This window comes from Callithrix jacchus, chromosome 4, assembly GCF_049354715.1.
Source record: "Callithrix jacchus isolate 240 chromosome 4, calJac240_pri, whole genome shotgun sequence".
NCBI lineage: Eukaryota > Metazoa > Chordata > Mammalia > Primates > Cebidae > Callithrix > Callithrix jacchus.
Genome location: NC_133505.1, coordinates 84,198,953 through 84,487,310, shown reverse-complemented (window position 1 = coordinate 84,487,310; position 288,358 = coordinate 84,198,953). Strand labels below are relative to the sequence as shown.

The window sequence follows — 288,358 nt, the reverse complement described above, 5'->3', positions numbered from 1 at the left end:
TGGTGCATTTAGTCCATTTACATTTAGGGTTAAGATTGTTATGTGTGAATTTGATACTGCCATTTTGATGCTAAGTGGCTGTTTTGCCTGTTAGTTGTTGTAGATTCTTCATTATGTTGAAGCTCTTTAGCATTCAGTGTGATTTTGGAATGGCTGTTACTGGTTGATTTTTTCTATGTGTAGTGCCTCTTTTAGGAGCTCTTGTAAAGCAGGCCTGGTGGTGACAAAATCTCTGAGTACCTACTTGTTCGCCAAGGATTTTATTTTTCCTTCATTTCTGAAGCTCAGTTTGGCTGGATATGAAATTCTGGGTTGAAAGTTCTTTTCTTTAAGAATGTTGAATATTGGCCCCCACTCTCTTCTGGCTTGTAGTGTTTCTGTCGAGAGATCTGCTGTGAGTCTGATGGGCTTCCCTTTGTGGGTGACCCGACCTTTCTCTCTGGCTGCCCTTAGTATTCTCTCCTTTATTTCAACCCTGTTGAATCTGACGATTATGTGCCTTGTGGTTGCTCTTCTTGCGGAATATCTTTGTGGTGTTCTCTGTATTTCCTGCAATTGAGTGTTGGCCTGTCTTGCTAGGTGGGGGAAATTTTCCTGGATGATGTCCTGAAGAGTATTTTCCAGCTTGGATTCATTCTCTTCGTCCCCTTCTGGTACACCTATCAAACGTAGGTTAGGTCTTTTCACATAGTCCCACATTTCTTGGAGACTTTGTTCATTCCTTTTTGCGCTTTTTTTCTGATCTTGGGTTCTCGTTTTATTTCATTGAGTTGGTCTTTGACTTCAGATATTCTTTCTTCTGCTTGGTCAATTCGGCTATTGAAACTTGTGTTTGCTTCGCGAAGTTCTTGTATTGTGTTTTTCAGCTCCTTTAATTCATTCATATTCCTCTCTAAGTTATCCATTCTTGTTATCATTTCCTCGAATCTTTTTTCAAATCTTTTTTCAAGGTTCTTAGTTTCTTTGCATTGATTTAATACATGATCTTTTAGCTCACAAAAGTTTCTCATTATCCATCTTCTGAAGTCTAATTCCGTCATTTCGTCACAGTCATTCTCCGTCCAGCTTTGTTCCCTTGCTGGTGAGGAGTTTTGGTCCTTTCTAGGAGGCGAGGTGTTCTGGTTTCGGGTGTTTTCCTCCTTTTTGTGCTGGTTTCTTCCCATCTTTGTGGATTTGTCCGCTGGTCGTCTGCGTAGTTGCTGATTTTTCGATTGGGTCTCTGAGTGGACACCCAGAATGTTGATGATGAAGTATTTCTGTTGCTTGGTTTTCCTTCTACCAGTCTAGCCCCTTCGCTGTACGACTGCTGAGGTCCGCTCCAGACCCTGCTTGTCTGGGGTGCACCTCTAGCAGCTGTGGCACAGCGTGGGATGCTACCAGTTTCTTTTTCTGCTATCTTTGTCCCAGGATGATGCCTATTTATAGCTTTTTGATGTGGGCATTTAGTGCTATAAATTTCTCTCTTATCACTGCTTTAGCTGTGTCTCAGATATTTTGGTATTTTGTATCTTTTTTCTCATTAGTTTCAAAGAACTTCTGATTTCTGTCTTAATTTCATTATTTAACCAAAAGTCATAGGAGCAGGTAGTCTAATTTCCATGTAATTTTATGGTCTCCAGCAATTTTCTTAGTCTGACCTCTAATTTTATTCTGCTGTGGTCCAAGATAGTTGTTGTTACGATTTCAGATCTTTTGCATTTGTTAAGAAGTGTTTTATGTCTGATTACATGGCCAATTTTAGAATATGTGTCATGTGGTGATGAGAAAACGTATATTCTGTTGTTTTTGGGTGGAGAGTTCTGTAGATGTCTATCAGGTCCATTTGATTCAATGCTGAATTGAGGTCCCAAATATCTTTGTTAATTTCTTGCCTTGATGATATGTCTAATACTGTTGAGTGTTGAAATCTCCCACTATTATTGTTTGGGATGCTAAATCTCTTTGTAGGTCTCTAAGACCTTGCTTTATGAATCTAGGTGTTCCTGTGTTGCGAGCATCTATATTTAGGATAATTTATTCTTGAATTGAACCCTTTACCATTATGTAATGCTCTTCTTTGCCTTTTTTATCTTTGTTGGTTTAAAGTCTGCTTTGTCTGAAATGAGGATTGCAACTCTTGCTTTTTTCTGTTTTCCATTTACCTGGTAGATTTTTCTTCATTCTTTTATTTTCAGCCTAGGGGTGTCATTGCATGTGAGATAGGTCTCTTGGAGACAGCATATCAATCAGTCTTGGTTCTTATTCAGCTTGCCACTCTGTGCTTTTTAACTGGGGGCATTTAGCCCATTAAGATTTAAGATTAGTATTTATCTATGGATTTGATCCTGTCATCATGATATGAGCTAGTTATTATTCAGACTTCTTTTGTGGTTGCTTTATAATTTCACTGGTCTGTGTACTTTAGCATGTTTTTGTACTGGTTGGTAATGGTCTTTCCTTTTCATGTTTAGTGCTTCCTTCAGAAGCTCTTGTAAGGCAGTTCTGGTAATAACGAATTGCCTCAGCATTTGCTTGTCTGAAAAGTTTTATTTCTACTTCACTTTTGAAGCTTAGATTGTCTGGATATGAAATTCTTGGTTGGAATTTCTTTTTTTTGGAAGGGAGGAAGGGAGGAAGGCAGGAAGGGAGGAAAGGAGAAAGGGAGGGAGGAAGGAAGGGAGGGAGGGAGGGAGGAAGGGAGGGAGAGAAGGGAAGGAAGGAAATCAAGCAATGAGAGAGACATTGCCGACCTGGATCTAGAGGTCTACAGGTTGATTTCTTTTTTTCTTTTTTTGAGAGAAGGAAAGAAAAAAAAAGGAGTGAAGGAGAGGAAGAAAGAGGAAGAAAAAGAGGGAGAGAGAACGGAAATGTTGCTTTATTCTAAAAAAATGGGTATTAATGATGGCCAATCAATGTTTCATTTAAACCTATGAGTAGGTATGATGTGGTATTGACAAGAATGTATATTTTGTGTATTTAAAGTGAAGAGCTCTATAAATATTTATTAAGTTTACTTGTTCCGGATCTGAGTTTGAGTCCTTGATATCCTTATTAATTTTCTGTCTTATTGAGTCTAAGTCTCTGTGTATCTGGGTGTTAGGATTGTTAGCTCTTGTTGTGGCATTGATCCTTTTTACCACTATATCTTTGTTGCTTTAAAATCTATTTTATCTAATCTTTTTTCTCTAATCTTGTCTTCTCATTTTATTTCATTGGGTTGGACTTCGACCTCTGATATCCTTTCTTCTGCTTGAACAATTTGAGTGTTTAAACCTGTATATACTTCTCAGAGTTCCTGCATTGTATTCTTCAGTTCCATTAATTCACTTATATTCCACTCTAAGTTGTCTATTCTCATTAGGATTTCTTCAAACCTTTTTTCAAAGTTCTTAGTTTCTCTACATTGGGCTACAACATGTTCTTTTAACTCACAGATGTTACTTATTATCCATCTTCTGAAGCCTGATTCTGTTAATGGGATGTGCTCATTCTCCATCAAGCCTTGATCCCTTGTTGATGAGGAACTGTGATCCTCTTTAGAGGGAGAGGTATTCTGATTTTGAGTATTCTCAGCCTTTTTATGCTGGTTTCTTCCCATCATTGTAAACTTATCCACCTGTCGTCTTTGTAATTACCAACTTTCAAATTAGGTCTCTGAGTGGACGTCCAAATTGTTAATTCCTAGGGCCGAAATATGAGCAACCCACTGCGCTGGCCAATACAGCAGCGTTAAGACTGATGGTGCTTTTCTGCCCGGGGAATCTCCAGTCTGGCTCTAGATTGGCACTCCCACTCAAACAGACAAAACAGTGTGGGGAGGCTTGCATCATCAACTTTTTGCTCCAGAATGACTGCAAACCCTCTGAAGGAAGCGGTTTGCTCCTACAGGACCCAGAAGACATCCCAAATACTCTGAGGGCCCAAACTGTGGAAGTGGGAAAGGGAGATCATCCACTCTTGAACACATACCCCCAGGGAACCTTAAGGTCTAGATTACAGAAGACTCTGACTTTACCTGGAGCTGAGTCAGTTTAGAGAGTTTAGCAAAATACACGGGTAGAGGAAGCAGTGGGAAAAGCCCTGTGGGCTTGCTGGGTCCCCTAGCCAGCCATTTCTGCCTTGTCTCACAAGGGCCCTTAAGGAGGGCTGCCAGAGGCACTAGGAAAATGCCACTGGGAGAAGGAAACCTCCAACCGAATTATGTAACAATGTGAACCAATTGAGAAGACTCCTGGCTGGAACTCAGAGGAGGACATGAATGCAGTGTGCAGACTCCACAGGTAGGAGAATAATGAAAGCCCTATTTGCTTTCACATCTGGGAGGCAGGTAGCCTGGGGCAAGTTCTCAGCCCTGCTTACCTACTTCCTGGAAATAGACTGTGCTATTGTGGGGGTTGGTGAGAGAATGGTGGGAGTGAGACCAGCCCTTTGGGTTTCATGGGAACTGGGTGAGGCCTGTGACTTCCAGCTTTCCCCCACTTCCTGGACAACCTGCATGACACAGTAGAGGCAGCCACAATCTTCCTAGGAACATAATTCTTTTGACCTAAGAACCTCACATTTATCTCCCACAGCAGCCACAGCAAGACTTGCCCAAATAGAGTCTGAACTCAGCCCTGGTAACTGAAGACAAAGAACATATACTCTCGAGAGTTCTAAGGCCGTGCCAACTACCTGTTTCTCCCCATACTACCACAGCTGATGCTATCTTGAAAGTGCCACCTCCTGGGAGGAGGCCAACCAGAACAAAAATAGTACAGTGATCAACCAAATCTAAGGACCCTCACAGAGTCTATTTCACCCCCCTGCCACCTTCACTGAAGCAGGTTCTGAGACCATTGCTGAGAGACCCACAGACAGTTCACATCACAGGACTCTGTGCAGACAACCCCCAGTACCAGCCTGGAGCCTTGTAGACTTGCTGGGTGGCTAGATCCAGAAGAGATAACAATCACTAAAGCTTGGCTCTCAAGAAGCCATGCCCTAAGGAAAAGGGAGAGAATGCTACATCAAGGGAAACAACCCATTGGACAGAAGACTCTGAATAATAGCATTGAGCCCTAGACCTAGCCTACCCAAGTGAGAAGAAGCCAGAAAACAAACTCTGGCAATATGACAAAATAAGCTTATTTGACACCACTGAAAAAGCACACTAGCTCACCAGCAGTGGATCCAAACCAAGAAGAAATCTCTGATTTACCTGAAAAAGAATTCAGAAGGTTAATTATTAAGCTAATCATGGAGGCACCAAAGAAAGGTGAAGCCTGATGTAAGGAAATCCAAAAAATGATACAAGAAGTGAAGGGAGAAATATTTAATGAAATAGCATAAAGAAAAAAACAATCAAAACTTCAGGAAACAATGGAAAAACTTACAGACATGTGAAATGCTCTGGAAAGTCTCAGCAATAGCATCAAACAAGCAGAAGAAAGAACTTCAGAGGTAGAAGACAAAGTTTTTGAATTAACACAATCTGAGAAGAAAATATGAACCAAGCCTCCAAGAAGTCTGGGATTAAGCTAAGCAACCAAACTTAAGAATAATCAACATTCCTGGGTAAAAGGACAAATCCAAAAGTTTGGAAAATATATTTGGGGTAATAATTGAGGAGAACTTCTCCAGCCTTGCTAGAGAACTAGACATCTAAATATAAGATGCTTGAAGAACTCTTACGAAATTCATTGCAAAAAGATCATCACCTAGGCACATTGTCATCAGGTTATCTAAAGTTAAGACAAAATAAATAATCTTAAAAACATTGACACAAAAACACCAGGTAACTTATAAAGGAAACCCTATCAGATTAACAGCAGATTTCTCAGCAGAAACTCTACAAGCTAGAAGAAATACAGGCCCTATCTTCAGCGTCCTCAAACGAAACAATTATCAGCCAATAATTTTGTATCCAGCAAAGCTAAGCTTCATAAATGAGGGAAAGATACACTTATTTTCAGACAAATAAATGCTCAGAGAATTCACCACTACCAAGCCAGCACTTCAAGAACTGCTAAAAGAAGGTCTAAATCTTGAAACAAATCCTGGAAATACATATAAACAGAACCTTTTTAAAGTTTAAATCTAACAGGACCTATAAAACAAAAATATAATTTTAAAAAAAGGTATACCGGCAACAAATAGCACAACGAATGGAATGAGATGTGAGGACATCTCAATACTAATCTTGAATGTTAATGGTCTAAATACAAAATTGCAGAATGGATGAGAATTCACTAACTAACTATCTGCTGCCTTCAAGAGACACAACTAACACATAAGGACTCACATAAACTTACAGTAAAGGGATGGAAAATGTCATTCCATGCACATGGACACCAAAAGCAAGCAGGAGTAGCGATTCTTATATCAGACAAAACAAAATTTTTTTTTTATTATACTATAAGTTCTGGGATACATGTGCAGAATGTGCAGGTTTGTTACCTAGGTATATATACATGCCATGTTGGTTTGCTGCACCCATCAACTCATCATCTACATTAGGTATTTCTCCTAATTCTATCCCTCCCCTTGCTTCCCACCCCCAACAGGCCCCAGTGTGTAATGTTTCTCTCCCTGTATCTATGTGATCTCATTGCTCAACTCCCACTCATGAGTGAGAACATGCAGTGTTTGGTTTTCTGCTCCAGCGTTAGCAGACAAAACAAATTTTAAAGCAACAGCAGTTAAAAAAAGACAAAGAGAGTCATTACATAATGGTAAAAGGTCTTGTCCAACAGGAAAATATTACAATCCTAACTATATATGCACCTGACACTGAAGGTCCCAAATTTATAATACAATTACTAAGAGACAGCAACCCAATAATAGTGGGGGACTTCAAAACTCTGCTGACAGCATAAGACAGGTCATCAAGACAGGAAGTCAACAAAGAACTGATTTAAATTATACCCTGGAATAAATGGACTTAACAGATATTTACAGAACATTCTATCCAACAAACACATAATATACATTCTGTTCAACAGTGCATGGAACTTTCTCCAAGATGGCCACAAAACAAGTCTCAATAAATTTTTTAGTCCTTAGCCTTTTATTAAACTATTATTTATGGATCTAACACACTTGTAAATGATACCAGCAACATATTATTTGTCCTACGTGCTCAGAATTTTTTTTGTCATGGTTAGATGATTTCCAGTAATCATACTTTAATTCTAATTATGAGACATAGATAAGTAACAAAATTATAATACTTAAAACAGTTGAATTAACAAAGGTACTTACTTCATACAAGATTAAATTAGGCCATATCAAAAGTTACTATGCATAATCTCTTCCTGACTTTGCATCTAGTTATTTCTAAGCTAATATAGCTAACCTCTAATTTTAAAAGAATTGTAGACATGACTTTATTATCTTCCTTATGGAGAATTTCTTGATAACAATTGGATATCTTCACTATTGATTTAAATCTCATTTTAGCCTTGGTTAGAAGTTCCAAAGCAGCTCTCTACAAGGATTTGAGGTTTAGCATCCATTTTAGTAGGTGTTGATTTACTTTCTGTTTTAACCAGTTTCCATGTAAAGCATTTAAGGCTCATTCTATTCACAAACCCTAATAATTTTCCAGGTTTAATGCTACTCTGCGTATATCACATGACTGGTGGAAAAGATATCATTCATTTAACAAATATTGATTAAAGATCTCTGTGTGCCAACTATTATGGCAGGTATGGAAGAGTCAGAATTAACTAAGAAGATAAAACAGACATAGAAACATGTCAATGAAGAACTAACTAGAAGGGAAGGATACAGAAGGGTGGTGTTGGCACAAATCTCTGCTTTAGATAAATCAGGAAGTTTTCTAAAGAGACATTTAAGCTGAGATTAGAAGTAAAAGTAAGAATTTGGCTGTTGGAGTAGGGTTGGAGAGTAAGTAAGAAGAAATTAGGAGGGTTGAGCATTCCAAGAAAACAGCAAAAGACGAGGGACGCGAAGCAATTTACGGCACATTGCTTGGCTTGGATGTAGCTAGCAGAGTAGTTAGGCAACAAGTATTTATTGAGTAACTACTAAGTGCCAAGCATCTTGCTTGGTTTTAGGAATTACAGATGTAAAGAAGACAGACCCTCAGAAAGATTACAGGCAAGCTCAGAAGACAGATAGTAAATAAATGATTTGAAGTGTATCATGTGCTTCAAAGAAGTGCTACTAAGTGTAGAAGAACAATAAGTTTGAAGTACCAACAAACATTGCTCCTCTCTCTCAAGTTTGCCTGCTTTTGTCTGCCTTCATAAAAACTTGCTTTTCCTGTCTCCATTCACAAACCCAACCCAAGTAGATTGTCTCATTGCCTAAGAATACACTTTGACATCATATATAAAAGAAATAATCTCGAGGCTTTTCCTGGTTTTGTCATCATTGGTATGATGATTCAAAGCATGGAAGTGAATAACTGACCTATAGAGAACAAAGGGTGTAAGTGGAAGAAAGGAGCAAGGTCCAGCGCAGAGCTCTGAGGAGTGCACAAAGAAACTTGAGAAAGAGCTGAACAAGAAGTCAGAGTAAAACAGAATGAGAAAGAGGGTAGGCAAGTGAGGTGGAAACACAGGCAAGGCCCAGATCATGAAGGACAGTGTAAATAGTGAAAGAGTTTTGTTTAAAATGGCCCCTCACCCTCAACAGTTCCTTAGTAATCCTTCCTCTGCTGCCTGAACTAGTTTACTCCTTTTGTCACTTCTCTAGGGACATTTCAGAAGGTCCCTTATTTCCTCTGTTCAACACCCATTGCCTTGAGACAACCCTCCTCTTCCCCATACACATATGGCTGATGTGACATAGCCAACTTTACTATGAGAAATGTAGAGTAACTGAAAGGGATTTTTTTTCTCCCACTCTTTGTTTTATCTCTGTTAAACATTTTTGTTAGTTTTATTGTAGTATAATTTACATAAATAAAATTAATCAAGCTTAAGTGCATATGTCACTGACAATTGGGTATAGAGTGTAACTATCACTACATTCATGGCATAGAACTCCCCATCACCATGTAAAGTTACTGTATATTACCTTTGCAGTTAATTTATTCTCTCCACCCTCTGGAAAACACTAATCAGCTTTCTGACACTATATTGTGGCTTTTTCTAGAATTTTATATAATGGAATAATAGAATATGTAGTCTTCTGCATGTGGCTTCTTTCACAAGCCATAATAATTTATAGAATCATCAGTGTGTGTATAAATAGTTTGTTTCTCTTTATTGTTGAGTAGTAATTCATAATACGGATATGCCACAAATTGTTTATTCATTCAAAAGTTGTTGGCATAAGGGGGCTTCAAAAAGTTCACAGAAAATGGAATTAAAAGATAAAAATAAAAAATGTAAACATTATAAACATTACCTCAACCAAGTTAAAGACACTTTTGTAAGTGACGATACCAGCTATTTAGTTCATCCTAAAGAACTGAGGGGCCTGGACATTTAACCATGTCAATGCAATCTTCTTTATGTTATTAACTGCAGAAAGATGAATGCTCTCTAAAGATACTTTAAGATTTGGAAACAAAAAGAAATCAGAAGGAGCCACATCAGGACTGTAAGGTGGATATCTAATAATTTCCCATCAAAACTCTTGCAAAATTGCCTTTGTTTGATAAAAGCAGGAACATAGTCATGATGGAAAAAGACCCTCAGGTAAAGTGTTCTGGGGTGTTTTTTTGCTACAATGTTGCCTAAATTCCCAAAGCACCCTCATAATAAGTAGATGTTGGCCTTCCAGAAACCCACCAAGCAAAATGCTTTAAGCATCCCAAACACTGTCACCATGAACTTTGTCCTTGACTGAGCCACTTTTGCTTCAACAGGATTACTTCCACCACTTGGTAGTCATTGCTTTGATTGTGCTTTGTCTTCTGGGTAGTACTGGTAAAGTCATGTTTCATCTCCTGTTACAATGTTTTGAAAAAATGCTTCAGAATCTTGATCCCTTTTTTTTTTTTGAGACGGAGTTTCGCTCTTCTTACCCAGGCTGGAGTGCAATGGCACGATCTCGGCTCACCGCAACCTCCGCCTCCTGGGTTCAGGCAATTCTCCTGCCTCAGCCTCCCGAGTAGCTGGGACTACAGGCACACACCAGCATGCCTAGCTAATTTTTTGTATTTTTAGTAGAGACGGGGTTTCACTATGTTGACCGGGATGGTCTCGATCTCTTGACCTCGTGATCCACCCGCCTCAGCCTCCCAAAGTGCTGGGATTACAGGCGTGAGCCACCGCGCCCCGCCCGATCCCTTATTTAAAATTTTCATTGGAAGTTCCTCTCTTGTCTATAGTTAATTTGTGTGCAACCAGTTTGGCACCTGTTGAGTGAAAAGTTTACTAGACTCGAATTTTTTATTCAGAATTGTATACTCTGAATGAATTGATATGTCTACGATATTGACTATTGTGTGATTAATCATTGGTCCTCTTCAATTAGGGCATGAACAAGAAGAATTTTTTTCTCAAAAATACATGTGGATGATCTGCTTCTGCAGACTTCATCTTCAACATCATCTCATCTCTCCTTACAGCAAGTTATCCATTTGTAAACTGCTGATTTATTTGGGGAATTATCTCCATAAATTTTGCATAAAGCACCAATGATTTCACCATTCTTTATCATAAATTGAATCTTTGGTCTTGTTTCAATCTTAGCAGCATTTATATTGCTTTGATAGGAGCTCTATTAAAACTGATATACTTCATAGTGATACAAACTACATTTTGTTAAGCTACATAATAGCAAGTTAGTATGAGTTTATTTTGGTGCAAAAATTTTTTGAAATCCATGCACTTTTTTTTATGATACACATTTTCCATGAACAATGAAGACCCCTCATATTTCAATTGTTTTTATCTTGAGACTATTTTGAATGAAGAGTCTATAAGCTTTGCTGTACAAGTCTTCATGTAAATATGTGTTCATTTCTTTTGGGCAAATCCTAGGAGTAAAACTGTTGAGTCATATGGAAAGTGTATGTTTAGTATTTTAAGAACCTGCAAATTGTTTTCCAAAGTGGCCATGCCATTTCATATTCTGTCCAGAAATGTATGAGAGTTCCAGTTGCTCAGTAGTCTCACCAGTGCTTGCCATTCTTTAATTTGACCCATTATAGCAGATGTGTAGTGGTGTGTTTCATTGTGATTTAAGTCCTTTATGACACAATGTGTTTTGCAAATATTTTCTGTCAGTTAGTGCTTGATTTTTTATTTACTTATCAATGTCTTTTGAAAAGCAAAGTTTTAAATTATGATAAAGTTAAATTTATCTTTTTTTATAGTTTGTTCTCTTCATATCCTAGTTAAGAAATGTTTGATAAATCCAAGGTCATTAAAAATTTCTCCTGTTTTCATGTAGAAGTTTTATAGTTTTAGCTCTTACATGTACAACTATAATCAATTTTGAATTCATCTTTTATATAATTTGCGCAAATGATCAAAATTAATTCCTATATAAATATTTTATTATTTTAGTACCATTTGTTTAATCATTATCATTTCCCCCATTGAGTTTTCTTGACCACTCTGTTGAAAATTAATTGATCACATATTTTTAAGTCCATTTCTTTAATCTTTGCTGTGTTTCATTAATTGCTACACCAATGCCACTCTTATTTTGAAATCAAGAATTATAAGCCTTTCGACATTGTTGTTATTTTTCAAAATTGTTTTGGCTATTTCACATGCTTTGCATTTCCATATAAATTTTAGAATAAGTTTATCAATTTCTACAAAAAGAAATTTGCTAGATTTTAATTGTAATTAAATCTATAGATCAATTTTAGGAGAACATACAGCTCAATATAGCTAATGTGTAAGCATGTTATATCTCTTCAGTTATATCAGTTTTATTTATCTTCTTTCAGCAACGTCTTATAGTTTTCCATATACAGGTTGTGAAGATATTTCGTTGAATTTATCCTTAAGTATTTTGTATATTGTGGCTACTTAATTGGTGTTTTAAATTTTCAATTCTTTATTGCTAAAATATAGAAATTAAATATGTTTTTATGTTGACCTTTTATCCTGCAACCTTGTTAAATTCATTTATTGGTTCTTATAACTTATTGAGTTTATTATATACATGATCATGTAGTCTATAAATAACATTTTTCTTTTCCATCTATATGACTTATATTTATTGTTTTGTTGCATTTATTAAAATTTCTGATATGATAATAGGAGTGGTAAGGGTGAATATTGTTTTCTTCTCAATCTTAGGGGAAAAGCATGCAATCTTTCACCATGTAGTATTATGTTTGTTGTAGTTTTTTTTTTAGTTAACTCTTATCAAAGTCAGAACATTTTCTGTAGTCTCTGGTTTGGTGGGAATTTTTCTAATGGCTAGATGTTTAATTTTACCAAATGACTTTTTCTTCATCTATTGGAAATGTCATATAATTTTTTCTTTATTGTTTCTTAATGTGGTGAATTACATTAATTAATTTTTTAAAATGTTGAACCAACTTTGCATTCCTAAGACAAACTTCTCTTGGTCTTGATGCATTGTCTTTTTAAAATATATTGCATGCAATTTGCTGATATTGTGATGGAGATTTTTGCACCTATATCCTTGAGAGATTATTAGTCGGTAGGATTTTTTTCTTTTGTAATGTCTTTGTAATATTTTGTTACCAGGGCAATGCTAGCCTTATAAAATGAATTGGGGAGTGTTCCCTTCTCTGTGATTTTCTGGACAAGTTTGTATAGAGTCTGTATCATTTCATCTTTAAATGTTTGATGTAATTTGCCAGTGAAGTCATTAGTGGAGTCTTCTTGTTTTTTTTTTTTCCTGAGATGAAGTCTCACTCTGTCACTTATTCTGGAGTGCAGTGGTGCGATGTCAGCTCACCGCAACCTCCGCTTCCCAGGTTCAAGCAGTTCTCCTGCCTCAGCCTCCCAAGTAGCTGGGATTACAGGCATACACCACCATGCCTGGCTAATTTTTTGTATTTTTAGTAGAAATGGGTTTTCACCATGTTGACCAGGCTGGTCTCGGACTCTTGACCTCAGATGACCCACCTGCCTCAGCCTCCCAATGTGCTGGGATTACGGGCTTCAGCCACTGTGCCCAACCACTGGAGTTTTCTTTCTGTGTAGTTTTTTTAACTATAAATTCATGTTCTTTAGTAAACACCGTGTATTCCAGTTATTTAAGTAAGCTTGTTCTTTATATACCTTGATATTTTGTCTCTTTCAGAAATTTATCCATTTCATCTATGTTCCTAAGTGGTAGATATAAAGCTATTTGTATGTCTTTATTATACTATGAAAATAGGTATCACCTTACTGATGCCTACTTTAATATTCCTGATATTATTAGTTTGTATTTTCTCTCTTCTTCTTGGTCAGCCTATCTAAAAGTTATCTAATTTTATTCATTTTCTCAAATAATCAACTTTTGATTTCATTGATTTTTTAAAATTTTTGTTTTCCATTTCATTAATTATTTTATTACTCTCTATTAAGCTCTATTATTTTCTTACTACTGCTTGCTTTAGGTTTAATTTGCTCTTCTCTTACTAGTTTCTTAAAATGAAAGCTTATTGATTTAAGCACTTTGTTCATTTCTAATATGAACACTTACTACTATAAATTTCCCTCTAAATCATACTCTCTGTCACAGAAATGTTTATATATGTGTGTTCATTTTCATTCAATTTAAAATATTTACTAATTTCCTCCATGATTTCTTATTTGACCCATATTTTATTTATATGTGTGTTGTTTAAGTTCCTGGTATTTGAGGGTTTTTCCAGATATCTTAGTATTTAGCTCAATTCTGTTGAGGTTAGAGAATATATTTTTTATTACTTCAATTATTTTAAATTTCCTGAGGTTGGTTTTATGGCCTAAAATATGGTCTGTCTTGGGGGACTATTCCATGTGTGCTTAAGAAGAATGTATGTTCTGCTGTTTTGGGGTGCAGTGCTATATAAATAGCAATTAGGTCAAGTGTTGTTCAGGTCTTCTGTGTTCTTACTGAATCACTCTGATTTTTCTGTCAATTACCAGCAAAAGAGTTTTGAAGTATCTAAATATAATTTTGGTTTTGTATGTTTCTCCTTTCAGTTCTACCACTTTATGTTTTATGCATTTGAAGATCTGTTATTAGACGCACATTATATTATGTCTTTGCAATAAACTGGCTCTTTAACATTATGTAATGTTTCTTTTTCTTATTCTGAAGTCTCTGTCTGACATCCATGTCTCTAATTCAATTAGGATTTTCATATTTTATGTTTTTCCATCATTTTACTTTTATTATTTACTTTCAGCCTACCTATGTCTTTATTTTTAAAATGGATTTCGTGTAAACAGCATTTAGTCTGTTCGTGCTTTTTTATCTAATAAATTTCTGTAACTCAGCTCTTGTGGTTAGAACAGCATTGTCCAGTAAGGTAGCCTATAACCACATGTAACTCTGAAGAGCTTGATATATGTACGGCTGGTCTGAATTGAGATGCATTATAAGTATGAAATACACACAGAATTTTAATATTTTGTATAAAACAATGTAAAATCTCTCACTGATTGTTATTGATATGTTAATATAGTATAATATATTAATATAATTAGGTATATAATTAATATAATAGTTAATATAATTTTCAGTTGTATACATGATTTGTATAGATCCTATTAAGCAAAATATATTATACAATTAATTTAATGTTTTTATCTTTAATGTGGTGGCTAGAAAATTTAAAATTATATTTCTGTTGAACAGCACAAGCTTAGTCATTTTCGTTTAATTGTTTATATGATTTATTTAAAATCTGTCATCTTGCTGGTTGTTTTCCATTTGTTCTATTTGTTCTTTTTCCCCCTTTTTTCTCTTTCTTGGCCTTCTTTTTAAATAATTTATGAATTTATTTTTCTTCACTACTGGCTTATTATATATATACTTAAAACTTTTAAAATCCTAAGGTTTACAGCATACACTTTAAATTTATCACAGGCAACCTTTGAATAATACTACACTACTTTTAATATTGTATTAGTATCTTTTATAGCAAAATATTCTTTTTTTGCTTCATTTATGTTATTTTTTCATACATTACACCTTTGCATGTGCCACAATCCATAATACATTGCTTCTATTTTTGTATTAAATAGTCAGCTGTTTCTTAGAATAAGAGTAATGCCTTTTACATTTACTTTCATTTAAGGTTTCTGGAGTTCCTCATTTCTTTGCACAGATCAAGGTTTCTCCATATACGGTTTTCTTTCTGCATGAAGAACCTCCTTTTACATTTTTTTTTTCAGTAACACAAGTCTGCTGATAATCTTTTCATTCAGCTTTTGTTTTTTTTGGGAAAAAAAAACAACTTTATTTTACCTTTACTTTTGAAAGATTTTTTTTCGTGGATAAAAATTCACGTTCACAGTTTTATCTTTCAGTATTTTAAAGATGTCACTCCATTGTCTCCTGGCTTGTATACTTTCTGATGTAAGGTTGGCTTTAATTATTATCTCTATTCCTTTATAAGTGATGTGTGTTTTTTCTCTTGAAGCATTCAAAAGTGTTTCTTTATTTTTGGTTTCATCCATTTTTAATATGATGTGTGCAGAGATTTTTTTGGTATGCTTCTGGGCCTTTTTGCATACTCTGAGCTTTTTGAATCAGTACTTGTCTTATTTTGACTACTATAGCTTAAAGAATTTATTTGGTCTCATTTCATCTTTTTCCTTTCTTCAATTCCAATTGCATGTACATTAGACCATTTTTATATTAGACAAGTTCTCTTGGATGCTCTGTTACGGTTCTTTCCACTCTTTCTTATCCCTTTGTGTTTTAGTTTAAATGAGTTTTATTCAGCTGTTTTCAAGTTCACTGATTATTTCCTGTATTAAATCAACTGAGGAGTGCATTGAAGACCTTTAGTTGTGTTGCTTTGCTTTTTATTTCTAGTATTTTATAAGACTCTTTTTATGGTTTCTATCTTCTGCTAAAATTCTCCATGTGATCATGTATGTTACTCATCTTTTCAAATAAAACCTTTGACATTTTAATATAGTTATTTTAAAATCCCTGTCTGATTTCCAACCTCTAGGTTATCTCTGAGTCTGATTCTAAAAATTGTTTTGTCTTTTCACAATGTACTGCTTTTTCTTATCTTTATTTTTATTTATTTTTTTACAAGTGTTATGTCTGATAATTTTTATTGAATACTGGGCATTGCATATAGAACAGTCAAAATTGAAATAAATGCTATGAATGCATAAAAATTAGCATTTTTTTTCTTCTGCTAGACTGTGAGTGTTGGGGTTGAGTCAATCTAGCCAGAAATTTAAGTGGATTTTGGTTTTCTTATTATGATTACACTTCTCCACCAGTTTCAATTTCCTCTAGTCTTACCTTGCGGTTAGAGTTGAAAATGCTTTGCTGAACGGTTTTTCTTTTTTTCCCAATGTTCTTGATCTACCCTCAGCTTTAGCCTTCTTGTGCAACTATGCCACATTGAAGATCTTTCTCCACAATCTTGACTCTTTTCTACTGGTTAGCCTGCTATTGCCTGTTCATTGCTTGCTATCTGGTGAGGGGACAAGAAGTTTTTCTGTTGTCCTTGTCCAGCTTAGCCTTAGTCATATCCTGTGTGCCTGTGTCTTTGGGGTAGGGCTTTCTATGATTTTGTCCCTCCTCCCTTGTCAGCCAAACTCTGCCTTGCATACTTAGTCTTGTTCAGGGGTTTTCTGAATCTTTCCCATCAATAAAGACCTCTAATGGTATTGATAGAAATTTGTTGTCTAGAATTTTTTCCTACCCCTCTTTAATGAGTAAGGGTATTTTTTTTTTTCCCATCCACCAGCCACAGTGGTACCTTATCTGTGTGCTGAGTACCAGCGTTAGCTGCTTCTATCTCTGTGGCTTCAGGCCATTATTTCGTGAGGGTTCAGAAACACTTCTTGTCATCTCCGCAGTAGTGCCCAATCTGCTTCAGTGAGCTGACACCACTGAATGAAGTTTTTTCTGGTCTCTTGTCCTGCCCCCAATCTTTCTTTTAAGCACCTGAGGGAAACCAATGGAAAAGCGTTTGCAAGTTAGGACAAACTCCCTTTGTGTCTGTAACTCCCAGGGATCTGTTCTCTCATGCTAGCCTACACTCTGCCTTTCTATAAATCTCTTAAAATTTTAGCTGGTACATGTCATCTTTTTCCCCATGCTTGTTTTCTTCATGCCATAGATGAACCATTTTGTACATTATTTTGCTCCTTGGAGGGGCTGGTCTGTTTTTGAGTTTCAGGCCTCTTGATTGTCCTGTAATCTTAGCTCTCTTAACGAGTTCAAGAAAATGTATGAGTTTGTAATTTATTTTTACAAACTTTCATTGTTATGGTAGAAACATCATTTTTTCTCCTGTTTGCTATACCTTAAGAGAACTTTTTCTTCATTATTGAAATATATTTTTCTGGATATGGAAATCTAGGATAAAATTTTTTGTTTTCTTTGTTCTTTAATGAGGTTTCTCTATTATCTATTGACTGGCCTGCATGATTTTTGATAAAAAGTCTGCTGCTGTTTTTTAATCTTTGTTCCTTTGAGCATATTATGTGTCTTTTATCTCTGAGTACTTTTAAGATATTCATTTTATCACTAATTTTTAGTGATTTGATTATGATGTATCTTGATATGTTTTGCTTTATGTTTATGTTGCTTGAGGCTCATCGAAGTTCTTGGATCTATGGGTGTATGATGTTCATCAAATTTGGAGAAATTGTGGCTATTACTTTTTAAAATATTTTTCCATTTTCCCCTTCCATTTTGATAGTCCAAGTACACATATTATACTATCTAATGTAATTAATTACTCATTAATCCTATGTTTATATTTTTCAGTGTGTTCTCTCATTTGTTTAATTTTGGTTAGTTTCTATTGCTGTGTCAAATGCACTAATCTTTTTTTCTGCAGTGTGTGTTACGCTATTAGTCTCATTCAGTTACTTTTCATTTTATATCATGTATTTTCATCTATAGAGGTTTAGTTTGTTTATTTAAAATATCTTTCATTTTTCCAATTATTATTTTCATGCTTTCGTCTACCTTGTTAAACATATAAATATATTTGTAATACCTATCTTAGCATCCTTTTCAGCTAATTCTATCTCTCTTGTTCTGAATCTGTATCTGTTGGTTTATTTTTCTCCTGCTTATAGGTGGCATTTTCCTGCTTCTTTGCATGATTGGAAATGTTTGATTGGATGCTGACATTATTAATTTCACATTGTGATGCTGGATTTTGTTGTACTCGTTTAAATAGTGGATCTTGTTGCTTAGAATCAATATTTAGTCCTTTCGAGGTTTGCTTTTAAGCTTTATGAGACAGATATAGCATAATCTTTAGTTTAGGCTAAATTGTCCCCATTACTGAGGCACTATCTTTCTGAGGACCCTAATACATGCCCATGTATTAGGAGGATGTGTCTGGGTAAAGTTAAAAATTACTTAAACCTATTTCTTTTTGAGGGTTCTTTCTCAGCCTCAGGCAATTCCTTCCTTGCATTCACAGATCAGTATGCAACCTTCACACTTGTGGAGAACCCTAGGAAGATCTGGGGTGCTCTATTCTGGATACCTTCTTCTCTCTGAAGTCCAAGCTCTGTAACTTGAACCTAGCAAGATGCCAGACTTTGTTTTGGCAGTCTTTCACCTTTCTATGACCTAGAAACCCTTTCTCCAGGCTGTAAGATGAGACAATCAAAAGGCTTACTTCGAAATTGGGTGTAGTGGTGCATGCGTGTACTTCTAGCTACTCAGGAGGCTGAGGCACTAGGACCCCTCAGCTCAGCTGAGCAACTAATGCAAAACCTCATCTATAAAAAATAAAAAGGCTCTCCTATTAGTCCCCTTTCTCTCAGAGATCAGTGTCCTATACTGCTTATTGTTTGAATGTCTAAATATTGTTTTGACCAATTTTAATATGTTTAAAGTGGTAAGTTAAATAACACTCACTTTACTCTATCATTTCTAAAAGTAGATGTGGCCCACTTAAAGGTTTTAAAGTAGAGAGAAAACTGTAAAAAATGTGGTTAAATCACTCTGATGGGTAAATAAGGTATTAATTGGATGTGAGTGAGACTAGAAATGAAAATCAGGTTAAGATAATAATATTCCCAGTAACAGTATCAGCATGAATTTTTGACAGTAGACACTAGCATAGATAAGAAGTGACAGATACAATAAATATTTAGGACAATAGAAACTAGTGACTGAATCTGGGAAAATCAAATGAGATAATGAGCACAAAATATTTTTCAAACATCTATTTAAACATGAAATAACTACTGTGTACCCAGTCTGATGGGATAACAGAGTACTAATATAAGTAAGACATGGTACTTTGGCTAAGAGAATTAGCAGACTTATAATTATAAAATAATGCAGGGGCTACCATAATGTAAGTATAAACAAGATGCTATATTATACAAATAGTTACACTCTAACAATTGAGGGGAGTCAAGGAAGCCCTAAAGAGTCATATATGAGATAGTTCTGGAAGGATAATGGGAGCTTTTCAGACAGATTACAAGAGAAAGACTATCTAGGAAAAAAATAATAATATAAGCATTGTGATTTCTAAGAATAAAAATAGTATTACTATAAATGAAGTCTTGAACATGTTGTACGCTCAATGTGTGTAAACATATAAGTATAAAATTATAAAAGCAAGATATTATTGCATCTTCAAGAATTATTTCTATAGACATATAAATACATCATGGGAAATGTGGAAATAAGTTTTGGTGATGCCATGGTACTCAAAGTATACTCTATTTCATCAGTTACACAGCACAGAAGAAATCAATATTTATGCCTACTTCGAATCCAGAATACAACAAATGCAATTACTTTAAAATGCCTGCATTCATATACCAAGATAATGCTCAAACAGTCCATGCACTTTAAAAGAAATAGAAATAAATATTTGAAATAGCTCTAAGAAATAAAGAAAATGTTATATAGCATTCATTATTTTAAAATTGTTTTTATGTAGGTGAATTCCATGGGCAATCATTGCTACACAGCAAAATAACGTTCTTTTTATTTGCCCCCACATCCCTTAGTAACAAATAGAAATTATTCTCAATATTTTGATTTTAAGCATTCTGATACCAACTTTGACTTAATCTACCTGCTTTCTATATGGAATTCCCATTCTCATGCGTGCCTGTTGTTCTCCAGGCAAGAACCCCTTTTAACCCTCTTCAGAAAATGTCTCCAGGCTGTTGCTTTCTGGTAGAAGTTAGTCACCTGGCAGTGCAGTGTGGTTGCGGTGTCTGTGGCTGTAGCTGCGTCTCAAACCGACGCTCAGCCGTCTTTTATTGTTTAACATTAACCTTCACTAGCAGAAGTGCCAGAAACAATTTCTGATCCTTTACAGGGGGAATCAGGGGCATGACTGATTTTGCACTGTAAATCAGGTTGTGCCTCAGCTTTCCCCACACTGCAGCCTCAGCTTTCCTGTCTGTAAGTCAGTTGTCATTTGTCTTTCTTCTTTGCAGCTTTCTATATTTTTTGTGGTATTGTTTGGTTCTTGTTCTCTTTGTACTTGCGAGTTTATACCTTATTTTGTAAAATCCCTTTACTATCACTGTAGTGGGCCTTTAGCAGGGAGCTGAAAAATGCATATGTTCAATATTTCCTCTTTAACTGGAAGTCTTTCACCTGATTCTTTTTTAATATCTATGTCTGTGTATTTTATAATGTACATAATGTATTCATGTAAAGATACATTTATATTATTTATAGACAAATATCTACCTATCACATTACTTAGTTTAAATTATTTTTTCTTCTTCTTACAAATTGTAGAGTATAATTATAAGGTTCAAAGACCTCTGCTGTGCCTGATCTCTGAATGATGTTGTCTTCCAAGGATCAGAGTTTGGCTTTTCCTCTTTTCGTGTTCATACTTCCCACAGGTGATCTTATCTACAGCCAATGTTGATGACTCAAAATTTATACTTTTAGCCATGACTTAGCTCCAGATAATGCGGATTTCACTTGATATCATCACTTGGATGTCTAATGGACACCTCACATGAACATTCAAAATAGAACTCTTGATCCCACAACTCCACACCTCACACAAACTACACTCATCCAGGCCACCTCAGTTATTCAGTCAAAAATTTATACTGAATTTGATTGTGCTATGATTCCAAAGCTTGAGAATGCAACACCAAAACAAAACTGAAAAGATTGCTGTCACGCAGTTTATGTTCTGTAAGCAAAAAGGAAGAGACAACAAAGAAATGTAAAAATAAATATATATCTTGTATTTATATCTATTTACATTTATCTACATTTTTCTAGGTTAACTGCTATAGAGAAAAATAAAGCTAGGTAAGCAGAATGAATAGTAATGGTGTGTGTGTGTGTGTGTGTGTGTGTGTGTGTGTGTGTGTTTTGTTATCTCTTTTTTCCAGCTTCCAAAATTTTGTCATTAGTGTCTTCTTTGTTCTTTTTGTCTTTGTGAGTTTATAGGCTTAAAATACAACCATTAACTGCAATTTAGTGAAGGTAGAAGAGGGTCCTAAGGGAAATGCACATGTTCACTTTTCCGTGTTTGCCTGTGAGTTAAACAATGTTAAGGGAATGTCCTTAAGATAAGATGATATTCAAGCAGAACCCTGAAAAAAGTGAGGAACTAAGCCATACAAAAATCTGAAATAAGAGCATTCCAGATGGAGGGAGCTGCAGGTGATAAAGTCCCTAAATTAGGAGTATGCTTTCTGTGTTAACAACAACAAGTCTAGTGTTACTGAAGTGGAGTTGAGAGGTAGGATGGGAAGGGAAGCCTGTAAGAAAAGGAGGTGAGAGAGGTGGCATGGGACCAGATCATTTATTGGAAGGCACGGCAAGGATTTTAATTTTTATTGAGAGTGAAATAGGAAGCCTTTGGAAAATTTAAAGCAGATATCATTAAAATTATGTTTAGGAAAATCACCTGGGCTGTTATAAAGTATCCTGTAGAGAGACAAAAGCAGAACCAGGGACACCAATTAGGAGAGTATAGGCAAAAGATGACTTGAACTAGCATTTGTGGCAATAGATGAGATAGATTTTACTGATGGACCAGACAGTAGAAGAGCCAAGATTATTCCAAGGTTTTAATTTGAGAAAAATGGAATTATGGTGTTACTGAGATCATGAATACTGCAGGTGGAACAGATTTGTGCGGGTGGATGGGGGAGGAACGGGAGCTCAGTTGGACATCTTAAATTCGAAATAATTATTAACTAGATTGTGATGTTGAGTGGTTGTGGGAAATAAAATCTAGGATGTGAAGAAGTCAGGCGGCTAATCTAATTGGAGCTCATCAGTATTTGCACAGAATTTAAATACTGTTGTTAAAAGAAAGAGTGGCCAGTGAAATAGGACAACCAAGAAAAGGTGGTCCCTGGAGGATAAATAAGAGAAGCATTTCGATGAGAAGGGCATAATGAACTCTTGTTAAATGCTGCTGAGAAGATGAATCAGATGAAGTCTAAGAAATGAGAATTACGTTGACAATATGGAAGTTATTGATAATCTTGAAAAAGGAAATTTCAGTAAAATGAAAGGAGTGAACACCTAACTAGAATGCTACAGATGGTGACTGATGACTCAGGAAGACAGAAGTTATCTGCTGTAGCAAGGTACACAAGTACGTGAGAAAGAGGAAATGTGGAGCTCAGATGGAGATGGTGATCTTAGGTAGTAAACCAGACAATTTATTCATTGCAGCTGGAGGGAAGGCAGGAGGCTGTTGGTAGTAGATTGGCAAATGTGACCAGAGATGTGGCACCTCACTTTTGGTTGAAATAGTAAGCAAGATTATCAGCTGAGAAAATGGATAGTGGAAAGATGTTGAAGGTCAAAGGAAAGAGAAGATGCAAAATAGTTCTTTAAGAGAGTAGGAAGGTGCATTAACTAGGAAATTATTATATAAAACTATAGTGGGAAATTATATTTTAACATATGGCATGATTAAAAGCCACTTGAAGATTTAGATCATAAAGAGAGATCAGTCAACTTGGTCCGGTGATTTTTCTCTATCCATGTTTCTTTGCTCAGGTACAGGTGAAAAGTCAATAGAGATGTAGATTTGACCAGGTTTGGAGTTTGGCCAGGCAAGTCTGATGGAGAGGTATAAGCAATCCATCTTCCACACAGCAGCCAGAGTCATGATGCACCCGCCTCAGCCTCCCAACAAACTATCTTTAAGTATTCGGAAGCTGTCAATTTTTGGAAATAAAAATTTTCCAAAACCTAAAGTATATTTGAAAACTTAAATTTTTTATTGTTAGTTGTTTCTTTTGAAATAGCAAACTCACTTTTTTCATTTTTTGAAAAAAAGTATTTGCAAAATTCCTAAGTCTGAATAATCATAGTTGTCAGCTGGTTGTTCTTTCAAGTCATAATGATGTTTCACGAAGGAAGTGGCTAATTCAGCTTTCAGATAATGAGAAAAGTGTTTTTTCTCAAAATGGCCATTGTACTTCAGCATGTATACTTTCCATTTTACCACAAAATATAAAAAGATTTAAATTCAAGGGTTGAGATTTAATAAAATTTTATTTTTTACTGCTCCAGTAAGGATGTTCTTAATAACTAAAAGTGACATTATTATTAATTTTTGTTTCTGTTTTTACTGTGAATATATGTCATCAAGGACACAGTGTCCATTGATATAGTTTGGTGTTTTGCCTTGACTCATGCTAAGACACTAGCAATTTTACCCACTATTGCTTTTGCACCGTCAATGCAGATATGAACACAGTAGGAAAAGAACATCTCAAAATTGTTATAGATATACTTTTTATCTCACAGATCCTCTGAAAGGGTCTCAGGATTTTAGGCATTCACAGATCGTATTAGAACACATCATAGCCTGGCACATAGTAGGAAGTCATTAAAATGTTTGTCATATAAATGAGGGGTTATATTATTTTACTACTTAAGTCTATTATTAATTAAGACAACTACTTGTTCTAAAAGTAATTAAATCTTATAATTTTTCATTTTGTTAGAAATATTTTGTAAAAAAAATAGGGAATCATTTAATCAAAAGTACATATCAGTATCTACCTTTACACAGAGTTGTGTAGACGGTGCACATATTAAGCATACTTCCTGTCTTGAGAAGGTTATCAGCATTGCAGACATAAAGGGCATAAACAGAGATAATATTGAACAAGTACGTTAAATTAGTTAATACTGTCAACTTGTAGAAAGAAAACCACATATTAGATATCCTTAATGTCTAAGTCCTCTAAGGAGAAAATTTAAAACCCTACTAAATAAAATTAAATAAAACCTGAATAAATGGAGAACTACGTTTAGATGAAGTGACTTAACAATGTAAATATGTCAACTATCCTGAGATTACTCTATAAATTCATCTGCAATCCTGATCCAAATGTCAGTTGTAATAGACAAATAGATGGATGGGATAGACATAAGAAAAAGACAAAGGAATGATAACTGTACTACGGAAGAAACTCCTAGAATTAGCATGACTAAAAACCTAGGAAGATGGAAAATATATGGATAATTAGTACATTATCTCAGTAAGTAGAAAATAAATTTAACAGTGAGATACTCCTTTACATCCATCATATGGGAAAAAATTGCCCATTTTGATAATATTAATTGTTCATGGATAAATGAGAATTTCTTCATATTTGGCTACTGCCATTTTGAAGAACAATCTGGCAAAGTCATTGTGCATATAGCATATGATTATCTGATCTCACTCCTAAAGAGAAAGGGAGAGATAAAAATCTTATAGAAAAAAAAGGTAAGATAATATGTTTTTTCACAACACTGTTTATGAAGGCAGGGAATTGGAAGCAATATTGTCCATTATTAGAGGAATATACAAAAATAATGCTGTAGAGGCACACTACTGAATACCACGTGATGGTTAGAAACAACAACAATGTTAAAAATGTAATGCTTTTTGAAAAACAGAAGAAAATGAATGGGTTCTATTTTTGGGTTCTTTTTTTTTTTTGAGATGGCGTTTTGCTCTTGTTACCCAGGATGGAATGCAATGGTGTGATCCCGGCTCACCGCAACCTCTGCCTCCTGGGTTCGGGCAATTCTCCTGCCTCAGCCTCCTGAGTAGCTGGTATTAGAGGCACGCACCACCATGCCCAGCTAATTTTTTGTATTTTTAGTAGAGACGGGGTTTCACCATGTTGACCAGGATGGTCTCGAACTCTTGACCTCGTGATCCACCCGCCTTGGCCTCCCAATATGGGTTCTATTTAAAAATATAATACACAAAAAATGACACTACATCTTTCTAAAGATACATATAAATATGAGAATATATACCAAACACATTAGAGCAGTTACCTGTTTGGGAGTAGAATGTGATAACAGGAAGAAATCAGTTTAAAATTGCTCTTTTTTTTTTCCACTTTGCTCAGATCAATGATGATAATATGCCATGAACCAGAGTCTGCATCTATCTCACTCTTCTATTTTTTTAATAAAGGAAAGAAAACTACAGATATTGTAAAATAGTAAGCTATTCAGGTTGTCTGCACATTTACACAAGGATAATTAGAAAAATTTGTTACCTACCTCTTTTTTTATTAATCTGGGAATTAGCCAGACAACTGTAGAGTTTTTAAAGGCTGAAAGAAGATCTCAATAATTTAGTTTCTCTAGTTCCCTGATTGCAAGTATATCTGCTCTGCAGCCATACCAAATTGATGTGTTTATTTTCCTCCAGAATAGCAGCAAAGGAGATGGCACATCTTCCTTCTAATAGCTTGTTTTAATATTTATCTAACAACCCTATCAGTAAAGTCCTTCTCATGTCTGTATTATATGTCCACTATTACTTTCAAGTCAGTTCTCAGAGAAGATGAATACAAGTTGGTCTACATTTTTCTTGTAATACTGCTTCATGTATTAGAAGGCAATTATTGTTTCCAGATTAATTAATTTGAAGTCCTCCTATCTTTTCTCATGGGTCTTATTTATTCAACACTTTAAACATATTATTAATCTATTCCATACTCCTCAGCTTCACAGCATCCTTATCAAGTTAAAGAGACAAAAACTGGGTGTAACACGGATTCTATGGTGTGCCTAATCAAGAGAGAGAAATTATTTTCAACTATTGCTTTCATGAGTCCTCAAAGATAACAATGGCTGGGCAATCTCATCAATTATTTTCTTTATAAATTTTAATTATAAAAATCCCCTTAATATGTATAACAAACCCCAATAATATGTATGTTTTATTATTACAAAGCATTGTCATATTTTTTTCTTCCAACAGCTCAATAACAAAAGAAAAGATGCCATAATTCTCTGCACAGATGAGTAATGTAAAGTGCAAAGAGGTTACCACAACTTGCCTATCATCACTGAGCTAGTAAGTCCTGGAGGTAGAACCTCCCATTCTAAGTATGTAGGATGCATGTAATGTGCTTGAATGGGACACAACGTAGAGCAAGAGAGAAAGCATAAATCTGTTACCAGAGGACTTGGATTTAGACTCCAGCTCTGTCACTGGCAGTCTTGTGGCCAGAGACAATAATAGAGTTGATATGGACATTGTGGTGTAATCCACTCTCTTAACTTTTTTGTCATATTTTCCTTGTTCCGATAAGTTGAATACATCTGACTTCAAAAGGTTATTTCAAGATGATTTTTCTTCTCTTTTCTGTCCCCACATCACCAGTTTATTTTTCATGAAAATATGTTCTTTTTTGTTATGTGTAGTTGCTTGGTTTTTCTTCCTGTTTTACCTGAAGTAACATTTCTTAGCTCCGTCTGTTTCTTAGATTTTTATGGACAAAATGAGGAAAATCAGGAAGCATTTGCTCTGACACCCTTTTCCTTCCATGGGCTGTATAATCAGTCTAGTCTCAAGATATTTATAAAGAACAGACAAAAAACTAAAAAGCATTAAATATTTATACTCCCTTATATTTGTGGTTTTGAAGCTGTGGAAGATGGAACAAGTGACCCCAGAATCAAAGAAGACATTTTTTTTTAAATCAACATAATTTTGTCATATTTAGTGACTTTTTAAACCTTCAAAAGTTACCGTTGGAGGGCAAAATTTCAGACTGTGTCAGTGATCCACCATTGCAACACTTTTGTTTATTGAATATAATCATAGTATTTGTACCCCCCGTTTTCCTACCTGGAGTCCCAGAAAGTCCTCGCAGAAGATAAGCAATATATAAATTTTATTTTTTGCTATGGAACATCTAGAAGTGTCTAACACTCCTCTTCCAGACGATTCTCTGTTTTCATCCACATAATTAACATTCGTCCAGGGCCTCTCTCAGAAAACCATGTTTCCGGTTTTCTGAGATTTACCTATATCCCTGGTCTACTTATGATTTGGTTGTTCAAGACTTTCTTGGATTACATGAACCAATTTAATTTTCCTTTTGCCTGAAAGTGGTGACGTTGATAAATCTCTCACTACCTAACTAACACCTGCTCCAAATGAGGTTTACATGGTTAAGGTGATGTCTTTTGGATGGGCTGCTGAGCTGAGTGGGTCAAGTGGGAAAGCATAAAGCAGGAACAAGTTGCCTGGCAAACGTAACATTAAGCTGATGTCAAAGAAAAAATCATCCATTGGAAGATGTAGGAACTTTACATAATGAGTATTACAGAGTTCAGGCATCAGCAACATAGCATTGAAAGAACAATCAAGTGAACTGCCTCACAGCTATCTCTGCTTTCATAGATATTATCAGATATCATACAGATATTATAACTGTATTATAGGTATTTTAGATTAGAGATACCATAAATGTATTAACTATACAATTGCCCTTGATTTGACTGTAATTATTTAGTGTAGCTTCAAGTCTTCAACCCTTTAACCCTTTCAGTGTGCTTTCATACCTAACTTTCAAAAGTGCCATAGGATCCTAAAAGATTTGAGGACTCAAACTAACATACACACAAAAAAAAGTTGTTGAGACACACACATAGAATTTTCTCAATTCTATGTCTTTTCTCTCCACATTTAATGGGTCTGTAGTTGGAATATATTTCACACTGATATTTTCTTTAAAACTCACCAGCCATCAGGGAAAATAAGACGGTAAGTTGTCACTGTCTGCGCATGTGCAAACCTATGTATTGAAGGAATCTGTTCAACTCAGTTATTTGCGGTTTGAATTTTAAGTTAAAATGGAACCTTACTTTTGTGAAGCAAAAGCCATTTACTAAAATGCTGAACATCTACCTGTTAAAAGCTTCTAGTTAACTTTTAAGAAATGTGATTTATTTTAATTTAAATAAAAAGCTGTGATTTTATCCAAATAAGATGTGCAGAAAAAACATTGGTATCCCTCAATATACCTAGAAACTCTCCTGTCAAGTCTAAGAATGCTAAAGAGGTCAAGGTTTAAGCATATATTATGAAATGCCGTGGGTTATCATGGTATTATTCATAATAATTGATAATAGCCTAACAGAATTCTGAAAAATTAGACATAGGACACACAGAATATTTACTCTCATACCCTGATTTGCTGCTGAAATTAAAAAGACATGTAATTGTACGGATAAAAAAATAATTATTGGCAGTTAAGATAAATTATCCTTATTTAATATATTTGTTTTTCCTTCTTGAAACCTACTGTAAAATGGATAAAGTATGTCAGAATGCTAGCGTCTGAAAATTGAGGGTTTTATGTATTTTTTCTATCCTAGCAGGCCACTAGTTGTGATTAGAGCATCTATTTTTCAAATACATGTATCTACAAAGAATAATGTTGGATTAGATACACCTGGGTCCAATTGAATTCCTCAACAAATAATTGTATTCTCTTCATTCTCAAAAACTTCCAGGACATAATTAGTTCCTGCATTGTTAATTGAAGGTTCTGTGAATTTCTGAATTCTGAATCATATTTTAAAAATTTGTTTTAGGAAAAGTTTTTAAAGTTCTTATAAGAAGTTTCCACCAGGTAGTCTACTGAAAGGAATTGGTGATAATTAAGTGAATTTAACAGCCGCTTTAGGGACGCTTTTAAAAGTTTCATAGAGATTAGAAATTTGTTCTGATTGAAACCAGAAGAAATCTTCAACTTTCAAATGTTTCAATGACCCAGTTCTATAAAAAATTGTAAAGCTTGGCTGGGCACGGTGGCTCACACCTATAATCCCAGCACTTTGAGAGGCTGAGGCCAGGAATTTGAGGCCAGCCCAGCCAATATGGGAAAACCCCATCTCTACCAAAAATACAAAAATTAGCTGGGTGGGCTAATTTATATTCCCAGCTACTTGGGAGGCTGAGGTGGGAGGATCACTTGAACCCGGGAAGTAGAGTTTGCAGCGAGCTGAGATGGTGCCACTGCTCTCCAGCCTGGGTGACAGAGCAATACTCTCTCTGAAAAAAAAAAAAAAAAGGTAAGCCTTAAGCTTTGAGGCTACTGATAACTGTAATGGCAAGATCATTAGTAAGGCTAATAGTAAATTTAGCCAGTCTACATAATATTAATTACATATCCTTGAGTTTCTTTCAGTATCAATTGACCTGAGAAGAGACGATCTCTAGTTCAGAGTTGCAACAGTATTGGAACTTTTTATTTTAGAACCTCTCATTTAATAGACCTCCATAGCCTATATAGAATATGTGTATATGTCAAAAACACATAGCTTTCTTGCATCCTTCATATTTTTGTTTTGTGAATAATTGTGCCTAGATATGTTAATGTCAGTATGACCTTTTGGAAAGCAAAGTTTTATTATATAAAGATATTTAATTTTTAAAGAGTAATTAAATACCTTTGCTTATCAGGATTCTGGTAAAAAGCAGTGTGGAGTATGTAGCTTGATACTGACAGATCAGATTCAGTTCCTTTGATCTGCTTAAGTTTCCACAGGGATGGATCTTAAAATAGCATATCATTCTGACATACTGCAACTTCTTGTTTTTGCCCCGTGTGCCACCAACTGCCCACCATTAGTCAAGAGAAGCCACATGCAAGCATTACCAGACTGTATCATCTTTGTCATTATCATGGTCCATAAATTAAGAGAACACATTAAAAGAATTTCCTATGAACATATGCTAGTTTTAAGATTACAATAACTGGTATTAAATTTAGCTCCTTTCAGAATTCTGACATTTTATATTGTATAGATAAATAATTTCCTTTCTGGGTGAAAAATACTTCACTCAATACAGTAAGTATATTGAACAAACTTACGTAAATAATTATTTAAGGTAACAAGTTTATAAAGTATATATGGGACACCTCTTTTAACACAAAAGAAGACTTGGTTTAAAAAACTCCATCTGGAAGCTCTATTTATTGGATGAGGCAATTGACAAGTCAGATATTAATTTATCCCCCAATATTAACAGTGTAATAAAATGCTTCAATGATAAAAGAAAGTACTTCTTTATTGAAATACTTTTATTTAGGTATATTAGTGACTCTTTATTGGGAAACTCCTTCTTTTGATATAGATTGCTTAGTTATTGGATTAAAAAAATCAAAATGGGGCCGGGCGCAGTGCCTCAGGCCTATGATCCCAGCACTTTGGGAGGCTGAGACGGGTGGATAACGAGGTCAAGAGGGCGAGACCATCCTGGTCAACATGGTGAAACCCCGTCTCTACTAAAAGTACAAAAATTAGCTGGGCATGGTGGCATGCGCCTGTAGTCCCAGCTACTCAGGAAGCTGAGGCAGGACAATTGCTTGAACTCAGGAGCAGAGATTGCAGTAAGCCGAGATTGCGCCATTGCACTCCAGCCTGGGTAGCAAGAGTGAAACTCCATCTCAAAAAAAAAAAAAAAAAAAAAGCGTGTGTGTGGGGGGAACTGCCAAAGGGAGAAGTATGTGTAATTTCACTATGAGACATGGCATGAAAAATAAAGTACATGAATGGATAACGGAACTTTTTTTAGGGATGACCTTATGGTTACTATTCTTTTTACCAAAGAAACCTTGCCTGGTATCAAAAATGAAACCAAAGAAAAATGCTGCTTACCAGAAGTAAACCCATGCAGATACGGTCAAGCTATCTTCAACAAAGGCAGCAAGGATACACAGTGGGAGAAAAAAATAGCCTTTTCAAAAAATGGTGGTGGATGCAGTTTTGTTACAGGTGTAGTGAACTAAAAAAATTTTTTTAATGATGTTGGAAAAACTCAATAGCTACATGCAAGAAAAGTGAAGTGGGATTCTTATATCATATACAAAAATGATTTAAAGATTTAAATATAAGACCTAAAACCATGAAAGTCTTAGAAGAAGACATAGGGAAAAGCTGTATGACAGTGACCTTGGTAATTTTTTGGATATGCCATCAATAGCACAAGCAACCAAAGCAAAAATAAACAAGAAGACTACATCAAACTAGAAAGTCTCTGCACAAAAAAGGAAACAACAAAATGAAAAGGCAGCCTACAGAATCAGAAAAGATATTTGCAAACTATATCCATTAAGGAGTTAATATTCAAAATCTAAAAGGAACTCAGCAAATAACCCAATTAGTGGGCAAAGGGCCTGAAAAGAAAATTTTCCAAAGAAGACACAAAAATGGCCAACAGATCTGTGAAACGATGCTCAACATCACTAATTGTGATGGTTAATATTGATTGTCGAATTGATTGGATTGCAGGATGTAAAATATTGTTCCTGGTGTGTCTGTGAGGGTGTTGCCAAAGGAGGTTAACATTTGAGTCAGTGAACTGAGAAAGGCAGCCCCACCCTCAATCTTGGTGGGCACCAACTAATCAGCTGCCAGAGCGGCTAGGATAAAAGCAGGCAGAGGAATGTGGAAGGACCAGACTGGCTTAATCTTCTGGCATACATCTTTCTGCCATGCTGGATGCTTCCTGCCCTTGAACATGGGACTCCCAGTTCTTCAGCTTTTGGACTCTGGAACCTTCAACCACGAACTGAAGGCTGCACTGTTGGCTTCCCTACTTTTGAGGTTTTGGGATTCAGACCGGCTTCCTTGCTCCTCAGCTTTCAGACAGCCTATTGTGGAACTTCACCTTATGATTGTGTGAGTCAATACTCCTTAATAAACTCCGCTTTGTATCTACATCTATCCTATTAGTTCTGTCACTCTAGAGAACCCTGACTAATACACTAATCATCAGGGGTATATAAATCAAAACCATAACAAGATATCATTTTACTCCTGATAGGAAGGCTATTATCAAAAAGTCAAAAGATAAAAAGTGTTGGTGAGAATGTGGAGAAAACCCATTCTCTTTATATTGTTGGTGGGAATGTAAATCGGTAGAGACATTATAGAAAAGAGTATGAAGTTTCCTCAAAAAAATTAAAATAGAACTACTATATGCGCCAGCAGTCCCACTCCTAGGTATACATCCAAAAGAAATGAAATTAGTTTGTCAAAGAGATATCTGCACTTCCATGTATACTTTAGCATTATTCACTGTAGACAAGATGTGAAAATGGCCTATGCGCCTGTCAACCGATGAATAGAAAAGAAAATGTAGTGTGTATGTGGTGTGTATATACATATATATATACACATACATACACAATGGACTATTATTCTGCCATGAAAAAGAAGGAAATCCTGCCAATTGTAATAAATAGATGAACCTAGTTGACATCACTCTAAGTGAAATATGCCAGACACAGAAATACAAACACCACATGATTTGAATTATAAGCTGAATCTAAAAAACGTGAAATTGGCCGGACGGTGGCTCACGCCTGTAATCCCAGCACTTTGGGAGGCCGAGACGGGTGGATCACGAGGTCAAGAGATCGAGACCATCCTGGTCAACATGGTGAAACCCCGTCTCTACTAAAAATACAAAAAAATTAGCTGGGCATGGTGGCACATGCCTGTAATCCCAGCTGCTCAGGAAGCTGAGGCAGGAGAATTGCCTGAACCCAAGAGGCGGAGGTTGCGGTGAGCCGAGATCGCGCCATTGCACTCCAGCCTGGGTAACAAGAGCGAAACTCCGTCTCAAAAAACAAAACAAAAAAAGACATGAAATCATGGAAACAGAGAGTAGATGGGTGGTTACCAGAGGCCAAAGGTGAGGAACATGGGAAGATTTTTTCAAAGGGTAAAAACTTGCAGATATAAGAAGAATAAGTCCTAGAGACCTAATGTACAGCATGATGACTATAGTTAATAAATTATTCATTGGAAATTTGCTAAGAGAATAGATCTTAAGTATTCTCACCACAGGGAAAAATGTAACTATGTGAGGTGATGGATATGTTAGTTATCCTGATTGTGGTAATAATTTCACAATGTATACATACAGTAAAACATTACATTGCATACCTTGAATATATAGAAATTTTATTTGTCAATTATACCTCAATAAAGCTGAAAAAAAAGATCGTGCTTAATAAGAACAAGTCAAAAATAATGAAGTGGACTTTATCATGAAAAGGAGCTGTTTTAGAGCTTCTGGTTTATTAGAAATAACACAGAAATAATAACGTTTTCCTGACATGAATAATGATAGAGTGAATTATTATAAAATTATAAAAATGATTAGTCTGTATTTTGAAATCTGGTGCTGTTTGGCTGGAAAGAAAGAAACATAGGAAAAAAACCAATTTACTTTAAGAAAGAGTAATGTGATTTTTAAAAAAATCATTCAAGTCTTGATAAGTAGTACAATTTATCTTACCAAATTGGCTTCATGATTTAGCATAGACATATGGTAAACTAGCACCTAGTTGCTTTTCCTTGAAAGGTGAACCATGTAAATGAGACATTTAGTCTCTTTTTTTATGTCAGTGTCCTAGAAATGTTTTATAACCTTAAACAAAAGTTTTGTCTAAATATGTTCTTATTTTTATTTTTTCACATAAGAAATACAAACCAAATACAAGATAGTTAGATTTTTTTAAGCTACTGAAAGACCAGATTATCCTGTTATTAAACAATTAGCTATAATTTGGGACACAGCAAGAGACCATTGGGCCAAAAATGTCTACTCTGAGCCCTGAATGATCTAGATTTCTAATTCATCCTCAGAGGATACTTTTATGGGGAGTATTGTTCTATAGCACTTTGCTAGTTGGTCTCATTTTTCTTTTCTCTACTCTGCAAAGGGACTACATGGAAGACAGCATTTTAGGGCTTTAAAACCCCTCTTTGAGTGTCAAATAAAAGTTATGGAGTCCATGTACAGAAAAAAAGAATATATACACAAACTTTTGCAAACAATTTCAAGATGTTCACACTGTCCAAAGCACCTGTGTACCTGGTCCCAGGTTAAGAAACTATTTCTCAATGTCAAATGTGCTGTGAACTTGCTGTGAGCACATATTTTTCCCTGTTACTGAAGTCTATATAACTTCCATAATATGATATTCTCACTACCAATGGGTATAATACCTGCTGGAGGATAGAACAGCAGAGGAGAAGAGCTTTGTCAGCCTGTAGTAAACCCCAGAAAGGTATGTACTAGCACACAAAAGGAATGAGCCCACTCTACATATTAGATATTCTGTCATTACACCCCCACAGAAGTCAACCCTACAATTTGTCTAATGTTCAAATTTTAGTACTTGATTTTACAATACTTTTATTGAACAAATATATGCTTTACATAATTAATTGTAGAAGAATTTATTCCTTATATTTTTCCTCTATTAAATGGTTAAAAACATGTCTTCATGACATTGCAACTTACCCTGGCAGCAAAAAAAAAAAAAAAAAAGAAAGAAAGAAAAAGAAAACGAAAGAGAATGGGCTTGTTTCCAAGCTTTGCTGCAAAGAATAGTGCAGCGGTGAAGAATTAGACACAGCAGTTAAATCTTTTGCTTAGATTTTTTTTAAAACAATTAGTGAATGCATTCATCATACAAAGTCTTACTGTCAAATTGGTCCAAATAGCTTACACTGAAGACCTTTAATGAAGCCGATGGGTGAAAAGTATATGAGTCAAGCATCAGGCTAAATTTAACAGTGGAAATCTTCTTTCTTACCCCTCCTGAGAGAAAATCAAATTTAAAAAAGTTTCAAAGTTTTAAAGTATTACTAAAAAAATAAGGAGAAGGTAAGAGAGACAAGTTGGTCAAACTTGAGTGAGATAAATGTTTTTAAAGTTTAAGAACACTGTTTGGATATGGCATCAAAAGCACAGGTAACCAAAGCAAAAATAAACAAGTAAGACTGCATCAAACTAGAAAGTCTCTGCATGACAAAGGAAACAATTAAAATGAAAAGGCAGCCTACAGAATCAAAAAAATATTTGCAAACTATATTGACTAAGGAGTTAATATACAAAATCTACAAGGGACTCATATAACACAAAAACATTCTTGCTTCCAGCCAAGATGAAATAAGGATTGAATCTACTCTCCTTCCTGAAACAAAAACTGAATAAAATGTAGGAAGCATTGGTTTTCAAAAAACTGGATGTAAGACAATGAATGACAGTGATTCTAAGACAATGGAAACAAATGACATGAGTACCTGATCGTCTCAGCTTATTGCCTAGAAATAGTTTCCAGACTGTAGTGTTGAATTAGAGGAATCCAGGTGGATACCTGCTGTCTTGCTGACTTCAAGATGCATAGCAAGCAGTCCAGGGAGGCCGACGTTGCTGGAGTTCACCAGGCATGAAACTAATATAGAAGGAGGTTTCCTACATACACTTAGTTTACTCAAGAAGAAAGAGATCATTTTAATAATCATATATAAATTAAAGACATTAAATTTTTAGCTAAAAATATTCCCACAGAAAAAATGCCAAGTTCTTATGGCTTTATAGGTAAATTCTAACCAGACATGTAAGGAAGATAATAATCTTACAAAAATTGCCAAAAATGAAAAAGGAAAAAATATTTCCCAACTCCTTCTATGAGGCCAGCTTTACTCAGATATGAAAATCAAAACCAATTCATGACTTTACAGGAAGCAACTACAGATTAACATTTTTCATAAAAAAGATTTTTTTAAATAAATATTTTAAATAAAATGTAGCAAAATGTTAACAATCTGAATTAAAAACTGGATTCCAACTGGGGTTTTCTCAGAAATGCAAGGTTGGTTTAACATTCAAAAATCTACCAGTGTAATTCACCATATTATTCACCAGTTTTTTCATAAATTCAAGGTTGGTTTAACATTCAAAACCTACCAATGTAATTCACCATATTACTAGACCAAAAAGGAAAACATGTGATCAATTTAGCAGGTGCATAAAAAGTATTAAATAAAATCCACAGCCATTCCTCATTAAAAACAAAACAAAACTCTCAGCAAATTAGAAAGAGAAGGGAATGCCCTCAATCTAATAAACAGCATCTATGAAAACTCACATTTAATATCAGATCTAATGGTGAAAATTTGTTTTTTCTCTAATGTCAGCAAAAAAACTAGTATGTCTGCTCTCACCATTTAACTCTACATTTTAGTGGAGATTAGGGTTAAAAAAATAAAAGGCATGTAGATAAAAAAAATAATAAAAGGCATGTAGATAAGAAAAAAAAGAAGTAAAACTGTTTTTATTAACAACCTGATTCTCCTATATGGAACATTTTGTGAAATTACATAAAAGCTATTGGAATTAGTATAGTATTTTTTTTGCAAGTTTGATGTTTATATATGCGACCTCAGTATACAAAATTCAGTTGTTTTTCTGTATACTAGCAATGAACAATTGGAAATAAACAGAAACGTGTTTTTTCTTTTACAAACAATCAAAGCAGTCCAGTGGTCTGAGAATTGATATAATTATGGATATTATTCACCACAGGTCTTTCTGCAGTTAAGAAAAGCCCACGCTAACTAACAAAACGGATTCAGATTTCCCATAGCTCATTAAAGTTGCCCCATGTGCTGCAGAACCAATATTTCTTTTTTTTAAATTGTATTTCATTAATATGAAAAGCAGTGAACATGTAGAAAGCAAAACTTACAATATCATTTACAATTGCTTTTTTTTCAAATATATATTTTATTACATTTTAGGTTTGGGGGTACATGCAAGATTGTTGCATAGGTACATACAGGGCAGTGTGGTTTGCTGCCTTCCTCCCCATCACCTATATCTGGAATTTCTCCCCATGCTATCCTTCCCCAACCCCACACTCCCCACTGTCCCTCCCCTATTTCCCCCTGACAGACCCCAGTGTGTGGTATCTACATTTTTTATTGTAAAACTCACACTGTTGCCTCTACTGTCCAACTCTTCATCCAGCTCTCTTTGCAATACATCTGAACAGGCTTTCTCCTCACCACTCCAGTGAAGCTCCTTTTACCAGTGTTAGCATTGTTACCATTATTAGCATTGTTACCAGTGTTCATCCTGCTAAGTGGGGTCTCAGCTCCCAGTCTTCATCTACCTTAATATCTCAGTAGTGTTTGAAATCACTTTTTATATTGAGATACCATCTGACACCAGTCAGAATGGCGATCATTAAAAAATCTGGAGATGACAGATGCTGGAGAGGATGTGGAGAAATAGGAACACTTTTACACTGTTGGTAGGAGTGTAAATTAGTTCAACCATTGTGGAAGACAGTGTGGCAATTCCTCAAGGACCAAGAAATAGAAATTCCATTTGACCCAGCAATCCCACTACTGGGTATATATCAAAGAATTGTAAATTGTTCTATTATAAATTCACATGCACATGTATGTTCATTGCAGCACTGTTTACAATAGCAAAGACCTGGAACCAACCCAAATGCCCACCGATGATAGACTAGACAGGGAAAATGTGGCACATATACACCATGAAATACTATGCAGCTATAAAAAATGATGAGTTTGTGTCCTTTTTAGGGATGTGTATGAATCTGGAAACCATCATTCTCAGCAAACTGACATAAGAACAGAAAATCAAACACCACCTGTTCTCACTCATAGGCAGGTGTTGAACAATGAGAACACATGGACACAGGGAGGGGAGCATCACACACTGGGGTCGGTTGGGGGGGATTAGGGGAGGGGTGTGGGGAGGTGGGGAGGTTGGGGAGGGATAACACAGGAAGAAATGCCAGATATAGGTGACAGGGTGATGGAGGCAGCAAACCACCCTGCAATGTATGTACCTGTGCAACAATCCTGCATGATCTGCACATGTACTGTAGAACCTAAAGTGCAACTAAAAAAAAAAAAAAAGGAAATTTCATATGTCCAGGGCACATCAGAGAAGGTTTGCTGCTTTGCAATATCCATGAAGGTTGAGAACTAATATTATCTGGAGGTTCCTTCTCTTATATATTTGGTGTTTGTGTTGAGATGACATGAAGACTAGGTGCAGCTTTGACTGAGCTCATGTATTCATTTGGAATACCTACATGTGGCCACTCTATTTGGACTGTCACAGCAGGACAGGTGTATTCTGAGAGGGGAGCATCCATAGAGTGAGCTTTTCAAGAGAGCCACATGGAACTTGCATGGAATTTTATGACTTAGCCTCAAAAGTTATATATCATCACTTCTGCTATTTTCTGCTGTTTGGAGCAGTCACTGACTACCCAGATTCAAAGTGAGAGGACACAGATTTCACCTCCTGTAACTGGTACATTGCTTATGATGAGGGAGTGGCAAAGTCACATTGCAGAAGAACATGTGGAATGGAAGATATTTTGCAGCTCTCCTTAGAAAATACAATCTGTCACTGAGAATAACAAACTCTTTAAGCCAAGTATAATACACAGCATGTAAGTAAATACATAATAAGTACATAATTAAATAGTAAATAAATAAAGGCTAAATTAATGAAAATGATGTCTGGCTTCTGCTAATCTACAAGCAGAAAATGAGGCATTTATGTTATAAGGCTTATTTTCCCAAATGTGAGACTTCTAACTGTCCCATAGCTTCCTCTTGGGAGATACTTCGCTCATCCTAACTTATCATTAACTGCAGACATAAAATGTTATTCTAATTGTTAAAAAGATAATAATAATCACCATTTCTGCTGAGAGCAGAGTAAGAAGTGATTTTTTAAAATTGCATTTTAGGTTTTGGGGTACATGTGCAGAACATGCTAGATAGTTGCATAGGTACACATGTGGCAGTGTGTTTTGCTGCCTTCCTCCCCTTCACCCACATCTGGCATTTCTCCCCATGCTATCCCTCCCCAGCTCCCCCCTGCACTGTCCCTCCCCTATTCCCCCTATAGACCCCAGTGTGTAGTGCTCCCTTCCCTGTGTCCATGTGTTCTCATTGTTCATCACCCACCTATGAGTGAGAATATGCGGTATTTTATTTTCTGTTCTTGTGTCAGTTTGCTGAGAATTATGTTCTTTAGATTCATCCATGTCCCTACAAAGGACAGGAACTCATCATTTTTGATTGCTGCATAATATTCCATGGTGCATATATGCCACATTTTCCCAGTCCAGTCTATCATCGATGGACATTTGTGTTGGTTCCAGGTCTTTACTATTGTAAACAGTGCTGCAATGAACATTCGTGTGCATGTGTACTTATGGTAGACCAATTTATAGTCCTTTGGATATATACCCAGTAATGGGATTGCTGAGTCAAATGGAATTTCTATTTCTAGGTCCTTGAGGAATCACCACACTGTCTTCCACAATGGTTGAACTAATTTACACTCCCACCAGCAGTGTAAAAGTGTTCCTATTTCTCCACATGCTCTCCAGCATCTGTTGTCTCCAGATTTTTTAATGATCGCCATTCTAACTGGTGTGAGATGGTATCTCAATGTGGTTTTGATTTGCATCTCTCTAATGACCAGTGATGATGAGCATTTTTTCATATGTTTGTTGGCCTCATGTATGTCTTCTTTTGTAAAGTGTCTGTTCATATCCTTTGCCCAGTTTTGAATGGGCTTGTTTGTTTTTTTTCCTGTAAATCTGTTTGAGTTCTTTGTAAATTCTGGATATCAGCCCTTTCTCAGATGGGTAAACTGCAAAAATTTTTTTCCATTCTGTTGGTTGCTGATTCACTCTAATGACTGTTTCTTCTGCCGTGCAGAAGCTGTGGAGTTTCATTAGGTCCCATTTGTCTATTTTTTTTGTTGCCAATGCTTTTGGTGTTTTGTTCATGAAGTCCTTGCCTACTCTTATGTCTGGAATGGTTTTGCCTAGATTTTCTTCTAGGGTTTTTATGGTGCCAGGTCTTATGTTTAAGTCTTTAATCCATCTGGAGTTAATTTTGGTGTAAGGTGTCAGGAAGGGGTCCAGTTTCTACTTTCTGTACATGGCGAGCCAGTTTTCCCAACACCATTTATTAAACAGGGAATCCTTTCCCCATTGCTTGTTTTTGTCAGGTTTATCAAAGATTGTATGGTTGTAGATATGTTGTGTTGCCTCCGAGGCCTCTGTTCTGTTCCATTGGTCTGTATCTCTGTTTTGGTACCAGTGCCATGCTATTTTGATTACTGTAGCCTTGTAGTATAGTTTGAAGTCCGGTAGTGTGATGCCTCCTGCTGTGTTCTTTTTGCTTAGAATTGACTTGGCTATGTGGGCTCTCTTTTGGTTCCATATGAAGTTCAAGGTGGTTTTTTCCAGTTCTGTGAAGAAAGTCAATGATAGCTTGATGGGGATAGCATTGAGTCTGTAAATTACTTTGGGCAGTATGACCTTTTTCACGATATTGATTCTTCCTAACCATGAACATGGAGTGTTTCTCCATCTGTTTGCATCCTCTCTTATTTCGTTGAGCAGTGGTTTGTAGTTCTCCTTGAAGAGGTCCTTTACGTTCCTTGTTAGCTGTATTCCTAGGTATTTTATTCTCTTTGTAGCAATTGTGAATGGCAGTTCATTCTTGATTTGGCTCTCTTTCAGTCTGTTATTGGTGTATAGGAATGCTTGTGATTTTTGCACATTGATTTTGTATCCCGAGACTTTGCTGAAGTTGCTTAGCAGTTTCAGGAGATTTTGGGCTGAGATGATGGGGTCTTCTAGATATACTATCATGTCAGAAGTGATTATTTTACATAAGTCCTGTGTATTATTTATAAAGTTAATTTTATTCTTTTAAAAATATAGTTGCATCAAGTTTTTTTATTCCCACTTACCTAAAATGAATTCAGTTTATTTTTCTGGCATATCTGCATTCAATAATGGCTTGTTATTCTTCTCAGTTTATGTGAAGATCTTTTTAATCTTCCTATGTTTAAAAATGTTTAAATATTATATATTTAACTATGAGTCAAGTAGTTTGCTGATACCACAGACATGATTCTTGCCTTCATTCCTTGTGGAGGACAGATATCAAGTAGATAGTTACAATGGGATGAGGGCTATAAGGAACTGCAAGATGGATGCAGTGGGGTCAGGTAATGGGAGATGCAGTCTCGTCTTTGGGTTAAAATTTGGGATGAGGATAGAACAGCATATTTTGAGGGAGTAATCAGCTTGTATAGGAAAGATCATGACACCTTTAGGAACAGAGAATTATACTGAGCACCTTTTAAAATTTTTATTAGATGGTCTTTTTCTTACTGATTTATAAGAGTTAAAAATATATTCTGGATATGAATCCTGTATTGGATATGTATTTTTTCAAACACATTTTTCCAGTCTGTGGCTTGCTTTATTTTTTTTTAAATCTTCTTAATGATGTCTTTTGATGACCATGAGTTTTTAAGTTTGATATTGTTTAATTTAACTTTTTTTTGATTAATGATCTCTGTGCCCTGTTTTTTCATATATGCCATGTTCATGAAGATACCTCTTACATTCTTTTAAAGAAGCTTTATGGGTTTAGTTTTCAGTTAGGTCTAATAACTTTTTTATGTTTATTTAGAGGCAGGATCTCACTATGTTGCTCAGGCTGAACTTGAACTCCTGGCCTTAAGTGATTCTCCTACCTTAGCCTCCTGAGTAGCTGGGGCTACAGCATGCACCTCCATACCTATCTTTAACAACTCATTTAAAATTAATTTTTTGCTATAGAGGAGCAGTTGCCCTAGCACCATTTATTGTGGAAACTTCCCATTGCATTGATTAGTTGGCACCGTGATTGAAAATCAAGTAACCAAATATGTGTAGGTTTACTTTCTGAATTATCTGTTCTACACTGTCTCCCTGAGGCTAGCTTTATGTTCAGTCTTCAAATCTGGTAGTGTAAGTCTTCGACTTTCATGTTATTCTTCAACATCTTCTTGACTCTTCTAGGTCTTTGTACTTTCACACAAATTTAGAATTGGCTCATCAGATTCTCACTAGAGAAATGCAAATTTGATCCACAATAAAACTCACTATCCATCCACCAGAATCGCTAACATTAAAGACAGAAAATATTAAATGTTGACAAGAATGAAGAACAATTGGAATTCTTATAAAATGCTGGCAGCAGGGTAAAATGTACAATCACTTGAAAATATTTGGGTTATCTACTAAAACTGAAAAATTCCTAGTCTCTAATTCATAAGTTCCATTGTTATGCCTAGACCCAAGAGGAAAGGGGAAAGAGTGCATATGCTTCACAAAGATACTTATACAGAATACCATTTGTATAATTATGACTAATCATAATAGCCATCTTATTCATAGTAGCCACAAACTGGAAACAAACCAAATGTCTCTCTACAGACAAATACATAAATGAATTATGGTTTGTTCACATAATGAAATGCTGCATAGCACTAAAAAACTATGGATACATGCAATAACGTAGATGAAGCTAAGAACGGTATGTTTGGGAAAATAAATCAGGCATAAAAGGATACCATACTGTGTGATTGGTTTACATAAAAATGAAGAACAGGCAAAACTAATCTACGATGATGAAATTCAGAATAGTGCTTACCTTGGGAAGAGTACTGATGAAACTCTATAGGACACGTAAATTTGTTGTATTTTGATCTGGGTGGTGATTGGTTACATGGAAGTATACATTGATAAAGATTCAGCTAATCATACCCTTTATATGTGTGTATTTGCTTTATGTCTATTATACCTTAATTTAAAATTAAAATAGAGAAAATTCTAGAATAACTAGAACAGATAAATCAAAGTGGAAGAGTGATTTGAAAAGAAGCTTGAAAACTACATCAGATCATAAAGCCCCAAGAGTACCTGATATGGTCTGGCTCTGTGTCCACACCCAAATCTCATCTTGGGGATTATAATTGTAATCTGAATTATAATCCCCATGTGTTTAGGAGGGACCTCCTGGGAAGTGATTAGATCATGAGGGTGGGTTTCCCATTCTGTTCTTGTGATAGTGAGTTCACGTGAGATCTGATGGTTTTATGAGGGGCTTTTTCCCTCTTCTCCAGGCACTTCATTCTCCTGCCACCATGCGAAGACAAATGTGTTTGCTTCTTCTTCCACCATGACCATAAGTTTCTTGAGGCCTCCCCAGCCATGCTGAACTATGAGTCAATTAACCCCATTTAAAAAAAAATACTTTACCCAGTCTTGGGTATGTCCTTATAGCAGTGTGAGAATGAACTGATACACCCACCTTCTGTTGTGACAATTATAATGAAAAATGAAGCTGATTGTTGAAAGAATCATTAGCCACTTAATAATAACAATAATTATTTAAAACTGACACTTAATAAGAATTTATATAACAACACAGAAAGGTGGATGTTATCACTTCCATTTTACAGATGTTGAAAGTAAAACTTAAAGAGTTAAATGATTTGGTTACAGGCAAGTAGCTGAGAAGTAGCAGTGTTAAGAGTTCAAATTCTTTCTGCATCCAAAATCCATGTCAATTTTATCATACCATATTTTCATGAAACACTAGCATGAGTAAATTTCAGTTTGGAAATTCTGGAAATATTACTGATTCTCTGTATATATCTTGCCCAGTGTTGGGGACTTTGAATTGTTAAGTGAAAGAGCTATACATTTAGTATCACTGAAGATATCAGTAGTTTATAGGATTAGACAGTATTAATATACAAATATTTTTCTCTCAAATATTTTAAATCTCTTCAAATGCATTTTGAAAGAGCATTTAGAATCAGTGTTGCGAATGTCTAACCGACTGGGATTTGCTTCTGTGATGAGAGAAAGAGAGAGACGTTAGAAGATGCCAAGCTAGCACAACAAAGTCAGTATTCTCTTCATGAGAGTAATGTCAAGACATATCTGTGGAAAGGTATACTAGGCCCCATAATGTCACTTACAAAAAGCTAAAGAGATATTCTGAAACATTTATTAATTTCTTAACAGATTTAGTTCCTGTTTTGCAGGGACTAATCTAAATGACTCAAAAATATCTTGTCTAGCAACTCATCTTGGATCCTGCCATTTGACATCATTGGCTTGGTTCTTTCCTCTTGAAAAAAATATATTGTCAACTGAAAATCAATAAATGTTTTAGATTAAGATAAATGTTATAGATTAAGTCCTTTTACTTTAAATCTTTTGAACAAATGATATTACTTTTTTTGCTCTTGGAAATAACAAATACTCTAGGAATACAGCTGTACTTTAACAGTTCTAAATCTCTTCTCTTGGTCTTTAAGAAGTGTTTACAGGATACATTAATTGTATAGTATTACTTCTTGCCAAAATTCTTCAAATTTAATATAATCATAAAGAAACAATTAGACAAATTCAAACTGAGAAATGTCTGCAAAAGACTTTTCCTGGACTCTCAAAAACTAAGGATGCCACAAAAGATGAAAAATTCTGGACAACTGTTCCAGATGAAGTGAAAATAGAGCATTATATTAAATAAATGCAATTTGAGATAATTGATTGGACCCTGGGTCAAAAAAAAGAATGGGAGGAAGGAAGGAAGGAAGGAAGGAAGGAAGGAAGGAAGGAAGGAAGGAAGGAAGGAAGGAAGGAAGGGAGAAAGGGAAGGAATTGAAGGGAGGATGGAAGGAGAGAGGGAGGGAAGAAAGGAGGAAGGAAAGAAGAAAGGAAAGAAGGAGAAATGAAGGAGAGAGGGAGGAGGGAGGAAGGAAAGAAGGAATGAAGAAAGCAAGGATAGAAGAAAGAAAGAAAAGAAGGAAGGAGAGAGGGATGGAGGAAGGGAAGAAGGAAAGGAGGAGAAAGAAAGAGGGAGGGAGGAAGGAAGCAGGGAGGGAGGAAGGGAAGGAGAGAAAGGGGAAAGAAAGGAAAGGAGGGAAACAGGGAAGAGAGAGGGAAAAAAGGAAAAGAAGGAGGAAGGAAAAAAGGAAGAAAGGAGGAGGGAGGGAAAAGGGCAGAAAGAAGGAGGGAGAGAAGAGGAAGGAAGGAAAGATGGAAGGAAAGAAGGAAGGAAGGGAGGCAAGAGGGCAATAAAAGACATTATTGGGACAATGGAGAAACTTGGATGTGGATTACATGTTAGGTAATATTTTAGGTAATAGTATTAATGTTACATTTCCTAAGTGTGATAATGTATGGCAATCCTGTAGAAGATACTCTCCCTCCCAGGAGATACATTATGAACTATTCAGAGGTTAACAAAAACAGCAACAAGGTACTTGCTGGTTCTAGAATTCTAGATTTTAAAGAATAACTTTGTGTTCATCCTATCCATTTTCATCCTGACTTTATTACATCCCTTCTCAGTTTTCAATAATGTTAATATATTTAGTCTATTTTCCAGTAGTCAACTTTCCATATCTTTACATCATTTTAATGATCTTTCTCTAGATTATTTCTACCCTTATATAGTCCTTGAGGTGTGGTGACTAGAACGTCAAAATATATCTAATGCTGATGTACAGTACCATGTCATAATACTTTGTTTCCAGTACTCTTCATTTTGGCACTTTGTATTAGGTTTTGGCATAGAAACTTTTTAGGACAATGCTTTGCGGAAACTAATCTAAATGACTCAAAAGTACCTTATCTAGCTCATCTTGGATCCTGCCATTTGGCATCATTGGCTTGGTTTTTTTCTCCTGAGAAAAACATATTGTCAACTGAAAATCAATAAATGTTTGCTTGCCTGGCTGCCTGCTTGCCTTTTGATGGAGTCTCGCTCTGTAGCCCAGGGTGGAGTGCAATGGCGGCATCTCAGGTCACTGCAAACTCCGCCTCCCTGGTTCTATCTCCACCCGCCTGATTCAAGTGATTCCCCTGCCTCAGCCTCCCGAGTAGCTGGGAGTACAGGCACATCCACCACGCCTGGTTAATTATTATTATTATTTTTTTTTTAGTACAGATGGGGTTTCACCGTGTTAGCCAGGATGGTCTCCATCTCCTAACTTCATGATCCGCCCGCCTTGGTCTCCCAAAGTGTTGGGATTACAGGCGTGAACCACCGCGCCTGAACTAATAAACGTTAATGTGTATTTGTATGCCCCATCATGTTCTAAGACATGAAAATTGACTGGGTCCAGTGTAGACTCGGTACATTAGCTATCCGTTTATTCTTCAAAAACTGGCTAAATTCTTCCTTTGTTACTCTTATTTTCTCTTACTAAATTTTGCTCACCTGTAGGTCAAATTAAACATTGATAATGTGCGTATATGTGCCTTATATCTTATGTAGATACATACTAATACATCTAAGCATATTTTTGGTAGAAGAGGAAGAACAAATAAAAGTGTTGATCCAAATAAGAGTTCAAGTTGGAATGTAGTCATATAACTGGGGCTTTAAATCAAGACCAATGTCTTCTGAATCCTGGTTCTGCCCTTACTGGCTTCTGACTATGGTTGAGCCATGAAATCTCCATGGGCACCTGTGCGCCTTCCAGGTTTGTTGTAAATAGAATACTTAGAGTAGCCCTTTAGTCAATATCAGGCATACCTTTCTTTGTCCACATAAGAAAGTATAAAAATAGTAATATCAAACATTTATTAAGCCCTTATTATGTACCTAGTTCTGTGCATGGAAAAGAGTTTATGCATATTAATAGCACAGGAGTTGGGAGATTGACTGGCTAAAAGTGAAGGCTCTGGAGCCAACCTTCCTTGGTTTTATTCCTGACTTTATTATTCACTAATTCATGACTTAGGACAAGCTATTTTATCACTCTTTATGTCAGTTCTTTCATCTTTAAAGTGTGTGTGTGTGTGTCGGGGGGGACATTGCTTTCCTTATAGGTAAAGATTAAATGAGGTAATATTTACTAAGTAGTTAGAACAATGTCTAGCATATCTTGTAGTACTATGTATCATACTAAATACTCAATGTGTGTTAGCTTTTATTATAGACATTTTCACAGCAGTCCTATGAGTTAAGTAAAATTACTATTCTTATATTATTTGTGGAAAAATGATGTTAAGCAAAGTGAAATAATTTCCACAAGGCCACTCAGTAAGAGACAGAATTAAGACTTGATTCTTCTCTGTCAATATTGTTAACTACTAAAATTTCTCCCTATTTCTCTCCAAGTCAATGTCTTATGGGGATTGTCTAAATAGTCTCTGATATAGGAACTTTCATAAAGCTTTTTGAAAGTTTAAATATAAACTTTCTCTCCAAATCTCCTTAGTCATGCTTATTTATCCCCTGAAGCAACTCTAGTGAAACCTACAAACATTATTTCTCATGCAGAAATCATGTTGACTCCTCCATGCTAAAGTATTCTCTTTTGGATATTCAGCTATCCTCTTTTACCAATAATCTCAGAAAGATTTCAGGCCTGACTGGAATTTGAAAAGAGAGTGTGAGTTTTGACAAATCATTTAACCTCTTTGAAAGGGAATTTGGACTAGATAATTCCAGCTCTAAAATTCTGTGATCCTATGTATGGAATTGCCACAATTATGGGAGTGATGGCCCAGACCCTCTTTTCCACTTGCTGGTGGAGCCCCGCTGACGCACCATTCTATTTATTTGATACCCTATTTACATGCATATTTGTTTTTCCTCTGATTCTTGACAGCACAAGATGTTAGAGATAAAAGATATGCAATAAATACGTACTAAAAAAGACATATTAAAGCTAAGTGGTGTATTAGTCTGTTATCACACAGCTAATAAAGACATACATAAGACTGGGTAATTTATAAAGATAATAGGTTTAATTGACTCCCAGTTCCACATGGCCAGGGAGGCCTCACAGTCATGGTGGAAGCCGAAGGGGAAGCAAGACACCTCTTACATGGCAGCAGTCAAGAGAGCTTCTGTAGGGGAACTTCCATTTATAAAACCATCAGATCTTGTGAGAGTTATTCACTATCATGAGAACAATGCAGGCAAGACCTGCCCTTATGATTCAATTATTTCCCACATTTTCCCTCCTATGGCACGTGGCAATTATGGGAGCTAGCATTCAAATGAGGTTTGGATGGGGAAACAGCCAAACCATATCAACTGGCAAGAGGAAATCTGAAGGGATAAAAGGGGAATTGCTGTTCATTAGGGTAAGCCTTCTTTTTTGGACTATTATTTTGTATTCTGTGACCTTATTTTAGTGATCATCCCTTTATTTTATATTCAAATAATACTGTCATGAAGACTGAGAAGAGAGAGCTGATATTGAAATGTCACTTGAAAGTCTGGTGTTTCTTTTAAATACAACATATACTTTGTTTCTTTCCCTTCAAAGGAAAAACTACCAATGGTTCCATAGGATTTTGTTACTCTTGTGATTTATGGCAAACTGGAATAATTATTAGGAACCACCCCAAAATACCTACAGAAATGACCATAGTTTATTTATTTAACAAACACATAAAAAACCCACCGAACTTATTAAATGCCTGTTGTATATTCTGAAATGCTCCACATAATTGGCATACAGAAATCTAAAATTCAGAAACTATTCTAAAAATAACTCTTAGTTTAGTTAGTAAGAGCACTATAAAACAATAAACTATCTGAATGTGATACCACTGTAGAGATATACAGAAGATTCTCTGGAAGCACAAAGGATCCACACCTACTTGTTTGTTTGCTGGAAGGAAAGACACAGGGTACAGTTTAGAGGCAAAGAATGGGCTGTTTCTTAAAAACCACATGGAATTGGCTTGGTTTGGAGATAAAGATTATAGCGAGACCAGTATGTGCAAAAAAAAAAAAAAAATAAAGGAGGCATATCTGGAAAACTAATTGTTTCCATACAGAAAGAATTTAGAGTGATTATGGTCTGGTGGATATAATTGAGTGTGAAGAGTTCGAGGTGGGCAGATCATGAAGGATCTCACATAACATACTAAGAACTGCCCAGGACTCATGAAGCATCATGGATGAGGTTTAAGTAGTTGAATGATATTTGTTAGCAGTTTACATTTCCAATCATCAGAGAACTTCTTATTAAGGATCCTAATGACATAGCCCAGCTAATCAATTCTCAGGGCTTAATATAGTGTCTGGAATATAGTAGCTCAACAAATGTTTAATATATAAGACAGTAAATAAATGAATCAATCAATCAGTACAATAGCTTAGTCAAAAATTTGCTTCTGGACTGCACACCAAATTATTTACAAGAATAATGATGAGATTTACTTCAAATTATTCAAGCAAGAAAGGTTGGGGAGGATAGAAAAAAAGAATGTCGAAATGTGGATAATTGTGAACACTGGGAATTCAAAACCTGGGAGTTATCTTGATATTCTTTTTAATTTTTCGAATGTTTGACCTTTTTTCCATAATAAAAAGGTTTGAAACATTGCTCTGAAGTTAGTGACTTGATTTCTAGACTCCAGATATTACTGTGTTGAAGCATAAATACGTTATTTAAAAAAAAAAACCTAAATTTTTAATGAATGACAATATTTGTAACCTAAAAAAACTAAAAGAAAAAAATTTGCACACTAAAATATTTTTTGGAGTCAATGCAACTTGTGACTCTAGTTTGTAAGTTTCAGTCTATTTGTGGCTAGAGGACTTGACTCAAACCTCTATATGGTTAATAATATTGTATAAATAAAAGTAATCTGTTAGAAATTGTTCATTTTAAAATATGAGAGTCATACCCTCACTGAAAAAGTGTTTTGAAAACAAAATGCATGAGTCTACATCACACTGAAGCAATTATTTCACAAAGTTTTAGGATGTTGTTTTGCAGTTGCTAAAAATAACTTGACAGACTTTATTTCTGCTAGAATTGTAAAATATATTTTTTTGTACTAAAACAATTAGGTTAAGATACAAGATATAGAAACAGAGTCTATATGAAATAAGTATTCATTGTTTCTATTTCAAAAATGTGAATTCTTTGTAGTTAAATCTGAATGGTATAGGTAGCCATTGGTTCATATCTCTTGTAGTCCATTCAATAAATTGAGTTACTGCTGTTAAACAAAGTCAGATTTTAATATCTGATAATTTCTGGAGGCCGGCCAGATTATGAAACCTTTGCTTTCCAGATGTTGCAGTCACTGCTGCCTCAGATTATCAGTCTCTGGTAAGCTGGGCATCTCCATGTGTTGGAACAAAGTACATAATGAGGGTCAAATGGCAAGTATTTAAATGATGGTTCTTCAGCTGACACACAGAGAGAAAGGAAGAATGCTGCAATGAGGATACTATAGTAGTAGGAATGACATATAAGAGCAAGGGACAGATGTTAGAGGTTGACTTTTGGTTTCTATGTCAACTCAAATAATTTTGCTCAGGGAAAAAGAAACACAGCTTCACAGCAATATAGAACACCGGAACTTGTGACAGAAGTTCTTATTTTTTTTCCATCTTTTCTAACATTAAAAAAAATTTCTATTAAAATATTGTAAGTAGTAAAAAGGGAAAAGATGATAATAAGAGGAAAAAAGTGATTAAAAGAGGAAATTACCTTTCTAATTATTATTCTAATAGAGAAGAATGCCTGATAATAGACTTTAGGGGAAAATATCTTCACTATTGTGCCATGGAAATTTGCCATTGTCTGTTCAACACAAACTTTGTTTTGTTTTTAGATATAGGATTTGGATCTAAAAATGAAAATGAAACAAGATACCTAAATATCTCAAATAAGTGAAGTTAAGCAATATTAACCATAGAGAGATTTACATTTATGTAAGTCCTGAAAACTTTATAGAGTGTGAAAGATTAAAAAAAACTTAAAAAAAATTTAATAATTCCTCTAACTCAGTAAAATCTAATATCTGAAGAGGCCACATTTACCTGACTTTTGCAAAAATGTTGAAATAAGAAAAATATGTTAACACAAAAATGCGAATACATACCGCACAAACAGCAAATATTTGCTACTTAGCACCTCATTGCTTATGGAAAAACAGAGGAAAGAAAGCAGGAAGGAGGGAAGGAGGGAAGCAAGGTAGGAAGAAAGGAAGACAGGCAGGCAGGCAGGCAGGCTACTTTTTTCTCCTTTTGACACCAATTATTTAAATTGTTTTAGTCTTTTGTATAATAACCATGACAGCTGAAAATAAGAGATGTTGAAGATTTTAATGTGTGACAGTCCCAACTATAAGGGGAAAGAATAGATTCATTTTTATGTTTTTAGAGTTCTTAGAATATATCCAAACTGAAAATATAACATGGGAATTGTTTCTCCAAATAATTACATATCTTATCTTCCATATTTGGTTTACCACTGGAAACTAACATTTCACTGATAGAAAAGAAGGAAATTTTTATAAAGACACTTGGAAAAAAGCTGAAAATGCAGGAATATCAGGGAAATATGGAATTCTTACACAAGTACTTGCCAAAAATCCCAAAACACTGAATGATGAAAACAAGTATAAAGTGTAACATGTACAAACTGTGGTAAGACAAAAAGACAATATATTTCTTCCTTCTCACATGATGCCACTTACTCAACGTTTTTAAGAAAGATTTTCCCTAATGATGTCTAGTGGCATTACTTCTGATACCTCATTAAGGGGAAACAGCACATATATTATTACCACAATATTCTATTTAAAGGCTATTGTAGTTTGTCTATAAATCATTGTCAGTTGGTAAATTTTGAGGAGCATTTAGAAATCCACTATAGCCATTTCATCTGCACCTATATTTTTAGGCACTCAGGTGTAAGCATGAAAATTGTTAGTGCAACAAGAATTGTAGGTGTAGCCTCAAAATCAAATTATAAGCTTTTCTTAAATTTTAGCATACACATCATGGTTGAAAGATCCACTTGGTATTGATATTTTAAATTTTATAAGTATGATAGAACTAATTTTTTTTGTAATAGCTAGTCACTGTTTCAACAAACATATATGAGAATACTAGTGAAAGGGAATAAAGCAACAGAGGCATAAGTCAGGGACCTTTGCCAAGTGTACACACACACACCTATATATGAAGTAAAACAAAAATAATATACAAATTAGACTGTATAATTAGATTTCATAGGAATTCAGAAAATAAGAGTATTTTTGGTTACAAAGTAACTTAAATCTAAGTTGGCTATATTCTCAATTTTGAATTAGAACTTATGTATTAGTCTCAAGTCAGACTTGTGGCTGCCCTGACTGTTCAGTCCTTATTCTTTCATACACCTGTTCTTCTTCGTCATCAGTAGTGTCTACTTTGGTGTCCTTGATATTCATTATTTTTATTATACAGAGATTTCTATTTGTCAGATAAAACTTCCCCTTCCTTTTCCTTTTCTTTGGTGTTTTTGAAGTTTATGGATTTAGGCATATATAAAGGCAAGTGACTATGTAACTGTTTTTCCCAAATGCCATCTTAACATCACATAGATAATAGTGTACACCAGAGCCTCTGCACCCAGTCTCCTTTCCTTTCCCCACTTTACCTTCTCCTTTCACTGTTCTCTGTTCAACCCAGCCCACTCCCAGTCCATCAGACATCTTCCTATGATAGAACATGCCTACAGACTTCTCCTTTATGTTTCCTGCCATCTGGAACAGCTTTTTCTGCTTCATCCACTGTGTTGCTCCAAATCTTAGGGGAATATGTTCTAAAATTGTTTTTCTCCTTTAATCTTTGTAATTGTACTGTTAAACTCATGAAACGATAATTAAAAAAAAGATATAAACCCCATGAAGATGTGTATTTCTTGTGCAAATTAAGACTTATAAAAATATAAACTAGAATTATCTAACTTGGAGAAAAAAAGACTGAGTGAATTACTAACATTTAAACACATAAGGGATAATATGATTGTTGAGGACCAGATAAAATTTGTTACACATTAAAGGGAAACATGCTCTAATGTAAGTAAAAAATTCCTCAGAGAGGTATAACAGACAATTGTTAACTTTAAATAACAAAAAATTGTTAAATAATGGGGAATGGCTCACTTAGATTGGTTATCCCTATTCTTTTTGTAGTCGTCAAATAGTATATCTGCTCATGTGCTTCAAACCTGATAAATATTCATGCTTTATGAAGGAAGAAGGATGTGTGTGTGTGTGTGTGTGTGTGTGTGTGTAAGAGAGAGAGAAAGTCAGATAAGCATGAACAGAAACATACAGTATTGGGGAGCAAGCCACAGGGAGGAGTGTAACTTGTTAAATAAGATCCTTGACAGTTTTCTGTTCTTGGGGCAGATGAGTATTTTTTTTAAAAGGTATTTTTGAGAGAAGAGTGTTTTCGACTTTTACATTTCTGCATTTCATAGAATGAAGATTTTACTATAGAAGAAACATAACATCAAAACAAAAACAAGATTTAACATGAAATTTTCAAAGTTGTATTTGTAGAAATTTTTCGAGTTATGTGTTATTCACCATACAAGTGGAGACTAATCAAATTTCATAAATGTATAATTTTTGTACTTATAAATACCATCTCATCTTGTTCCAGAAATAATTGAAATGACAGCATTTGATTATTTTATTGAAACAATAGCTTACAAGATCAATACAAAATTCTGTTAAATGTTTATTTTGTTTCATGTGATGCCAAGTGAAAAGTGATGAATTTCACATAAACTTTTGTTTTAAGAAAAGTTTCTATTTGTCCTAGAGAGACTATATCATATAAAAACATTAGCTCTTGGCTTTCCAGACTTTTACTATTATTTGTTAACCTTGTTATTTAAACTGCATGGAGATCTTTTTAAAGGGACATTTTATTTTTGGAGCTCATAAACATGTTAAAATAAACAAACAGGAAAGGATATAGATAGAATCTGAACTATCCTTATATGCAAAAGAGCTGAAAAAAACTGCAAGAGTCATTGCTTTGGGAACTAAAATCTAGAACTTCTAAATAAGACTTTTCTTTCTATTTGACATGTACAGACTTTGTGGGTACACAAGGACAATAAACAACTTAATGAATCTTATAATTAACTGTCAATGCTAGAATTAAGAAATTTTTGTTTAAGGAAATTAAAAAGGCTATTTGGAGTATTTGCTACATTTAAAGGACTTACTAAACTTCAATTTAATATCTACTGTTAAATATAAATAGTTTATTTGGTTGAAGAGAAGTTTTAATTTTTGGCAGGTAATGTATATATTCTTAGACAATAGTTCAAAGGGATGGTTACAACAATCTTCAAATTGGACATTTGAAAAAGAAACTGTGACACTGTCAAAAGTTAATCAAAATGATAGGAACATCATGTTTAGAAAACTTAGAGGGGGATTTTCCAAAAATTTTTTAAGGAGCTAAGTACTAGTAGCATACTTAGGTGAAAGCTTTTCTGGCTTCTAAATGAAAAGAATATATGAGATAATCATGCTAGTTTTCTATGTTTATATAACACACACAAGATATATATGGCATACTTTACCCAGAGTAATATGATATTCCATGTCATAATTTGGTTTATTTTCAATCACAAGGACGAAACATCTATTAGTAAGAATCATACATTTCAAGCTTTCAAAACCAGAAAATCCTACTATAATTTTTAGTTTCTAAAATCTATTTATTTCAAGAACTTCATGATCATGTAAAATATTACAATTATTTGAAGAATACTTTTTAAAAAGTTAAGTTAAAATAGCATCGGTCTTAGAAATAAATACAATTGCAAAAAGGCATACAAAATGTCCTATCTTTTCAGTCTATCTTTTCAAGCCTAACCACCTAGAAGCAGGCTACTTTACCTATAATAGAATAGAATTAAGTGTCTTTCAAGATGCGTATTTTCAGTATTTGAGAATAGCCATATTAAAAAAAAATAACAGTTATTCTGATGACCAGGTTGCAATAAGGTAAGTCATGGTAACCTTCCATTTTTATTTTAAGATTGAGTTACAAAAGGCAATTTTACATCCTATTATTCCAAAGGGTTTGAGGCTTTATTTCTTCTTCCTTACATGTATGATGATTTCTGGATGTTTTAGTATAGGGCATCACACCGGTGCAGCACACTTGGGCTTACAGTGCAGCCCAAGGCATTTGCAGCAAGTATTTCCCACTAGGAATGTAAGTAGCTAGGAGGTTACAAGGCTCTAGGAAACAATCTAGAAAACCACAATACAGCTTGTTGGTCCTTTCCCCACAAATAACCTTTTTAAACCAGACACATAAAATGCAGTTTATTATCTAAAAAATTTAAGAAGAATCTTTTGTTAAATGTTAACAAAAGAACGACTATCCAAATTCCGTTTAAAATGCAATCCTTAAAAAAAAATTGAACTCTCAAGTCTTTTTGGAAAGTGCTTAAATCATCTGGAGATAAATATCATTTGGTCTCCTTGTTTTCTAACAAATGGCTTTTTCCATTGTTTCCATTAATTTCACCCGTATTCGTTTTTTTAAAAAACAAGGCCCTTATCCTCATCAGCAAAGCACAGATGTATGATTTAGCATATAAAACCGGTAATTACATACTAATTTACAAAAGATTATTTTTTTCTCTTTTTGTCAGTTTTCAAGAAGTCTTCCCATGATTAACTGTAAACAGGAATGGTTTACACCTCAAATTAGAAGCCATTAATTAGCATGACGAAGTCAACTGCAAGACACACAGATTATTTAAATTATTTAATCACTATTCACTTTGGCTAAACTATAGTATACTCTTTCAATATCCTTCGGTAGGTTATCGATCTGTTACTAAATTACCTCCAGACAGAGAGATAAATATTAGCGTCCTTTCCTTTCCCTCAGGTTTACATTCTCCCTTCTCGTAAACACCTAAAAAAGCTTTAAGGTTCTCTAATTCCAAATCCCTAATTAGCCATCAGTAGCCTTTTGGAAATAAGGAAAAAGAGTATCTGAAGTACAAATCAAGAGTTCGCTTTGCTCGTTTAACAATAAAAAACATAAAAAAAAAAAAAAAAACGTACGCCAAAAGCAATGGCAGTAATAAAAGAAATATGCAGAGGTGGCTTCAGCAAATAACGGGTTTGCAAAACGCAAGTGCTTAACAAAAAGCAGCCCAAACCTCTATTGCAATATACAGCACTCCAATAAATTACACAACACTTGCATAGGCTGCAGAAATAACGCAGTACAAGACTTACACAGATGCCAATCCGCAGCATTTATACACATGCACATGGCAAGAGACAGAAACCAAACACTATCATTCAACTCGGGCAGGGTAGCGCGATCCCGAGTTTGCCCAGCGTGAGAGTGCTCTCTGCGTGTGTGTCTGTGTATGCGGGTGAGTGAAACCCATCCTCGGGGCATTTCCCCTCTTTGGGCAGTTCTGCTTCATTTGTTTCCTATTTCTGCTACACAGAAACTAACTTCCATCTCAGCTCCAGCCAGCGCCGCTGAATAGAGCCTGTGCTGCGGCACCGTGTGCGTCAGATCCCTCCGCGGACCCGTCCCCGGCCCCCTCCCTGCCACTATCGGCCTCCACAGAGAAAGCGCCTTCCAGCCAACCGGCGGCTCGGGCTCCGACATCTTCTCCTACTGGAAATAAATAAATAAATCGCACGCCCTGCGGGGAGGAGCGCGTGGGGGTCGCGCCGTGCCGGGTGTAGAGCGCTGGGGGCGAGGGGGTCGGAGGCACTCCTTTTTTAGAGCCGGGGGGCGGGGGCGCGGGACGTAGCCCGGGCCGAGCCCGGGGCCGCGAAGGCGGCGGACTCCTTTCTGTGGCGGAGGGATCCTCGGCGGAGGCGACCACGGCCGTAGCCGCTGCCTGAGAGTTGTTGTTTCCTCCTCCTCCTCCTCCGCCTCCGCCGCCGTTGCTTGAATGGTGGAGCCTAGGCTCGGCTCGTGAACACACACTGACAGCTATAGGGCAGGCGGCGGCACCGTCCCCGCTTCCCCTCGGTGGCGGGGTGTCCCGTCGGCGGCCCTGAAGTGACCCATAAAAATGTCTTGTGAGAGGAAAGGCCTCTCGGAGCTGCGATCCGGTAAGTCGGGGGACTGCCGGGGCCGCTGGCACCGGGCGATTCCGCCCGCGGTCCCCCGCCCCCCGCCGCCCGGCCGCTCAGCTAGTGTGTCTCCCTGTCCCTCTCTCCCGCGCAGAGCTCTACTTCCTCATCGCCCGGTTCCTGGAAGATGGACCCTGTCAGCAGGCGGCTCAGGTACGGCGGCGCGCGGCGCGGGCCGGGCCGGCGCTTGCCGCTTGCGGGCGTGGGGGAGGGAGGCGGCGGTGGCGGGGCCGCGGCCCGGGGCGCGGGGCTCAGTTCTCCTCGCTTTGTTGTTGCAGGTGCTGATCCGCGAGGTGGCCGAGAAGGAGGTAAGGGCGGCGGCGGCCCGGCGCGTCCCGCCGCCGCGCGGCCGCCCCTGGGCCGCTGCGCCGCCGCCGCCGTCGCCGCCACCAGGGCGCGGGGCGCGGGGCTCGGGGTCCCCGCCGGGGCGCGGGGCGGGCGGGGAGGGGAGCGGGCGGGCAGGGGCCGGGGGCCTGGCTCACGGGGCGTCCTCTCCCCGCAGCTGCTGCCCCGGCGCACCGACTGGACCGGGAAGGAGCATCCCAGGACCTACCAGAATCTGGTGAGACATTCACGTCGCAGAGCAAAGAAACTTTTCCCTGAGTCGAATAAAAATTGAATTTCCCGCAATTTTTTACAGAGACAAAAACTTGGCCCTAGAACGTGAAAGCTCCAAAGGCCACAGGGAGGGTTGGGAGGCCGGCGCGGGGGCTGCGGGGCCAGTGGCCGGGGGTACTCGTACCCCGGGGCCGCAGGGGCTGCGGACAATTTATTTGTGATATTTTGTTAATGTGCTAGAAATAAAGATACGTCATGAGTGTTGTGCAGTGCAAGGCCGGAGGAGGAGGGGCCGGCGCGCGCGTCCGTGCCGTCGCGGGGGCGCGCGAGAGTCGGCGGCGGCGGGAGCGGCGCGAAGAGGGAGAGCGCGCTCGCTCGTTCGCTCGCTGGCTCTGCACGCGCGGCCGGCTCTGCTTTCTCCTGCCCTACACAATAGCTGGTGACTAACTGCTCCGAAGTGGCATTAGCATTTCGCAAGCAGGCTATCCAGCCGCTGCGGAACCGTGGCAAGAAATTTTTCCTCCTCTATCGTTATTTTGTTTTCCTTAAATTCAGTCCTAGGTTTTTTTTGTTGGAAGGGTTATGATGTGTGATTATAGTTGGTCAGTGGTTCGTCTTGCATTTACTAAAACACATCTTTGCAGAAGTGTAAAGCCTGTAATTCCCTAGAACCAGAAGTTCAGTAGGCGTTTTCTAATTCTTACGGTATGCCTCTCGTTTAATTAAAAACTATTATTGGAGTATACTGAAGAATTTTGATTTTTGTCCAGATATTTACTATGGGATGGAACTTGGCCAGTAAAAGTTGTTCTGTTTGTATTGTTTAAAAAGACGTTTTTCTTAATTTTGTGGGTTGTCACAGTGAGTATCTTAGGAATTTTTAAAAATTGCTTTTCAGAAGTAGACCTATCACATTAGTATTGTGATTGGAAGTTACTTTAAAGGAGCTATATTTTCTGTAACGTTTTCTCCTAAACTGATGTAGGTTCCTTGTGTGAATATGTGTGTTGGGCAGTTAAAGCAGTCACACCGGGAACACCAAGCTTTGAAAATTTATGCAGTGCATTGATTTTGAGAGGCTTTTTTAAAACTGTTTTGAGATAGTTACAATTACTGATATTACTTCATGAGAACAACCCTAATGACTAGGAAGTTTCAGCCTGCTAAGAATGAATGTCTTTTGTGAGGTGAAGGCAGGACAATTAAAATGGTTTTTGTTTCTTTTTGTATGTTGTAGTATGTTTCCTAACTTGCGTATGAATCTCTTGTGATTTAATATAAGTTGTTACAGCTGTTGAAATAAGCAAGGGTACTGAGGCCGAATACATTGAATGTGGATTTAACGGTGTATTCATTTTCACCATCAAAATGTATTAGTTTTCAAGTAGTGATTTGGCTTACTTAACATTCATTTCTTGGCTGAAGTGAATGGAGCTGGAAGTAAACTTCAAGATTTACTAATGATAATGTTTGAAATGAATTTTTAGGTTTATAAATATTTGATAGAAGTCTTCAATGAGTTTACATGTCTTTGGCTATTTGAAAAAATTATCACAAAGATTATAATACCCCATTTTTAAGATGGGGCAGGTTTTACAAAACTCATCCTTGTATCTGCTTTTACATCTGTGCATCTGTTTTAAAACTCACAAAACTAAGTCACTGAGGATTGCTGCGTTTTCTTGAAATCTTTTGGTAATGTTATTTTTTAAAAATGAAGCAGCTTAAAGGTATCTGGCCAAATTATGGTAATGTCTAATCCTTGCAGGAATATCATTTTGTTTTCTTCAGTATAAATGAGTTACCAATTTTGATTTTGAGTTAATTTAATTTTTAGGGAGAGGAGGGGAGGAAATGTTAGTAAAGTGAATTTCTATTCCTAGTCTGCACCTCAGATTTAAGATAGAATAAGCATTGTCTTTATCTGTGCGTTATTCTTAAAATCCACCTATTTTGAATGGAGGCGTTTTTTCTTGCTTGGAGTTTTCTACTTTCTAGAACAGCGATGTTGGCATACTCGTGAGACAGTTTAAAATTCTTATTAGAACTTGGAGTTTTTTGACTCATTGTTTCTTTTCATTTAACATATTGCTTATTCTGTGTCTTCTGCTGGATGCAAGATACCATTTGAGGTGGTTTCTTATCCATCAAACTGTGTATCTAGGTGTGTGAGTTAACTTTATTTCATCTTTTAGTTGAGATTTAGTCAGGTCTAAAAACATTTGTAACACTGGGTTTCTGAGTGGATTATTTTTGTTCAGTAGTAGATCTTGCTGTTTTATATCTGAGTCAGCATGTGCAAAGTCTCTTGTACAGTATTTTCTATTATCTAATTCTTATAACTTCAAGTTTTACATTGTATTTCAAGTTGAATTTATTTAAAATTGGTTTAAAAATTACTTGGGGAGTAACACTGTCGTTCCATTTACATTAACTGATAAATTGAGCCATATTTTAAATGGGAGAACTCATATATCACATCACACTGAAATATCTAGAAAACTTCAAATTGCAGCTATTTGAAATGGGGTGTAATATTTTTACATGTAAATTTAAAAATAGACACTGATCATCTGTAGTCAGTCTAGTTATAATCGCCGTGGTTGAATTTTGGTCAAGAGGAAAGTCAAAGTTTAAGAGCAGTTTTAAAAGTTTTTCAGGTTAAAATTGATGCATTCAAGTGTGATTGAAAAAGAACATGTGCGTATCTTATGGTTGTTTCTGTCTTTTGTATAAAACATGACTGATTATCACATCTACCTTATAACATTTTTATCAAAATGAATGGAATTGTATAGGAAGCTAAAAAATTTTTTGTGCTATGGTATATGTTTGATTAGATTTTACATTTTTTTAAAATATGAGATTTATTTTAAAGAAAAGGGATACTTTCAAGTATCAAAATTCTTAAACTGTAGAATAAGAAAAAAACTTTTTTTTGACAAAAGGAAAGCTTTGTTATTGTTAGTTTGAATAGTGTATGTAGTTGGTTTATTAAGTCTGCTTTCTAGTTGTCACTTAACGATGGTTGCTTATTTATGAGATCTTGAAGCAGAAATTTCAATCATTTTTTCGGATTTGGGACTCTGTTGATTAAATTTTTTCTTGTAAGACTTCTCCCCCCCACCTAGTTCATGTTTTGCTAAAATGATATAATTTTTGTCTTTAAAAATAGTGATACTTGCCTTTCTTAAAATTATTCCACCTTATTAGACATCTTTTTTTGTTGTTTTTAAGTGAAACCATTGGGAGTCAAGAGATGTGGATTATAGTTTTAAGCCCTGTTGACAGTTAACCTGTTGGTAACAGGTTAACTTGGGCAAGTCATGGAATTTCTCTTTGTCCCAGTTATTTTATTTGAAAAATAAGTATATTGAAATTTTTTCAATCTGAAAATCTGTGATTTTGAACTACAAATAGCAGTACATTTTATTTCAGAACTAAACTTTATTTCATTCTTAGAGCTTAATTTTCCAAAACAGAAGAGTAGAAATCACATAGGTTACACAATTATATAAATGCTTTTCATAGTGCTGTTCACTGGTGGTGATATCATTTCTTGTTGAAAAGGTGATTTGAGACACTAACTACCTTGTAAAATGCCCCCAAATTACTATGTTTTTCATCATAGTTTAAGTACTAGTTTTCATAAATTCTTGGTGGTCTCAAATTAAGAGATGAATAGGAACCATGGATAGGATTTATTTAAGTATGTATCTTAGATACACATTTATTTAGTGTGTGCTGATTCATGTGAAAATTAAGATATAAAACCTAGAGACAACTTTCAGGAAAAAAAAAAGAGATAACCTTATTGAATCTTTAAGAATTAGGGATTCCCATTCTACATTGAAGGTAACAGTACTTTCAAGACTTTATTATTATTATTTTGGTGGGTTGGAGGAGCATGTAATGAAGTAAATGACCTTAGTAGAGTTATTATTGCCTTTTTAAATATAGAGTATCAATGAAATATAAACTTTGTGTGGTAGTCTCTAAAACAGCTTTAATCTCTCATGGTCATTATAATGATGAATAAAATATGTTAGGTGTGAAGGGTTATATGATGAATAAAGTGTTAGGTGTGATTATGTTGCTGAGAGGCTGAAGGAGCATTCTTCATTATTTCTTACATATAGAATTATTCTGTTGGTACTTATACCATTTTTTAAAATTTGAGACGTTTAAAAACTTTTTAAAATGTAATACTTTCTAGATTCTTAATATTCTTAATGGTAAAGTGGCATGAACATAAAGTAGGAGCTGAGTTTCCCCTTCCCAATCACATAAAAATCTATGATGGTTTTTATGTGATTGTTGTGAGGCAGAGTATTATTGAGGGAGTCTGTTTTCCATTCTGTAAAATGGGCTAATAATAGCTTCTACTTTGTGTGGTCTGTGAGTAATAACAGGCATGAATCAATTACTATGTAAAGGTTTGGGTTTCCTATTATCAGAACTTTAGTAGTGGTAATAAAGGTTGTTCCAGTTAGAGCTTTATAATATATTAAAGTTTTCTTTAAGGCAAATATTTATGGCCGCAGGTGGTGGCTCACGCCTGTAATCCCAGCACTTTGGGGGGCCGAGGTGGGCGAATGATGAGGTCAAGAGATCGAAACCATCTTGGCCAGCATGGTGAAACCCTGTCTCTACTAAAATACAAAAATTAACTGGGTGTGGTGGTGCACGCCTGCAGTCCTAGCTACTCGGGAGGCTGAGACAGGAGAATTGCTTGAACCCAGGAGGCAGAGGTTACTGTGAGGGAGATCGTGCCACTGCACTCCGGCCTCATGCCTGCCAAAAGAGTGAGACTCTGTCTCAAAAAAAAAGAACATTTACATTTTTATTTCAGACATAAGTATGTATGTATCACTTTCTGAACATAGAATCTGCAGTATAAAAAGGCCACATTAAGATTTGAGAAGAGTCTGAGTGCAGTGGATCACGCCTGTAATCTCAGTACTTTGGGAGGTGAAGGTGGGTGGATCGCTTGAGCCCATGAGTTGCAGACCAGCCTGGACAACATGGAAAATCCCATCTCTACAAAAACTACAAAAAAAAATTAGTGAGGTGTAGTAGTGCATTCCTGTAGTCCCAGTTACCTGGAAGGCTGAGGTGAGAGGATTGTCTGAGCTAAGGGAAGTCGAAGCTGCTGTGAGCTGTGATCATGCCATTGCCCTCCAGCCTGAGGAAAACAGTGAGACCCTGTCTCAAAAAAAAAAAAGGAATATAAAACAAAAATCTTAAGAAGATACTATTCTTAAAGTTACTTTTTTTAAAGACTTAAGGATGAAATAGGCTTAAGTAATAAAGGCAAAACTTTTAGTTAATACCAAAAATAAATCATAGTTAAGGTATTATGGATAGATTGCTGGAAAAATTTTGCTACTGATTCCATCTATAACTTGTTTTTATGAACACTGAACATTAAGTAATAATTTGGGTGGTTGACATATCCTGAATTGTTAGAGAAGATGTGAAGCTTTATTCTTTGGGTAATGATCAAATGATTTAGGAATATATGAAGGGAGCTTGGATATTGCATCTGCCTCCTTTTCTACAGTTGTTTGTGAGATTTAAAACCACCACTGTAGTTTGTATTCTTTTTGGAAATTCTCAGAGAAGACATGTCTTAACTTCTGTTTAGTCAATTTGTTTATATCTGTTTGGAATATATGAACAGAGCTTGGTTATTGCATCTGCTTCCTTCTATACAGTTAAATTTCTGAGATTTAAAACCACCACATCAGTTTATATTCTTTTTGGAAATTGTCAGAGATGTCTTGACTTCTGTTTTGTCAGTCTGTTTATAATAGTTTTAAACAGAGTTTAATAAAGATTTTTTTGAATTAATCCTTGTTAGCTTTAGGTTAAATAAATCCTAATCAATTTTAGTTTTTTAGTCCATTCAGGATTTCTTTGTAAGTTAGACCCCAAGTTTTTGGTTTTATTTATTTATGATTTTTTTCATAGTCTGGAAACTTGTGGATGAATAATAAGAAAATAGTAATATTTAGTCTAATGCAGCTTCTGCTTAAGTTAAAACCAATTGACAATCATTCTTCCCTTTCTCAAAATTTGTGGGTATTTACCATGTCACTACATAATTGTAACAAAATTGTATCTTGTGCAACTTACTCTGGACAAGTAATACTAAACAGGTTAGTTTCATTCTTACTAGTAGTTTCCTTGTGTAAATTTCAGAATTCATAGAAAAATATCTGTAATACTAAGCTAAGTTGCCTTTAGTTGGCAGAGAATACTAAGCATATTTATTTAAAATAAATTCCTATTTTAATACATTTTTACTTAGAAAAAAATTTTAACAGCTAATATTAGGATATTTAAGTTGCTTTTGCGGTTATATCTAAAAGTGATAAAGGCTGTTACAGGAATCTAAAGTTTTAAAAAGACATTTTAAATATGAACATATTCAGTTTCTATTGTTTTGTGAGAAGCTATATTGATGAATTATGAGTAAATTGGGTTAATTACTTTACAATAAATAATATTGAACCTATGGAATATAGAGGAGTGTAGGTATTTTATAACAAATCGCTGAAAATATGAGAAAGCAGGGTACTTTTCACTGTTTGTGAAAAATCACAAATAGTTGTCATATTAAACAGTGATAAAAGTAAGCTGAGAATCTTTGGTCACTACAGAGAAGGCAACCATCAGTTGTAAAGCAGGTCCTCCTTTAGTTAATTTACCTTACTCAAAACAGCCATATTTGAGCTTAAGCATCACAGTTAAGGAAAAGGATGGTTGGATGAGAAGTTTTTGATAGAAAATTTAGGTGGCAACATAGTCAAATGTAATTTCTGCTTAAGTTAAAACTAAATTGTAAGGAGAATGAGATGTGTGGTATAGGTAAGCCCTAGGTTATCCATGGCAGTGTAGATGGCTATGGCAGCTTTTTTACAGAAGATACATGGGAAGAACACATGTATAGTAGGCCTTCCTTATCTCAGGTGTTACATTTGTGAATTCAACTGAAGATCAAAATAGTTTAGAAAAAAAGAAAAATAATTTAAAAAAATATAGTGTAACATTTATATAACATTTACATTGTATTAGGTATTATAAGTAATCTAGATATAATTTAAAGTGTGCAGGAGGAGTGTATAGGTTATATGAAAATACTGTCCCATTTTATATAAGGAATTAGAGCATCCTGGATTTTGATTTTGGTATGGGAGTGTCCTGGAACCATTCCCCATGGATGTTGAGGGATGATTGTGTTCTGGACTCCAGCTGCCCCGTGGTCATGTGTCATGGTCTATTTAGTCTCTGTCATGAATAGGAAAAGGCATGTAACTTGTCTTGTCAAAGGTTGTAGAATAAGGCAGGAAATACGTGTCTTACTTTGTTAGATTCCCGTTAAGTTTTTGAGTGTAGAGACACTAAATTCTAGGCAACTTAGTGAAACATCCATTGTCTGAAACAACTTTGCTGTCATTGTATAAGAATTACCTTATTTTGAGTACTGTGCTTGAAACTGAAACATTAAAAATGAAACTGGTTGTTCAAGGTTACTTACATTGGCCTTAGTATAAGCAGTTAAAGGATTTTCCATCTTTAAATTAATACACAGTAACTTTTCAACAGATTCCTAGGTTTCAGTTTTAAATTTTACTAATAATGTTTTAAAGAGAATTTTAAAATTAGACAGATTTTCTTAGCACATATGACTTAAAAACATCAAAACTTGAAAATGTGTTATTTTAAGCAGTTAAATGACATTTCGTTGTGTTCTAAATTATTTTTATGGAGCATCTCTACTAGTTTATGGAAAATTCAGTTCTGAATAGGTTTTTTTTTTAATTTTAGCAAGATATAATTGGTTAATGATGAATAAAATTTGAAAGAGTAGTATTGCATTTTCTTTTTTTGTTTGTTTTATTTTTCTTTCTTTCTTTCTTTTTTTTTTTTTTTTGGAGACAGAGTCTGGCTCTGTCACTTAGGCTGGAGTGCAGGGGCTTGCTCTTGGCTTACTGCATCTCCTCCTCCCAGGGTTAGGCAATTCTGCCTCAGCCTCCCGAGTAGCTGAGACTACAGGCGTGTGCCACCAGACCGAGACTACAGGCGTGTGCAACCAGACCCGGTTAATTTTTTGTATTTTTAGTACAGACAGGGTTTCACCATGTTGGCCCAGGCTGGTCATGAACTCCTGACCTTGTGCTCTGCCTGTCTCGGCTTCCCAAAGTGCTGGGATTACAAGCATGAGCCACCACGTCTGGCCTGTTTTATTTTTCTTTTAGTATTACATTTTCTTTAAATGACAGATTTGTATTGGTAATTGTATTGCTAATGTAAGCTGAATTGTTATCTAAATGAATTCTTAACAGTTGGCAAAAATCTGAATGTGACACATTTTTTGAAGCTTGTTTGTGAATACAATAAGAGCAAGACTAATTTTGATACTTAATAAGGTTCTATATTAATTTTATTATAATTAGAAATAATAGGCAATAGTTCCTTCTGAGGATAGTTACCCACCTTAGAGAACTTGACTTGAACTGACTTATATGGATTCTATTAATTTTTTAATCATCAAATCTATGTGTCAGTGGTGAGAAAACTAAAGTTCTAAGAAGGAAACTGTAACATAATAAAAATAACAGTAAGCTAAGAATCAGGAGACCTGGGTTTGATTACTGTTTCTCCTATTTCCAAATGTATGCCCTTAGGCAGACTGCTGCCTTTGATTGTCAGTTTTCTCTATTTGTGAAATTGGGAGAATACTTAAGCTTATATGCTTATAAAGATAAATAAATTTTGAGAGCACTCAGCACAGAGTACTGTTTTTCTATGGAGAAGCTGTTACCAAAAAAAAAATCAGAAAATGCATTCTTGCTTTAATGATTATGGATAATTTTTTTTTTTTCCTCTGGAGACAGTCCCACACTTGCCTGGGCTGGAGTGCAGTGGTAGGATCTTGGCTCACAGCAACATCTGCCTCTTGAGTTCAAGTGATTCCCCAGCCTCAGCCTCTCAAGTAGCTGGGATTACAGATGCCCCGTACCACACCCAGCTAATTTTTTGTAGAGATGGGATTTCACCATATTGGCCAGGGTGGTCTCGAACTCCTGACCTTATGATTCACCTGCCTGGGCCTCCCAAAGTGCTGGGATTACAGCCGTTGAGTCACTGTGCCCAGCCTATAATTTAACCCACACTGTTAGTAACAGATTTATAAGCTTGGATGTTTTTAGAACTTTAGGCGCTGGGATTTTAATAGCTGGAATGTTAATAATAGACTTACAAAATAATTATCATATAGTGTTTCTATACATTTGTATTAACATTGTATATTATATATGTTATAAAAATAAAATATGCAATATATAATTAGACAATATATTATATTTCTATAATTTTGTTTACATGCTAGAATAATGTAAAAATAAGTATATTCCATTAAACTGGCCTTTTAGAACTCAAAAACATAATAGCAGAAGTGTAACTAGCCTTTTAGAGCCGACGAAATTGTGAGAGCATATATAGGAGAAGATCTGAAAAAGTGACTTTTTTAGAGCCAATTAGGCGTTCAGAACATAGGGATGAAGTGAAAGCCTAGTTAGACAGATGATACTGGCGCCAAACAGCAGATCTTATTTTCATAATAATTATATGCTAGAGGAAAGAAGGGCATTTCTAGGTCTTCACAGCTAAATCAAATAATTGGAATGAATATATTGATCTAACATCACTTTAAAAAGGTTGTCAAAAGTACTCAAATTTTTTTCCTATTTAGCTTCACAAAGATTTTGTTCAACATGAAAGGTCAATATGTAGATGTAGTATGTAACGCAGAATGTAATTAAAGGAACAGCCAAGTTTTAGGTGCAGTACTAACAACTTCATATTGTTTAAGTAATTTAATAATTTTTGACTATCCAAGGTGGTGACTGGTGTGATACTAGTCATACAGTTGACAACACAGGCTTAGAAAGTCAATGTTTTTCCCACCCTTAGCCTTAGCAACTTTAAACACAGGCTGTGTGACTTGAGATGTTTTTGTTTTTTTGGTTTTGTTTGTTTGTTTGGAGTCAGAGTCTTAACTGTCGCCCAGGCTGGCGTGCAGTAGTGAGATCTTGGCTCATTGCAACCCCTGTCTGCTGGGTTCAAGTAAATCTGCCTCAGCCTTCCGAGTAGCTGGGACTACAGGCGTGCGCCACCACGTCTGGCTCATTGTTGTATTTTCAGTAGAGACAGGATTTCACCATGTTAACAGTGCTGGTCTTAAATTCCTGACCTCAAGTGATCCACCCGCCCCAGCCTCCCAAAGTGCTGGGATTACAGGCGTGAGCCACCATGCCTGGTGAGACTTTGTGTTTTAAACTACTTACCACTTCTTTAAAAACAGAGTAGAGTTCTTAGTGACGGTATGTCTGATAGAGTACAGTGGCTTCCAGATCATTTATATATATTTTTTCCCACTGATAACACTTACTAACAGTACCTTCCACTGAGATAATGGAAACATTTTCTTGGTTGGAAAGGATGGCTGTTTATATGAAGTAGCATACTAACAGAAAATGTTGGTTTAGCCAAAAATGCAGGATAATAAACCTCTCAAAGAGCTCAGTTTCTTTTCTTGTTCCTTTCATACTATAATTTACATTCTCAAAAGATGATCCTTTTGTTCAAATTGCAATGGATAACTTTAGATACATTTTATATATGTGATCTGAAAAGGGGATGATACAGATGTATGACTTGGGCCCAGATGGACAAGGAATGAGCAGGGTTGCTGCTGTTTCACAGAATTCTGTTGTTCTTGCTGATGGAAATGTTGCTAGAACCATGAATCATTCTTTTGATCAGAAGTTGGTAAACTAATGGCTGCTGTGGGTAAATAGTGCAGGAGATCTGTTTTTGGAAGGCCTCCAAGCTAAGCCTGGTTATTGCATTTTTAAAGAATTGTTTTAAAAAAATATGACATGCAATGGAGACAGTATGTTACTCTTAAAGCCTCAAATATTTACCGTATGATGGTTACAAATGTTTGTTGAGTTCTCTAAATAATGTAACGTGACATTTTCCAAAAAGGATGTCTTTGTCTAATTCAAATTTTAACCATTAAAATGGATTAAAATGGACGGACAATTAACCAAAGATTGTTGTTGCCATAGCAAGCGATTCTCAATTGAGAATGGAGGTGGAAGGGACATAAGTTTGAAAAAGCTCTGACTAGCCCCCTGGTTTAGCCAGTAGAGGTGTGAATCTCAGTGGGATGGCATCAGGATTTGCATCCATAAGGCCCATTCTTGTATCTTAGTGGAGAAGATAAAATATTTTGTTCATCAAAAAGGGATGAGAGCAAGGCGTGGTGGTTCATACTTGTAATCTTAGCTACTTGAGAGGCTGAGGCAGGAGGATCACTTGAGTGAGGCCAGGAGTTCCAGACCAGCTTGGGCAATGTAGAAGCTGTCTCTAAAAAAATACAATTAAAAATTAGGATTGATGAAATGCACCAGTAGTCTCTGGAGGCTGGCTGAGGTGGGAGAATCTTTTGAGCCAGGAAGTTAAAGCTGCGGTAAGCTGTGACTGCCACTGCCCCCTAGCCTTGATGACCGAGTGAGATCCCCCGTCTTAAAAACAAAAACAAACTGGGAGTGGGTGAGTTGTTAAAAGTTGAGCACTACTGATAATTTGGCATTCTTGGGGGACTTTTTAAATTAGTAATAATATACATGGTATTAACTCTTCAATCTGTTTTTACTTTCTAATTTTAAATTAAGTGATTAGCAGTATAATCTTATAGATATTGTAGTTTTATTTTCTACTTTTACCCTTAGAATTTTTTAAAGTGTTCCCTTTTACCTGTGGGAATTTATGCTTTTGTGCTAGTTTCCCTAGTAGTGAAAGTGAACTGAAATGTTTCTCTTTTTTTGGCTCAGTTTGATGTCCATATTGAAAACTATTCAAAATGTGTATATTATACTTGCTTATATCTTGCACATTGATCTATATATGTATACATTTGAGGCAATAGGTCATTTGTGTGATACTATGAATTGTAGGGTCTAGGGTTAGATTGCTTTGGTTTGACTCTCATCTGCTTACTGTGTGTGAACTTGGGAAAGTTGCAATATCTCTTTAAAGAAATTCTGTAATTTTTTATAGAATGGGAATAATGATAGTATATGCTTCTGGGAGTTGTTAAAATAATTGAGTAGTTTCGTGTAAAACTTGTCACACCATAAGGCCTGGCATTCACTGTGCAGCCAATATGTATGTGTTAGCTATATTAGTATTATTTATCACACCGAGCTTTATAATCTGGTCATACTTTTTATGTATTGAATGTTAAGAGTCTGAAAGCAGCTAGGGTCACAGAAAGTAACACATATATCAGAAATTGAGGATCTTGAGGGATTAATTTTTCTCTGAAATAATATTGTATGACAGATTACCGAGAAACCAAATATATACAATATAGATAAGAGATTTTATTATGATATTATTTAAAATGTTTCTTTTAATTATCAGCTAATTAAATGAAAAAGCTTGTTTATATTAAAGATACTAACTTGAAAATTGAAAATCACATGTATATCCATAAATGATGGAATGTTTATGAAGAATATGAATATGATTAATATAAAGAATAATGTTTAGAAAAAGGCAGTAGTAAAGATTGTTTTATTTTAAAGAATATTCTGTGTGTGTGTGTGTGTGTGTGTGTGTGTGTATGTGTATGTGTGTGTTGGTTCGTGAGAGAGGTATAGTTGAGAGCAAAAAGATTCATGGCCCCTGTTCTTTTGTAGTCAGTGGTGAAATAGGAAAACATTAAATTATACTTTTAAATGTATAATCACAAGCTGATACATGAGTTAATAAAGGAAAATTCACAGAAAGTGTGCAACCAACAAAACAGACTTAGATTGTATAGAGTATAGAAAAACAAGGAAGTTACATTAGAGGGACAATCTGAGACACAGAAGAGTTGTCTGGGTAAGGGAGTACGGCGAAATGCAGAGTATATAATATATGGTAAAGTCTGCCAGGAGAGAGATTATGTGTAAATAACCTGAAAGAAGGCCATGTGTTTGAAATGTGAAAAGTGAGAGTTGTGGAAAGGGACTGGGAATGTGCGAGGTGAAGCTAGAAAAATAAGAAGCGACCATACATGCATTTCTGGGTTTGTAGTCTATGGGGATTTGGATCTTTATCCAAAGAGTGAGGAAAGCCTCTGAAGTGTTTTAAGTAGGGGTGTCTTGATCAGATACGTGTTTTGGAAAGAGCATTGTAATTGCAGTAAACAGAACAGATTTGAAGGGGCATGAGTGCATTTGAGAAAGGTAGGTATTTATTGCAAAGATGATTTGAACCTGGACTGTTATTATGGAGATACAGGTAGATGGATTTAAAATTAGGAAGGAAAATTAAAGTGAAGTTGGTGACTGCTTGGATATTGGGAATATGATAGGAAGGAGGAAGGAATGGGCTCTAAAAAAAATGCAACTCCTTGGTTTCTGGCTTTTAAGGTTGAATAAATGAGGTTGACATCCACCAAGGTGTAAGGAACACTTTAGTGGGGAATATTTCCATGAGGATCCATCGATTCAGTTTTGCGTATGTTGAGTTTCAGATGCTTTGGGGGTCTAGAGAGATGTTTTAAGAGTTTGATATGCAAGTCTATGCTATAAATAAAAATTTGGCAGTCATTGGTATAATGTTATCCAAGGAGAGAGTATATGGTGAGATGAAAAAGAGGATCTGGAACTGGACTCTGGGACCCAGGATCTTAAGGAACTTTACCATTTAATGGCTATGTGGAGGAGGATAAGCCTGAAAGAAAAATGAGAAGGAATGCTTAGAAAGGAAGAAACTAAGCCAAGGAGTGTCACAAAAGTTAAGTCACGACAGTTTGCAAATGGAGACGTTTTCAACAGGTGAAATATTATGGGACATTAAATAAGGTGTAGATTTAAAAATGCTTATTGGAGTTATTGATAATTAAGGTGAACTTTTGGTATGAGCTATTTTTTGTAAAGTCATGAGTGTGGGAGCTAGTATGTAGCAGATTGAGGAGAGTGTGGGATATGGAATGAGATGGAGTATGGATCATTTTTTAAAAAAACATGTTTCTGGAGATGAAGAGAATGGGAAAGAAAGGAGTAGCCAGGACATTTGGGTGGGGAGGTGTTGGATACTAGCAGTTAGGGAGGATTTTTGTTTTTTCCTAAAGTGAATGCAAAATGACAATATTTAAATGTAAGTCTAGATGAGAAGGAATTGGTTGAGAGGAAGTTAGTATACATACTAGAATGTGGAGTTCTGATTTATAGTGTAATATTTCTGTACAGTCAGAGAAGTTAGGATTCAAAGCATAGGTAGAGGGATTGGATCTTAAATATTAAGAGTGACAGTTGTGTTACTAAGATCTTGACACAGTTGGTACAGGTCTCGTAGGTTTATAGCTTTGATAGGGAAGAAACAAAGTTTCAGCTTTAAAAATGGTTCTTCTATAAAGTAGGTTAGATCATCTGCTGAGAAAATGAGGGGTGGGGAAGAGGACTCTTGGGAAAGAGAGGTTAATAGCATTGTTTGTTAGTCTGTTTCCACTGTTCTTTCCAGAGACCCTTTCATGGTGGCACTTCAGGGACTGCTAAGAGGAAGCAAGTAGAGAGTCAAGCATTGAGATATGTGTTCCCTGATGCCACTTAAGTAAGAATACTTTGAGTACCTTTAATCTGTTTTGTCTAAAATTTTGTTTGAAGACATGTTCTATGGCTTTCTTTAAAAAGTGCTTTAAAACTATTAGAATCGACTGGATGCTGTGGCTCATGCATGTAATCCCAGCACTTGGGATACCTGGAGGGGGCCAAATTACTTAAGGTCAGAAGTTCGAGACCAGGCTGGCCAACATGGTAAAACTTCGTCTCTCCTACAAATACAAAAATTAGCTGGGTGTGGTGGCAGGCACCTGTAATTCTAGGGACTTGGGGGCTGAGGCAGGAGAATCACTTGAACCTGGGAGGCAGAGGTTGCAGAGAGCTGAGATCCTGCCATTGCACACCATCCTGGGCAACGGAGCCAGACTCCATCTCAAAACAAAGAAAGAAACAACAACAAAAAAAACCCCAAAAATTATTAGAATAAAGAATGATACCATGTAAAGAAGTTTTACTGCATCTATTTTTATATGCTGGGATAGCTGCTAACAAAATGTTTTGAGTTTTTTGGGAGTGGGGAAGTCAGTACTGTCTCCATATTCTTAAAACTTCATTTCTCCAATTAGAACTTTATTAAGCACTTAACTGTAAATACTGCATTAGGTATTTGGTAGACAGAGGTAAACATGGCCTAATCTCTTCTCATGCAGGACACAGACAAGTATACTGACAATTTTATTGTAGTGCATGAGTCTTATGAACCCCCAGAACAGGGCAATAATGGTAGGGCTTTTATATTTTTTGGGAGGAAGATCATAGCTATCATTAGATTCCCCAAAGTCTAGGTATCAAAACACATTAAGAACAATTAATATGGTAAGTACTACACAGTGCTTGAGGGATTAAGGGACATTTGAGGATTATATAATGTGTTGTGAGAAAACAAAGAGTTTCCAGAAAGGAGCACAGGTGGTGTAAATAGGTCATGGAAGGCAGTGAGTGCGACATAGACTGAGACATACCTGAAGGAGAATGAGATGTAGTGGTGAGCAGTAAGACAAGATTGCCAGCAGAGGGATCAACTTGTATGAAGTCTCCAAAGCCAGAGAAAGCACAAGGAGTTTAAGAACTGAAAGTATCACTTCTGACTTTAAAATGAAAGTTGAAAAACAAATAAACAAACAAAATAAACTCAGCTCTTTGCCACTATTGAATTTTCAACTTCTTCTTCCAAACTGGTTAACATTGCTAGAGGACATGATCCAACTCAGCTGATACGGCCCTTTTCAAATCTGTGCTGTTAAATCCAGCTGATACTGGGGGAGAAAAAAGAAAGTTGATTTTGAAAAATTCAGCATTACAAATCACCAGAGAAAGCACTTGAGTCCAAGTGGATTCATAATATTTTATTGAGAAAGAGAATTCCAGTGAGGATTTTCAGTTTCACTACCTGAAAATATATTTTGCCAGAGGATACTAAAACAGGATCATCACACATCTGAAGTTAATAGTCAATGAACTTCCATCTTTTTTAAAGTAAAATTTTTGAAAGGAATTTTGATCAATTAAGTCACATTAAAATAATCATTTGCATGCTTAGAACTGGAAGCGACCTTACAAGTATTCTAGACTTTTTCTTCAGAGTTTTATTTTTAATAAATTATTTTGGAGAAGGTTAAAGAAAATTATAAATACAATTTTAAAAACTCATTATGCAAATGCTTTTTAATTGAGCTAATCATACTAGTGTTTCCTAAAGTATATTCTGAGCAAATATGGTATATATTATTAGGGAAAAAAGGGTTTCTGTAGCAAAATGAGTTTGAGAAATTATCTCAGGATTTTTCAGAGACTACAATGTCAGTGTGCTTTTTGACTATAAAACAGGGAGGTAGTATGTATGATTTATATTATGCTTTCTCTATTAGAACCCTTTTTTCCAGAAATACTCATTTTACTGACCTATCACCTACTGTATGCCAAACTCTGCTGTTTTAAATGATCTTACTAAAGTGTGACAGTATAGCGCCCTGTTACCTTTGTGAAAGAAGGAATGTATTTTGATAAAGAGCAAGGTAGGTTTCTTCTACTGGCTTCAGCTTAGAGGAATGAGTATTAGCTATTTTTAAAAATGTATCATCTATGGTCTTCTGCAGTTAAGAGTATGGCAGATATTGCAAGATGAAATGAAATGATTTAAATCCTTACCTCCCCCCAAATCAGTCTTATCAAAAGGAGTTCATGTTAAAGTTGCGGTTACTGGGTAAACAGGATAAATTTTCAAATTTCTTGGTCTCAGGACCCCTTTAGGCTTATATAATGTATTGAAGTTCCTTTATTTTTGTGGGTTATTATCTGTCAGCATTTGCCATATTAGAAACTTAGCATTTAATATATTAGAGACCTATTAAATAATACTAATAAACTAATTTCATGTTAATATAAGTAACATTTTAATAATAATTTCCAAACCAAAAAAAGATTATGAGGAGAAACAACTTTACATTTCTGTGAATCTTTAATATCTGGCCTAATAGAAGAGACATTTTCCTATCCGCTTCTGCATTCAGTCTGTTCAGACATCATATGTTATATGTCCTGTGGAAACCTCCACCATGCATTCATGAGGAAAAGTAGAAAACAACTAATACAGTATTATTCGTAAGTTTTATATGATGGACCTCCAGGGGTTTCTAAAACATATTTTGAGATAGCTGAACTAGAGTAGTTAAGTACTACTCTGGAAATTTTTTTGTAACTTGATAGCTAATTGTAAAGTAATACAGTAGTATATTTTCCAATTTAATTTTATTTAGATTGTGAATATTGTTAATTTACTGAAAACTTATAATGTGAGCATTATAGATTGTGCACATTGCACTTTATATAGGCTAATTAGCTCATTGGTATTTTATTTTTACAGAAGTTCCTTACTGAAGTATATAATATTAGGTTGAGTTAGTGGGATCAGTAGATAATTCAGATTAGTTATATAGGTAGGAGACAAAAATAGTTACTTTTTAAAATAGTTTCAAATGCTAGATAAGCAGCATTTTGAAGTTGTGCTCACACTTTTTGGAGTCAGTAGCTTTATTTTATGGTTGAAACATACTTAAAGTATTTAACGTAGCAGTTGGAATTCTGCCTTTATAAGGTTTTGGTAAGTTATGAAATTCATCATAGATGTTAAGTGTTCTTAAATTTTTTAATAAGAACATAAACTTTCAGTTGTCTTTAATTCTGAATTATTCTGGAGATTGACTTTACCATCAAAGATGCAAAACAAAGTATTTTATAGTTAGATGAATTTTTTTATTGTTGCTGAAAGATTTTGAGAATTAAAATGATAAACTAAAACATACTATATTTGTCTTTTACATAATAGGTGAAGTATTACAGACACTTAGCACCTGATCACTTGCTGCAAATATGTCATCGACTAGGACCTCTTCTTGAACAAGAAATTCCTCAAAGTGTTCCTGGAGTACAAACTTTATTAGGAGCTGGAAGACAGTCCTTACTACGCACAAATAAAAGTATGAAAATTTTCTCTTAGGATTTAGACATTCTTTATCTCACTTTTTGTTTTTTGGGTTCTTTGTATGCTTAAAAATACATGTGTTTAATAGGCTGCAAGCATGTTGTGTGGAAAGGATCTGCTCTGGCTGCATTGCACTGTGGAAGACCACCTGAGTCACCAATTAACTATGGTAGCCCACCCAGCATTGGTGAGTTATTTGAGTTTACTACTAGTTAATAGCCTCTTGGTAAAGAGCTTTTGAAAATAAAAAGGTTTTTTAGTAACTGTGGTATTAGAGAACTTCATATTATATACATCTGCATTTAAAAAGGAAAAAAACAGATTTTTTTTCTTAGTAGTTTTAATAGTGAAAAAGTCATGTATAATTATGGATTGTGCACATTGCACCTTATGTAGGCTAATTCGCTCATTGGTATTGTATTTTTACAAAAGTTCCTTACTAAAGTATACATTATTAGGTCAAGTTAGTGGGATCAATATGTAATTGAGGTTAGTTACAAAGGTAGGAGACAAAAATAGTTATCTTTTAAAAAGCACATTCTTTTTTTTGCCTTTAAAGTTTTAAAAAAGGAGTACAGATGCAAATAGGTTTTGAGATGCCTTCTAGATCCATCCCTTTTGACGTCACTTATTACCAGGTTCTTGCCTTACCTGGGTTAATACAGACAGCATCATCTAAACTAATCTTCTTGCCTATGGTGTCTTCTATCTCTCTCCCTTTCAGTATAGTGTATAACACTGTAATAGTAACCTTATTCGATTCTACCTTTGTTGTGTCACTCTTCTGCTCAAGATAGTATAAAGAGGTTAAGATATTTTAATAGCGTTGTACTTTGTCTACCACTAAGTGTACCCCTAATTTTCAAAGATCTTTATAGTTTATTCTTCTTTCTTCTACCTGCTCAAATCTTACTTAATTCTCTCTTTTCTGGTTACTTATTATACAGATAGTAAGTTTTGTATGACTTCTATTTGGTAACTTGACCAAGTTTTTGTATGACTTTTGTTTTTATAGATACATATCTTTTTCTATCATTTTACTTTCACCTTTTAATTTTTTTTTCATTTTTTTGTCTTTTAAAAATAATAAAAGTGGGTTTTAAAAATAGAATATGACAATCTTTGTGTTTTATCTGGAACATTTAGTCATTTACATATAACCATTGGTGTACTTGGGTTTAAATTTGCTATCTAACTTGCTACTTTGAAGACAATCCCTTTTTCTCTAATTGCTTTTAAGATTTTATTTTGTCTTTTTGGTTTTCTGCTGTTTGAGTATGATATGTTTTGATGTTAATTTTTTTTCAAACTTGTCTCGTTTAGATTCTGAAATGTCTTTTACTGACATTGAAAAATTCTCAGTCATTGTCTTTTAAAATAACCTCTGTTTTATGTTCTCTTCTGCCGTGGGAAAGTGTATTAAACACTATCTGCTTTGTTATCCTTTCTTCTATGTTTTACATGTTTTTGACTCTCTGTGATGTATTCTGGATCATATCCTCCTACTTGCTTTTCAGAGATAAACTGTGTGATGTCTGCGTGGTGGGTAATCATGTATGATTTTTTAAAAACATATGATTGTCCTGTTTAAATAATTTCAATATACAGTCTTACTGTAATGAACAGCCATTAAAACAACAAAAGAATTTGAGAGACTAGGGTATATTTGTACTTAGAAAATTATACTAAGGTGATATGATAGGTTTTCTAAAAGAAGGGAAAGATAAAATATTACAGGATTTTTCCCATTTAGGAAAAGTTTATCTTGTCTTTGAAAAACTGTATGTTTTCATATAATACAGAGAACATATTACACTTGTTCTTTGAGTACCTTGTCAGGCAGACCTGCGGTAGGCAATAAAAGTGTAAGAATGATTGATGGTAAATAACTTAACATTTGCTCTGTGAGTAATTTCTATATGCCAGACAATGTTCTAAGCATTTTCCATTTATATTCCTTTTAAAACCTTAAATATTGCATAGGTAGAACCTATTATGCTTACTTTACAGAGGAGATTGAGGCGTGGAAAGGTTTTGGTAACTTGACCAAGTTCACACATACAGTGAGAAGTGAAGCCGGGATTCAGCCCAGACTGTTTGAATCCATTATGCTGTGCTTTATTCCCAGCAAACTAAATTTATTAATAATAACACTTGCCTACTAAAGAAAGTTGGTGTTAAGTCATTTTTTGGAAAAGAATACCAAATATTTATAAAATCAAATATTTTAAGCCATGTCATTGATGGTCAGATTAAATACTGCTGAGAGGGAGAGGGGAACATAAATATGCTAGTCTTCCCTTATTCATGGGAGATACATTCTGAGATCTATAGTGGATGCTGGAAACGACAGATGGTACAGAACCCTATATATACATATGGCAAAAATACCTTGGGTTTTGCATCCAAGCATAGATATTTAATTGATTGATTTAGATAACAGAATTAATTGCTAAGCTGGTCATTGATGTGCCTTTCTGAAAGACTGTTTTACTTTTGGGGTTCACTATAAATTTTTTTTTATCTCTCTTCAATTCTCATTTTCAGGAAAATCTTTGTTCTTTATATTAAGAAACACCTGTAATGGATTGCCCATTTTGCCTAGTTTTAAAAACTGTATTTACATACAGTTTTTGAAAGCACCGTGGAGAAGCTGGACTGATCAAAATGACTCTACTTGCATAGTCATAGTTTAATTTCATGTTTTACTAGAGTTCACCATGGTATACAGTGTGTTTTGTTACTGCTCTAAAGTTATGAATAGGATGGCGATGGGAAGAATTAATTCATCAGTCTTGTTGACAGAATAGTTGCCCGCATAGTGGTACAATGTATTGTTTCAAGCTGTTAAAGTATAGTTCAGAAGATTTTTTAAAAAATATGTGAATGTTTCTAGTACTCACTTATTTCTTCTTTTGTTGAATGTTTGCCATTTTCTGTTTGGCTACCTTTAAAAGTTTTATTTGCTCTTTTCTTGATCATTGTGGTACTACCAGGTATCAATGGAGGTAAGAAAGAACTCTTGACATTTTTATCTTAGCTTTTCTTAAGATGCATATATTGATTTAAATGTTTAATATAGATCCCAAATACTGAAGTTTTAACACATTTGGGGTAGTAGTTGTTTTTCTTTAAATAAAATTTTAATTTTGGAGTAAGAAATTATTTACTTAGAAGTTACACAGATGGTTTAGAGTTCCTATATACCTCTCATGCAGTTTTCCCAAATGTTACAATTTTGCATTACTTGGTCTATTTCTCAGAACTACTAAACCAACATTGGTGCATTACTGTTAAGTAAATAGTAGACCTTAATCATATGTTACTAAGATTTCCCACTAATTACATTTTCTTATTCCAGGATCCAGTCCAAGAGGGCATACTGGACATAGCATTTGTTAATTTTTTATTGAACTTCTTACTGCAGTTCAGAGGATAATTTTAGGTTAAGCTGTGGCAAAATTGGATTTTCTTAGATATTTCAAACCATATGTAAACTATTGGACCTCTTGAATAGCTCACATTTATCTCAAACTTAAAAATACCTAAAATGTAACTTTTGACCCTCTCTGAACCTTGTTATTCCAAGCCAGAAGCCTGCAAGTCATTTTATTTTAGATTTACTGTTTATTTCTTAGGTCTGTTTAATAGATAATAACTGTTTATTCTACTTAATTGAATCTATTCTCCATTATCATTGCCACTGCCATGTTTCAGGCCTTGGTACTTCTTGCCTGGAGTCCTACATCATTCATTCACTCACCAAGTAGATACTGTATGTCTCTACCTTATATCTGGTACTGGGCTAGGGTCTAGAGTTGCTGGGTAAGCAAGAAGAAGGCCTCTGCTTTACCAGAACTTAAGTGCTACTTGAGCCCCTGCCCCTAGTCTATTCCTGTATCCTAGGAGTCATGTCTAACCAGAGTTTCTTAACTTTAGCACTGCTGACATTTTGGGCCAGATAATTCTTGGCTGTAGGCAGGTTTCCTATGCATTGTTGGATGTTTATTAGCATCCCTGGCTTCTACTTGGTAATTGCTAGTAGCCCCCCACTACCCCTTGTCACAACTTAAAAAGTCTCCAGACACTGCCATATACCTCCAGGGCAAAATTACCACTGCTCTAAACTTTATGAAATGCACATGTTGTCATGTCATGCCTCCTCTTTTCCCCCATTGAGAGTGAATCAACAGCAGTCTCAATTATTTTAATGTGGCACACAAGACTGACCTTTTGCCACCTTTCCTGCTATGTCCTCACCTGCATTTTGTGCTCTAGCTTAGTCCAACTCTTTGGCAGTTCTTAGAATCAGCCATGTTGGTTTTCATCCTTTTGTCTCCTCACATGTTTTATTTCTCCCTGGAATGCCTTTCTGTTATCTGTAAATTCTACAAATATCTATCTGTTTATCCTTTAAAACTTATATGTCACTGGGCAGAATTAAGTGGTTCTACTTATATCTGCTATTGCTTTTATCACATGGTTACGGCTATTTATTTACCTTTATTTCCTCTCCTATACTGTTAGGTCCTGGAGGACAGACATTAGGTTTTATTGCTCTTTAGAGGCCCAATTCTTCAGCACTAGTAAATATTAAATGAAAAGTAGGTAGTTGATACAATTGATATACTGGGATGGGACAAGTAAAGTGCAAAAGTGAGTAAGGGGTTAAAAAAATGGAATAGTTGGTAGGAAGAAGAAGAGAAACTTGATCCAAGAATACGTTTGTGGTAAGAAAAGATAAAATCACTAAACCAAAAACTGATTTTTAAGAAATTAAGGTTTATGAGTAGACTGGGTTATCCGTTCATTACGCTTGGGATATAAAATACATGCCTATACAATTTGAGAATCCACTTGAGCTTGTCTCAATGTTTTCTTATCCTGTTTTATTTTATTATGTGCTTATAGATCCCAACTACTTTGAACCTCTTAGTCTTTGATGTAAGCTGTGAAAAATGAACTAGAGCTCAGTCTCAGCAGGAGACCCAAAGTGGTCTGCTGCCTTCCAGTGCTCTAGAACCTCTTTTAATACTGTTTTCAAAAGCAAAGATAAAACATCTCATTGATGTGTTATTACTAGCTTGTAACTCTTTTACTGTGGAAGAGAGGTGTGAATGTATACTTGGCATAGTAACATTTATTTCCAAGGGAATTAACAAATCTTTGGTATTGTCCTTTATCTTACCTTCATACCCACATTATGCCTGTTTTCAGATCTAATTTATTCTATATTTGCTTATACTTCAGTAATAAAAGCGCGTGGGTAAGGGGAATAGGAAAGAAGAGACCTAAATACATTAAAGGAGTTTTTAAGGTTAAATTTGGAAGTTGGTTGAATGATGTTTATCTGGTGAAAAAGATTGTAATACATTAAATTAAAGCAATTTTTGCTGATTGCTTTGTTTGCATTTTTCTTATGTTTGACATGTTAGCAAAGTAAACATTTTATCTCTAGGTCTTTCATTTGTCGTCTTTTTCTGTTTGTTTTGCCTCGGTATTTCCATAACTTTATTTTGCTTGTCTGTGGAGGGTTGTTCTTAAGCTCTGCTGTCTTGGGTGAGGATCAGGAGTTTTGAAGATCCCTATTCTTAAAAATGTTTGAGTGAGTTTGAGGAAACAACTTTGCCTTGAAAAATAGCTTTACTACCCAGACATCCAATTAATAAAGAAGACTTTGTATTTTTTAAGAAAAGTCTTAAACCTTGTCTACATTTATAATTTTGTATTCTCTGAGAAAATTAGTTTGAGTAAAGACACCCAACAGTCACTTACAGCTAGACGCAAATCTTTGTAGAGAAGTCTCTTCTTTCTCACTTTGTGTATTTTGCCATATTCCCAATATTGTGTTTGAATTATTCTGTAGCTGGTAATTTCTTAAATTTATTCAATCAACTTTTTTTTCTTGGACTGTTAGGGTTGTATTTTTCCTTATATATTTCTTACATAATTATTAGAATGATTGTATTATGTTATAATCCTATGAGATTACATAATTTTAATACATACATTAACAGTTTACATATAAATCAGTAAATTATAGGATATAATATGTGGCTTTATTCCTGTTCACTTACCTTTATCTAATATGCTGTATTGTCTCCATTTTCCTACTCAATCCATACGTTATTCCTAGTTAGATATCTGCTCACCACTTATTTAAATATATTTATTTTAACTTATTTATCAGTAACCATTTTACTTTTAGAGCTCATTTTCTTCTGTTTTCTAGTCATAATTTTAGTCTGTTAAAGGTTTTATGCTTCATGTTTTTGTTTAATGATGGTTGACTCAGTTATGTTTTTTTATTGTTTATGTTGACTTAGTTATGTCTTGGCCTTTGTTTTTTGGTCTTTTCTCTGAATGATCTTCATATTTCTCTTTGACAGAGTTTTGTTGTTTTATTAACTATTTTCTCCCTCCCCCTCCCCCCCGCCTTTCTCTTTGCTCCTTTTTTTGCTTCTTAAAAACAAGTTAGCTGTGAGAAACTTTCAAGGTGTATTAGCTTTTTTTTTATATAGATAAGGAAAATAATGTTCATTTTGCCAAAGTGTCGAATGTATAAAATAGATTATTTTAATTTTTTTCTTTCGCTTAAATTTCTTTTCAAATTAATGGTTGACAAAAGAAAAGGGGGGCGAAACTTTGAAGAAATGAAACTCCCTTAGGTGAGTTTAAATTGTTACTTTTGTAGCTAGCTGTGTTTTAATTTCTTTGGTAACTAATAGATAAACATTTGTTTTTTAGGTTACAGATGTGATGAGGGATATCCCCTCCACTTTCTGTAATATGTCCGGCAAGCAATTCCAGTAGTAATTAGGAATCACTAACCATTTTCCCTTTTAGTTTGCATCACATATTTTTCCAGAGTGATTATTGGGTTTGATGGTGAATATTTATATCCGTGTAGGTGAAGCAAATTACGATATTATTTTCTCATAAGCTCATGACTTTTTATTTTGAATTTTTTCAGGGATCCTTTGAAGAAGTTACATATTTGAATGTTTTCCTAGATATCTTTTGACCCTGAGAAGTCTATGGTCAGATCAAGCTGAGTAGATATTTTTATAAACAAAGGAATAATTAGTTTAGTTCTCTAAGGAGGGCGCAGGGGATAAATTGGTCTCCAACAAAAGTCTTTTAAAAAGTAAAAGAAAACCGTGTTCATCAGATTAACATTTATGACACATGAAGATTTGTTTGTTTAGGGACAGTCCATTTCGATGTTAATATAAAATACCTTTGAGTTTGCAAAACATTTTGTCTTGTTTTCCATAGTAGCTCTTTAAGATAGCCCTACATTTTCAATTTAATTTAATTTTTTTTTTGAGACAGAGTCTTGCTTTGTTGCCCAGGCTGAAGTTGCACAATCTCAGCTGACTGCAGCTTCCCCTTCCCAGGTTCAAGCCATTCTCCTGCCTCAGCCTCTCAAGTAGCTGGGACTACAGGCATGTGCCACCATGCCTGGCTAATTTTTGTACTTTTAGTAGAGATGGAGTTTCATCATGTGGGCCAAGCTGGTCTCGAACTCCTGACCTCATGATTGGCCCGCCTCTGCCTCCCAAAGTGGTGGGATTACAGCTATGAGCCCCCACCCTTGGCCAACCCTACTTCATTAATGAGGAAACTGATGCTTATAACTGATGACATTATATCTCTTTGTGTGTGTATGTGTGCATGTACTCAGTTGTTATGCATTTAACTTTATGTCACATTTATATAGCACCTTTTTGCCTTCTCTGTGAAATTCTTCATCTGTTACTGTGCCAGCTTTGTCCATTTATTGATTTGGGAATAGCAGTTGTTTGAATTTTGCCTCAGTATTTTAACTCTAGGAACAATGAAACTTGTTCTTTCAAGCGTTTATGTATTGCCAGATAGATACTTATGACATCAGGTATTTAATTTCTTGAGAAAGTGTTGTAGTTTTCGTGGGGAGCTGATAAAATTTTTTCTAAACTGAAATTTTGTTTTCAGAGTCATTTGATTTCTTTTGCAAAATTAGCTTTTGCTTTTAGTTATATCCTTTCCAATCCATTGTCATTGTGGTCAAGAGAAAACTGCAATAAATTATCCCAAAGTAAATCTTACTATGTATGTTACTCCACTCTTTTCTCCCCCAAAACTTCAACCCATTATTACTGGAATTTAGTCCACAATACCTAAGATAGCTTAGAAAGGACTCTATATAGTCTGCCACCCTACCTTCTCAGTTTCTTCTCTTGACACTTGCCCTTCTGTGCTCTGTGTGCGAGTGAATCCTGACTTCTTTATGCTGCTTGAATGCTATGCTTTTTCCAGCCTCAGGCTATTGCACATGCTGTTTCCTCAACCTGGAATATGCTTCCCTCCCATTTGCATTCTGTGGCTGTTCATTTTTCAGATCTTAGTTTAAGTGTCAGTTTTTCAGAGAAGTTTTCCCAGACTCCCAGATACCCATCTTCCACAATGTGTTTATAACCCTTTGCTGTATGTTTAAAGATTTCCCTATAACCTTCTATTTGATAACACTTAACTTGTTGTAAGTCCTTGTTTCATGTCTTTCTTCCCTGCTAGACTGCAATCTCCATGAGGGTAAGTACTATATCTTTTCTTTTCCCCTCTTATATCCTCTAGCCCATATTTAGTTCATACAGGTGCTCTATAAATGTTTGTTGACTTAAAATTGAGTGATTAAAATGTTTGACATTAAAAAAACCCACCTAACTTTAATTTTTTTATTTAAAAGATAGTTATTAAAATAACTATATAAATATTTAAAAATACTTAAAACTGAAAATACGTCATTGTGTGTTTTCTACTTAAAGTAGCATCAGACTAGTTTCCAGGAAATAAAATAGGAGGAAGACTGAATACTAGTCCCAATAATTATATCTGTCCTTTTTTTTTTAATGTACTTGGTTCATGAAATTTTTTGCTTAACTTTTGGAATCTTTTTATTTTCTGTATTTTATTTTAGTTTAGATTTGGGTTCTCCTTTTTAGACATTATTCTTCTTTATGGTATCTGCTAAATTTAAAACATGTAATATGTTTCAAACAGAAGGTGTAGCTAAACACCAAAATTGAGTATGTAAAGATCTGGAAAGTAGCTGCTGTGCATACTAATTATTTTAGTTGTAGTAAAACAGAGACAGAAGCTCTCATGTGTGCTGTGTTGCTCTGGTGACGAGTTCCCCTTACTCTTTTAGTCCCAATTACCTGCCCTCCTATTTTTGTAGACAAAAAGCTGATTACAGGATTATCTTATTGTGTTGCAACCCAGTTCTTCATACTTTAACTGAAGTTGGGACTATGGTTCATTATAGTTACTATTATGGAGATTTATTTGTCCTGTTTCTATGTTGGTTGGTTGCTGCTTGATGGTACAATATGATGTAGAGACCAGATGGTACTGTAGAAATAAACCAACCTGTGTTGAATTATTTTCCAGATTATCTCTGGCCCTTGAATTATGAGTATTTCATTGTCATTTCTTCCTTATACCTGTATTATTAACAGGTCTTTACATTGTGGTTCTATAGTGAATTAAACATTCCGCCTCCTCCGATTCCCTCCTCAATAGAATTGAACCTAAACTATCTTTGACATATTTCTCTTTTAGTTTTAAAATTCAGTGAGAAAGATTACACAAACTAAACTTATAAACAAAATTAATGGCCTGGTTTGTAGTATTATCTTACAGCTTTCAAATGAAAACTAATGAGAATTCTTTCTTTGTAGCATATCATTTTTCAGTTTATTTTCATATACTCAATTGTCATTCTCTGTAGCATAATAAACATTCATATACTGTAATATATTAGGCATTAGTGTTTCTTTTTTTCTGATTAAATAAATTTGAATTCCTTGCATCTTTATCTCTGAGTTTGTTTTTGTTAGTCTTTGAATTTAAATCTAATCTGTTTAGACATTTTAGATTTTTCATACTGCTTTTTTGAATTCCTTGAGGTAGATTGAGTTATGCTTTATTTAATTAAAAAAATTAAAATGAACATATGCTCAATGGAGAAAGTTTAGAAAACAGAACAGCTCAAAAATTAATCAGTCTCACTCCTTATCTGCTATACATACTTTGGCGGGTTTTCTTTCAGTCTTTCTTTTCTAATATTAATCTACATAGGCAGCATTTAATATTTAAGGGTATGGTCTTTGGCAGCAGACTGTGTGAGTTTAAACCTGAGCTTCACTTCTAGTAAAATAACATTTTATCCTTTGGCTTCTTTATTGGTGAGGAATATCTGCTTATTGGGGATAATGGAAGTACCCACTTCAGAGTACTGGTGAGGATTAAATGAGAATATATGTAAAGTATTTTGAATAGTGCCTGGCATGTAGTAAAACACTCAGTAAATATTAGCTGTTACTCTCTAAACTTGCTACACATCATAAAAGTGTTCTGTGGCCTTTTTTTCCTCCTCATTGTGTATTGTATTGTGACACTTATACCCACATTATTAATTGCAGCAGATGAGACTTTTTCTATCATCAGATTGTTGAAGTCCTAGTAAAACCTCCAAACTGTGGTTACTTTCCTCTTCCTTTATAGCCATTTTCTCTAAGAATTTGATGCCTGGCTTTAGCATAACTTCTGTTAGAAAATTATAATTAAAGTTTTTTTGTGACCCTCACTCATATTTCCTTTTCATTAAAGCACTTTTGTGAATCTCTAAAATGAATAACATTTCAAGTAATTTTATGCCTTATTAAATACTTTATGCCACACAATACATTTATCCGATAGAAATTCTGAAATCACCAACACCATATATGGACAACTATTTGGACTTGTAATGAACTAATGAACTTGGAAGGTCATCTTTATAGATACTGCGCTCTGATGTATAGTAATGAATATAGGATTATTTTCTTGAAATATCTATTGTTTAAAATTGGAGATGGCATGTATGAGGGGTAAATCAGTTTGGAATTTGTTTTCATGTACTCTTAAGTTTTTAATCAACATTTTTATAGTTCACTCAAGTTTAGTGTCAGAGAGTTCCAAACTCTTGTTTTACAGTGTTAGTTATTAGTCTTATATGTAGAAAGCCAAAGCCTTTATTATGGATTGTGGAGATTAAAATTTATCCTAGGTACTGATTATTTAGAATTTACTACCTTTTATTTTTAATTTAGGAATCATTTCTGAGATTATTAATTAGAAATTATAATTACTTTTGCATTTTATTTACAGAAAACCTGGGAGTTTTCCTTCCAAGGGTTATCTTTAATTAGAATCCCAGAATAAAACTAGTCAAGACTGGCCACAGTGGCTCACCACTGTATTCCCAGCACTTTAGGAAGTGAAGGCAGGCAGATAACTTGAGGCTGGGCGTTTCAATATCAGCCTGACCAATGTGGCAAAACCCCATCTCTACTAAAATTACAAAAAAAAAAATTAGGCTTGGTGGTGCACACCTGTAATCCCAGCTACTCAGGAGGCTGAGGCATGAGAATCACCTGAACCCAGGAGGTGGACGTTGCCTGATACTGTGCCACTGTACTCCAGCCTGGGTGACAGAGTGAGACTCTGTCTCAAAAAAAATAAAAATAAAAAAAGAAGTAGAACTAGTCAAAAGACGGTGAAAAATGAATTAAGTAAAATTAATGAAAACAAACTTCTTGTAAAATACTGATGTTATTTTTTGTCTCAGTACCCTCTGTTCTGCATCAGAAAACGCCCCAATTTTACTGAGATACCTTCTGAGTTACATATTCTTGTGCTTCATCACTTAGTTCTTCTCTTGTCACACAAATTGGTTCTTCAGATTTTAGAATCTATAGCTACATGCTTTTCTTTGCATTTCCTTAGGCTGCCAGCTGGGCTCTGCTTTCATGAGTTGGCAGAAGTTGTAAGCGCTGTTTTTATGGTCCTCTAGTTCTGATTCTTAAGAGTGAACAGCTTTCCTACTTTGGAGTAGGTATCATATAGCATGTTATATTGCTATTAACAGTTAGAAAACAATAATAACAAAAAACAGTAACTTCTGCATTTTGATAATTCATAGCCATTTTCATTTTTTTCCAAGTCATCTTTTTAAACCATGGTTAATTTTGATCTTGGATAATTTATTGCAGATTTATAATGTGTGGTTGTTCATTTTATGAAGATATTTGCAAAAAGAGAAAAAAGCCTAAACATTTTGTAGGGAGTTTATGGTATTTCTGCTATAGTACATATTTGCAGGGATTTTTTTTTTAATCGTGTATTTTTCTAGTGCCCTCAAAAATGTAGTTTCCAAGCTTATTGCAGATATTCTTTTATGGCAGCTACCTTTTTGTTTTTCTTTATGATCTTGGTTCAAATGATGTAGTGAGAGAAAAATGAGGTAACTTTATTGTGTTTATCTTTTTTGAAGATCATCTGCATTGAAAACATGAGCCAAACAACGGGAAGAAAGCACCATGTTCTAAATAGAAACATGTCAGTTTGGAAGTAAAGCTAAATTTACATTTCCAACAAAAAATTTTTAACTTTCTCTTTATTTTCAGAAGTGACAAGTAATCGAGATATAACATTTTTAAGTGGACTCATGAGAGGAATATCCAAATAAATATTAAAACATCATTGTAAGAGTAAAATTTTGGTATGGGCATATAAATAGACTGTGAGTCATGCCACTGGCTCAGCACAGAAGAAAAAATGTGTGTGTGAGTGTGTGTATACCATATGTATGATAATGTAATCAGAATTTAATGGAAAAGAATTATTTAGTAAATGGAAAGGGTGGAACAAATGATCTCCCTGGAACTTGAGGGAGAAAAAATAATCTTTAGAGGCTTTATACTGAGTATCATAATTGTAGATGGATTAAAGAGTTAAATGACAAATCTGAACTACAAAAAATAAAAGAAAATGTAAGTAAATGTACTGTACTGTTGGCTCAGTAGGAGGACTTCATATTAAAGCAGTAGAAAATATTAATAGAATTGACTATGTAAAATTTGTGAAATTGTGAGATGTCAAACAACAGCATAATATGAAAGCCAGGTATATTGTGGTAAATGGAAATGTTTATTTAATAATGTAACTGGAGAAGTTGAAGTTTAGAAATTGTAACTTGCTTAAAGTCTCCATAGTGTTAAATTTGGACACAGGTCTGTCAGACTTAAAACCTCTTATTTCATTAAGGAATGCAACATAGCTGTTAAAATGCTGTTTATGAGGTAAACCTTTGCAGAAGTTTAAAAGTGATTGCTATAGTCAATAAAATTATGGGTTTTTTCTTCTTTCATTTATGTTCTTTTCTAAATTGAGTACGTCTTAGTACTACGATTGGATAAGTAAATCAATTCTTGAAAAATAACTAGGTGTGAGCTAAGAAGTGACTCATGGGGGAATTTGATGTATTATCCTAGCACCTAAAGAAGTAATAGATGAGAAACCAAGGGCTGAATATGCACATAGTTAAATCTAATGTTTAAGAAGTTGTGGGCCTTTTGTTTATCTCTAGTAAATAGTTTGGTAGACTTGAACACATGTGCTTTATTTCAAAGACTATTGTGAATGATTTGCTGCAAATGACACTTTTCAGTATTTTGCTCCTTTTTTACTTCAGACTTTATTCAAATGGATACCCATGATTTCTGGACTTTTAATTTCATTTATGGTCTCTATTCAGATAACTAAGTGAGTACATTCTCCCTTATCCCCCAATTAAATTCATTTAGCAGGACAGTTAAATAGAAGCACTATTTAGAGGTATTTTGAATCTTTTAATCTGTGAGATAAAGAAATCTTCCATTTTTAAAAATTCTTAAACCTAGTTTGTTATTATTGTTGTTTGAGACAGAGTCTGGCTCTGTTGCCCAGGCTAGAGTGCAGTGGCACGATCTCAGCTCACTGCAACCTCCGCCTCCCAGGTTCAAGCTATTCTCCTATGTCAGCCTCCCAGGTTCAAGCTGTTCTCCTATGTCAGCCTCCCAAAGTAGCTGGGATTACAGGAGCCCACCACCATGCTCGCTCATTTTTCTATTTTTAGTAGAGATGGGGTTTCACAGTGTTGTACAGGCTGGTCTTGAACTCCTGACGTTATTTGCCTGGCTCTGTCTCCCAAAGTGCTGGGATTACATATGTGAGCCACTGCACCCCATCAAACCTAATTATTTTTATTATGTAATGTATTTGTTAATTCACCCACCTGTGTCAGTCATCTACTAATTGCCAGCCTTGATTGTCAGCTCTTAGGCTAATCAAAGAACAAAATAAAATCCTGCCCATGCAAAATTTGTTATGTTGTAGTGGGAAAAGGTAGGAAATAGCAATGAATGTAATAAATGATTAAGTATGTCTGGTAATAAGTGATAGATGAAGAACAAATATAAAGCTGAATAAAAGGGGATCACTAGCTATGGGTGATGGCAGGGGCTGGGTTGCAATTTTCAGTGGGCTGATTAGGTTAGGCTTCATTCAGAAGGTGACAGACATCTAAGAAAAGGCTTCAAAGGGTTAAGGGAATTAGCCATATGTGGAGAAAGACTTCATGAGAGGGAACAGCCAGTGCAAAGACCCTAAATTTGGATCATGCCTGGTGTGTTGGAAGAATAGGAGATTGGAGTGGTTGGAGCTGGTCAAGGTGAGAAGTAGCAGGTAGGGTCAGAGATAATGGGAGACAAGTTTATGCAGGGACATCTTAGGCTGATGTATCAGAAGTTGGTGTTTGTTCTGAATGAAATGAAGAGCATTGCAGTTTTGAATGGAGGAGTGATGATGTAGTGCAACCAGTTGGGATGCTTTTGAAATCTTCCTAGAAGAGGTTGCATTTGGACTGATGCTAGAGGATAAAAAATAATTTGCCTAGTGAAAAAATAAGAGATTTGCTTTGGTAAGCTTTAAGAATATTTTCTGTTTCTATACTTATGAAAATAAATGCACTTTTAAACAAAAATCATATGCTTCTTGATTTAAGGTTAAATTATAATGCCATATAAAGAATTTGTTCCTTTGTGTGCTGTTACTTGTTTAACCATGCTCATTTAAAAAATTGATGTTCTAGTTAATAAAATTTAAGGAATTCCTGTAATCCAAAAGACATTTCCTTTTTACTCAAAAATTCAATGTTAATTTCTTGAGAAAGTGAATAATTGCCATTTGCCATTCTGCCATGAAACTGTAAATTAAATTGAGCCATCTCGTATATATTAAGATTCATTTATATACTTTTTTAATTTAAAAGGCTCTATACTCAGGTTTGAGAAATATAAGAGAATTTTTGTCCTTAAGGTACTTAAGATCTGGTAGGAGAGAGAGACATTTTGCAAATGATATTATAAAAGAGAATGTGAGTTCATTGAATGTGAGTCCTAGTTCATCCTTCTCTCTTATCTTTATACAAATTATCTACCTATTTGATATGGTCAAGCCTTCCTCAAATTCAACTTCTTCATTTGTACAACTACTGAACTATACTTATATTTTCATCTTTAAATTCTATAGTTAGAAAGTTTGAACCACCACCTTATTACCTGGAAGTCTGCATATGTTCTTTCTGTATGTCATATCTTTTACCGCTGTTACACAAGTTTGTAAATTGTTTGAGAGCCAGGACTCTTTAGAAGTACCTTCTCCAGTAGAATATAGTCATAGTATAGATAGCCAATAGTTAATTGGTAGCTAAACATTACAAAGGGTAGCTTGGAATATAGTTTTAATTATAAATATGTTTCACCTAATATGATTCTGGAAAATTTTGCTTGAAAATATGACTGTAAAGTATCTTTGAAAAGGTTATTCTTTTTTTTTTTTTTCAACTGACTTTCGAAATGAAATAAATTTAATCCCATTTTAGGTCTAAGGTTCAGTAAAACCTGCGTTTAAGAAGCAGTAACATTTTCTCAGAAGTAGTTTTTGCTTGTAAAATACTTTATCATCTCTGATTTGTAGACGGTCTTTATAACAAATTTATCTTAAAAATTCTGACCTATATATTAATGCTTAATCATCATTGAGAAATGAGTCTTGATATATCATTTCCAACAATCATATTTTCACAGCTGAACAATGTTAAATCGTTTCCTAAAATTTGACATTTTGGAAATTTTGATTAGAGGGAATTAAAATACATCTTGGTAATAGGGTCACTGTTTATGTGACATGTCGTCACTTATTTTCTTAAAACAGACAGGTGAGTCTGAGATGTGAGTGATCCTTGGATAAGATGATTTTAGTTTTCATTTGGCAGGACAGTTCATGTCTGTGGTTTTTGTGTCATTCTTGCATTAAATACGGTTAGAGCTAAAGCACTGTAGGATATCTTTTACCAGGCCATTCCCGGGCATGAAGAAAATGTTTCAGGGGCTAAGCTGTAATGGAAACTGATTGAGTCTCTGTTAAATTGTTATACAACCAACTTAAGCCTAAAAATGCTGATTTCACGACTGTCAAACCTTGTCTTAAACATTCCCAAGTGTTGGGATAGGTTGTTGCATAGAACTTACATGCTAACAGCAAGAAAAATACTGTATTAGAATATAAAATATTGCTGTAATAAAAGAACATATAAGAGTAGTGTAATTCTTTGACATATTATTGTTTAGGAACATACAAAGGCTACATATCTCCTCACCAGGCCCAAAGAATTTTTTGGGGGGTTGGGGGTTTACAGAGTGGCCGTCAAATTCAGTGTGAGCCAAACATTTATTGGATGTGAATAATAAAGCAATACTGAGATTCTTTATAATACACCCAAGATATTTGTGTTTTTTCAACTTCAGGGCATAAATACTGGGCTCTGTGCCTGGGTTAAGTAGTATTTTGTACGTATATTTAATTTTCTTCAGAGCCAAATTCAAGTGAGAAACTCTAGTGCTAATTACCTATTGTAGATGGCAGTCACTGTTAGGGGGAAAAAAAAGCCTGTATTAGAAGATCATCTATAGGTTGATAAAGTACCTGCAGATCAGTCAACATATATTTATTGAGCACCTTCTCTGTCCATAAGTTATTAGTATAGAAAATAAGTACAGTAGTAATTTAGATGAAAGAGAACATTTTGGGCTGGAGTCAATGTATCAAGCTTTTGGACAGAAGATAAACTTCAGTCAAATCTTGAATCATGGTTAGAATGAGTAAGTTGAAAGGGAGAGCTAATGGATTCCAGAGAAGGAATCATTATACAGGTGTTTTGAAAAATTCCCAGCTTAATTATTATTTTTTAGTAATGCAAATGACGTATTCCTTTGTCTTCTCTTATTAAAAGATATTTTTAACTATTATTCTACATGTCAGATTTAGAGTATTCAAGTATTACTCATTGATGAAGAGCACACCAGGTTTCAGGTTTAAGTGCCTTTTTAAGAAAAACTATTTCATAGACAGTTTTTAAGGAAATGTCATTTAAAATGCGTTAGGATTTTAAAGAGCACTAGCTAAAGAGTACAGAAATCTATGAATTTTAATCCTAGCTTCATGTCTTCCTTTGTGATTTTGGACAGGTCATTTAACTACATTTGCCTACTTACAAAGTGAGAATGATAGTGCCTGACTTATTTCAGGTGAAACAACGTTTTTATTCAGTATTTTTGCCTAGAAGCCGTATGTATCAGAAAGCATCTTTATTTTTGCCAACATGATAAATTGGAATATGTGAATTCTCAAAATGCAATCATTTAAGAAAATTAATTTCTGAATTACATTTATTTTCCCTCTTTTTCTTGGTAGCGGATACTTTGTTTTCAAGGAAGCTGAATGGGAAATACAGACTTGAGCGACTGGTTCCAACTGCCGTGTATCAGCACATGAAAATGCATAAACGAATTCTTGGACACCTGTCATCTGTATACTGTGTAACTTTTGATCGAACTGGCAGACGGATATTTACTGTAAGTAATTTTTAAACATTTATATTCATATGTGGAATTGAGTAATATTGCTGATAGGTTAACTTGAAATAAAACCTTGGTTTTTTCTTTTAATAGGAAACTGGAAATTCAGGTGGTTTCACTTACTATAACAAAAGAGTTCAGTTAAATTTGGATTTTATCCAAATTCAGGAAGTTTCTAAACAACATGTTGCGGCACAGTCAAAATTATAATATGGTTGAACATCATGAATAAGTATAGTTCTCAACATATATTAAATACACAGTTTGACATTTTGCAAAATGTCATACAACAATTTTAACTTTAAACCAAGGACACTTCCCAAGTATGTTGAGAGATTATTAAATGTGCCTTTTTTAATAATTGTATGAGATTATTAAATATTTTATATTATCTGTAGAAAACCACTTATCTATGAGAAATTTCCCTTGAAATAATGATTTGAAAAAAGACAAAAATTCTGAGCATATTTATACTCTTACTAGTTATTCTTAACAACTTGTTCTTCAGAATATCTGATGTTGTGTTTAAAGAGCCTCTTTGGGTTTATTTGTTATTGTTTCTTGTAATCTGTTGAATAGAGAAAAGAAAAGCTTTTGAACTTTAAGTGAGAAAATTCCTTTTGGAAATATTTTATTTTCAGGTACCCTAACAGCTACATTTATTAAGTGTAATACAACACCATTATAATGATATTTATTATTAAACACTACCCTGCGGGCTGAAGGTGTGCATTCATTTGCAAGGTTTTTAGTTTGTTTTGAAATAAGAAAATGGGAAGTGGAAGTTAAATGGAAATTTTCCTATCTGTCTTTGAAGAGAGCAGCTGTGAATTTTACGTAGTTATGACAATTATAGATTCCTCTTTTTAGTAATTTTGCTTGTAAACTGAGACCTATTTATACTTACTACTTCTCCTCTACCCATACACCCAGTCATCTATAAAACAGCTAAATAGCAGGATGTGGGAATGTATTTTTATACTTTTCTCTTCCCTTGGCTCTAATCCACCTCAGGCATTTGCAGATACTACTAATATCAGTATTTTTCCCCTTTACCTTCTCTTGTATCAAGTATTATTTTTAGAGTGGAAAATAGGCATCTCTGTATTTGCTGAAGTGCTTGATATACTTACAGTAGTAATTTGCTCTTAAATAGTAATTGAAAATTATTGTAGCCATTCAAGTTTAATATGGTTATATTCAAAATTACCTCTCAAAACCTAGAGTAAATTTGGTTTTTCTAATGTTGGAAAGAATAATGGAAAAGGAGCATTACATTGTGTTTCTTTTACATTTTGGTAGGTATAAAGTTATGCCATTGTAAAGAACCTTGTAGGAATTAGTTCTTTAAAAATGATAGGGATCAGAATCATTTGTTTATCATATTTTATGAAGCATTTTACAAGTTTTGATATTAATTATACATATAATCTCTTGGAATTTTTTTAGGGAGAATGCAGTGAAATAGTGTGCTTTTTGCTATCTCATGAGTCTGGTACAATGGTAGGTACAGACTTGGAAGAGCTTTTTGAACCACGGTTCAGCATGCTACTGCCTGTGTGTCAAATCCAGTTTGTTGCTTGTTCTTATAAATGCGATTTTATTGAAACACAGACATATTCAGTTGTTTATATGTTGTCTATGGTTGCCTGTGCACTACAACAACACAGTTGAATAGTTTTGACTGAGACCATATAGCCTGCAAAACCTAAAATATTTATCCAGACCTGTTCAGAAAAGAATTGCTATCGTTTTTTTTTAGATGCTTGATTCTTTCTTTTAAGGGAATTTGATTTAGAGAACAGGAATAATATGTGAAGAGGAAGCAGTTTTTTGATTATTTTCTTTAGTTGAAAGCACATTAGTTGAGGGAAGAAAAGTAGCACTGTACTACTTTATATGATCTTACCAAAAGTCTGAAGATGCTTATGTTTTAAGAATATGATAGAAGTTGTTAATTGTGGCAAATTCAGTCTCATTTGTAATTTTTTACTGCTGATTTGCAGTTACAGATTTCAGAATGTTGCCTTATAATAAGAAATGCTAATATATGAGAGCACCGTTTTTTAAAAAATTACTTGTATTTTTATTTTTTTCACTTCAGGTGGTGGTAGGGTACACATATGTTCACTATTCATATTACTGTTTAATAAAGTGGGTGCTGAGTGTGTTTTTGCATTTCACTAGGCACACACTAGACACTAATCCTTTGGAAATCAGTCTTGAAAATAGAATCAGCCTTTAAGATAGTAGATCATGATTAACCAGTGAAAGACTCTTGTGAGAGAACACACTGTTATTATTTTTGGAGATAACAGTTTGTTAATGGACCAAGCAGTATTTCCTTTTTATGTAGTGGGTATTTTAAGACCTTGCAGATTTATTTCTAAGATATGTGTGTGTGTGTGTGTGTGTGTGTGTGTGTGTGTGTGTATATATATGAGAAAGCTTTTTCCCAGGGATTAATTCTCTTGGGTCCTTTCCGAGCAGGCATAGCAGGAGGCATAGAGTACTGTGGTTAAAAGCATCAGCTTTGACATCAGAGGGCTTTTAGTTACAGCTTTACCATTTCAACTAGTGAAACTCTGGCAGATTACCTCACCTCTATAATCTCTAGTTTTCTCATCTGAGGGGGAGAGAGAGAGAGAGAGAGAGAGAGAGAGAGAGAGAGAGAGAGAGAGAGAGGAGTAGATAATAACAGCACCAACCGCATAGGATTTTTGTGGGATTACATGAAATAATGCATATAATTAGTACTAAATAAAATATAGAGGAAGCAGTCATTAAGTTTTCCCTGCTGCTACTTACAGATTTAAGTAAATTTTATCTTTTTTTTTAATAGAAATAAAATCTTATTTGTAAATGGTATACAAGAATTGAAAAGGAAATCATTATAATCGATAATTGAAATTCTGTATTAGGAAAATGAATCATTATTTTGTACTATAGTATTTTAACAATGGGTGCTTTCCCAATTATTCTAATGAGAAAAACCCAAGAAGGAAGATAGCATAATTGCCAAGTCAGATTTTGCTCCCTAATTCTCTCTTAACCTTTTAATGTTTTTTTTGTTTTTGTTTTTGTTTTTGAGATGGAGTTTCGCTATTGTTACCCAGACTGGAGTGCAATGGCACGATCTCGGCTCACCACAACCTCCGCCTCCTGGGTTCAAGCAACTCTCCTGCCTCAGCCTCCTGAGTAGCTAGGACTACAGGCGCGCACCACCATGGGCAGCTAATTTTTGTATTTTTAATAGAGACGGGGTTTCACCTTGTTGACCAGGATGGTCTCGATCTCTTGACCTCATGATCCACTCACCTCGGCCTCCCAAAGTGCTGGGATTATAGGCATGAGCTACCACGCCCGGCCTTTAATGTTTTTTATTTGGTTTTAAAATCATTGCCTTAAACAACATTTACCAAAGAAAAGCAGAGTTAATGAATTTTTACAACTAAGGCACTCAAAAGTACATTGAACACCATATAAAAAGCAGAGTTTTCCTCTCTTTTCAGAAACAAAATGTCTCTCTGATTTTGATTAATATGGTATAATAAAGAAAATGAGTTTATGCATTCCTATAATGAACTTCAGTTTTATGAGCCAACTACTGTTCTAAGCAGTTGGGATAGAGAATTGAAAGTAGTACTTGTTGGAGAGTTCACAGATGATAAACAGACAATATTGATGTAATGTGGTAAAACCTTGACAGAAGGTGTACAAGATACTGAGATATCATAGGATAGAGGTACGTAATTCAACTTTGTGGTAGGAGATGGTAAAGGAAATTTACTAGAGAAGTAACACCTTGGTAATTTAGGAGTTGAATTGGATATTGCAGACTTAGGGAAAGGCATTTACAGACTTTGAGAGACTGTAACATGCAATTGCATATTTTTGGATATGGCATAGAATACATATGGCTCATCGTAAAGAACTAGAAATATTGGTGTGGTACAAAATCAAGATACTTTTGTGACTTGGTAAATAGTTTCTTTTCTGAAGGCAGTGTATAGCTACTGGTTGATTTGGTTAGCAGAGTGAGTAGAATTTCTCTTTTCATTGAACCCTTTGCCATTATTGTAGAAGATGGATTGAAACTAACTGTATACAGAGAAATTGGCCAAAAGTTTCTGACAGTGATCTATAAAAGAAATCAGGGATTAAACAGTCTAGGTGGTATGGAATTAACAGATTAAAAATAGGATTTGTAGGACTTGAGAGACTAATTTGTATGTGGGGAGTGAGTGAGATGCAAGAGTATGGGATGACTTTTTTTTTTTTAGGATGGCATGTTTTTAGCTTCTGTGATTTAGAAAGCCCTGTCATTTACTGTGGTAGAAATTTAAGGGGAGAAGTTTGTGAAGGTAAAACATGTTGATTTTGAGATATCTATGTGGAAGCCAAATAGAAATGCCCGGTAGGCAGTGGGAACTCAGATATTTAGGTTAGAAGATTTAGTTTAGGAGTCATTCAGCATGGAACATGGAATACATTATCTCATATGTATCTAACAGAAGAAGGCTGAAACTTCAGCTTTTAAAGCAGCTGGAAGAAGAGTCAATAATTGAGACTGAGAAACTGCCTGAGAGGCTAGAGAGAAAAAGAAAAAAAAAGTGTGGTGTCTTAGAAGCCAAGAGATGAGAATTTCATGAAAGGCAGACACCTAAAGTAAGATTAGAACTGAAAAACATCCTTTGGGTTTGTCAAGGTCATTGATGACTGCTACGGTCTGAATGTTTCTGTCCCCTCAAAATTCATATGTTGAAACCTAATCCCCAATGTGGTAGTATTAAGAGGAGAGGGCTTTAGGAAATTAGGTCTGAAGAATGGAACTCTTGTGGATGGGATTAGTGCCCTTATAAAAGAGGCTCAAGGGAACTGTGTGAAGACACAGCTAGAAGGCACTATCTGTGAAACACAAAGAGAGCTTTTAACAGACACCACATCTGCTGGCACTTTGACCTTGGCCTTCTGAGTCTACAGAACTGTGAGTAATAAATTTCTGTTGTTTACAAATTAATCAGTCTAAGATATTTTGTTACAGTGGCTCCAACAAAGACCAAAAAATGTTCTATTTTAGCATTAGTAATAGGAATGAGATTGCAGTGCACTGAAGAGGGCATAGGAATTGAAAAACTGAATACACTTAATATAAACTAAACTTTCAAAAACATGACAGTTAAAAGATCTGTCTTCTGAGTACTCCACTTAAAGTTGTGCTTCTATTACATTGTATTTTCCTATTACATTGCAGTGACAGATGTCTGTTTTCCTGTTAAGTTGTGAGCTTTGTCTTTGTTACTGTTACTTTTTACATCTGTAGTGCCTTGCAGAGTATCTGATGCATACCATGAATGATGAATGAATCAAACAATTTGAGATATAAAAATGACTAATGTCCATTCTTGCAGAAAACTTATCTGTTAGGGGAGATACATATAAATATCTGTAAGATAAATTCCTCTTTCTTTTTTAATTTTTATTTTTTATTGTACTTTAGGTTCTGGGGTACATGTGCAGATCATGCAGGATTGTTACATAGGTACACACATGGCAAGGTGGTTTGCTGCCTCCATCCACCCCATCACCTACATCTGGCATTTCTCCCCATGTTATCCTCCCTGACTTCCCCAACCTGTCACTGTCCATCCCTTGGCCACCCCCCCAACAGACCCCAGTGTCTGATGCTCCCCTCCCTGTGTCCATGTGTTCTCATTGTTCATCACCCATCTGTGAGTGAGAACATGCGGTGTTTGATTTTCTGTTCATGTGTCAGTTTGCTGAGAATTGTGGTTTCCAGATTCATCCATGTTCCTACAAAGGACACAAACTCATAATTTTTTACGGCTGCATGGTGTTCCATGGTGTATATGTGCCACATTTACCTTGTCCAGTCTATCGTCCATGGGCATTTGGGTTGGTTCCAGGTCATTGCTGTTGTAAACAGTGCTGCAATGAACATATGTTTGCATGTGTCTTTATAATAGAACGATTTATAATTCTTTGGCTATATACCCAGTAGTGGGATTGCTGGGTCAAATGGTATTGCTATTTCTAGGTTCTTGAGGAAGCACCACACTGTCTTCCACAAAGGTTGAACTAATTTACACTCCCACCAACAGTGTAAAAAGTGTTCCTGTTTCTCCACATCCTTTCCAGCATCTGTGGTCTCCAGATATTTTAATGATCGCCATTCTATCTGGCGTGCGGTGGTATCTCAATGTGGTTTTGATTAGCATTTCTCTAATAATCAGTGATGATGAGCATTTTTTCATATGTTTGTTTGGCCTCATATGTGTCTTCTTTTGAAAAGTGTTCATCTCCTTCGCCCACTTTTGGATGGGTTTGCTTGTTTTTTTTCTTGTAAATCTGTTTTAGTTCTTTGTAGATTCTGGATATTAGCCCTTTTTGTCAGATGGATAGATTGCAAAATTTTTTTCCCATTCTGTTGGTTGCTGGTTCATTCTAATGATTGTTTCTTTGGCTATACAGAGGCTCTGGAGTTTAATTAGGTCCCATTTGTTTATTTTGGCTTTTGTTGCCATTGCTTTTGGTGTTTTGGTCATGAAGTCTTTGCCTAAGCCTGTGTCCTGAATGGTTTTGTCTAGATTTTCTTCTAGGGTTGTTATTGTGTTAGGTCTTACGTTTCAGTCTTTAATGCATCTGGAGTTAATTTTAATATAAGGTGTCAGGAAGGGGTCCAGTTTCTGCTTTCTGCCCAATACTAGCCTGTTTTCCCAATACCATTTATTAAACAGGGACTCCTTTGCCCATTGCTTGTTTTTGTCAGGTTTGTCAAAGATCAGATGGTTGTAGATGTGTGGTGTTGCCTTCAGGGCCTCTGTTCTGTTTTCTTGGTCTATCTCTGTTTTGGTACCAGTACCATGCTGTTTTGATTACTGTGTAGCCTTGTAGTGTAGTTTGAAATCAAGAAGTGTGATGCCTCTGGCTTTGTTCTTTTTGCTTAGGATTGTCTTGGCTATGCGGATTCTTTTTTGGTTCCATATGAGAGGTGTTTTTTTCCAGTTCTGTGAAGAGGGTCATAGGTAGCTTGGTGGGGATAGTGTTGAAACTATAAATTACATTGGACAGTATGGCCATTTTCACATTATTGTTTCTTCCTAACCATGAGCATGGAATGTTTCTCCATCAGTTTGTGTCCTCTTATTTCGTTGAGCAGTGGTTTGTAGTTCTCCTTGAAGAGGTCCTTTATATCCTTTGTTAGTTGTATTCCTAGCAATTGTGAATGGGAGTATGCTCATGATTTGGCTCTCTGTTAGTCTGTTATTGGTGTATAGAAATGCTTGTGATTTCTGCACATTGATTTTGTATCCTGAGGCTCTGCTGAATTTGCTTATCAGTTTAAGGAGATACTGGGTTGAGATGATAGGGTCTTCTAGATACTAAATCATGTCATCTGCAAATAGAGACAATTTGAATTCCTCCTTTCCTAATTGAATACCCTTTATTTCTTTTTCTTGCCTGATTGCTCTGGCTAGAGCTTCTAATACTATATTGAATAGGAGTGTTGAGAGAGGGCATCCTTGTCTAGTGCCAGATTTCAGAGGGAATGCTTCCAATTTTTCCCCATTCAGTATGAAATTGGCTGTAGATTTGTCATAAGTAGCTTTTGAGATGTGTTCCTTCGAGACGTGGTTTATTGAGAGTTTTTAGCATAAAGGATTGTTGAATTTTGTTGAAGGCCTTATCTGCGTCTATCAAGATAATAATGTGGTTTTTGTCTTTGGTTCTATTTATGTGGTGGATTACGTTTATAAACTCGCGTATGTTGAACCAGCCTTGCATCCCCGGAATAAAGCCGACTTGATCGTGATGAATAAGCTTTTTGATGTGCTGTTGTAATCGGTTTGCCAGTATTTTATTGAAGATTTTTGCATCTATGTTCGTCATGGATATTGACCTGAAGTTTTCTTTTTTTGTTGAGTCTCTTCGGGTTTTGATACCAGGATGATGTTGGTCTCATAAAATGATTTGGGAAGGATTCTCTCTTTTTTTATATTGTTTGGAATAGTTTCAGAAGGAATGGTACCAGCTCCTTTTTGTACGTCTGGTGGAATCAGCTGTGAACCCATTTGGATCTGGACTTTTTTTGGTTGTTAGGCTATTAATTGCTTCCTCAACTTCAGCCCTAGTTATTGGTCTATTAATGTTTTCAATTTCTTCTTGGTTTAGGCTTGGGAGAGTGCAAGTGTCCAGGAATTTATCCCTTTCTTCCAGATTTACTGGTTTATGTTCATAGAGTTGTTTGTAGTCATCTCTGATTGTAGTTTGTATTTCTGTGGAATCAGTGGTGATATCCCCTTTATCATTTTTTATTGCATCTATTTGATTCTTCTCCCTTTTTTATTAATCTGGCTAGTGGTCCGTCCATTTTGTTGATCTTTTCAAAAAACCATCTCCTGGATTTACTGATTTTTTTTTTTTTTTTGTCTCTGTCTCCTTCAGTTCTGCTCTGATCTTAGTTTCTTGTCTTCTAGCTTTTGAATGTTTTCGATTTTGTTCCTCTGGCTCTTTCAATTTTGACGATAGAGTGTCGATTTTAGATCTTTCCTCGCTTCTCTGGTGGGTATTTATTGCTATAAATTTCCCTTTAGACACTGCTTTAAATGTGTCCCAGAGATTCTGGTACGTTGTGTCTTCCTTCTCATTGGTTTCCAAGAACATCTTTATTTCTGCCTTCATTTCCAGTTGACATTCTGGAGCCAGTTGTTCAGTTTCCATGAAGCTGTGGGGTTCTGAGTTAGTTTCTTAATTATGAGTTCTAATTTGATTGCCTTGTGGTCTGAGAGACTGTTAAGATTTTCCGTTCTTTTGCATTTGCTAATGAGTGATTTACTTCCAATTATTTAGTCAGTTTTACAGTAGGTGCAATGTGGTGCTGAGAAGAATATATATTCTATGATTTTGTGGTGGAGATTTCTGTAGCTGTCTATTTGGTCTACTTGGTCCAGATCTGAGTTCAAGTCCTGGATATCCTTGTTAATTTTCTGGCTCGTCGATTTGTCTAATAGTGACACTGGAGTGTTAAGGTCTCCCACTATTATTGTGTGGGTGTCTAAGTCTCTTTGTAGATCATTAAGAACTTGCTTTATGTACCTGGGTGCTCCTGTATTGTATATGTATTTAAGATCGTTAGCTCTTCTTGATGCATTGATCCTTTTACCATTTTGCAATGCCCTTCTTTGTCTCTTTTGATCTTTGTTGGTTTAAAGTCCATTTTATCAGAGACTAGGATTGCAACTTCTGCTTTTTTTTTGCTTTCCATTTGCTTGATAAATCTTCCTCCATCCCTTTATTTTTAGCCTATGTGTGTCCTTGCACGTGAGATGTGTTTTCTGAATACAGCACACTGATGGGTCTTGACTTTTTATCCAATTTGCCAGTCTTTGTCTTTTGATAGGGGCATTTACCCCATTTACATTTAAGTTTAATATTGTTTTGTGTGAATTTGATCCTGTCATTTGGTGCTAGTTGGAGATAAGTTCTCTTCTATAGTGTTTCTGTTACACTGATCTCTTGTACTTCAGACTTGCGAAGCTGATTTATGGCTTAAAGTCATTGTACTAGAACTTTGCCTGGGATTCCCTTCTTCAAAGTATTCATGTGGCTGATTTTTTTTTTTTAATTAACAGTTAGAAACCAGTAGAAGATCTTAGTTTGTAGGTCTTGCAGTATGTCCCGACAAGATATACTAATCAATTAAAGAGCAAACAATGCAAATTTACAGGGGAAAACCTAGGAAATTATAATGTGACCATGTTAGCTTCACTAGCTCTGCGATGAGTTGACATTGTATGCTTTCTGAAGTGGTGCACTGAGAAAAACACAGCTTCTTGTCTGTGGGATTACTGCAAAAGATAATATGACCTGGATCTGGTCATGAAGAAACATTTACAGACCTAGATTCTGGGTCATCCTGCAGATTGTAAGGTCTGTATTCTTTATAACCTGCTGAGGACATGAAAGAGAAAACCTGAGAAAGTATTCCAAATTGAAGGAACCTGATGACACATGTCAATTAGATATAATGTATATGGGTTTGTGGGCGAAAAAGGAAAACAGAATGTTGTTGACAAAATAGTTGACAAAATTTGAATGTGGCCTGTAGATTTGGATGTTATTGGTAGTGTTATCAGGATTGATTTCCCAACTTACATAGGGAAATATCCTTGTTTTAGAAAAATACATACTGGGATATTTGGAGGTAAGTCAGCAGCCTTGCTTTTAAATGGTTCAGAGAAAAGGTTAATGGTAATAGAGTTATGTGTGTATGTTATATGGAATGAGAGGGAAGAAAGGTAGTGATGGAGATATGGGAGATATTTGTACTATTCTTGAAACTTTTGTAAGTTTGAAATTCAAAATTATTTTAAGTGTATAGGAAGTTGTATAGAAGCAATTGTGAGTATTCAGTGTGTTTGGGCGTAATGGAAAGGAAAGGCAGTGTATGGTAATTTAGAAGGACGGTAAATAAGTGTGGATTGAGAGAAAGGAACTACTAAGATAGCAAATTGAAGATACGAGAGGAGATTATTGATATGTAATGATTTTTAAAGAGGTGGAATGTGTCAGTGTGGACTTTTTAGAAAGGTAGTTATTAGGTCCACAATTAACAGATTCTGCTTTTCAATATGAAATATTTTATCTAGTGAGAGTCTTGATTATGAAATGGGACTGGATTCTAGAAATTAGTGATAAAGCTTGGTAGTAGAAGAGTATTGAATTAGGGACAGTTAGAAAACATGATTGCTTAGCCTACCAAGTAAATAGAAGATTCATGAATTCATAATCTTGTGGAATTAGTATGCTTATATTCCTTACCAGAATGTTTCTTGGGATCCTGGTAGCAGTATCAGAGCAAGTGTTGGTTAGATTGATATCAGGTTGGTCATTAGTGGTATAGATAAGCAAGGATCAAGAATGAAATCAGGCATGTGTTGAAATGTTTGACCTTGAAGTTTAGGATGACTTGTAAAGGAAATGTAGCATCTGATAGATTGGTAAGAAATGAAATCAATGACCTTGAAGAACATTGAACTAAATTTAAATTGCAAGCAATTCTTAGTTTTGCTAGAAAAGCAGGTTACTTTTTAGCTTGAATAGGAAAATGAAATTGTAGTTAATATGACAATATAGACAACATTTTTGGCATTCATTTCTACTGCTTGTTCTAATGGCAATAAAATATGAGAGCTCTGACTCATAAAGCTGTAAAGTAGCCTCAAGACAAACGAATTCTCTTTGTTGACTCTGCTGGATAACTCAGTAGGTTTTCAAGGAACGCCAAATTCTCTAAGATATTTTCGTTAAAAAAAATCGCATAATATATTTTATTTTTATGTCACAGTAGTAATCTTTGTATAATTGATGCCTCTCTTTTAGGTATACAGGTAAGTATTTTTAACTTTCAGGTTTCTCAGGTTATCTGAACAGAAGTAAACTGTTTCTAAATGTATACAGTTTTCTGCTTGTGATACTGACCAGAGGAGGCTTGCTGCTCAGTGTGCTAGAAGCCACTAATATGACAGTGAGATTTGAAGAAAAGAAAAGCTTTATATTGAAAGTCAACTTCCAAAAAGACAGGGGTCAAGCTCCAATCTGTCTCCTCATGCTGGTTTCAAGGCAGTGTTTTTATTAGCGGTTCAGTAGGGGTGAATTCTGAGATTAGTAGGTGTTTGGTGGAAGGAATGGGGAGGTCTGGAATGTCATTGGGCATGCACAGTTATCTCATTGCTTCTCATGGGTCACATGTGTGTAAACTGTAGGGTAGTTAGTACGAATGTGGTAGATAGGCTGTGATGTTAGCAAGTTTATTCTGTGCTGACTCCAGTTGGCCATCTTGGTTCCAACTGATTCCAGCCAGTTCTTCTATCTCTTCAGTAGAGGGAATTTCAGTGTTTGGACAAATTGTTTCTTAGTTGCTGTCCTGCACACTCAAGAAACCAGTGTTAGTCATTGGTTTCTTTAACGCTTTGGAGCATGATTTCACTTAGAAAAAATTCAACCATTCCTTGTCATTTATGCGCTTCCTGTAAATTTATTACTGAACAGAATTGTCTTCTTTAATTGTCTGCCTCATAATTTTGCAACAGCTGGGCCTAGATTGACTATTTGGCCTTGTATAGAAAGGCCTGTATTTCACTTACAGAGTCAGAGTATCTCTAAATATTTTAATACCAAAGTGCATAACAAGTAGAAAACCATGTCACAAGATCTGTGGAACTTTTCTTCACAAGAACCTTAAAGTTAAATGTGTTACTAGACATTGCCTAGGCTTTATTTGTGAAAAATGCTAATACAGGCGTACCCTGTTTCATTGTGCCTCACTTTATTGCATTTTGTAAATACTGTAATTTTTACAAACTGTAGGTTTGTGACTACCCTGAGTAAAGCAGGTTTGTCAGCACCATTTTTCTAAGAACATATGCTCACATCTTGTCTCTTTCATATTTTGGTACTTCTCACAATATTTCAAGCTTTGTCATTATTATTATATTTGTTCTGGTGATCTGTGATCTTGATGTTCCCATTGTAATTCTTTGGGGTGCCATGAACTGCACCTATATAAGATGGCGAACTTAATGAATGTTGCACGTGTCTGATTGCTCCACCAACTGGCCGTTCTCCTTTTTCCTCTCTTTGGGTCTGCCAATTGAAATTAATCCAGTTAATAAACATTAAGTGGCCATTTTAGTGTTCAAGCCAGAGGAATAGTCTTAGGTCTCTCACTTTAATTCAAAAGTTAGAAAAGATTAAGATGAGTGAGGAATGCATGTTGGAATAGCCAGGTTGTGAATGTAAAGGAAAAGTTCTTGAAAGAAATTAAACATGCTATTCCAATGAGCACACAAATGGTTAGAAAGTTAAAGATCTCATTGTAGATATAGAGAAAGTATAAGTGATGTGTATAGGAAATAAAAACTAGCCACAATATTCTTTTAAGCCAAAGGCTAATCCAGACCAAGGCCCCAACTTTAGTTCTGTGAAGGCCGAGAGAGGAAAAAGCTACAGAAGAAAAGCTGGAACTAGCAGAAGTTGGCTCATCAGGCTTAAGGAAAGAAGCCATTTCCATAACATAAAAGTACAAGGTGAAGGAGCAAGTGCTGATGAAGTAGTTACTGCAAATTTTTTAAAACATCTGTCTATAAGATCATTGAAGAAAGTTGCTACACTAAACAATAGATTCTCAATAAAAGGCGAAACAGCTGTGTGTTGGGAAAGTATGTCATCTAGGACCTCTGTAATTTAAGCAAGGTTGGTGCCTGGCTTCAAAGCTTCAAAAAGCAGGCTCTTTTGTTCAGGGCTAATGCAACTAGTGACTTGAAGTTGAAACCAGTGTCCATTTACCATTTTTAAAATTGTAGGGCCTTAAGAATAATGCTAAATCTACTTTGCTTGTGCTTTATAAAGGAAATAACAAAGCCTGTGTAACAGTGTATCTTTTTTTTTTTTTGAGATGGAGTTTCGCTCTTGTTACCCAGGCTGGAGTGCAATGGCGCGATCTTGGCTCACCGCAATCGCCGCCTCCTGGGTTCAGGCAATTCTCCTGCCTCAGCCTCCTGAGCAGCTGGGATTACAGGCACGCACCACCGTGTCCAGCTAATTTTTTGTAATTTTAGTAGAGACAGGGTTTCACCATGTTGACCAAGATGGTCTTGATCTGTTGACCTCGTGATCCACCCGCCTCGGCCTCCCAAAGTGCTGGGATTACAGGCTTGAGCCACCGCGCCCGGCCAACAGTGTATCTTTTTATGGCATGGTTTACTGAATAATTTAAGCCCACTGTTGATATCTACTGCTCAGGAAAAAAAAAAAAAGATTCCTTTCAATATATTACTGTTCTATGCAGCCTGTGGATCAAGGAGTAAATCTGATTTTCAAGTTTTATTATTTAAGAAATATATTTCATATGGCTATAGCTGTTATGGATAGTACCTCATGTGATGGATCTGGGCAAAGTACATTGAAAACCTCCTGGAAAGGATTCACCATTCTAGATGCCGTTAAGAACATTTGTGATTCTTGGGAGGAGGTCAGAATATCAACATTAACAGGAGTTTGGAAGAAGTTGATTTCAACCCTCGTAGTTGACTTGAGGGGTTTAAGATGTCAGTGGATGAAGTAACTGCAATAGCAAGAGAATTAAAATTAGTAGTGGAACCTGAAGGTGTGACTGAATTGCTGCAATCTCATGGTTAAACTTAAATGGAGGAGTTGCTTCTTATGGATGAAAGTAGTTTCTTAAGATGGAATTTACTTCTGGTCATGATGCTGTGAACATTATTGAAATGAAAACAAAGGTTATGGAATATTACACGAATTCAGTTGGTAAAGTAGTGGCTTGATTTGAGAGGACTGACTTCATTTGAAATAAGTTCTGCTGTGGATAAAATACTATCAGATAGCATTGCATGCAGCAGAGAAATATCTCAGGAAAAGAAGATACCAGTGGACACAGCAGACTTAATTGTTGTCTTGTTTTAAGAAGTTGTCATAGCCATTCCAACCTTCAGCAACTCCAACATGATCAGTCAACAGCTGTCAACATCAACGCAAAGCCCTCCACCAGCAAAAATATTACTATTTGCTGAAGTGTCAGATAATCAGCATTTTTAGCAATAAAGTATTTTTAGATTAATGTATGCCCATTTTTTTAGACATAATACTGTTGCACAATTAATACACTGCAGCATAATGTAAACGTAAGTCTTACATGCACTTGGAAACCAAAAAATTTGTGTTATTTGCTTTGTTGGGATACTTGCTTAATTGCAGTGGTCTTGAACTGAGTATGCAGTATCTAGGAGGTATGACTATATTTGTTTTTATTTGAATCTTACCTCTGAAACTTCTTATTTTGAAGAAATGTTGAAGTTTTTAAAGGGATTTACAAAATCAGAACTTTCTTTGGATATACAGAAAAAAATACTAATTGCTTATATTAATCCAGCTTCATGCTGAAAGGAAAAGTAATTGGTACTGTTACCTCCGTACTCTGAAAGTATTAGAAGAAATAACAGTGATTATGGAGTAAAAGTCTAATGCAGGTTTTTTTTGTTTTGTTTTGTCCTGAAGTGCAGAAGCGTGTTGACTGTTTTTAAGGCACCTTTCTTTATCATAATATTTGTGTTTTTTTTTTCGGGTGTGGCAGTAGACCAAGCTATTTTATAGAGTTCTTGAAGCCAAATTCTTAGGATTGGGAAAATGTAAATTTTATTTAATTCCCACACTTTTTCAACACACTTTCTCATAAATAATATCTGTACTGTTGTGTTTCCAGTTATAGAGATGTACTCTTTTAGGTTCCTTGGCTTCATCCTTTGATGACAAGATTATCTTGACTTAAAAAAAAACTTGTAAATTTGATGTCTCATTTTGTTTTGGGATTTAAATACGCTAAAGGCTATACAGATTTTCTGGAGATTTTTCCAGCTTATGCTAAGTTTGAGATAAGCAAATGATAATATTAGTGAGCACTCTTTCACGGTGAATATGATAATTTTACATTATTGAAAAACGATGCTGGGCATGGTGGCTCACGCCTGTAATTCCAGCAGTTTGGAATGCTGAGACAGATGGATCATTTGAGGTCGGGAGTTTGAGACCAGCCTGGCCAACATGGCAAAACCCTGTCTCTACTAAAAATGTAAAAATTAGCGGGTGCCTGTAATTGTAGACATTCAGGAGGCTGAGGTGGGAAAATCTCTTGAACCTGGAAAATGGAGGTTGCAGTAAGCCAATACGGTGCTACAGTACTCCAGCCTGGGTGACAGAGCAATACTTCTTCATCTGAGAGAGAGAGAGAGAGAGAGAGAGGGCGGGCGGGGGAGAGGGAGAGGGGAAAAAAGGTAGAGCTTTGCTGCACTCTTATCCTTATCTTTGTTTGTGATTAAGTAAGCTTAATAAGTTGATTTTTAAATGAATTATAAAAAAGCATTTTCAATTTTGTACCCAACTCATGGATTTTTAAAAAACCTGTTCATAGTTTTCCAGGTAAAAATCTACACCAAGTGTTCTCTCTTAGCAATCTTGTCTGCTATCCTTGTTTTGACTACTATGGTATAACCCATAATACCCAGATCTCTTATCTCTATTGTAAACCTCTTGTAGCTTCAGATCTATTACTCACAAAGACACTAGCAGGATCTGACTAAAATACTGTAGTGACCGTGTCTTGTCTGCTTACAGATTGTCTAGTGACTACTTGAGCAGGTTAAATACAAACTCTTAACAGGCATTTAAAACTGTTAATTACCCTTCTTAGGTAAAACCTTTCCAGCTTAATCTTTAGTTGTTTTCACTTATACTTTGTACTTTCAAGTTTTCTTACTTTGCCAATTCCCAGCCAGAGTAGCAGTACCCAGCATCATTGAAATATTACTGAAAAGAAAGGACAACTTTGTTTTCCCCTGGGTATTGGAGCTTTGCTGAAAAAAAACTCTGCCAGTTAAGGTATTTCTAACATCATGTTGTTTAAATTTAGCAGAGCTTTAATTGTTGCTTGCAGAATTTTTCCACCTTTCTTACTGCTTTTCTTCCACTGCATTTCCAAACTTTCTTTAGTTTTTTAGTTCATTCTGTTGTTATCCTCTCCCTCTCTCTTTTAATCCTCTGATTTAAAAAAATTTTTTTTTGCTGAGGTTACATGATCACCACCCTACTTTTTCCTTCATACGCCTTAGAAGAGGTTAATCTTACGTTATTGTCCCTTTTCACCATTTACATAACATTGTTTTTAATATCCATAACTTGGTTTTAATATTTTTCTTTGGCTGAAAGACTCTATTATCTTACTCTTTGGCTTATTGATCTTGGTAATGTTTGTGGAACTGGAAGTAGGCTTATGGAAAAGAGAGTATATCTGTTCGAATTCTGTTAGACATTTTGGTCTTTTTTAAAAGAATAATTTTTATCAATTTTTAATTCATTCTTCCACATTTATTTAAAACATATTTATAGCCTGTAATTCCAGCACTTTGGGAGGCCAAGGTGGGTGGATTACTTGAGACTAGGAGTTCGAGACCAGCCTGGCCAACCAGGGAGAAACCGCTCATCTCTAGTAAAGACACAGAAATTAACTGGATATAGTGGTGCACATCAGTAATCCCAGCTATTAAGGAGGCTGAGGTATGGGAACCACTGGAACCTGTTAAGCGGAGGTTATAGTGAGCCATGATCATGCCACTGTACTCCAGCCTGGGTGATAGAGCAAGACTGTCTCAAATAAATAAATGTATAAATAATAAAATAAAATACTTACAGTGCTTTAAACATTTTTTCCCATACATTTAATTTTTCCTCTGCAGTTCTTTTTAGTCAATTATTTTTGAGTACTTGTATATTGTATAGTCATCTTAAAAGAATTTTATGGAATTTATGCTCAGATTATCTTTTGTTTCAAATTTCCATAAAGGTAAATTAATTATCAGAAGTGATACATGAGTTAGAAGTTGGGTAAGAATGCTTTGAATTCTGTTGGAACGTCTTCCAGGAGTCTTGAGGGGGTGGAATTGAGGATAGGGGACAGTAAACCTCTGTGGGTCATGGAAGAGGATAATGGAGAGAGATTTTTGTGAAAGGGTGGTCACGTATTTCTCTCTCTGGCAATTTTGATGGAAGAAAAGAAAGGTTAATTGAGATAATACACTCAAAGGGAAGAATATGCATTTTGTGTGTGTGTTTTCAGCACTTGTCTAAATAGAGAAAATTGAGCAATACTAAATTGGTAAGATTACTAAATGATAAACCCAGTAGGAATATAGTGGGACTTCTTGTTATATTTCAATTGGTGAAAAGTCAGTGGAGGTTAATTTTAGGTAACAGATTGCCATTACTCATTTCATTAAAACTGACAATTTGGTCAAAAGACTGGTGTTTTTCTTAACATGAAAAATATGTGAAGCGCCTTTATAGTACAATGTAAAACACACTGATTCATTAAGAATGATAGGAATTGTGTCGGTGTTGTGAAACATATTGTGATTTTACTTTTGTTACATAGTCTACCTACTGTAGTGGACTTAAAATTGTTTTTGTACTGAGTGCTGGTCAGAACCAAATATTGCTTCAATTTTGGGAAGATAATCAAATGTAGTGAATACATTGATTCAGTTTGTGAAATTTAGAGAAATTAATTTTAATAAATGCTCTAAAGCATTTTTTTACTCAACAAATCCCTAATGTTTCCCATGTGCCAGGTGGTGGTATAGACCAGCTTTCTAGGAGTCATAGTCTGCTACAGCACTTCCTTCACTTCCCACAGATATTCAGTCGTGTGCTCCTTATCCCTTTTATTCCCCAAACAGCTGTTACAATCATGTCTTTAATTATTCCTTTTTGCTATAATAATTTGTGTTACCACTCATTCTCTCCTGACCATACTATTTTAACAACTTTCAACTGGTCTCCTACTTTCTAGCCTAATTCACCCTGATGCCAGGATAATCTCTGGAAAACAAAAATATCCTGATACTCACCTGCTTAATAATCTTGAGTGACCCTCATTACATACCACTTTGCTTAGTAAACCGTAAAAGGCCTTTCACAATTATTTCTTATTTTTTCATCTTTATGCTTTTACCTCACACTCAAAATTACCTTGCAGGCTGCTTGCAGTTCTGTGAACTACCCACATTGTTTCACATTTTCATGCCTTTGAACATACTTTACAGTTGCAATATGGAATGCCCTTTTTAAAATAATATTATTATTAAAGTAAGAATTTGAATACTCTCACCAGCAAAAATAGTGTGAGTAGCTAAATCCCTAACCATGTGTCAGACAGTGTTTTATCTCTTCACCCTCATTTAGTTTTGTAACAATACTATGAGGTTGGCATAGATGAGAAATCTGAGATACCGGAAGTTTTATAGCATATCCAAAGTCATATATTTGACCTTGGAGGGTGTCCTCTAAGCCGCTACATTATATTGCCTCTTCTTGCATGAGACTCTGTTCAAGCATCACTGCTTCTGGGTTCCTTTCAGCACCCTACTCTCCATCTCAGGAAAAGTAGACTGTTTCCTTGTTTGAATCTCTGCTGATTAACAATGGCTAAACACTTAGGGCATGTTAGGGTATATTATTACATTGACATTCTTTGTCTTGCTTCACAAGGACAGGAATACTGTGTCTTTATACCTCATTCTTATGTCTTTAGTGGTTGTCACATACTTAATCACAAGGCAAAGGGATAAATGAATGAATGAATCACTTAATTTTAAACGTATAGGGAACTTTAAGGCCATCCAATTTAACTTCCTTGTTTTATTGATGAAAAGTCTAAAGTGAGGTTAAGGGTATGTGATAAGAATACGAGATATTAGTATGGATAGTTGACCAAAGTTAAGTTTTACTGGTATTTATAGTAGTTAGCAACCCATTTACTTTACTCTGAAGCTCAATCAAAGGAATTGGCTTTATAGTTAATTGAGGGGGTGATTTAGGTAGCCTTGGCAGAGTCTGATTTAAGTTACAGCACTTAACATATTCCATTAATACAGTGCTTTTGGAATCATATATATTTTATATTTATTGTCAGTATGATGCAAAAAGTTGTCTGAATTATATGCCGCTGTAGGTCCTCTGAATTCTTTCTCATGTCAGATATAAAGGTGTTTCTTTAAGAATTAGATTGGAAGGTCCTCAAGCATTTTAACATGAACGCTTAGTAAAACTATATCCTGAAAAATATTCAGTAATTTTGCAAGCGTGTCTGTTTTCTGTTTTAACCTTCTGTTAAAGACAAGAAAATGTGGCAAAAATCTGGGAAGTAGATATATGGGATTAATGACACTGTTCTTTCTACTTTCTTAAATATTTAAAATTTTTATAATAAAATGAAGCCTGAAAGTTCTGATCTTTAGTTTGGCTTTTTAAAAATGGAAGTGTTCATTTGTAAATACAGGTATTCGTAGGAAACTCCGAATGTATTTTTTTCTGGACTTACACTACTATAGTAAACAAGTAATTTATGTATTTTTATTGACTTTCATACATATAGGATTAATTTTTTTCTGACAACTGGTTTTACACGATGCCATGTTTTTAGCTGAAGATCAGTGATAGGAAACTCATAGCTTCCTGAGAGAAAAAACCCCAAACAAGCTTATGTTTAGTTTTGTATTACAAAACAAAATAGATAGAATTAGTCACCATTGTAGCTTAAATTTTTTTTTTAATCTCTGAAGTTCAAATTCTTTTTTTTTTTTTTTTTGAGACAGAGTCTTACTCTGTCACCAGGCTGGAGTGCAGTGGTGCGATCTCAGCTAACTGCAACCTCCACCACCCAGGTTCAAGTGATTCTTCTGCCTCAGCCTCCCAAGTAGCTGGGACTACAGGTGTGCACCACCATGCCTAGCTAATTTTTGTATTTTTAGTAGAGATGGGGTTTCACCATGTTTCCAGGGTGGTCTCGATCTCTTGACCTCGTGATTTACCCTCCTCAGCCTCCCAAAGTGCTGGGATTTACAGGCATGAGCCCCCACGGCTGGCCCAAATTCTTTTACAGAAATCCACATTGAGAGTACTTTGTTAGTAGATAGGGAAACCAAGGTAAATGTTAATTATCATCAGTATCCCATTTCTCTTACTTGCTGGTGAGTACACAAGTTGCTCTTTTTAATGATTTAACTCAATAAAGAGCTTTGTGTAGAGGAAAATTCCTAACACAAATATTTAACATTTTTTGGTATTTAAAAATATACTTGTTCAGAAGTGGACATAACAGATATGATTTCTTTATCAGTGTTAAGGTTTTGAATTAAAATTTATAGAGTTAATTCTATTAATACTTATTCTTGCTTTAAGGGTTCTGATGATTGTCTTGTGAAAATCTGGGCAACAGATGATGGGAGGTTATTAGCTACCTTAAGAGGACATGCTGCTGAAATATCAGACATGGCTGTAAACTATGAGAATACCATGATAGCAGCTGGAAGTTGTGATAAAATGATTCGAGTCTGGTGTCTTCGAACCTGTGCACCTTTGGCTGTTCTTCAGGGCCACAGTGCGTCTATTACATCACTACAGGTAAACATCTCAATCCCTATACATTTTTATTGTTGTTATAATGTAAAGTAAATTTAATGAAGTCACTTTTGGTTATTTAAAGTAAATTTTAAGAAGTTACTTTTATAATCACTTTTATAATCCAGCATTATAAGGCCAGCTAAAATGAAGAAAGGAGTATTTCTGCTTTCTTTATAAATATATGGACTTTAAATAACATAGTAGTCATAATCTTGGTAAATTCTGACCATTTTCTAACTGTTATTGTTAGTTGCTATTTGTATGGTAAAGGTAGATTTTATTTGGACTGTGTCACTCTTGTAAAGATTTTTTTTTTTCTGTGATTGTCTTTTCAGTTCTCACCATTGTGCAGTGGCTCAAAGAGATACCTATCTTCTACTGGGGCAGATGGCACTATTTGTTTTTGGCTCTGGGATGCTGGAACCCTTAAAATAAAGTCAGTTTCTATTTTATTTCATAGAATAAATGTGTTTAATTTAATGAGTGAAATTGTAAAAGTATAAAGTAGTCGACGATAGGAATACATTTACTTTTTCTCCTTGAGTAAATAATAGAAATCCTTTTTTAGCTCTTACCTAACCTCTTTTATTTTTATACCTCTCCCTTTTTTTATGTTTCAAAGAAAGTTTTCTCGGGTTCACATTTCTTTTTCCCTTTATACTAATCCTAGCTCTTTACTTGAGAATTTACGTTTTATTACCATTCCTTTCTGTGTGTTACATAGTTTTAACAGCTGCTTTTGATGCTGAGAACATAATCTTAAGAATTTTTAATGCTGTTCTTTAGAATAATTTGAATTATTTATGCTACTGAATCTATAAACTTTAGATTTTGTTTTAGATCTAGAAAAACTTAGGGAGACAGAATCATTGAAGTTTCACTAAACTGCATCAAGGTAGATAGAGGTATTCCTGTACCTCTTCATAATAGAGTTTTACATTTGTGCCGTCATCTGTATTAATACTTTGGTTTATCAAAACAAGTTGGCTAGATAGTGTTATCTTTTGATTACGGGCACTGAAAAGGTTAAATGACTTTCCCATAGTTAAAACACTGTTTAGAAATTAGCGAGGCCAGGACTAGAGCACTTCTCTGCCCTTTGATGCTTTCTATACCATGTCTTTTAAGTGGATATAGAAGGGAAAGTAAATACTGTGTTTGCTCCATCTGTAGCTTTTGAGCAAGAAAGTAGTGTAGTCAGTTGATTCCACAGTGTTGAAATGGCCGCTTCTGCCACTTGAGTAGAAAGTAATTCAGAGTAGAAGGTATTTATCAATAATTATCTCTGACGTCTATGTATAAATTCCCAACCTAAGTTGTGTTATTCAAAAAATAATATATTTATGCCTTTGTTTTTTTAAAAACAGTAGTGTTTAGATAATTATCTGTACTGTCTCCAAGAAATGTGGGACTACGTGAAAAGACCTAACCTACGTTTGATAGGTATACCAGAAGGGGACGAAGAGAATGAATCCAAGCTGGAAAATACTCTTCAGGACATCATCCAGGCAAATTTCCCCCACCTAGCAAGACAGGCCAACACTCAAATGCAGGAAATACAGAGAACACCACAAAGATATTCCGCAAGAAGAGCAACCCCAAGGCACATAATCGTCAGATTCAACAAGGTTGAAATAAAGGAGAAAATACTAAGGGCAGCCAGAGAGAAAGGTCGGGTCACCCACAAAGGGAAGCCCATCAGACTCACAGCAGATCTCTCGGCAGAAACACTACAAGCCAGAAGAGAGTGGGGGCCAATATTCAACATCCTTAAAGAAAAGAACTTTCAACCCAGAATTTCATATCCAGCCAAACTGAGCTTCATAAGTGAAGGAAAAATAAAGTCCTTTGTGAACAAGCAAGTACTCAGAGATTCTGTCTCCACCAGGCCTGCTTTACAAGAGCTCCTGAAGGAGGCACTACACATAGAAAAGAACAACCAGTACCAGCCATTCCAAAATCACACTAAATGCTAAAGAGCATCAACATAATGAAGAATCTACAAGAACTAACAGGCAAAACAGCCACTTAGCATCAAAATGGTGGTATCAAATTCACACATAACAATATTAACCCTAAAAGTAAATGGACTAAATGCACGAATCAAAAGACACAGACTGGCAAATTGGATAAAAATCCAAAACCCATCAGTGTGCTGTATCCAGGAAACCCATCTCACATGCAAAAGTACAAAAAGGCTCAAAATAAAGGGATGGAGGAAGATTTACCAAGCAAATGGAGAGCAAAAAAAAGCAGGAGTTGCAATTCTCATCTCTGATAAAATAGACTTTAAAGCAACAAAGATCAAAAGAGACAAAGAAGGCCATTACATAATGGTAAAAGGATCGATACAACAAGAAGAGCTAACGATCCTAAACATATATGGACCCAATGCAGGAGCACCCAGATACATAAGGCAAGTTCTTAATGACTTACAAAGAGACTTAGACTCCCACACAATACTAGTGGGAGACTTTAACACTCCACTGTCAATATTAGACAGATCAACCAGACAGAAAATCAACAAGGATATCCAGGGCTTGAACTCAGACCTGGAGCAAGCAAACCTGATAGACATTTACAGAACTCTCTACCCCAAATCCACAGAATATACATTCTTCTCAGCACCACATCACACCTACTCTAAAATTGACCACATAATTGGAAGTAAAGCACTGCTCAGCAAATGCAAAACAACTGAAATCATAACAAACAGCTTCTCAGACCATAGTGCAATCAAGTTAGAACTCAGAATTCAGAAACCAACCCAGAACCGCACAGCTTCATGGAAACTGAACAACTGGCTCTTGAATGTTGACTGGGTAAACAATGAAATGAAGACAGAAATAAAGAAGTTCTTCGAAACCAATGAGAACGAAGACACAACATGCCAGAATCTCTGTGACACATTTAAAGCAGTCTCTAGAGTAAAGTATATAGCAATAAGTGCCCATATGAGGAGAATAGAGAGATCCAAAATTGAAACCCTATCATCAAAATTGAAAGAGCTAGAGGAACAAGATCAAAAAAACTCAAAACCCAGCAGAAGACAAGAAATACCTAAGATCAGAGCTGAACTGAAGGAGATTGAGACACGAAAAACCCTTCAAAAAATCAATAAATCCAAGAGCTGGTTTTTTTGAAAAGATCAACAAAATAGACCACTAGCCAGATTGATTAAGAAGAAAAGAGAGAACAACCAAATAGATGCAATAAAAAATGATAAAGGGGAAATCACCACAGATTCCACAGAAATTCAAACCATCATCAGAGAATATTGCAAACAACTCTATGCACATAAACTAGTAAACCTGGAAGAAATGGATAAATTCCTGGACTCCTGTGTCCTCCCAAGCCTAAACCAGGAGGAAGCTGAAACTATGAATAGACCAATAACAAGGTCAGAAGTCGAGGCAGCATTTAAGAGCCTACCACACAAAAAAAGCCCAGGTCCAGATGGGTTCACAGCCGAATTCTACCAGACACACAAAGAGGAGCTGGTACCATTCCTTCTAAAACTATTCCAAATAATCCAAATAGAGGGAATCCTTCCCAAATCATTTTATGAGACCAACATCATCCTGATACCAAAACCCGGCAGAGACCCAACAAGAAAAGGAAACTTCAGGCCAATATCCATGATGAACATAGATGCAAAAATCTTCAATAAAATATTGGCAAGCCGATTGCAACAGCAAATCAAAAAACTTATTCATCATGATCAAGTAGGATTCATCCCGCGGATGCAAGGCTGGTTCAACATATGCAAGCCTATCAACGTAATTCATCACATAAACAGAACCAAAAACAAAAACCACATGATTATCTGAAGTGACGCAGAGAAGGCATTTGACAAAATTCAACAGCCCTTTATGCTAAAAACCCTCAATAAACTCGGTATCGAAGGAACGTATCTCAAAGTAACAAAAGCTATTTATGACAAACCAACAGCCAATATCATACTGAATGGGCAAAAACTGGAAGCATTCCCTTTGAAATCCGGCACTAGACAAGGATGCCCTCTGTCACCACTTCTATTCAATATAGTACTGGAAGTTCTAGCCAGAGCAATCAGGCAAGAAAAAGAAATAAAGGGTATTCAAATAGGAAAGGTGGAAGCCAAATTGTCTCTATTTGCAGACGACATGATAGTATACCTAGAAGACCCCATCGCCTCAGCCCAAAAACTCCTGAAACTGATAAGCAACTTCAGCAAAGTCTCAGGATATAAAATCAATGTGCAAAAATCACAAGCATTCATCTACACCAATAACAGACTTAAAGAAAGCCAAATCAAGAACGAACTGCCATTCTCAATTGCTACAAAAAGAATAAAATACCTTGGAATACAACTCACAAGGAACGTAAGGGACCTCTTCAAGGAGAACTACAAACCACTGCTCAACGAAATCAGAGAGGACACAAACCGATGGAGAAACATTCCATGTTCATGGTTAGGAAGAATTAATATCGTGAAAATGGCTATACTGCCCAAAGTAATTTACGGAATCAACGCTATCCCCATCAAGCTACCATTGACTTTCTTCACAGAACTGGAAAAAACCACCATGAACTTCATATGGAACCAAAAGAGAGCCCGCATAGCCAAGTCAATTCTAAGCAAAAAGAACACAGCGGGGGGCATCACCCTACTGGATTTCAAACTATACTACAAGGCTACAGTAATCAAAACAGCATGGTACTGGTACCAAAACAGAGATATAGACCAATGGAACAAAACAGAGGCACCCTAGGCAACACAACATATCTACAACTATACAATCTTTAATGAACCTGACAAAAACAAGCAATGGGGAAAGGATTCCCTGTTTATCAAATGGTGTTGGGAAAACTGGCTAGCCATGTGCAGAAAGCAGAAACTGGACCCCTTCCTGACACCTTACACTAAAATTAACTCCAGATGGATTAAAGACTTAAACACAAGACCTGGCACGATAAAAACCCTAGAAGGAAATCTAGGCAAAACTATCCAGGACATAGGAGTAGGCAAGGACTTCATGAACAAAACACCAAAAGCATTGGCAACAAAAGCCAAAATAGACAAATGGGACCTAATCAAACTCCACAGCTTACCCATCTGACAAAGGGCTGATATCCAGAATTTACAAAGAACTCAAACAGATTTACAGGAAAAAAACAAGCCCATTCAACATTGGGCAAAGGATATGAACAGACACTTTACAAAAGAAGACATATATGAGGCCAACAGTCATATGAAAAAATGCTCATCGTCACTGGTCATCAGAGAGATGCAAATCAAAACCACATTGAGATACTATCTCACGCCAGTTAGAATGGCGATCATTAAAAAATCTGGAGACAACAGATGCTGGAGAGGATGTGGAGATAAAGGAATACTTTTACACTCTTGGCGGGAGTGTAGTTCCCATTGTGTTAGACAGTGTCTAACCATGGTTAGTTCAACCATTGTGGAAGACAGTGTGGCGATTCCTCAAGGCCTTAGAAATAGAAATTCCATTTGACCCAGCAATCCCATTACTGGGTATATATCCAAAAGACTATAAATCGTTCTACTATAAGGACACATGTACACGAATGTTCATTGCAGCACTGTTTACAATAGCAAAGACCTGGAATCAACCCAAATGCCCATTGATAATAGACTGGATTGGAAAAATGTGGCACATATACACCATGGAATATTATGCAGCAATCAGAAATGATGAGTTTGTGTCGTTTGTAGGGACATAGATGAATCTGGAGAACATCATTCTCAGCAAACTGACACAAGAACAGAAGATGAAAACACCGCATATTCTCACTCATAGGCGGGTGATGAAGAATGAGAGCACATGGACACAGGGAGTGGAGTACTGAACACTGGGGTCTATTGGGGGGAAAAGGGGAGGGCCAGTGGGAGGGGGAGGAGGGGAGGGATAACCTGGGGAGAAATGCCAAATGTGGGTGAAGGGGAGAAAGGAGGCAAAACACACTGCTATGTGTGTACCTACGCAACTGTCTTGCATGCTCTGCTCATGTACCCCAAAACCTAAAATGCAATTAAAAAAAAATTATCTGTACTGCAAGGCAAGCTTTTTTAACTTAATGTGTATTTACATTCTTGTAGAGTGGTACTTATGGAAGCTTGGGGGCCATGATAGCTTGAGTAACATAATGAAACTACATTTGAGAAAAGATTGTGATTTAAAACATGGTTCTTTGGACAAAAGAAAGTTGACTTCACTTTAGTTGCATCCCTCATATCTAAAGTCTTTCTATAGATACTTGGATAAAAGTTGAAATATTTTACTGATGTGTATGGACAATAGCAATAGTTAATTGTTAATTGTTGTTTCATTATGTATATTTTTACCTCCTTGTGGACCTGATTGGGATGCCTTTCTCTTTTCCTACTTATTTTTTTAGAGAAGAAAGCGTGATAATGATCAAATTGGTTTAGGAACAGAATATGTTTTACAGAATTAAACTCTCATCTTATGTGTGCTTATTGAGGATTAATATTGCTAAGTACAGTAACATTTCATGTTTCTGGACACTTGAGAAGTGATTTATTCCATATAAATGATTTTTTTAAGAACCTTTATGTGAATCACATCTAAATCGCTGCCCTAATACAGTATTTTTTTCTCCATCAATGTTTTTACATAGATATAATTAGGAAAATACATGAAAAGGATTTTATTTTATCATAGGTATTTATATTAATTTTAATAGCTTAGATTATGTTCTAAAGAGTTTTTATATACGACTTAGTAATTTTTTTTTTATTTTTGGACTTTAAAGTTTTTTCTAGTTATTTATAAGTAATTTTCTTTTCTGTTTGGCATTAAAATTATCCCTTAAAATTTATAAATTCAGAGTTCAGGCGTAAGAATGAGTAATCTGGCTGGGCATGATGGCTTATGCCTGAAATCTCAGAACTTTGGGAGGCTAAGGGAGGAAGATGACTTGGGTTCAGAACTTCAAGATCATCCTCAGTAAAATAGCAGGACCCTGTCTCTACAAAAATTAAACAAGCAAACAAACAAAATGCCAGGCATGGTGATGCATACTTATGCTCCCAGCTACTCAGGAGTCTGAGGTGAGCCGCTTGTTTGAGCCCAGGAGTTGGAGGCTGAAGTGAGCTGTGATCCTAGCACTATATTCTAGCCTCAGCGACAGAGCCAAGATCCTATCTCATAAAAATAAGAATAATCTGTTACTCTTTAGATATAAGTTTTGGAACACCTACTTTCTTTATGTATTTACACATGGTCGAAAACCGCCAAAAATTAGGCAGGTTTTAGATTGCTACTGTGTTTATGTCACATAGGATTCAATTAATAATCAAAGGCAAAAATTGTATTGAGCTATAATACTTTTGTATAATCTGCTGGGGGAAATGACTTTAGAAACCCAGCATCTGCATTAGTTTAATGAATCTTCAACTTTGGGAACTCAAATATCTTAATAAATTCACTTTCATGTGTATATTATCAACTCTTACCAGTAAAGATGCTGTTTCTTAAATGGGTAATCTAAGTGGCCAAGTTAACCATAAGCTAGCCCCAGAGTAGAAGGGGCTACTTCCTTCCTCTGAGTAGAAGGAAGCTGTCCAAGTATATTTAAACTTAGGTGTAAAGAGACTAGGAATCCTAAAATATGTATATAATATTATTACAAATTTGTATTTGTAATTATTAGGCACTTAGTCTGCCAGGCTAGTACTAAGCATTTCACATTTGTTATCTCAATTCCTGTAAGAACCCTTTGAGAAAGGTACAGTTACTATCTCTGGAGCAGATAGGGGAACAAACTGGGGCACAGCAGGTTACATTGTTAGCAGGTGGTACTGGAGTCAGGATTTAAATACTACTAGAAGTATACTTTCAGAAACCCCTTTTAACCACTATGCCAAACTAAACCACAGTTAGTCATTGAAGAATTGGCTGGAACTTACTGAACCTAATAAAAATACTAATATTTATTGAGCATATTGGACACTGTACTAAGCACTTTACGTGAATCACACTGGTTTAAATCTCCCAGCAACTCTGAGATAGGTTCTATTACCACCCCTGTTTCACAGGTGAGGAGACTGAGGTACAGAAGTGTTAACTTGCCTAAGGTCACACATTTGATAAGTGGTAGAACTGAAAACTGAACTCCGCCCAAGGCCCTTTTTAAAAATGTTTCCTCAAATAATGCATCTAAAAACAAATTGTGGGTACTCACTTGTTTTTTACCTTTAAGAATATGAAATCTTTTTACTTTTAGTTTTTGTGGGTACATAGTAGGTGTATATATTTTTGGGGTACATGAGATCTTTTGATATAGACATGCAGTGCTTAATAATCACATGGTGTTAAAGGAGGTATGCATCCCTTCAAGCATTTGTCCTTTGTGTTACAAACTATCCAATTATACTCTTATTTACAAGTGTATAACTATTATTGACTATAGTCACGCTGTTGTGCTGTCAAATACTAGGCCCTATTTATTCTTCGTATTATTTTTGTAATACATACCCACCTCTCCTCTTCCTCCCACTACCTTTCTAGCCTGTGATAACCATCCTGTCTCATGAATTCAACTGTTTTGATTTTTAGATCCCCAAAATAAGTGAGAACATGTGATGTTTGTCTTTTTATTTAACTTCGCATAATAACCTCCAGTTCCATCTGTGTGGTTACAAAAGATAGGATCTCATTCTTTTTTATGGCTGACTAGTATTCCATTGTGTATAAGTACCACATTTTTATCCATTTATCTATTACAGACACTGCTTATTTCCAAATCTTTGCTATTGTGGCCGGGTGCATTTTCTCACTCTGTAATCCCAGCACTTTGGGAGGCCAAGGAGGACGGATCGACTGAGGTTAGGGATTTGAGACTGGGTTGGCCAACATGGTAAAACCCCGTCTCCACTGAAAACACAAAAATTAGCTGGGCGTGGTGGTGTGCACCTGTAATCTCAGTTCCTTTGGAGTCTGAGGCATGAGAATAATTTGAACCTGGGAGGTGGAGGTTGCAGTGAGCCAAGATAGTGTCACTGCACTCCAGCCGGGGTGACAGAATTAGGCTCTCTCTCCCAAAAAAAAAGTAACTTATAGTGCTTTATTAAGTTTATTGGACAATCAAAATAATTCAGTGTGTAAAGAGAATTGTCTAAAAATATGTAACATTAACAATGACAAAGACTTACATGGTTGTCCATCAGGTTCTAAAGCATCTGTGTTTATGTTTTCCTTTAAACTAAGTTAACTGATTTGCTTTAAACCTAAACAAATAAAACACATAATTTACTTACATTGTCACACTAATTAATATTTTAAGATATAATTTCATTGCTTTTGTCATTCAACTGTAATTTAACTTATAAAATTATAAGTTGAGGCAGGAGAATCACTTGAACCCAGGAGACCGAGGTTGCAGTGAGCCGAGATTGTGCCACTGCACTCCACCCTGGGCCACAGAGCAAGACTTAGTCTCAGAAAACAAAACAAAACAAAAAGACACACAAATCTTTGCTACTGTGAACAGTGCTGCAGCAAACATGGGAGTGCAGCTATCTCTTTAATGTATTGATTTCCTTTCTAAAATAAAAATCTTTTTAAAAATGGTAGTTTATAGGACTGTTTGTATATTTTATGATGAGTCTCATCTTGGTTAAAGGTTTGCTTCAAACTTATATGAACAGTTGTACCAAAAATTAACAAAAATCTAGAACTACAATCCATAAGATACCTAATGAAAGCAGTGCATTTAGTTGCTTTCATAATTCAGTTTAATTTGCTTAAATTACAGTTAATTTTGCTCTGAATAAATGTTTAGGTTTTAAGAATGTTTTATTATCTGTCTCTTTAAATGATATTTGTTCTGCTCAGCTGTTACATTAGAGCCTGTGAATGTTAATAGAATTTGTTGAAAATACTAATTTAAAACTATGTACAAACTTAATTTTTAAAATTATTCTGTGTCAGTATAAAGGATAATTCTTATTGCTCAGAATATATATAATATTAGGTTGGTGAAAAATAATTGCGGTTTTGCCATTATTTTATTAGCAAAAAGTAGAAAAAAAAAATGACAGAAACTGCAATTATTTTTGCACCAACCTATAGCTCAGAAATATTTTAACTATACACCTTTTTCTAGCAAATGATCAAAAAACTAAAACTCTGAATTTGTTAAGATTGTGAAAGTTATATAGGCTTAAGGCTCTAATTATTTTTGCATTTCCTCAAATAGTGTAGAAGAACTGTGCAGTAAGTAGGGCTTCAAATATAATCAGTATATTGGAACATTACATATACATTGTTAAATGTATTACAGCTAGTATCATTATAAAAATCTTCATTTTCTCATTTGGTTGACTGTAACATTAAACATTTAATATTGTTAGTATTAATATAAAACCTGTAATCTATAATACAGTTATGCAATTAATATAAATATAGCTAAGTGTAACGCATTTTCTATAGATTGCTACTTTGAATCAGCATTATAGTTGACATGAGCCAGATTATCTTCAGATTTTCATGAGGATAAGTGTTGGATTCCTACTTGTGGGGGTCTTAAAGGACATGTTTTATCACATTAGTAGGTTAAAGAAGGAGAGGCTTAATTAACAATGTAAAATACTGAAAAAGTTCAGTTACTGGTGGTATACATAAGGCACAGACACAGCACCTATTTTGCTAGTGTGTTTGTATTTGTGAATAGCTTAGTTCCTTATTATGTACATTGCTATTCTGTATGAAAAACTGAGAACATTTAAAATTTGATTAGAAGTAAGTGTAACTAGGAACTATATGTATGGAATGACAGGATTGTTCCATTTACATAATTGTGTAATCAGGAGCTCCTACAAAATCTGTATCTAGCTGGAAGTTCTACAAGGTCTGCTGATTTATGACACATAATGATTCCTAAGTTGTTTTTAGGAAGGGAGCCATCTGTTGCTTCTCACTTAATTTTGTCCTTCTGTGGATTCTTTTTTGAAACAGATTATTTCTGGTGCTATTGGTTCCTTTAGGGTATTTTAAATTGTTTATTTTTTGTATTATAGCCCAAGACCTGCAAAATTTACAGAGCGCCCTCGGCCTGGAGTTCAAATGATCTGTTCTTCTTTTAGTGCTGGTAAGATCCCCCCATTCTTATTTTCCGTTTAAAGTTATTCATTTAGAAACCTTCTAGTGCAGCACATAATATTTAGGAAAATATTTACTATTGTATTATAAATCATGTTCTTATACATATGTCACTGCTAATAAGCAACCGAGAATTATTATAAACTATTAGAAACACTTCAATTATGCAAGAGTTTATAGAATCACATAACTAATATTTTTCTTTAAGAAGACTATAATGTTCTAGTAGGAGAATAGTTTCAAAATTGACTCTGTTAAAGAATGAATGTTTAAATAGTTGTTTCATTGTAAGAATGGTATTTTAAATCTGGTTTATGTTTTCATGGATTTTGGAGGTATTCTATAGTTAAGTAAAATTAATTTGATTGATATTTGTGTATCTTTATTAGTTAATTTGCTATCTATTGTTATTTGTGCTTTGAAAAGTGTGTGTAATCATGCCAAGATTCCAATTCAGATTTGTGTTGATGCATCAGCATTTTGAATAGATGCTAGGGTGTGTTTAAACAAGTTACTAAATCTGGATATTAAAGAAACATGAATAGATCCAAATACTGTCTAATACCTGTTCCTCCTACCTTTAGTTTTAGTTTTACTTTTTCTGCTTATTTTATGATAGGGTATAGGAGTATTACCTGAGATGAGGGATGGCAAACTGATGAAGTGAATCTGTTTTTGCCATACTAATATCCAAACATCTTCATTCTCTGACTTACAGATTTCTAGTGTCACTGTTATGGATTCAGTGTTCCTTGTAATCACACAAATATAGGCCCCATACATGCATCCAGAGTACTCTGGATTTTTCAAAGACAGTTTAATTTTTTTAAGGGGTTGGTGGGTAGATCATTTAGCAAAAGTAGTTAAGTATTTCATTATATACAGGCATTGCTTTCAATACTGTGGAAGAGTATTACTCTTGAGTACACTGCATGTAGAAATAACTGTAATGCAAGGTAAAATGAATGTGCTACAAAACAGAGTCTTAAGGGAGTTCTGAAGAGAGCAGCCTCATTTGATTTCAAAGTTTGTAAAGAAAAGTCACTGAGGGAGTTGGACCTTAAAAGTTTGATAAGATTTTGACAGATGGGAAATGAGACAAGAGAAAAATTTCAGCAGAGTTGAGAGAGAAGTATTTTCTAGTGAAGATGAATGATATCGTATGGTTATATATAATTTAGTGAAATTATTTTTAAGCAAAGCTTTACTTCTGTACACATTGAAAAATTCATTCTAGTCCAAGATAGATATATTCTTAAACTTCTTTCTTAAATTTCAGTTAGATGTGTTATTTATAGAGAATAAATGTGAATGGTTTTGGAGTAAAATATTAATTCAATATATATTGTAATTTTGCTTACATTTTATCTAATTTTCAGAGATTTTGAAGTTACATTTTACTAATAAGTAATTGCTTTTATTCTTCATAGGTGGAATGTTTCTGGCGACGGGAAGCACAGATCATATTATTCGGGTTTATTTTTTTGGATCAGGTCAGCCAGAGAAAATATCAGAATTGGAGTTTCATACTGTAAGTATTGGTGAAAAGAATTAGATGAGTAAAATTTGTATGAGTCTAACAGTTTATATTCAGCACCCACTTTTTTATTTGTTTATATATAGGACAAAGTTGACAGTATCCAGTTTTCCAACACTAGTAACAGGTAAAATATTTGTCTCATTTAATTCTAACTTTAAAATTATGAAATGAAGACAATTTTAGTATTCAGGTTTTATTTAGAGATGTGTGAGAAATAATCACCTACCTAAAATAAAGATCGTGACCAGTTATACTTAAAAAGTGAATATAGCCATTACATTCATAGACACGTCTTTATTTTATTTTTAATAATGTTAGTATACTTGGACTCTTTTAGTAATTACTGCTTATTTTTTTATTGGGAGACAGAGTCTCAGTCTGTCACCGGCTGGAGTGCAGTGGCGCGATCTCGGCTCACTGCAACCTCTGCCTCCTGGGTTCAAGCGATTCTCCTGCCTCAGCCTCTCAAGTAGCTGGGACTACAAGTGCTCACCACCATGCTCAGCTAATTTTTTGTATTTTATTAGAGACGGGGTTTTGCCATGTTGTCCAGCATGGTCTCGATCTCTGACCTTGCGATCTGCCTGCCTTGGCCTCCCAAAATGCTGGGATTACAGGCATGAGCCACCGTGCCTGGCCAATAACTGCTTATTAAACTACCCTGTATGTTTCAGATATGTATCAAAATGTAGAGAAGCTTTTGGAAATGTGTCACAGTATAATGCTTGAGGCAGACCTGTTTATTGATGATATTGTGTAAATTTTCCCATGTTCTTGTTATAAAAGGAAATAAAATTACTTACAATACGTTGAGTAGAGTAAGTCAGATTCTTTAATATTGAGAGGAAAATTATTGTTTTTCCTTGGAAAATATTGATTTTATTTCTGGAGTAGTAAATAGTGACCTGAAATCATTTTTGAAAATGTTATTTTTGAGACCTAGTCATGAAAATTGGAACATTTGTATATAGAATTCTAAAAAGGCCCATAAAGTTTCAGAAGTTATTAGAATGCTGTATAAATAAAGATGAATGCTGTCTTTTTAAACGAGATCTCTGGGAAAAGTGTATTTTGGTGAAGCATATGTGATTTTTCTTTGGGGGATTGAATTCCTTTTAATATAGATTTGTAAGTGGGAGTCGTGATGGGACAGCACGCATTTGGCAATTTAAACGAAGAGAATGGAAGAGCATTTTGTTGGATATGGCTACTCGTCCAGTAGGGTAAGAGGTCAAATTTGAAATACTGTGTAGATATTGATTATTTAAAGTATGTTATAGTGCAGGTTAGAGTGACTCAGCCTATAAAATTATATGTCATGTTAAAATTACTACTTTTCTGCAATAACTATAGGTGCATTTGGAGATGAGCAGTGTTGATTTTTATGAAATGATTCACTGGCATATTTGAGGAGATCTGCTGCATTAATATTTTTTTAAGGGGATGATAAAAGCACTGTAAGAATAATTTTTAAATATTTTTTTCAGAAGCCAGAACTTATTATGTTTCATTTTATTACAGAGGGACAATGTTTTATATACAGTGGTTTCCTCAGCCAAGATAAATTATACTCCGTGTTGTAACTGTTATTTTGGTTTTAATATTTTATCATTTTTTCCACTTGTAATTATGTTTAGTCATCTCAGATGAATGGGAAAACAGAACAGTCAGCAGGGATGACAGCAACAGTAAAAGGTGGAGAGTGAGCAGCATGGCACAGAATTCCTAGATCTAGATAGAGTTATAGCAGTGATGTCTATGCCAAGATCATGTTACTAATGATTTAGAAGTGCTGGAATTGTGGAAATACTGGATTTCCTGACCCAGTGCAGGGATTTTTATCATCATTCCATGTTGATTCAAACTTTCCAGTTACTGTTAAGTGACAGTTATTAGGTTAATGAATATAAATACAAATTATAGATTATGCATTTTGGTTTTTGTTCTGTCAGTACTTAAATAGTGTAAACAAATACTTCCTCATTTTCAGCCAAAACCTTCAAGGAATAGAAGATAAAATCACGAAAATGAAAGTTACTATGGTAGCTTGGGATCGACATGACAATACAGTTATAACTGCAGTTAATAACATGACTCTGAAAGTTTGGAACTCTTACACTGGTCAACTAATTCATGTCCTGATGGTGAGAAAAGAATTCTAATTTTACTTGATATAATTGAAGCTCACTATAGAATGAAATATTCTCATTGAGGAATAAAGTCTTTCATGTTAGCTAAAAACTCTTGCTTGCTGGTGTAACAGGGGTTTGCGAGTGATTGGGAATAATTTAACAATGCAGTTAAACAGGTTAGGCTTGGAAATGTATAGTAGATATTTGCTGTCTTTTCATAATGAAAAGATCCATCCACTAACAGTAGTCTCGTGTGTTACTAGATGATAGCAAAGGCCTGGACAATGATACTAGCTCAGTTTCATTGTTATTTCTACAAGACAAATTTAAAGATTTTTGCCAATTTAATAAAACATAAAACTTTGTTTCTAGAAATATTGCCATATTGATGTTTCATTGTGTTTTGTTTTTCTTTCTTTTTTTAATATCTACGATTTCTTGACACTTCAAAAATATTCCAGGGTCATGAAGATGAGGTGTTTGTTCTCGAACCACACCCATTCGACCCTAGAGTTCTCTTTTCTGCTGGTCATGATGGAAACGTGATAGTGTGGGATCTGGCAAGAGGAGTCAAAATACGATCTTATTTCAATATGGTAATTATCAGTCTCTTCATTTTATACCTGCTAAAGATTTGGGAGCTTTTTGACAAAGGTACTCTGCCTGTCACAAAGGAAATCCATTTAAAAACTGGTTTATTATTTTGACTTTAAATTTTCATCAATAAAGAATGATTTATTCCACACCTTTATTGACATGCTGAATGCAAAAGAAAATTAATTGTGCATATTACAGTGTCTGTAGATGGTGATAACTGTTTTAGTTTTATTAGTTTTAGCAGTGAAACTTTGGAAATTTACAAGTCTGAAAATACAATATAGAGAAGAAAAAATATTTGGAAAACCATGTGAAGAAATTATAAATAAATACTTAGATTGTATTGTACTTTTTTAGTCTTTTAGCACAACAGAATTTGATTCCAGTACGTTGATTTTAAAATTAAAGCCAAAGAATCAGGCATTTCTTGCTTTTAATCAAATGGTAGTATATTAATATTTGAGTTTATACCCCTTTCTCTCCACATTTTGGTTCTTAGATTTTAACATAATTTGCTGAGCATTTGAATTACAATGTTTTAATGTATCACATACAGCTTATGGAGCTGGTTCCACTTCTGTCCAACAACTGTATGAAATATAAGGTCTCCTCAACTACTACAGCTTATGTAATTATATTTTTAAAAATTCTACTTTCTGTATATTAGAAATACCATTCAATAGAAAACAAAAGAAAAAAATATATTTCTACTATTTCAGCATGTTTAAATTAAAAAAAAATTATAAAAACCTTTAGTAATGAACCATAAAACAATGCAGTTAGTACATATGGTCGGAATTTTGCCAAATAAATTATTTCACAAAACAGTTGTTTGTGAAATAATGGTTTGTGGAAAAATTACATGTATTTGATGCTGTGCTTGATTGATAATAATCAGAGTAAGTTATTTCTGTGTTGTGAGAATGCAGATATAACAGCTAATTCATTAGTCAGGGAAATAACTTAAGCTATCTTTAAGGCTGTGCCTTCGTGCACATTCAGTAAGAAATAAGGTTTGTAAAACCTCTGTTTCTAGAAAACAGTGTTAATTATTTGGTGTGCACTTGTTAGTTATGGATGGATGGATGGATGGATTTCCTTTGGGATTGTATGGAGATGTTTTAAAAAGCAAATCTGTAAATATGCTAGTAAAAATCTTTTTTTCTTTTCTATACTTTTGTTTCTAATTTGCTCCTTTTTGGAATATCTGTTGAATAAGGAAATTAGTCATTTCTCAGTTTGTCTTTATAGCTTCAAAAAAAAAAAAAAAATGTGTGGGCTCTAGATATACTAGTGGCTTCATTTAGTAGTTTTGTATTTCCAAAGGGCATTATTGTATTGGTAGAGGGCTTGGAAGGAAACTTTTCTCTCATAATTGAATACTGCTTTAACTTTTCAGTTACAAAGGTGAATTTTCCTTTATCAGGTAAGGTGGTCACACTAATATTCTACCTTTTCAGTAGATAAAAAAACTACAGCACCTTGAGAATTAAGTGATTTGCTCTTAGACCATTAAAAATTAGTAATGTAACCAGGAGAAGTCAGCTGTAATCTATACTTTTAGCTAATTATATTACTGCCTTAAAAATTGTTTATTGTTAAATAAGAGTTTTAGATGAGGATATTTTTCTGTTTCTTTTTATGGATAAGAGATAGAAAAACCTCTAAAGGGCAGAAGAAACAAATTGATGTAATAAGTTGAATTGGGTAGTATCCATAGAATTGCAGACTATGAGTGAAACATAAACCAGAAAGGCTAAAAAATATATCCTGCATTAAAAAAAAACAGAAAGTAAGCCACTCTTATTCTCATTAAAATAAAGATACTACCGTTAATTTTGTATGTGATGTTGAATGGTTCCCACATATTTTACCTCCTTTGGGTCTCATGAAAACCTTTTAAGTTAATCAAGATAGATTTTATTATTCTTGGGCTTCAGAATGAAGAAACTATATTACAGAGATGAAGTGCTTTGCACAAATTTACTGAGTTCACACAGCTATTATGCGGGCATAAACCCATGATTCTGGCTGTTGCTAATATGTTCAAATCTAATGGTTGGCTTTTTGAGCTTTTGTTAATGTTACTGCATAGCCAACTTCTAACTATACCCAATTAGTGATACGTCTTTAAAGAAATGTTTTCATGATGGTAATAACTCTGAGCAGATCTTTTGACATCTTACTCTTTACCTTAATTTTATTTCCTGTCTGTCTCTTATGAGTTATCTAATTGCCCTACTTCTTTTTGCTCTTCACTCTTTTGTTCTTTTCATTGCTTGTTTTATTTATGGGCAAATGGAAGATAAAGCATTCAGCATTGCTATTAAGAAAATAAAGAGAAATAATTCAAGGGAGGGCCCATATTCTCACTGCTTGCTCTCGTGAATGTTGAGTTTTGGCTATAATGACAGCTATTTGGCTCTGTGTAGCTAATCAATAAGTTTTTCAGTTAGTAAAATACCATGATATTTGATCACATACAGAAATACTTTAAAGATGAAATGATATTTCAGTGATTGTTAAAACTGAAGTTTATAAGACAGATAAGTAAATTCACTATTCTGCGTACAGCTAGAAAATAAGGAATATAGACTATACCTTTAAAATAACAATTTTATATACAAATTTCTTAAATACAGGTTTTTACCAAGTGTACTGAGAATATTTTAATATTGTCCCTGCTTTTTGAATAACAATTGACTTTTCCATTGGAAATTTGTAATATTTTGCAAAAAATAATGGAAATCATATAACATAATTTAGTATTTTGAATTCATCAGCATTTTACTACAATTTTGTGCAATTATGGAAATGTAAATTCTTTTTTTGAAATTTTAGAAATAGCCAAAAATCCTGTAATGTTAAAAAGGCTTTCATGTGAAAAGGTAAACTTTCAAATGCCTGTTTGATATGTAGTAATTACATTTTAATGATTTTTAAATAGCTGATTATAAGACATTAATATTTTAATATTGCACTGATAGTCATTCTAATAAATGTTCTAATTTTTTCTGTATCAAGCCATGGTTTAAAAATTTGTGCTTTATTTTGGGACCATCTAAAGTTGTCAACAAACTAAAGAATTTAAGATTGGGAATTGAGATAAAGATATTTACTTCTTGCATGCTTAAATAATTTCCTTCATTCTGAAATCTTATAAATGGATTCTCAACTTTCAAGTGGTATTCTCCAGAAAGACTGATAGGTTTGTTTTTCTTATTTTTACTGCTGAGTTTCCTCCTAATAGAGGATCTCAGTTGGGGAGTGCGTGCTGGGTTTGTTTTTGTAGTTATAAGAAGGGTATGACATGTGAGATGATGTTTTAAGAGAGGCTAACATAGGGCATGAAATGGAATAGACAGAACATGTAGCTTATATTCCCCCTTCCCCTTCTGTTATCTCAACTTCAGCTAAAAATAAAATATACTTTAAAAAACACTTATTGGAAAAACCAACAACAAAAAGTGGTTCTTTTTGTTGTTTTTCTTTTTTAAATGAACCAGGGGAAGAAGCCAAAGAAGAGTTTTGTAGAGAAAATTATGAGACAACTTAAAAAACAAAACAAAACACTGAATTCTAGGTCTTCAGTACTTTTATTGGTTATTTCTTTACATTTCAACTGAACAGTCTTTATATAACTTGAGTATTCAGAGGAAAAGTAGTATATATTTGGATATTTTATTGAAGCAAGTAGTGTATATTAAGAATATTCCAAACCATAATAGTTGGGTAGAACTTAGTAAGCCCACATTTGTTTGGCATTGGCAGGAGGTAAACATCAGAATAGCTTTGTTTTGATGAAAGTTATTAAACTCTGAAGGCTTTATACTCCCATTAAATGCTAAAAGGCAGTTAAATCCTTCCCAGAAATAGCTTGAAAATGTGTGCAGACTCTCAGGGCTGAAGTTGAGGGCATTGTGTGAAAGAGGTTGCCAGGTGTATAAGTTAACTATAACCTTAAAAGTTCCTAAATATAAATTGTTTTATGGCCTTTTTTCCCCCATTAAATTATCCTAATACATCCAAGTTTTAACTGAGTTTAACTAAATGACTATTAAATTAATTGGAAAAGATACAGAAAGAGACTTTTTACATTTCTTAGTATTAGGCCATTCGAATATTAAATAGTAAATAAAAGTTGTTTGGAGTTGAATTTGTGGACTCCATGTTTTTAGTAGCTTTCCTCATGTTTCTGGTGGTTTCACTTTATTTATCTTACTCTTTCTTTTCTCTGTAGCCCTAGCTATGTCTCTATCTTCTCCCTATCTATTTCTGTCATGTTATTCAAAGCTGTAGTTTGTTACCTCCTGTCTGGTTTTGATTTTAATCAAAGAGTACAGTATGTCTCTTGATAGCAGTTTTACTGAATTTAGTTTTTGCTTTACTTTCATTGTTTCATGGGTAAATTTCAAATAAGTTTTTATTTGATTAAAGTTATCCTTATTTTTATAATTGTTCTCTTAACCTTTCTTTTACTTAAGAGATTTTTGTTTAAAAAAGTTCCAGTGTCCACTAATCCAGAACAATATATTTCTCCTTGCAACGTTCCAAATGAGCAGAGGCTGCCAATCTACCACCCAGAATTTTTGTACATGCATACTTCTTCTGACGTTAACATGTTCTCAGTGTGATCTGTACTTTAGTTTTAAATGATTGTAGCTGTATAGATCTAGGAAAGGGAAAAAGAGAAGCTCAAAATAAATATATCTCAATTGTGTTATCTTGTGAATCAGGATAAAAATCTGTTTCTCTTTCTTTTTCTTGCTTTTCTCCCTCTCCCATCCCTCCTTCTTTCCTGCCTTCCTTCTTTCCTTCCTTCCTTCTTTCCTCCTATCATCATCTAACAAGATAATGTTCTATATTTATACTTGGTGTTCAAAGGACTCTCTGATGCTTCCAGTCTATGTTTCAGCTTCTTTGGGTAATGTTTCAGCTTCTTTGGGTAAGGAAGTACCTTCAGTCTTATCATACACTTTGGTTTTAATCACTGTCCTTTAGGTTTTAGGTACATATATTTATCTTGATACCAAAGGCATCTTAATCTGTTGCCATGAATGTGAGTTTGTCTCTTCAGCTTCTCATACTGCATTATATTTGGTGAATTACTTTTAGTAGTAATTATTTGACATAGTTCATGACCTGCTATCACAAGGGTATTTGAGATTTCATAGTTACAAGAGAAAGTATATGAAATTATACAAAATACAAACATGCAGATGAAGACATTTTGATGAACAAATATTTCATTGTTTTAATTTGACTCTTTTATTTTGTGTTTAGCACAAATTATGAGGACCGCAAGGGAGAATAAGACATGGTCTTTATTTTTAGTCAGTCTGTAGTTAAGGTGGGGAGATAAAATATACAAAATATATGTTAAGAGATAAATATTGATAATTTCAAATGGTAACATGACAAATGAGAAAAGACAATTGCTGTATCTTAAGATGTAGGGATCACATCAGGGTGGATGATTAAAGGTGTATTGAAGAGGAGGAATTTGAACTATGCCTTGAAAGATAAATAGGAATTGAGTCAATAAGAGAATGAATTTTATAAATATGAGGAACATTATAAATAACAATGTAAATGTCAAGACATATTCATAGAGTTATTTAGAAAGTTGTTTGCAACAGATTTTGGAAATAATGACGAAAAACAGAAATTGAGATGAACTGTCAATGACTTCAAATGATCTCATAGGCATAAGTACCTATGAACATTGTGGGGGGCTTTTGTAAATTATTTTATAGGCTGATCGAGAAGCTAAGAGAAAAAATAGTTTGGTTGCCAGTAGTATTATTTCAGGTATAAAGTGTGAGGAGAACTACTTTAATTAGTCATGAAAAACTATAGGGGTAGTTGGTAGGAAATTTGTAAAGAAAAAAATACATATATGACTTGGTGTTTTGTGACTGATAAGGGAATTTTGGTCATAGGGTAATGGGGAGGAAAGATTTAATAAATGTGTTTAAAGAGTGTTAAGCCCTGGTGACCTTGAGAATAATGGTTTTGTTAATGGAAATATGAAAGACATAAGGGAGAACTGACTTCTTTTTTAGTTCATTTGTAATAATGTTCATTGTGTTGGACTACCTTTGTGGAAATGGCCAGCCAGCACTTGGAGATAGAATGCTTAGAGGGGATAGAAGTAAAAAGAAGAAAATGTTGAAGTGTTTCTTATAGAATATAGTTTACTTCCTCATGGAGACAGGAGAAGGCAGTGCAGAAGGCTTAGAAGCAAACTTTGGAAAATACTCATATATTTAGCAGAATGGAAAAGAGGTCATAATCTCTAGCGGGTGTATCAAGGAAGACACACTATACTAATATGCCAGAAAGACCAAAAGAGACTAAGCCACTAGGGAGATTTAATCAATAGTATTGCTCTCCCCAAAGAAAACAGAATATGGGAACAAAATGCTCTTAAATTTGAACATATTTATTTTGGTAGTATTTTTCTTTTGATGAACATCTAGAGCTGATTTTTCAGAATCACTTTTATGTAATAATTTTTTTCCCTTTTATGTAATAATTTGACCCACTGATTTTATCAAGTCCAGCAGTTTCCTTTTTTATGCTGGCATTAGTTAAAGCATTTTCAGTATTAAAACAGCCATGCAGTAACAATATTTTAAAGTAATTCGATAACATCTGATGTGTTGGAATTTGGATAGTTTCTTTTAAAATTGTCTTCGTTTACATAATGAGAAGATAGCCAATGCATTCTCCCCCCACCTACCAAGACAGAGTCTCGCTGTGTCCCTAGGCTGGAGTGCAGTGTTGTGATCTCGGCTCACTGCAACCTCCGCCTCCTGGGTTCAGGCGATTCTCCTGTCTCAGCTTTCTGAGTAGCTGGGACTACAGGTACACGTCACCATGCTCAGCTGATTTTTGTATTTTTAGTAGGGACGGGGTTTCACCATGTTGGCCAGGATCCAGCACTTATTTTAAACATGCATCTGAGTCTCTTTTGTATCTAGTGTACATATTTTTCCCTATGTCGGCAAGCTCTAACCTAAAAGTGTTTTTGATAGATAAGAAAGGACTTCTTTAAGCATTATTCTTAGCATAAATTCCATTTCTTAGCTCTTTTCATTCTTGGTATAAGGGTCTATTACATAAAATTATTTTAGGGTATTTTAAAGGATGCATAATTTTAGAATTTGGAGCATTTCCTAGGTAAGATGCTTTCTTCTAATCAATGACATGTTTAAAAAAATGAACAAGACAAACTGACCCTGCTAATAGAATTGAAATAACTAGGAGAGGATGGTTCTGCCTAAGATAGCCCATATTTTTTAACTTTCCTACTTTGTGTTGAGGTTTTCTAGAAGCATGTACTTCTCATATTCACTATATATATGTTCTTCATTATTGATATAATTTACACCCTAGAATTTTAGTCTGCATTCTCCTTTTAATATACTTCAACTCCAGATTTGTCCAGTTTTTCTTGGTGTACTTTCCTGTACCTCAGATGATAGGATTTTAGGAGTGGACTCTAGAGGTAATTTATCTTCATAATTCCACCCATATTAGGTGATTTACCTATTACTGGTGGACAGATATCTCAGGTCTTTGACCTCATTCCTCTGTATAATCATTCATCTTTCTACTTGACAAAAATTATGTTAGAAGTTGTGTATACTACCCTTCCTCAGAAAGGTATCAGTATTCTTTATTTCTGAGTCTGACCTTATCAGAGCTCTTAGCTCATAAATTTTTGTATAATTTAATTTCTTTAAAGTTCAGTATAAGTCTCTAAATGCCTAACAAGTTTATACTACTCATTTATTGGTAGTATTTCTAGAATTCTTTAGTATGAGAATTTTCTAATAAGGGAGTCATTATTTTAACACATCTGATCCTCTTATTTCCTCCTTTTAAAAATAAAATACTTACAATAATTACTGAATATACCTCTATTTATTTTTCTTCCTATCACTCTTTTTGAAGTTTTTGCAGTTATTGGTAAATACTGTCTCATAGATTATCTCAGCTAAACCTTATTGGTATTTAATGTTTATGAGTTCTATTTGGTCTTTATTTATATATGTCCAAAATAATGCATAACAAGCATACTTGATTTTATTAGAGGAATAGTTCATCTAAATGCACTTATTTTGATAATTTGTTATTACTTAGTAATTTCACTCTATTTTGTAATTATTACAACTGCAGTAAGTGCTAGCTAGCATAAGCTATATGTAGTATTAAATTTTATGTTTACTCATTTTCTTGCTATGTCGTATATTTAATTTTATGATAGGCTCATATATCTTTCATTTGGTTAGAGAGGATATTTTCTTTCATTTTTGAAGATAAGCCTCATTGCTTTCTAGTAAATGTGACTATTCAAATAGTGCCTTCATCTAAAATTTTGTCTTTGAGATTTGTTACTCATAAATACTTTGACTCTTGTTTAAAAAGATGAAACTCTTTTCTTTTGATTGGCTTAGTTAATCATGTCTTATATTTTAAAACCAGTTAGGATATTTTTGGTTATATAGAGAGGTAAAATATTTTCCTGTTTTGTATCATCAACTGTTTGGAAACCTGGTCTTGGAAAACCTCGTCTGCAGTTCATAGGTATGGGTGTTTATTGTTTGAGAAACCATTAATAAATAGAGAGTTGGTCTTTTAATTGTTGAGGTTAGAGGCACCTTTTCTAACTGGTTCATGAGTAAGGCAGATATTTTAATGCCTTCTTTAATAAACAGTTAATCAAAATAATATTTTTCTTTTTTTTGTGATATGATTGAAATATACTTTCATTTTCTCCATATAAAAGTCACTTTGGAGTTAAACAGATGCCTTATACCAAGAAAATTACTACTGTCTTGCCATATTTACAATGAAATGTGTTATTTAGGACACACAGGCATCTTCATTATGATTGCTAGTTTTTATTTGCTTTTTTAGAACTTTGTAAGTTTCAGCTGTTCCCAAATATTCTTTTAGAGATCTACTAACTGTAAATGTGGCAACACTGGTAAATAACATGGGTCTAGGGTTGATCAATCCTACTTGCCCCCCAACCCATACCCCCAAAATGAAAAAAATATGCAGCAAGATTGTTTAAACATCCCATGAAGGATACAATGCATAGGAACATTGATCAGATTTCCTTTGAAATTGCTAAATTGGACCACTTTCAAGACTCCACTGTACTACTGTCTACTTAAAATTTTAATCTTAGACTGTTATTATACTTCTGGAAACATTTATTAGAGTAGATTTACAAAGTAGTTGCTCTTTTTTCTCTCTTACCTTCTGTAAAATTTTGAGTGAACTGAGTTAAAAAATCATTTAACGACACATGGCTAAGGCAGTTTCAGTACCTTAATTTTTAGCTTTGGATGCAAAAGTCCATTTAGATGTGTACTTTGTTCATGTGGTTGGGTTTTTTTTTTTTTGAGACGGAGTTTCACTCTTGTTACCCAGGCTGGAGTGCAATGGCGCGATCTCGGCTCACGGCAACCTCTGCCTCCTGGGTTCAGGCAATTCTCCTGCCTCAGCCTCCTGAGTAGCTGGATTACAGGCATGTGCCACCATGCCCAGCTAATTTTTTGTATTTTTAGTAGAGACGGGGGTACACCATGTTAACCGGGATGGTCTCGATCTCTTGACCTTGTGATCTACCTGCCTTGGCCTCCCAAAGTGCTGGGATACAGGCGTGAGCCACCGTGCTCGGCCTGTGGTTGCTTTTTTATAACACTTTATATAATTTTTATTTGCCTAGGAAAACACTGAAAAATAAAGACTTGAATCCTGAATATCTATCTACTTATAGTATGGCTACTGGTGCCCTTATGGTAATCTGGAGAAATAGTTACATTCTTTTTTCCTTTTGAATTGTTTTAAAGTAGACTCGCAATCAGTCACCTTCCTCTCCTATCTTATCATCCTCTAACTTTCTTCACACTTGAAATATAATTCTGTTTCACTTGTGATTCATTTTCTTTCTTTTATGATAAGTTTTTGTGTGTATTAAACATTAGATAATTTTACTAATTTTATCCAATATGGTTACATTTTTTAAAAAGTTATTTTCTATTATTGTAACCATCCAATACAGCATTAATAAGCACTGTTGCACACATTTCTTCTTTTTAGTAAGCCAAAGGGTAAAGCTAGTTTTCTTTTTGAGGCAATCCCATTTGTGGTATTGTATTAACTTCTTAGGTCAAGTCCTTTCTTTTATAGATGTAGTTTCTCTTTTTACTAAAATGCAAACCTTCCTTGAGAAACCAGTTATTCTTCTTCTCAATTTTAACTTACTTCTGTATTTGGTGAACTGTACATCCATTCTTATGCCAGATTTTTAATACTAAAGAAAGAAAGTTGCCACCTTTCTCTTTTCCAAGCATTTCCTGGGATATTACTAATAAAACTCAATTCGTTCTAGATCAGTGGATACCGGAACAGAAAGGAGGTATTTCTTACCTGATAATGTGTGTGTGTTCCGATTCTGCTAATCCAGAAATCCAGTAGCATTTGTTGAAAATCATCCTTAGTTGTTAATTTGTTAGGGAGTCAACTCCCTATTTTAGTTGTTTCTAAAATTCAGACCCTAGATGTGCTTTAGATAGGGTAGAATTTTTACCTCTTTCAGAACACTGCTAAAGAAGTTTTCAACTGGAACGTAGTCTGAAGAAGCACTGAGAGCAAAAAATTCAGAGTGGTGATTGGCCACCTCTGTTTGATTGACAGGTTGCAGGGAGGAAACCCATTCGTTCTGGATTAATGGAACTGGAAAACAGAAAACAATTATCAGGTAAAAAAAACCTTTTCTTTAACCTTTGAAATTCACCATTTAAAAGATGAGTCAGACTACCAGGGAATTTATTACCAAAAAGAATAAAATCTAGTGTCATTTGAGCAGTGATCTCTGGCTCCTACTTCCAAGAGTTACCAAAATGTCGGTACAGTTGCTACATGTCAGCTTTTACAGAAAGGGCATGATTGAATGGAGGTAGATGGAATGTAAGACGTAATTATGTGTTAAATCTGAGTTTAAAACATGAATCAGAATTCTGTGGGTGGGGGAGATTGGTATTCTTTTATTTCCTGAATTGTGTTTGGTCTGTGGATAGAGTATTTTTCAAGGCTATTAATCTGGCACTTTTCATGAATATTCATAAATTTTATTATTGTACTATGTTTGTTTTACTTAATCTTTACTTCATTAGGATGTATACTACTTTTATCATAAAATTACTATAATGATAGTGACCAGTTCTTTACATTTTAATGGCATTTTTCTTATTGTTGGTTAAATATATTTCAGATTGAAGGCCAAGGACATGGTGCAGTATTTGACTGCAAATGTTCTCCTGATGGTCAGCATTTTGCATGCACAGACTCTCATGGACATCTTTTAATTTTTGGCTTTGGGTCCAGTAGCAAGTATGACAAGGTACAGTATGTTGACTATACCTTATGTCCTTATTTTTTTAATGCATGTTTAGGGGTTGTATTTTTTTGGAGTGGGTGAGAATCATCATTTTTACATTCAGGATAAAATTTGAAGAATTTTATGTTAATTAGTCTGGAGACCTTAGTTTTGGAAAGGAAGGTGAAGACAGCAGTTAAATCTCACTTTATTAGGGCTTATTATTTAAAAATCTGCATATTTCAGAAAAAAAAAACTTAGCCTGCTGGAGAAATCTAGATTGGAATTTTTAACATGGGGTATATAAGGTGGAGTTGGATGATGTTTTTCATAGTGGGACTTTGAAATGTAAAATGTTTTTTTTATATAGGTAATATGTTCTTATCTAGGATACCAGTCTGTGGCTTTCATATGTTTCTTAAAAATGTATTATATTAACTGCTTGTAGCTAATGTTTTTTGTTAAAGATCCTGTCCAGATTTTTCGGGGTTTTTTTTTTTTTTTTTGCAGGGTTGGGGTGAAACGTCTCATTATGTTGCCTAGACTGGCTTTGAATTCTTGGTCTTAAACAATCCTCTCATTTCAGCCTACTAAATAACTATACCTGGCATTACAGGCCTGTGCCACTGTGCTCAGCAGTTAAAAACCCTGACTTTAAGATTATTGACTAAAAGAATTAAACTGCTTATTTATGTTAGAATGGTATAAAAAATTATGATAGTAAATATTGAGTGGTTTATCATTTAGTTTAAAAAATTATAAATTAACCAGTGAAATTTTACATAATAAAATTTGTGTCCAGGTTGAGTTTATATTAATAATTTTATATCATCTCAAAACATTTAGAAAAAACACTTTTTTTTTTTTGAGACGGAGTTTTGCTCTTGTTACCCAGGCTGGAGTACAATGGCGCGATCTCGGCTCACCGCAACCTCCACCTCCTGGGTTCAGGCACTTCTCCTGCCTCAGCCTCCTGAGTAGCTGGGATTACAGGCACGTGCCACCATGCCCAGCTAATTTTTTGTATTTTTTAGTAGAGACGGGGTTTCACCATGTTGACCAGGATGGTCTCGATCTCTTGACCTCGTGATCCACCCACCTCGGCCAAGATGGTCTTCATCTCTTGACCTCATGATCCATCAACCTCAGCCCCCCGAAGTGCTGGAATTACAGGCGTGAGCCACCACACCCAGCTAGTGGTAGCTTTTTTATGTAGTAGTCTCCCCTTATCCACAGAAAATATGTTCCAAAGCTCCCAGTGGATGCCTAAAACCTTGGATAGTTCCAAACCCCATGCATACTATGTTTTTCCTATACATTAGTAGGTGGGTAGCATATCTAGACAGTGTGGATATACTGGACAAAGGGATGATTCATGTCCCAGGTGAAATGTCGTATTATTTCATTATGCTTTTTGGAACAGTGCACAGTTTAAAACTTAAAAGTTGTTTATTTTTGGTTCAGTATTTTAGGATTCAGGTTGACCACAGGTAACTGAAACCATGGATTACAAATAAGAGGGGACTCCTGTATATAATCACTTCCTTGTTTGAGGGAAAATTTAAAGCAGCTACTTTTCTGATCATAATACTTAAGGTAGAAAATAAAAAGACCTGTTTACAATTAATTTAGGAAAATAAGATGTTTTAAAAATTGTTGCTGAATACCATGATTTGTATTCAGATGTTTGCTTTCTATTAGAAATGTTGTAGGTTTTTTTCTACAATGATAAATTTTTGTTTTTCCAGTCTTTTATGGTCTTTTCTTTTTACAGATAGCAGATCAGATGTTCTTCCACAGTGATTATCGGCCACTTATCCGTGATGCAAACAATTTTGTATTAGATGAACAGACTCAGCAAGCACCTCATCTTATGCCTCCCCCATTTTTGGTTGATGTTGATGGTAACCCTCATCCATCAAGATATCAAAGATTAGTTCCTGGTCGTGAAAACTGCAGGGAGGAACAACTCATCCCTCAAATGGGAGTAACTTCTTCAGGTAGGTGCTCATTTTCTTAGACAGTCAAATTTTCTTCTTCCTACTCAACTGTTAAAATTTCTAATTGAGTAAAACTTTGTTTTCATTTGTTAAGTGGATGAGAAGTAAAAGTATTGTTTTATAGTTCTGTACAGATCTTTGATCATACTTAAGGATTACAAGTTAATTAAGGAATGTTGGAGATTTACAGCAATAATTTTGATTTATTATCTATTTGTAATCCCTAGGGATTAATAAGGTAGTTCCTGTATTTGGTGTGAAACAAGTCAGTTTGTTCATTTATTCAGCAACATTTATTGATAATCTCTTTTGTCTCTGACACTGCTGACCCATGGCTATTCAGCAGTGAATTAAACAAACATGAATCTTGCTTTCATGGAAATGGGTTCGTAGATTGATACACACAGTTTATTAGAATAAACAAATACAAAGTTCAAATTGTAATCAATGTTATTAAAGGGAATAATAGTATGACGTGAGAGAGATTGTAGATGGCCTGTTCACATTGAAGATGTTTTAAAAAGTGATCAACTTTTAAAGATTTGTAAGAAGTAAGATTAAGATGAAAAGCGTTCAAAGCTGTTTTGGTAAAGTATAATGGAGTGTTGAAGAACTAAATGAGAGTCAAAATGCAGTCAGAGTCTTCACACTGCTCTCCCTCTTTTGACAAGAAATGTAGCGCTAGTATATTAAGTAAAAATAATGGAAAGGTTCTGTAAAGAAGGTTAAACCAGTTGTGTCATTATGAATACTTCTATGTTTTTAGACTAGAAAAATATTGATGAAAATACTTTAAGTTCTAGACTTTAATTGACAAAAGCTTCTAAGTAGTTTTTGTTTTGAGTGACTTTTACATAATGAAATTAGATTCTGTAAGCAGCACAGAAAAAAATCAATCTCAAACCTGCATCTTACTTTTCCTTAAAGGATTTAGCAAGAAATTGCAATGAGGATGGACCTATTGGATAGAAAGGACTGCTGTTTTAGACATGTCCACTTAGAATGGAGGGTGAGAAGAAGCATTAGAAGAGTCATTCCTGTGGTTGGTCATAGAGTAGTCCAGTCCAGTGGACTTGAGTATCTGGAGTTTGTGAGATTAATATGTCTCAGTACATGGACACAGCATGAACTCAAAGAATAAGTAGTATTTGAGAAGTATGGGCAGATACTCAGATAAATTTCAGTATTAGAGAAGTTCCGGTCATAGGACTGAAATTAAGAGAAATGTCTTCATTCTCTTGGAAAGGAATTGGCAAAAATCAGATTGTGCCCAGGCCTCAAAATAGATAGATACTTGAGGTTTTTAGACACAGGGAAATAAGGAAAAAGCTCATTTATTAAAGTATCAGTGCTGTTTAATTATTACTTTTAAAATCGATTTACTAGTTTATAAAGGGCTTTCATAAACAATATCTTGCCTTTATGATATTCCAATCCTGCAAGTTGAGAGAATTCAAAACTTAATAGTATTGTTTCTTGGAATCACAGGGACTCCAACCTCAGCTCTGATTCTTAGTCTTTTCTTCCATATAAAGTAGGCATAATCTTAAAAATGAAGTAAATGCCAGTTACTGGTATCCATAAGAGAGCCCACAGCAATAATAATGGCTTTGTAATGAGTCACAAATTTTTCACTGTTCCAATTCTCACAATTCAGAGTATCAATGTTTTTGTCATATTTTAGACTTATTGAGTATAAAAATGGTCAATATAAAAATAGAACGAACGCCAAATGCTTTTCAAAAAACCTTAGCTATCTAGATAATAAAATGCATTTTGGGAAATCTCTCAGAGATAGGGAAAAATAAATTTGAGCTATTCTAATAATAAATTGGCATGTTAATATTGACACTATACAACATACTTTAAATGTGTTTTTTTTTTCAGTTGTACACTGAGCTATACCAGATTATTCATCAGTATTCCAACATGTTTTTTTTAAACAGCAAACCAGGAAAGAAGTATGAGACATTTGAACTTTTACCTGTCTGCTTTTACCACTTCCAGCTTGATGACTTTGAATAAGTTATTTTATCCTGTTGAATTTTAGTTTTCTCTTATAAATGAAATAATGTTATGCACTTAATACATGCAAATTCCTTTTCCTTTTACCTGTCTTACTACTACTTTATTACAGAATATCTTTGCTATCTTATCTTACTATTTAAGCCCACCCTAAAATTCTGACCTGATCAGATCTTCTCATATACTTAAATGGCTGATACTAATTGCTCCCTTCTTTATACTCATGCAGTATTTTTTATATATTTCATAACACATATTTAAAAAATTTATTCAGCAAGAGAATATTTTTTAATGGCTAGCATTGTATTAGATTTAGATAATATTAAGATAAATGAAACAGTTCATGCTTTTGAGGAACTAACTAGTTTGGGCTTCATTTATGTTTTATATTGGTCTGAGTACTTAGATATGTTTTGCCTGTTTAAGGAGTTGAGAGAAGGTAACAGCTAATTCTTTCAGAAGTAGTTGGGAAAGATTTCAGAGAGAAAATATCATGGAGGTACAGTTATAGTTGGTGATTGAATGGTAAGTTAGAGATTATGTTTATCCTTTTAGTGGGAATATTGTCTTCAAAAGTTTCAGTTCATGAAGGTGTTTTTGTGTTAGAAGGGCAGAAGTCAAGTGGTCCTGTATGAATGGTACGAGTAAGAATTAATGCTGGAAGAGTTGGATGGTTTAAAATACAAATTTCCCTTCTTCACAGCCTTTATACCTCTTGCCTGCTTTCTGAAGTGTTCCTTATCTAGCTTTTTACATGACTAGCTAATTTAAATCTCAGTTCAAATGTCACCTTCTCCGAGAAGGCTTCTCTGATTTTTCTGACCCACTATCATGTTCTTTATTTCAACACCATTCTTTCATACTCTGTATTAACTATCGAGTTTTTGTTTACTTTCCCCGTCAGAATGTTAGCTCCCTAAAGGGCAGGGATCTTCATGTCCTTTATTTACCACTAGATCTGCAGTACCTAGCATAGTTTCTTAACGTATAGTAGACAAGTCAATTTATTGAATAAATGAGGCAGTAATTTTTTTTAAGAAAGTGAGTAATCAGATTTGTAATTTTAAAAGAAACTATGATCTAAGTAGAAAACCTTACTTTTTCCACTTATTAGATGTGTGACTTCAAACAGTTATTTTGGTTTTCTCATGTATAAGGTAGAGTTGTTTAAACATACCTAATGGAGTTACCATAAGTATTATGAGTATCTGAATCATGATAAACACTTAGTAAAAGTTAGCAATGATCCTCATTATTATTTTCGATAAACTAAGATGGACAGATTTTTTTCTTTATTTTTTTTTTTCTATAACTCCCATCATTTGTGGTTGATCATTTTAGGTCTTTTACTCAAGCAAAATTTATGTTTAATTCTGAACTAATAAGTGAGGTTGGTGAATAAAGTGGTTGGAATAGTAACTAAAGTATTCTTAATATTTTGTGTGGTATTGCATAGGACTGAATCAAGTTCTAAGTCAGCAAGCAAACCAGGAGATCAGCCCACTGGACAGCATGATTCAAAGACTACAACAGGAGCAAGACCTAAGACGTTCTGGTGAAGCAGGTATCAGTAATACCAGCCGTTTAAGTAGAGGTAAGCAGGTATTCTATTTTGAGTGAAACATTTAGAAATTTGCAACAGCCTAAACTTCCCACAGTGTTAAGTGAATAAACAAATGAAGGTACATCCATAAAATGAAATATTAGGCTGCCAAAATGATCAGGGTTTTGAAGATTATTTAACAATCTAAGAAAATGCTTCATAATGAGTTTTAAGTTAGAGATAGTAAGTTTTTCAATGTGTGTATTATTCCACATTTTCAATAGTAAATATGTAGAGTAGTCAAAGCCACATTCTTGAACATCTCATCACCCTTATTGTTGTACATTATTAAACTTTAAGAATCAAAACGTATTTATGAACTGTAAATATTCTTGGGTTTTTGTGTTTTGATTCTTATGATGTTTTCCCAAAAATATCTAGTTTTTTTTTTTTTTTAAAGTAATGATTTTATATCCTTGGGGCTTAATAGTCCATAGTTATGGTTCATTGACTTATCTAATCAACTGAATAACCATGTTTTGTTTTCATTAAACTTTTGCCTGTGATTTAGTTCCTGATACAGTAATTTAATTATTTGCCACAATATGAAGTTTCATGTGGAAGACAGTGTTTTTTCTCTTTTTTTCTGCTATAAACTAATGAGGAAATATCTCTAAGTAGAACTTAATATACTAACTTTTTCACTTAGGTTCCATAAGTTCTACCTCAGAGGTTCATTCACCACCAAATGTAGGACTAAGACGTAGTGGACAAATTGAAGGTGTACGGCAAATGCACAGCAACGCACCAAGAAGTGAAATAGCCACAGAGCGGGATCTTGTAGCTTGGAGTCGAAGGGTGGTAGTACCTGAGCTATCAGCTGGTGTAGCCAGGTAAGGGAAGTTGTGAATTTTTATGTACCATAGTTCATTGTGTTCATTTTGAGTTTGTTCAAAGCATAATACCTTTTCAGCTCTGTAATTGCTCTGAAATTTATCTGGAAAGGTAGTATGAATTATTCTGACTCTGTAGAAAAATTAAGTTTCTAAAATAGTGATTTGTGTAAATGATAAGAATGGTATGTGTTAGCAGCAGGAAAATGATACATTTGGATTGACTAAATAGAAGGTTTTATTGAGTAGCATATTTCAATCTTGATTTGTCCGGTTTATATCTTAAAATACATTTTATAAAGTTTGTTATAATTTTTTAATTCTTTAAATGGATTTAGCCAGCTATTCACATGGTATTCAAATGCAAAAAAATTCATTAATTGGAAAATACAAAAAATATTTTATATATTAAAATATTTATATTTAAAAGTATACGTTTATGAATTTAAAAGTATTGATCTAATAAAGTTCTATTCTCTCTTTTTTTTTTTTTTAAGACGGAGTTTCACTGTTGTTACCCAGGCTGGAGTGCAATGGCGCGATCTCGGCTCACTGCTACCTCCGCCTCCTGGGTTCAGGCAATTCTCCTGCCTCAGCCTCCTGAGTAGCTGGGATTACAGGCACGCGCCACTGTGCCCAGCTAATTTTTTGTATTTTTAATAGAGACGGGGTTTCACCATGTTGACCAGAATGGTGTCAATCTCTTGACCTCGTGATCCACCCGTCTCGGCCTCCCAAAGTGCTGGGATTACAGGCTTGAGCCACCGCGCTTGGCCAAAGTTCTATTCTCTTATACCATGCCATGAGGGAACTTTATATCCAGTTCCTTTTTATTCTTTGATCATGAAATACTCATGAATGGGACCTATATGAACCTAATTAATGCTGATTTCTGTGCATGAAGTATGTTCTAAGTATGAAGGTCAAAATGTGAATTTGAATTTAAGATTTTCTAGTTCTTAAATTCAGAAGGTAATAGTTATTACATAATTAAAATTTTTTCTTAATGTTTATATAGATTATGCTTTTTGATTGGACATACTTTGAATTTATGTTAGGATTTAGAATTAAATATACACCAAAGGTGTAAATTTATACTTTCTTATGACAAATATGCTCTGTTATCCTTCATAAGTTAATTAACTCACATGGTGTATTTTTAGTTGAATTCTTGTTTGCTTTTTAATTCTAATGTTAAGGTTTGAAAGAGGTCAAGTAAATAGTGCCCAGTTTTCAAACCAGTTCTGGAATAATTGAAAAATGGCTTGGAGAATAAGACACATAGTAAATCAGTAAATACTATTTTTGTTACAAAAAGTAATATTCCCCAAAACTGCATCAGTAACAAAAAGTAATATTCCCCAGAGGCACATAGCAGTGGGTCACAGCTCCCCTTATAGAACATGTGATTTGCTTCTTAAAGATGCAGGGCAAAATTTATACATTGCACACAGTGGCATAAGGCTGGACCGTGCTAAGCTGGGTTTTTCTTCCAGAGCATGTCAATTGACTAATTTATTCCTCCTCTAGAGAGTAATGAATCAGGAGATATTATTACTAGTGGATGGTTGGACCCCTGCACATCGAAGGGAACCTGAGGAGTGAGGAAGATTTGCTTCTCTTAAATATTCTTCATCCTTTTATTGCTTTATCATTGGGCTTAACTATTCATTGACCCATGATCAAGCAAGGCTGTGGCCATAACTTTAACAGATATTCTTTCTTTGGGCTTCCTAGAGTGTTGTCTCTCAAACTTAGTACTCATCCTATGGGAATCTTCCTGAGAATCTCTCCAGTGGGTAGTCTAAAAGACTCTGAAATGGGTCCTTATAGTCCATTAATTAAAATGAAATCCAGTGGCATATCCAATAGTGGGCTAGGTAACATAGAAATAATTCTTGGAATTCAATAGTAAACAACAGAATTCAACCAGAGAATGGGGAGAAGACATGAACAGACATTCACCAAAGAGGATAGATGGCAGATAAGTACATGAGATCACCCATGTCATTAACCATTGGTGAAATAGAAGTTTAAACCACAATGAAATTTCACTCTATTCTTTTCAGAATGGTTAAAATATAAAATAGTGACAGCACTAAATACTAGAGAGGGTGTAAATACTAGAGAGGGTATAAATACTGGAGAGGGTATAAATCTACTAGAGAGGATGTAGAGAAAACTGAATTACTCATGTATTGCTAGTGGGAATGCAAAATGATAGAGCCATTTTGGAAGACAGTTTTGAACTTTTCTAAAGTCCTCATCATGTAACTGCCTTGTCATATGACCCAGCAATTGCACTTTTGGGGATTTATATTTATTCTAAACAAATAAAAACTTATGTTCACGCAGAAACCTGAACATAAATGTATAGCAGCTTCATTTGTAATGGCCAGAAGCCAGAAAGATAATAGGATGTATTTCAATGGGTAGATGGTTAAACAATGGTATATTCATATGATGGACTACTATGCAATAAAAAGGAACAACATACTGATACAGTGTGTTTGAATCTTGAGGGAATTATGCTGAGTGGGGAAAAATAATTTCAAAGTACATTCTGTATGATTCCATTTATGAAATAGTGTTGAAATGGCCAGGGTAAAGGAATGGAGAACAGACTGAGGTTGCTAAGATACAGGTATACTTTGGGGATATTGGAGTTTTGATTCCAGACGAGTGCAATAAAAGTAGCTCATGTGATGTTTTTTGGTTTTCCAGTGCATATAAAAGTTACGGTTATACTATTCTATAATCTGTTAATTGTACAATATCATTCATTATGTCTGAAAAAAACTACATACCTAATTTAAAAATTCTTTACTGCTGAAAAATGCTAACAACCATCTGAGCCTTCCGTGAGTATACTCTTCTTGCTGCTGAAGGGTCTTGCTTCGATTATGATGGCTGCTGGCTGATCAGAGTGGAGGTTGCTGAAGGTTGGAATGGCTGTGGAAATTTCTGAAAAGAAGAAAATAATAAAGTTTCCTCTATTGACTTTACTCTTTTCATGAAAGATTTCTGTATAGAACTTATTTCAAAACTGGAGTCCCTCCTCTCAGACCCTGCCATGGCTTTTTTAATTAAGTTCATGTAATTTTCCACATCCTTTGTTATCATTTCAGCAGTGTTCAAAGCATGTTCACTAGAGTAGACTCTGTCAAGAAACCTCTTTGTTCATCCATGAGCAGCTCCTCATTCGTTTGAAGTTTTATTATGAGACTTCATTTCAGTCACATCTTTAGGTGTCACTTCTAATTCTAGTTCTCTTGCTGTTTCCATTACATCTATAGTAACTTCTTCCACTGATGTCTTCAGCCTTCAGAATTATCCATGAGGATTGGAATCAGCTTCTTTCAAACTCCCGTTAATACTGATATTTTGACGTCTTCACATGAATCATGCATGTTCTTAATGGCATCTGGAATGGTGAATCCTTTCCAGAAGCTTTTCAATGTACTTTGCCCAGATCTATTAGCAGAATAATGAACTAGTGCAGCTATTGCCTTATGAAATGTGATTTCTTAAAATAATAAGACTTGAAAATCAAAATTACTACCTTGACCCATAGGCTGCAGAATGGATGTTGGGTTAGCAGGCATGCAAATAACACTAATCACCTTGTATATCTCCATCAGAGCTTGTGGGTTACAAGGTGCATTGTCAGTGAAAAGTAATATTTTGAAAGGAATCATGTTCTCTGAGTACTAGATCTCAACAGTGGGCTAAAAATATTCAGTAAACCATGCTATAAACAGATGTGCTGTCATCTAGACTTTGTTGTTTTATTTATGGAGCACAAGATGAATATATTTATCATAATTCTTAAGTGCCCTAGGATTTTTGGAATGATAAATGAGCATTAGCTTCAACTTGAAGTCGCTAACTACATTAGCCCCTAACAAGAGATTTAGACTGTCCTTTGAAGCTTTGAAGGCAAGCACTGACTTCTCTCTAGTTGTGAAAGTCCAAATGATCTCTCCTTCCATAAGATGGCTGTTTCATTTGTTAAAACATTGATCTATTGTTTAGTGTAGCTACTTTCTGCAGTGATCTTAGCTAGATATTCTGAATAAATTGCTGCAGCTACTGCATCAGCACTTGGTGCTTCACCCTGTACTTCTGTGTTACACAGGTAGCTCCTCCTGTAAACCTCATGAACCAGCCTCTGCTAGCTTCCAGCTTTTCTTCTGCAGTTTTTCCCCACCTTCCAACCTTCATAGAATGGAAGAGAGTTAGGGCATTACTCTGGATTAGGTTTTGGCTTAAGGGAATGTTGTAGCTGGTTTGATCTTTTATCCAGACCACAAAAACTATTTCCATATTAGCAACAAGTCTGGTTCACTTTTGTTTCATTCTTATGTTCATTGGCGTAGCACATTTAACTTGTTCAAGAACTTTTCCTTTGCATTCAAAACATGATTGGTTGGCAGAAGAGGCATAGTGTCGGCTTACAGCCTCTCTTGGCTTTTGACATGCCTTTATCACATTATAATCATTTCTACCTTTGATTTAAAGTGAGAAATGTTTTCACTGGATCAGTTAGAGGCCATTGTAGGGTTTTTAATTGGCCTAACTTTAATGTAGCTCTGTCTCAGGGAATAGTGAGGCCTGAGGAGAGGGAGTAGATGGGGCAATGACTAGTTGGTAGAACAGTCAGAACACATGTAACATTTGTCAGTTAAGTTCATTATCCTATATAGGTGAGGTTCAGGCACTTCCAAACAACTACAATAAAAGCATAAAAAATTACTGACACCAGATCTCCATAATTAATTAATGGTAGTGAAAATGCTTGAAATATTTTGAGAGTTACTAAAATGTGACACAGACACGAAGTTAGCACAGACAAGCAGTTGGAAAATGGCCCTTGCTCAATGCAGGATTGCCACAGACCACACACATAGAAACTAATAGAAGTAAAACTGGGGAAGTCCGAATAAGATCAATGGTTTGTATAAATGTCAGCATCCTCCTTAAGATGTACCATGCTTTGTGAAATGTTACCATTTGGGGAACTGGATAAAGGATACAAATAATCGCTCTGTTATTTCTTACAACTGTATGTCAGTCTATAATTATTTCAGTAAAAAATTTAATTAAAAAAAAAAACTAAGAACAAAAAATTAAATCCAAGCCTGTTTTTTCCACAAGATTTAAATCTTTTTCCACAAGATTTAAATTTGCTCATTTTATTTTCTATTCAGAATTATGACCATCCACAATGGAGATTGTGCAGTTAAGTAACATGATAACATTAATATCATCTAGTAAAGAAATATCAACAGTGTATAGTTGTACTGTGTTTTAGTATTAACTCCCTTATTATGAAATCCTTAAGGGAGAATTAAAGTTCAAATAGCCTTCCTTGCATTTCAAAAACTTTAAAGTTGTGAAATAATAAAGTCAAAGATAAATTATTTGTTCTCATGAGTTCATTTTATGAAATTTAAGCTTAAAATTCGTGTTTCTCACTTCTGCTGTTCAATTTCACCTTGATATTTAAATTTGTAAGGTGAAACCTGACCTCCCTGTTACTGGAAAGAATGTAGTTCTTTCAGAGCTTTCTTTTTAATCTCAGGCTCTGTTGTATTAAATTTTTAAGAAGATTTCAGCTATCTATATGGCACAGAAGATTATCAAAGCATAGGCTGTATCATTAAAAAAAAAATTAAATTTCTCACTCTTGGAAAAATTTCCCTAGGAATCATCATGTTCCCAGAATCTAATACTTGGTTTGCCAAAGACAATAGCAGGAACCAGTAGTGTCAAATAGACCAAGTTTTTAATCATTTAATCCCAGATGTCCTGAGCCCACAACTTATGAAATTAAACTCAGAAATTTTTATCAGGTGCTTCCATCTAAAAATAAAACATCAGGAATAGCATTCCTTTGTTGATACCTAACATTCCTCCTTTTGGAGGAATGTTATGTGTAAAATTCTAGATTAACGCCTATGGCTTTTGTCTTTCAGTAGGCAAGAAGAATGGAGAACTGCAAAGGGAGAAGAAGAAATAAAGACTTACAGGTCAGAAGAGAAAAGAAAACACTTAACTGTTCCAAAAGAGAACAAAATGCCCACTGTCTCAAAGGTACATATTAATTCCTTTGATGTTTAATAATTGCTTCATAAGTATAATGACCATTTTGTAATTTAAAATGTTAATTTTGTAAACAGGGTAATTGATACAAAATTAACATAGTTAATTCTTGATTATCTCTGGACTGTCTATTGTTAACCATTAAAAATTTTTAATTCCGTTCCTGCTTTCTAGTGTACCCTTTCCCAAAGTGTCAAATCTTATATACTAATGACATCTAATAAATTATACTAAAGTCTTGTCAAGAACCTTCTTTAGCTCTTCACAACCTTGTGGGCCATCTTTGTACAGTCTAAAATAGCATTTTGTTAATGTTCGTCTATGTGCTTTTTTAGTGTCTTGCATCTATTTGTTATTCTAGATAATTAAGTCAGGTAATGCTGCTACAGATAATAATTCTCATTTTCTCCATTAAGAGAGGTAGATTTTCCCTACTAGTTTTGCCTTACTGGGTTTTCTGTCATCCTACTCTACACCAAGTAGATTTCAATTGGTCGTGGCCTAATTGGAGAGAGATTTGTACTTACAAATGTGAAGGAATCACAAGTATCCCCTTTTCCTTTTCTTTTTTTTCGGGGGGGAAAAAAAATCTTCACTTGAAAGCTTCAGAGCCTTAGAGTCTGAAATTGAGGAAGGCTATGTGAAACTTCTTTTTCAGTCCAAGTCACTATCTAAAGCAGTCATTGAAACAAAGAAAAAAAAAAACTGGACTTCTTCACCAGCTTCCTGCTCCTGTCTTTTTTTCATTTGAGTTTTTAAAACCTCCTAAATCAGTCTTCTTTTCTAGAATTTGCTTTTCTCTTTTATTACTCTTCTCTTCAAAATACTCAAGTAGTCCTTTTTTTTTAAACTAAGGGTATCACACCTTGGGATCAGTAGGACCTCACAGTGCTAGAATTTCTGTTAGTATAATAAAGGAAAATTACTTTCTGAAATAATATTGTTTTTTGGTTGGTTGATTGGCTGGCGAGTAGAAAGCATACCTTTTTTCCATCCTTTGTTGAGATAAATTTATATGATGATGATAAGAGTTTGTATTGCTTGCTGCTACCTATATGGATGGAATATATTAGTCTATTAAAAATAAAAGATGTGCTTATCTTTTAATTCATTAGTACTTTGAAAACTTTTTAAGAAATAAAAGGACTGATACCCAGTGTATACATTTATGTATATGTGTGTGCATGCACACTTACATATTTTTAGTATCTTTTGTTAAAACAACTGTAATAACTTCAGTTATTATTTATGTGGTCAGCTGGCTAGCATTTATTTTTCCCAAATTTAATGGTTAGTTCCAATTCAAGGATGTCTAATTGATTCTTTATTTATTCTATGAGAAGACCCTGAATTTATTTCATAGATGTGATTCTCTTTTTTTTTTGGTTGGTGGGAAGACAAAGTCTCATGATGTTAACCCAGGCTGGAGTGCAGTGGGATGGATGGTCCTAGCTGAAATAACATTCATTATTTCAATGAATATTGGACTTGCTCAAGTGGCTTTCTTGCCTTGTCATCCCAAACAGCTGGGACTATAGGTTTGTACCACCATGCCTGGCTAACTTTAAAATTTTTTGACTTCACAGAGACAGGGTCTTGCCATTGCCCTGGCTAGTCTTGAATTCCTGACATCAAAGTGCAGTTCTTTCACATTGGCCTCCCAAAGTGCTGGGATTACAGGCATGAGCTCCAATAGCTGGCCCTTGTATCTAATTTTGAGTTAGCTTTATTCAGTTTCTTTGTGTGTTTTAGGTATAGATTTGAAGTTTATTGAGTTTTGTCTTCATCACTGTGTTGGACTTCGTCAGTTTTTTAGTGCTCGCTGGTTGTATTCTTATCTGCTGCAGAAGACTTCTCACATTTATTCCAGCAGAAGAAAAATAGCCCATCCATATGGCAGCTTATCCTTACAATGGCAGGGTAGCTTTATGATCCCCCTTTTAGTCTTCAGTTTGCCTGTGTCTTTTACATATACCTCACAGCCCATTGTCCTTTTTCTTACTTCTGTAGGTTTGAGGTAGAATTCAGAAGAGTTCAGTGTTTGGTCTAGTCTTTTATCATGAATCCTTATGTCTGTCACTAATTAGAAAAATCAATGTTTTTATAAATAATCAGCAAGTGAATATCAGCATACCACAATAAACCTTGATTTAACTTGATGTAATGTTAAAAATTTGAGTTGGTACTATAACCTATCCATTTAAGTTACATCTTAAATACGAACAAATGTTTTTATTGTTCTTGTATGTTAGGATAAATTATTTCATTTTGTCACCCAGGCTGGAGTGCAGTGGTGCAGTCATCCTTTGCTGCAGCCTTGAACTCCTAAGCTCAAGCAGTTTTCCTGAGTACCTGGGACTACAGTCATGTGCCACCATGCCCAGCTTGAATTTTTTTAATGTAAAAAATAAATGAACTTTTAAACAAAAATCCTACTCTTTAAACATACTGTGAATAAATTTAATTTACTTTTTTCTAGAATCATGCTCATGAGCCTTTCCTGGATCTTGGAGAATCCAAAAAGCAGCAGACAAATCAACACAATTATCGTACGAGATCTGCATTGGAAGAGACTCCTAGACCCTCAGAAGAGATAGAAAATTGCACTAGTTCTTCAGATGTAAGATATCAGCACATTCATACATTTCATTTTTACTTATTTTTAAAATATGAGTTTCATTCTTTGTATTTATTGATATGTTTGTAGTAGCTTAACTATGGCATTTTGGGGTCTTATACAGACAGCTTTTATTTTCTAAAAATCTGTTTCTAGGCATGGCACACATACACATAATTTCAAATCCACAAAATCCTTGTGAATTAATTAGTCTCATTTTATAGATAAGGATTTTGAGGCTCAAAGATACTTAGATTATATTATCACCTATTAAGAGGTAGAGCAGAGATTAAATGCAAGTTTGTTTCACTTTAAACCAAGCTTTTTAAGTGATACCATGAAGCTGTAGTATAGTGTAAGTATAACAATAAATCAATAGGCATTCGACAGTCTTTGTTAGTTTTTAATCTCTGCAAGTTTATAGCTTTCTCAGTATAATTTTAAAATATTCCTTATGCATCATTATTTCAATGAATATTGCTCTCCTTATTAAATTGTATATTATTTCAGTGAAAGCAGTTAATTTGCAATCACAAACCAATTTTATTAAGCAGTTAAACCATCTCCGTTCCTCTTTTCTTCTCAACCCTCCCCATCACCTTCCTTCCTCACAACTCAGAGGTGTAATCGTTATAGATATTGACTACTATACACTTTTGAAGCCATGTTCTGTTTTGAAATTCTAGGCATATATGAGAATTCTCTAAGTATATTCTCTTTGGCCAGGGCAACATTAACTCAAACTAAGAGTATTCTAACCACACTTTAAGTTAGTTTCCAATGGCTTTTGGTCCTCATATGGCCAGATAAAAATGATATATTAATTCTGGCAAAAACTTATAACACATTTGTTATAAGTCCTTCAAGTGTGTTCAAAACTAATTTATTTATGCTTTAATATCCTTTTAGAAATTTAGAATAAATTTTAGAGGAGTCCATTGAGAACAAAATATCACTTTGGGCAGAATAAATAATTAATTTGAAAGAATTCTGATTTTTTGGTTCAAATGTTTTGTACTTTAGTACTTTATATTTGGAATGTAGAAATAATTCTGTTTCTTTTTTCTCCCCTTTAAGGAAGTAACATATGAAATGTGGGAAAAATTATATGAGTTGCTTAGATTTATTTGTATATTGAGCAGTGATTAAGTTTAATAAAATATGCTTTTAGATTTTTACTTTTTTCATTTTTACTTAGTTTTTTGACTGAAATAAACGTTCATTAAATATGGAACGTTTTGTAACTATGAGATAAGTCTTCATTAAAACATCAAAATGGGAAAACATTTTTCCCAATTATTTTATTTAATATTAAAAGAATACACCCTGTTATCTCCTTTAAAAGTTATCTGAATGTGCCCAGCAAGTAAGTTAGCACCATTCTTACAGAATGTTGTCCAGCGTTTGGACTAAAGTGACCTGGGCTCAAATCAAGTTTTGTTGCTTATTGGTCGTGCTTCCTTGGGCAAAGTTCTCAACTTTTTAAAGCTTTAGTTTGTTTTATTTAAATAACTCTTCTTTTCACCAATAATACATTCTCAAGCCCAAATGGGTGATACATACAAAGTGCTTAGAATAGTTTGTAACATGCAGTAAAAGCTTAATAAATATGAGGTGTTATTGGAGCATAAAGTTTATTTAACTAAGGAAGATAGATAAGATTTTGACAATCAAAAACCCCAAATTTAGGCCGGCGCGGTGGCTCACGCCTATAATCTCAGCACTTTGGGAGGCCGAGGCGAGTGGATCATGAGGTCAAGAGATCGAGACCATCCTGGTCAACGAGGTGAAGCCCCGTCTCTACTAAAAATACAAAAATTAGCCGGGCACAGTGGTGCGCACCTGTAGTCCCAGCTACTCGGGAGGCTGAGGCAGGAGAATCGCTTGAACCCAGAAGGTGGAGGTTGCGGTGAGCCGAGATCATGCCATTGCACTCCAGTCTGGGTAACAACAGCGAAACTCTGTCTCAGAAAAAAAAAAACAAAACACAAATTTATGAAGAAAACGCTTTCACAGATAATATTCTTTGTTCACTCATGAATATTTACTAAGGAGAAACCAGAGTATTTGACTATTTTTTAAACTTCTACCATTTGGATAAAATGGAACATCCTTTTTTGTATGGGAAGGCTATTTTAATATGTAAAACGTAAATGTGCCTTATTTAAAGCTTCTCAAAGCACCTATAGAAAAGAAAGCTTAGTGTTTTACAAAGGCTCAAGAATTAAAAATTAATTTCGAATGTAAATATGGAGTTTAATATCATTTCATCTAGAAGATACGTTGTGAGGCTTTTAAAATGATAATCATCTGCAGGATTGCTCTGAATCCCATATTAATAAGTATTATGCCTTTATATACATTTAAGTATTCTCATTTATTTATAAAGAGGTAAAAGCTGTATTTTGCAACTAAGTTTTTAAAGAGAAGCAGCTGACTCTTATTTATTATTAATATTATTATTTTTTGAGACAGTCTCTTTCTGGAATGTAGTGGTATGATCTCATCTCACTGCAACCTCTGCCTCTTGGGTTCAAACGATTCTGTGCCTCAGCCTCCCAAGTAACTGAGATTACAGGCATCTGGCACCATGCCCAGCTAATTGTTTTTTTGTATTTTAGTAGAGAAGGGGTGTTACCACCTTGGCCAGGCTGATGTCAAACTCCTGACCTCAAGTGATCTGCCTGCCTTGGCCTCTCAGAGTGCTGGGATTACAGATGTGAGCCACTGCACTCTTTGCAACTAATTTAAATCAAGTTTAAAATATTCCAATATGACTGATATTTTAAGTTATCGTTGATATTTTCTATAATCATAAAATGTTATTTTATAAAATTATGCAATAAGACATTAAGACATGTATTCACCATATCTTAGGAAGGTGAAGTAGTTGCTGTCAGTGGTGGAACATCCGAAGAAGAAGAGAGAGCATGGCACAGTGATGGGAGTTCTAGGTAAATGAATGATTTTTATTTTTCCAAATGTTATATAAAATCTTTAGAAAGCTTATTTTTTTTTAAACCAGCAACATGTTTCAAAGTCTCTGTGAGTTCAAAGTTAGTTCTTCAAAGAGTTTTTGAAGTTGTACAAAATGTGGAAATTTTCTTTCTGCTATACGTTCTCCATAGAAAATAATTCTTTGGTGATTACAGCTAGATCTGCAAAATAATGCTTTTAATTTTATCTTCTTAAATATTTTATCTTCTTAAATATTTCTTAATAAATAATTCTGAAATATTAAATATTTTATTTTCTTAAATATTTCTTCTGAATGCAGTTATAATGGTGAATCACAAAACTAGTTTCATTACTGGTTTTGAAAATTACTTTAAGGGTAAAGTTATTAAAGTAATGCAGTCTTACTATCTCATATAGTGGAATTTATGGAATACTGATGAAAGAGGAATAAACATTCCTTTTTCTTACCATCCCTACCTTATTTGACCATGCAAGTGAGGATTCCTTCAACTCCTTACACTGATGATTCACATTTTTGCAGGGCTTTTATGACCTTGGCTGACATTGCAAGGTTAGCAAGAACAGAGCATAGCCTTTGGGGATCGCAGTTATGATTAGCTGCTACATTTATACCCCACCTTAGCGACTCTTAAAATAGAAGAAACGAAGTATGAAGTAGAGGCTGTAAGAGTTGCTCTTGTCAGTTCAAATCAAGGGCTCTCCTAGTCTCACAGTAGTGATTTCTGATAATGATACACAAATGTCTGCGGTTCTATCTAGTAGTTTTCTATATTCAAAACAGGTAAGTGAAAGAAAAATTCACTTTCTTTTGGTTCAACAATAGAATCAGAGTATTTCAAACCCTGAGATGACACAAGGGTTCCTGTATTAAAAGAGTAGTGGTGGTTTTAGCAATTGAGGACAGGTGTAAAGAATGTTGGGCTCTGGAGTTTGTAATGTTGTTTATGCTGACAGCAGAAGATCTTCTGTAAGAGCCAAGTACTCCATAGAGTGATAACTGTGAGATTTGTCAGGTGCCATTTACAGAGGCCATGGCTGGGGTTAGTATAAATAAAATGCTAATAAGTTGAATACAACCTATTTTAGAATAGCATATCTGAAAATAGTTTAAGTTCTTAAAAAATCATTTTAAATTTTATAGTAAAATCACTAAATCATACTAGAAAACATCTAATTTGATTCTTACCTGGGATGATTGGAATAATCAGAGATTCAGGTACATGCTTATAATGAACATTTGGACAGTGGGGAGGAGTAGTGACAATGGAATAAAACTCAGAAAAATCTGCTTTTTCATTGTTAATGTTAATAGCAGTATTTTTTAGAGGCATGAAGCCATACATTATTAAATCTAGGCAAGCTAATTATTACTTTTAACATAGTATAACTTAGATTCCTTTAAACATTTATGTTCATAAATTGTACAAAATATGTAAATATGCTCACATACTAAAATTAATATAGAAGATAATAAAACTATTTTACAGCATGATCAGGTCAGTAAAGTATATGTCAGTGAAGGCAAACTAAAAATAAATGAAAAACATGATTGGAAGCAGTATACAAAATATATTAAGGCCTGTATTTTTTTAAATCATGGCATGCTTTGAAGCATAAGATACACTTAAGGTATAGGTAGGTAGAATAATTTTATCTAAAGGAAATTTCTTCACATGCTCAGTAAAGTTTGCAAACACAATTTTTCCACTGGGTAGGAACACTTCTGACTCTGCCAGTTCAATATTTAGCTACTTTGAGCTAATACTGGACCAGAAGAGATCCCCCGTCGAGAACTCCTACTTCCCCTCAGAAAAGGAATCCCTATATCTCATCCTCAGTGCTGACACCTTCTGTGCTCTCCAGGGCTATCTTTCTGCTGTCAGTAGAACTGAGAAAAGTAAACCCCTCTTCCTTATTTTTACATGTGTGCAGAATTTGTAACATATGCAGCATGCAGAAGTCAACATTTTTCTTAATATCATAGAAGGTACATAAATTTGTTTTTTTCCTTTTTTTTTTAATTGCAATTTAGGTTTGGGGGTACATGTACAGAACATGCAAGATAGTTACATAGGTACACACGTGGCAGTGTGATTTGCTGCCTTCCTCTCCTTCACCCATATCTGGCATTTCTCCCCATGCTATCTCTCCCCAACTCCCCACCCCCTGCTGTCCCTCCCCTATTCCCCCCAATAAACCCCAGTGTGTATTGCTCCCTTCCCTGTGTCCATGTGTTCTCATTGTTCGTCATTGCCTATGAGTGAGAACATGTGGTATTTCATTTTCTGATCTTGTGTCAGTTTGCTGAGAATGATGTTCTTTAGATTCATCCATGTCCCTACAAGGACACAAACTCATCGCTTTTGATGGCTGCATAATATTCCATGGTGTATATGTGACACATTTTCCCAGTCCAGTCTATCATCGATGGACATTTGGGTTGGTTCCAGGTCTTTGCTATTGTAAACAGTGCTGCAATGAACATACGTGTGCATGTGTCCTTATAGTAGAACGATTTATAGTCCTTTGGATATATACCCAGTAATGGGATTGCTGGGTCAAATGGAATTTCAATTTCTAAGGCCTTGAGGAATCGCCACACTGTGTTCCACAATGGTTGAACTAATTTACACTCCCATCAGCAGTGTAAAAGCGTTCCTATTTCTCCACATGCTCTCCAGCATCTGTTGTCTCCAGATTTTTTAATGATCATCATTCTAACTGGCGTGAGATGATATCTCAATGTAGTTTTGATTTGCATCTCTCTAATGACCAGTGATGATGAGCATTTTTTCATATGTTTGTTGGCCTCATGTATGTCTTCTTTTGTAAAGTATCTGTTCATATCTTTTGCCCAATTTTGAATGGGCTTGTTTGTTTTTTTCTTGTAAATCTGTTTGAGTTCTTTATAAATTCTGGATATCAGTCAGATGGGTAAACTGCAAAAATTTTTTCCCATTCTTTGGTTGTCGATTCATTCTAATGACTGTTTCTTCTGCTGTGCAGAAGCTGTGGAGTTTGATTAGGTACCATTTGTCTATTTTGGCTTTTGTTGCCAGTGCTTTTGGTGTTTTGGTCATGAAGTCCTTGCCTACTCCTATGTCCTGGATGGTTTTGCCTAGATTTTCTTCTAGGGTTTTTATGGTGCTAGGTCTTATGTTTAAGTCTCTAATCCATTTGGAGTTAATTTTAGTGTAAGGTGTCAGGAAGGTGTCCAGCTTCTGCTTTCTGCACATGGCTAGCCAGTTTTCCCAATACCATTTATTAAACAGGGAATCCTTTCCCCATTGGTTGTTTTTATCAGGTTTATCAAAGATTGTATGGTTGTAGATATGTTGTGTTGCCTCCGAGGCCTCTGTTCTGTTTCATTGGTCTATATCTCTGTTTTTGTACCAGTACCATGCTGTTTTGATTACTGCAGTTTTGTGGTATAGTTTGAAGTCTGGTAGTATGATGCCTCCCGCTGTGTTCTTTTTGCTTAGAATTGACTTAGCTATGCGGGCTCTCTTTTGGTTCCATATGAAGTTCAAGGTGGTTTTTTCCAGTTCTGTGAAGAAGGTCATTGGTAGCTTGATGGGGGATAGTGTTGAATCTGTAAGTTACTTTGGGCAGTATGGCCATTTTCACGATATTGATTCTTCCTAACCATGAACATGGAATTTTTCTTCATCTGTTTGTGTCTCTCTTATTTCGTTGAGCAGTGGTTTGTAGTTCTCCTTGAAGAGGTCCTTTACGTTCCTTGTTAGTATTCCTAGGTATTTTATTCTCTTTGTAGCAATTGTGAATGGCAGTTCATTCTTAATTTGGCTCTCTTTAAGTCTGCTATTGTTGTATAGGAATGCTTGTGATTTTTGCACATTGGTTTTGTATCCTGAGACTTTGCTTAAGTTGCTTATCAGTTTCAGGAGATTTTGGGCTGAGACTATGGGGTCTTCTAGATATACTATCATGTTGTCTGCAAATAGAGACAATTTGGCTTCCACCTTTCCTATTTGAATACCCTTTATTTCTTTTTCTTTCCTGATTGCTCTGGCTAGAACTTCCAGTACTATATTGAATAGGAGTGGTGAGAGAGGGCATCCTTGTCTAGTGCCAGATTTCAAAGGGAATGCTTCCAGTTTTTGCCCAATCAGTATGATATTGGCTGTTGGTTTGTTGTAAATAGCTTTTATTATTTTGAGATACGTTCCATCAATACCAAGTTTATTGAGGGTTTTTAGCATAAAGGGCTGTTGAATTTTGTCAAAGACCTTCTCTGTGTCAATTGAGGTAATGTGGTTTTTGTTTTTGGTTCTGCTGATGCAGTGAATTACGTTTATAGACTTGAGTATGTTGAACCAGCCTTGCATCCCCGGGATGAATCCTACTTGATTATGGTGGATAAGCTTTTTGATATGCTGTTGCAATTGACTTGCCAGTATTTTATTGAAGATATTTGCATCTATGTTCATCATGGATATTGGCCTGAAGTTGTATTTTCTTGTTGAGTCTCTGCCGGGTTTTGGTATCAGGATGATGTTGGTCTCATAAAATGATTTGGGAAGGATTCCGTCTTTTTGGATTATTTGGAATACTTTCAGAAGGAATGGTACCAGCTCCTCTTTGTGTGTCTGGTAGAATTTCGGATGTGAACCCATCTGGAACTGGGCTTTTTTTGTGTGATAGGCTCTTAATTGCTGTCTCAACTTCAGATCTTGTTATTGGTCTATTCATAGTTTCGACTTCTTCCTGGTTTAGGCTTGGGAGGACACAGTAGTCCAGGAATTTATTCATTTCTTCCAGGTTTACTAGTTTACGTGAATAGAGTTGTTTGTAATATTCTCTGATGATGGTTTGAATTTCTGTGGAATCTGTGGTGATTTTCCCTTTATCGTTTTTTATTCCATGTATTTGGTTATTCTCTCTTTTCTTTTTTATTAATCTGGCTAGTGGTCTATTTTGTTGATCTTTTCAAAAAGCCAGCTCCTGGATTTATTGATTTTTTTGAAGGGTTTTTCGTGTCTCTATCTCCTTCAGTTCTGCTCTGATCTTAGTTATATCTTGTCTTCTGCTAGGTTTTGAGTTTTTTTGATCTTGCTCCTCTAGCTCTTTCAATTTCGACGATAGGGTGTCAATTTTGGATCTCTCCACTCTTCTCATGTGGACACTTGTTGCTATATATTTTCCTCTAGAGACTGCTTTAAATGCGTCCCAGAGATTCTGGTATGTTGTGTCTTCGTTCTCGTTGGTTTCGAAGAGCTTCTTTATTTCTGCCTTCATTTCATTTTTTATCCAGTCAACATTCAAGAGCCAGTTGTTCAGTTTCCATGAAGCTGTTTGGTTCTGAGTTAGTTTCTGAATTCTGAGTTCTAGCTTGATTGCACTGTGGTCTGAGAGACTGTTTGTTATGATTTCAGTTGTTTTGCATTTGCTGAGGAGTGATTTATTTCCAATTATGTGGTCAATTTTAGAGTAGGTGTGATGTGTTGCTGAGAAGAATGTATATTCTGTGGATTTGGGGTGCAGAGTTCTGTAAATGTCTATCAGGTTTACTTGTTCCAGGTCTGAGTTCAAGTCCTGGATATCCTTGTTAATTTTCTGTCTGGTTAATCTAATATTGATAGTGGAGTGCCAAAGTCTCCCACTATTATTGTGTGGGAGTCTAAGTCTCTTTGTAAGTCATTAAGAACTTGCCTTATATATCTGGGTGCCCCTGTATTGTGTCCATATATATTTAGGATCATTAGGTCTTCTTGTTGTATCGATCCTTTTACCATTACGTAATGTCCTTGGTTGTCTCTTTTGATCTTTGTTGCTTTAAAGTCTATTTTATCAGAGGCAACAATTGCAACTCCTGCTTTTTTTGCTCTCCATTTGCTTGGTAAATCTTCCTCCATCCCTTTATTTTGAGCCTTTTTGTATTTTTGCATGTGAGATGGGTTTCCTGGATACAGCACACTGATAGATTTTGGCTTTTTATCCAATTTGCCAGTCTGTGTCTTTTGATTGGTGCATTTAGCCCATTTACATTTAGGGTTAATATTGTTATGTGTGAATTTGATACTGCCATTTTGATTCTGGCTGGCTGTTTTGCTTGTTAGTTGATGCAGATTCTTCATTTTGTTGATGCTCTTTAGCGTTTGGTATGTTTTTGGAATGGCTGGTACTGGTTGTTCCTTTCTATGTGTAGTGCCTCTTTTAGGAGCTCTTGTAAAGCAGGCCTGGTGGTGACAAAATCTCTGAGTACTTACTTGTTGGCAAAGGATTTTGTTTTTCCTTCACTTCTGAAGCTTAGTTTGGCTGGATATGAAATTCTGGGTTGAAAGTTCTTTTCTTTAAGGACATTGAATATTGGTACGCACTCTCTTCTGGCTTGTAGGGTTTCTGCTGAGAGATCTGCTGTGAGTCTGATGGGCTTCCCTTTGTGGGTGACCCGACCTTTCTCTCTGGCTGCCCTTATTATTTTCTCCTTCATTTCAACCCTGGTGATTCTAACGATTATGTGCCTTGGGTTGCTCTTCTTGCTGAATATCTTTGCGGTGTTCTCTGTATTTCCTCAACTTGGACATTTGGCCTCGCTTGCTAGGTTGGGGAAGTTTTCCTGGATAATATCCTGAAGAGTACTTTCCAGCTTGGATTCATTCTCTTCGTCACATTCTGGTACACCTATCAAACATAGATTAGGTCACTTCACATAGTCCCACATTTCTTGGAGCCTTTGTTCATTCCCTTTTGCGCTTTTTTCTCTAATCTTGCCTTCTCATTTTATTTCATTGAGTTGATCTTCGATCTTTTATATCCTTTCTTCTGCTTGGTCAATTCGGCTGTTGAAACTTGTGCATGCTTCGCGAAGCTCTCGTGTTGTGTTTTTCAGCTCCATCAATTCACTCATATTCCTCTCTAAGTTGTCCATTCTTGTTACCATTTCCTCAAATCTTTTTTCAAGGTTCTTAGTTTCTTTGCATTGAGTTAGAACATGTTCTTTTAGCTCATGAAAGTTTCTCATTATCCACCTTCTGAAGTCTGATTCTGTCATTTCATCACACTCATTTTTTGTCCAGCTTTGTTCCCTTGCTGGTGAGGAGTTGTGATCCCTTGTAGGAGGCGAGGTGTTCTGGTTTCGGGTGTTTTTCTCCTCTTTGCCTTGGTTTTGTTCCATGTTTGTGGATTCATCTACCTGTTGTCTGGGCAGTTCCTGATTTTCAGATTGGGTCTCTGAGTTGCCATCCAGATTATTGATGATGAAGTTATTTCTGTTTCTTAGTTTTCCTTCTAAAAGTCTGGCCTCTCTGCTTTAGGACTGCTAAGGTCCACTCCAGGCCCTGCTTGCCTGGGGGTCACCTTCAGCAGCTGCAGAACAGTAAGGGTTGCTACCAGTTTTTTCTTCTGCTTCTTTGTCCCAGAATGATGCCCGCCAAATGTCAGTCTGATCATTCCTTTGTGAGGTGACTCTTTGGATATACGGGGGTCAGGGAGCTGCTTGAGCACCCAGTCTTTTTTTAAAGGAGCTCAAGTGCTGAGCTGTGAGCTCCATTGTTCATTCAGAGCTTCTAGGCAGGTATGTTTATGAGTTCTGCTGCAGAACTCATAAACCGCCTTTTTTTCCCTAGGTGCTCTGTCCCAGCGAGTAGGGCTTTATTTATGAGTATCCGTTGTGTTGCTGCCTTTTTTTTTCCCCCCTCAGGGCTGTCCTGCCCAGCAAGGAGGCAGCCTAGACATTGCCTGCAGAGGCTTTGCTGAGCTGCTGTGAGGTCTGCCCTGCTTCTGGTTCTGCCCTACTGCTGTGTGTATTTCCCTACAGTCCTGTTTATATGGGTGTGATTAGAATTACCTTGGCAATGTTGGCCTGCCTCTGTAATGGCGGACTCTTTCTGTTATGGCGGATTGCCATGGCAATGGCAGACTGTGTCAGCAATGACAGACTACCTCCATAGGGGTGGAGTAATGACGGATACCCCTCCCCCACAGAGCTGGACCGTCCTGGGTTTAGCTGTGCTTGCCGTGAAACTCTCAACCCCGAGTGTTTCCAATTCCTGGTTTTTTGTTTTTGTTTTTGTTTTTTTGGGCGTGGGACCGGTCAAGCCTGGTCACCTGGCTCCCTGCCTCAGACCCCTTTTTTTTTTCAGGTTGAACAATTGACTCTCCCAGGTGTTCCAGTCCTGCTGAAAGGGCGCCAGGATCTGTGTGATTTCCCGTGTGGCGACCCACTGCGCAGGCTGAAACAACGTCTCTGCCTGGGAATCTCCTGGCCTGGCTTTATGTTTCGGTCCCGTTTAATCAGATGAATGGGCTAATATGCCTTCCTGCATCTCCAATTGCCAGTTTAACAGGGAACCAGACCAGTGTATTTTGTATGGAGAGCCGCTGCGCTGCAGTGCCGGCCACTCTGGCCAAAACAGCTGCGCTGGCGACCCGTGGGGCTCCTCCAACTGGGAATCTCCTGCTCTGTGGGCAGTAAAGTTCCGTCTGGAAGTGCGGTGTCCACTCACCTTCTGCGCTTTCACTGGGAGCTGCAATCCTGAGCTGCTCCTACAGTGCCATGTTGAACCTTGCCCAAGTTTGTTTTTTCACTTAAAGTTGTGACCTTATTTATCTTCAGGGTTTTTTTTTTGTAATAATTAAGTAAAGCCTATAGAATTTTAAGAAACTTGAAGATGAGTTGAAAATTAGGGAAGTAGTTTTAAAAATATTTGTTGTTCTGTCATTTTTTTTATTATAATGTTTTCATTTTTTATAAAACAAGTCTTAAAATTTTACCTTGTGTGTGATCTAAAAATTCCTTCTCTCTGTCTAGTGAGTACTCCAGTGATTACTCTGACTGGACAGCAGATGCAGGAATTAATCTGCAGCCACCAAAGAAAGTTCCTAAGAATAAAACCAAGAAAGCAGAAAGCAGTTCAGATGAAGAAGAAGAATCTGAAAAACAGAAACAAAAACAAATTAAAAAGGAAAGGAAAAAAGTAAATGAAGAAAAAGATGGACCAATATCACCAAAGAAAAAGAAGCCCAAAGAAAGAAAACAAAAGGTTTGGTTTTTAAAATAATAAATTTAGTGTTCTCTAGGGGAAGAGTTAAAGCACAGATTTTGAAGTACAGTTGATCACAAACATTGTTGAAGTGTATCAGCAAATAATAGAAAAGACTGAAGTACATAGTAATAAAAAAAGCATACCTAAATATATTTAGTTTATTTGGGTTTTTAGATATTTAGCATGTAGAAGTATTTACTTACAAAAATGCCATATTCTAAATATTGACCATTTAATCTTAAAAAGATCAGATTTTTCCTCAGAGTTCCATAGGATTTATTTATGTGAAATACATAATGATACAACACATATAGTATATTAGTCTATAAATTGCCTTTAAGTTTAACCATACTTATTTGCTATTGCTGAAAATAAACAGAAAGTCTACTTTTTACAGTTGACTCCAAGGTAAATATGAAGCTAAAGTGAGATAAGATGGGCTTGTAACATTTCTTCATTAATCTATAGAGTGTGTGCCGTAAGTTTTCAGATTTTTGGTCAGTAGCAATATTGATTTGATTACTACAATTAAGTCTGTAGACAGTTTTAGAGAAAACAGAGAATGTAAGAAATATTATAGGAGGAATATGTGTCACCTCTTATGGAGTTTAAATTCTTAACATGCAAATGAAAATGAGAACTGTTTAATTTTTGTTCCAAAGTAAATACAACACAAGGGACATGCTTACTGCTTCCCAAAATACTGTGAATGGGAAGCATCTTTGGTTAAAAGGAAGATTTTTTTTTTTTTATAACCTTTGCCATTTAGGTATAAGTTGTCATTTATAAAATTAAATAGTAGGAGGCTGTAGGGTCTTTATCCCCACTGAGTTTTCAAAAAATATAATAATATAACATATCTATTTTGTTTTAAATGTTTAGTTTTTCTACATTTGTTGAGTTATTATTTCAGCATTATGAGTTACTTTAATTTGGATTTCTCAGCTGTTACTCTTGTTGCCTCCTTTACTTTTGTTTGAGGAAGCTTTACCAAAGAGAATCCCACACATTTGCCCATAGTTTTTCTTTTCTACCTTGTCAGTGATGATAAATGTAGTCTGATTCGTTATTTTGTGTATGTAGTAGACAGATTGGTTAAAGAAAATTCGGTTTAGCTATGGATCTGGCTAATAAGGTAAATACTGTTTTTCATTTCAGGACAGTTTTGATGAACTTTAGAGGTTTGGAGTGATAAGTCACTGTGAGAACAATGTTTTCATCCCAAGAGTATAGTTTGCTTCATCTGGTCCCCTATAATTTGATAATTTTCCTCAAGTTAATACGATGGCACCTTCATGTACTGGCACATAGAGATCCATTGTTAACATTTGGCAGATTTTAATTTCACTGTTGTTGTGACAAAGTATTGTAATGGGATGATTCTGCCAGTAGATTTATGTGGGTCACTATAAATATGATAAGGTTAGGATACTGGAGAGTATTCCCTTTAGTTTAAATTTTGTTCACATGCCTAGCAAGTGACCTAACAGATAGTAGATAGACTTGTTCTTATTCCTTAGTCCTCTAATTATCTCAAATAAACATAGAAGTATTTCCTTTGTTAAACAGGGCATCTTATGTTGGGATTGCAGATGAAGCTCCATAGGGGAAATAAGATTTGAGTGGGCCTAAAAGCATTCCCATATTTGGAAAGGAAAGAAATCAATTATTTATACTTTCCACATTAAAAGAAAACTCAAATCATGGAGCTGGAAATGCTGAAGAATACTCAATGCATTCTTAACTTCTTAATGGTTATAATTAATAAGTGACAGAAATCTGCCTCAACCAAACATTCTAAGTTCCTCAGGAATTACTAGGGAATAACTTTTGTCCTCGTAATGATTTTTGGTGATGGCAGTCTTTGAATCATACATACAGTTATTCTTATTTAATATACAACTTACCTGTCTTGATGTAAAAGTTGTTAGCTTTCCCATTGAACATAGATAATTTCCTTATGGGGAGAAATACTTGTCTAGCAATTAACATTTCATATTGAGGCAGTATTAGGATTTTCAAACTTTTCTGTCTTTTGCTTCTTATTAGTCAAAGGAAACTCTTTTCAAACAAACTTTTAGCTCAGCTCCTCAATTTATAAAACTTATAAAAATCAAGGCTGCTCTGAATAAAACATAGTAGAAATTCCTGGGTTGTTGGATCTCTGTGATATACTCAGTACATAACATAATGGTTACTTGATTTGATAACGGTGTATATATCAAATTAGTGTTTGGATATCATTTTACTCCTCACATCTAACACCTGCAACCCTTATTTACCAAGCTTTTTCCTCAAACCTGCTGTACCCCAGCCCTCTTTATTTCAGTAATATGATGACTCCTTTAGTTGTTTATACCAGAAACCCTGGACATAGCCTCGATTCCGCTTTTTCTCTCATATTCTACATCCAGTCCATCAGGGAATCAATTATCTGATGGATTATAAATATATTCAGCACTTTACTGTTTTTCACCACCACTATGCTATCATGTTAGTTTGAATCACCCTTAATTCTCGGTTATATTACTGTGGTAGCATCTCATTTGACTTCCTGTTTCTCCCTTTTTCTCCCTAGGGTCTATTCTTTAAAGCATAGGTAACAGATTTTTTTTTTTTTTTTTTTTTTTTTTTTTTTTTTTTTTTTTTTACAGAAGACCAGCTACTCTGCCATAGTAGCATTTATAGATAATACGTATAGGTCTAAATATGGACCATACATATGGCTGTGTTCCAGTAAAACTTAATTTATAAAAATTGTGGCAGGTTGGACTTGCTCTGGGGGGTCATGATTTGCCAGTCCTTGTTCTGATGCATCCAGAGTGAGCCTTTTAAAATATAAGTGACATCATACTATACTTCTTTATTTTTTTTTTTTAATTGCATTTTAGGTTTTGGGGTACATGTGAAGAACATGCCAGATAGTTGCATAGGTACACATGTGTCAGTGTGATTTGCTGCCTTCCTCCCCATCACCTATATCTGGCATTTCTCCCCATGCTCTCTCTCCCCAACTCCCCACCCCCACTGTCCCTCCCCTGTTCCCCCCAAATGACCTATACTTCTGCCTAAAATTCTGTAATGAACCCATCTCACGTATAGTAGATACCAAAGGCCTTTACCTTAACTCTCCAGGGTAATGCTCCTGATGTGTTTGAGAAACAGTATGATGTGGCTAATAGGAAAAAGAGGAAAACAACAACTACTACAATTGGGAAACAACTGTAGTTGTACCTGTTGCAAGTAGCCTTGCTTGATATCATATTACGGCATTGCTTCTTTTAGTAAATGAGTATTGTTTTATAGTACCTTGTTTTTTAAAAAGTGAGTAAAATGTAGAAGTCTTAGTGTACAGTCATTTTAAATGTTTTACTTGAGATTCACAAAAGACTTTAATCAGTTGCATAAAGTTTTTTTACTTATAAAAATACTAGGTTTCAAATGTTCTTAGAAAGTTCATTTATTTCTAAGTCTAAAGTAACGTCAAGACCATTGTGGCCACTTGTGGGTGACCAGCAAAGTTAAGGAATTTTCTCAGAGGTGTTGTTTTATTTTATCCATGAGAGTTAAAAAAGTAAAGGACCTGGCTTGACAACATTTTATTTGAACAAAATGTGAATTTTTTAAAGATGCTTAGTGTGAGCCAAGAATGTGAAATGGTTACTTTAAGAAGGAGAGAACATTCTCATGCTGTGTAGAAGTATAATGTCCAGCTCATAGAAATAATTAGCCTTCTATATCTTGCACTACTCAACTCCTATGAGAATATCTTTAGTTCTGATGTACTATAACTAGGATTAAAAATAAAACAACTCTAGGATGTCTTGGTTTGTTACATGGAATGTTTAGAAAATGGAGAGGATTTTGAAAGGAAAGGAGAATACACCGAGCTTGTACCTTGGGGTTTGTGGGAATATCTTTTTACCTTGTTGTGAGTGTTGGCTGTAGATTTTGGGGTTTTGCTTCTAGTTAGTTCTCTTTACAGGCAGTGATTTGGAGAGACTGAATAACTCTTGCCATTGCTGCCATTTTTTTCCAGAATAAGTATTTTGATGCTTAAAGGATAGTCATCTCTCAGTAGCCATGGAGGATTGGTCCCAGGACCCCATAGATAACAAAATCCATGGATATTCAGGTTGCTTATAAAAAAATGGCATAGGATTTACATGTGACCTACACACAGTCTCCTATATACTTTAAATCATCTCTAGATTGTTAAAATACCTAATACAGTGCCTACGCATCATTTCATTTGTGTGGATTCAACATAGTATTCAGAATGTAGCAAATTCAAGTTTTGCCTTTTGGAACTTTGTGGAATTTGTTTTCCAAATATTCTAAGTCATGGTTTGTTGAATCCATGGATGCAGAACCCATGGATACACAGGGCTAACTGTATATAGTACAGTGATTGTTTTATTTAATTATCTCTGTAGTTATTTTAAAGAGTAGATTGGTGGATTAATGCTTTTATTATTATTACTTAACAATATTTTAAATTTTGTTAGAGGTTGGCTGTGGGAGAACTAACTGAAAACGGGTTGACATTAGAAGAATGGTTGCCGTCAACATGGATTACAGATACTATTCCCCGAAGATGTCCGTTTGTGCCACAGATGGGTGATGAGGTACTTTTAAAGTTCTAAATTATCCTTTTTCTTACATAATTTTAAACATTTTTAATAGCTCTTGAAAGAGAATCTAGAAAATTGAAGCAGTTTCATAAAGTATATCATTCTAGAGGTTTGTATCTATGTATAGAGAAAGTACCATTAGGAGGGAAAATCTAATGATAATCCTCTTTGAAGCTTCTGTAATTCTAAATATTCTAAGATTGAAAATTTTGTTAGTGTTTAAAAAAGTGGAGTGTATGTTTTAAGAAGAGGGTTTTATTGCCAGCTTTCTTTTCCTTTTTAAATTAAAATGTACTCATTTATCTTACTTATAGCCTAATGTATAACATGTTAAAAGAGAAATGAAATTTAGAACTTTGTTTTCATGTAGTTTTATTTAAAAAAAAAGTGTTTGTGTTTTGTTTACCTGCAGTTTTCATAGTTTATTAGCTCTTTAAAAACATCTATAATCTAGAATAAAAAATGCTATTTCATTTTTAATAAACTGATGATGAGATAATTGTTTTAAAATATGTAATTGTGAATTTAGAATGAAAATGTAAGAATTAGTTTCCAAATTTTTTACTCAAGGTTAGTGTCTCCTTATTTGGTACACAAATTTTAAGAGGCAGTGTTAATCTGGTATTCAACAGATTGACCAAAAATAAACTGTGGATTAAAATAGAGAATTAGCAAAGGATACTAATTAACAGTATAAAGTGGTAATTGACACTTAAGAAAAAAAGGAAAACAAATATTTCTTAATGCTAGAATGGTTGTAAAGAACAGTCTCAAAGAATTTATTTAGAAATCCTACATGCCTCTTAGGACTTAGAAGATCACAGAGCATTACCACATTATAGTATACTACAGTGATAGATCTTAACAGATCCTATAACATCAAAAAGATGTGAAATTACATGTAATACGTTATTTCAAGATGGCCAGAAAAAGTTTGTAATTTCTTGTTGAATGATTTGCTTTCAAAATGCTTAGGTTGACTTTTTAGTTGGTGGTGCTTGAACAGGTGTGTCTTCATTATTTAGCACTATTAATCATTTAAAGTTCCAGACAACTGGAATAATAATGGTAATAATGAATAGAATGAAAGTATGGGATAGTGGCTCTCCCAAAATGTTACAAAAAGCTTAACATTTTTAGGCCGGGCTCGGCAGCTCATGTTTATAATCCCAGCACTTTGGGAGGCCGAGGCGGATGGACCACGAGGTCAGGAGATCAAGGCCATTCTGACCAACATGGTGAAACACTATCTCTACTAAAATACAAGAAATTAGCCAAGTGCGGTGGCGCGTGTCTGTAGTCCCAGCTGCTCGGCAGGCTGAGGCAGGGGAATTGTGCTGCACTTGAGCCTGGCAACAGAGTGTGACTCTGCCTCAAAAAAGAAAAAAAAAACTTAGCATTTTTAATCACACTCTTCTAGTAGTAGATGTCAGACTACTGTGTTCAAGTGCTAGTTCTCAAAAACAGTAGTCAGGAATTACAATTTCATCTTCATGAAATGTATGGTCTGCTGTCATACCAGGATTTGTGTAAAGATTAAAATATATGTGAAAATACATTTTTCATTTTAATGTTTTCTGTATATGTACAAACCACTTTCTAAAGAGTTAAGAACACAAGTGGATGATAAAGTTACTAGTCAACTTTATTATGCAACGTCAACTTATTTAGAATTTATGTATATAAATATAAATTTAAATAAATAAGAATACAAATTCTTATTATATATAAATTCTAAATAAGTTGACGTTGCATAATAAAGTTGTGTTCTTACCCAGAAAGTAACTTTTCATCTTAACTTTTAAGTGTATATTCAAAGAATGTTATTTAGAACACTTTGGTTATGATTTAGCGATGTTAAGACAACTTGAGAGGAGGAAGAGGGGAAAAATATTAGAATTTCTGTTAGCTCAAAAGGCAGTAGATTTTCTTTTTGCAAATTCAGTTGATACCCTGTATATTGGGTTAAAGGAAACACATCCAGGTTTTAAGATTATAACTTTATTTTTTAGGTTTATTATTTCCGACAAGGACATGAAGCCTATGTCGAAATGGCCCGGAAAAATAAAATATATAGTATCAATCCCAAAAAACAACCATGGCATAAAATGGAACTACGGGTATGACATTGATTTATTATTTAATAGCCCCAAAAATACAGTTATGAATTTAAGAGAAAATTGTATCAAAGGTTACTATTAACACTATAAGAAACTGCATCATGAAGATAACTTATTTAATTAAAGCAGTCATAGAGAGTAGCAGGTGTTTAATTTTCAGCCAGAGAAACACAAGATTTGACTGAATTTATACATTCCAATGCAGTTTATGGGTTGGGCACAAAATTTAGTTCTAGTGAAAATTAGGTAAAAGGTCTAAGGTAAGCTTTGTATTGGTAAATTTTGATGCATATTTCTAGATTTGTCAGCAGTAGTTCAAAGTTACCTATAGGTCTTTGGAATGGTGATAGAAAACTTACTTTAGTAAAGTTTTCCTTATTTTTCTTTTTTTTTTTTACTTTTTAAAAATTTTGATGTGACTTGCATACTATAGAGTGCACCAATCTTAAGTACATAGCTCAGTGAATTTTTATGTGTACGCGGTCATCACCATCCACATCAAGATTTAAATCAAGAATTTTTTTTCTCAATAATGTTTAACTCTGTGTTTCATGGTTTGTTTTGTAAAGATGGTTTCTTATTTTGTCTATCTCTCTCAGGAGCAAGAACTTATGAAAATAGTTGGCATAAAGTATGAAGTGGGATTACCTACCCTTTGCTGCCTTAAACTTGCTTTTCTAGATCCTGATACTGGTAAACTAACTGGCGGATCATTCACCATGAAGTAAGGACTGTTAAAAGGGTCAATGGTTTTTTTAGTATTATAGATTGTTTTTCAAGTTTCAGATACATTTGAGCATCTTTGAGATAATTTTAGGTATGTGACCTAATCAGTTTCTTTCTGTTTGTAATTAGATACCATGATATGCCCGATGTTATAGATTTCCTAGTCTTGAGACAACAATTTGATGATGCAAAATATAGGCGATGGAATATAGGTGGGTATTTTTTTTAGAAGCTGTACATGTTTGATATGTTTTTTTTTCTTAGTAAGTGATCTACTAGTTTTCATAATTATCAGAGAAATCTTTTTGCTATTATAGCAAAGTAAGGTACTGTGTCAGAGGTATTGTTAAGTTTTGTTAAGGAATGAAAATGACTTTAGTCAATGCTGAAATTCCAAACATTTTTTATTACATTTGACTTTGTCTTTTCATTGTTTTACATGTTGTAAAATTTTTATATAAAAATATTAACAGAATTTAAATTTGAACCCAAAAAAAGCTTAACAAGAAGTGTGTACTGGGACTAAAGCTGAACTGACATTTTTCTTTCATTGGTTAGTCCTATTATAATCTTTAAAATTAGTATTGTAAACAAGTCTCAAAGAAACTAAAATCCTTAAAAGTTTTTAGTCATTTAAGGTGCATTAATTTACATATAGATGATGTGCCATTTATTAGAGTAGTTCTCTTAAAAATTTCATACAGGACCAGTGTGTGTCATGGTGTGATGTGTATATGGCATACATGTTTTGAAAAAGCATATCAAATGATAGATCAGTTTATCTTTCAGTGACATTGGAATGCATTGGCATGGTGGTTTGTCCTTTCTATAAACTTGTATATGCTCTGTAAAGAGAAATTAGGAAAATGCAAGTTATCAAAACTGTGGACATGGAAGTTAGCAAGAAAATTTACATCTCATGCAGCATTTTCCTAGAAGTTTTGAAAGATGTGTTTCATCAGATAAGGGAGTAAACCAAGAAAGGGAGAAGTATGGAATCCCCTCAGAAAACAGGAAGTCCAGAACAGGAAAAGTCAAAAGGAATCCCAAGTAATATTTAGTAGAAGCCTCAGGATAGCAGCTACCTAGCAAGTCCAGTTGTCCTTCCAAGGGGAGAGTTCAGAGGGAAAACTTGGAACACATACGTTATCTAACAAGTTTGTCTCTGTGGAAAATTACATTTAAGAATGAATTTTACAGCTTGAGCTGTTAGAGAATGTGGGAAGATATAATTGTAAATTCACTGAAAACCAAGCATTAAAAAAATGAAGCAATATTAAATTTAGGGAAAATAAAATTGTATAAGAAAGGAATTATATGCTGTTTTGCTTAGAAACAAGCAGTATTTACATCGTCATGATTATAAATTGAATCTGGATTAAATGTAATACACATACTTTTCATGTACAGTTGTATTGAGATTATAGGTGTCCTTTAGTATCCACAGGGAATTGCTTCCAGGACCCCCATGGATACCAAAATTTGTCCATACTTAAGTCCGAGTTGATCCTACAAAATCCCCCTAATTTCAAAAGTTGGCCCTCCATATGAGTTTCACATCCCACTAATACTGTATTTTCAGTCTGCATTTGATTGCTGATGTAGAATCTGCCAATACAGAGGGCCAAATCTTTTTATTGAAAAAATCTGGGTATAAGTGGACCTGGTCAATTAAAACCCAGTATTCAAGAATCAACTCTGATACTTAATGTCGAAAACTGACGAATGAAGTAATCTGTAAATCAAGAAGTAGTAGTTAAAATAGATGGAAACATTTTTCTTGGGTTTGGGTATCAGCCTTTGGTACATTTGATTTTTTAAATTATTCACATATGTTACTTGATATGATGAATCTTATTTTTTTAAGGACATGAATTTGCCAATAAATTGCAGAACAAATAATATGGCTCAAAGTGCAGGAACTTCCAGAAGTGAGCTTATAATCTCAGCAAAGTAATATGGCTAGCATTGGACAAATCAGAGAGATTTCAAATGGATGAGCATCCTAATTTTCTCATTTGGATCTTACCATTTTATTCTAATTTATAGGTTAATATTTATCTAAAGTTAGTATCTAATTAGTCTTTCATGTCGCAGACTGCCATTTAAAATCACATTAGTAGTTTTTACTTTAGCCCTCCTTAGAAATGTTTTAAGGCTTACTCTCAGTGGTGTACTGCAGACTGATAGTAGTCCAGGTTCTTTGCTTAACTTTATTGTTATTTTACAAGTACCGTTCATTGTGGTTAGGCACACATTGCTCAGTTCTTCCTCTTTAGCATAATGATCAGTCTGTGTAGGATCATAAGACACCCTTTGAAACTATGTGCTGGTGTCAAGAATGCTTCTTATTAAACTATATAGTAGCTTCTTGTTAAGTTTAGTGTCACTAGTATGCATCTGAGGAACAGCTGTCAACAACATGCAGTTGTGTTCTATTGACTTACTCCTGGCTCTACTTTTCATTTTTTACCTTGTTTTTCTGATTTTCAATTCATTTTATGCTATATATTTTTTAAACTTCTAAATCATTTTTGGTAAGAAAATAAATACTTTTCTCTTTGAGTTTGAAAATAAAACTGATTCAGATAATTGCTAACTTCATTTTGACTTAACAGTATGTCAACAATGTAGAGTTCTTTAATAGAACGTGTTACTCAAAAACTGCTGGGAGGTAGACATCACTATTTCTATTTTATAGACAAGGAAAATGAAGTCAAAAAATAAATATATTCAAACTTACACAGATACATTATTTGAACCCAAGTGTTTCAGACTCTATCCTTTGCTAGCCAGGAGAAAACTCAAGTACTGTGAGAGATAAGGAACAGGAAGGCATTACATAAAGGAAGTAAGTGACTTACAGTTTACTTATGACACAGAAGGAACTTGAGAAGATTTAGATAAGAAAAGGCCACAGCATTTATAGCTTACTCAGGTCTTTGGGAAAAAGCAGGTTAAGTCATATGACGACAGCAATTAGGTAAGGAAACAAACAAGAAGTGTCCTCTGTTTTAAAAAGATTAGTTGTTTTATTTTTGTTTCCTTTTACAGGAAAGGGAGAGTGAGTGAATATTAAGGGTGATTGAGACGAAGGAAGACAAGTTGTGTTTCATGTTGTTTGTTGTTTTTAGGATAAACTCTTGATTGATGGTTGGGAAACTTGCCTACAGATAGTAAGAAATTAAAAATAGACAAAGTAATTGTTGAGTAGAACTTATCTTAATTATAACTTTGAGTGAAAAGTTTGGGTGTAGTGTTAATGATGAATTTAAAATGCTACATTGGTAAAAATTGCTAAAACAAGTGAATTTCTGTATACCTTAATGAAATCTAAGAAACAGAATTGAAAACTGTTAAGTCACACTTCAATTATGCTTACTAAATACTTCTCTTGGTTATTGCTGATTGTACTTATTTATTTTTGGAGTGTGTGGGTCACTTTTTGTCTTCTGAAATCATACAGGTAGTTTAGGTACATAAAGGTTCACATTAGGAAAAAGTAGTCAGAGCAGCCATGCATTTCAAAGTAATGAGATAGTTTTTGTTCTTGGCCAGGTGACCGCTTCAGGTCTGTCATAGATGATGCCTGGTGGTTTGGAACAATTGAAAGCCAGGAACCTCTTCAACTTGAGTATCCTGATAGTCTGTTTCAGTGCTACAATGTTTGGTAAGGAAATATTTGTTGTGTTTTAGTTCACCTAGGCTTGCTTTGAATTATTTTCCCATCTATTACAAGAGACTTGTTTTAAACACAGAAGCAATTTTTTTGATAATTGATTTCATTAAAATTGTGATACAATAATTTAGATTTTTTAATATAATGATTTTTCTTTCTTTAAGCTGGGACAATGGAGATACAGAAAAGATGAGTCCTTGGGATATGGAGCTTATACCTAATAATGGTAAGTGTATGTTAGGCTTTTTGTCTCTGCATTATGGAGTTAACTTCTTAAGAAAATTGTTACCACTTAGGGTTGTTGTGAGTATCAAATAGAAAACATTGGTTCAGCAAATATTTATTGTACACATTGAATTAGGGGAGATTCAGCAGTGATAGACATAACCATAATTGGAATTTATAGTCTAACAGGAAAGATTGAAATTAATTTATTACAACAAAACATGAAATTGTTTTAATCGTTATGCAAGGAACTGTGCATTTGGGAGGCAGAGATTTTTTTTTTAACTTTAGTAGAGTGCTTGGAGTGTAATGTAATAGTTACGAGTTCAGGCTTTTGAATGAGACATCAGTTCATATCCTGACTTGTCATTTTTCATGTGATCTTGGCAAGTTCCATAAAGCCTCACACCCCAGCGTTTTAGGACCTGGCCTTTGAAACTGTTTAAGCTAATAACTTTCTTATAGGGGCTTTGAGGATTAAATAGCATCATGTGTATGAAGTGCTTATTATAGAGCCTGACACACATAACAGCTCAATGAAGATATAGTTAAAATTAATGATGATAATAATAACTGTCATTGTGCATATGGACTGACACATTCAGGATTTAATAATTAGCTCTAGATAGTGAGTATGACATCTTCCTTGTACTGAGAAAAGTTCAGTGGGACCAAAGCCTGGAGGTTACAGTATTTTTCCACTTCATTGCCCATTTTTGTTTGTTTTTTAAAAATGCAACACACATACACAGTTGTATAAGCCAAAAATGGGTTACAAGGATATATTCAGATTTTAATTATGATTATAAAGTAGGATTATAAAGACTTCATAAATTCCTTTACATTATTCTATATCGTTTCATTTAAAAAAAAATCTGCCAGCAGATAAAATGTTTAAAAAACAAAAAGGAAAACATCTAATTTCTAACATAATAGAAATAATCTTTTGTAAACTGAGTTGCTCAGTAGTTATTGTAATCCAAAGTCAGAGAAAAAATAACTGTTGGAGAAAACCCAGTCTCATAGACCTCAGAAATGAGAATATGGTCATACCGATAAGCTTAGTTCTTTGCAGTAATTATCACTTTGAAAATTTAATTCCAAAAATTTATTTTGTATCTCATGCTGATTAGAACCATTTAAAATTACAAAATATCTTAATCAATATGTCACCAGGTTACGTGGCTTATCTTTTTGTTGTCTTTCTCTATTAAAAAAAAGGTTTGAATTTGAACTCACAGTGAACTGTTGTGGATATGATAGCAGTGAAGCCAATTGGTATTATAATGCCTTGGATGATTTTTAAATGAATAAGTGATACTGATTTACTGTTTTGTTTCCTACCTAAATATATTGAAGGGTGGTTATTGTTGTTCTTCTATTTAGATACACAGTCATACGAACCTATAGAGTTTAATTGTAGTTTGTGATGAGAATTTTGATTGTACACAAACAGTGGAATATTTTCTAGTGTGTATCTGCTGAAACCTAGTCTAAAGAAAAAATTATCTAGCACATTTGGAGACTTTGGGTTACCACAACCCTCTAGTGATTCCTTCAGCTAAAACTGAAAGATTCAATCATGCAGAAAGCATACCTTCATAATTTAGAACAACAAGCATAAGCATCATTTGTCAATTTTCATAATTCTTTCTGTTGTTACATTCAAAAATTGAAGCTTTGATTGAAGTATTTCTAGATAATATCACTTTAGTTCAGTTTTACCTTGTATATACTTTATCAAAGTAAATATGGCAATTAAATTATGAAGTGAGTCAGACAACTTTGATTTTGCATATTTTATAGAAATGATTTCTGCACTTGTAACTTGATTATAGAACAGATTTTCAGGTATAATTTTGGAGAAGTAATTATTTAGAGAATTACTTAGAAATACAGTATTTAAAAATTAATTTAAATTTTAGTAATCCTTGAAACATACTTTCCTTTATTAAAATAAAGAGTATGTTAATAGTATTTCTACAAAATATACTTAAATGTTGTGACTATTATTTTTACATTCTAAAGCTAACCTAAATACTAAGTTACCATGTATTTGCAATGATCTGCTTTTTATTTCAGCTGTATTTCCTGAAGAACTAGGTACCAGTGTTCCTTTGACTGATGTTGAATGCAGATCACTTATCTATAAACCTCTTGATGGAGAATGGGGTACCAATCCCAGGGATGAAGAATGTGAAAGAATTGTAGCAGGAATAAACCAGTTGATGACACTAGGTAAGTAAAACAACACATGAGTATAGAAAACACTGGCAGACAGCAAAGTAATGGGAAGAAATGTTATCCCCCCACCTCCAAATTTTTTTTCACTGTCATAAGTCAGTAGTTACAAACATTTTAAGTGATAATCTCTTTTTTGAATGAGGTCTTAACACAGGACTTAACTAAAACAGGTGTAAATTAGGTTACGTTAGCTGAATTTTAGAATAAGGGCCTCCTAGAAGTACCAGAGGCATCTCTGAAAAATCTGGGTCCTCCATAACCCAATGGGTAACAAGAGCGAAACTCCGTCTCAAAAAAAAAAAAACCACTGACATATGAATTGGAGAAGGAGGGTTGAAAGCTGAATTATAATTATATGGGTAGCTTTAGTGGTTTCCCTGAACTTTATATACACACACAAAAGAGGAGCTTTTTGAGGGGAGAATAGGGCATATGAATTGCTTTGCCTCATTAAAAGAAAAGAAAACAATGAGTAACTCTAGACCATGTGGTGGTTTATAGCAACCCACTCTCTCAGTAAGTAAGCAGCTTCAGAGTCTAGAGGGAAATTAACATGAGTATGAAGAGCTGAAGACACTGGATAGAGACAGATTGAGGAATACTCAAATCAGAAGTATTTTATAAAATGCCATCACTTTATAGGAGTAGCCTTATAAATACTACCTTAAATAATTTTAGCAATATTTTAGTATATAAAGTTAGTTTTATAGGTGAATGAGCAAAAAATTGGGAGTGATCTTAAGTAGTTACAGTTTTGCTGTACAACTTTACAGTGTGTTATTGGTTCAGTAGTGTCACTGAATCAAAACTTCTGGTTCTGTTTCCTTTTCTCTACTTGTCTGATATTTCATAGAATAATGTAAAGTTGAGACAAGGGTAAGTTTTGAGAAAGTCAAAGGTTATATTTGAATGCAGTATGTTACAGTGTTAATAGAATGGCTTTGTCAAATATAGATTTCAGGAATGACCAACTGTGAACCTGTGAATAAAAAAATAGCCCCAGAATTTGGCAGTGTAAATGTAGACATAATAAAAAGTGAGACTTTTTTTTATGTCTGCTAAGTTATATTTTTTATGAAAAGACAGTGGCAGACTAATGATTATGTAGGTTAGGACTTTTAAAGTCTTATTTCAAGCAGAATTCTTCTTCAATTATTTTAAGCATACAAAAATAAATTCACAAACTTATCTATTTGTTTTAGATATTGCTTCAGCATTTGTGGCCCCTGTGGATCTGCAAGCCTATCCCATGTATTGCACAGTAGTGGCATATCCAACGGATCTAAGTACAATTAAACAAAGACTGGAAAACAGGTTTTACAGGTTAGAACCATTTGATAGCTACTATTAAAGATGGTGATCTTTCCACCCATTTACTCATCTTATTTAGCAGTGTTTCTCAACTTTTTGTGTATATAAATGTACATATGAATCACCTGGAGATTATGCTAAAATGTAGAATTTTATTCAGTAGATTTAGAGTAGGACCTGAGATTTTGCTTTTTTTTCTTTTTTAAAAACAAGAGTCTCGCTTTGTCACCCAGGCTGGAGTGCAGGGTGCAATCTTGGTTCACTGCAACCTCCATCTCCCAGGCTTTAGCGATTTTTCTGCCTCAGCCTCCCATGGAGCTCGGACTACAGGTGCACACCACCACACCTGGCTAACTTTTTTGTTTTCAGTAGAGATGTTTCACCGTATTGCCCAGGTTGGTCTCAATCTCCTGACCTTGTGATCGGCATGCCTCAGCCTCCCAGAGTGCTGGGATTACAGGCATGAGCCACCGCACTTGGCCGAGATTCTGCATTTCTAACAAGTTCCCAGTAATGCCCATGCTGCTGGTCTTTAGACACTTAAAATACAGTTCCTAGATATTATTTTTCCTAGAGGGTAAAATGATTTGATGCTCACTGTCTTTATGTTGTGTTTTATAAAGCACGGCAGAGTATTTCATTTTCTCCTAAATAACATTAAAATATGTATTTGTTCATTGATTTTTAACAGAGTATATAATAAAAATTATATATTTCTATTAAGTATTTTGTTCTTATTTTGCATATATTCACCTTTCATTACTTAAAACACTGAAATTTGAAAATATTCAATTTTTCATAGTTGCAGTTTATCATGAAACAGAATTAAACAGCCCAGACATAATTTTGATTAATTTGCATTATCTAGGTAATTTTGCTAAATGTCTTTAATTTTCTATTACCTAAACTGTTTCGTCAAAAAAAAAGTTTCTAGTTTTTACAGTGGAATCCTGTATTTAGTTTTAATTTTTCTTTTATGACTTTTGCTTTGCAGTCCAACAATTTAATTTGTATAACATTGCATTAAAAGTTTCTTTTTGTGACCAGTTATTACTGAAGTCCTTTTTATTATTCTTCTTTTTAACTTAGAGAAGTTTTACTCATATTTTGTAGGAATCTTTTTCTATGTAAAATGTGCCTTTGGTTCTTTTTATTACTTAAATTGTATTTCTGTATCTCATTGTGAGGGGCTGTCCTTTGCCTGAACCCACTAGATGCCAGTAGCAGCCTCCCTAGTTTTGAAAATTAAAAATGTATTCATTGTTCCACATCTTCTGGGAAGTATAATTATCCTTGATTGAGAACCACTGGAATAAAGAAAACTAAGATATTAGACTTCAGGTTCTAAAGATTTTTCTGATCTTGTTAGGTGTGCTTGCTGTTGCTTCCTTGATATTTGTCCAAAAGCATAGAGATAAAAAGAAAATCCCCTGTGCTATGTGCTTCCCAGTCTTCAAGTCTTTTTCAGTATCATATGTTGGAAGTTTAAATGAATTCTTAACTATATTCCTCTTTCTCCCTTGCCCCATAAATTGCTAAAGATTGGAAGTTAAACTTAGTCCTTCAGAGACAAAACAAAACATGGGTGGATGAGAAGGAAAGAATTGTCTGTATACATACACTAGTTGTTGGGCTGCAACTAGAAAGATAAGCTGCTGATCTCTTCCAATATTGTTGCTCCACATGATAATTGCTGACATACACTATACATAAGGTTCCTGACTTAAAATGATCTGACTTAGATTTTTCAGCTTTATAGTGATGTGAAAGGAATATGCATTTGATAGAAACCATACTTGATTTTGAATTTTGATCTTTTTCTGGACTTGTGATATATTCTTTCATGATACTGAGCAACAGCAGTGAGCTACAGTTCCCAGTAGCTCGCAGTCAGCTTTGTGAATGAGGTTAAACCCATACTGTACAGCATACTGTGTTGCCATATGATTTTGCCCAACCGTAGGCTGACCTAAGTGTTCTGAGCATGTTTGAGGTAGGCTTGGCGGAGCTATAATGTTTGCTAGGTTAAGTATATCGCGTGCATTTTCGACTTAATGGTATTTTGAATTCACAATGGGTTTATTAGGATGTAACCCCATCGTTAGTTGAGGAACATCTGTATTTTAAGATACATTATATTTTAAATAGGCTTTTGGCATTAACCTAGTTTTTTAGCCAATTTAGGGGGAAAAAAAACTTTCGGAACACAGTACTTACATGAATTAGAAATTGCCTGTTTTCCAACCTGATAATAAACTCAGTTATAAACCTGAATGTTGTTCTTACTCAATACAATGATGCTTTCCACTGCCATTTCACTTTTTAAAGGTTTTTGTTTCCTCCTTCGCTCATTGGTGTAAGACTTCTTACAGTTTGTTTTTTCCTCTCTGATACTTTTCTAGTTCAGTCTCTTGTTAAACTACTACTGTCAGTTTGCCTTGCTGGTACTAAGCTAACGTTTTATTTTACACGCAGTTTTCTATATCATACACTGAAGATACCTGTGATTCTATTATTAGAGTGAGCCTTGTGAATCTATTTGAAATGCACAGAAGTTTTTCTTTATGCTTCTGTGTCTACAATTATATAGCGTTTTTTTTTATTCCATGTTATTGTATTCCTGTTCACAATAAATAAAGGTTTTCTGTTTTCTTTATTATTTTAAGTCAGGACACAGATAATATTCTCAAAAGTTGTCCTTGGTTTTTTTATTTACTTAGAGAAATAAAACTATAAAACTGCAGAATTTATTTTGGCATTGTCAATTAAGTGTTCAGAAAATAATTCTCTTTTAGTTAGGTTTCTTGGTAAACTAGCATACTACATATTTATGGTTTTGTATCTCATAAGTTGGCTGTCAGTTAACTTTTCATTTTTACATGTCATCTGATTACCAGTAATACAATTAAATTTAAATTACTTGTGTCTTTTTTTGTTCAGAAGTCAGGCGCCTTTATTACCAAAAAATGACAGTATTCATGAAAAAAATATATAAAGCCAAAACTTAAAACTCTCCTGTTTCTCCTCTCCTGCTGCTCCCCTTTTAGACATTCTCCCTTCCAAAAAGAGGACATTGTTGATAGTCTGGTGTGTTCCAGACATCTTACATGCAAATACATAATTATGGTTATGGTTGCCCCTTTTTTCCCCCCCGAACACAAATTTAGTTACGTTTCTTTGAAAATGACTTTATTGACCAATGGTTTTTATGATTGGCTTAGAAGGAAATTGAAAAGCTGGAATATCTTGGTTTTAAATTATGTACACATATTTCTAAATATAAGGAAGTTGAGACACATATATTTTGTTTTTTTAAGGCGGGTTTCTTCCCTAATGTGGGAAGTTCGATACATAGAGCATAATACACGAACATTTAATGAGCCTGGAAGCCCTATTGTGAAATCTGCTAAATTCGTGACTGATCTTCTTCTGCATTTTATAAAGTAAGTTATTTTTTCATACTTAATTATGATAGTTGTAATAATTGATGGCACTATAGTTCTTCTTAAATTAGAAAACATACTGTTTGTAAAAAAGCAGCATTTAAGAGTAGCTGAAATAGCTCAGTTGAAAGAGCATTAGACTGAAGATCTAAAGGTCCTTGGTTCAATCCCAGGTTTCAGAAGAAACATTTAGTTCATTAGCTAATATTAAGAATGAAATCAAGCCAGGCATGGTGGCTCACACCTGTAATCCCAGCACTTTGGGAGGCTGAGGAGAGCGGATCATGGGATTAGGAGTTCGAGACCAGCATGACCAACATGGTGAAACCCCCATCTCTACTTAAAAATACAAAAATTAGCTGGGTGTGATGGCACGCACCTGTAATCCCAGCTACTTGGGAGGCTGAGGCAGGAGAATTGCTTGAACCCAGGAGGTGGTGGTTGCAGTGAGCCGAGAGTGCAACCATTGCACTCCAGCCTGGGTAACAGAGTAAGACTCAAAAAAATAAAAAAATTTTAAAAAATGAAATAAAAAAAATTGCATTACCATTGTGTTTTACAGTTAGAAAACAGATTCTTTCCTCAACCTAATTGTTAGACAATAGTAATAGTAAAGATTTACTTAACATGTAATGTTTTACCTACATTAACTCTTTTAACCCAAATAATCTTATGGGTGGAAGTGATCAGTTCTGTAATTTTGAATTGAGGAAACTATGGCTTTTAGTGGTTATCATGTAAATAAATGAGTGTCTGCTGTCTGATTTGAGAAGTTTTCATCCTAACAGTATATTGCCCCTATCAAGTATATTAACAAGTATTTAAGTAGTCCAGCAAGAGACTGAATTTAACTTTCATGATTCTTCAAAATCAAGTTTACTTCCTCATTGATCCGATAGATAACAAGTGTGATAACCGCTATTTAGTAAGGCAGAATTACTTTCCCTTCCTTATCTTAAGGATTTTATGTAGTCGTAGAATGAATTGAGTCTCCTAGGTTGAAGGCAGAGAAATGAATTATATATTTTGTACCTAGACTGCTCTGATTCCATGTTATTTATATTCAATTTTTTTTTTCTGGTTGAGAAGTAGTAACAGTGCATTTTAAAAGCTAACTTACATAGCTATTATCAGCTTTCATTTTTAGATAATAAAAATTCAGGATTCTTTTTTTTTTTTTTATAAATAAACATCCCTGCTTCATTCTCATTAATGAACATAATCTTTGGGTTCCTTTTTGATTAATGGTTTTAAACTGAGGAATGCAGATCATTTAAGTATAAAAAAACACCAAACATAATTAGTAAGGTAAATTTTGTATCCTTTCTCTACCTAAGAAATCCTTTGCTTTCCAAATGGTTTCGGGGCTACTATTGCCAGGCTTTTGTTTTTCATAGTGAAATTAGTAATTGTTATCCTCTGAAGACTCTTAAGGTCTGTAATTTTTTGTAAGTGTTATAACTATGTGTATGTATGTCTTTTTTTTTTTAAGAAAATCAGTAGAACTACATGACATAGTATATTCATATTTCAGTGAAATAATTTAGATGAAAATTGTTAATACATTTGGAATAGTCTGAAATGTATTTCTTTCAAACAGCTACTTTGAAATATCTTTGAAATCAGATTGATGTAATACTTAAGTATTTGGATTGTACATGCCTGAAAATAAATTGGTGGCATTTTTTTTTAAGATGTGTATAGTTTGTTTAAAAATATTTTTTATAGTGGATAGTTTTCAAGGTATCAAGTATTTGAAATTTTGATTATTGTACTTTTTTACTGAGTTATTTGACAAAATTTTGAGCAATTGATACATGCAAAGTAATGTAATGGATTCTTGGAGGTAGTATTTTTATCCTGTTAATACAGTTACATGGGATAGATAAGTCTGTAAGAAACTATAAGGAAAACTGACAAGTAATAAGAGAATTGTATATTCAGATACAGGGGAGGAGAAATACATTAAGACATTATATACAAGGTAGATACTGTTAGATTAAGGAAACATTAGATGAAAAGAAAGCCATTCCAGGGATAAGGAGTAGCATGAGGTAGGAAGATTTAATTAGGGTAATATAAATTGGGTGAAGTAGACAGTATATGAGTAGAAGTCATAGTAGAAATACAGTGCTATAAATTTGAGTTGGGGCCACATCTTGGGTGGCCTTGAGTGCCTGCCAGTCTAAGGTAGACTTTTAAAATATGAGTTCTGAGAGCAAGGGGCTGTTGCAACTATTTTAACATGAGAATAAAATGTTTTATACTGTTCCTTAAAAGTATTAATTTGACTGCAGTGTCTAATATTGACAGAGAAGAGACAAAAAGCATAAATAGCAGATTGACTGCTACAGTTGACCAAGTAAGAGGTGATGAGGGCTTAATTTATGGAAGTGAGAATGGGACAGATGCCCAGACACACTTGGGCATAGAGTTCACAGCAGTTGACCACTTACTGGGTTTATAAGGAGGAGGAAATGGAAGAAATAGTGAAAAACCAAGATTCCCATTACTGTAAGAATGGTATGTTGTTTAAAATAAATAGAAAAAGGAACAAGGTTATCCAGGGAGTCACTATTAAGTTTAGACGTGGAATTTTAGGTGATGGTAGGATGCTCAGGAGAAAGGTTAGAACACATTGCAGGAAGTTTGCATTTACACAGATAAACAACAAATATATAAAGTTATTACAGCAAAAGGTACAGTGTCAAGAGAAGATGCCTAAGAACAAAGTTGTAGGAAATACTTATTATAAAAGAAAGAGTTGGAAGTCAAGAAGTATATTAGCTGTTTGAAGACTGAGGAATGGAAGAAGTACAGCAGATACCTAAGGAAAGACTGGGATATGAGAATTGGGTTTGGTGTAATGTCATAGTCAGGCCGCACTGAAAGCTCTACATAGAGTGGAGGGGTCAGGGTCAAAGGTGTGTGCAAAAGTTAGTTGAATAAGCCTATGGAGAAGGCAAGACTTCAGTTTCAACTTTTATTTTAAAATATGGTTTTAGTTGGCCAGGCCCGGTGGCTCATCTGTGGTGGCTGCTGTAATCGCAGCCCTTTGGGAGGCTGAGGGGGGTGGGATCACCTGAGGTCATGAGTTCAAGACCAGCCTGACTAACGTGGAGAAACCCCATCTCTACTAAAAATGCAAAATTTGCTGTGCTTGGTGTTGGATGCCTGTAATCCCAGCTACTCTGGAGGTTGAGGCAGGAGAGTCACTTGAACCTGGGAGGCGGAGATTGCAGTAAGCTGAGATGGGCATTGCACTCCAGCCTGAGCAATAAGAGCGAAACTCCATCTCAATATACCACATATATATATATATATATTTTATATATAGATATAGTTATGTATATAAAACCATATATATGGCTATATATATGGTTTTAGGAACATATAAATGGTTTTAGGAAAAAATATTATCATGGCTCTAATCTTACATGTTAACATTTCCTTGTTATGTAGGGATCAGACTTGTTATAACATAATTCCACTTTATAATTCAATGAAGAAGAAAGTTTTGTCTGATTCTGAGGTATGTAATGTTTCATTATGATTACTGTATTGATAGTCATTATATAAAAAATTTACATATGGTAGTTTTCAGGTAAAAGCTATTGTGAAAATTATTTTTTTGTCTAGTGTAGTTAACTTTAAAAAAACTGGCATTAGAATATTCTTGTTATAGTTACAAATAATTTTTTAATGGGGGAAAACTTTTAAATGAGTCAGTAAAGTGTCCCAGCATATACATTACAGGTGTTCCAGTATGTAAAGGAAATAATTGCTAATTAATCAACTATAAAGTTTAATGAAATCTAAAACGTTTTATGAATCTGATAAATTCTTGCCTCAAAGGAAGAAGAGAAAGACACTGATATGCCAGGAACTTCTACTCGAAAAAGAAAGGTAATATAGTTTTAGTTTTAGCAGAAGTACTTTATATGAATTAAAATGTGTTAAGAGCTTTTCGCTTTTTTTTATTCTTAGCATTTTAAAAGACATTAAGTATTTCAAATTAGTTTCAACTACAAAATGCATGTTTTTCAGAACTTGGTTAATATTTTCTTTTATTTGAATTATTACATATTATCCAATTATCTAAGGCTGCATTAAAAATACAAATTTTATTGGGTAAGTGCTCTTTTACTAATGTATTTGAACGCTTTTATTGCAGGACCATCAGCCTAGAAGAAGATTACGTAATAGAGCCCAGTCTTACGATATTCAAGCATGGAAGAAACAGTGTGAAGAACTGTTAAATCTCATATTTCAATGTGAAGATTCAGAGCCTTTCCGTCAGCCAGTAGATCTCCTTGAATATCCAGTAAGAATTTTAGAAGTATTTTCTTCATTTGTCAGTTTGCTATTTATCTTTTATATGATAAGTGGCTATTTTAGTTATTTTTTATGATTATAGTTTATTTCTTTATTATACATGTTATCATCCATTTGGTTATGTAGAGAATTCAAATTTTGAATAGTGGGGTAAAATGGAAGGAGCCCTGAACTAAGACATTGTAAAAATTGGGTTATTCTTTTCCTACCAGTTGTGCAACTTTGAGCAAGTCCCTTACTTTTCTCGTTTGAATTTTTTTTTTTTGTTTACTTTTTTTATTGTCTTCCTTACATTGATTCCATGAATTTATTATGGCAGTTATCAAGGGAAAAAATAATAATACCTACCTCCTTATAGGATTATGGAGATGTAAAGAGAATACATAGTTTTTAAATGTGAAGCACTGTATATCAATGTAAGGTGACATTATTGTATATATTTAGGTTAGGCCAATGTATGATCTTTATGGAATACATGGTAAAAAGAGCTAAGTAAAGATGATCTAAGTATTTATTTTGGCATGCAATCATAGCAATCTGAATTTAGTGTAGAGTGATTTCTCATCCCTTTAAAGAGTAATTAAATGTTACACATTTCAGATAGCATTCATAGTTTGAAATGAATATAAAAAATGTTTTATAAGACATAATGACCTACATGTGGTATCATCAGATATCATTACCTGTTTTTTTTATAAGTGTTACAAATTTCATCAACAGATAAATATCAAAAAATGACTTTTTTCTTGTCATTTAAAATACCAGAAACATAGAATGTGGAAGAGAAGTTTTTAATTCCAGTAATATGATAAATTGAGCTAATTTGAACCTCACCTTTCAAAAAAAAAACCTAGGACTGAGCTGTTGCTATAATGTTCTGGCTTTCAGTTCTCTCTTTGTTTTCACAACTTACAAATTTTGCTTTGGTTCTTGGATGCTCAACTATGTATGCTTTTAAAAAATAAGTTTCAGTTTATTCATTGTTTTAGGTCTTTATATTCTGGGCTTTACACTGAAAAGAAGGGATAGAAATAAGACAATGTTTATCTTCTAGAGGCACAAGTATTATTACTATATAGAGATAATTAAGGCCTTGGGTGGTGGTGAAAAAGGAATTTGGAGCTGAAACCCAACCCTAAACCAGAAGTATTGAAGAACTGCTTCCTGAATGAAAAGAGGAGTTGAATAATTCCTTTCACAACAAAGAATGTTTCTCCCAGTGACTCTAGTGTCAGGGAAGAGAAATTTTCCTAAACTTACGCTATACATGGACTTAGAATCCAAATTTGCATTACTCTTATGTAGAAATCCATTATGGAAAAAAATGTTAATCCTTACTGAATGAACTAATGGTTAAAAAAAAAAAAACACCTATATAAGGGAGTGATCCACCATGTATATATAAGACAACAGAAATGGAAATATTAGTACCCTCTCCCCCAAAATTTGAGTAATAGATTATTCTCAAATACCATACTTAATTAAAATAAAGATGACATTCATTATAAGATGACTTATGTACCACCAACAAAAACGAAATGCTGTGAGTTAAACTTTGATACATAATTTTGGATAAAGGAAGAAATGGAAGAATAAGAAATGGGAAAAATATGTTATTTGAGAGGAAAAGAGAGAATACATATTAAAATCAACTAAATAGAATTCTGGAAATGAAATGTAAAATTACTGAAATTAAACTTACTGGACAGTTTTAAAAACAGATTAAAGATGTAATAAGTATAAAGATCTAAGCAAATTCTACAGAATGGCACACGGAATGATAAAGAGATGAAGAGCCTGAAGGGAGAGTCTTGGTCTGTTGCCTGGCTGGAGTGCAGTGGCGCAATCTTGGCTCACTGCAGTCTCCACCTCCTGGGTTCAAGCAATTCTCCTGCCTCCGCCTCCTGAGTAGCTGATGTTACAAGCATGTGCCACCACACCCAGCTAATTTTTGTATTTTTGGTAGAGATGGGGTTTTACCAGATTGGCCAGGATGGTCTCCATCTCTTGACCTCATGGTCCACCCACTTCAGCCTCCCAAAGTGCTGGGATTACAGGCATGAGACACCACACCCAATGGCCAAGAATTTTTTAGGATTGGTAGACATTTGACAAACTATGATTCCTGATCAGGATATCCAAGAATAAAATCTTTACGTAGAATAAGAGTAAAAACATAAAAAAATCAACAGTTGGAAGTCAAAAAGAAAATATTAAAACAGTCATACAGAAAAAATGGAGGAGACCTGGGACTGCTCCAAGCCACTCACTTACTGATGTTGAACAGAGACTCAGCTCTCCAAGATGTATAGACAAAGCTGTTAGCTGTTTATTTGTAGCAATTTATAGACAAAGCCACAATGGGCACCTGTATTCCTTATATCCAGTGCAAAACAGTATCCAGACAAAAACAGTAGAAAAGAAGAAAAAACTTAAACCAAATAACAGCAAACAGAATTCAGGAATATATTAAAAAATGATTGTATGCCATGACCAAGTGATATTTATTCCAGAGATACAAAGATGGTTCACTATTCAAAAATTAGTCAGTGTAATCCATCATATTAATAGGTTAACGAAGAAAAACCTCATGATCATGTCAAGTAATAACAGAAAGAGCATTTGATAAAATTTCACACCCATTTTTTCTGTGAATATGCATTTTGGTTATGGTAAAGTCAGTGTGGTCACAGGAGGAAATTAAAAATAAACCTTGGAAGGAAGACATTTATTATACTTAAGAGTCCCAGGCTGGGCATGGTGGCTCAGACCTGTAATTTCAGCACTTTGGGAGGCCAAGGCAGGTGGATCACTTGACCTCATGAGTTTGAGACCAGCCTGGACAACATGGCAAAACCTTGTCTTTACAAAAAATTAGCCAGGTGTGGTGGCATGCACCTGTAGTCCCAGCTGTTCATGAGACTGAGGTGGGAGGATTGCTTGAGCCTGGGAGGTAGACATTGCAGTAAGCCAAGATCACACCACTGCACTCTGGCCTGGCAATAGAATGAGACCCTATCTCATAAGAAAAAAAAAGTTAAAAAGTGTGTCAGAAAAGTAAGAGGTCACCACTTGCCACACAGGGCCACTGGGGAAGTGCTAGGTTTTGGTTGGGTAGGAGAGACCAAAACTAGGGAAAAGCTTAGAAATCCTTTATTGGGGTTTCTACAGGAAATGCAAGGTAGGTTACAGTAAACAGCTTATTATTGGCTAGTTTGAATAATTCCAGTGGTCTCTAATTGTCTGGTTCTGGCCCTGGGATGATTTAAAACAGGAAAACACAGCTTAGTGTGTGAGAGTGAGAAAAGAAGCTGATTGGGGCTTTATACTTGGGATTCATTGGTATGTATATGAAAGACATGTTCTCAGTGGAGCCCCTCACTAAGAATTGGATGCCCCAGGTTTGTAAGTCCCCCAGGTACCTGATCATCATTGGCCCTGTGAATAGGTGGCAAATAGACAAATGCAGAATCAGAAGAAACAAGGTGTTATTCATTATAACCTTATAAAACCCTAAGAAAACTAGGAATAAAGGAAAACACCCACAACTTGATAAAAGTACATCTATAAAAAAAGCCTAGAGCTAACATCATGTTTACTAGTGACAAACTGAGTGCTTTTCCCCTAAGAATTAGGGATGACTGAAAAATGTTCAACCTCATCACTGCTATTCAACATAGTACTGGAAATGTTAGCCAATGCAATAAGGCAAGAAGAGTAAATAAAAAGTATACATTAGGAAGAAATAAAAATTTTTAAAGGCAACAGTTCTGTCTTATATGGCAGCTTCTTCATTGTCAGACATATTTAATCATAATTTAACTTGATGCTGCAAAGTCAAGTTGTTACACTTCAAAAAAAATGCAATTGCATACTCAGGGAGTATTGAAAAGGTGCAGGCCAGGTGTGGTGGCTCATGTCTGTAATCCCAGCACTTTGGGAGGCCAAGGCAGGCAGGTCATTTAAGCCCAGGAGTTTGAGACCAGTCTGAGCAACTTAGTAAGACCCCATCTCTATAAAAAATAGCTGGGCGTGGTAGCACCTGCCTGTAGTCCCTGTTAACTTGGGAGGCTAAGGTGGGACAATTGCGAGTCTGTGACGTCAAGGATGCAGTGAGCTGTGATGGCACCAACTGCACTCTAACCTGAACAACAGCAGGACTGTGTCTCCCAAAAAACGTGGGGGGCGGGCATGGGGGTGGTGTACAATACTTTTTGTCCGTTGTAAAAAAAATGCCATATACTGATAATTTTAGAATGATATACCATACTATGATAATTTTCTGTTGCTCTTCGTCTTTCATTGTGTGTTTTTATTGGTTCCAGTCTGTTACCTTATTTTATGCTCAGTTGACTAGGTAGACACCTCAGGTGATTCTACCTCTCGAAATGACATGCATAGACTTTGTGACAACGTTCACAATTCTTGATTACTGCAAAGCAAAGCTCCCAATTGTAATGCTGAAGTTGAGATTACTAGAACTTAGGTGTCCACATAAATGGGATGTTGGTAGACTTCCGTTGTTTTTATTTCCAAGTTACAGTTGTGTTTCAATGAGTCAGACTTTTAGAATTTATAAATAGTATAAAGTTTTGAGTTTTTCCTTCATACTTTGGGTCGTAGAGCTGGGGTTTTTCCTTACTCTTTTACTTTCCCTTTTCCTATACAATCATCCCCCAGGTCTCTAGCGAAAAATTAATAACTTCTACATTCTTGAATAATTCTTACTGATTTCAATATAAGGGAGAGAATATGAAATAAAAAAGAATTACTAGAAAAAAGGGACTCTTGATAAGGGGAACAGGAGTGATTATTAACAGTTCTAGGACTTGTAGTCATCATAAAAATCCAATGTGAATCCTTGTTCTGAGAAGTGATGCTTTGTGGTAGTAATAATCATGATAACACCACCTATTTTCCCTCTTGTAGGACTACAGAGACATCATTGACACGCCCATGGATTTTGCTACCGTTAGAGAAACTTTAGAGGCTGGGAATTATGAGTCACCAATGGAGTTATGTAAAGATGTCAGACTTATTTTTAGTAATTCCAAAGCATATACACCAAGCAAAAGATCAAGGGTATATAATTAAATTATTTTCTTTTATGACTAGATTAAGTTAGAGGATTATGTTAGGTGACTAAATGTTGCTTTTACTTAAAATTTAGATCAAAGTCTACTTTCTGTTATGTTCTTAATGGTGTCCTAGTAGAAAAAGAATTTATAACTTTATACTCAGCCCCTTCTATGAAATAAGACTGATGTTATCTTTGATGTCTGGGAGTGGTTACTTATCTGGAAGTAGTGTGATTGAATAGATAGATGTAAATTGTCCTGGTATGCACCAGAGCCATCTGGGCTTAACTTTTCTGGCTATTATCTGCCTTTATGGAGCATTTTTGTGAATGATTTATACAAATAAGTAAAAATATAAATATAATTTAACACTCTTTAACCAGACATGACATCGGAAAGGAGTGCTATATATAGCAATGAAATGAGAAAGAATAGAAGCTAGTGCTAGGTAGAAAACAGGTTCAAACCTTTGGAATAGTTACAGTGTAATAGAGTTGACAGTAAGGAGTTCTGTCTGTGTGTGAGCCACTTCAGTTTAGAGTTGGAATCTCAAAACTTGGAAGATCCCTATTCTAAACACAAAAATACTTATTGTTAAAATGTCACTTTATTTTTTTATCAAAAGATTAGGAAAAAGGGATGTGAAAAGCAATATTTAAATTCTAAAGAGTTTTTACTAGAAAAATGCTTACAATATTTACTGAACAAAGGTATTTTCCTTTGAGGAATGTTTGAACACTATTTTTGTCCTCACAGATTTACAGCATGAGTTTGCGATTATCTGCTTTCTTTGAAGAACACATTAGTTCAGTTTTATCAGATTATAAATCTGCTCTTCGTTTTCATAAAAGAAATACCATAACCAAAAGGAGGAAGAAAAGAAACAGAAGCAGCTCTCTTTCCAGTAGTGCTGCATCAAGGTATTTAATTTCTTTTAGATACCACTAACTGATCTATAACTTTCATCTAAATGATAGAACTTGGTGTTTTTTTAATACTTCCTTTACTATTCCCTATATTGCAGAATGATATATTTGACATGCAAGTTCCTATGATGTGGAGGATTTTTAATCTTTTAACTAAAGCTATACTAGTGTAAGTGCTTAAATTCAAACTGCTAAATCTATACAGTAAAACAGCATTTTTAGGGTAGTGATGGCATCATGCTTTCCGTCATATAACTTTAGCATTTACAGCGATCCTTCACTAAATATTCACTTTCAAAGGCTCACAATCATATGAAATCCACTACAAATCTCATATTTTAACATATTTCATAATAGTACAAATATTGAATCCAACAGTATTGTAAAACTGTTTCATTCATTCACATAGAGCTGTAAGAGTGACTGATAGTATTATTTTATTTACAGCCCTGAAAGGAAAAAAAGGATCTTAAAACCCCAGCTAAAGTCAGAAATCTCTACCTCTGCATTCTCTACACCTACACGATCAATACCACCAAGACACAATGCTGCTCAGATAAATGGTAAAACAGAATCTTGTTCTGTGGTTCGAACCAGAAGCAACCGAGTGGTTGTAGATCCGATTATCACTGAGCAACCATCTACTTCTTCAGCCACAAAAACTTTTATTACAAAAGCAAATGCATCTGCAATACCAGGGAAAACACGTAAGACTCACTTTCTAAATTAAAATGTGTATGATGATTGTCTTAAACTTTTACTTTATCAAATGTAATATGCTGGGTTTTAGTAATTTCTAGAGACACTGTTGTTTTTGCCATTGTTTTCCTGTTAAAAATTTTTTTTGAGGTTTAGATCATTATAGACTAATGCTTAAAAATGGCAACTCTGATCTAAACTACCCGAATTTAAATTATAGTACCCATAGTAGCTAGCAATTTGGCAAGGCTTGCCTTTGTAATTTTGAAATGATGGGACAGCTTCTAACAGGGCTGAAACTCTTAAGAGTTTCTAGTTGGATGTGCCTTTTTCCTATTAGAAAGTATATTTCCTAAGAAAGCTTTAAGCATCCTTCAGGTTTTGTCATCTTGACTGATTCAGATCATTTAGATGAATGTTTTTTCTTATCTTTAGGTTCAATAACTCTTAATCTTTAACTTTTTGTATGTGTGTTTCAGTACTAGAGAATTCCGTGAAACATTCCAAAGCTTTAAATACTCTTTCCAGTCCTGGTCAATCCAGTTTTAGTCATGGCACTAGGAATAATTCTGCAAAAGAAAACATGGAAAAGGAAAAGCCAGTCAAACGTAAAATGAAGTCATCCATACTCCCAAAGGCATCCACTCTTTCAAAGTCATCAGCTGTCATTGAGCAAGGTAATGTGGTATTTTCAAGATACAGTAGATCCTTCTTAAAAATGATGCTTTTGTTGGAATTAGTATTTATTTATATCCACTTTTCAGTGCCCACTTAAAAGTCACACATCTGTATTAGTTGATAAATTTACTGCAGTGAGCTAGGATTGTGCCGTTGCACTCCATCCTTGTCAGTAAAATGATGCCCTGTCTAAAAAGAAAAAAAAAAGGAATATATCAAAGTTTAAATTAAATAGGATATAGTTGACCCATTGTGGCATTCTTAACTTTTTTAGAAAAATGTTTAAATAGGCTGGGCACGGTAGCTCACGCCTGTAATCCCAGCACTTTGGGAGGCCAAAGCGGGCGGATCATGAGATCAGGCATTTGAGACCAGCCTGGCCAACATAGTAAAACCCCATCTCTATTTAAAATAAAAAAAAAAATACAAAAATTTAGCTGGGCATGGTTGTGGGAGCCTGTAATCCCAGCTCAAGGCTGAGGAAGGAGAATCCCTTGAACCTGAGAGGCAGAGGTTGCAGTGAACTGAGATCATGCCACTGGACTCCAGCCCAGGCAACAGTGTGAGACACTGTCGCCAAAAAAAAAAAAGGTGAAATAATTATTGGATCACTAAACTACTTATTTTTCTAGATGGACTTTTACTAAGTACTGCATTAGGGTTGTCTACAACTGTAGAATACAACTTTTGACTCCTTTTATACTTCAAGTTCTTTCAACTTAAGGTTTTTTGTTGTAAAATCTTTATGTTTGAAAGATGGGGAAAGTAAATAATAAAATATAGCATATGACATGTTAAAATAGTATATGGCTTCTTGGCAGCAGACAGCCTAATAATAAGAATTTCGCATCATGACTTTCATAGTATGTCTGAGACATTTCTTCTTCATTGTTGTGTTCAGAAAGCTCTCTCAAAATTTAATTTCCCTACTGAAATGTCCTCATTTTGGTTAATGGCGTTGGGATCTATCTATGTAAATTTAAAATCAAGGAGTCATCCTTTGCCTTCTGTTAATCAACTGAATCTGTTCAACTGTTTGTTTTTGTTGTTTTAGTAACGTCTCTTAAATATTCTTGCCTCTCCATTCTCACCTCCATGATCTTATTTCAAGGCTTATATAATTTCTTGCCTGGACTAGTTTCCTAAGTGGTCTTCCTGCCTCAGTTTTCAACTCTTTCTTACCCAGTTCCTTTCCCACATTGCAACCAAAGTGATCCTTGTGATTATTTCTCTCTACCACATGTGCATGTGTGCACATAGACACAAAGAAAATCCTTCCTTGCCTCAAATGATATATTGAAACAGATTTTAAATTTTTTGCCTGTTACCACAGTACTCTGTTACTTGGCTCCTGCCTAACACTGCAGGTTCTTTTACCTTCTTTCTCTCTTCTGTATCCTGCCATACTAAACACTTATAAGTTCCAGAGTCTTTGTTCTTTTCTTCTTTTGCTGGGATGTCTTTTTTCCCCCCTAGTTTAATGGTTTGTTGCCTTTTGTGTCTTGCTTAAAATATCATCTTATTTAGGAAGTCTTCTCCTGGCTTCTTTAGATAAAATCAAGCACTTCCATCTTTTTTTAAAGACAGGATCTCACTTTGTCACCCAGGCTGGAGTGCAAGGGCCTGATCTCCATTCACTGCATATTCTGCCTCACAGGTTAAAGCGATTTTCCTGCCTCAGCCTCCCAAGTAGCTGGAATTATAGGTGTGTGCCACCACCCTGGCTAATTTTGTATTTTTAGTAGAGAAAGGATTTTGCCGTGTTGACCAGGCTAGTCTCAAACTTCTGGCCTCTAGTGATCTATCTGCCTCTGCCTCCCAAAGTATTGGGATTTCAAATGTGAGTCACCACACCCAGCCAAGCACTTCCATCTTTATGTCCCAGAAAACCATGTTCATTACCTTTGGTGGTACTTACAATGTTGATCAAATTATTCTTTTTCACATGTCTATATCTCCAGAAGATTCTGAGCTTTTATTGACTCATTTTTAATGACCATTATATAGAAGATAGTAAGTTTTTGAATAAATAAGAAAAGTACTTTGCATATGTATGTTTCACATTTGTAATGTCTGCTCTTTCTGAACTGAATTTAGAGTTTGAATAGTATATTGGCCTTGCTTCTATTCATTCATGAATCCTAGAGAAATCAATTATATATGGTAAATTGGTTCTAGCATTGTGATAGGGGAGATCTGGTCTCATAGCCAATTTGATTTATAATTTTTGAGTATTACAAATACTCAAGTACTGCTACTGTGTAGAAATACCATTATTATTATCTGTTAGGTAACCTTAACAGTGATATATTATTTAAAAATGACACCTAAATTACCTATTTAGAATCAAGCAGTGTTGTCTAGTGGAATATAATACAAGCCAAATAGGTAATTTAAAATTTTCTAGCCACCATGTTTAGTAAAAACAAAGAGGTCATGACTAAAACACCAAAAGCATTGGCAAGAAAAGCCAAAATAGACAAATGGGACTTAACTAAACTCTAGAGCTTCTGTACAGCAAAAGAAGCAATAATCAGAGTGAACCAGCAACTAACAGAATGGGAAAAAATTTTTGCAATCTACTCATCTGACAAAGGCTTAATATCCAGAATCTACAAAGAACTAAAACAGATTTACAAGAAAAAAACAAACAGACCCATCCAAAGGTGGGCAAATGATATGAACAGATAGATACTTTTCAAAAGAAGACATATATGAGGCCAACAAACATAGGAAAAATGCTCATCACTGATTATTAGAGAAATGCAAATCAAAACCACATTGAGATACCACTTCATGCCAGTTAGAATGGCGATCATTAAAAAATCTGGAGACAACAGATGCTGGAGAGGATATGGAGAAATAGGAACACTTTTACACTGTTGGTGGGAGTTTAAAGTAGTTCAACCATTGTGGAAGACAGTGTGGCAATTCCTCAAGGACCTAGAAATAGAAATTCTATTTGACCCAGCAATCTGATTACTGGGTATATACCCAAAGGATTATAAATCATTCTATTGTAAAGACACATGCACACGTATGTTCATAGTGGCACTGTTTACAATAGCAAAGACCTGGAACCAACCCAAATGCCCATGGACGATAGACTAGACAAGGACAATGTGGTGCATATACACCATGGAATACTGTGCAGCCATAAAAAACAATGAGATTGTGTCCTTTGTAGGGACATGGATGAATCTGGAAACCATCATTCTCAGCAAACTGACACAAGAACAGAAAATCAAACATTGCATGTTCTCACTCATAGGTGGGTGTTGAACTGTGAGAACACATGGACAGAGGGAGAGGAGCATCACACACTGGGGTCTTGGGTGGGGGAGGCCAAGGGAGGGATACTCGGGGGTGTGGAGTGGGGAGGTTGGGGAGGGTTAACATGGGGAGAAATGACAGATGTGGGTGATGCGGGGATAGAGGCAGCAAACCACATTGCTACGTGTGTACCTATGCAACAATCCTGCATGATCTGCACGTGTAATCCAGAACCTAAAGTCCAATTAAAAAAAAAAACAAACAAACATTTAAAATTAGTTGTAACACTGTATTATATCCAAAATGTTATTTCAGTGTTTAGTCAATGTTTTAAAGTGTATACTTCTTTCACACTTACATTGAAATTTGATTAAAAATTTAGTTCCTAAGCTGTGTAACTTTTCACATGCCCAGGACAACACAACACGGTTGCAGATCAGTGATTTATAAACTTAAAAAACAACAACAACAAAAACAAAACTTCTGAATTCCTTTTTTTTTTTTTTTTTAAATAAAGACGGGGTTTCACCATGTTGGTCAGGCTGGTCTTGAACTCCCGACCTCAGGTGATCCGCCCGCCTTGGCCTCCAAAGTGCTTGGATTACAGGCATGAGCCACCACACCCAGCCTGAATTCCTTATGAAAGCTGCATTCATGCATTCCTTCTTAACCTTTTTACATTATATATTGCTTTATAAATTTGATGAGACCTATAGTCCCTGCCCCAGAAAAATGTACATAAACATATCCAAACACAATGTTGGACCATTTCAAGGGATTCATGTAGTGTAGATACAGGTACTGGATATTTAGAACCCTTGTAGTAGTCATAATGCAAAACAAAAGAGATTTGCAGAATCCTCAAGCAGTTTAAATGTCAGTTGCTCCATGGGAAATGCTTATTCTTTTATGTCCACACCTACATTTTTACCCAACCACTAATCTAAAGAGAGTCATTTCACTGTGGGGTGGGTCAGGAAATGAAAGCTGTGCATTTTCTCTCTACTACTTGGCTCTGATGTTTGGTGGGTTTCCCAATCATGATTTTTTTTTTTTTTTTTTTTTTTTTTTTTTTTTTTTTTTTTTTTTTTTACGCAATCTTGCTCTTGTCGCCCAGGCTGGAGTGCAGTGGCGTGATCTAGGCTCTCTGCAGCATCCGCCTCCCCTATTCAAGCGATTCTCATACCTCAGCCTCCTGAGTAGCTGGGATTACAGGCACCCGTTACCATGCCCAGCTAATTTTTGTACATCTAGTAGAAATGGGGTTTTGCTGTGTTGGTCAGGCTGGTCTCGAACCCCTGACCGCAGGTGATCCTGCCCGCTTCAACCTTGCAAAATGCCGGGATTACAGGCATGAACCACCAGGCCCAGCCAACCATGATTTTCTTATTTACAAAGTACAGTTCAAACCTGTGACCAAAAAAAGTGTTGTGAGGAAGTACTCTCTTTAAAAGCAGTTTTCCGTCTATGAATTTCCTAAAAAATAGTGCATTGCAAATCACCTACCATTTAAAATAAAAACATGTCAGAAATTTGGAGGGAAAAAGAGTGTTACTGTTCCTATGGCATATTTTTCCTTTATCTAAATCACAGAATTTTTTTCTACAGCAGAAACGTAATTCATGATCTCTAGATCGTACAGGTTTAGAAATTGATTGTCAGCATTTTCTCTCTTTTTTTGTTTTTTGAAGCATAACGGCCTTGTATCATGGAGTTTGTTACAGTGGGATCTTAATCATGATAATGGTGGCACACATGGTGATTTTGATTGATATATATAATCAGTATTTCCTAGGATTATAGTTATCATATATTATATAAGGAGATAAGACTAAGAAGCCTCTGAAGAAAATCTGCCATTTAGTTGTTTTTGAATCCTCTTGAAACAGTCTCAGAACAAAGTTTGTGACCAAGAGTAACTTATTTCTAAGTTAGGAATAAGAAACCTTTGGTTATCCCAGCTTTATAATCAATCACAATATTAACTTAGATAAGTTATTTATTTTCTGTGAGCTTCACCTCCCTCATGAGATCATTAAGAATCTCTCTTTTAAATTAGAAAATAAATAATATCATTGAGCTGTTTCTAGGTCCTTTTTTCCTCATTTTAATGAAATAATTTGGGTTATATCATTACATATAAGTATACCAATGGGGCCTTATTGACAAGTTTGAGGGTCAAACAACAAAATAAATTCCATATATTAAGTATATTGTTGTTCCCTTTTAGGAGATTGTAAGAACAACGTTCTTGTACCAGGAACCATTCAAGTAAATGGCCATGGAGGACAGCCATCAAAACTTGTGAAGAGGGGACCTGGAAGGAAACCTAAAGTAGAAGTTAATACCACTAGTGGTGAAATTATACACAAGAAAAGGGGTAGAAAGCCCAAAAAACTACAATATGCAAAGCCAGAAAATTTAGAGCAAAACAATGTGCATCCCATCAGAGATGAAGTAGTTCCTTCTTCAACATGCAATTTTCTTCCTGAAACTAATAATGTAAAAGAAGATTTGTTACAGAAAAAGAATCGTGGAGGTAGAAAACCGAAAAGGAAGATGAAGACACAAACACTAGATTCAGATCTCCTAGTCCCTGCAAGTGTCAAGGTACTAAGGAGAAGTAACCGAAAAAAGACAGATGATCCTATAGATGAGGAAGAAGAGTTTGAAGAACTCAAAGCCTCTGAACCCCACATGAGAACTAGAAACCAAGGTCGAAGGACAGCTTTCTATAATGAAGATGACTCTGAAGAGGAGCAAAGGCAGCTGTTGTTCGAAGACACCTCTTTAACTTTTGGAACTTCTAGTAGAGGACGTGTCCGAAAGTTGACTGAAAAAGCAAAAGCTAATTTAATTGGTTGGTAACTTGTACCAAAATATTTTACTTCAAAATCTATAAAGCAGGTACAGTTAAGGAATAAGTAGAAAGAAGGCTTCTGCTTCCTTGCTGCTATGGTGGAGTAGGGAATGTTATCATTTAATTTGCAAAAAAAAAAATAAACAAAAGCAAAACAAAAAAAAACTTACAAGACACTTCACTTCTTTAAATGAATATATATATATAAATATATACATATATATTTTAAATGTTTGCTATTTATTGCCCTTAGATAGGTTATGCATTTTCACATTCATTTCATTCACTGTTTGAAACAAAAGAAATTGATCTATAATGATTTCCCTGATTTATTTATAGAAAAGACAGTTCTGCTACACTCTTTAGGAGCATAATATTCCTAGTGATAGAGCATTTCATGTTAAAATGAATCATTTTTGACCAAGCAAGGTACATTTCTATTGATACAAGTCATGCCTCTAAAAACAGATGTTATACAGAGTAGCAGTGAATTAAGAAATGTTTCCTCTAAAACATAAATACAAAATTTCCACCATTTGCTACCCTTAAAAGTTTAATTTTAATTATAGAATGTTCATCTGCAAAGTATCTAAAGGAGGCTTTTGCTTTATTCCATTTCTGCCAAACTTAAGAGAAAATGTACTGATGAAGGGAAACATATCCACATTGGAAAACGTTTGACTGTCTAATTTTTCAGACCTTGATTCTTATATCACTCAATCTCTGTTTATTGTGCCAAAGACTGAGAATCAGTGCAGTGGAAAGCCTGTTTTTGACTGTCAGGACAGCATACACTTTTCGATATTGGAAAGGCTATATATTCTAAAGAGCAAGTTATTAAAGAGTTGTGCTGAGATATATCTTTTTTTGGTACTAATAGAAAATAATGCACTGGTGGGTCCTTTGACAGAGATGTTATAGAGGAAATGTTTAAGTGGTTAAAGGATTCAAGGAAAATACAGGAAAAAAGGTATGGGATTTGATGTTTACTTGTTGATCTGGATTAATGTCATTTCTAAACTGTAGACATATCTAATAGGCTAAAATGACTTAACAAAGAAACATGTCTGTGTGTGTATGTGTATATATTGATAAATGGGTATAATTAAATATATATACAAACACATATACTATTACCCAGGTATAAATTCTTTTTTCAGGATTTTTTAGATAGCAGTAGAATAAAAATAATTTTAAAATGTCATACTTTATAGTTTGATTTTAAGGGAGAAATTGGTTATTTTCAATTATTAAAGGTTAAAATAGGCCAAATCACTTTTTATGCAATCATGTTTTATACAGTGGTCTCATTGCACATTGTGTTTTTTCTGCACTTTTTACGGTATCCTTATCATGCTGGTATGTCAATATACACCCTAAAGAAAAACTCCATTTAATGATTGTGCCTTGTATTCTATTATTTTTTGCATCATTAGTAAAATTAAGTTGTCTATTGTAAATGATAACTATATGACTTAGGAGAATGTATTGCTATATGTACTGCTATGGAAAAGGAAAGCAGTTATTTATTTGTTTATGGTACAGTTAGTTATTTTATACCTTAAAAACCAACATAACTACCATTTCTATTGTTTAAAAATTACTGTCCATTTTTTAAAAAATTTAAAGAATGTAGTATTTTCTGAGGACTGGTATGGTACAAAAATGTAACCAAAATTTTCAGATACTACATTTTTAAGAAGTGAGGATGGGGAAAATATGTATCAGCATGACTCTGATGTGGAAAAATAAAGTCTGCAATTGAACCTTGGCAAAATACATTATATAATATTTCTTTAATTATTTCTGATAAGGATAAATATTAGCTGTCATTTAACTGTCTTGAAGAATGCAAAGTGATACATTTGGGCTTTCTAGATCATTTGTAACTCAATTTGTACAGAAATTCTCCTGTGAAATTAAGTAAACCATCTTCCAGATCTTGACTGCATTGCTGTGATTTTGCAGTTAAAAAATAATTTCAAAATTTTCAGATTTTTTGTATATTTATTTTTCTCTAACAAATATATTTAACTATAAAATTAAAATTCAATAGTTACACTCTTCGTAATGCAGAAATGGTTGGCTGGATTGTATAGAAAAATGAGTCTTTCAGTTACACCGTTCTTGAAAATAATAGTGTATGTTTGAAATTTGTCGTTATTAGTTGCTTTTGAAGGCAATCTATTTGGAATATGTAATTTCCTGATGTTATCTGCATTGTGTTAGAAAAAATAGGCTATAAAATCAATTTTTGTAAAAAAAAATGTACAGTTTTAAGTTGTGTACAGAAAAAGGAAGACCATACACAGTCTTAGAGTGGAATATATGTCTAGTACAGTGTATGTGTTAATTCCAACTCTTGAGCAAAGAAATGAGTATTTACCATCTTTCCTATGACACATAAATGTATTATTCGTGTTCTAAAGACACTGTATATTTATGACCTTATTTGGACATTATTAGACACTGGTTTCTTAGTAAAGCACAGTAACTTGGATCAGATTCTTTGTAATTGAAACACTTAAACATGTATTAGTAATACCAATATATTTAGATTTTATATTTTTATAATTTAGCTTCTATACATTGCAAAAGTTGAATTAAGAAATTTAAGTCATCACCATATTTTTGTTTTCTTCACCACTTGGGAAAATAATCCTCTTTGAGGCAGTAACACTTTGTATGTACTGTTGATAGGCCAGAAAGAAATGTTGGCAGTTGTCTTAGGTGAGCAATAAAAACATCTCAAATTTACTGAAAGTTCAGAAATAAAACTGTTAGATGCATGGAAGGTGTAAACCACTTTAGGTATTTCTAAGTACCCAATCCTAATATTCTCTTTCCCAACTCCAACATTCTCAAGTCCCAGATGAAAAGTTTAAAGTTTAAGTGGCGCATTAGTTTAAATATTCAGTCTAATCAGAGACTCACAACCCTGGGCAATAGATATATAGCTTTTTAAAATGTTAGCCTTTGTGACTTGCTGTAGTGGCATTGGACTATTTTCTGCATGTATTATGAACTGAAGATTTTTTGGCCTTGTTTAAATTGTTTTAATTGCACAGCTTCACTACAGATTTAAAGACTGTTGGTTGGCATTATTATAAAACTGTCTTCCTCCTTTAATGTAAGCAAATAATTGTACAGAATATTTGTGAGCTGGATTAGGTCACATCTGAGACTTGGGGTTGGCTAAATTTAGTTATCACTTGGAATTGAATTCCATAAGATACAGTGATCAGAGAAGATATCTTTGTGCAGCATGTATGTTAACATCTAGAACTGTCCCTCATCTGCAGTGCAGTAGATTAATCAGACATTTTAGGAAATGTATTCAGATATCATTTTTATCTTGTATGTTAGCAGCATTTACATGTTTTCAAATATGATTTGTACTATAAATTAATTTCTCCAGTTAACTGTTTACTTCAATTCTGACATTCCATTTTATACATATATACATACTGTATATCTCTTTCAAAGGTCAGCTAGAAGTAATTTTTTCTGTTTTCTATCTATGAAAACAGATTTATTCTGAATGTTTTTGTTCACCTGAAACTTATTTTTGAGTAGGTTGAAAGGACCAAGATACTTGAGTGATTAAAGGGCTATAAGAGTTCTGCTTATATGCAGGAGTTACACGATTTTAAAAGTCATAATAGGGGAAGTCATTTTATCATCTGTTTACCCCTATTAACCTAAAAAGTATTTCTAACGTAACAGATTGAGCAGTGGTTTTGTTAAACTTAGAATTGATTTTTTCATTAAAATTTGAAATTTTAATTATACTTTTCTTTGCTTCTATTCTTGTACTTTCTATTAGTTACCCTAATTTCCAGGTGATCCGAACTAAAATTAATACTACATTTACTAAGAAACTATTTTTGTTAATTATACTAAGCAAAGTGCTACAAATGAACAGTCATTATGCACTAAGTATAGTACCAAGAAAAGGTCAAATTGAGTCAGAAGACTGTAAGTACCACTTTTGGCGCTCCAGAGATAAACCTTGTACACACTGCAGTAAAACAGTAAAGAATATGAGCTATAGATAACTATTTTTAGTTTTGATAGCTCTGTGTTGAAATACTTTTTTAATGCAGATAAAATTATCAGGAAATTAACCTTATGGCACAGACCAAATATGTAGTAGTGCATGGCTAAGTTTCTACAATTGAAGGCGCCAAGAAAATAGGTTCAAGATGGAATATAATACACATGCATATAAGGCAGATGCACACATGCTGGTTACATTAAGATTGTGTGTGTTGATTAGTCACAATGATAGACTATAAAATGAGACAATACAAAGTTACATTTTTGGACCATATTAAAACTAAGAAGACAAGGGTTTTTTTGAAGATCTTAGAAAACTTAAATCCTGTCATAGGATATTTAGACGTGTAGAATGTAGCTCAATTTTTTAAAAGTAACTGACCTAGAGGGTGAAAGTTGAAACTGACACATTTTCAAATTAAAATTATGCTTATTTTGTACAGAAAACAATGTTTAAACACAAGCAGATCTGTTGTATGTAACCAGTAACACAGAGTTTAAAAAGAAATTAATTATTTAGCTTTATTGAAGTTTGGTTTTTTTCCTTCCGAACCTGGAGTATCATAAACAGCAGTCTCACACCAGAATAGCAGTGCCCTTTCTTTTTGTACATATTGATTGGACCTTTCTTGACTGTTACGTGGACACTTTCTATGTTAGTTTTGATGCATAATTCTTTGAATCCTTTTATACAAACTAGAATGTATGTGTAAGAATTCCTGTCCCTGCAATGTAGTAACTACAAACTTATTTTTAAATAAATAGAAAACTTGTTTTTCTAAGCTATTTTGTAGAGCCTCATGATTTATTATTTGCTTTTTAAAATTTTTTTGGCAACACATAACGCACTTAGTACATAATTTCAACAAGCTGTTAACCAAAGTGATCATATGGCAGATACCATTATGTAAATGCTTGTTCATTAGAGTTTCCAGTGCCCTGTGTATTTTGCAAATTGTGAAAATTGTCAATTAAAAGATTTTTGGGTGCCCAGATGTAATGTAATTCCAAAACAACCGAAGGATAAACAAAAGCTCATATGCCTTTTATGTGTACATTTAATAAAACAATTTTATTGATTTCTTACTATAAGCAAGTCACCGTGATGAGTGATAATTCAGTATTCAGATATATTTGTAAGAGAAGTTTCAGTGGAACACTGCATATTTTCTTAAAAATGTGCAATTTCTGGAGAAAGAGTGATGAAAGAATTTCACTTGTTAACTGCTTGTATTGAGGTTCATAAGGTTATTGCAGTTTTCCTAGAAATTTTGTCAGATTGGCATGCATTTTTACTAAGAATCCTAATTTTAGCATGAAGACTGAGATATGAAGACATAAGGCTATAATAATTCAAATAAAGCACATGGAGTGATTTGTAATTTTGTGTTAATTTCTCCCTAAGATGTTTTGTTAAAGTGATTTTGTATAAAATTTCTCAGTTGAGGAAGGCAGGTAAAAAAGTATCAGCAGACTTTCTTTCAGAAGTCTGCTGATAACACCTAGTATATACTTAGAAGAACCAGCTAAGAGAAATGAACTTTCAGCAACCACTCTTAAATGGTTTCTCTTTAATAATACCAACTTTATGACTGAAGATTCCCTGGTGTTTAATGGAAGTAAGATTAAAGACCAAAGCACAAAACCTTTGTTCCTTGCAATAAAATACTTCATGTTTGTAATCAGTGTGTGCTAAATTTAACACATTTACCACTTACTGATTACTCTTTGGGAAAAGAATGGTGGAAGATTCAATGAAATACCTTTCTGCCTAATTCGTTAGACATGCTGGCAGCACAGTGTAATGAAAAGAACTGATTTGGAGTTGGGAAATGGTAGTTTGACTTTAATTACTGACAGGAAGTAGAGGAACCCCAGCAAGGTCATAACTCTTAGAGCTTCATTTTCCTCATCTGTAAACTTTTTAAAGTTGATTAAATTATCTGTGAGATCTAATTCTGTTCAAATAGCCAGTGGTGATCATCTAATTTGTATATTGTCTTCTGTACTCATGGCTCAACTTTGGCTTTTATATTTAGTCCCTAAGAGTACAACATTTAATGTGTAGCTTGCAGACAAGCTATGTCTTGCAGCCATGACCTGACTTGTAAGTGTGAGGCTTTTCTGAACCCTTAGAAGAAGGACTTTTGATGTTTTCACAACACAGTATTGTATTGCTGTAAATTGTGAATTGCTTTAAAAATACATGTTTACTAATAAAAAGTACAGGCACACTTTATTTTATTGTGCTTTGCATTATTGCTCTTAGCAGATAACTGGTAACCCTGCATCCGGCATGGCCGCTTTTCCAATAGCAACAATAACAAGTGATAACTTCATGTGTCACATTTTGGTCACTGCAGTATTTTCAGCTTTTAAAATATCCTATCTGTTCATGGTGATCTGTAATCATTTATGTTACCACTGTAATTGTTTTGTGGTTACCACGAACCTCACCCATATAAATAGTTAACGCATGTTCTGTGTGTTCTGACTGTTGCAATGAATGGCCATTCCCCCATCTCTCTCCCTCTTTTTGGGGCCTCCTCTAGTCACCCTACCATGGCCTCTACATGTTCAAGTGAATGGAAGAGTCTCAAGTCTCTCAGTTTAATCAAAAGGTAGCTGTGATTAAGCTTAAAAAGGCATCTCCGGAGAGAGATCCAAGATGGCTGATTAGCAGCAGCTCAGGATTGTAGTTCTCAGTGAAAACGCAGAGGGGTGGACACCACACTTCCAGACGAATTTTTGTTGCCCATGGACCAGGAGATTGCCAGCGGAGGAGCCCCACAAGTTGCCAGCACGACTCTTTTGTCCAGTGTGGAGTATATGAGACTGGGTGCCCTTTTAGTTGGTGTTTGGAGCTCCAGGGGGGCAGAGTTGCCCATTCAGCTGTTTAAAGGGGGGACTGAAGCAGGTAGCCAAACCGGGAGATTCCTGGGCAGAAAAGTGCCATGAATCTCAACACTGCTGTTTCAGCCAGTGCAGTGCCCCCACAAAAAAACAGCAATTGGAGGTTCTAAAGATTGAGAGTTTTACAGCACGCATAGCTGAACCCGGGAAGGTCCAGCTCTGTGGGGGAGGGGCGTCCACTGAAGGAAAACTAAGAAACAGAAAAAACTTCATCACCAACAAGCTGGACGTCCACTCAGAGACCCAGTCTGAAAGTCAGCAATTACAAAGATGACAGCTGGGTAAATCCACAAAGATGGGAAGAAACCAGCGCAAAAAGGCTGAAGATACCTGAAATCAGGGTGTCTCTCCTCCTACAGCGGGTCACAGCTCCTCATCAGCAACAGAACAAGGCCTGATGGAGACTCAGTGTGATGAATGGACAGATTCAGGCTTCAGAAGGTGGATAATAAGAAACTTCTGTAAGCTAAAAGAACATGTTCTAACCCAATGCAAAGAAACTAAGAACCTTGAAAAAAGATTTGATGAAAATGCTAACGAGAATAGATAATTTAGAGAGTAATATAGGTGAATTAGTAGAGCTGAAAAACATGAGAACTTTGCGAAGTATGTACAATTTTTTTTTTTGAGATGAAGTTTCGCTCTTGTTACCCAGGCTGGAGTGCAATGGTGCGATCTTGGCTCATCGCAACATCCGCCTCCGAGGTTCAGGCAATTCTACTGCCTCAGCCTCCCGAGTAGCTGGGATTACAGGCATGCACCACCATGCCCAGCTAAATTTTTTGTATTTTTAGTAGAGACGGGGTTTCACCATGTTTACCAGAATGGTCTCGATCTCTCGACCTCATGATCCACCCATCTCGGCCTCCCAAAGTGCTGGGATTACAGGCTTGAGCCACCACACCTGGCCAGTATGCACAATTTTTAACAGTCAAATTGATCAAGCAGAAGAAAGGATATCAGAGGTCAAAGACCAACTTAATAAAATAAAATGAGAAGACAAGCTTAGACAAAAAGGCTAAAAAGGAATGAGCAAAGTCTCCAAGAAATATGGAACAATGTGAAAAGACCTAATCTATGTTTGATAGAGGTACCTGAATTGGACAAAGAGAATGAATCCAAGCTGGAAAATATTCTTCAGGATATTATCCAGGAAAACTTTCCCAACCTCGCAAGGCAGGACAATACTCAACTCCAGGTAATACAGAAAGCACCACAAAGATATTCCTCAAGAAGAGCAACCCCAAGGCACATAATCGTTAGATTCACCAGGGTTGAAATGAAGGAGAAAAAACTAAGGGCAGCCAGAGAAAAAGGTCAGGTTACCTGCAAAGGAAAGCCTATGAGACCCACAGCAGATCTCTCAGCAGAAACCCTAAAAACCAGAAGAGAGTGGGGGCCAATATTCAACATCCTTAAAGAAAAGAACTTTCAACCCAGAATTTCATGTCCAGCCACACTAAGCTTCATAAGTGAAGGAAAAATAAATTTTTTTGCAAAAAAGCAAGTACTCAGATTTCATTACCACCAGGCCTACTTTACAAGAGCTTCTGAAAGAAGCATTACACATAGAAAACAGCAACTAGTATCAGCCATTCCAAAAACATAACAAAAGGTAAAGAGCATCACCATAAAGAATTTACATCAACTAATGGGCAAAACAGCCAGCCAGCATTAAATGGCAGTATTAAACTCATATATATATATCAATATCAATCCCAAATTTAAATGGACTAAATGCCCCAATCAAAAGAGAAAGACAGGCAAATTGGATAAAAAGCCAAAACCCATCGGTATGCTGCATCCAGACCAATCTCACATGGAAAGATACACAAAGACTCAAAGGGATGGAGGAAGATTTACCAACCAAATGGAGAGAAAAAAAAAATCAGGAGTTGAATTCTCCTCTCTGATAAAATAGACTTTAAAGCAACAAAGACCAAAAGAGACAAAGAAGGACATTACATAATGGTAAAAGGATCAATGCAGCAAGAAGAGCTAACGATACTAAATATATACGTACCCAATACAGGGGCACCCAGATACATAAGGCAAGTTCTTAGTGACTTACAGAGACTTAGACTCCCACATAATAATAGTGGGAGACTTTAACACGACATTGTCAATATTAGACAGATCAACGAGACAGAAAATTAACAAGGATATCCAGGACTTGAACTCAGACCTGAAATAAGTAAACTTAATAAACATTTACAGAATTCTCCATTCCAAATCCACAAAACATACATTTTTCTCAGTTTCACATCACACCTATTCTAATAGTGACCACAAAATTGGAAGTAAATCACTCCTCAGCAATTGCATAGCATTTCACAGGTTTAAATGAAATATTGGTTGGCTGCTTGTTTGTTATTTTCCTCCCTTATTCCTTCCTGTCTCCATTGTTAAGCACATTTATTGACATAAAAGAAGTTTTTAATACCCATTTTTAGACTGCATTCTAGCCTGGGCAATAGAGCAAGATTCCTGTTCTCTCTCCCTCTTTATCTTCCTCTTTCTTTCTCTCTTTTATTCTTTTCTTTCTTTCTCTCTTTTTCTTCCTTTTTTCTTAAAAGAAAAAAAAAAAGCATTTCAAAAGCCAAGACAGGCTGAAAGCTAAAACCAGTTGTGTAAGCACAGGAAAAATTACTGAAGGAAGTTAAATATGCTACTTCAGTGAACAAAGCAAAACAACCTAATGGTTGATACAGAGAAAGTTGCAGTGGTCTGGATAGAAGATTAAATCAGCCACAACATTCGCTGAAGGCAAAACCTAACCCAGAGAAGCCCATTAAATCTCTTCAATTCTGTTAAGGTGAGAGAGGTAAGAAAGCTGCCCAGAAAAAAAAAAAAAAAAGAAGAAGAAAAGAAAAAGAAAAAGGTTGAAAGCTAGCAGAGGTTGGTTCATGATATTTTACTACATCTCTGTAGTAAAAGTGTAAGGGGGTGCTGGTGAAGAAGCAAGTTATCCAGATGATTTAGATAATATCATTGATGAAAATCTGCACAAATTTTCGATACAGATTACACTTTCTTATATTGGTAGAAGGAACAATCTAGGACTTTTCATGGCTAGAGAGAAGTGAATGCCTAGCTTCAAAGGACAGGCTAACTCATTGGGGCTAACGTAGTTGGTGTTAAGATGAAGCCACTGCTTCTTTACCATTCCAAAAATTCTAGGGCCCTTAAAAATTGTAGTAAATCTACCCTACCATGCTCTATCAATGGAACAACAAAGCCTGCATGACAGCACATCTGTTTACAGCATGGTTTACTGAAGATTTTAAGCCCATTGTTAAGACTGACTTTTCAGAAAGGAAAAAAAAAAAAGATTTCTTTGAAAATACTGCTGCTTGTTGACAACTTGGTAACCCAAGAACTTTGTTCAGAATGTATGAGGTGATTAGTGTTTTCATGCCTGCTAATTCAATGTCCGTTCTGCACCTCACAGTTCAAGGAGTAAGTTTGATATTTAAGTTTTGTTATTTAAGAAATACATGTTGTAAGGTTATAACTTCCAGAGATTCCTCTGAGGAATCTGGTCAAAGTACACTGAAACCCTTCTGGAAATGATTCATCATTCTAGATGCCATTAAGAACATTCTTGATTCACTGGAGATCAAAATATCAACATTAACAGGAATTTGGAAGAAGTTGATTGCAGCCTTCATGGACAATTCTAAGGGTTCAATAATTCAGTGGAGGAAGTCACTGCAGATATCATGGAAATAGCTCAAGAACTAGAATTGGAAGTGGAGCCTAAAGATGTGACTGAATTTCTCCTATCTCTTGATAAAACTTGAATGGACGAGGAATTGCTTCTTATGAATGAACAAAGAAAATGGTTTGCTGGGATTAAATCTACTCTTGGAGAAGATGCTGTGAACATTGTTGAAATGACAGCAAAGAACTTAAATACATAAATTTAGGTAATAAATCAGCAGCTGTTTGAGAGGATTGACTCCAGTTTTGAAAGTTCTGTGGGTAAAATGCTATCACAAAGCATTGCATGCTACAAAGAAATCTTTTGTGAAAGGAAGATTCCAATGGATGCAGCATATTTCAGTGTTATCTTAAGAAATTGACACAGCCACCCCAACCTTCAGCAACCAACACCCTGATCAGTCAGCAGGCATCAATATTGGGGTGAGACCCTACACCAGCCAAAAGATTCTGACTTTCTGAAGACTCAGATGATCATTAGCATTTCCTAGCAATAATGTATTTTTAAACTAAAGTATGTACATTGTTTTAAAGACATAATTCTGTTTCACATGTAACAGACCAACAGTATGGTGTAAACATAATTTTATATGCACTAGGAAACCAAAAAGTTAGTGTGACTCACATTATTGCAATATTTGTTTTATTTTGGTGCTCTGGAATCAAACCCACAATCTCTCCAAGATACCTGTACTAAAGTTTGTGATTTTCCAGGGGACCTCTGGGAAATCTCTCAAGATAATACACACACACACACACACACACACACACACAAATACAATTATTTTTTTGAGACAGGATCTCTCTCTCTTGCCCAGACTGGAGTGTAGTGGCACAAATCATAGCTCACTGCAACTTTGAACTCCTGGATTCAAGCAATCCACTGGCTTCAGCCTCCTGAGTAGCTGGAACTACAGGTAGATACCACCTCACATGACATTTATTGATTGATTAATTGACTGACTGATTGATTGTAAAGACAGGAATTTCACTGTGTTGCCCAGGCTGGTCTCAAACTCCTGGGCTAAAGTAATCCTCTTACTTCAGCCTTCCAAAATACTAAGATCACATGCCTGAACCACTGAGCCAAGCCTATCCTGAAATTTTTATCTCATTTTACCTAAATTTAAATCCAATTAGGTTATAAAACAATCAGTGGTTTTCAGAGAAAAGTTAATCATTTGATTAAGATAGGATCTTAATAATAAGGATCTTGATAAGATAGGGTAACTAATGATAATAGTTGGTTTTCTATTTAGTTATTTTTTATTTTATTTTGTTTTTTATTTTTATTTCTTTTTTTGAGACAGAGTCTTTCTCTGTTGCCCAGGCTGGAGTGCAGTGGTGCAGTCTTGGCTCACTGGAACCGCCACCTCTCCCATTCAAGCAATTCTCCTGCCTCAGCCTCCCAAGTAGCTGGGACTACAGGCGTGCACTACCTCACCCAGCTAATTTTTGTATTTTTAGGAGAGACAAGGTTTCACCATGTTGGCCAGGCTGGTCTTAAACCCCTGACCTCAGGTGATCTGCCTGTGTTGCCTCCCAAAGTGCTGGGATTACAGGTGTGAGCCACCGCACCTGGCCGCACAGTTACATTTCTCTCTCACTATTGTTCTTAGTTTAGTGTCAGCTATTTATATTAATCACAAATGTTAATGAAAATAAGTTTCCAAGAGAAAACTGAAAGAATGGTAATTTAAAGCTATCATATTCAAGTATTTTTGTAGAACAGCAAAGCTGATTAATATATATAGCAAAATTTTAAAACTTTGAAGTTGTAAAAATGAACATTTTTATTAAAAATATGACTTGAAGACAGCAGCTTCATATTGTACAAATAGAAACAAGTGTATATATACTTAAAATTATCCATAATGAGCAGTATTTCAGTGTTGCGTATAACTTCAATGTACTCAATTTTAAGTTACCTGAGGATCTTTAAAATTATGTTTAAGGTGGCATACTATAGAACAATTACTGTTATAAAACACTTTGTCAAGGCTGGGCATGGTGGCGTATACCTGTAATCCCAGCACTCTGGGAGGCCAGGAACTCTGAGCCCAGGAGTTCAAGACCAGCCTGGGCATTATGGTGAAACACCATCTCTGTAAAAAGTTAGCTGGGTATGGTGGCACATGCCTCTAGTCCCAACTACTTGGGAGGCTCATATAGGAGGATTGCTTGAGCCCAGGAAGTTGAGGCTGCAGTGAGCTGAGATAGTGCCACTGCACTCCAGCTTGAGTGACAGAAGGAGAGCCTATCTCAAAAAACAAACAAAAAAAAACTGTCAGAATTATAATTTAATTTATTTGAAAACATGTTTTAGCTATTACAAATATTATGTAAAAGTAATGTTAGCTTATATGTTCAGTGGACCAATATAAGAGTTTAGGTACTCTAGACAGACTTATCCCTTCTTGAGAAAACAAACGCAATCTTCGTTTAACAAATTGAATGTAGGCTTTATTATATTCTACATTTATACAGAAAAAAATGCTATTTTTAAAATATAATTTTAACTTTTGGATTCAGAGGGTACATGTGCAGGCTTGTTATCCAGGTACACTGCTGAGGTTTGGGGTACAATTGATCCTATAATGCAGGTACCAAGCATAATACCCATAGTTTTTCAATCCTTGTCTCCCTCTTTCCCTCCCCCATCTACTAGTCCCCAGTATCTATTGCTTTCATCTTTATATCCATGAGTAACCAATGTTTGGCTCCCACTTATAAGAGAGAACATGGGGTATTTGACTTTTCTGTTTCTGTATTAATTCACTTGGGATAATGGCCTAGAAGTGCATTCATGTTGCTGGGAATGATGACTTCATTTCTTATGGCTGCTTAGTATCCCATGTTATATGTACCATATTTTATTTATCCAATCCACCTAGGTTTATTTCATGTTTTTTCTCTGATTAATAGTGCTGTGATGTACAGCTTGCCAAGATCGATCATTAAATCCCAAACTTCAACAGACCAGTGACGAGTAATGAAATCAAAGTCATAATAAAAAGTCTTCCAGTAAAAAGAAAGCCTGGGATCTGATGGCTTCACTGATGAATTCTACCAAACATTTAAAGAACTAACACCAATTGTACTGAAACTATTCTAAAAACTGCAGGAGGGAATACTTCTAAACTCATACTATGAGGCCAGTATTTCTCTAATACCAAAACCAGACAAAGACACACAAAATAAAGAAGAAAGGAAAGAAGAGAGAGAGAAAGAGAAGAAAGAAACTGCATGTCTATATTTAAGAACAGAGTATCAACCTTAAGAGACTGGATTGCACACCTGTGCAACAGATGTGTTCTGATTCTTTGAAGCTACAAAATAGTTAAACATACTGGAATAAAGAAGGTAAACCATCAAAAAAAGAAAAAAAATCACATGCCGATATCTTTGATGAATCTTGATGCAAAAATCCTCAAAAAATACTTGCAAACTGAATTCAACAATAAGTTGAATGAAAAAAAATCATTCATTATGACCAAGTGGAATTTGTCCCTGGGATGGAAGAATAGGTCAACATATACAAATCAATGAGTGTAATACAGGACAGAATGACAAACAAATGATTATTTAAATTGATGTTGAAAAAGCATTTGATAAAATTAAAAATCCCTTCATGATAAAAATGCTCAAGAAACTGGATATAGAAGATATACCTCAACATAATAAAAGCCATATATGACAGGTCCACAGCTAGTACCATACAGAATGGGGAAAAATTGAAAGACTTTTCTTAAGGATCTGGAACACAACAAGGATGCCCACTGTCACCATTGCTATTTAACATAGTACTGAAAGTCCTAGCTAGAGCAATCAGACAGCAGAAGAAAACAAAGGGTATCCAAATTGGAAAGAAATAAGTCAAGTTATTCTTGTTTGCAGATGATACCATCTTATATTTCGAAAACCTGAAGACACACACACACACACACACACACACTATTAGAACTAATATGCAAATTCAGTAAAGTTGCAGAATACAAAATGAACATACAAAAATCAGTAGCATTTCTCTATGTCAACAGTGAACAATCTGAAAAAGAAATTAAACAAATAATCCCATTTATAATAACCACAAATAAAATTAAATAGGAATTAACCAAGGAAGTAAAAGATCTCTATAAGGAAAACTATAAAACACTAGTGAAAGATATTGAGAAGGACCCATTAAAAATGGAAAGATTCCATGTTCATAGAGTAGAAGAATCAGTATTGTTAAAATGTCCATATTACCCAAAGAATCTACAGATTCAAAACAAGTTGTATCAAAATACCAGTGACATTCTTCTCAGAAGTAGCAAAACAATTCTAACATTTATATATCATCACAAAGACCCCAAATAGCCAAAACTATTGTAAATGAAGGGAACTAAACTGGAGGAATCACATTATCTGACTTCAAATTATACTACAGAGCTATAGTAATCAAAACAGCATGGTACTGGCATAAAAACAGACACACATAGACCAATGGAACAGAATATAGAACCCAGAAACAAGTCCACACACATACAGGGAACTCATTTTTGACAAAGGTGCAAGGCTCATGCAGCTGGGAAAAGACAGTTTTTTTCAGTAAATGGTGCCTGTAAAACTGGATATTCATATGCAGAAGAATGAAACTTAGACCCCTATCTCTCACTACACAAAAATCAAATCAAAATGCATTAAAGACTTAAATCTAAGACCTCAAACTATGAAACTACTACAATAAAACATTAGGGGAACGTTCCAGGACATGGTTCTGAACAAACATTTATTGAGTAACACACAACCGCAGATGACCAAAGCAAAAATGAACAAATGGGATCACATCAAGTTAAAAAGCTACTGCACAGCAAAGGAAACAATCAGAAAAGTGAAGAGACAACCCACAGAATGGGAGAAGATATTTTTAAACTACCCATCTAATAAGGGATTAATAAACAGGAGCTCAAACTCCTTTATAGGAAAAAAATCCAATAATCCATTTTTAAATGAAGAAAAGATTTGAATAGACATTTCTCAGAAGACATACAAATAGCAAACAGGCATATGAAAAGGTGCTTAACATCACTGATCAACAGAGAAATGCAAATAAAAACTACAATGGGGCCGGGCACGGTGGCTCACGCCTGTAATCCCAGCACTTTGGGAGGCCGAGGCGGGTGGATCACGAGGTCAAGAGATTGAGACCATCCTGGTCAACATGGTGAAACCCCATCTCTACTAAAAATACAAAAAATTAGCTGGGCATGGTGGCGCGTGCCTGTAAATTCAGCTACTCAGGAGGCTGAGGCAGAATTGCCTGAACCCAGGAGGTGGAGGTTGCGGTGAGCCCAGATCGCGCCATTGCACTCCAGCCTGGGTAACAAGAGTGTAACTTTGTCTCAAAAAAAACAAAAACAAAACAAAACAAAAAAAACCCTACAATGGTATATCATCTCACCCCAGTTAAAATGGCTTTTATCCAAAAGACAGGCAATAACAAATGTTAGCAAGGATGTGGAGAAAAGGGAAGGCATACACTTTTGGTGGGAATGTAAATTATACAAGCACTATAGAGAAAAGTTAGGAGGTTTTCTCAGAAAACTGAGATTTGGACCACCATATGATCCAGCAATCCCACTGCTGGGTATATACCCCCCACCAAAAGGAAATCAGTATATCCAAGAGATATCTGCACTCCCATGTTTGCTGTAGCACTGTTCACAGTACCCAAAGATTTGGAAGGAACCTAAGTGTCCATCAACAGATGAATGGATAATAATATATGGAACATATACACAGTGGAGTACTATTCAGCTATACGAAAGAATGAGATCATGTCATTTGCAACAACATAGATGGAACTGAGGCCATTATGTTAAGTGAAATAAGCCAGGCACAGAAAGACAAACATCACATGTTCTTATTTGTCAGATCTAAAAATAAAAACAGTAGAATTCATGGAGGAAGAGGGTAGAGAATTGTTATCAGAGGGTGAGAAATGTAATGAGAGGGTAAAAGGGAGGTGGGGATGGTTAAGGGGTATAAAAAAATTGAAACAATGAGTGAGACCTAGTATTTGATAGCAGAACAGGATGTAATAATTTAAAAATTACTTAGAGAATATAGTTTGTAACACAAAGGATAAATACTTAAAGGAATGGGTACCCCATTTTACATGATGTGATTATTACACATTGCATGTCTGTATCAAAACATCTCATATATTGCATAAATATATACACCTACCATGTACCCAGAAAAATTAAAATAAAAAATTTAAAACAAATAGTGCCATGATGAATATACGACTGCATGTGTCTTTTAGTAGACTGATTTTCTTTTGGATATATATCCAGTAATGGGAAGGCTGGATCAAATGGTAGTTCTGTTTTAAGTTCTTTGGAAAATTTCTAAACTGCTTTCCACAGTGGCTGAATTAATTTACATTCCTGCAAACAGTGTATAAGCATTCCCTTTTCTTTGTAGCCTCACCAGAATCTATTGTTTTTTGACTTTTTAGTAATAGCCATTCTGACTGGTGTGAGATGTTATCTCATTGTGGCTGTGATTTGCAATTCACTGATGATTACTAATGTTGAGTATTTTTTCGATCTTCACCCTCCACCCCTAAGTAGGTACTCAGTGTCTATTATTCTTTCTTGTGCTCATATTTAATGAGTGTTTATTTCCCACTTATAAGGAAGAACATACAGTATTTGGTTTTCTGTTCCTGTGTTAATTTGCTTAGCATAATGGTCTCCAGGTACATCCATGTTGCCACAAAGGACATAGTTTTGTTCTTTATTATGGCTACATAGTACTCCACAGTGTATATGTACCACATTTTCTTTATCCAGTCCACATGTCAACATGGTGAAACCCCATCTCTACTAAATCCAGGCTGATTCCATCTTTTGCTATTATGAATACTGCTGTGATGAACTTATATGTGCATATGTCTTTATGACAGAATGATTTATATTCCATTGGGAATATACCAAGTGATGGGATTGCTGAGATGAATAGTAGTTCTGTTTTTAAATTATTTGAGAAATCTCCAAATTGCTTTCCACAGGGGTTGAACTAATTTACATTCCTACCAGCAGCAGTGTATAAGTGTTTCCTTTTCTCTGCAGCCTTGCCAGAATCTGTTGTGTTTTGGCTTTTTTTTTTTTTTTTTTATTGGATTTTAGGTTTTGGGGTACATGAGCAGAGCATGCAAGACAGTTGCGTAGGTACGCACATGGCAGTGTGCTTTGCTTTGCTTCTCCCCTTCACCCCCATTTGGCATTTCTCCCCAGGCTATCCCTCCCCATGTGTTTTGGCTTTTTAATAATAAGTATTCTGCTGGTGTGAGGGGGTATCTCATTATGGTTTTGATTTGCTTTCCTTTAATGATTAGTGATGTAGAGTGTTTTTTCATATATTTGTTGGCCACGTGTATATCTTTATTTGAGAAATGTCTGTTCATGTTTTTTGTCAATTTTTGAATGAGATTGTTGGTTTTTTGCTTGCAGATTTGTTTAGGTTTCTTGTAGGTTCTAGATATTAGACCTTTGACAGACGCATAGTTTGCAAATATTTTCTCCCATTCTGCAGGTTGTCTGTTTACTTTGTTGATATTTTTCTTTTGCTGTGCAAAAGCCCTTTAGTTTAATGAAGTGCAAGTTTTCAATTTTTGTTTTTGTTTTAATTGCTTTTGGAATCTTTGTCATGAAATCTTTACCAGGGCCAATCTCCAGAATGGTATTTCCTAAGTTTCCTGCTAGCGTTTTTATAGTTTTAGGTTTTACATTTATGTCTTCAATCCATCTTAAGTTGATTTTTGTATATGGTGAAAGGAATAAGCCCATTTTCAATAAGCCCATAACCACAAACTTCTGCAAGTGGTTAGCCAGTTATCATAGTACCATTTATTAAACAGGGAATCCTTTCACCATTGCTTGTTATTCTCAGCTTTGTCAAAGATCAGATGGCTGAAGCTGTGTGACATTATTTCTGGGTTCTTTATTTTGTTTCATTGGTCCATGTATCTGTTTTTGTACAGTACCATCCTATTTTGGTTACTGTAGGCTTGTCTGAAGTCAGGTAATGTGATTCCTTTGGGTTTGTTCTTTTTGCTTAGAATTTCTTTGGTTATTTGGGCTCTCTTTTTGTTCCCTATGAGTTTAGAATAGTATTTTCAAGTTTTATGAAAAATGTTATTGATTGTTTGTGTCTTCTCTGATTTCTTTCAGCAGGGTTTTGTAATTATCTTTGTAGAGCAGTGTCTACACCTCCCTGGTTTGCTGTATTCCTGGGAATTTTATTCATTTAAGGCTATTGTGAATGGGATTCTATTCTTCCTTTTTCTTATTAAATTTTTTTTTATTATACTTTAAGTTCTGGGGTACATGTGCAGTTGGTGCAGGATTACTACATAGGTATACATGGTGGTTTGCTGCATCCATCCCCCTGTCATCTACATTAGATCTTTCTCCTAATGTTATCTCTCCCCAATCCTCCCACCTTCTGCTATCCCTCCCCTAGTTCCCCTGCCCCCAACAGGCCTGGTGTGTGATGTTCCCCTCCCTGTGTCCATGTGTTCTCACTGTTCAACACCCACTTATAAGTGAGAACATGCAGTGTTTGGTTTTCTATTCCTATGTCAGTTTGCTGAGACTGATTGATGGTTCCCAGCTTCATCCATGTCCCTGCAAAGAACATGAAATCATCCTTTTTATGGCTGCATAGTATTCCATGGTGAATATGGGCCACATTTTCTTTATCCAGTCTATTAATGATGGGCATTTGGATTGGATTTAAGTCTTTGCTATTGTAAACAATACCACAATGAACATATGTGTGCATATGACTTTATAATAGAATGATTTATAATCCTTTGGGTATATACCCAGTAATGGGATTGCTGGGTCAAATGATATTTCTAGTTCTAGATCCTTGAGGAATGGCCACACTGTCTTCCACAATGGTTGAACTAATTTACACTTCCACCAACAGTGTAAAAGTGTTGTATTTCTCTGTATCCTCTCCAGTATTTGTTGTCTCCATATTTTTTAATGATCACCAATCTAACTGGCATGAAATGGTATCTCCATGTGGTTTTGATTTGAATTTCTCTAGTGACCAGTGATGATGAGCTTTTTTTCATATTTTTGTTGGCTGCATAAATGTCTTCTTTTGAAAAGTTTCTGTTCATATCCTTTATCCACTTTTTGATGGGTTGCTTTTTCCCTGTAAATTTGTTTTAGTTCTTTGTAGAGTCTGGATATTAGCTCTTTGTCAGATGAGTAGATTGCAAAAGTTTATTCCCATTGTATTGGTTGCTGGGTCACTCTAATGATAGTATCTTTTGCTCTGCAGAAGCTCTTTAGTTTAAATAGATCCAATTTGTCTATTTTGACTTTTGTTGCCATTGTTTTTGGTGTTTTAATCATGGAGTTCTTGCCTATGCCTATGTCTGGAATGGTATTGCCTAGGTTTTCTTCCTGGGTTTTTATGGTGTTAGGTCTTATGTTTAAATCTTTAAACCATTTGTAGTTAATTTTTGTATAAGGTGTGAGGAAGGGGTCCAGTTTCACCTTTCTGCATATAGCTAGCCAGTTTTCCCAACATCATTTATTAAATAGGGAATCCTTTCCCCATTGCTTGTTTTTTTTCAGGTCTGTCAAAGATCAGATGGTTGTAGATGTGAGATGTTACTTCTGAGGCCTCTGTTCTGTTTCATTGGTTTACATCTCTGTTTTGATACCAGTACCATGCTGTTTTGACTACTGTAGCCTTGTAGTATAGTTTGAAGTCAGGTAGTGTGATGCCTCCAGCTTTGTTCTTTTTTCCTAGGATTGTCTTGGCTATGTGGGCTCTTTTTTGGTTCCATATGAAGTTTAAGGTGGTTTTTTCCAGTTCTGTGAAGAAGGTCAATGGTAGCTTGATGAGGATAGCACTGAATGTATAAATTAGTTTCAGAAGTATGGCCACTTTCATGATATTGATTCTTCTAACCATCAGCATGGAATGTTTTTCCAAATGTTTCTGTTCTCTCTTATTTCCTTGAGTAGTAGTTTGTAGTCCTCCTTGAAGAGGTCCTTCATATTTCTTGTTAGCTGTATCCTTAGGTATCTTACTCTCTTTGTAGCAATTGTGAATGGGAGTTTACTCGGCTCTCTGTCTGTTATTGGTGTATAGTAATGCCTGTGATTTTTGCACATTGATTTTGTATCCTGAGACTTTGCTGAAGTTGCTTATCAACTTAAGGAGATTTTGAGCTCAGATGATGGGGTCTTTTAAATTAGAATCATATTGTCTGCATACAGAGACAGTTTGACTTCCTCTTTTCCTAACTGAATACACCTTCTTTGTTTTTATTGCCTGATTGCCCTGGCCAGAACTTTCAGTACTATGTTGAATAGGAGTGATGAGAGAGAACACCCTTGTCTTGTGCCAGTTTTCAAAGGGAATGCTTCCATTTTTTGCCCATTCAGTATCATATTGGCGGTGGTTTTCTCATAAATAGCTTTTATTATTTGAGATATGTTTCACTGATACGTAGTTTATTGAGAGTTTTTAGCATAAAGGACTGTTGAATTTTGTTGAAGGCCATCTATTGAGATAATCATGTGGTTTCTGTCTTTGGTTCTGTTTATGTGAAGGATTATATTTATAGATTTGCATATATTAAACCAGTCTTGCATCTCAGGGATGAAGCTTTGTGATGTGCTGTTGCATTCGGTTTGCCAGTATTTTATTAAGGATTTTTGAGTCAATGTTCTTCATGGATATTGGTCTGAAATTTTCTTTTTTAGTTGTGTCTGCCAGGTTTTACTATCAGGATGATGTTGGTCTCATAAAATGAGTTAGGGAGGATTCCCTCTTTTTGTACTGTTTGGAATAGTTTCAGAAGGAGTGGTACCAGCTCCTTTTTGTACCTCTAGTAGAATTTGGCTGTGAACCCATCTGGACCTGGACTTTTTTGGGTTTGTAGGCTATTAATTGCCACCTCAAATTCAGACCTTGTTGTTGGTCTGTTCAGGAATTCAAGTTCTTCTGATTTAGTCTTGGAATGATGTAAGTGTCCAGGAATTTATCCATTTCTTCTTGGTTTACTGGTTTGTGTGTGTAGAGGTGTTTGTAGTAATCTTGGATGGTAGTTTGTATTTCTGTGGAATCTGTGGTGATATCCCCTTAATCATTTTTTATTGTGGCTATTCAGTTCTACTCTCTTTTTTTTTTATTAGTCTGGCTAGCAGTCCATCTATTGTGTTGATCTTTTCAAAAAATTACGTCCTGGATTTATTAATTTTGGAGGTTTTTTTTGTGTCTTTATCTCCTTCAGTTCTGCTCTGATCTTGGTTATTCTTGTCTTCTGCTAACTTTTGAATTTGTTTGACCGTGTTTCTCTAGTTCTTTTAATTGTGATGTTAAGGTGTCAGTTTTAGATCTTTCCTTGCTTCCTATTTGGGCTTAGTGCTATAAATTGCCTCCTAGATGCTGCTTTAAATCTCTGTGTCCCAGAGATTCTGGTACGTTGTGTCTTCATTCTTACTGGTTCCGAAGAACACCTTTATTTCTGCCTTTATTTCTTTATTTATCCAGTAGTCATTTAGGAGCAGGTTGTTCAGTTTCCAAGTAATTGTGTGGTTTTGAATGAGTTTCTTAATTCTGAGTTCTAATTTGATTGCACTGTGATCTGAAATACTGTTTGCTACGATTTTTGTTGTTTTCCATTTGCTGAGGAGTGATTTACTTCCAATTATGTGGTCAATTTTAGAGTAATTGTGATGTGGTGCTGAGAAGAATGTATATTCTGTGGATTAGGGGTGGAGAGTTCTGTAGATGTTCATTAGGTCCGCTTGGTCCAGATCTGAGTTCAAGTCCTGATATCCTTGTTAATTTTCTGTCTTGTTGATCTAATATTGATAGTGGAGTGTTAAAGTCTCCCACTATTATTGTGTGAGTGTCTAAGTCTCTTTGTAGGTCCTTAAGAACTTGCTTTATGTATCTGGGTGCTCCTGTATTTGGTGAAAATATATTTAGGATAGTTAGCTCTTTTTGTTGCCTTGATCCCATTACATAATGGGAAATTATGTAATGCCTATTGTCTTTTTTGATCTTTGTTGGTTGAAAGTCTATTTTATCAGAGACTGGGATTGCAACCACTGATTTTTTTGCTCTCCCTTTGCTTGGTAAATCATCCTCCATCCCTTTATTTTGAGCCTATGTGTTCTTTGCATGTGAGATGAGTCTCCCGAAAAAAGCACACTGATGGGTCTGGACTCTTTATCCAATTTGCCAGGCTGTGTTTTTTTGATTAGGGCATTTAGCCCATTTACACTTAAGGTTAATATTGTTGTGTGTGAATCTGATCCTGCCATTTTGATGCTAGCTGATTGTTTTGCTGGTTAGTTGACACAGTTTCTTCATTGTGTCGATGGTTTACAATTTGGTATGTTTTTGCAGTGGCTCTTACCTATTGCTCCTTTTCATGTTTAGTGCATCCTTCAGGAGCTCTTGTGAGGCAGGCCTGGTAGTGACAAAAATCTCTTAGTAATTGCTTGTTCATAAAGGACTTTATTTCTCCTTCACTTATGAAGCTTAGTTTGGCTGGATATGAAGTTCTGGGTTGAAAATTTTTTTATTTAAGGATGTCAAATATTGGCCCCCATTCTCTTCTGGTTTGTATGGTTTCTGCTGAGAGATCTGCTGTGAGTCTGATGGGCTTCCCTTTGTGCATAACCCAATCTTTCTCTCTGGCTGCCCTTAGCATTTTGTCCTTCATTTCAACCCTGGTGAATCTGATGATTGTGTGCCTTGGACTTGCTCTTCTTGAGGAATATCTTCGTTGTGTTTTCTGTATTTCTTGAATTTGAATGTTGGCCTGCCTTGCTAGGTTGGGGATGTTCTTCTGGATAATAGCCTGAAGAGTGTCTTCCAGCTTGGATTCATTTTCCACATCACATTCAGATACTCTGATCAAACATAGATTAGGTCTTTTCACATAATCCCATATTTCTTGGAGGCTTTGTTCATTTCTTTTCACTCTTTTTTCTCTAGTCTTGCCTTTTCATTTTATTTCATTGAGTTGATCTTCAATCTCTGATATCCTTTCTATCGCTTGATCAATTCAGTTATTGAAACTTGTGTATGCTTCATAAAGTTCTCGTGCTGTGTTTTTCAGCTCCATCAAGTCGTTTATGTTCTTCTCTAAGCTGTTCATTCTAGTTAGCAGTTTGTCTAACCCTTTGCAAGTTTCTTAGCTTCCTTGCATGGGTTAGAACATGCTCCTTTAGCTTGGATAAGTTTGTTATAAGTTTGTTATTACTGACCTTCTGAAGCCTGCTTGTCAATTCATCAAACTCATTGTCTGTCCAGTTTTGTTCCCTTGGTAGTAAGGAGATGTGCTCCCTTGGAGGAGAAGAGGCATTCTGTTTTTTGGTGATTTTGGCCTTTTTGCATTGGTTTCTTCCCATCTTTGTGGATATATCTACCTTTGGGTTTTGAAAGTTGGTGACTTTCTTATGGGGTCTCTGAGTGGATGTCCCTTCTCTTGCTGATGAGGCTATTTCTTTCTGTTTTTTAGTTTTCCTTCTAACAGGCCCCTCTGCTGCAGGACTGGCTGGAGGTTCACTCCAGACTCTGCTTGTCTGGGAATCACCTGTGGGGGCTGCAGAACAGCCCAGATTGCTGCCTATTCCTTTCTCTGATAGCTTTGTCCCAGAAGGGTACCCATCAGATATCAGCCAGAAATCTCCTGTTTGAGGTGTTTCTTAGGTTATACGGGGGTCAGGGAGCCACTTGAGGAGCAGTCTGTCCATTATCCGAGTTCAAGTGCTGTTCTGGGAGCTCCGTTGCTCCCTTCAGAGCTGCTGGGCAGGGATATTTACATCTGCTGAAGTGTAACTCACAACCATCGTTTTTCCAGGTGCTCTGTCCTGGAAAGGTGGGGCTTTATTTAATAAGTCCCTGATGGGCTGCTGCCTTTTTGAGATGCCCTACCCAGCAAGAAGGGAGTTAGTCACAGTCTGCCTGCAGAGGCCTTGCTGAGCTGCCATGGGCTTCTCCCAGCTGCTGTGTAAACTTCCCAGTGACTTTGTTTACACAGGCAAGGTTAGAGCCACCTCAGTAATGGTGGATGCCCCTCCCCTCACTGAGTTAGACCGTCCCAGGTTGAGCTCAGACTGCTGTGCTGGCTGTGAGAATCTCAAGCTAGTGGGTATTAGCTTGCTGGTCTTTGTGGGGCTAGGCCCCGCCCAGCCAGATCACTTGGCTCCCTGCTTTCAGCCCCCTTTTTTTTCAATGAGAAGTCCTGTCTCACTAGCATTCCAGGCGCTGGCTAAAATGGCCATACAATTTTGTGCTGGAAACTCGGGGTGCTGGTGTTGTAGTAGGCACCAGTGAGAATTCCCTGGTCTGCGGGTTTTAAAGACCATGGGAAAAGCTCAATATCTGAGCTGGAGTGCCAGAGTGCCCAAAAACATCCCTAATGGCTTCCCTTGGCTAGGAGGGGGAGTTCTACAGCCCTTTGAGCTTCCTGGGTGAGGCAGCCACTGTCTAACCAGTCCCATTGAGATGAACCTGGTACCTCGATTGGAAATGTGGAGATCACTCATCTTCTGTGTCATTCTGGCTGAGAACTGTGCTCTGGAGCTGTTCCTATTCGGCCATCTTGGTGGAAGTCCTCTTTTTAAATTTCGAGATGGAGTCTTGCTCTGTTACCCAGGCTGGAGTACAGTGGTGTGGTAATGACTCACTGCAACATCTGCCACCCAGGTTCAAGATTCTCCTGCCTCAGCCTCCCACATAGCTGAGACTACAGGTATGTGGCACTATGCCTGGCTAATTTTTGTATATTTAGTAGAAACAGGGTTTCACCATGTTGGCCAGGCTGGTCTTAAACTCCAGACCTCAGGTGATCTGCCTGCCTTGGCTTCTTGTGAAGTTGGGATTATAGGTGTGAGCCACCGTGTCCTGCTGGGATTGCATTCTTGATTTGGCTCTCAGGTTGGACATTATTGGTGTATAGGAATACTACTGATTTTTGTGCATTGATTTTGTATCCTTAAACTTTACTGAAGTTGTTTATCAGCTCTAGGAGCCTTTGGGTAAAGATTATGAGGTTTTCTAGGATAGAATTATATCATCTGTGAAGAGAGATAGTTTTACTTCTTTTCCTATTTGAATGCCTTTTATTTCTTTCTCTTGCCTGCTTCCTCTGTCTAGCACTTCAGTACTAAGTTGAACAGGAGTGGTGAAAGAAGGCATCTTTGTCTTCTTCCAGTTTTCAAAAAAATGTGTCCAGTTTTTGGCCATTCAGTAGGATGTTGGTTCTGGGCCTGTCATAAATGGCTCTTATTATTTTGAGGTATGTTTATTCAATGCCTAGTTATGTTTTTTGTCATGAATGGATGTTAGATTTTATCAAAGGTTTTTTTCTACCTTTATTGAGACAATTACATGGGTTTTGTTTTTGACTCTGTTTATGTGGTGAACCATAATTGCTGATTTGCATTTGTTGAACCCATCTTGCATCCCAGGAATGAAGCCTACTTGATCATGGTGGATTCGCTTATTTAGTTTTTTACTTATTCATTAATTTTTTTCAGACAGGGTCTTGCTCTGTAACCCAGGCTGGAGTGCAGTGATATAATCATGACTCACTGCAGCCTCAACCTCCTGACTCAAGTAATCCTCCCACCTCAGCCTCCTGAGTAGCTGGGACTACAGGCATGCACCACCATGTCCAGCTAATTTTTTTTTTTTTTTTGTAGAGCTGGGTTTTGCTATTTTTCACAGGCTGGTCTTGAACTCCTGTGCTCAAGCAATACACCTGGCTTAGCCTCCCAAAGTGTTGGAATAACAGGCATAAGTCACCATGCCCCACACAAATTAACTTTTTGATGTGCTGCTGGATGTAGTTTGCTAGTATTTTGTTGAGGACTTTTGTGTCTAAGTTCATCTGGGATATTGGCCTATAGTTTTCTTTTTTTTGTTATGTGATTTCCAGCTTTTGTCATGCTGGCTTCACAGAATGATTCAGGGAGGAGTCCCTCCTCCTTGACTTTTTGGGAATAGTTTCAGTAGAATTGGTAATTTGTATATAAGACAGCATTTGGCTGTAAATTTATCTGGTCTGAGGAGTTCTTTGTTTGGTAAGTTTCTTATTCTAATTCAATTTTGGAACTTGATATCAATCTGTTCAGGGTTTCAGTTTCTTCCTGATTCACTCATGGAAAGTTGTGTTTTCAGGAATTTAACCATTTTTGTTTTTCTAGTGTTTCTAGTTTATGTGTATAGAGATGTTCATAAGTCTCTCATGCTCTTCTATACTTCTGTAGGGTCAGTTATAATGTCACCTTTGTAATTTCTAATTGTGCTTGTTAGGCTTTTTCTCTTTTTTTTTTCTTTGTTAATCTTGCTAGGGGTCTGTCATCTTGTTTATCCTTTCATAAAGCCAGCTTTTGGTCTTGTTGATTCTTTATAAATTTTTGGGTCTCAATTTCATTCAGTTCTGCTTTGATTTTAGTTATTTCTTTTAGCCACTTTGGGCTAGTTTGTTCTTGTTTTTCTAGTTCTTCTTGGTGTGAGTTAGATAATTAATTTGAGATCTTTCTAACCCATTGATGCCTTTAGTGTTATAATCTTTCTTTTAACACTGCCTTTGCTGTATCTCAGAAATTTTAGTATGTTGTGTCTCTGTTTTCCTTTATTTTAAAGGATTTTTAATTTCTGTTTTAATTTTGTTGTTTACTTGAAAGTCATTCAAGATCAAGTTGTTTAATTTCCTTGTAATTGAGTGGTTTTGAGAGACTTCTGGGTGCTAATTTTCATTTGTATTCCACTGTGGTCATAGGGCATGGTTGGTATGATTTGATTTTTTTGAATTTATTGATACTTGCCTGCCAAGCATGTGGTTAATTTTGGAGTGTGTTCCCTTTGCAGATGAGAAAAACTATATTCTGTGGTTGATGTATTGAGTATTCTCTAGTGCCTATTACTTCCAATTGTCAAGTATTTAATTTAAGTGCATAATTTCTTTGTTACTTTTTTGCCTTGATCTGTTTAGTGCTGTCCACAGGGTGTTGAAGTCCCTCACTATTATTGTGTGGCTGTCTAAATCTTTTTGTAGGTTTAGAAGTATTTATTTTATGAATCTGTGTTCTCCAATGTTGGGTGCATAAATATTTAGGATAGCTGTCTTCTTGTTGAATTGATCCCCCTGTCATTTTGTAATGCCCTTCTTTGTCTCTTTTTTACTGTTTTCGGTTTAAAGTGTGTTTTATCTGATATAACAATCATGACCTCTGCTTTTTTTTGTTTTCTGTTTGAGTAATAAATCTTTCTCCAGCCCTTTACTTTAAGCCTGTAAGTGTCATTACATATAAGAAGCGTCTCTTGAAGACAGCAGACAGATAGTTCTTGTTTTTTCCTTCACCTTTTCTCTGCCTTTTAAGTGGGGCATTTAGAACATTTGCATTCAGGGTTAATATTGATCTGTGTATACTGGGTTACTACTGATATATACATTTTTTCTTTTGAGAGAAGGTCTTACTCTGTCCCTCAGGATGGAGTGCAGTGGCATGATCATGGTTTGCTGCAGCCTGAAACTTCTAGGCTCCTGCGATCCTTCCACCTCAGCCTCCCAAGTGGCTAGGACCAGTGGCATGTCCACCATACCCAGCTAATTTTGTATTTTTTATAGAGATGGGGTTCCTCTGTTACCGCAGTTGCCTTGGCTGGTAACAAATACATACATTCAAGTGAGATATGTGAGGTTTTGATCCTATCATGAAGTTGGTGCTAGCTGCTTTGTAGTTTCTAATGTGACCAATGTACTTAGGTGTGGTTTGTGGGTTATGTACTTAAGTGTCTTTTGTGGTAGCAGTTTTCATTCTTTCATTTTCATGTTTAGAATTCCTGTGAGGATCTCTTGTAAGGCTGACCCATTGGTAACAAATTCCCCTAGCACCTGCTTGTCTGGAAAAGATTTATTTCTCCTTCACTTGTGAAGCTTAGTTTGGCAGGATATGAAATTCTTGATTAGAATTTCTTTCCTTTAAGAATGCTGAAACTAGGCACCCAATATCTCCTGGTTTGTTAGCTTTCTGCTGAGAAGTCTACTGTTAGCCTGATGGAATTCTCTTTGTATGTATCTGACCTTTTCTCTAGCTGCCTTTGTGTGTGTGTGTGTGTGTGTGTGTGTGTGTGTGTGTGTGTGTGTGTTGACTTGGCTGTCTGGTGACTGACTATATGTCTTCTATATGTCTTGGTGATGTTCATTTTGTATAGTATCTCGGTGTTCTCTAAATTTCTTGTATCTGGATGTCTACCTCTCTATCAAGATTAGAAAAATTTTCTTGAAGTATTTCTTGAAATATGTTTTCCACATTGTTTATATTTTCTCTTTCTCAGGAATCCCAACAGTTTGTAGGTTTGGTAGCTTTACATTATTCTGTACTTCTCAAAGACTTTGTTCATTGAAAAAAATGCTTTTTCTTTACTTTTCTCTGACTAGTTTGAAGGAAGGACCTGTCTTCAAACTCTGAATTTTTTTCTTCTGCTTGGTCTAGTCTATTGATAAAGCTTTCCATTGTATTTTGAAATTTCTTAAGTGAGTTTTTCAATTCTAGAAGCTCTGGTTGTCTTCTTTTTAAAATATTTATTTCTTCCTTCATTTCCTGAATTGCTTTAGAAGATACTTTGTGTTTATTTTCAGCCTTGTCTTAGATCTCATTGAGCTTCCTTTCAGTTCCATGCTATGAATTCTTGATCTGTTACTTCTCAGTTTCCATTTTATTAGGAACCATTGCCGGATAGCTGATGTGATCCTTTGGTGGCATCACTACATTCAGATTTTTCATGGTGCCAGAATTCTTGCTCTGGTTTCTTCTCATTTGAAGACACTGGAACTTCTAATTTTTGTTTTCTTAATTTTCATGTGGGTGGGAATTTTTTTTCTTTTTCTATCTTTCTTCTTTTTTTCTTTTTTTTGAGTTGGAGTCTCACTCTATTGCCCAGGCTGGAGTGCAGAGGCACATTCCTGGCTCACTGCAACCTCCGCCTCCTGGGTTCAAGCAATTCTCCTGCCTCAGCCTTCCAAGCAACTGGGACTACAGGTGTGCACCTGGCTAATTACCATGCCAGACTAAATTTTTCTTTTTTATTGTGTTATGATACCTGAAGATCTGCCTGGGCTTTTCTCTGACCACTCTGTTTCTTTTCTAGCTCTTTGTTCACCTAGATGCAGGTTTTTCTATACTAGCTGTCTTGTGAAACTACATTTTGTTCAACTCCAAACTTATTGATAGTAACAATAATGACTAACAAAACTAATTAAACACTAGGTGTTAGGCACTGTTCTGCATACTTTACATGGAGTAACTCATTTAGTCTTCACAAGTTTATGAGTCAGATACTAATAGATCCCTGCAGCAGCGTCTCCGGTGCTAACGCCCTCTGCTGGACGGGCGCGGCGGCCCCAGTGCGGGGCACGCACCCAGCGACCAGGACCGCGCAGAGCGCCCGGAAACTGCGATGGGGCAGATGTCGGGCGGGTGTGCTATCCCGGCCTGTCCCCGTCGGCAAGGAGCGCGATTCAAGCAACTGCGGTCCTTGCAGCCACCGCCTGCACCCCACCCCAAGGTGAGGAGCAGGAGCCCGGGTCACCTGCCGCCACCCCAAGAAAGGCTCTGCCCTCCGAGCCGAGAATGCTCCCTTCTCCTGGGGCTAGATAACACTTTTCCTTCTGTTAGGACCTAGGTATTTTGTAGCTATCGCACCTCCTAGGTCTACATTGTATATTCATCAAACAGTAACTGTCGATTGTACGGGAAATCAGTTTTTCAAATGTTATCAGTCTACTGCTTTCTATGAGTAGTTTACTCTTGGAGGATTCTGTTCTGTTCTGATGCTGATTCCTGAGGTAAATTCTGGGATTTGTATTTCCCTTGAATATTCCACAATACCCTGTACTGTGGTGGACACACAGTAGACTTTCTGATAATCCACTGCGTTTTTTATGCAGGGAGAAACCAGTATCCTTTCTCTTTCCTCTTGTAGCTGATAGGCCCCCCAGCCACCCCGCTCCGCACTGCGTCCAGTCCCCCTTTTCCACCCTGGGGCAGGCATTCATTCCCTCATCGCCCTCTCATGGACCTTGCACCGTCATCCTAACTAGCAACTAAGTCCAGTTTCTCTCCATTACTGTTTAGTAACCTTCCTCCCCTGTGAAACTCTGAAGGGTCATGGTTAGTATTACTCAGACAAATGTCAAGGCCTGCCTTTCAGACTCCTTGGGTCCATCTTTTGTGACCCACCTGAACTGTTTCATTGTTTCCCTTCACTGTTTTCCTGTATTCTTGTGGGAAACAGAATACTGTGATGAAAAGATGCCAATAAAAAATGAATGAAAAATATCAAACATAGAACGAATATTATTGATTCTGCTGAGTGAGCAACAAAAGAAATAACATCAAACATCTAGTCAGTATTCAAATTTCCTATAAATATTTGTTGATTTAGTGTGTTTGAATCAAGATCCAAATAAGCTCCATATATTGTAATTGGTTCCCATGTGTCTTAAAGTATTCCATAGGTTTCCCCTGCATCTGGACTTCATTTCAGCCAACAATAAAAACAACAACACTTTTTATTGTTGCTGGAGCAAATTGCAATTTTTTAAAGGCCCTTCTCCTAGTGAAATGTGGGGACCCAGCAGGGCTGTTCTGATTTAGAGTTGTGAAATTTTGCATTTGTCATGCCGTTAAATAGCCCAGATTTTCAGCTTGGATTCAGGAAGTGAAAAAAGCATACAAATAGATGTCTCTTTAATTATGCTTCCACTCAGGGGATGTTGAAGTACTTTATGAAAGTTGCTGAGAGAAGCTAGGTTAAAATCTTTACATTTCAGGGAAAGAGAAGGAGGTTGTGCTAAGCTTCAGGCCAATCTGTTCCAAATGCTCCTTGTTTTACCATGAGATTATGTCTGGATAAACCCAATGTAAATTGAAAACATTGCTAAGTCAGAAATGTGTTTTCAACTTAGGATGCTTTCAACTTAAAATGGGCTTCTCTGGATATATTCCTGTCATAAGTGGAGGTGTATACTGAATGTGTATGCCTTTTGTACCACCATAAAGTTGAAACATCATAAATGGAACTATCCTAAGTCAGGGGTCATCTGTATTTGCTTGCTTTGCCATCTTAAATCAGTAGTTTTCCTTCTCCTCAATATAAACTTCCCCCTCTTATCACTTCGTATTTTCTCTGTGGTCCCAAGACTGGCCTTTCATGCTATTAATCCTCATAGTTTTTGATCAACATTCTAATGCCAAAGGCTGACTGACAGATCATCAAGGATGCTGTAGAAGAGGTTTGGTTTTAGACAGAAGGTGGATCCAGAGCTGATCCCATCTATCTCCTTCAGCTCTAGGACAGCACATAAATCAAGAAATAAACCTGCTGTTGGGAAAGAAGTTGAAAGGCAGATGATGACTCACCAATTTCTACCAATTAGACTACTGTTGGTGAAGAGTCAGCTGAGGGTGGCTGAAAAAAAATATTGCACATTGCTTTTCCATCCCATTATGTGTCTAAACCCAGAAATTCTTCTGGCAGATGTGCACATGGTAGCAATATGTAGGCACTTATTGAACACTGACCAGTAAGTGCCATCTTGGTTGCATCTGGTGGCTTACACCTGTAATCCTAGCACTTTGAGGGGCCAAAGCGAGAGGATCAGCTGAGGCCAGGAGTTTGAGACCAGCCAGGGCAACATTGTGAGACCTCATCTCTACTAAAAATAGGAAAATTAGCCAGGTGTGTTGGTGCACACCTGTAGTCTTAGCTACTCAGGAGACTGAGATAGGAAGATCACTTGAGTTAGGTGTTCAAGATTACAGTGAACTATGATCGCACCACTACATTCCAGCCTGGGCAACAGAGTGAGACCCTGCTCTAAAAAAATAAAAAGTAAAATGCTGGGCATGGTGGCTCCTGCCTATAATCCCAGCACTTTGGGAGGCTGAGGTGGGTGAATCATGAAGTCAGGAGTTCCAGACAAGCCTGGCCAATATGGTGAAACCCTGTCTCTACTAAAAACACAAAAATTAGCTGGGCATGGTGGCACACACCTGTAGTCTCAGCTACTCAGGAGGCCGAGGCAGAAGAATCGCTTGAACCTGGGAGGGGGAGGTTGCAATGAGCCGAGATCGCGCCACTGCACTCCAGCCTGGGTGACAGAGCAAGACATCGTCTCAAAAAACAAAACAAAACAAAACAAAACAAAACAAAACAAAACAAAACAAAACAAAAACAACACGTGTTATCTCAATTACTAACAAAGCAAAACATCAAAAAATTAGGCTACCTCAATTTTTTGTTCCGTGTGTATATTCAACACACAAACCTCAGTAATGGCTTCTAGAATTTTATTGTTTTAACACAGAGACTATGGATTAAATGAGTCTCTGGAATTTCACTTCACCCTCAGGAAAGGATCTTCTATTCCTAGTGAAGAAAGCTTTTCTTGCAGCCGAACCTTCCTCTTTATTTTCATTACAAATATCAACTGAGCTTTTATCTGGACACACAAATGTAAGACACTTGTTACATAACTTCAAGTTTTGTGGAAAATATAGTGCTTGAATCAGGGGATATACATTATGCTATTTATCATGTATTTTAATAAATAGTCATAACTGGGAAGAAAGCTAATGATATGGTAATGTTTGTAATTGGTTTTCAATCCAATACCAAAAAATAAAAATTAGTGACAGACTCAAGCAGTAATTAGAAAAACACCTAGTGTTTTAAGTGTAAATATTTCTAAAATAATTTGCACAGCAAAGTTAGTAAACTTGTTTTTCATCTTTTTTCCTCATATACTGCTTAGAGATGTGTCTTGGAAGACATCACTGTGGAGTTGTGTGCAAACAGTGTAGTGTCAGTTCGCAACTCTGTGTTCTCTTAGCAGCTGTATCAATATAACATTTCATCTTTCAAGGGTATGACAATGATTCTGTTCAGAGTCTTCAAAGAATAAAAAGGTTGCACTATACTGTAATGTCTTACTTTATTTCTTTCATCCTTGAAAAACTACCTACCATTTTTCAGAGGAGATTTTTACCCATTATTTAAGATTGTATTTTGGGATTTCAGTGCAGAAAATAATGTGATTAATTAATATAGTGTTTTTTGGGGACAAACAAAATGTATGAAATGACATGTACACATTTTAACATTTATGTTGAAAGGTGAAGTCCCGGAATAAAAATCCCCTAAAATACTGGTATAATCATCTTTTTGTAAATATCTGGAGGAAAAAAAAACCAATCCAAGATCAGTATGCATATTAATTTTGCAGTGGAAGTTTGTAACTGAATCATCCTACCTAATCATTTTCTTGGGGTGGGAAGTAGAGGAATGTGAGTCAATAAATTGTAACACTCATCTACTGATTGAGACTATTAATACAGTATTTTAAAAAATATTTTGGTGATTTGAATACTTACATATTTTACTTAGCTTTAAGACAAACACAAACTCTTATTAAAATCTTTTTAAAAACTAGCTCTGAGCACTGATGAGCAAGTGGGGCCAAAAAATTTTGGAGAAAAATAAGCTCACTTAGTAACCTTAGGTGACAATGTGTAATTTCTGAAAAGATATATACTTTTAAACTTCATCTCATGAAAAGTGAAGCAAAAAGATGAGAACAATGAAAAAGTGATCTCAGTCGGTTCTTTGTCCACTTTGTTTCACCTGCCATTTCCCAATAAATCTGCAAAATAAACTAAGTTACGCAGAAGAAAAAAAAAGTATTTAATCTCCTATATACTTGAGGATAATTTATTCCAGCATATATAAAATCTTGCTTCTAGCTAGACTTACTTCAAGATGACTTAACTAATTTATCATGTATTTTATTAATTTCAATCATTTTAGTCAATTTTAAATTTCATCCCTTCTTCATAAGTGATGTTTCTTGCAAGTGTAGCATTACAACTATACTACATCCCATACTGCTGATCATTTTAAAACATTATTTAGATTTTTACTTTTCTTTGTAGTCTTGACATTCACTTAGGTATAGATGCACTGCATTTATCAGTGGGTGTACAAAAAGTATGGTTAATATTTGTAGGCGGGGCACCATGGCTCATGCCTGTAATCCCAGCACTTTGGGAGGCCGAGGTGGGCGGATCACAATGTCAGGAGATCACCTGGCTAACACAGTGAAACCCTGTTTCCACTAAAAATACAAAAAATTAGCTGGGTGTGGTAGCACACACCTGTAGTCCTACCTACTTGAGAGGTTGAGGCAGGAGAATTGCTTGAATCTGGGAGGTGGAGGTTGCAGTGAGCTGAGATTGCACCACTGCACTCCCGCCTGGGTGACGGAGTGAGACTCCATCTAAAAAATATATATATATATTTCGAACAAGTAGCAGACTGAAAACTTAGCATTCAAAGTACTACCTCCATATACTCTGGAAGTAATATAACAGACCCTATCATGCCATGCTATTTTTCAAGATATTAATTAATTTCCTCAACTGCATGTATCTGTCTCTTTCTGAATATTCTAGTTCACACATAGAGAAGCAGTAGCTGGATGGCTCTCTGGACATTGCTGATGTTTCAACTTCTCCTGTCATCAAGGGTGCTATGATGGACTGAGGGCTGAAGTCTGCCCAAATCTCAGAGCTTCAGGTATTCTCATAGTTATTTACTTGTGTGGCTGTTGCAGTGTTACGTTTAGAGAGTTATTACTAAACAATATGAAGTATCATTAAATAATATTGGTCAATGAAGTGTCTAATCTTTTAGAGAAAACATTTCTAAAGCACTGGATTTAATATTATGGGAACAATTCTCTATTTCTACTTTTTAAAGTATTAAATAATTGAATATTTTAAAAATGAATGCAATGCTTCAGAGGAGTAATATTTTGGGATACTGTAAATTCTCAACATTTCTACAGAATGAAAGCAATATAGTCATTCTTCATATACTGACTTTTGTGGTTTGCAAGTAAATTTTCTTTAAAAGTTTTAGCTGCACATTCCCATTGATTTCTTTGTGGACCACATGAATCTGTATCACTGAATCTTTATCTTTTAGAAATAGATACAGTGAAAATAAAGAAGAAATCTATGCTTACTTTGCAGGTACTGAGCTAGTGAGATATTTCATATATTAAAAATAATTCTGTATTTTATTTGGTTGACATTTAGCCTTGAATTAATTATTCATCACTGCCTATTCCCTATAAAATATAATACCCTGAAATTTTCATGATTAATTAACACAAACTAAAAATGATTTCTTTTGATGCTATTTAATTACTTGGTGGGGGGGGAGAGTTGATTAATTTGAATTGTTATACTAATTCTTTTTAAATAAAATTATAACATATGACTGATTCAATGGAAGAACAAAGCATAAGTGTTTTGTATGAGCTACACATTTATTGTTGCTATCAAGTACAAATATGATTTTCTAAAATATCCTTTGGAAGTAAAATTAATGCCTGTGGGAACAAATTCAATTTAAGCATTTACTTATTAAAAGTTATAAGTTAACTGAATTTATTAGATGTAATTTTATAGTGGTTGCTGTCAGAATTTCAAAAGCAACTTTCTCTGGACAGCAAGTTATGGCCTGCTGGTGGGGAATGTGTGGCTTAAGTGGTAATTACCGTCAGTGGCAACAGGAAGTAAAGGGCGAAGATACACACTTACATCTGATCCAGTAAGTTTGAAATAAACATAGGTTCTGAAATAACTTTAGAGGCTTGCTTACACAACAGAACGTATGTTGTTGCATAGCCACAAACTCCTTTTGGAGAAAGCTAAGCTCTGGAGAAATAAAAGCATGCTATTGAACTGTAAAATGTGCAGACACCGTTTGAATATATGTCCTGCATTTCCCATCCCTGCTTCCATGTGTACCAATGTTCAGGTACTTTGCTATAAACAGTATCTGTCTTATTGGAGAATAAAGCAGGAAGCCTCACAGCCAGCTTTTTTCTTCCTTAGCTTTTTATTACTCAAACATTGGGAAAATAACTTTTTCTGGCATAACTCTACTCTTGAGGATTTTATAATCTTGTGAAGGGGCAGATAAAAAATAATTAGGGCATAATTAATGTGATCAGTGTAAAACTTATGTCTGTATGAAGCACTGAAACTATGTGTCTGTTTTTCACTCTTTGCCCAAAATTATTCCTTGAAATAAAGGAGCAGGGAAAGTGACAGAATCTTTATTTTTGAAAGACATTGAAAAAGCATCTTATTCTGTAAAATGAACATATATTCCCACACATACTGTTACTGCCTGATCCCTACCCATCAAATGGTAAACAACATGGCATTTGGGAGTTTTTTTTTTCTTTTTTTTTTTTAATTCAGGGATCAGTAACTTATTTAAGGATCATTTTAGATTAGAACTTTCACCTGCCACCTGGGCTTTTCATTTCTTACCGTGTAAATTATTTTTGGTTTTTGGTTAACTAATATTGCCTTGTTAACTATACTGAGCATATGAAACCCTAATACATCTCTTTTTTTTTTGAGTCAGTCTCGCACTGTCACCCAAGCTAAAGTGCAGTGGCTTGATCACAGCTCACTGTAACCTCTGCCTCCTGGGTTCAAGTGATTCTCATGCCCCAGCCTTATGAGTAGCTGAAATTACAGGCATGCACCACCATGCCCAGCTTTTGTTTTTTTGTATTTTTGGTAGAGATGGGGTTTCGCCATGTTGGCCAGGCTGGTCTCAAACTCTTGGCCTCAAGTGATCCTCCCATCTTGGCCTCCCAAAGTGTTGGGATTATACATGTGAGCCTCCATGCCTGGCCTCCTAATAAAGCTTAAACCCTATGCAGCAAATAATATAGTATGTTTCTTCTTAGTTTTTTTTTCACTCTTATGATGAACCAACTTACATTCAGAGTCCAAAGCCAGCATTTGTTCATTTGATGTGGGATTCATGATAATTCACAGGTGATATGGCTATCTGGGAGAAACTGTTGGTTGGGATGTTGAAGAAGGGTTCCAGAAGTTGCTGAAACAGAAATATCCTCCTGATAAACAGGTTTATAAGAGTTTTATTCTTCTAGTAAAATAGTACAACCAATCCTTCTTGAAATATTTCTATTAATATTACCCGTCTTGAACAGCAGTTTCTGATTTGAATTACCCACTGTAAACTATAGTCTTGTAAGATACCCAGACATTTTATGTATGTATGTATATATGTTTGTATGTATGTATGTATTTATGTATTTAGATGGAGTCTTGCTCTGTCACCCAGGCTGAAGTGCAGTGGCATGATCTTGGTTCACTGCAAGCTCCACCTCCCAGGTTCAAGTGTTTCTCCTGCCTCAGCCTCCCAGGTAGTGGAGATTACAGGTACACACCATCATGCCTGACTAATTTTTGTATTTTTAGTAGTGGTTGAGTTCACCGTGTTGGCCAGGCTGGTTGAAACTCCTGACCTCAAGTGATCTGCCTACCTCGGCCTCCCAAAGGGTTGGAATTACAGGCAAGAGCCAACGTGCCTGGCCTACCCAGGCATTTTAAATAAATTTAGGCCATACCAGGTTATGAGTAGAAGCTATCTGGGGCTGGGTGCAATGGCTCATGCCTGTAATCCAGCACTTTGGGAAGCTGAGGCAGGATTGCTTGAAGTCAGGAGTTTGAGACCAGCCTGGGGTACATAGCAAGAACTTATCTCTAATAAAAAATTAGCTAGGTCTGGTGACATGCACCTGACATTTCAGCTGCTTAAAAGGCTGAGGTGAGAGGATTTCTTTAGCCCAGGAATTTTGAGGCTGCAGTGAGCTGATTGAGCCACTAATATATGGTTGCTAATATCATATATGTAATAGTAAATGTCTAAATGTTAGCTTAATTAAACTAATTTATATAGGCCTTTTTTGTTGGAATAAAGCATTTACATCCATTTTCTAATATGGATAATCACATATTAACACCCACATTTGATCTCATAATTCATGCTTTTATTTTCATAGGCTATAAGACTCCTCACTATTAAATTCTTATCGACAAGTCTGGCAGAATTGGGATATCCTTAGCCCACATTTCTGAGAAGGAATATTACAAAACAATAATTATATGATATGAGGCATGGCATCTTGAGTTACAAATACTTTTCCAAGTCCTACTTATTTACATTGAACTCAAATTGATTGTCTAATAAGAATACTGATAAAAGTAAATTGCTACTATAAAAATTAATTTTTAGTATGTAACCAAATGGAATCCTAAAATTCATTATGAATTATCAGTAATATATGGAATCTTATTTTAACAGCATTTCCTTTTAAAAAGGAGCTTACAATATATTTGGTCTTTTTCAAATATCCTATTTAGATTTTTTTTTTATCTTTCAGAATATAGAAATTATAACTTTCTATTTTCCAGAAAGGTTTTTTTTTTTCTTGGAGGGGGTGGAGCAGGAATTTCAAAAGAAGGAAATTCTAACAGGATTAAGTTTAGGATAGGTTTATTCTAGTAGGCTTTGTGGCACAGGTCCCTAAACAATTCATCTTAAGATTCCAGTGTACGCCATATATCAAGAAATTAAACTGCCATCAACTGACAATTCAATTTGTTACCCTTCAGTATACAGAATGTTACACATAAGTCTTTCCAATCTTTGAAGGACTTATTTTCGAAGCTCTTCTATAAAAAAGTATAGGATTGTATATTTTACAGGATTTTTTTTTTGTTTGAAAGTAACATCTTTAAAATTTCCTGGAAACTCTAAAAAGGGCTTGCTAACTTAAAAAAATTGTCTTTAGGTATTTCATGCTAAGTTGGAAGCCTTTTTAATCAAACATGATGAAACCAAATATAACACGAACCCATAGCTTAAAAAACACTGCCCATGTGATTTTTTTGTTGAGAATGAACAATTTTTTTCTTGACGCACAGCCTCATTCTACTTCTCTGTACAACTGGATAGTAACTTTTTGGGGGAAATAAAAATTCAACATATGTTACATTGGTTTGTTGATAACTTTATTTTCAATATGACTATTTAAAAATTCTTCTTAATGGAGGATTTGGAAAAGCCAACTTTTAATTGAGTTGACAATAATCAAACAATGCAGTTGATATAATGGCTATCGCTTTCAGAGTGACGGCTGTGTGTTAGGCATTGTTCTCATGATCATGTATTTATCAACTTTAATCCTTATAATAACACTGCAAGGTAAGTACTATTAGTCTCTTTCATTTGTAAGGGAAAAGGAAGATTAAAGAGATTTAAGTATCTTGCCTTTTATCCAGCTAATAAATTTTCTCAGCAAATATTTGAGAGCATACTTGGTATTGGCCTTGACATTACCTCTGGGGCTGGAACACAACTGTGAACAAGACAGACAAGATCCCCATTCTCAAGAAGCTTACATTCCAGTAGTAAAGTCAGGATTTGAATATAATGGTGTTAGACTCAAACTCTTCTTAGCTGCTACTCTTCCCCCATAGCAACACTCCAATAAGATGAATGAAATTGTGTCAGGGCCACTTTAAAAAGTGGGTGAAGAGGGACACTGGAATATATTGTAGAAAGTAATGTTGGTATATAAACATCCAGATTTATCAACAGAAAAACCCTATGACCTAGATGTATAGAGAATGGAAAGCCTATGCTGCATAACAGACATGGCTTATGATTGCCTGACAACATGCAATTCAATAGCAGTAAGACATACTTGCTGTTAACTTTCAAATGGCCTTAACGATCATTATCTCAGTGCATGACCTTACTCTGTTGAGCAAGGTAGCCACAAGCCGTTTGTAGCTTTCAAGTACTTGAAATATGGCTAGTGTGACTGAGAAACTACATTTTAAATTTCATTTAATTTTAATTAATTTAAAAACTGATACTTGATCCAGTTACAAGATTTTTTAAGCATGCTAAAACAACTTAGGTATGTGAGTCTCTTTTTTAACTATACATTTTAGCATATTTAAATACAGATCAAATATTTCTGATAAAAATTTAGCATCCAAATTGAGATGTGCTGTAATGTAAAAATATACACTGGATTTTGAAGACAATATAAAACATAAACATCTCATTAATAATTAAAAAAATACTGATTGCATGCTGAAATAATATTTTTGATATATTTGGTTAAATAAAATGTTATTAAAATTAGTTTCAACTGTTTCTTTTTTAAAATTTTATTTTTAAAAATATGTGTACAGGGCCAGGCATGGTGGCTCACGCCTGTAATCCCAGCACTTTGGGAGGCCAAGGTGGGTGGATCATGAGGTTAAGTGTTTGAGACCTGCCTGGCCAATGTGGTGAAACCCCGTCTCTACCAAGAACACAAAAATTAGCCAGCCATGGTGGCATATGCCTGTAATTCCAGCTACTTGGGAGGGTGAGGCAGAAGAATCACTTGAGTCTGGGAGGTGGAGGTTGCAATGAGTCAATATCCTGCCACTGCACTCCAGCCTGGGCAACAGAGAAAAAAAATGTGCATACTAGGAAATTTTAAATTATACATATTGTTTGCTTTGTATTTGTATCACTCTAAGAAGCCCTGTTGGAGTGTGATCCAAATAAATCTTTTATTTTTGGCATCAAAACATTTTCTTATTACACTTCACTCTTTCTTAAAAGTTATGAATTATTTATCACCATTTCTATTCATGTTGTGAAGTTGTTAAGGTCAGGGTTGTTGGTCTGCATCTTACAAAAATGGTCTCCAGTCCAAGTAAAGAAACCGTTAGATGTGAGATAGCTCTCAAAAGACTTCACCCTCCTACACATAGTGCTGGGTGTGGCAAGTGTGCAAGACCTTGAGTATTCTTTACTTGGGGCATTTCTCTGTATTGAGTTTGTGAGCATCTGTAAGGAATGAGGCAAAGGGCAGGTTTAAATATTCATGATAAAAACAATGAACCCTCCAAGCTCAGTATTTTTTACCTACAACAAAAGCCCACTGTATATGTAGCTATATTATATATGGCCACTTCATGTTGTTCCCATGGGACTTGAGACAAGGGGAAGCAATGAGAATGTGCTGATGCTCATGCTCCTTGTTGTGCCATGAGTAATAGTCTTTGTTTCTGTCCCAGAAATCTCATGTCTTCTGTTAGCATCCATGAAAAAATAACAGGGTAATTACTTAGCTTCTAAGTAAAGCAAAATCAAATATCTTACAGGATGCACTTAAAATTATGTATTTATACTCATCTTTAGTTGTGGAAAATTACTAGGTTTGATGGAATATAAGAATTCTTTTCCATACATAAAACTTTTGTCTTACAATTTAAAAAATTTAACTAACTTATGGAAACCTAGTTTTGATATAAAATTTGGTTTTATATAAAAATGTGGCTGAGAAAATGTTAGCTTAAATATCTTTAAGAATTATGAAATGCAAGGATCAATATTTGTCCTTATTTAAAACTATTAATATGTACTTGTATGAACTGTCAGTATATAAGTATGTACATAATACATTTATTTCCCAAGAGTGTTTTTCAGAGTAGTCTTTTAAAAATAGAAAGTGAACATAAGAATTCTGTGAAACTATATTAAAAGACTTATAGATTTTGGAAAGAAATAGCTTATCTAATATACTATATATATATATATGTATATATATACATATATATATATATATTCAGGACAAAAGCAACCATTATAAAAAGTATAAAAATAGTAAAAAGATACAAGTACAATATAATTTGGTTGGAATTTTAAAGGTGCTTTTTTTTCTTGTCCTTCCCCTTTACCTCAAAAGTTAAAAATACTTTTGAAGCAGCATGTATTGTTGCACTTTTGATTTTTTGTTGTACAGTTAATGAACTTGAGAGTCTGGATGACTGGTGATCATCTATTTGGCCTTCCCATTCTTTTGTTTCTTCTTCTTTGATTAGTAAAGGTTTTCCTAAGGTTTGGCCAACAAGGTTACAGACTTCTTGAGCTTTGCGCCACGCATTCTCAACAGCAACAAGACAGGCTTGCCGTCTTAGGAATTAAATGGAGAGATTATTAATATGACACTCAATGAAATGTAGCACTGGATAGTTTTGTTTAAAGAATAACTTAGTCAAAGATGTGCTTAAACTTACCGAAGATTCTCAACAGAACCTGGAGTATGATAGAACTGGGGTGGGCTGATGACAACAGAGCTATCTAGCTTTTCAACAAGAAAGTTACATATATTTTGCATTTTTCCAAATTCAGTAAATGTAATGCAGACCTGTAAATGAAATGACACGATATTATTTTCATGTCTGATGTATTGTTTCAAGATTTTCTCTAAATGTGAGTAAAAAAAGTAAAGCCAGGTTATGAGGTCATTTTATAGTATTTAACATATTTTTAAAAGCCTATTTGATAATCATAAATAAATTATTTTGTTCTTTAAGATTTTTGCTTTGAATTTTCAAACTTATCTAATATTGTCTTTAATTTTTAAAAATTTATTTGAAGCCAGAGATTTTTACTTATTTATTTAATTTATAAGCATTCTTAAATTTATTGAAACTTTTTTTTTTTGCATTTTAGGTTTTGGGGTACATGTGAAGAACATGCAAGATAGTTGCATAGGTACACACGTGGCAGTGTGATTTGCTGCCTTCCTCCCCTTCACCTATATCTGGCATTTCTCCCCATGCTATCTCTCCCCAACTCCCCACCCCCCACTGTCCCTCCCCTATTCCCCTCAACAGTCCCCAGTGTGTAGTGCTCCCCTCCCTGTGTCCATGTGTTCTCATTGTTCAACACCCGCCTATGAGTGAGAAGATGCGGTGTTTGATTTTCTGTTCTTGTGTCAGTTTGCTGAGAATGATGGTCTCCAGGTTCATCCATGTCCCTACAGAGGACACAAACTCATCATTTTTGATGTTAAGCCAGAGATTTTTAAATGAAACTGGAGGAGCTTCACGTAAACCTTATTACTTGGCTAAATTTTAATTCTGATAACTTTTTCACGGTTCCTTTGTCTAATCAATGCTCTTACCTTCCTGATTAGTAGTATGTCATACTTCACTGCTATCATGAGAAATGATTCTTCTTCCAATAGTTAGGTTCAGATCTAATGTGGAAGCTAATGTATTGTTAGTTTTTTGCCTTGATCTGTTTAGTGCTGTCAGCAGGGTCTTCTGCCTTTAAATATGTGGAAGCAGTCCTTATATTCAGCAATACTTTAAAACCGTAAACTCTTTGATAAAGAAAACTAAACCTTGTCTTTTTTTTTTTTCCTTAGGAGAAACAAGATCTTGCTTCATTGCCTAGGCTGGAGTGTATTGGCACAATCATAGCTCACTGCAGCCTCAAACTTCTGGGCTCAAGCGATCCTCCTATCTCAGCCTTCCAAAGTAGGTAGGATTACAGGCATGTACCACCATATCCAGCTAATTAAAACAATTTTTTTTTTTTGTAGAGGTGGGAGGTTTCACAATGTCGCTGAAGATGGTCTCAAACTCCTGGCCTCAAGCAATTCTGCCACCTCGGCGGCTGTAGGGATGAGCAACCACACCCAGCATAAACCTTTTCTTCTAAAAAATCCTTACACAAGCTCAATATGTAAAACAAAAAGTACAAATATCAGACAATAAACTGGAGTAGCAAAGAGAGACATGAGATAACCTCACCTTCTACAATGCACATCGTCTGTCTTTAATTATAATTTTCTTTTTGAGACAGAGTCTCTTTCTATTTCCCTGGCAGGAGTGCAGTGGTGTGATCACAGGCTCACTGCAGCCTCATCCCCGGCTCAGATTATCCTCCTGCCTCAGTCCCCCAAGTAGCTGGGACTACAGGAATGTGCCACCATGCCTAGTGAATTCTATTACTTTTGAAAAAGGTATAGAAATTTGTAAACACCATAACAAAAATTTATCTATTCCGACACCCCTAGAAATTCCCTCAAGTAACTCCTGTATCAGTTCTTTCCCCAATTCCCAAACCCTGGCAACTACTGAAACGTTCTCCACTGTTAAAGATTTGCCTTTTTTAGAATGTCATAATGGAAGCATATAGTGTGTAGTCTTTGAGACCACTTCTTTCATTTAGCATAAGGTATTTGCAATTCATCCACATCGTTGCATAATAGTTTTGTTCCTTTTATGCTGGATAGTATTCGTTATATGATCTAATCACAGCTCTTTTTTTTTTTTTTTAAACCATTTAGGTCGCTTCCAGTTTGGGGTTATTATAAATAAAGATGCTGCTTTTTCAAAGTAGTTCTAGATTATTTGCATTTCCAAATGTATTTTGTAATCAGTTTGTCAATTTCTATTTTTTGAAAAGCTGGCTGAGATTTTGATTAGGATTATATAGATCAATTTAGGGAGACCTGATATCTGGAATATTGACTCTTCCAAACCATGATGAACAATATTATGTTTCTCTGTATTTAGGTCCTCTGTAATTTCTCTCAGCAATGCTTTGCAGTGTTCAGCATACAGGTCTTTCACATGTTTATAACAGATTTATCCCTATGTATTTTAATTTTTTTGATGCTTACTAGTTCTAATGGCTTTTTTGTAGATTCCATCAACTTTTCTACAGAAATGGTCATATCATCCATGCATTAAGACAGTTTCACTTCTTCCTTTCCAGCTGTCTTCTATTCTTTTTCTAGCTAGAATTTCAAGTACAATAGTGAAAGAGGACACGAATGAAGACATCTTTGTCTTGTACCTGATCTTAGGCACAAAACATTCAGTGTTTCACGATTAACTATGATATTAGCTGTAGGTTTTCATGGATTCCTCTTACAGTTTGAGGAAAATTCCTATTCTTCTTATTTTACTGATAATTTTTACTAGGAATAAATAATGGATTTTGTTAAGTGCTTCTTCTGCATTTATTGAAATAATCATGTGATTTTTTTCAATCTATTAACATAGTGAATTAGATAGACCAATTTCTGAATGTAAAACAACCTGGGATATACCATGCTTCGTCATTATGTATTAATATTATTATTTATACATGCATGTAAAGGATACATGTGTGTGCGCATATGTGTATACACGTATGAGTATAAATCATTAAATTTGATTGGCTAAAATTTAGTTTATAATTTTTACATGTTTATGATGGATATTGGTCTGTAATTTTCTTTGCTTGTAATTACATTTTCTAGTTTTGTAGGAAATATTTCTTCCTTTTCAGTTTTCCAGAAAAATTTGTATAGATTGGCATGATTTCTTCCTTACACACTTTCTAGTTTCCTTTTAAATTTCTTCTTTGACAAATGGGTTACTGAAAAGTATGTTTTTAAAATTCAGCATATTTGGGGGATTTTCCTGAGACCCTTCTGTTACTGGTTTTTAATTCCAGTATGGTCAGAAAACTTCGTATGACACAAATACTTATTTTTTTTTGAGATGGCATCTCGCTTAGTTGCCCAGGATGGAGTGCAATGGTGCAATCTTGGCTCACTGCAACCTCCACTTCCCGAGTTCAAACAATTCTCCTGTTTTAGCCTTCTGAGTAGCTGGGATTACAGGCGTGTATCACCATGTGTGGCTAATTTTTGTATTTTTGTAAACATAGGGTTTCACCATGTTGGCCAGGCTGATCTTGAACTCTTGACCTGAGGTGATCTGCTTGCCTCCGCCTCCCAAAGTGCTAGGATTAGAGATGTGAGCCACTGTGCCTGGCCAAATACTTTTAAATTTATCAAGACTTATTTTATAACCCAGAATACAGTCTACCTTGGCATATGTTCAATGTACACTTGAAAGGAATGTGTAGGCTGCTGTTTCTGGAGTATTCTATAAATGTCAAGCAGGTCAAATTGGTTGATAGTATTACTCAAATCTGTTATATTCTTAATAACTTTCTGTCTATAGTTTTATCAACAATTGAAAAGGGGAGGTATTTAAATCTTCCACAAAAACTGTAGACTTACTTATTTTTCCTTATAGTTCTATCATTTTTGCCTTAAGTATTTTGAAGCTTTATTATAAATATACATATTTAGTACTATATGTCTTCTTCATTAATTTACTGTTTGATCATTATGAAATGACTGTCTTTATCTACGATATTCATTGCCCTGAAATCTACTTTGATTATTACAGCCACTTCAGCTTTCTTTTCATTTATGGTAGCATGGTATATCTCTCTCCATCCCATTACGTTTAACTGATTTATGTCTTCATATTTAAAGTACACTTCTCTCAGGCAGCATATAAATGGCATTTGCTCTTTTAATACAATATAACATTTCTGTACTTGAATGAAGGTATGTGGACCATTTACATTTAATGTGATTATTAATATGGTTAAATTTAAACCTGTGGTCTTGTTATTTCCCTTTTTTCATTTTCTGTATTCTTTTGTATACTTTTATTATATTATTTCATAGCTTTCATTGGCTTATTAGCTGTAATTCCATTATTTTAGTGTTTGATTTAGGATTTATAGAATACATGTTAAACTTACTACAATCTACCTTCAAGACATAGCATTGCATTTCACATACAACAATATAACATTGTACTTCTGTTCTTCCCTTCCTTACTTTTGTGCTACTTTTTAATATATTTTATTCTTACATGTTACAATCCCTGTAGTTCATCATTATCAGTTCTTTAATCCGTTATCTTTTTTTTTTTTTCAGACAGAGTCTCACTCTGCTGCCCAGGGTGGAGTGCAGTGATATCGGGTGATATCGGCTCACTGCAACCTCCGCCTCCTGGGTTCAAGCAATTCTCCTGCCTCAACCTCCCGAGTAGCTAGGACTACAGGCATGCGTCACAATGCCTGGCAAATTTTTGCATTTTCAGAAGAGATGGGGTTTTGCCATGTTGGCCAGGCTGGTCTCAAACTCCTGACCTTGGGTGATCCCCCTGCCTTGGCCTCCCAAAGTGCTGGGATTACAGAGGTGAGCCACCACGCCCGGCCTAGGCAATTATCTTTTATATAAATATAGAGATTTCTAATTAGATTTATATTAAGAAAAATCCATGTAGTTACCATTTTCAGTACACTTCATTCCTTTGTGTAAATTCCTGTTTCTTTCTGATATCATTCTTTTCTGCTTAAACTATGTCATTTAAATTTCTCATAGTGCAGGTCTACAGGTAAGGAATTCTTTTAGCTTACTGGACAGGTCTTTAATTGGTCTTTGTTTTGCAGCACTACTTTTACTGGATATATTACTAGAAACTCTAGGTTGATTGTGTGTGTGTGTGTGTGTGTACACATTTTTTTTCCTTTTACTATTTTAAAGATGTGGCTGAACTGTCTCCTTGCTTGCATTGTTTTCAACAAGTAATTTGTTGTCTTACCTTTGTTCCATTGTAGATAATATGTCTTTTTTCCCCTCCGATGGCTGTTTTATGATTTATCACTGGTTTTGAGCAATGTGATTATAATATGTATTGGCATATTTTAAAAAAATTTATTGTGCTTAGGGTTAGTTGAACATTTTGACTCCATGAGTTTATAATTCTCAACAAGTTTGGAGATTTTGAGGTCATAATTTTTCCAAGTATTTTTCTTGTCCCCCACTCTCCTTTGCATTGGGACTTCAAGTATATGTATAATAGGCTATTTTATGTTGTCCTATAGTTTATTAACTTATTTTTATGTCTTTCTTTTCTGTGTTTCATTATCGATAGTTTTTATTGCTATGTTTTCAGGTTCACTAAGCATGTCTTGCGTAATGTCTAATTTGCTGTTAATTTCTATTCATTCGATGTATTTATTATCTCATACACTATAGTTTTCATCTCTGGAAATTCAATTTTTTTTTTTATATCTTGCACATCCTTCCTTAACTTTTGAGCATGTGAACTACAGTTAAAATAACTTTTAATGACCATGTCTTTTAGTTCTAACATCTGTCACTTCTGAGTTGATTTGATTTTTCTCCTTATTATGAGCCTTACTTCTCTGCTATTTCACAGACTAGAAACACAGATAAAACCTAATTAAGATAAAATTTCATAGAAATAAATATAAAATCCCAAGGTTCATACTGAAATAGCAATAACAAAGTATAAGATGGAAGAAATATGATTTAAAGGTAGCACATGAGAAAGACACTTTTACTGGTTATAATTATTATGACTATAAGCTGAATTGAGAAAACAATGTGATGCAAATGCCAAAAAGTTAATTCAGTCTATGTGTGTTATTAGAAATAAATGCTCTAGAATAAGGGAGATAAGCAACATTCTCTAGTTTGCATTGGCCACATAATAAGTAGAACAATGTAGCTGTAGATGGTTTAGAATGAAACTGGCTAACTAAGGAAAGAGTTTGTCATATAAGAAATGGCCAGAGAATTCTTACCCTGGAAAAGAAAAAAGTAGCATCAATATAAAAATGAACTTCAAGGATATATTTTGAGGAAGAAGTATTTACTTTGTTTTGTTTCTTCTTAGAGAGGTACACTAATAGATGGCTACGAGTGAATCAACATTTTATCTTCATGTATTGATCAGATGTCTGAAAATGGAATGAGTCTTATATATTCATGCCTATATATATATAAAATATATCATAATAAAAATAGTTAAAAAAGATTGGATGGAATAACATATGGAAAATGTTTAACACATAGCATGCATGCAAGAAAAAGAATGGGGAAAGAGGAGGGAGAAAACTGTGTGAGTAGTTATACTACCACTTTTTCTATCTGATACACAGTACTGAATGCCTATTATATCACAGGATTAAAAATTTCCTCTAGGCCGGGTGTGGTGGCTTACTCCTGTACTCCGAGCACTTTGGGAGGCTGAGGCAGGCAGATCACTTGAGGTCAGGAGTTTGAGACCAGCCTGACATAGTGAAACCCTGTCTCTACTAAAAATACAAAAATTAGCCGAGCATGGTGGGAGGTACCTGTAATCCCAGCTGCTCCGGAGGCTGAGGCAGGACTGCTTGAACCTGGGAAGCGGAAGCTGCAGTGAGCCAAGATGGCGCCATTGCACTCCAGCCTGGGTGACAAGAGCAAGATTTTGTCTCAAAAAAAAAAAAAAAAAAAGACTTCCTCTAAACACTAAGGTTATAACATGAAAATAATTTAAGAAGTGGAAAGAGCACATCACAAAGCCAAGATTTTAATCCAACCATCCTTCCCACACACAGTCATTCACCTACTATTAAAGTCATTACTTAGAAACTTTCTTTTTTTAAAATTAAATCAATAGTCAGTGTTTGTGATATTATGATTAGTTGTTTACAGCTGATTATAGTATACTGTGCTTGCATTTCTTTTCTTCTAGTGTTCATTGAATTTCTGGGAGTTAATAATCACTTCATTTTTATTTGTTTGCTTTCTTAGTTGTACATGTCCTTCAAACCCTCTGATAAGAGTCATAAAAGTCAAATAAGTAGGGAAAATTAATTGGCTAATCTATGAATTCCTTTATTATTTTTCTTGGAGATGTTTTACTGAGGCCCTTAGTTCTCCTGTCCCCTAAATCTGGGACATTCCTTTGCCATTACCTGGGAACTCCTGTTTTTCTCTTTCTTGGTTTACTTCCTCATGCACGGTAGGGAATTGTTTTGAGACCTTGTATGTAGGAGTAATGTTCCACATTTTTAACATCTTTAAGAGGGCATTAATCCATCAGATCCCGGCCAAATAAAGGACAGTGTGACAGTTCCGGCCAACCCTGTCTGCTGTCCTTTTATTACCTTCTCCTTGATTGTTTTTTGGCTGGGTAAGAATTTCTAGATTAGACATTGTTTTCTCTCAGAATTGGAAGATGTTGCTGTCTTGCCTTTCAGTTTCTGGCTTCCAGTGTTGACAATGAGAGGTCCATTTGCTCTTCAGATTTCTAACCCTTGGTCTGTGAACTATTTTTCTTTCTCTAGAACTTCTGGGGTCATTTTATTCCTGGGGTTCTAACATTTCCAATAATGTGCTTTGATGAGTTTTTTTTGTTGTTGTTGTTCATTTTGTTGGGTACCCACTGGGTCCATTGAATATCAAAATTCAAATACTGCATTTTGGTATTTGGAGAAAATTTTTTTTGATTCTTTTATTCTCTTTCATTTTCTCTGTGCTCTCTTTTTGGACTTTAAAAAAAATTATACTTTAAGTTCTGGTAGACATGTGCAGAACATGCAGTTTTGTTACACAGGTATACCTGTGCCATGGTGGTTTGCTGCACCCATCAACCCGTCATCTACATTAGGTATTTCTTCTAATGCTATCCCTCCCCAGCCCTCCAGCGTCTGGCAGGTCCTGGTGCGTGATGCTCCCTTCCCGTGTCTTTGTTCAGCTCCCACTTATGAATAAAAACATGCAGTGTTTGGTTTTGTTAGTTTGCTGAGAATGATGGTTTCCAGCTTCACCCATGTGCCTGCAAAGGACATGAACCCATCCTTTTTAATGACTGCTTAGTATTCCATGGTATATATGTGCCACATTTTCTTTATCCAGTCTATCATTTATGGGCATTTGGGTTGGTTCCAAGTCTTTGCTATTGTGAACTGTGCTTCAATAAACATATGTGTGCATGTGTCTTTATAACAGAATAATTTATGATCCTTTGGGTATATACCCAGTAATGGGATTGCTGGGTCAAATGGTATTTCTGGTTCTAGATCCTTGAGAAATGGCCACACTGTCTTCCACAATAGTTGAACTAATTTACACTCGCACCAACAATGAAAAATGTTCTTATTTCTATTTCTCCACGTCCTCTCCAATATCTGTTGCTTCCTGACTTTCTAATCATCACCATTCTAACTGGAATAGTGGTTTTGATTTATATTTCTCTAATGGCCAGTGATGATAAACTATTTTTCATATGTTTGTTGGTCACATAAATGTCTCCTTTTGAGAAGTGTCTGTTCATATCCTTTGCCCACTTTTTGATGGAGTTGTTTGCTTGTTTTCTTGTAAATTTGTTTAAGTTCCTTGTAGATTCTAGATATTAGCCCTTTGCCAGAGGAATAGAATGCAAAAGTTTTCTACCATTCTATAGTTGCCTGTTCACTGCAATGATAGGTTTTGTTTTTGTTTTTCTGCGCAGAAGCTCTTTAGTTTAATTAGATCCCATTTGTCAATTTTGGCTTTTATTGCATTTGCTTTGGTGTTTTAGTCATGAAATTTTTGCCCATGCCTATGTCCTGAGTGGTATTGCCTAGGTTTTCTTCTAGGTTTTTTGTGGTTTTAGGTCTTACGTTCAAGTCTTTCTTTCTTTTTTTTCTTGACAGAGTCTCACTCTGTTGCCCAGGCTAGAGTGTAGTGGCATGATCTTGACTCATTGCAACGTCCACCTAATGGGCTCAAGCGATCCTTCCACCACAGCCTCCAGAGTGGTGGGACTACAGGTGCATGCCATCATGCCCACCTAATTTTTGTATTTTTTATAGAGACAGTGTTTTACCATGTTGCCTAGGCTGGTCTGGAACTCCTGGGCTCAAGCAATCTGCCCACCTTGGCCTCTCAAAATGTTGAGATTACAAGCATGAACCACTGTGTTTGGCTTCATCTAATCTTTCAAAAAATTTATTTAGGCCAGGCTGGGTGGCTCACATCTATAATCCCAGCCCATTGAGGTTGAGGCAGGCAGATCACTTGAGGTCAGGAGTTTGAGACCAGCCTGGCCAACATGGTGATACTCCGTCTCTACTATAAATACAAAAATTAGCCATGTGCCTGTAATCCCAGCTACTCTGGAGGTTGAGGCAGGAGAATCACTTGAACCTGGGAAGCGGAGGTTGTAGTGAGCTGAGATCACACCACAGCACACCAGCCTGGGTGACAGAGTGAGACTCTGTCTCAAAAAAAAAAAAAATAACAAAACTTAGAGCCATATTGAGAGGTGTAATTTATATGTACAAACTGCACATATTTAGAATATACAATTTGATGAGTTTGGACATATGCACACCTGTGATATCATCACTATAATCAAGACAATAAACCTATCTATCACCTCCAGAATTTTCCTGTGTCCTTTGCTTTGTGTATGTGTATGACATTAAACAACATGAGATCTACCCTCTTAACACATTTTTAAACGCATAACATTGTATTAACTGTAGGCATTATGCTGTACAGCCCATATCTAGAATTCATTCATCTATAAAGTTCATGACTGTAACTTTATACCCATTAAGTAAGAAATTCCATTTCCTCTTCCCTCCATTCTTTGGTAACCAGCTTCTATTTTTTGCTTCTATGATTTGATTATTTTAGACTCCTCATGTAAGTGGAATAATGCAGTATTTATCATTCTGTCACTGACGTTTCTCTTAACATAATGTCTTCCAGGCATAGCAATGTTGCAAATGGTAGGATTTCCTTTCTTTTATAAGGCTGAATAATATTTCACTGTATGTATACAACACATTTTCTTTATCCATCTGTCTGTCAATGGACATTTGGGTTGCCTCTATAGCTTGGCTATTGTGAATAATGCTGTAATGGACATGCAAGTACAGGTATTTCTTCCAGATTCTAATGTCAGTTCTTTTGGATATACACCCAGAAGTGGGATTGCTGGATCATATGGTAGTTCTATTTTTAATTTTTTTGAGGAACCTGTATATTGTTTTCCATAATGGTTCCACCATCATACATTCCTACCTGCAGTACACAAGCATTCTAATTTTTCCACTTTCTCATCAACACTGTTTTCTGCTTTTTTGATAATAACCGTTCTAACAGGTTTGAGGTTATAGCTCAATGTAGTTTTGATTTGTATTACTCAGATAATTAGTGATGCTGAGCAACTTTTTATATACCTTTTGGCCATCTTCTTTTGATAAATGTCTAATCAAGTCCTTCATCCATTTAAAAATTAGGTTATTTGCTTTTCTATTACTGAGCTGTAGCAGCAGTCTACCAACCATCTAATCCCATTCCATGTATTTAACAGTACTTAAGAATACTGGTATGTGTTATATGTTAGGCTTTAGTGTTTGCTAAATCCATAACCATAAAGCCACATATTGTTACTAATGCTTAGGTTGGTACATTTTGTATCTTGTGACCCCAATACTCTGGTTTCCACTGACTGCTGGTGCTGGCCTAAGGGCAATCATGTATTGGGCTGTGTGATATGATACGAATCGGGCTACCTGGAATCCCTATACCAAATATAATTAGATTCTAGTAAAGCCGAACAAAAAGGAACAGAATTTAGCGACATTCTCATTTAGTCACGTTTTAAAACAAGCAGCTTTAATGCTCTCTTTCTGCATCTGGAAGGTCAGTCCCTAGAACTACTCAGTGGTTCAAACACATTTCAGTTTTCCACGAAGCCTGGCTGTGTAGTTGTGGAACTGTTTTCTTTTTCTTGGTACTTTCACAATAAACCTCCTTAACTAGGATAAGTTGCTCCTATCTATATTCATTATAGTCTGAAGTGCTAACAGGGGATAATTACCAGAGGAGTGCTCTAACATACTACCGGCTTTTAACCTCTACAATTTGGATCATACTGCTCTTCATACTGTTTTGAAAGGTATTTTTCAGTTTCCACTACTACAAAATAATTTTTGCCAAACGGATCCCTCAAATCATAATGAGTAACTTAAAAATTCCTTGATGTAAAATTTTAAGTGGCGAAATCACAAAATGATTACAGGAAGCACTGGAGCAACAAACAATATGGTGGAAGTTGCTTCTCCAGAGATAAGAATCCAGCGTTCTAATTTCTAATCTAATTCTTGTTATATGACCTTTGAGAAATCTGGACCTAAGTGATTTGAACCTAAGGTCACATCTTTAAAATCAGAAAAATAATGTATTATCCGCCTGAAGATAGAAACAGGTGATGGAGACATTTTCTACTTCAAAAGATAAAGATTCTTTCATTTAATATACAAGATTCCAATATAACCCCACTCTTCTTTGTTTCCTGTTACAAGGAGATGCCACAGAGTAGAAACATACTCCAAAATGTTTGGAATCACAAACAGCAGTCCTGTAACCTAACCACCACTAGAATATATTCTGATTTCATTTCTGATGGCCTAACCATCAGATCTTTAAATATAAGTAAAAAGTATAGGCAGTTGTAGGAACTAAATGTTATTATTAATTAAGTATATTGAAGAAAATAGTTTTATTCTTTTAAATTTGTGTAAAGGTTGAATAGTTTTTATTTATTTATTTATTTTTTTGTGAAGGCGTCTTGCTCTGTTGCCCAGGTTGGAGTGTGGTGGCATGATCTCGGCTCACTGCAACCTCTGCCTCCTGGGTGCAAGTGATTCTCCTGCCTCAGCCTCCTGAGTAGATGGAACTACAGGTGCACGTGACCATGCCTGGCTAATTTTTGTATTTTTAGTAGAGATGGGGTTTCACCATGCTGGCCAGAATGGTCTTGATCTCTTGACCTCATGAGCCCTGCCCTGGCCTCCCAAAGTGTTGGGATTACAGGTGTGAGCCACTGCGCCCAGCCTGGTTTTCATTTTTAAATAATACTTATCACAATACAGAAAAATTGCACTGCAAAACAAAAGAATGTTGAAAATCATTTCAAATTCTTTATGTTAGGACTTTATTGCTTTTTATGTAAAAAGTAATTTCTCTCCTGTATGGTTTCCTGTGAATTAGGTGATACTATTATTAAAATTTTATTTAGTGGCAATTAACTGCTATTTTCCACTTGCTATTTTTATTTAATTTAAAACAACTTCTCTTAAATCTCATTAAATTTATTTAAAAGCTGAAACAGATATATAACACCAAATGATTTTGAGAAAAATAATCTATCAATATGAGAAGCATTTTTCAATATTCATTTCAATTCAAAAATAAAAATAAATGACAAACTGTCTCCAAAAAATCATGCTGCTTCCAATTATTTAAGGTAAGTACATACCTCTGCTTCCATGTGATAAGCATTTTCCACTCTCCTAAAATCCTTTGTCACAGTTATATTTTCTGCCTGAAACAGCAAAAGTCCAAGAGTATATGATTACTACCTATTTGACGCAATTACTATAAAACATAAATTAGAAACCTAAACTAATTAAAATCAGAAAGATATAAAGTATGTAAAAGAACTTTGCCCGATGTTTTAGAACTTTCCTAAAAGTGTCATAAAATAAATTCAGAAATCTGTAAATATTTGCTTAAAATTTCATAAATGTCACTCCTTTTATTATTTATATTTGCTTATAAAGAAAGTATGAACATATAGTGATATATATGAGCAATTGTTTGCACGTAAGGTATACTTAATGTTGAGTGTCAAAGTTTTAAAAAATAATTTACAAATTATTTAATACAAAATTACCTAATACCTATCATGTGCTCAATTTTTTGAGCCTTAGTTTTCACATTTATAAAATCAGATTAATACCACGTACTCCATATATAGCATCGTTTTGTGGATTTAATGAGAAGATACGTATCAAGTACTTGGCATAGAGAAGGCACTCACCAAAAGTGGATGCTATACCACTATGATATAAATATTTCTTGAAACATATACCTGAGCCACTCGGGTTTTAGAAAAGTAGTATTAATACTTATTTATTCTCAGGGTAAATACAGGGCATATAATTCTGACGAAAAGGTTAAATTTCTTATCTACTTTCCAAAAGGGTTTTTTAATTCAGTGAATAAAATCTTCAGCTACTCACATTCTTGGGGACAGGCAAAACATATTTTATGTAATTTTTTTGTATCTTTAAAAATATATGCCAAATCAATATATGATGATGATTATGCCAAATAATTTAATTATGTTATTTGGAGGAGACATGGTTAAGTCTAAATTTTAAGATATAAACTAATTACAAGCAGTTTATGTTATCCAGAAAAATTCTAAAAAGTTTAATCTAAGTTAAAAGCTTTTGACTAAAGTTCCAAATATAGCTCTGATGTCTGTCAATCCCATGAAAATACTAATGCAATATTTTTTAATGAAAGTAATATCTACTCACTGTGGAAAATTTAGAATACAGCTAAGTACAAAACAGTACAGTAGTTCCCCCTTATCAACAGGGTATATGTTCCAAAATCTCCAGCAGATGCCTGAAACCATAGATAGTATCCGATCTTATATATGTATTTATTTTTTTCTGCTCTGATAACCAAGAGAGTTACAAGTGACTAATAGGTAGGTAGCACATATAGCATGGATACACGGAACAAAGCTATGCTCCATCCCCAGGTGGGATGGAGCAGGACACTGAGAAATTTAATCATGTTACTCAGAATGGTGTGCAATTTTAAACATGGATTATTTCTGGAATTTTCCATTTAATATTTTTGGACCAAGACTAACTGCAAGAATTAGAGGTGTGTACTATATAGATTGCTTATAATCACTTTTTCACTTGATTAACATGTAACTTTTTTTGTCATCTTTTATTACATATAAACGTATGTGATGAAACATCTCTTTTTTCTCGCACTTCACTAGATAAACTTCTGATTGAAGAAATAATTTTATGAAAGGTAGTTGGCAAGAAAAGTATCTTTTACTGCTATATTTGTTTTTAATGAGTTTTTAAAATAAAAATAATACATGCTAATCAAAGAAAATCTGATACTAGAGAAAACAACCAAAAAGTAATAACATTTTCAAACCCCATTACTGTTAATATTTTAGTAAATATTTTAATAAACTGTCAATGCATATAAACATATCTAGATACAGACTTTTTCATAAATAAAATTATATTCTGCATTTTGTTCTTAACTATTGATTGGTTGATTGATTGGTTGACAGGGTCTTGCTTTGCTGCCAAGGCTAGAAGGTAGTGTGGTACAAGCATGGCTCACTATAATCTTGAATTCCTGGGCTCAAGCCATCTTCCTGCCTCAGCTTCTTGAGTAGCTAGGAGGATAACAGGCACACACCACCATGCCTGGATTTCCTAAAAAATTTTTTGTAGAAATAGGATTTTGCTGTGTTGCCCAGGCTGGTCTCAAACTCCTGGCCTCAAGTGATCTTTCCACCTTGGCCTCTCAAAGTGCTGGGATTACAGGCATGAGCCACCATACTTGGCCTGAACTTTTAAAAATAAACTTGTAATTTAGGAATAATTTAAAATTTATGGAGAAGTTGCCAAGATAGTATGGAATTCCCAAGTTTCAGACTTCTCTGATGTCAATACTATACTACATCCATCTAAACTAAGAAGATAACCATTAACTAAAATCCAAACTTTGTTTGGATTTCACCAGTTTTTTTTTTAAATGTCTTTTTACTACTCCAGGATCAAATCCATGATACTGTATTCCATTAATTCAAAAAGTCTTAGTCTCCTCTGGTCTCTTGACAGTTTCTCAGTCTTCCCTTGTTTTTCATGACCTTGAAAATTTTGTTCATGTATTTTGCAGAATGTCAATTTGACATTGTTTGATGTTTTCTCATGATTACACTATGGTTATAAATTTTAGGAAAGAATACCATAGAGATGAAATGCCTTTTTCATCACAACACATCACGCGGTACCTGATATCCACATGACACTACTCAAGATACTAACATTGGTCACTTGGGTAAGGTAGTGTATGCCAGGTTCCTCCACTGTAAAGTTACTATTTCCCCCTTTCTATACCTTATTAACTGGAAGCCTGTCACTAAGTGCAGCCCACACTCACTCAATAAATACTACTTTTTTTGTTGCTCAAATTGTTCTAGCTTTGGCCATTGGGACTTCTTTCAGGTTGGCTCCTATATCTGTTTGATGTACCCCTTTCCTTTACTTTTTGAGCACTTTCTTACTTTCTGTTACAAGATGTTACAGGCTTATGTAGTTTCCCTGCCCCAGTCCTAGAATAATGAGACTGCTCACTGCTTTTGGTGTATCATTCCTTCTAGGCTCTCTCAGTAGACAGAGCTAGGTTTTACACACACACACACACACACACACACATAAAATTTTCTGCATCTTTCCATTTGTATAATACACAAAGCTAAACTGAGCTAGGTTTTACACACACACACACATACACACACACACACACAAACATATAAAATTTTCTCCATCTTTCCATTTGTATAATACGCAAAGCTAAACATGAGTTCACACCGATGTTTACAACTCTAATCCCGAATCACAGAATTCATTCTAACCTTCCATTTTTATCTGTAACTTTCCTCTCTGATAGTGACAAAGCCGGATTCCACCATCCAATATTCACTTATTTGTTCAATCCCAGAATATACGTAAAGCAATTTCAGACTTATTTACCAACTAGAGCATAGAGTTTTTGTATCTTTATTCTTCATCCTTATAGTTTCCAGTCAAACAATTTCCCAATAATTTAGGACACTTCCTGCCCTATCACCTTAAGCACAGTTATGTCACTCATTTGTAAAAACTGGGTTCATTTGTCAGAGAATAAATTTTACCCTGGGATTGATCCTGTGACAGGCTCTTTGATGCCTTTTCCCCCCAGTTTACATACATCAGGCTTCACTAATTGTGATTTACAGCTCTATGAGGTTTGACAAATACGTAAAGTCATCTCTGTACCTTTCCAGTACCATAAAGAATAGTTCTTTCACCTCCCGTCAGATACCTCCCTCGACACATAGGGATTACAATTCTGGATGAAATTTGGGTGAGGACACAGAACCAAACCATAACAATAGGGAAACACAAATCATAATGATAGCAATCTCAATAGCCAAAAAATTATATTCATAGGGATAAAATTAAAAAGAATAAACATGCAGATAATCATAAAACTTAAAAAAAAAGTCTTTAAAAATCTTTTGGGAAAACATCCCATCTATTCAATATAAATTTTATTTATTTTAGATTCAGAAGGTACATGTGCATGTTTGTTACATGGGTACACTACGTGATGCTGAGGTCTGGGGTACAACTGATCCTGTTGCCTAAGTAGGGAATATAGTACCTGCTTGCTTTTTCTTTCTTTTTTTTTTATTTGAGACAAAGTTTTACTCTTGTTGGCCGGGCATGGTGGCTTATGCCTATAATCCCAGCACTGTGGGAGGCCATGGCAGGCAGATCACCTGAGGTTGGGAGTTCAAGACCAGCCTGACCAATGTGGAGAAACCCCATCTCTACTAAAAATATGAAATTAACTGAGCATGGTGGCACATGCCTGTAATCCCAGCTACTCAGGAGGCTGAGGCAGTAGAATTGCTTGAACCCAGGAGATCCAGTGAGCTGAGATCGCACCATTGCACTCCAGCCTGGTTACTTTTTCGACCACTTCTGTGCTCCCTCCCTACTTTTGAAGTTCCCAGTGTTTGTTGTTCTTATCTTTGTGTCCATGTATACCCAATGCTTACTTCACACTTATAAGTGAGAACATGTGGTTTTCTTTTTCTGCATTCACATAAAATAATGGCTTCAAGGCTTATCCATATTGCTGCAAAGTACATGATTTTGTTCCTTTTTATGACTACATAGTATTCCATTGTGTATACGTATCACATTTTCTTTAATCCATTGTTGATGGGCACCTGGGTTGATTCCATGTCTTTGCTATTGTGAACAGGGCTGTGATAAACATATAAGTGAGGGTGTCTTTTTGGTCAAACAATTTCTTTTCCTTTGGGTATACGCCCAGCAAAGGGATCGCCAGGTTGAATGGTAATTTTATTTCTAGTTCTTTGAGAAATCTCCAAACAGCTTTCGACAGTGGCAGAACTAATTTACATTTCCACCAAGAGTGTATAAGTACTCCTTTTTCTCTATAATCTTGTCAATATCTGTTATTTTTTGACTTTTTAGTAATAATCATTTTTACTAGTATGAGATGGCATTTCACTATGGTTTTGATTTCCATCTCTCCAATTAGGAATGCTGAGCACTTTTTCATATATTTGTTGGCTGCTTCTGTGGCTTCTCTTGAGAAGTGTCTACTCATTTCCTTTGCCCACTTTCTCACAAGATTATCTGTTTTATTCTTCTTGATTTATTCCTTATAGATTCTGGACGTTAGACCTTTGTCAGATCCATAGTTTGCAAATATTTTTCTCCCTGTCTATAGGCTTTCTGTTTACTCTGTTGATAGTTTCATTTGCTGTGCAGAAGCTCTTTAGTTTAATTAAGTCTCATCTGTCTATTTTTTATTTTGTTGCATTTGCTTTTGGGGTCTTCATCTTAAATTCTTTGCCTAGGTCAAAGAATTTGAAGAGTATTTCAAAAATCAAAAAACTTTACAGAAAAACAAAGCATTTAAATAAATGGACTGGGACACAACATTGTAAAATTAGCTGTTATCCTGAAATTAGTTTGTAAACTTAATGCAAAATATAAACAGACATTTTATTTGTTGTATAGAAATTTTCCATCCTCTGGAATTTCTGACTATAATTCCATGTTGTCACTTAGCATATAACCCTGTTCCTTACAGACAGAGAAATTTTTTCAGAAGAGTAATAAGGGGAGGACTTGCCCTACAAATGTTTTATAAAGATAATAAACAGTGTAGTACTAACACAGGACCATAACAAGGATCAAATGAACTAATTAATTCTGTAAGTAATTCAAGAACATCTGAAGATTACAAATATCAATAACCAGTAACATTTCAAAGCAGTAGGTACAAGAAGGAATTCAAAATTCTCATGTCATACATTCTTCTCCTACTCCCTCTGAGAAGTAACTATGTGATTTAGGGTAAGCCCTAATAGGTCTAAACCTAGGATGATCACATCTGATTTGCTACAGGATTAGGTTCAAAGACAGACAGAAATCTGAATCTAAGCTACTTAGTCTGGCATTTCTCTGGCCACAAAACTTAAGTTTACGTTTTCCATTTACAGTGAGCTGTAGGATTAAAAAAAATAAATGTGGTTTCAGAAAACAGACTATTGTTTTTAAGCTACAGTATAAAATGTAAGGCTTTGGAATGTTGTAGCCATTTTAGTATCATGCAGGAAGGTGAGGGTAAAACCAAGAGAACTACATCAAAATATGTAGAGCCTTTACGATGAAAACCCATATTACAACTTGACTTTTCAATTATATAAAGCAAGGTTCTTGCACATGTAGTAAGGGAAAGACAAATTTCAGTAAATGGTGTCAGTACAGCTACTTACCTATTTAAGAGAAAACAAAACTCTTATCCTTATACCAAAGTAAATACCAAGCACAGCACACATATCTAATGCACTACAAAGGTTCCTTAAGAGTCCAGGAAATATTAGTTAATAGTTCTCTTGGGCAAGGTGTGGTAGCTCATGCCTGGCATTCCAGTGCTTCAGGAGGTCAAGGTGGGAGGACTGCTTGAGGCCAGGAGTTTGAGACCAGCCTGGACAACATAGTAAGGCCCTATCTCTACAAAAAAATAAAAAAATTAGCTGGGCATGGAAGTGCATACCTGTAGTCCTAGCTATTTGGGAGGCTGAGGTGGGAGGATAGCTTGAGCCCAGGAGTTTTAGGCTGCAGTGAACTATGATAGTACCACCCTATGATATGATATGATATGATATGATATGATATGATAGTACACCCTATGATAGTACCATCCTGGGCAACAGAGTGAGACCTTGTGTCTTAAAAAAAAAATTGTATAAAGCTTTATGCTTGAGAAGAACCCAATACACCCAATAAACATTACATACAAAGGTAGAAAAAAAATACAAAGGTAGAACAAAAAAGTTATAAAGCTTTATGCTTGAGAAGAACCCATTACACCAATAAACATAACATGCAAAGGTAGAAAAAAAATTAATGAATTTAGCTAAACAAAACTTTAACATTTTGAATGTTTAAGATTTTATATGTTCAATACAAGTTTGACAGCAAATAGAAAACTTTGAAAAAATTTTGCAATATATGACATGCTATTTACAGTCTTTTTTTTTTGAGATAGAGTCTTACTGTGTTGCCCAAGCTGGAGTGCAGTGGTGTGATCTCGGCTCACTGAAAACTCTGTCTCCTGGGCTTAAGCGGTTCTTCCTGTCTCAGCCTCCTGAATAGCTGAAATGCTGGTGCCGCCCAGCACACCTGGCTAATTTTTGTATTTTTAGTAGAAACGGGGATTCGCCATGTTTGCCAGGCTGGCCTCAAATTCCTGACCTCAAGTGATCCGCCTGCCTCAGCCTCGCAAAGTGCTGGGATTACAGGCACAAACTACTGAGCCTGGGCAGGTTATTTGTAACCTTAATTTTTAAGGTTCTTATAAATTTAATAAGGTAAAGACAATAGAAAAATGGGTAAAATATTTTGAACTAGAAATTTATATTCAAAAAGTTCAAATGATGAAGAAAAAAGAAATGACAGTATCATTTTTTTAACTACTAAGTTGGTAAAATTACAGAATAATGCCTACTGTGCCAAATGAAGATGTAAACATGTTTTTAGAGTATAATTTTTCATAAGCCTTCAAATATACATAATCCAGGAATTAATGTTCAAAGAACACTACCAGTTGAGGATTCCTAATCCAAAAATCCAAAATCTCCAAAATCTGAAAGTTTTTGAGTGCCAACATGACACTCAAGGAAAACTGGAGCATTTTGAATTTTGGATTTCCAGTTTACAGATACTCCACTGGCATATATAAAATGTAAATATTCCAAAATCCACAACTTCTGAAATCCAAAACGTTTCTGGTAAGGCATTTTGGATAAGGGCTACTTAACCGGTAATTAAGGACATGTATAAATATGTAGCTTACGAGGACATTCATGTTGTGACCATTTTTAATAATGAAAAACTGTAGCCAATGCCTATGTTCAATTTGTTGCCCTACTTCTTATCTTAACTTAGGTGCCCCTAAAAACAGATCCTAAGACAAAGATTTGCATACAGTTAATTTTGATGATTCCAAAAAACACCATTAACAGAGTGGTATGCAAGACGGAAAAGAAAGACACTAAAAGATGTGTTGTCAAGAAAATTACTGCTGTTGTCAACTCAAACTTAATCCTGCAGAGAAACTCTAGGAACCAGGATGGAACACATACCTCAGAATTATCCTACCCCAAGAGGTGAAGATGCTGGGTTATCTTTCCATTCATTCCCTCAGTCATTCTAGTTCCACATTAGCCTTCAGATGAAGGCTGCTGGGGCTGGGGGAGAGGACTTTAATTTCCTGGCTTTACACTCTGGCCCCATTTGCAGACAGAGTGGATTCTGGTAGCCATGGAAAGCTTTCACTTTTACAAATGTTGGCAGATGGAAGCTGGGCCCGCATGCACACAAATGTGAAGTGCCACAGGATGTAAGTAGTGGTATCAATAGCATCAGCTACATCTTCCCTACCTAAAACCTCCATTATCCACTGTCAAGAGAATACAGAAGCAACACCCTGTAGTGGTTAAGAGCATGGACCCTAAGGTTAAAATTTTGCCACTTCCCAGTGTGACCATGGGCAAGCCACCTGTCCATAATCACTCTGGTCCTGGGAGTTCTCATCTATAAACAGCCCTATCCTCACATCCCAATTACCTCCTAAAAGCCTCACCTACAAATACCATCATACTTGGGATTAGGTTTTAACATACAAGTTTTGTGGGGACACAAACATGTAGTCCATTGCAAGAACTGTTATGTCTTGATATTTCATGACATAGGGTAAGTTCTCTTCTGCTGCTCCTGTGGACAGTACCTCCTGCTGGTGGTGTCATGGTGGCTGAGGTGGTCTTTTGTGAAGCAAAAAGGAGAAAAGGGTCTCTCTTTTAGCTGCACTCTGTTAGAGGAATCTTACATTAGTGTTGCTCATACTATAACGTGTTAAAGGAGTTAAACAGTCCCTTCAGCATGTACTCATAGTCCCCTTTTGCACTAGAACTTAGATATGCATCCTGAGTGATGGAAACACTTGTGTGAAGGGAGGACCAGATATTGTGAGGTCATTTTATGCCTAGAGTGGGAGAGAGAAGCAAATAAAGGGGAAGCAGAGCTATCAGGGTAATTTTTACTAGCATACACTATATACCGAATCTAGTAGCTCCTTGATCTTGGATGCCCAGCTTCCAGGACTGTAAGACATAAATTTCTGTTGTTTATAAGCTACCCGTCTATGATTTTTCATTAGAGCAGACCAAACAAACTAAAACAATATTAAGTGCTGTTTGAAAATGAACAATGGGCTGGGCGTAGTGGCTCAGGCGTGTACAGAATCCCAGCAGTTTGGGAAGCTGAGGTGGGTGGATCACTTGAGGTCAGAGGTTTGAGACGAGCCTGGCCAACATGGTGAAATCCTGTCTCTACTAAAAATACAAAAATTAGCTGGGCATGGTGGCAGGTGCCTGTAATCCCAGCTACCGGAAGGCTGAGGCAGGAGATTTGCTTGAACCCGGGAGGCGGAGGTTGCAGTGAGCCTAGACTGCGCCATTGCACTCCAGCCTAGGTGACAAAAGTGAAACTCCACCTCAAAAAAAAAAAAAAAAAAATGTAAGTAGAAATATTTCATATATGTGGCATCTACAATACTGGCTTGATTTTTTTTTAAAGTTAAATCTAAAAAGGCCAGAGAAATTTTGGGGCAATCATTATAAAATGAAAATGGATTCAACTTCTTTCCCACTCCCCAACGTTACTGTTTGTGGAACATACTCAAGAACCATTCCATGCAAAGTTTTACAGGTCTGGAAGGAAGCAGGTCATGCTCTTCACTTGCCAATTCCATGGTGCAGAATAAAAACAAAACAAAATATTTAGTGTCCAGCACTCAACTTGGGCAAATATTTACAACTAACATTTCAAGTTTTAACATTTAATCACTTCAAATTTAAAAACAAAATCACTGAAGCAAATATCGCCAGATAAAAACCTACCCAATTTGCATTCTTTTAATTATTTAATTCTTTTAATTTCCCTGCGGCCAATAATTACCTTCATCTAGGAGAAGAATGGGTCAAATATTCACTCTGCCAGGTCCTGGCGTCCCGGAATACCTTTGCGACAAAGGCGTCCTAAACGCTCCAGACCCTCCACATCTCCCTTCCCGCATGAGGGGCCCGTCGGACCCGGCCATCTGCCAAGCCTTTTGTGTCGTCTGGCTCGTATTTCCTCCCCTGCGGAAATCTCACCTGCACGCCCTGCTGCTGGAGGCTCTGCGTGATGTAATCTAGACGGCGGCAAACGCTCTTTTTGGTTTCGGCCGCCACCTCCTTGGTGCTGCTCACTCGCACCGCCACCTGCGCCCGATCGGGGCCCGCAGAAACTTCTGCGGTGCCGCTTACGTGCACCTCGCGGGTCGCAGTTTGGGCTTGTGTTGTGGAGATGGGGTGGTGGAGGCCCGGTTGCGTCACTCCGCCTGAGATCAGATTGTTCTCCCGGCCTGGATCAGCCCAGGGAACCAGTTCCACGAACACCCGGGTCGGAGGGGTCTTTTGCAGAGACATAGCGATGGCAGCTGCGTTTCCATAGTAACTACCGGCAGACGGCGGCCGAAGGGGCCAATGCGCGCCAGGGCTTGCCTGTGAGCGACGCAAAGGATGCTGGGACGGGTGTGGAGGCCGCGGAGCTTCTGACGGGCGCTAGCTACGCCTTGTTGATTTTGCCGCATCTTTTTCACTAGGTGTAGGCAGAGTGAGTAGTTATAGTTTTCAACATGTTTACCTTACGGCCTTCAAAAAATCTTAGCGGGCTTTCTCTGGCCTTATCAGTTAGCTCTACCCTTTCTCGCAACTTCTGGGTGTCCCATCAGCGCCTCTGCACCTCAGAGGAAGTTCGAGAGCAGTAGTGAGGGCGAGTGGGCTTTTAGATATCTCTGTCCTGGGTCTGTGATTACCCCAACCTAGTGTTTTCTGACTTTACCGGCCCCGCTTGGGGTACAGCCTTTTTAGGTTTCCTCGGCTATGTTTTTGTGGTTCGTGGGAGGTTTCTGTTGAGGTGAACTTTTTGCCCCTGTGATGTTGGACAGTTTATGATTCCTCGTATCTCAGTTTCATCTTCTCTAAAGCACTGTTGATAATATTTTTCAAATTTGCTATGTGCTTATACGGTGCCCACTGTATGTACAGTGCATTGCATATGGAAAGCAAAAGTGAAAATAGTGAATGTTTGCAATAATAGCTGTGGCTTTGGAATCGTTTTAGTGTCTCCTCATTTTTTTTCCCTGAAAACCTTGGAATGGTTCCGGCTTTGAACTCGGATAGAAGAGATTTTAGGTGGTATCAAAGCACGTCCAACATGGACGTTGCTCGGCCCGTACAACTGGGAGCTTCTCTGTGCCCCTTTCTTGAGAGAACTTTAGAACACAATCCTCAACTTCCTGTCTTCTGGATACTCTCCTAGCACTAAGCAATGATCTTTGTAAAAATAACCCCACTGACTTATACACCTTTACTATCTGAATTTTATCAAGCGAATGGGAGGGGGGAAGAATTTAGAATAATTAGTTTTAGAAGGACAAGAACTGTTCTTTTAAAAGGAGCCTGAAAAAGCTGACAGTCCTCTTGTAGTTTCTTCACCACTGTTTTTTCTGTTCTTTTTGATTAGTGTAATGCAACTAAATCAGATGGTACCCGCTCCTTTAATTAGGCTCATCACTGGATTAACATAATTTTGTGTATATTCATTTTGTTTATTGTTAGCTGAAAACAATTTTAATTTAAAAAGTAATGTTAAGAATTTTCCCTCATAGTCTTTTATGATTTAAGACACCCAAAATAAGGTTTCTTAAACTTGGTGGAAAATTATCTTTCCTTTACAATAAATGTGGAAGAATATAGCCTCCAAAATAAATTATTGAATGAATGAATGTCAAAGTGTATTTGGTATACGATAACATAGTTCATATCAGTGGAAAAGTGATTAAATGGTACAGAGATAATGGTAAGCTATATTTAAAAAAAATTATATCTTACATCATACATTGAAAATAATTTAAATGAGACCAAAAAGAATAATTGGACAAATGTATAAGGCCTTTCTCATTTGCTTGCTGGCAGTTACTTTCTTGCCATGTCCTCACATTGCCTTGCCTCTGTGCACACCACCCCAGTGTCTCTTCCTAAAGCCTCACCTTTATGACTTCCATTTAACCTTAATTACCTCCTTAAAAGCCCTATTCCAAATACAGTCACATTGGAGTTAGCACTCCAACATACAAATTTTGGGAGACACAATGAAGTCCACAATACAGACCAAGAAAACAAATACTAACAATCTATAAGATGAAAAAAATTAGTTTATCTTCACCAGTAGTTTAAGAAATGCAAATTTAACTACAGTGTAATATCTGTTTTTGAATTATCATTTTGGCAAGTAATAAAGTCTGTGAGAATAGAGAAGGAATAGATAATACTGTATTTTGAAAGAAGAATGAATTAATTCTTTGTGACAGAATTATATATTAGTATATGAAAGAGAAGGATAAGCCTAAACCGACTTAGGAGGTTTTTAGCTGGAATGATTGGGAGAATGAATGACGAGGATATTGTAACCTAGCTATTTGTTGAGGTCATAGTAACTCAGTTCTCCCTCAGAGTCAAGACTGAGCCCCTAGCAACTATTTTGAATAAGGTGACTCTACCAAGTTGATTGTACCAAAAATTGATTGTACCTTATTCCAGTTGAATCAGTTAGAATTTTTGAAATGAGAATCTATAATTACAACAAATTAAAAAAATTAGTCTCTTAGGTGACAGAGCTGTGACATACGCTCATATGTATAATTATGTAAAACCTTGGGAGATTGAGATTGGCCATTTTTCTACTAGAGGAATAGAAATAGTGTAGAGGGCATGGTGAGCAAGAGAGAGAGAAGGGAGAGACAATGATACTTTCCAAGAGGATCAAAGATGAGATAGAGAAATAGTCCAGATGCAGTTTCAGTCTTTTCTTTAAGTATTTTTCCATAGGCCTGGTTTCATTCCTGCCTTGGAGTTCTAGAAAATATTCCTGTATCCTAATCACAAAAAATCCGCCCCCTTTTTTCTTTTGCATAAGTGGTTTTATGTTATGTTAAAACTAAGACTGATAAGAATAAATGAGAAGGAGAATTTAAAGCTGACTTTTATACCTTTCAGCCGTAAGGAATTTATAGAACTTCATACAAAGTGGATCTCTAGGTGTACTGCTCAAAGCCCCACTTTTTGGGGAAATTTTACTTCTCCGGTGTTATTCAATGACTTTATGAGTGATGTTGTTACACAGCTGCTTCTTATTTTTGACTGGTACCTGCATACCAAGCCAGTTTATCCATAATCTTGCCATAAAAGCTCAGGATTTTTCCTCCTTCAGCTGGCCATACAGTAATCCCTACATAACCATTTGCATGAAGTGAGAGAGATGTTTTGGGGGCAACCTTGGTGAATGGCATGCGTGTCTGAGCTACCTGTTCTTGTAGGCTTATACCTTCTGGTGCTTGGTATTTCAGATGTACCATTATCATCTTTTCTGCTGGGCGGTCTGACTTTGAGTTGAAGTCTCTGACAGTACCTAGCTTATGATGGACAATTCCAGACATCTCAAAAATTAAAATCCCAAGTGTCATGGAGAATAGAATCATATATTCTAAATGTCGAGGGGAAAAAAACTAACCTAGAAGTGCATATTAAGGTCCTCGGCTTGTTCAGAAAGATGTCAGAGGCACTAAAATCACTTTAGAGTTTGTTACACTTTATAATTAAGTACCTATGGAAAATATATTGGTAAATGAAGAAACCAAAGGAAAAAGAAAAAAGCTTGAAGGGATAAGGTGAAGATTAAGATAATACAATGTTATAAACCAAAGCAAACTTGTCAAAAAGAGGTGATCTATAATATCATGGTACAGGACAAAAACTTGAGGGTGAAGGCATGCCTATTAATGTAGTACTTATTAGATTTTTAGTGACCTTTCAAAGAAATGTTTTATTGTTAACTAGATGGCAGAGGGTTAAGGAAGAGTGATTTCAAAAAGAAGAAAGGTAAATATTTGTTAATATTGTCTATAGTGAGTTTTTTTTTAAGTAATTGGATTCAGACTTTCCAGAAATGAATTGAGGTATTATCCTATTTTATCTCACAAATACCCCAGACACTGGATATAGCTTTCCTTCTAGCCTTTTATTTTATTTCCAGGTTTGTTTCTTGCTTTCTTACTAGGTTACAGATGTTTATCTTCTGGTACCTTAAATGATACACGTAGAATAGGATGTTCTGTGGACCATGGGGATATTTTGCCACTCAGCTTTATTTACTTGTCTCCCATAGTCTCCTTACACAGGGTTCTAGTCTCATGATTACATCTGCACCTTGAAAGTTACAACTTAGTCCTGAAAAAGTGCTCTCAAGTTTATCTCTGCTGTCTCTAAACTTGAATCAGTCAATCCACTATATCCTTTGGTTGTTAGACTGGACTAGCCTATATTTGGCTGTTAGATTTAATACCACCTAATTCTGTGTACATGCTTGATTGACCTCTTGGATACCTCAATTTTTCAGAAAAGTTTTGGTTTAAATGTGTTTTCACTTTGTTTGTTTTCGCCTTAGCTCATTTCACATCACTGTTTTTCTTTTGTATTTTCTGGCTTATTCTTGGTTTTCACATTTTGAGATGCATAATGTAACTACATAATATTTTAATTGATTATGCGAAGCACTGAATGCTTCATTTAATTAGGGAAGAAGTAATATTTTATAAATGAAGCTACTATAGTAATAGTAACAATTATTAGTTGTAATTATGTCTTAACTAGTTTATACTGTATCCAAGAGAGTAAGAAACGTTTGACAGTTCCTTTTCAGATTTAAGCTGTGAAACTCCCACTTTGGTAAAGACTGCTTCTTATTGATGTTAACTCTCTTTGAAAGCAGTAGATTTTAGGTAGCTTTGCCCACAGTTATTTTATCCTTCAAAAAGTATTTAATTCCAAATTTTAATAGTATCAAAGCTAAGATGATATTGCAAATATATAAATTACTTGGGGAGAAAAATCTTAATTTTTTGACATTTTATGTAGAATAAGTAGTCAAGTTTATACTATAACATCCTGGCAAAATTGTAACAAATAAGAGAAGACTACTTACATAAATCATTTCTCTATTCGTGAATACTGTATTAGATGTTTTTAAAGAGATATTATAACTGTACTTCTCTAAGCATACAGAGGGAAATGAAATCTTTGTTAGATGGTCAGTCATCAAAGATCTAACAGGACACAGAGATATAGATGATAAATAAATTAGCAAAATTATCAAAGAAAAAAGATGATCTACAAAAAATTGACAAAGGGAAGATCTTGCAGAAAAGAGAACATCAAATTTAGAAACTAGAAGAAACATAGTCTCATTTTACAGATGAACACACTAGAATCCATTTTTTTTATTTTCTAAATTTTATTGTTATGATACTTTAAGTTCTGGGCTACATGTGCAGAACATGCAGGTTTGTTGCATTAGGTATACTTGTGCCATGGTGGTTTGCTGCATCCATCACCTCATCATCTACATTATGTATTTCTCCAAATGCTATCCCTCCCCTGACCCCCAACCCCTGCTATCCCCTCTGTAGCCCTCCACCTCCCAACTAGCCCTATTGTGTGATGTTCCCCTTGCTGTGTTCATGTGTTGTCATTGTTTAGCACCCACTTATGAGTGAGAACATGTCGTGTTTGGTTTTCTGTTCTTGTTTCAGTTTGCTGAGAATGATGGTTTCCAACTTCATCCATTTCCCTGCAGAGGACGTGAACTCATCATTTTTTATGGCTGCATAGTATTCTATGGTATATATGTGCCACATTTTCTTTATCCAGTCTATCCTCCATGGGCATTTGAGTTGGTTCCAAGTCTTTGCTATTGTGAACAGTGATGCAATAAACATATGTGTGCATGTGTCTTTATAATAGAATGATTTATAGTCCTTTGGGTATATACCCAGTAATGGGATTGCTGGGTCAAATGGGATTTCTATTTCTAGATCCTTGAGGAATGGCCACACTGTCTTTCCACAATGGTTGAACTAATTTACACTCCCACCAACACTGTAAAAGTGTTCCTATTTCTTCACATTCTCTCCAGCATCTGTTGTCTCCAGATTTTTTTAATGATCGCCATTCTAACTGGCGTGAGATGGTATTTCAATGTGGTTTTGATTTGCATTTCTCTAATGACCAGTGAAGATGAGCATTTTTCATATGTTTGTTGGCTGCATAAATGTCTTCTTTTAAGAAGTGTCTGTTCATGTTCTTTGCCCACTTTATGATGGGGTTGTTTTTTTCTTGTAAATCTGTTTAAGTTTTTGTAGATTCTGGATATTAGCCCTTTGTCAGACAGGTAGATTGCAAAAAATTTTTTCATTCTGTTGATTGCCAGTTCACTCTAATGACAGTTTCTTTTGCTGTGCAGAAGCTCTTAAGTTTAATTAGATCCCATTTGTCAGTTTTGGCTTTTGTTGCCATTGTTTTTGGTGTTTTAGTCATGAAGTCCTTGCCGATGACTATGTCCTGAATGGTATTGCCTAGGTTTTCTTCTAGCGTTTTTATGGTGTAAGGTCTTACGTTTAAATCTTTAATCCATCTGGAGTTAATTTTTGTATATGTTTTAAGGAAGGGAACCAGTTTCAGCTTTCTGCATTTGGCTAGCCAGTTTTCCCAACACCATTTATTAAATAGGGAATCTTTTCCCCATTGCTTGTTTTTGTTAGGCTTGTCAAAGATCAGATAGTTGTAGATGTGTGGCATTACTTCTGAGGCCTCTGTTCTGTTCCATTGGTCTATATGTCTGTTTTGGTACCAGTACCATGCTGTTTGATTAGTGTAGCCTCGTAGTATAGTTTGAAGTCAGGTAGCATGATGTCTTCAGCTTTGTGTTTTTTTTGTTGTTGTTGCTTAGGATTGCCTTGGCTACTGTGTGGGCTCCTTTTTGGTTCCATATGAAATTTAAGGTGTTTTTTCCAATTCTGTGAAGAAAGTCAATGGTAGCTTAATGGGGAGAGCATTGAGTCTATAAATTACTTTGGGCAGTGTGGCCATTTTCATGATACTGATTTTTCCTAACCATGAGCATGGAATGTTTTTCCATCTGTTTATAGCTCTCTTATTTCCTTAAGCAGTAGTTTGTAGTTCTCTTTGAAGAGGTCCTTTTCATCCCTTGGTAGTTGTATTCCTAGATATTTTATTCTCTTAGTAGTAATTGTGAATGGGAGTTCACTCATGATTTGGCTCTCTATTTGTCTATTATTGGTGTATAGAAATGCCTGTGATTTTTCCACATTGATTTTGTATCCTGAGACTTTGCTGAAGTTGCTTATCAGCTTAAGGAGATTTTTGGGGTGAGATCATGGGGTTTTCTAAATATACAATCATGTCATTTGCAAATAGAGACAATTTGACTTCCACTTTTCCTAATTGAATACCCTTTATTTCTTTTTCTTGCCTCATTGCCCTGGCCAGAACTTCCAATACGATGTTTATAAGGAGTTATTAGATAGGGCATCCTTGTCTTATGCCAGTTTTCAAAGGGAATGCTTCCAATTTTTGCCTATTGAGTATGATATTGACTGCGGGTTTGTTATAAATAGCTTTTATTATTTTGATATGTTCCATCAATACCTAGTTTATTGAGAGTTTTTAGCATAAAGGGCTTTTGAATTTTGTTGAAGGCCTTTGAGATAATCATGTGTTTTTTGTCTTTGGTTCTGTTTATGTGATGGATTGTACTTACAGATTTGCATATGTTGAAACAGCCTTGCATCCCAGGGATGAAGCTGACTTGATCATGATGGATGAGCTTTTTGATGTGCTGTTGCATTCGGTTCGCCAGTATTTTATTAAGGATTTTTGCATCAATGTTCATCATGGATATTGGCCTGAGATTTTCTTTTTTAATTGTGTCTCTGCCAGGTTTTGGTATTGGGATTATGTTGGTTTCATAAAAAGTGTTAGGGAGGATTTCCTTTTTTTGCATTGTTTGGAATAGTTTCAGAAGGAATGGTACCACTCCTCTTTTTACCTCTGGTAGAATTTGGCTGCAAACCTGTTTGGTTCTGGACTTTTTTTTTGGTTGGTAGGCTATTAGTTGCTGCCTCACTTTCAGACCTTGTTATTGATCTATTCAGGGATTTGACTTCTTCCTGGTTTAGTCTTGGGAGGGTGTAAGTGTCCAGGAATTTATCCATTTCTTCTAGATTTTCTGGTTTATTTACATAGAGGTATTTATAGTATTCTCTGATGGTAGTTTGTATTTCTGTGGAATTGGTGGTGATATTCCTTTATCATTTTTTATTGCATGTATTTGATTCTTCTCTCTTTTCTTCTTTATTAGTCTGTCTAGCAGTCTATCTATTTTGTTGATCTTTTAAAAAAGACAGCTCCTGGATTTATTGATTTTTTGAAGGGTTTTTTGTGTCCCCATATCTTTCAGTTCTGCTCTGATCTTAGTTATTTCTTGTCTTCTGCTAACTTTTGAATTTGTTTGACCTTGCTCTTCTAGTTCTTTTAATCATGACGTTAAGGTGTTGATTTTAGATCTTTTCTCATTTCTTTTTTGGGCATTTGTTGCTATAAATTTCCTTCTACACACTGCATTAAATGTGTCCCAGAGATTCTGGTACATTGTGTCTTTGTTCTCATTGGTTTTAAAGAACATCTTTATTTCTGCCTTCATTTCATTATTTATCCAGTAGTCATTCAGGAGCATGTTGTTCATTTTCCATGTAGTTTTGCAGTTTTGAGTGAGTTTCTTAGTCCTGAGTTCTAATTTGATTGCGCTGTGGTCTGAGAGACTATTTGTTAGGATTTCCATTCTTTTCCATTTGCTGAGAAGTGTTTAACTTCCAATTATGTGCTCAGTTTTAGAATAAGTGCGACATGGTGCTGAGAAGAATGTATATTCTGTGGATTTTGGGCGCAGAGTTCTGCAGATGTATTTTAGGTATGCTTGGTTCAGACTGAGTTCAAATCTGGTCTCATTGATCTGTCTAATAATTGACAGTGGGGTATTAATGTCTCTTAGTATTGTGTGGGAATCTAAGTCTCTTTGTAGGTCATTAAGAACTTGCTTTATGTATCTGGGTGCTCCTGTATTGGATACATATATATTTAGGATATTTAGCTCTTCTTGTTACCTGGATCCCTTTCCCATTATATAATGCCCTTCTTTGTCTCTTTTGATCTTTGTTGGTTTAAACTGTGTTTTATCAGAGACTAGGATTGCAACCCTGCTTTTTTTTGCTCCCATATGCTTAGTAAATCTTCCTCCATCCCTTTATTTTGAGTCTATATGTGTCTTTGCACATGAAATGGGTCTACTGAATACAGCACACCGATGGGTATTCTTGACTCTTTATTCAGTATGCCAGTCTGTGTTTTTAAATTGGAGCATTTAGCCTATTTACATTTAAGGTTAATATTGTTATGTGTGAATTTGATCATGTCATTTTGATGCTACTGGGTTGTTTTGCCCATTAGTTGATGCAGTTTCCTCATAGCGTCAATGGTCTCCACAGTTTGGTATGTTTTTGCAGTGGCTGGTACTGATTGTTCCTTTTCATGTTTAGTGTTCCCTTCAGGAGCTCTTGGGAGGCAGGCATGATGGCAACAAAATCTCTCAGCATTTGCTTGTCCATAAGGAATTTTATTTCCCTTTAGCTTATGATGCTTAGTTTGGCTGGATATGAAATTCTGGGTTGAAAGTTCTTTTCTTTAAGAGTGTTGAATATTGGCCCTCACTGTCTTCTGGCTTGTAGGGTTTCTTCTGAGAGATCTGCTGTGAGTCTGATGGGCTTCCCTTTGTGGGTAACCTTACCTTTCTCTCTGGCTGCCCTTAGCATTTTCTCCTTCATTTCAACTGTGGTTAATCTGATGATTATGTGTCTTAGGGTTGCTTTTCTCAAGGAGTATCTTTGTGGTGTTTTTTGTATTTCTTGAATTTGAATTCCTGCCTTGCTAGGTTGGGGAAGTTCTTGTGAATAATATCCTAAAGACTATTTTCCAACTTGGTTTCTTTCTGTACATCACTTTCAGGTACACCAATCAAACATAGATTTTGTCTTTTCACAAATCCCCTATTTCTTGGAGGCTTTGTTCATTCCTTTTCACTCTTTTTTCTCTAATTTTGCCTTCTTGTTTTATTTCATTGAGTTGATCTTCAATCTCTTATCCTTTCTTCTACTTGATCAATTTGGCTGTTGAAACTTGCATTTGCTTCACGAAGATCTCATGCTGTTTTACAGCTCCATCAGGTTGTTTATGTTCTTCTCTATGCTGATTATTCTAGTTCACATTTCATCTAACCTTTTTTCAGACATGTCCTGCCCAGCGAGGAGGGAATCTAGTGACACAATCTGCCTGCATAGGCCTTGCTGAGCTCTGCAGGCAGTCAGCCATTCGCTGTGTAAACTTCCCTGGGGACTCTGTTGACCAATGTGAAATTAAAGCTGCCTAGCTGAGCTTCAGCACTGGCGGACACCCCTCTCCTACTGAGCTTGAATGTCGCAGGTCAAGCTCATACTACTGTGCTGGCTGTGGGAGTTTCAAGCCTGTGGATCTTAGCTTACTGGTCTTTGTGGGAGTGGCACCTGCCGAGCCAGATCACTTGGCTCCCCGTCTTCAGCCCCCCTTTTCAGGGGAATGAGTGGTTCTATCACACTGGCATTTAAGGTGCCACTGGGCTATGAAAAAAAAAAAAAACTGCTGTGGCTAGCTTGGTGTCTTCACAAATGGCCACCCAGTTTTATGCTGGAAACCCAGGGCATTAGTGTTATAGGCACTGGAGGGAATCTCCTGGTTTGGGGGTTGTGAAGACTGTGGGAAAAGCACAGTGTCTGAGCCAGAGTGCCAGAGAGCCGAGAAAACTCCCTAATGGCTTCTGTTGGCTAGGAGAGGGAGTTCCATGGCCTCTTATACTTCCCAGGTGAGGCATCACCCCACCCTGCTTCAGCTCACCTTCCTTGGACTGCACTCACTCTCTAACTGGTTCCAGTGAGATGAACCAGGTACCTCAGTTAGAAATGTGGAGATTACCCACCTGCTGCATGGCTTTTGCTGGGTGCTACGTGCCAGAGCTGTTCCTGTTCGATCATCTTGCTAGTAATTCCCCCAGAAATATCTTTAAGTCGTGTATCCCAGGTTACCAGCAGAGGCAGTCTAAATACTCTTTCCACTCTGTCCTGCTGCTCCCAGTGATCAGTGATTATTTGCACTGTATACAGGGCCTAAAGCTGCAGGCAAAACTCTCTCAAAACAAAACAAAACAAAATCTAATTTCATCTCTGGTCTCCCTTGATTCTTATAACATTGCCCTTTTTATTCTACTTCCTTCTCTCTGGTAATGTCTATCCTGTATGTTTCACTGGCTTCTCAGCTTGCTTCTTCTCCCTTTAATTTTTTTATTTTTATGAGATGGAGTCTCACTGTGTTTCCCAGGCTGGAGTGCAGTGGCATGATTTTGCCTCACTGCAACCTCTATATCCCAGGTTCTAACTATTCTCTTGTCTCAGCCTCCTTAGTAGCTGGTATTACAGGCACCCACCACCACGACTGGCTAATTTTTGTATTTTTAGTGGAGACATGGTTTCACTATATAGGCCAGGCTGTCTTCAAACTCCTGACCTCGTAATCCATCCGCCTTGTCATCCTAAAGTGCTGGGATTGCAGGTGTGAACCATTGTGCCTGGCCTCTTCCTCTAAATTTATAGCTACTTTCATGGATTCAGTTTCACTTCTACTGGCTCAGTTTTCTTATTTGTAAAATGAGAGAATTTGAATTGCTTCTTTTTAATTCCAAAAGCAGAATAAAGGTTAATACCAAATGATGAATGTTATACAACTCTTTTTGTAAAAACCAGTTGTCTGACTAGACACCTTACCAAAGAAGTTATACATATGGCAAGTAAGCATATAAAAACATAGTCAATATCCTATGTCATTAGATAATTGTAAATTAAAATAACAATGAGATAACACTACACAACTTTTAAAATGACTAAAATCCAAAACACTGACAATGTGAAATAGTACATCCACTTTGGAAGACAGTTTGGCAGTGTCTTACAAAACTAAACTTATTCTTACCATAAGATCTAGCAGTTATACTCTTGTGGTACAGTATGCAAACTATGGGCTGGGCGTGGTGACTCAACCCTGTAATCCCAGCAGTTTTGGAGGCTGAGGCAGGTAAATCACTTTAGGTCAGAAGTTAGAGACCAACTTGGCCAAGATGGCAAAACCCTGTCTATACTAAAAAAACAAAAATTATCCAGGCATGGTGGCAGGTGCCTGTAATCCTAGCTACTCAGGAGGCTGAAGCAGAAGAATTGCTTGAATCCGAGTGACACAGGTTTCAGTAATCCGAGATTGCACTACTGCACCCAGCCTAGGTGATAGAATGAAAAAAAAATACACAAACTGTGGACTTAAGGTGTTAATGATGTCTTATCATCTCAAAAAAAGAAAATATACAAACTGTGGACTTCACGTCATAATGATATAATAATGTAGGTTCATTGGTTGTAATAAATGTACCCTTGTGGTGCAGCATATTGATAGTAGGGGAGGTTTTATCTCTGTGTGGGGGTAGGAAAGGCGGGTATGGAAACTCTCTGTACTTTGTGCTCAGTTTTGCTGTGAACCTAAAATTGCTCTAAAAAGTAAAGGTTATTAAAAAATGTTTTTAGAGACTGACTCAAGATAGCACGGTGAGAACAACCCAGGATTGAAGCTCTCAGTGAAACCGCAGAGGGTGAGTCAGGCCGCATTTCCAGATGGATCTTTGTTGCCCACAGAACGGGGAAATTCCCACGTATAAAAGAGACGTGGGACGCGAGTGAAGCGGTTTTGGCTGGTACAGCCGGCGGCCGGCGCTGTAGTACAGCGGCGCTCCACAGCACTCCGCACAAAGTGCACTGGTCCGGGTGCCGTGTTGAACTGGCAATCTGAGACTTGAGAGGGCAGATTGGCATATCCATCTGATTGAATGGGACTTGGACAGTGAGCCAGGCCAGGAGATTCCAAGGAAAAGGCATTTGGGCCAGGGCAGTGGGACAAACAAAACAGCAATTCCAAATGCTCCAGGTGGAGAGTTTCACTGTGGGCACAGAGCAGCTTGGTGGGGGAGGGGCCTTTGCCATTACCGAGGCAACCCGCCCCTACTGAGGTACACTCCCATTGCTGATGCAGCCTGCCATTTCTGAGGCAACCCGTAACAATGGAGAGACTCCGCCACAGGGCGTAGCCCATGGCAGCAGGGCGGAGACTGCAGCAGCAGGGCAGAGCCTGCAGCAACAGGGCAGACCTCACACCAGCAGGGTGGAGTCTTGGCAGGCAAATAGTGACTACACTACCTCCTAGCTGCACAGGACAGCGCAACGGACACATAAAGAAAACCCCAACCCCCCAAGACAGAGCATCTGAGAAAAACAGGGTTTTTTAAAAATGATTTCTGCTGCAGCAGAATTAAATGTAGCAGCCTAACACCCCTGAATGAACAACAGAGCTCACAGATCAGCACTTGAGCTCCTATAAAGTACAGACTGTCTCCTCAAGCAGCTCCCTGACCCCTCTATATCCAGAAGACTGACATTTGGCAGGCATCATTCTGGGACAAAGATAGCAGAGAAAGAAACTGATAGCATCCCTCACTGTTCCGCAGCCGGTATAGGTGCACCCCAGACAAGTAGGGCCTGGAGTGGACCTCAACAGTCATACAGTGGAGGGGCTAGACTGGTAGAAGGAAAACCAAGTAACAGAAATACTTCATCATCAACAATCTGGGCGTCCACTCAGAGACCCATTCGAAAAGTCAGCAACTACTCAGACGACAGGTGGATAAATCCACAAAGATGGGAAGAAACCAGCGCAAAAAGGAGGAAAACACCTGAAACCAGAACACCGCAACTCCTGCAAAGGACCAAAACTACTCACCAGCAAGGGAACAAAGCTGGACGGAGAATGACTGTGACAAAATGACGGAATTCGACTTCAGAAAGTGGATAATGAGAAACTTTTGTGAGCTAAAAGAACATGTTTTAAATCAATGCAAAGAAACTAAGAACCTTGAAAAAAGATTTGAAAAAAGATTCGAGGAAATGATAACAAGAATGGATAACTTAGGAATATGAATGAATTAAAGGAGCTGAAAAACAATACGAGAACTTCGCGAAGCATGCACAAGTTTCAACAACCGAACTGACCAAGCAGAAGAAAGAATATCAGAAGTCGAAGATCAACTCAATGAAATAAAATGAGAAACCAAGATCAGAGAAAAAAGCGCAAAAAGGAATGAACAAAGTCTCCAAGAAATGTGGGACTATGTGAAGAGAACTAACCTAGTTTTGATAGGTGTACCAGAATGTGATGAAGAGAATGAATCCAAGCTGGAAAATACTCTTCAGGATATTATCCAGGAAAATTTCCCCCACCTAGCAAGGCAGGCCAACACTCAAATGCAGGAAATACAGAGAACACCACAAAGATATTCCGCAAGAAGAGCAACCCCAAGGCACATAATCATCAGATTTACCAGGGTTGAAATAAAGGAGAAAATACCAAGGGCAGCCAGAGAGAAAGGTCGGGTCACCCACAAAGGGAAGCCCATCAGACTCACAGCAGATCTCTCAGCAGAAACTCTACAAGCCAGAAGAGAGTGGGGGCCAATATTCAACATCCTTAAAGAAAAGAACTTTCAATCCAGAATTTCATATCCAGCCAAACTGAGTTTCATAAGTGAAGGAAAAGTAAAGTCCTTTGTGAACAAGCAGGTACTCAGAGATTTTGTCTCCACCAGGCCTGCTTTACAAGAGCTCCTGAATGAGGCACTACACATAGAAAGGAACAACCAGTACCAGCCATTCCAAAATCACACTAAATGCTAAAGAGCATCAACATAATGAAGAATCTACAACAACTAACGGGCAAAACAGCCAGCTAGCATCAGAATGGCAGTATCAAATTCACACATAACAATATTAACCCTAAATGTAAATGGACTAAATGCACGAATCAAAAGACAGACTGGCAAATTGGATAAAAAACCAAAACCCATCAGTGTGCTGTATCCAGGAAGCCCATCCACATGCAAGGATACACAAAGGCTCAAAATAAAGGGATGGAGGAAGATTTACCAAGCAAATGGAGAGCAAAAAAAAGCAGGAGTTGCAATTCTCATCTCTGATAAAATAGACTTTAAAGCAACAAAGATCAAAAGAGACAAAGAAGGCCATTACATAATGGTAAAAGGATCGATACAACAAGAAGAGCTAACGATCCTAAACATATATGGACCCAATGCAGGAGCACCCAGATACATAAGGCAAGTTCTTAAGGACTTACAAAAGGACTTAGACTCCCACACAATAATAGTGGGAGACTTTAACACTCCACTGTCAATACTAGACAGATCAACCAGACAGAAAATCAACAAGGATATCCAGGGCTTGAACTCAGACCTGGAGCAAGCAAACCTGATAGACATTTACAGAACTCTCCACCCCAAATCCACAGAATATACATTCTTCTCAGCACCACATCACACCTACTCTAAAATTGACCACATAATTGGAAGTAAAGCACTGCTCAACAAATGCAAAACAACTGAAATCATAACAAACAGTCTCTCAGACCATAGTGCAATCAAGTTAGAACTCAGAATTCAGAAACTAACCCAGAACCGCACAGCTTCATGGAAACTGAACAACTGGCTCTTGAATGTTGACTGGATAAACAATGAAATGAAGGCAGAAATAACGAAGTTTTTTGAAACCAATGAGAACGAAGACACAACATGCCAGAATCTCTGGGACACATTTAAAGCAGTCTCTAGAGGAAAATATATAGCAATAAGTGCCCATATGAGGAGAATGGAGAGATCCAAAATTGACACTCTATCATCAAAATTGAAAGAGCTAGAGAAGCAAGATCAAAAAAACTCAAAACCCAGCAGAAGACAAGAAATAACTAAGATCAGAGCTGAACTGAAGGAGATAGAGACACGAAAAACCCTCCAAAAAATCAATAAATCCAAGAGCTGGTTTTTTGAAAAGATCAACAAAATAGACCACTAGCCAGACTGATAAAAAAGAAAAGAGAGAACAAGCAAATAGATGCAATTTAAATATGATAAATGGGAAATTACCACAGATTCCACAGAAATTCCAACCATCATCAGAGAGTATTACAAACAACTCTATGCACATAAACTAGTAAACCTGGAAGAAATGGATAAATTCCTGTACTCCTTTGTCCTCCCAAGCCTAAACCAGGAGGAAACTGAAACTATGAATAGACCAATAACAAGGTCAGAAGTCGAGGCAGCAATTAAGAGCCTACCACACAAAAAAAGCCCAGGTCCAGATGGGTTCACAGCCAAATTCTACCAGACACACAAAGAGGAGCTGGTACCATTCCTTCTGAAACTCTTCCAAATAATCCAAAAGGAGGGAATCCTTTGCAAATCATTTTATGAGACCAACATCATCCTGATACCAAAACCCGGCAGGGACCCAACAAGAAAAGAAAACTTCAGGCCAATATCCATGATGAACATAGATGCAAAAATCTTCAATAAAATATTGGCAAGCCGATTACAACAGCAAATCAAAAAACGTATCCATCATGATCAAGTAGGATTCATCCTGGGGATGCAAGGCTGGTTCAACATACGCAAGTCTATAAACGTAATTCACCACATAAACAGAACCAAAAACGAAAACCACATGATTATCTCAATTGACGCAGAGAAGGCATTTGACAAAATTCAACAGCCCTTTATGCTAAAAACCCTCAATAAACTCGGTATCAATGGAATGTATCTCAAAGTAATAAAAGCTATTTATGACAAACCAACAGCCAATATCATACTGAATGGGCAAAAACTGGAAGCATTCCCTTTGAAATCTGGCACTAGATAAGTATGCCCTCTTTCACCACTCCTATTCAATATAGTACTGGAAGTTCTAGCCAGAACAATCAGGCAAGACAAAGAAATAAAGGGCATTCAAATAGGCAAGGTGGAAGCCAAATTGTCTCTATTTGCAGACGACGTGATAGTATACCTAGAAGACACCATCGTCTCAGCCCAAAAACTCCTGAAAGCGATAAGCAACTTCAGCAAAGTCTCAGGATGTAAAATCAATGTGCAAAAATCACAAGCATTCCTCTACACCAATAACAGACTTAAAGAAAGCTAAATCAAGAATGAACTGCCATTCACAATTGCTACAAAAAGAATAAAATACCTTGGAATACAACTCACAAGGAATGTAAGGGACCTCTTCAAGGAAAACTATAAACCACTGCTCAATGAAATAAGAGAGGACACAAACCGATGGAGAAACATTCCATGTTCATGGTTAGGAAGAATTAATATCGTGAAAATGGGTATATTGCCCAAAGTAATTTACAGAATGAACACTATTCCCATCAAGCTACCATTGACTTTCTTCCCAGAACTGGAAAAAACTACCATGAACTTCATATGGAACCAAAAGAGAGCCCGCATAGCCAAGTCAATTCTGAGCAAAAAGAACACAGCGGGGGGGCATCACACTACCAGATTTCAAACTATACTACAAGGCTACAATAATCAAAACAGTATGGTACTTCCACCAAAACAGATAGACCAATGGAACAAGACAGAGGCACCGGAGGCAACACAACATATCTACAACCATAAAATCTTTGATAAACCTGACAAAAACAAGCAATGGGGAAAGGATTCCCTGTTTAATAAATGGTGTTGGGAAAACTGGCTCGCCATGTGCAGAAAGCAGAAACTGGACCCCTTCCTGACACCTTACACTAAAATTAACTCCAGATGGATTAAAGACTTAAACATAAGACCTGGCACCATAAAAACCCTAGAAGGAAATCTAGGCAAAACCATCCAGGACATAGGAGTAGGCAAGGACTTCATGAACAAAACACCAAAAGCATCGGCAACAAAAGCCAAAATAGACAAATGGGACCTAATGAGACTCCACAGCTTCTGCATGGCAAAAGAAACAGTCACTAGAGTGAATTGGCAACCAACAGAATCGGAAAAAATTTTTGCAGTTTACCCATCTGACAAAGGGCTGATATCCAGAATTTACAGAGAACTCAAACAGATTTACAGGAAAGAAACAAACAAGCCCATTCGAAAATGGGCAAAGGATATGAACAGACACTTTACAAAAGAA

General features: G+C 35.5%; 2 protein-coding genes, 1 long non-coding RNA gene and 1 other non-coding gene across 16 annotated transcripts; 2 read left to right on the top strand and 2 right to left on the bottom strand.

Moving 5' to 3' along the window:
* The first annotated feature begins 56,719 nt into the window (after positions 1 to 56,719).
* PHIP (PHIP subunit of CUL4-Ring ligase complex) lies at positions 56,720 to 209,911 on the top strand. 7 transcript variants are annotated; one of them, XM_078369596.1, is made up of 41 exons: positions 56,720 to 56,927; positions 57,043 to 57,101; positions 57,227 to 57,256; positions 57,451 to 57,510; positions 72,099 to 72,188; positions 75,522 to 75,672; positions 75,766 to 75,864; positions 93,336 to 93,496; positions 114,329 to 114,550; positions 114,886 to 114,986; positions 125,604 to 125,674; positions 127,116 to 127,216; positions 127,309 to 127,349; positions 128,350 to 128,448; positions 129,216 to 129,369; positions 129,819 to 129,953; positions 141,251 to 141,379; positions 143,130 to 143,355; positions 146,837 to 146,974; positions 147,633 to 147,816; positions 153,798 to 153,912; positions 156,401 to 156,541; positions 159,416 to 159,492; positions 168,291 to 168,522; positions 173,034 to 173,153; positions 175,172 to 175,279; positions 175,879 to 176,003; positions 176,135 to 176,217; positions 179,564 to 179,675; positions 179,849 to 179,910; positions 181,992 to 182,147; positions 183,356 to 183,476; positions 186,782 to 186,907; positions 190,370 to 190,439; positions 190,763 to 190,813; positions 191,082 to 191,231; positions 196,172 to 196,324; positions 197,077 to 197,240; positions 197,694 to 197,953; positions 198,425 to 198,622; positions 204,127 to 209,911. In XM_078369596.1, exons 8-41 carry the CDS (start codon positions 93,413 to 93,415, stop codon positions 204,762 to 204,764), a joined length of 4,947 nt encoding a protein of 1,648 aa, XP_078225722.1. In that variant the 5' UTR covers positions 56,720 to 56,927; positions 57,043 to 57,101; positions 57,227 to 57,256; positions 57,451 to 57,510; positions 72,099 to 72,188; positions 75,522 to 75,672; positions 75,766 to 75,864; positions 93,336 to 93,412; the 3' UTR covers positions 204,765 to 209,911. The 7 variants fall into 7 exon arrangements, with proteins under 7 accessions (XP_078225722.1, XP_078225720.1, XP_008992937.1 ...); XM_078369594.1 differs by having other exon boundaries at positions 153,795 to 153,912; XM_008994689.5 differs by lacking the exon at positions 72,099 to 72,188.
* On the bottom strand, positions 138,696 to 171,180 carry LOC144582169 (uncharacterized). Its single transcript, XR_013534337.1, has 3 exons — positions 168,254 to 171,180; positions 150,624 to 150,780; positions 138,696 to 140,712 (listed from the first exon to the last, which is right to left on the bottom strand). It is a non-coding gene; the product is annotated as an uncharacterized LOC144582169 (long non-coding RNA).
* Positions 187,017 to 187,089, top strand: TRNAF-GAA (transfer RNA phenylalanine (anticodon GAA)). Its single transcript has one exon. It is a non-coding gene; the product is annotated as a tRNA-Phe (tRNA).
* Positions 194,380 to 270,685, bottom strand: IRAK1BP1 (interleukin 1 receptor associated kinase 1 binding protein 1). 7 transcript variants are annotated; one of them, XR_008480723.2, is made up of 7 exons: positions 270,345 to 270,685; positions 260,241 to 260,306; positions 247,551 to 247,681; positions 247,212 to 247,446; positions 242,375 to 242,493; positions 237,561 to 237,658; positions 194,380 to 198,514 (listed from the first exon to the last, which is right to left on the bottom strand). XR_008480723.2 is itself a non-coding variant. In XM_035296173.3 (6 exons), the coding sequence occupies exons 1-5, from the start codon at positions 270,657 to 270,659 to the stop codon at positions 242,401 to 242,403; spliced, it is 840 nt and encodes a 279-aa protein (XP_035152064.1). In that variant the 5' UTR covers positions 270,660 to 270,685; the 3' UTR covers positions 194,380 to 198,812; positions 242,375 to 242,400. The 7 variants fall into 7 exon arrangements, 6 of the variants coding, with proteins under 6 accessions (XP_035152064.1, XP_035152065.1, XP_035152066.1 ...); XM_035296173.3 differs by lacking the exon at positions 237,561 to 237,658 and having other exon boundaries at positions 194,380 to 198,812; XM_035296174.3 differs by lacking the exon at positions 237,561 to 237,658.
* Positions 270,686 to 288,358: the final 17,673 nt, after the last annotated feature.

What these genes read in the sequence shown, in the direction of transcription:
- PHIP (XM_002746749.6), top strand. Translation starts at nt 56,888, where the DNA reads ATGTCTTGTGAGAGGAAAGGCCTCTCGGAGCTGCGATCCG. An exon ending in ATTGCACTAGTTCTTCAGAT is followed by an intron (nt 156,542 to 159,415) that starts GTAAGATATCAG and finishes ACCATATCTTAG; the next exon opens with GAAGGTGAAGTAGTTGCTGT. An exon ending in CTTCTACTCGAAAAAGAAAG is followed by an intron (nt 190,814 to 191,081) that starts GTAATATAGTTT and finishes CTTTTATTGCAG; the next exon opens with GACCATCAGCCTAGAAGAAG.
- IRAK1BP1 (XM_008994691.6), bottom strand. Translation starts at nt 270,659, where the DNA reads ATGTCTCTGCAAAAGACCCCTCCGACCCGGGTGTTCGTGGAACTGGTT. An exon ending in TCCAGCAGCAGGGCGTGCAG is followed by an intron (nt 260,307 to 270,344) that starts GTGAGATTTCCG and finishes TTGCTGTTTCAG; the next exon opens with GCAGAAAATATAACTGTGAC. An exon ending in GGTTCTGTTGAGAATCTTCG is followed by an intron (nt 247,447 to 247,550) that starts GTAAGTTTAAGC and finishes TTAATTCCTAAG; the next exon opens with ACGGCAAGCCTGTCTTGTTG.